Consider the following 266265-nt stretch of genomic DNA (forward strand, 5'->3'; position numbering starts at 1 on the left):
AATATGCTGTTGACTTATCAAATCATAAACTAAACTATGGACTGGAATGAAATAACATGGGAAACGTGAATAAGTAATAGAAAGAGCACTGAAACACGAGGCTATCTGATTTGTACGAGGGGGCATAGCCTCGAGTATAAATCAGATTGCCGAGTGTTTTGGTGTTCTTTCTCTTTTGTATCATAGTGAAACATGGCAGCACGTTCCCCGTTGTCTTAATATGAAACCCCAGAAAAAATTAACCAATGAACGAGCATTTGAATATGATATTTCTTCCCCTTTCCCTTTCTCTCCCGTCACCCCAGCAAAAATGAACCAATCAACGGGCATTATCTGGAGTGCGGGTAACTGATACCTGCACTCCAGTTACCGCACTGTGCATGTAAATGTATACGATTTAACTCTGACACTTTTTCAACAGAAAGGTCCCCAAACTATGATACAATTTTATATATCTTCCGTTTATGTCAAACCCCTCGCGGGGACGTACATGTATACATGTCCGCGCGTCAAAAATCGCAAGAAAGTTTAAAAAAAAGAGTTGTTTGAAAGAGGATAAAAGCATATTTAAAAATGTTAAAAACAGGGGCTTGAAAAGTAGGGTGAGACATGTTCGATGCAAGCTATGGCTGTACTGAACTGCTCTGGGATAGGGAGTAGGGCAACTGCGGGGGATAGGTGGTTCCAGTGGTATACCGTCCTAGGAAAGAATGAGAATTTAAATAATAGTCTGAAGATGCTGTGAATAACCTATAACATATGGGATGGCTATGGCGTGATATTCGGGACAGCGGTGTCAAACATTCTTCTATTGGGTGAGCAACCAGACCATCCATGGTGAATCTAATAGAGAAGGGATAACTTACGTCTGAGTTCCAGTTTTCGAATGTTAAGGGAGTGAAGCATGTCCGTGACGCTAGAGGTCTGATCATAATCTAGCTTTATTCATCGGGCTACTCTTCTTTGGACATTTTCGATTTGATCTATTTAAGTTTTGGTGTAGGGAACTTTTGCAACTCTTTTGTATGTACACTTCATTATGTTTGTAAAATTGTGAATTATCGTCGTCAGTTATTTTCCTACTTTCTTCAATTTCTTGTATATCTTACGATTTGTTTCTTTAGAATCCAAGAATACCTTGAATTAATCGATATAATTGATTTGTAATTATAACTCAAGATCATAAGTTAGGTGTATAATCTAGCAGAAATACAGCAATAAGAATTTGCTTACAGAAAGGTACAGTGTACATATGTATATACATAACGTGGAAGGTGTGATCGCATAGCGCACGTGACAATTGAGAATCTCATATACGATGTGTTTCATCAAGGGGTGAAGATTGGATTTAAGACAAGCTGACAAATTGCAATTTTATTTCTGTAATAGACACAGGCAAATGTTTTTGGAATAACTTCTATACGTGGTTCTTGCGCATTTTAACTTTTGATTAACATTTATATAGACAGGGACATGCCACATATAATTCTACATGACCCTGAAAAATATTATAAAGTGTGTATTTTTGCAGTCATTTAGACAGTCTAAATGGCTGGATTTTCCCGCATTTTCTGACTTGTGTAAAATTTTACAATAAACATAACATGTTTTAATACAAACATAATCTTGAAATTCTGACAATTTAAGCAGAGATGCATATAAAACAGTAATTAATGTCCGATTAAAAAAATCTCATCCCTATATAAAGGTATGGATGTTTTTAATCGGATGATTTTACTGCCAATATTACATTCCCACAACAATATTTTTTTAAGGTACCGAATTACACTTTACCCAATATGTCTGCGCCCATGATGAAGTTTTGCATTTTTCTAAGAAACTGCCGATTTCGCTCATAATTACTATGCCATGAACTATTTTAATGATACATTAATCCAGGATGAGGTTTATAACTATTTTGCAAGGAATACCCCCGAGAATATCATTGTCGCAGCGACGGTATATCTTCAATGGAAAGAAGTCGGGGTCAAACTCGAAGAAAAGCAAAAAATATAGTAGCACATTAAACTTGCCGCAGACAAGCTTTGCTATTTCGATGAGAGAGTCTTCGATTCGAGAGAAAGATATTCAAAAAGTAGGCATCTGTAAGGAGAGCTTCATGTTGAAAGATTTTTTAAAAATACTTGATGCCGATAGATCGCTACTGGTTAAGTCACTGACATTCAACAAATTTTTTAATTGTTTTTTATTTCATTTTCTTTTAAATATACACATGTAGTCTATAGCCGGGCAAGTCATAGCCTGTGCTCGCTTCGCAGGCCCGCTCTGCTTATATTCGCTTCTAAACAAGTGTCTGTGACATTCAACTTATTAGAAGATAAATTTGTCTTGCCAATAATGGACTGATTATCATAAAACAGTGTAAAATAATCTTCTGTTTAACATAGTAAACAAAAAATTACTTTCCTTCACAAGTTGACTATATATCATCACCCAAGTGCAGTAACGGGCTAACTCCTTATAAAATTTAATTATAGGAGTTAACCTGCTAGTGCACTAAGGTGGTAATATAATAAGGAGTTAATCCGTTGCTATACTAAGGTGACGGTATAATACAAACATTTTTTTTTTCTTTTTCTTTTTAATTTAGTTTTTTTTATTGATTGCTATTTCTGTTTAGTATCCACATAATACATGACAAAGCTACATTTAGAATATTAAAACGTATGTTTAATGAACACTGTCAGTGGATGTGTGAATGTCATCCTGAGATCAATATTTTAAGCTTGAAAATTCCTGTGTGTAGCATGGCACTCTGTATTGTCAACATACTTAACATTCCCATATGTCTGCTTTGAATTTCATTTATGAATTTAATAATTAATATTTTGGGTACAGCAGAACAATCTCAACTAAGCATTTCATTTTTTATTGAATGAGATCAAAGATTTTTTAATTTCAACGTATGCATGACCTCACATGACAAAATAATGAGAGTATGTCTGTAATAGAGTTGCATCAATAATACAGAGTTTGAGTACACATGAAATGTTATCTTGATATATGTAATAATGATACATGTATTAAAATATTAATTGCAGATATGTGGGTTTAAGGACCTGTATCATTGGCAAAGGGAGAATAATACAGGAAAAGAATTCATACTACATGATGGTCCTCCTTATGCAAATGGCAAGACACATGTTGGCCATGCTATTAATAAGGTAAAGATCCTGGAAAATGTTGAGTACTGTGATTCTGTGAAATCATTTAATTGTGTTGGGATGAAATTACAAGTAAACATACATGTAACTGTTTAAACAAATGTTCATTCTTAAATTAATGTATATCCTGTTTAAATTTATTTTTAGATTTTGAAATATATGCATCAGCCAGATGGACGTAGATGATAATGAGTTATTAGAAAAATAAGAATAAGAAAAAAAGTATTGTACAAAAATAAATTTTGTTGAATGCTTATTTGACACTATACTTCTGAAAATATAATCTTTGAAGTTTACCAAAATGAACCCTGCATCAGTTACATGTTAAGTATTTCATTTTTATGAAGCTTTATTAAAAAGAAATAATTAAAATTTAATGAAATACAAATACATACTGATATTTACCCCCCCAATGTTCAACACATGTTTATTTTATTAGCTCACCTGTCACAAAGTGACATGGTGAGCTTTTGTGATCACTTTTTGTCTGGCTTCCGGCCTTAAACTTTTCTTTAAACAACATCTCCTCATAAACCACTTAGCCAATTTCATCTAAACTTCACAGGAATGTTCCTTTGGTGGTCACCTTTAAAAAAATTTCAAAGAATTTAATCCCATGCAGAACTCTGGTTGCCATTGCAACAAAAGAAAAAACTTAAAATATCTTCTTTTAAAAATCCCAAAGAGGTAGAGCTTAGATATTTGGCATGAAACATCTTCTAGTGAGTGTCTATCAAGTTTGTTCAAATAAAAGCTCTGGGGTCAAAATTGGCCCAGCCCCAGGGGGTCATTGCTTTTCCTTATATGTATAGAGTAAAAACTTTAAAAAAAATCTTCTTGTAAAAAAACCAAAGAGCTAGAGCTTAAATATTTGGCATAAAACATCTTCTAGTGAGTGTCTATCAAGGTTGTTCAAATAAAATCTCTGGGGTCAAAATTGACCTGGGGGGATGTCATTGATTTTACTTTTATGTTATAGTAAAAACTTTAAAAAATCTTCTTTTAAAAAACCCAATGAGCTAGAGCTTAAATATTAAGCATGAAACATCTTCTGGTTGGATCAAATAAAAGCCCTGGGATCAAAATTGGCCCTCACGGCCGCGGGGGTTTTGTTTGTTTGGGTTTTACGTCACATCAACACAGTATAGGTCATATCGCGACGTTCCAGCTTTACTGGTGGAGGAAGACCTCAGGTGCCCTTCCGTGCATTATTTCAGGCACGAACGGGCACCTGAGTAGAACCACCGACGGGGCACTGATTTTCCTTATATGTCTATAGTAAAAACTTAAATAACCCATAGAGCTAGAGCTTAGATATTAAGCATGAAACATCTTCTAGGAGTGTCTACCAAATTTGTTCATATAAAAGCCCCAGGGTTAAATTTGCTCCTCCCCGTGGGTCTGATTTTCCTTACATGTCAATAATAATAAAAACTAAAAAAAAACTTCTTTAAAAAAAACCAAAGAGCAAGGGCTTAGATTTTAAGCATGAAACATCTTCAAATGGGTGTCTACAAAGTTTGTTCAAATAAAAGCCCTAGGGTCAAAATTAGCCCAGCCCCAGGGGGTCATTGATTTTCCTTATATATACATGTATATAGTTAAAACTTAAAAAAATCTACTTGTGAAAATCCAAAATAGTTAGAGCTTAGATATTTTGCGTAAAACATCGTCTAGTGAATGTCTACCAATTTTGTTCAAATGAAAACCCTAGGGTAAAAATTGGCCCGGCCCCAGGGGTCATTGATTTTGATATGTACTGTTACAGTGCAAATCCTGTATTTTTCATGATGTTTTAATTTTGCTATTTCTTCTGGGGTGAAAGAGGCTCCACCTAAACCTTTTGACCTCTTTCTCTGGTGACCCTTTGGGCCCCTCTTGTTATCAAATTTATAGATTTTGATTCCCTAATCTGATCAGGGCTTTTTATTATTATTTATTCATTACTGTATATCAATAGAAAACAGTCTTTTGATTTCAGATTTTGAAAGATATTGTATGCCGTTACCATATGTTGAGAGGGAGCTGTGTACACTATGTACCAGGCTGGGATTGTCATGGACTTCCTATAGAATTGAAAGCATTAAAGAATAAAAGCCAACAGAATCTGTCACCTCTTCAGATAAGAGACATTGGTACTTGTATAATAATTTTAAATCTTTAAATTATTCCAGGATATTACCATTATACATTGTATATCTATTAAATGACTTGAAAGTATTTGTGATGCATCTGTTTTGATTGTGCAGTATCAAAACCTAATAAGTGAAAAATGTATATGACTTTTTGATGAATTGTTTATCAACAATAGCAGAGCACATAAAGTTAATGTTTCAAAATTCATGTCATGGCTTTTAAATGTGTGAATTTAACAATTCATATCATTATGTTTGACGTTGTATGGAACTGCATTCTTTTAATAAACATTTATCCATTAGTAATGGGGAAAAAGGAATTTCTTTATTCATGTTTTGGTATTTTCTGAAGAATAAGTAATAAGGTTTTTTTTTGTACCAGCTATTAAGTACCAATTAAACAAATTACATAACAAATCATTGACAATATGTTGATAACTTGGTAAACTTAGCTAAAAATGAGCTTGGAAGGTCTTTACATTTGTACTTTCATATTTATTCAGATGTATTACTTTTTTAGCAAAGCAGTTTGCCGATGGGGCTGTTCAGACACAGATGTATAGTTTTAAACAATGGGGTGTGATAGGGGACTGGGATAATCCTTATTTTACATATAATCCTCAATATGAGGTGGAACAGTTAGAAGTATTTCTTCAGATGTATGAAAAGGTAATATTAATTGCAAAATTTTATTTTTGTGTCAATTTGTACAACAAGGTTTTTGAGGCATTTATTGTTTAGGTTTATTTGTATCATTATAAACTATTACTTCTCCATTCCATAAACTAGCGCCTTTCTAGTTGGATATAACATGCATGACTTTAGTGCCAAACAATTGCGAAAATTGTATTTCTACAACTAAATAGATAAATGAATTATTATGTATTTCTTTTGTTTGCATTTAAAAGAAAGCAAAATTAGATGTACACTAGTACAGCTGCATAATTTATTTTGAAAAAAAAATAAAATTATTTGTTATTTTATTCCAATACTGATGTGATTTTTTAACAAGTGTTGTCTCATAGCCATCATTAGTCATGAAGAAAACTACTCTTCTCTTCCAGGGTTATATCTACCAAGATCTGATGCCAGTGTTTTGGTCTCCTTCATCAAGGTAAAGCAATATTTATTTCCTTTCTAATTTTACTAAAGTTTTAAGGGTGACACTTTAAGATCATATGATGACTTTTTCCTTGTGGAGGATGAACTGTGGTGCCCTTCTATGCATTATTTCTGACATTAAAATAGTCTCCACCCTGTTACATCTGTAGCTTACTGTATATCTTAATCTTTTCATATGAGGAAATTTTCCAGCTAGCTTACAGGAGGTTCTATTCATTAAAATATTTTTATATATCTTGTCCAGTCAAGTTTTAAGTTTTGTTTATATGTAAAAAGTTAAACTGTGTCATAAGATAAAGATATCATAAAACTTCATTTTGTATATTGATTTATGTTTATCAACAAATGAGTATTAAAAAAAACTGTAATAGTGCTATACATGTACATGTAATTGTATGATTTCATCTATGAGGTACATTTTGATACTAAGCAGTACATTGCATAACAGTTAATTGAAAAAATATTGTTAAGGAAAAAAACATATGTGACATGAATATTTTACATTGGTTGTACAAGGTAAAACTGTCTTTGAGTCATATTTGTAGTGAAAATATAAATAATTTTATATAGCAAAAAGTCTTATTCTTCTATTCTTCTTGAATGTAAGAGCTACAAATGTACATGTTTTTTTTACATTTATTGTACCGGTAGTTTTGGGTGAAGTACAAGGTAGTGAATGTTAGTGTGTTTTACAATTCAAGCATCAGAACATAATACTTTTCTGACATACTGACCCTTATTATTTCAGGACAGCTTTAGCGGAGTCAGAATTAGAGTACAAGGCTGACCATGTTAGCACATCTATATATGTAAAATTCCCCATTACAGATACATCTAGTCAAATAAAGAATTTAATAGGTAATTTCAACATGATCTTTGTATTATATTGACATATTTTGAGACCTGGGCATATTGTATCTTTATTGTCATGTAATTCTTGATGATAAGTATTGCATTATATTTATTATTTTGTTGAGCATTCAAAAATATATTTGTCATTTAAACATAAGTTATATTAATCTGTAAAATAATAGTATGATTTACTTACAAGTATATTAACTTACATTTACTTTTTCATGAATGGCTTAATTTAACATGTTACTGTTAACAGGAAGGGACTTTAGATTTGCCACCTGTCTGTCCCTCCGTCAGTTTGATGATGAAATACTTTAATGCTATAAGTCACAAGTGAGAAATTTTGGACATAAACCTGCTATATTTCAGAAAATTCTCACCAATTTCATGCTGTAATATGGACAACAACTCCATGGACAATTCCTGCAAATCAAGCAGTTTGTTATGGTGAAGATATCAGGTAAATCTATTGTCTAGGATGATATATTAACCAAATAATTTTTCTTTGGTTTTTGTTTTGTATCAGGATATATAATTGAAATCATTTAAAAGGAATTGTAAAGAAAGTAGTCTCAACAGTTATATATCCAAAGTTAAAGAAAGCTATAAATGATATCCCGAAACAACCAATTTTCAATCACAACCTAAATTCAAACACATTCTTAATTCTGTGGCACGGATGTCATGCCTGACTAAATTGCATAAAGTCACATGTTGTATTAACTTCAAAACTTGCAGAAATGCCACACTTGATTAATTGTCAGATGTTTTCAGAAAAACAATAAGAAACTGTTTGTTTTAAGTGACACAATATAAATTGTCAAACTTTCACTATATCAATATAGTCTCTTGTTTAAAATAGTGGTAAAATTTTTTCTAAGCAATTTAATTTTTTTATAAAGTATTGGCAAAAGAGTTTTACCATTTACCATTTACCTCAGTCCAAGGTGTATTTAAAACATTTATTTATATGATATACCACTAAATATTCATCAGACTTACACAGGGGTCCTTATTAATAAAATCTTATATTGTTATCAATTTTTTTCATGTGATGATTGTAGAATAATTGTTTTGTAAGCGATACCAGCTGGCAGATCTAGACAAGTTTCCATATTTGCTAATATTTTAAAGTGGGGAAGGTAAAATGGCTGTAAAGATTGGATGCATTTAGCACCCCAAATAGCGTACTAAGAAGTGACACCTTTAACTGCCTTTTTAAACACATTAACAGTAGTCATACCAATGCATTGTGCTGTGCACATGTTATAACATTTAGTGTAAGTTTTTTAAAATCTTGAAAAAAATGTTGAAAATTGTTGAATACAGTAGACTATTGTGAAGTTTTCTACAATTTTTAGTAGCCCTGATTTATCTTTAACAAATTTTCCATGGTGATTACCCTGCTGTTTGAATTTAGGTTAAAATATTCCTGGGAGTAACCAGAGTGGGTCATATTGTTTTTATTGAATTTCTAAGAAAGATCAAGACTTGTTGAAAATGTACCAACCTGAAAATGAATAAGTGTTAATAGATGCATTAATAGCTAAAATAAATTTAAAGTATAATTTCCCCTTCCATTTATTATTGGCTAAAAACAGCTTAACTGATTGAATATTGGTTGTCCCGGGATATAAAAGTCATTAGAATTTACATATTGGACTAGTAAGGATTACTGGCTATGTAGGTTCAAACCCTGTCAGGGACAAGTCTTGAGCTAGAAACTTTTTACTCATTCCTTGCTACTGGTTGGTTCTAGGAATGGGATTGAATTTCTAGAGTATCCCTAAAAGCTATTAGCTTCCTACACAATCAGTTTAAAATGAATTCTTTATATTAGTGAAAATAAGGATTTGTGTATTTGATTTTCTACCATTCTCCTCATAGTTACTAGCATAGTTGATATATATTAATTGCTTGTCATTCAGCAGGGGTGCAATTAAGCAAGACCAATTGCTAAACTGATATCTTTTGTGCCTTTATTCCTTGTGAACCATTTTACTGAAAGATGCCCCTTGTGGCTGAGGTGTAGCTTTATGGGTTGAGGCATCAGAATTGCACCAATCATTACCCTGCTTGAATAAAAAGAGCGACTATATGAATTAAAATTATTGGGGTCTGTGCATCTCTCGGCTCCCAACAGGTGAGGTGGTTTTGACATTTGGTGTTGCTTAAAGTTTGGAACACCGGAGGTAGGCCAAAATCATCTTTCCTGTTTTGGCCCCATATGACCTAAACTGTGATGGTGCACCAGAAAAACCAAACAAGAAAATAGTAATAATAATAACTGAAGATAATGCCCTTTCTTTATTTAATATAGAAACAAGCAAAACATATTTGGATGATATCAAGCTGTTAAGTCAGTAATTACTTTTTTGCTAATTAGTGTATAGACAGTCATTATTGATGTTTAAGGGAACATCTCATCAAAGTTGTGTTATCTTATTCCTAAACAATATAATACATGTAGTTTTATATCTTAGTTCATTAGCTGCATTTTATAGTATTTCTGTTAGTTGAAGTATTGGATATTTGTTAAAATGAAAAAAACAAACAAACAAATAAAAACACCTTTTTTTTTACCCTGCTGTACTTTTGTAATAGACTTAGAATTTGGAATCTTGGAATGAAAGCTTTTAGTAAATATTTCAAATGATCAGCTACAAGTTAAATAACCGGCTCAATATTGATGTAATAGACATTTCTTTTCCTTATCACACATTTTTAGGGCAATAAAAACTCATTCAATATTTATTTATGATATTTTCCAGCTATGTATTGATGGAAGATGAATCCTCGAGAGATGTTTTTATATGTGAGGAGAGTTTTACTGAAAAACTGACAAACATTGTTGGAAAACCACTAATATGTATTGGCACCATTTCAGGTATTATTGTTAATATGATGTTATGTCAATTTTTGTAATAATGGCAACCATTTTAAATGTTAATAAAAAACTTCTCCTTTAAAGTTAGATTGAAATGCTTCATTATGTATTTACTAGCTTGATTTGCTATAGAGGATGTCCGATGCACTGAAACATAATCAATATAGTACAATTGTTAAACTAGTTAAAACTTTATTTATTCAATAAATTTACATATTCAACAGTTACATTTTCAATAAAAAATTTACTTGTGGGAAACAAAAAAAATAGTTTATATGCATTGTAATTGCCATATATTTTTGTTTAAACATAATACTTACTAAATATTAAAAAAAAAAAAAAGATCATAATGTTTGGTTATGTCTAGCAGCTTGGAGTGATAGCACAATATTTATTGCTTTCTCATCCTTCCTATTTTAAAATACTTGAAATTGCTATGAGACATAGTACAGTTCCACATCACTGACTTTTAAGTATTAATTTCATTTTCTGTTAATTTTGTTAAGGTGCAGCCCTTCAAGGTGTTATATACAGACATCCATTGACCAATGAAAGTCTCCCATTTCTTCCTGGCAGTCATGTGACTTCTAATAAAGGCACAGGATTGGTCCATACTGCCCCAGCACATGGTCATGATGATTTCCATCTTGCAAAAAGTCTTGGAATACAAATAGTTAGTACTTTGATGTGTAGAAAATATTAAGACTTTTGCTCATTTAACTTATGAAACCATATGAGTGCATGTTGTAATGTGAAAATATAACCATTTCTGTTAAAAGGGAATATTGGTTCTTGATGAAAGTGTATACCACTCAACTCAAAAGATGTTAAAGTTTTTGTCCTACAAGGGTCAAGAGACCACTCAACTCAAAAGATGTTAAAGTTTTTGTCCTATAAGGGTCAAGACTCAAAAGATTCCAGAATAAGTTATTCCAGGGAAAGGTTGAGCGTTAATCAAATATAATTACAACTTCCAGTTGTGTTAATATCAGATAGAATTATTTAGATAATTCTAATGAGAGACTGAATTGTTAGTAATTTTTTTAGATTATTCAAAACTCTTTAGGGATTTCACAAATCTTTAGTATGATAACATACAGATAAATGTGTACATTGATGAGACTAATGAACAAATAATAAACTACAAGAGTATTTAACCCTAAACCATAATTTCCTACATTTATCTGTCAAATACTGTATAGCAGAAGTAATTCTCTTAAAGATTATTTCCAGTAAGGATAGATAACTGTGATATTTCTCTTCTAGAAAAGTGCACTAGATGATAACTGTTGTTATACTGAGGAGGCTGGACCCCTGTTACAAGGGAAGACTGTTGGTAAAAATGCTGGAGAAGCAGGTAACTAGGTCTTTATATATTATACTGGTTGTTATGCAACTTTATTATTTTGATATAAGACAAAAATGGCTCCATTTAATGAAGTGTATTGAATTTTATTGTCTTATTTTATATTTTGACTTTTGAAGATAAACCTGATGCTCAAACATGTTAATTTTATTTTAGTTTCTTATGCATTGGTCCTACTTTTAGATGCTTTTATACCGGTATGTGTAAATTAGTTTTTCCTATCTTTATCATGAAGTGCAATGCATATCACTATGGGAGAACAATTTGACACAAACTATACTTTTGGTATGTATATTACATATTAAAATATTATAAGTATCAACTGTATTTCAGTGATAGATTTACTTGGTGCAAGTCTGATACATAAGGAAGATTTTGTCCATAGTTACCCATATGACTGGAGAACTAAAAAACCGGTGATCATACGTGCCAGTAGACAATGGTTTATAGACACGCAAGCTTTAAAACCAAGGGCCCTGGTATGTTTATACTTACACTAATAAATCATATGTGGGATATATTTTCTTTCAGTTCTTTGAGTTACTTTAAGGGCTTTCAAGTTCAAAATGCCATGAATGTGCCACATGAATAGAGCTGGGCCAGCCTGCATCTCTAACAGCCCAACCATAGTCTATTCTTTTGGCAATTTATTGCATTTTGATAATGAAGTTTCTTTAAAATAACAGTGGGCACAGCTTGATTCAAAGGAAGTTAATTTCATCTTATTCTAAGTGAATTGCAGATTCATATATCTTTATTTGTCAAATTATTTATAAATACAGTCCAACCCCGTTTATTCGAGGTGCCTAGGACTGAATATTTACTTCGAATAATCGAAATCGGAATATTGTGATAGACGAAAACTACTCCACTTTGACCAATCATCGCAAAACTACCGTTTTCAACACACTTGCTTCCTGTAATCAATTGAGAAAAATAAATATTAAAGAAAAAATGCGTAAAAATTATTGTATTGACATTGAATACATAAATACTAACATTTTATTCTACATTATGTATTGTTTTGTTTCGCGCAAAGCCTTGATAATGGCCGTGTCGTCACTTCGGTATTTACAGCTAAACTCTGGTATTTTTGATTAAGATAAATTAAGGCTCTCATGTAATGAAAAAAATGTTTTGGATGTTTTGACAAATTCACAGATACGGAATGTATAAAAATTATTGCTGTCATCTTCAACAAAATCGGACACGATGCATAGCTTTTCATTTTCGGTAATTAAAGTTCATTAAAGAACACACAAAGAGTTATTATCATGATTGTCTAATTACACCCATGACTGTGAATATTTTTCACAAGTCGACTGGTCAGCGAGTGGATCTGCGCCAATAAGTCTGGCTTTGAATAATAATTAGGCTATATTCGAATAATAGGTGTGAAATTCTTTCATAATTGTATAATCCGGACCGAAATTTTACTTCGAAAAATAGGAGGTATTCAGATAATGCATTTCGGATAATACGCTCGTATTTATATTGTTTTATATAGAGATAAAAACGGGACCGCCGATATACTTCGGATAATGCCGGGTATTCGAATAAAGGGTTGTCGGATAACCGGGGTCGGACTGTATGTATATTACAACAATGCCTTCTTTTGATGAAATTGCCAGAATGAATGTATGACAGTGTTACTATCAAGGCTTTAATTTATTTTTATTTTAATCCTCAAAGTGTATAAAGCTACATGTCATGAAATATTTTCTATGAATTTATAAACGGTAAAATTATTTTGTTTCCATAATCTTATGATAGGTTTTAAAAGACTTTTAAAATAGAATGTCTCAGTTATTTATTATACATAAATATTGTTTTTAACAGTATAAGATGTTTTGTGAAAAAAATTATAATATTAAGCTGATTTTTTAAGATGAGTTTTACTTTTTAGCAATGATTTATATGTGTTCCATTTGTTCTTAGGGAAAAATTCAAACAGATTTCTTTCATGAGGGTATTTTGGAATATTCTTTGTCAAAAATAAAACAAAAATTATGTAAACTATAGAAGCAGATATATAACTTTAGACACTTCAACCAGGGAAATTTGTGTAATGGATGTGCGTAGCTTTGAAATTGAAACAGTCTTTTCAATATTAAAGGGATTTCAATAATGAAAATAAAAAATCGAGCACCCAACAGTGGAGAGGCTGGTTAGACTGTATGGATGTGCAGGCTGACCTTGATCTATATTGGTGGCAAAGACTAATCACCTTTGGTACCTGAACCTCCAGGTTAAAGGTGAGAGACAAATGAATGTAACTATGTGTATTTGTTACACTTGTAGGAATGTTTGAATGATGTCACAGTGTATCCTAGCAACCTAAAACATCTCATGGAAAAGCAGTTAGACTCGAGAACATACTGGTGTATCTCTAGACAGAGGGTGTGGGGACTTCCTATACCTGTCTTCTACCATAAACATACACTCAAACCATTAATAAACAGGTATTTCTTTCCTATGAAATAGTGTACAAATATTTGTTTGTTATGAAATAAAGGTTTTGTCAAACATTTCATATATATACAATGACTTGATTGTATTCAGCAGTTTATATTATCTTATGTATCTGAGTGATAACATAACAAATAATTGCATACCAAAGTTGCTATGACCGACTGAACTTCCAAACATTTAGTACATGTACTAGTATTTGAATGTACACATAAATGGCTAACCAAATTTTCAAATATTCATTTTGATGTTCATTGGCATCCATAGTTTGTACATCATTACAAGCAGTTTTTGAAAAAGGGAATAATTTTCATTATATAAATGAAGAGTTTTGAGTGAAATTTGTAAAATTAACTTATTCTGTTTTTGTAATGCCCCCCAAAGTAGTTTTTGTAGCTTCCATCTGTCCATACATCCTTCCATCCAAAATTTGTCCATTTGTCTAGAGTTAGTTGTCGATGTGGATTGAATTAAAATCATCATGATACTGATATTTGTATATAACCATTTTACTTTCAGAGTTATAGTAGAGCATATAAAGGAGCTGGTAGGTAAACATGGGTCAGACTGCTGGTGGTCTATGTCAAACAAGGAACTTCTTCCTGATGAATTACTCAAACAGGTGAGTAGTAATACATTATATCAATATTTAGATTGCAGTTTGTTGTTTTTTTTTGGCAATTTTTTTTATGATTTTCTTTACTTGCTGAAATATTATTAAACTGTTGAATTAGAACCCATATTGTGTAAATTTCATCTAAATGGAAAATATGTTTCCTATTTTTCTTTAAACCTTCAGTATTTAAGAATTTTGCTAATATAAGCAAAAACTTATAGAGTTAGAGTTATTTTATATGTACATGTATCTGATGCAAAAGCTGAAAGTTGTTTGCAGTCAGAATAAGTTTTTACTTGATTAATATCACAGGTTTTTATCAGATAATTGACAACATGTAAATGGTTTTGTATTTAGAATGGACTGGGTGCAAGTGATGACTATACAAAAGGAGAAGATATATTAGATATCTGGTTTGATAGTGGGGCATCCTGGGCAGCAGTGCTAGGTAATTTCTTACTTCAAGAGCAATTTGTTTGTTTGTATTCTACAGTACTTAAAGTTTTAAAGATTTTCTTGTCCATATACATCAATGATTAAACATTTTCTAGCATAGAAAATGCTTGATAATGTTAGCTTAATAAATGTACATGTTTATAAAAGTGAATTGATTAAAGTTTTACATCTGCTATTTTGTGTTATATACCTTGTATTATGGTTGGAACTTTTATATTAGTCCAATATATCAGACTTTACAGGCTTGATATAGTTTATGTTGGTCAAACCCAACTGCATTGCCCAGAAGCAAAAATATCTCAAAGCAACATCATATTTATAGGACAACTTTTATATGAATTCAAGATATTGCTGTTGATTTGAATTCTAATTAAACACATCTACATGGATTTATAATATCTTGGTATACTTCAAAAACAGCAAGTGATAAGCATACATATATTGATATGAATATGATACATATTCCTGTTTTGCCATGATAGATAACATACATCAGTGTGATAAAGAATGGCAAGTTTGTAACTATGAGAATTATATGATCTATTCACACTTGAAGTATAACATACATATATTGTTAATATTATCAGGTGACAAACAAGCAGACGTGTATATGGAAGGAACCGATCAGTTCCGGGGCTGGTTTCAGTCATCTCTTCTTACATCAGTGGCAGTAAAAGACAGAGCGCCTTACAAGTGAGTTAACTCCCTTTTAATTTGAGGTGTTACCTTCCTTGATATGCACATGACTTTGTACATTCTAGCTTTACGTATTTAGAAAGTAAAAAGTAGGTTATATAAATATAGATGAAATGAATAACTTAATATAAAAACAAAGGTATTTTTATTGTCAATGTAAAATATTGATCAGAGTTTGATTGTATTGAAAAATTATTGTGATTATTTTAATAACAAACAGCATGATAAGCCAAAAACAAACACTAATAAATCATGTTATTTTATATCATATTATGTCATATTTTTTCTGCATCTTAAAAAGGTCAATGTTATAGAAGGTTGTAATGTAGTGCTAGTAATTGATCACTATTACAGAAGTTTAGTTGTACATGGGTTTACAATGGATGAAGATGGAAAAAAGATGTCCAAGTCAATAGGTAATGTGGTAGATCCAGATGTAGTCATTAATGGTGGAAAGGTATGTTAGGACCCTTGATTAAGGACTTTTGACATTTGATAAGGAAAGAAATCAACTAAAAAAGTTAAATAGTCAATGATAATTGCAGGCCTCGACACTAACTTTTTTAGCAGGTGGTTAGCCGGACCATTAGATTTGAAATTAAGGCGGTCCTTCCAGGAGTCAGGTGGTCAATTATTATTATGTCATTTTACTGCAAAATTAGAAAAAATATGTTTAAAATTGATGACAAAGATGTATCATTAACCTTAAGAAAACAGATATTTTAGATATATATTTTTATGTAATCAGAAATACTAGTAAAGGAGAGCAAGTTAGTAGTTATTTTATCATAAAGTTATTTGGTTTTTTATATGTCATTCAAAATACACAACAGGGCTCTTATTATGCCCCCATTTCGAAGAAAAGGGGGTATATTGCTTTGCACTTGTCGGTCCGTCGGTCCGTCGGTCCGTCGGTCCGTAGACCAAATGGTTTCCGAGTGATAACTAAAGAACCCTTAGGCCTAGAACTTCAAACTTGGTATGGTGATTGGTCATGACCATAGATCGACCCTATTGATTTTGGGGTCAAGGGGTCAAAGGTCAAGGTCACATTGACCTTGTAAGCAAAACAGTTTCCGATCAATACTAAAGAACTTTAAGGCCTAGAACTTCAAACTTGGTTATGGTGATTGGTCATGATCAGTAGATGACCCTATTGATTTTTGGGGTCAAGGGTCAAAGGTCAAGGTCACATTGACCTTGTAAGCCAAAAACGGTTTCCGATCAATAGCTAAAGAACTTTAAGGCCTAGGAACTTCAAACTTGGTATGGTGATTGGTCATGATCAGTAGATACCCCCCTATTGATTTTTGGGGGTCAAGGGGTCAAAGGTCAAGGTCACATTGACCTTCATTGGGTAAAAACAGTTTCCGATCAATAACGAAAGAACCCTTAGGCCTAGGACTTCAAACTTGATATGGTGATTGGTCATGATCTGTAGATGGACCCCTATTGTCTTTTTTGGGTCAAGGGGCAAAGGTCAAGGTCACATTGACCTCTTAGGTAAAAACGGTTTCGGATCAAAACAAAAGAATCCCTTAGACTAGGAAACTTCAAACTGGTATGGTGATTTGGTCCTGATTGGTCATGACCAGCAGATGACCCCTATTGATATTGGGGTTAGGGGTCAAAGGGCAAGGTCACGTTGACCTTGTAGGTAAAAATGCTTTCCAATCAATAACTTAAGAACCCTTAGGCCTAGGAACTTCAAACTTGGTATGGTGATTGGTCATGACCAGCAGATGACCTATTGATTTTGGGGTCAAGGGGTCAAAAGGTCAAAGGTCACATTGACCTTTGTAGGTAAAACGGTTTCCCATCAATTAACTAAAAAAAGCTTAGGCCTAGGAACTTCAAACTTTTGTATGACTGATTTGGTCGTGACCAGCAGATGACCCCCTATTTGAGTTTTTTGGTCGAAAGGGGTCAAATTTTTGTCAAGGTCACATTGACCTTGCTAAAGTAAAAACGCGTTTTCTGCATCAAATAACTTTAAGAACGCTTAGGCCTTAGGAACTTCAAACTTGGTATGGTGATTTGTCATGCCAGCAGATTACCCCTATGACATTTTGGGATCAAGGGGTCAAAGGTCAAGGTCACATTGACATTGTAAGTCAAAAACGGTTTCTGCTTCAATAACTAAAAGTGAACGCTTCGGCCTAGGTACTCAAACCATGGTGAGGTTCGATGGCAGCGCAGATGACCCCTATTGATTTTGTGGTCAAAGTCAAGGTCATCATTTGACCTATGTATGTTAAAACGAGCTTTTTAATCAATAACTAAAGAACCCTTAGGCCTAAAGTAACTTCAAAACTTGGTATGGTGATTGGTCATGACTAGCAGAAGGACCTATTGATTTTGGGTGCAAGGGGCAAAAGGTTAAGGGTCACATTGATCTTGTAGGTTAAAACGGTTTCTGGATTCAATTAAACTAAAAACCCTTTAGGCCTAGGAACTTCAACTTGTGTATGATATGGTCGGGTGAGCCAACAGATGACCCCTATTGAGTTTTGGCGTCAAGGGGTCAGAAGGTTAAGGCTCAATGACCACGTAGATACTTGATAACCCTTATTTAATTGTTTTGATCACTGGTTCAGAAGTTCACTTGCATAATAACCTTATCACATGACTAATTGGCTGCTGATAGGGGGCATACATGTTTTACAAACATATCTTGTTTATGTTAACTTTTATATTGAAGTGATTTCTCTCTCAACTCAAGTTAGGGAATAGTGAAACAATTTGTGTCTGTAATGACATGTATCTTTTATAGATTAACATTTTTTAATAAAACTAATAAATTATCTTAAAACAAGGAAATAGCTAGAGGATAAAAAAAAAATAACTAATGTTTTATATAACTATATAGTTTAGGCTTATTTTTCTCACAGATGAGATATAATACCCGAATTTTTACCTCCCTGTTGCTTGTTGTTTATTATTTATTTTTAACATGAGTATGTGTTAACCTTTTAAAGTAATTTTAACTCTGGAGAAGGAATGGATTCTCTATCGTTAAAACAAGTTAAAATAAAAGAATAAAGTAGCAAAGAATTACTTAGATGCATATATTCCAGTTCCTTTTGTTTGCTGCCATTATTAAGTATATGAAAAATTTTGAGTTTATCTTATATCCCATACAATATGATAATTACCATCGTCGGATGCACCACGGTTAATTAACATGAAATTATAACATAAATGTTACTGGTTTCCACCGTAGTATCTGACGATGCATAATTATTAGCATCATTTGAATGCATTTTGTACTTAATTTGATATCAACAAAAGTCTAAACTCTTTTTAACTTGCATAAACCAAATTTAGCGACTTAAAATGAAATTATAGATGACTCAAGAACTTTTTTTAACTAATCAGATAATTAATGAACCATATACATGTACATCGGACAAATGATTTTAAAGAAAATGTTTATAACATGTTTTTGACCAAATCACCATTCTCCCAAATGAGTCTGCACCAACCAGAAAATTCAAGTGGTCCGACGGACCAGCGGCTTTTAAAATTAGGTGGTCCTTGCCAATATCAGGTGGTCTGGGACCAACGGACCACCGCTAATGTCGAGGCCTGTAATTGGTATGTACGGTGCAGTGACTTAACAAATTTTAAGGATAAGGCTGAGCGTTGCTTTCTAACAATAATTTCTTCATACACTGGCTTTCTTAAATTTTTCATACATTTACTTGTTGCCTTCAAGTAACTTACATTAGTCACATAAAAGAAAAATGTCGATTTTTAACCAATTACTTCAATTAGTTTTCTGAACTAAAAAAAAAGATTGGACATCTGCTTTCTTTTTAATTTATATTGTTGGTTGATGTCAATAAAATATAGCTCACTTAACAGTTTATCTCGTATAAAGGGATATATATGTATATCACATATAATCTTGAACTATTTACAATAAATCATATTCTAGAATAAAGAGAAGGAGCCAGCCTATGGTGCTGATGTTTTAAGGTGGTGGGCTGCTGTTGCCAATTTACAAACACATTCTACCATAGGAAAATCAAAGCTGGATCAGATGTTAGGAGAAATATATGAGGTAAAAATGTGATCAACTATTCTAATGTTATCATGTACATGTATATTGCTCTTGAGAATTTATTCAGAAGTTTTCAGACCATGGACCTCTTGGATCGCAAATTAGATGGTCTCCTTATTGAGCTAAGTGGATGTTGATGTAGGACATCAAGTGTAATGGTCTATGTCTAGCTTTTGTGACCATTTGGGGCATAAGTAACATATTTGATATTATTTTAACATGAATTATGGCCTACTATCTGCCTTTCAATGTGCGGATCATGGGTTTGAACCTGACTTAGGTCACAGTTATGTTTCCTCATATGACACTCTGTACTGGTTTGTTCCAGGAACCAGATTTGAGAGTACTTCATCAAAGTCAACTTAAAAAAATAATTTTAGGCAGAAAATTTGAAATTCATATGCAGATAGTTGAGGAAAGAATTGAATTCTTCTTTAGAAAGAAACATAAATTTTATATCTTTTATACAGTTGAGAAAGTCATTAAGATTTCTGTTGGGTAACATTAGTACTGGGAGTTCACCAGAACCTGTTGACTATAACTTACTGTGGCCTCAAGATAAATATATGCTCTACCAACTCTATAAACTAGGAACTCAGGTATGAACATTGGTTTTTTTACATTCTAGAAATTTAAAAAAAAAAAGTTGAGTGACCATCTTGTTTTGCCGTCAATTTTATATATCCGCAGGCTTATAGTTTTTTCCAAGCCTTTGCTTTTTATAATGTATACACAGTACACTTGAATAGTTATTAAAATTTAAATCAACGCAGGTCAAGAAGTTAGAATTATTTGATAGAAATTAAAAATGTCACAAGAAATTTGATTTCATTACTTTCATGAAGATATTTGATGCAGTTTATATAGATTTGAAATGAATATATTTCTACATGTATCTGCAAATGATTGATTAAGTGATAATGTTGACAGAAGTCAAGTTAATTATATATTTTTGATCATATGTAGGTTGTGAAATTTTATGAAAATTACGAGTATGTAAAGCTGCTACATGCTGTGGATATATTCTGTAAAGAGGAAGTGTCCAAATTCTATTCTGTGATTGTCAAAGACAGGTAAGATTTCTAGTTTGTACTGTTAGTATTATGTAAGTGTGGTAGTATAGAATAGCCACAATGTGATATTTAAAACCAGTGCTCGCCCATATGGTTCAGTCAGGTGGTGAGCCATATATACTGTACATATATAATACCCAACTTTATCATGTACACACATGTAGTATTATGAAATATAATGGTGAATTTATGTTTCTGTTTTTACAGAATCATAGAATTTGATTTTGAAGAGATTTGTCTTTTCAGCAAAGGCCTTGGTTTAAAAAGTCTAGAGTGCAATTCACAAGTAGGGCTAAAGTATTTAAGACTATTTTTTAATTAAATATAAGATCAGAGTGTTCATTATTTATTGGATTATTGAAAGAAATATTTTGCTTAATCATTCACCTACTATTGCTATGTTTTCTAGGTGTTATTGTGGAGAGAAGGAAAGTTTACCTCGTCAAGCTAGTTTGACCACTCAGTACTATATATTAGATGTTCTGACAAGGTCACTGGCACCAATCTTACCACATATAACTGAAGATCTCTATTACCATTACCCACCTAGTAGGCGGAAAAAAGGTATGATATCATAATTCATTCTATGGATGTTTTTTTTAAGCCTCATTTTCATAAGGGGAGCAGTGGTCTTATCGTTAAGGTGTCTACCTCTAAACCCAGGCTTGGATAGAACCTGACTGGGATCCTGAAAATGTTATCTAACACAAGTACTGGTTATAGTCCAGGAAGAAGACACAAGCCAAAATTTTATTCATAGTAACAACATTTTGCTTTTTACAAAATCTGATAAAACTTGTTGATAGAATGATGGTAACAAAGCCAGGTTAATGACAATGTGTTTGTAAGAATAATGGCTATTGCATTTAAATACTGGCTTTTATTTTGAGTCAGTAAAGTCATGTTCTTATTTTCATTATTTCTCTTACCAGTTATTCAACAAGTCAAGTGTGGTAAGACAGCTATCAATCTAAATTCTTATAGATGTGTTCAACTCAATTGCTTGTCTCTGTTCAGTCAGTTTCATATCATTCATTTTATATTTATTCTGAAAAGTGATGTCACACAGAAGCTAATTTGATCTTTATATGACTTATAAAACTGATGAAGAATGTCAGAGTTTCACAAGCATATAGGGAATATATGACCCAGATCAGCTATTTTTCTATCGTCATTACAGATGTGGATAGTTTATTCAAAACTGGTTGGTATAGTCTTCCTGAAGAGTGGAATAACTTAGATATTGTACATACGTTTGAGCCAGTAATGGATATCAGAGATCATCTACAAGATGTCATCCAATCAGAGCCTTCCATTGAATTTGATGTCCTCATTTATACAAGTAGCTTACTATATAACAAATTAAAATGATTGAAAACTTTTCATTTGAAATGAAAAGTGATAAATTTTAAAGTTGGATTTTTTAGATTTATGATAAAAACTTGAGAACCCTTTTTTCTCAACTACCTTTGCAGGTAATGCTTCCTAACTAACCTTTTACTTATGTCATATTTGAACATGGTAATCACCATATATGAGACATTTATCACCCAAAAGTAACTAAATACGGCACCCAAATTTTCCCTCTCCCAATTAAAAAATTTGACTCGCGAACACTAAATTTTATGTTTTCAAACTCTTTTTGAAAATTTTATGCCCCCCGTCTGCCTTTTAATTTATGCTCCACTAATAAGAAGTTTGATCGTGCTGTGATGGAATTGGTTCATGCATGAATCCATCATCTATACATATATAACATCTTCCTTGTCCAATCAATAAGTTAAGGATTAAGCCATGGTTTATGTTACTTGATTAAAACATTGCCAATGACCAGTAGGTGACCGTTACTGATTTTGAAGTATTTAGTTCAAAGGTTAAGGACATAATGATACCTTGTGTTGTATTGTTGTCCAATCAATAATTTGAGAAAAAGAGCCTCGGTAGAGATGTTGCCCGTTGAACCTTTTGTATTATTGTCAAGCATTAAGAATAATCGAGCACAATGTTCTGCTGGCAGAATTTTCATGTTATCTTTGGTTGTCTGTGATCATTTAATCAATACAAGTGAAGCTTTGAATCCGTTGGTGGGTAGGGAATATAGTTTTGCTTTTGTCCGTCCTTAGACTAATGAGGGGCATCTATCTCATATAGAAACATTTCTAGTATTTATAAAAATATCTGGCAAAAGTGATCCCTCAGAAGCATTAAAAACAGCAAAATTAAATGAAAATTGCAAACTTGGTTTAAATGAGTCTGTCCATGAGGGATAATGAAAAAAGTGCAACAACCCTCATGCCTCCTAGCACTGGCTTGAGCAGTACTTAATTCTCAACACTTAAAAGTGCTGGACTCAGTGATCCGAAGGACCAGAAAAAATATAACAACCAGTCATATGTCTAGTATTTATTTAATGTCAAACCATTGTGTTTTCAAAGTGTTACATTTTTCATGTAGGAGTTACAGAAGGATCATACATCCAGTGAGTCAGCTCTGTGTGAGATATTTCAAACAGCTAGTACAACATTGACCGACGAGGCCCTTACTGTCATACCTGATGATGTGCAGGCAGTTAATGGCATTTGTAACGTTCATATGAAAGGTATAAATATTCCTGATTATACCATTATGCTCAGAAAAATTTTGTTTTTAATTCATTAGAAATATCAAAATATGGGTTTAATAAATGTTTTAACAATGATTAAAGCATGTAAGATGTTTTAAACAAACTTGAGAAAATTTAGCGCTAAATGTGCAGTTAATGTATCGAAAAAGTAGCAAAAAATGTAAACAAAAATACTATTTCACTATAATTATCCAAATGTCGAATAGAGTAAAAAGTAAAAGGAGAAGTTCTAACAATAGCTAATAAGTTAACATTTTGGAAACTGTTACAAGATACAAAAAATAAAAATATGTGAGAAATAAAATTAATAAAAAGAATAAGGAAAGTGAAACACACGAAACAGAGTGGGTCAGGTTTCTATAATTTTATTAAAGACCTATGAGAAATAAAATTGTTAGAATTTCTGAGGCATAATGGGCCTTTAACTGTATCGATAATTTTTTTTATATTTAATCTATCTTCTTATAAATTTTATATGCTGGCCTATTCAATAATTTATTCTAGACTGATTGAACGGAATAATAGAACTAAGTTGACAATATCAGACTCTTAAATTGGCATGAAATAAAATTGCCCCTGTCTTACTACCAAGTATATTTGAAAGTAAGACTGTTAAATTTTATCAAGCCTAGAGGCTTCAATTTGAAGGTACTTTCTGTACTATAATATTACACATTTGTTTATCGTCATTGGACAAAAGTGGCATTTATATTGTTTTGTTGCAAGTTTATGATTTAAATGGCACTGTAATTATGCAGTTTCATGATTTTTATTGAAGACTTTAGAATTCTAAAGTTATAGGACTGTATATAAAAATTGTTATATAACACAATATATAACCTCAAAAAACTTACTGCTAATACTGTTGTTGTTTTGATTCATTTTGTTTTTCCCAGCACCAAATGGTGTAACTTATTAAATATTTATTTTCAGATGGATTCAAACATCCAGAGAAATATGTGATTATTTTAAAAGATACAGATTGTTTCCTCTGTGAACGTTGTAGAAGATTTACTGCCGAGTCAGCAGATTCACCATGTCATCGATGTATGGATGTTCTAGCTACAGGATGGGAAAACTAAAACATTTTAAAATAAAACCCTTAGATTTTATCTTTTAACAAACTTTACAGCCATGATACTGGTGGCTTTTATTCAATTTAGAGTAATATGAATATAGCTAGAACTAAAAACAAGTGGTAGATTTTTCTAATTTGCAAAAGACACAAAAAACAAGTTTCATGTAAAGTTCATCTTTTTAAAAATGATAATGGTTATGGGAAAAGAAAGCAGCCTGATCACTGCCTTTTTGACAATTAGAACTATAATTTAATGTACATGTTGTATGAATGGTGCTTGTGGTGTTAATTAACATGTGTTGTTTTAATTCATTGTTTGCAAAAGTTAATGAACGGTATCTAGGGCTCTGTAAATTTAATTTTTCAATTGTTACTGATGATCTGTTAAGATGTTTATGATAATCGTAAAGTAGTAATACTTTATTAAATGTATATTAATCTTAGCCTGGGTATTTTCACCTAAGCTTTAGTCATTTGGGGATGTTACAAGTACTGAATTTTCAGTACAAGGTAACAAACAAGTTCTTGGAAAAGTGCCAAGTTAGTACTGTAATTCATCCTGGCACTTCACATTATTTCTAAGGACTTTATATTGGTACTCAAGAGTACTTCAATAACTTAAATAAAGAAAAATATATTTTACAGGATTTATCAGACATGTCTTATGTTATAACAAAAACAAGAAAGAAATATATTTAATTTTTAAACCTTGATTGTCATTTAGTGTGTATTACACAATTTTAAAGCAGTTAAAGTTGAAAAAAAAATCTTTTACTGAATGTTAGGAAAATAGAGATACAAAAATGATTAAGATGGCAGACTAGATTTTACTTAACGCATTTTAAACTTTTACCTCACATAATCTTATAGTAAATTTAACCAACAGTATGAAGCCTGGTCAGACTGTAACAATGTAGAGAGGCTGACCTGGCTCTATACTGCTGGCATATATCCAGCATTATTGCTTCTAAAGTCTGGTGTGTTAAAAAAAACAAAATGGCTGCCATTAGGAAATATAATTTTAGACAGGATATTTTGTATAAATATATGGCAGTGTTTATCATGTAAGATGATTGAATATACTGTTATACTTCATGGTCAGTGAAGATCAAGTTAAGTGCTTGCTGTTTTTGTATTTGTTCTATATAAGTTCTAAGTTGGTATTTATTAAAAAATCTTTTTATTTATGAAAAATAAAAGTGTAAACAAAGAATTTGTTCATTTGTCCATTTTTAGTGGTCCATGAAAATGGTACATGTATTATGTTTAGCTGAATATTTACATGATTGCATTGTCCTACACTCATACCCCATTTTTAACAATGACATCAGCAATAATGTTTGAGCAGACAAGATTGTATCATAATCAACATTTGCACTGCCACTCTTTTGGAAGAACCATTTCAAGTGTATTAATGTCGCAACCTGTGGTCCAGAACGCACGGAATTCAGGATCAAATCAAACATAGAGGGAAACTAATAACTGCTTTTGTTTTGATATTTAAAGTCATTTGTGCCACAGAAAATTATAACTGATTAATTATATCATGTATTTGGTGATCAATTTGTCGATTGAAACTTTAGCTTGAAATATGATAGGGGCCTACTCTGAATGACAAAAATCGATATACGGCACAAGGGCATACCAGATACCGGAACTTTTCCGGACCACTGTTGTGACATGTGACCATGTTAACTGAACTATCTTCTCCTATTTATATTGGTTTCTGCATTAGTAACATTGCAGATCATGCAAAGGAAAAGGTTTTTAAACACGCTATATTGACACTTGTCAACATTCTTTTTGAAATTTACACATTAAACCTAACTAGATCAGCATTTACTGTTTACTCAACATGCAGGGTATGATATCATTCATTTCATCCTTTATAATAAGCATGGGCACCAAGTTTACAAGATCAGTTAGTATTCTGTGTGCAGAACCTTTACTGATACCTCATCTGTCTGTTACATACTTTTGCCTGTCTGATACTTTCTCCTGGTTGAATGTGATTCAGTAGAAGCTATCCATTTAATTAAAAGGTCTGTGGTTTTACTTTGTTGCTTTTTGTGCCTTATATAATAGATGGGCAACTGTGGTTATTCTGCAAGGATGTGTCAAGTTGCTCATTTCTGTCAGCTTCTCTCAAAACACTAAATCATAAATGGTTTTGATAAGGATTTAAGGCAAACAGAAAAGGCATTAAAACTAGTTAATTTTATTATTGTAAAGAATAAACAAGCGTTGATTTTTAATGCTATCTAAACCCTTTCATTCCTTCATGATCTATAATATAAGGTACAGTCATTGACGGTAGATTAGGTGCAAACACTATCTCCATCTCCCTAACAACAGTTTCTAGGCGACCCCTCGCACTGTCTTGCTGAATCACTACGGTACGCTGGGTACGAGCTAGCATGATTCGCGTCGTCACATGATTCGACCAGGTCAATCCTAAAGATGGTATGAGTTGTCTCCCTTCTGGATTCATTGAACTGGTCACCTAAGAAAAAAAAAATTACTGAAATGTATTTGCAATTTAACAATACAGGTAATTTCACTATAATAATTGAAAAGTAAAATTTAATCTGAACCGTTCTATTCACATGTATTAATTATTTCTTTCTAAACTATAAATTAACTAATTTAACTATTTATTTATTACATATGAAATGTTTTCTTAATTTATAAAGTAACACTTGAGTACTATAAACATTAAACCTACATGTAATTTCAGCTAAACAGGCTCAATATTTTATACTTATTCGTATGAAAATTGTAGAACATTGTAAAGATCACTGACAAAATGACCTTAATGTCACAAATTTTAGTACAATTAAATGATGCATTTAAAAAACATTAAAAAAAAAAGAATCCAACATAATAATCCAGATAAACTAATTATGTGCTTGACTGTGTTTTGGCAGAGATTTTTATTAGCAATCGGCACAACTTAAGAGAACATTATGATAACATAATGAGAATTTCTTCAAGTTTCGATATAATCTAGATCGTGAAGACACAGTCTAAAAATAGTGTGCACAGGCTCATGGTGCCAAATCATTATTGGCCTATTCTGGAAATTTAAAAAAAAAGAATGTAACCATTTATATACAAATACAATAACTAGTTAATTTTTGTTTACCATACCTGATTAATACAGACAACAGGTATATGATACAGGTGAGTATACTTGTAGAGAAGAGAGCCAACAGAACTGATATGCTGAGCTCTCTTGTACATCTCGTGACCTTCATAATCACTTCTGAAATGTGCTGCCACTGAATCTAGTACTATAAGCTTGACTGAGGCAGATTTCAGCAACAAGTCCGCCTTTTTCTCCAAACACTCCATTAAACCTTCCTATAGCAGTCAATTAATAATACATGTATTTATTCGCTTTTAAAAAAAAATAAGTAATTAAATCATAATGAAATGTGAAATCCTCATTCTTAAAAAGAATAAATAATTTGTTTTGTTATGGGCAACATTTTGTTGCTGTTTTTACTATCACAAATCATCTAATGATGATGATGGTAATAAATTGATAAGAAAAATAGATCAGGAACCCAGTTGCTCAAAGCTCTGTTAACAGAGTGTTAGTAGATTTTATGGACGGTTAAATTTAACAGAGCTTTGAGAAACTGGCCCCAGGCAAATAAAATGTTAAGGAAATGTGTAAGCTGAAGGGTAACTAAGTTGGTAGAGCAAAGGAATAGAATTTTGTGGGTCCTAGGTTCAGTTCTTGGTCAGGCTATACTCTGTGACGTTTTTAATTTTTCATTTTAAACTAGTTTAAAAAGAACCCACTTTACCCCGGGATTTTTTTTTACTTCTTTCCCTCTTTTAATTTTAAATTCAGGTTTTAAATTTCAATAAAAAGGGAAAATTTTTTATTATAAATAAAAGTAATTTTTAACACGGGCTGCACATCTAAATCTGGAAATAAAAACAAAAAACGAAAACAGAGCCCCAAATACAAAAAATTGGCCCATTTAAAAGGAAAAAAAAAATATTTAAAATATTAAAGTCAAAAAAAATATTTTTCAAAAAATTATAAACAAAAAATATTACTAAATTTAAAAAACTTCAAAACCCCCTTTTTAGTTAAAAGAAACTAATTACAAATTACAGGGGGTTTTAACTTAAAAAATCTAAAACGTGTTCAAAAAAAATTTCTATCCCCAAGGGTTTTTCCCAAAGGGTTTAAAGATCTTTTTTTCCAAATGACGACTGGTGAAGTTCTCAATCATCTGATACAACCGTTTACTTGGAAAAGCATCTTCAGTGCAGATATACAGAGTTCCTTTATTAGAAATAAAGAAAGAAATAAAACTGACTTGTTTTAGACCTTTGTTACTTTATGTAGTTTAAAGGCTTGCTGCACAGTTTAAATGGTATTATGTACATTAGTGTCTGTTATCTAGCACCAGTGCTTTTCCTAAAATTTTATCTTTTTTCATTCCTTTAGTGATGGTGGTAGTTTACCCTCTGTATAATGGCACATTTAATTTACCAAAGTGTTTTCAGTCACCGCAACATCCATGGGCAGTCTGTTATGCAGTTTACCAGTACAAGTTGCCTTTACTTTCTCAAAGGAAATTGTAACTTCTGTACATGCTAGAAATGTGGTACAGTGCAAATGACCATAATCCATCACAAAAAAATGACTTGTTACCCCTGTACTGTCCGAGAATCAAACCCAAGTCGCCCAATTCACAGTCCTCCTATTGAACTTACCTGACAGATCACGTTTTTCCCCCTTTTTCTTTTTTGGGTGGCTTTAATGTCACAAGAACACTAACAAGGTCATATTGTGACTTCCCATTTTTACTGGTGAATGAAGACCTTCGTTCCCCTCTCATGCATTATTTCAGGCACAAGTCGGCATTTGATTAGACACCTTATCTTCTGTATGTCAGCTAGAAAGCTTCATATAAAAGAATTTATTTTGCCTGGTTGGATTTAAAGTTACAGTGTAGATCTAGTTAGTAACCTAAACCTTGTGCCCACTCATATTTATTATCACTGCTTACCATTATCAAGTCCACCATATTCTTTAGGTAGTTGAGCTGTTAGGCTAAGTTGAAGAGCAAACTGTGTTTTTCCACTAGCACTCTCCCCAGATATCTCTGTAATTCCCTCAGGTAAGATACCACCTGAAATAAAGTCATCATAAATTTAAACACAATGTTCTAGTATGTAAAACAGTTGAAATTTACCTAATTGTTTAGCAGTAGTCGTAATTTAGTAACAATTATACGAAATAATTGTGAAAATTAAAGACCCATTAAGTCCCAATTTCTCAAAGACTTTAGAGGTTCCAAAATGGTAGGGCACTATATGGCTGATCCATATTTTGCTTTTTGGCTATTAGTTAAGTTATAGTGATATATTATTTTGATTGAAAGACAAAAAACTCTTGTTTACATTTCTTTTTAACACTACTTTCTTCATATTTAGCATCTAACATGCCCTAAATCCAGTAAACAAGAGCCGGTTGAACCGGGTGATGCTCCCCGAATAGGTTTTGGACACAGGAAGGTAACTATACCTCTTGTAGTGTCAGAGTTATGTCACAGACTAAGTTCAAAGTGTAAAAATAACCCAAATGTTGTGCACGACACATTGTCTCAATATGGTGATCATTTTTGTGAAATAGTTGTAAAATCCAACTTCAAATAACAAAGTTATGGGCTCGACATGATTTTGCTGCAAGGTCATGCTGTGACCTTGACCTTCAAGGTAGCAACCCAAATGTTGCATGCCACACGTGGATTCAATATGGTGATCATCTCTGTGAAATATTTTTAAAATCCGACTTCAAATAATGAAGTTATGGACCGGACACGATTTTGCTGCAAGGTCATGCTGTGACCTTGACCTTCAAGGTAGCAACCCAAATGTTGCGCACGACACGTCATCTCAATATGGTGATCATTTCTGTGAAATAGTTTTAAAATCTGACTTCAAATAACAAAGTTATGGGCCGGACACTAATTTGCTGCAAGGTCATGCTGTGACCTTGACCTTCAAGGTAGCGACCCAAATGTTGCGCATGTCACGTCGTCTTCATATGGTGATCATTTCTGTGAAATATTTTTAAAATCCGACTTCAAATAATGAAGTTATGGACCGGACACGATTTTGCTGCAAGGTCATGCTGTGACCTTGACCTTCAAGGTAGCGAGCCAAATGTTGCGCGCGACACGTCGTCTCAATATGGTGATCATTTCTGTGAAATAGTTTTAAAATCCGACTTCAAATAACAAAGTTGTGGACCGGACACGAATTCTGGACATACGTACGTATGGACGGACGGACGGACAATCCGACGACTATATGCTCCCCCGAAATTTTTCGGGGAGCATAAAAATGACATAAAACATAGGTTTGCTTTTTTGAAGAGGACAAATCTTTTTTATTTTTAAAGTTTAATGTGCCATTAATCTTTTCTCTGTATATCAATCTCTTAATTTTGTGCAAGAGACATTTTTTATCCTTTAATTTTAAAACATTCCATTATCACTACTTTTATGTATGGAATTTCAATTTAAAAATATGGACTTTATGCACCTTACATAATAGCTTGTCAACGTTACACAGACATGTAGACATGTATATCAGACTCCATACTGATAGCACTACAATGTATAAACATGTCATTGCTATAGCAACTGATGGCTCAATGTTTTAAACTTTTCCTTACAAAAAATGAACATAAAACTGAGATAAACTAAACTATCAACAAACCCCTAAGGGCTTGATCCAGCACCACACAGCCAGTTGTTAGCCGACATTTTCCTGCAGCTTTCAGGTCCTCAGTTAACTGTAACGCTGTTAAAATATAGAACAGAATCACATTGAAGAAGAATACAGTCACATCACAAGGTATGATTACATAGAATTAAACTGGACATTTGTTCAAGGTTACATCACATATATTTAAAGAGAACAAGATGAAACATCACATACATGTATAATTAAAGGTAAGAAATGGAAGCAATTTTGCTTTGATATCAAATAGTTATAAAGTGTAAAAAGGTAAAGAAATGTTGCTTTGTCATTATATAGGCTACAGCAGTAAAAGAATAAATGGAAGCATAGTACAGAGTCCAATTCATTTTTAATGTTCTTTGAAATTGAGTATTAATAAACACAATTTACATACAGTATTACTAATAATCAATTTTGTTTTTAATGCAGGAATTCTATCTGATCAAGGGCCAAGATAAACAGAGAAGTATTCATTTACCAGTTTTGTGTGGTTTATTCAGTATATGTTTAGAAACTGCTATCTTAAGTGCTGAGACATCTTGCATTGACAGTGCACCCACAGGACTGGTCAGATAAAGAACAGATTCACAGGAATTCAATTTCACTGAAAAAAAAGCATGGATTCCATATCAAAAGAATAACAAAGTAGTGAAATACTAGATATAAAAACTTTAATTTCCTTTATTATTTAAATTTGTTTATACATGTACATGTATTATAATCATTTCATTGTTAAAAGTTTTCATAAATAATGTGAAGTTAAATTACTAGTATACAAGTATTTACGAATATTTAACAATAAATAGTTAGACATACATTTCAGCCAACCCAATATTATTATAAAACATTTAAGTACATGTAAAAATACGTCCTATATCAAAAAATTTGAGTGTAATATTAATATATTGACCATGTTGGGAAATAGGTTATGTTGTGATAATTTTGGCATGTAGTTACAAAGTAAAACATAGGTTGTATTTTTAATCAATATGTATATATAACATCATGTCAATTAAGTATACAGTGCATGAATGCTTCAGAATACACTCAACAGACATCACTTTGCCAACTGTCATAAGGTTGTGTATTTTCTCATACAAGAAAGGAAATGTAAATCAGCAAAAGTGTGTAACAACATTTCTTTGCAGCCGCTTTTATCCTGTCATCTACGTCAAGGGACTCAAAAAACGACATTTATCTTTCGTGACGTTCTTTTACTTTTTCTTTAAAATTTCCCGCCATCTGTCAAACTAATACGGTATCGTAAAATCAGCACATTTGAACGATTATTGAAAACTTTAGGCTAAAGAACACTATATTTTTGAAAACGTTATACTTGTGAGAGTTGATTAGAGATAACATCAGATATTAAATCATTTATTTTTTGCAATAACCATTTTACCTTTGTGTAAATTTAAAATTTTGGCCCACCTAAACAAGATAATTCTATCAAATATTATTGTAGTTTAGTATAAAGTTTTGTAAACAAAATGTAATTATAACCAACGTAAGTCTTTGGAACTTCTCGTCATACATACATAATATGATAATGTCATCATAATCTTTTTATTTTAATGATGCTGTAAATAATGTTCATTAACTAAATGTGCTGCACAATATGTCAGGTTTATTTTAATCATTTGTCCCCGATCCCACAGTTATATAATCAGCATTTGGTGGTTAGTGGATAATGTGCATAATAAGAGAAATTATATAATGTTTTGAAACAGTGTAATCAAGTTTACATGACAATCGAGTATATAATGCATTCAAACATCAACTCTCTAAACTCTTAACAAACAAATCTCGGCCAGAAGACCCATTAATGTCCGATTACTGCGTTATAGTTAACTTGTCAAATTATATGCTCAATAAATAGAGGATATTGAATGAGTGTAAGTTTAATACTGAATTTATTGCACGAGTTGAATAAAATTATATCATGCGAGCCTCTGGCGAGCATAATATTATTTTATCCAACGAGTGCAATAAATTCAGTAATGAACTTACACGAATTTAATATTCTATTTATCACATATCCAAAATAAAGATCGACCGTTTAAAGTGAAATAAGAGTCATTTTTCATTGACGCGCCTACTGTATAGTATAACGCTAACATTTAGCCCGTCTTTACACTATGTTTGTATAACGCTAATGACGTCACGTCAAAATATATGCACGACCGTGCAATACCATATTTACGGAGTCGCAAAATCGGCACGGGTGTGTGATAAATATATTTTTTGAGATCTCTGAAAATGGTCTACTGTGTGAAATTTATGTGTATTTTTAACTTATAACAAATATAACTAGAAGTGCCGGTGGACACAAGCGTTACTTTCAGGAACCGTACATTTATTCCTCGGTGTTAAATGTTGAAGCTTTAAAATGTTACTGCCTACAATTTCAAATATTATAATGCTAACGAACTTTGGGAAATCAGTATAACGTCCCCTTTGTTCAATAACAGATTAACTCCTATTAGATTTGTAAGGACTTAAACATTTTACTGCACTAAGGTGGCGATATATTCGTATAGTTGTACACAGTAGTTTTAAAATCGTGAATTTTTCATGAATACAAATAGCAGAGGTGCATGTATAAAGATTACATATATTTTAAAAGCTTAAATTTGTAACAATATAACGTATATAGGTTTCTTGTGTTTGTAAGTCATATATACACATATAAGAGTACACATTGTTATAGTAAAAACAGCTTAACAATTTAACGTGAAAATCAATTATACTTTAAAGACAGTTGAAGCTTACGACGATAACTGGCTTTCCCAATACTCGGTTTTACAAAGAGACAGGTATGCATTTCCATTTTTCAGGTACATGTATCCACAAGCAAGTATTAAATAACATTTTGCAATTTTTTAAGGTAGTTCTTTTGGTGGTATTACTACATACATGTAGTTAATATACACACCACATGAGTTTCTTGATTAATTCCAAACATCGAAGTACATATATCATCAACAACCTAATTTGAATAAACACATTGATGAAACTTGTATCAAAACATACAGAACTTAAGGACTATAAAGAAGAAAACTACACCCTAGTTCATAAGTTATCAAGTTACCAGCTTATAGAAAAGACTAGCTAGTAATACCTATTCTAGTATGTTAGATTTATCACATCAAATATTATGACATTCTGAATCTCGAACCCATGAAAAAATAGAAGTTATTAAGGACAATATTTTTCTGCAAATAATCAATAGGACCTCAAATCCTATTAAATAACTTTTAATTAGAAAACCATGGGTGAAAATATAAAAAAAAATCACCGTGAAAAACATCATATACTAATTTAAGCAAGAACTGAACTACTTAAGCCAGCCCGCATAGCTCAATCGGTTAGAGCGCGAGACTTGTAATCTCGACGTTGTGGGTTCGATTCCCGGGCTGGCCAACTAAAATTACTAATCAGTCTTTCGGATGAGACTTTAAATCGAGGTCCCGTGTATGGGTGCTTAAACACTTGGCACGCTAAAGAACCAGGAGAAGCTTCTGGAATTGGGGCATCTTTCTGTATCTGTAATTGCACTATCCTCCAAAAATCTAAAATGACTAATACTCTTCTGGAGGACTCGCCCATATGGGCAACCGGTGGCGAGTATAAATAAACGCAAATACACACACAAATGAACTACTTAAAACAGTTTTCTGCCCAGAATTACACGCAACTGAAACATACTCCCTGTTAAGGCCCCCACGATTACACGTTTAAACGGATTCGTTTCGATTTTCATTCATAAACGTTTACGATATTGTTTACCGTTTAATCGAAATGACCATATTGTCTTACAAAATTTCTTAATCATTGCCTGTAATCATAGATTTTATCAATTCTAGTTGTTTATTTAAAAGTAAACAAACGGAAAATAGATCCACACAGCATTACGGTGCAAAATTGTTCGTGGCATAATACATTTTTAGTAGAAAATGGGGTTACAATGCAACAAATGTGTGCTGACTCAATCGTGATGAGCCCTGCGCTATCTTTATCTGTACATGTGTAAAAAATAGAAAGATTGACATCATTTGGCTACTCAAATACATGGTGTGTATAGTACATAGAGGTACCACCATTTAAACGGTATCGTTTCGGTTATTAGCAATCGTGTAAACGTTTACAAAAATTGTAAACGTGGGAGCCTTACTCCCTGTGGAGTAAATCCAAACTCTACAACACAGCGTATGGGAGAAACAACCTTTAGAAATCTCATCAAATTAAAAGACCATTACTTTCGAGAACACTTGACGAATGTTAAAAGAAGTGTCATCAAACAAGATCAAGATTCACAGTTACTGCACCAATCAGTGCAAATCATATTGAACGAGGCGAAAGATAATCTTCGACATCTGAAATATTTTCCGGTAATGACACGGCGTGAACGGAACATATTGAATATCGTAGAACGGCATATCTGGAAAATAGTCTCATCCACTCAATATTTCCGGTTCCGGTGAAATTGAAAGTTGGCAAATTAACCATTTCATGAATATTTTGTAGTAATTCAGCTTTATAACACATGTATATTGCTCATTTGTAGAATTTAAACAAAAAGCTCATTTATTCCATTTCTTCTAATGACCGAAACGTTTCATTTCATTCAGGAGCAATGAGCTGACACCATTGTTTGGAAACCAAACATGTTTGACATTTCTAAACTTAATTGTTATTTATAATTATTGCTATGTCTTGTCATTTGTTGCCATTTATACGTCTGAATGACGTGGTCGGTATTCGTGACTATTTGTTCCCAGAATTGAAGGATTCTTTTGACAGTAGAGATGGGAATAAAGCTGGCAAAGGTGGGTTGTTTATTTGACAGCAGCTGGGATACTATCATCATTTTGTGTTGAATAGAAATTTAATTGGGCTGCCACATTATTTACTATTTATATACATAAAATATATATATAATATAAGTAGGCAAAGCTCGAAGAGCAGCTGAGCTTTTTACAGTAACGCGATACCGCTAATGATGGTTCTTGAACTTCGTCGTGAAGTACTGAAATGACACACCCCAACTTTTTGAATTTAAAAATAACACTAAAAACTGAGGAATTCTGACTAAGAAAGGGATGTGTAGAGTAGACTGGTCACCCCTGCACTTCTATTGGAACCATAATTGGACAGGGAACCAGAATAAACTGAAACAGTGTATAAAATACCTAATGACAATTTTAAAACGGAAAATGTAAAATAAAAATGAACGATTATTTTATACTATTTCATGGTAAAAGTAAACCAAGCTCGCTTTGAGGCTTTTCCTTTTTCATATTTATAATGTCAAAATGGCTTTTGAATTTTAAAAACTTGCAATATTGGAGGTACAAATATTTTGTGCATCATAATGTCATAAAAAAATGGCAGTGGCTAGCCGTATGGGCCCGTACGGCTAGCCAAATGTTCTAACCTATGTGAATCATGTATGGCTAGCCAGGACACACTGTATTTTCAAGCCGTACAGCACTTTACAAAATTATACGAAAGTTGAAAATGCATAAAATTATGTTATTTTGAATATTTAATCGAGGATTTAACCAAGAACCCGCATTTGCCCTCATATGTTTACTGTAATAAAGATGCTCCGCCATTTTGTAAAAAAAAATAATACGAAGGAAATGCAAGTGTTGTCATCTTGATGAAATATGTTTATGCAGGGTCTTTCAAATTGAATGACCCTGGTTATGCAAAGTTATATTTTATGATAAAATATTAAATAGTTTATTTTTTTTTTAAATTATAAAGTCGTTTTCCTAACATGTGTTTAACCATATTATTTATGCAATAAAATATCCATATAGTTCTATTAAAAAAAAGAAAAAAGAAAACAATTTTTTGTGTCGCCTCTACGGAGTAGTGGCGACATATAGGGATCACTTCTCCGTCGTCTGTCCGTCCGTCCGTCACAAAAATTGTCCGGACTACTCCTCATAAACTACTGGTGCAATTTCATCCAAACTTTACAGGAATGATCAGTACCAAGTGTAGTTGTGCATATTGTCAGGAAATTCCGGTTCAATGATTTTTGTCAGAGTTATGGCCCTTTAATAATTTTTAATTTTAAAGTTTGTCCGGACTACTTCTCTTATACCACTAATGCAATTTCAATGAAACTTTACAGGATTGATCTGTAGCTCAAGTCCTTGCGCATATTGCACGGGTTTTCCGGTTGAATGATTTTTGGCCGAGTTATGGCCCTTTGATAAAAAGGTTTCTTTTTCTGTGTGTTGCCAGATACACAAAAGCTTGTCCAGACTACTCCTCATAAACTACTGGTGCAATTTCATCCAAACTTTACAAGAATGATCAGTACCAAGTCTAGTTGTGCATATTGTCAGCATTTTCCGGTTCAATGATTTTTGTTTGAGTTATGGCCCTTTAAAAATTTTTATTTTTAAAGTTTGTCCAGACTACTTCTCTTATACCACTTATGCAATTTCAATGAAACTTTACAGGATTGATCTGTAGCTCAAGTCCTTGCGCATATTGCACGGGTTTTCCAGGTTGAATGATTTTTGGCCGAGTTATGGCCCTTTGATAAAAAGGTGTTTTTTTCTGTGTGTGTTGCCAGATACGCAAAAGCTTGTCCGGACTACTCCTCATAAACTACTGGTGCAATTTTATCCAACTTTACAGGAATGATCAGTACAAAGTGGTTAGTCTAGTTGTGCACTGTCCGTCTGTCTGTCCGTCTGTCACAAAATTTGTCCCAACATGAAATTGGCCATCATGAGGCGACACATGTGATTACTGATCGCTCTTGTTTACTGTCTATAACAATATAACAGTAACAATTTTTTTTATGTTTTTTTTTTTTTTTTAATATATGGATATTTTATTGCATGAATAACAAGGTTAAACACATTTTAGGTCAAATTAATGCCACTAGCACCTTTGTTTCACGGAACAGGCAAACTTTCCTTAATGATGGGCAAATTTCTACTGTCAGCATCAGAGCCCAACACCAATTATTTTCGGTGTTTTTTTTTCATTTTTCTTTCATTTTTTTTGTTTTGTTTTAAAGGTGAAACAAGAAAAGATTATTATAATAATTATGTTAGCTATTTCAATTGATGTTCTTTAACTGCATCTAAACAATCTTTTTTTCTCATAATAAGACAATTGCTGTTTCTTGGTTAAAATCCTCTTTTATAGACATAAAATAACATAATATGCATTTTCGACTTTCATAGAATTTTGAAAAGTGCCATACGGCTAGACAATACAGTATGACCTAGCTAGCCGTATGTGACTCACGTACAACGAGAACTTTTGACTAGTCATACAGGCCCATACGGCAAGCCACTTCCAAAAAAAAATATGTGAGTTACAATGAAAGAAGTGGAGAAACTTTGTCAAAAGAAGAGGGGCTTAAAAAGCTTGGCTATTTCCAGAATTATGTCCCCCTTGAACTTCGATTTCTCTTCTACAATTTATTCTTTTTACTCAATTTTTTTTCATTTCTTAAAGGTTTACTTCGAATTCCCACATCATAATAATATATGACAAGATTTATAAAACTAGTGTCCATATTTTCAGCATTATTTGACCCTACTTCAAAATTTTATGAAAATAATATTCATATTCGGTATTCTCTTGATATTCACAAATATGAATTCATATTTGGTATTTAGTCAAACCCTATTTTAATAACTAAAACATGTGAGAGATTTAATCCAAGATATTTGACTTGCAATTAGATAAAAAAGATAATGTGAAATAAAACCAAATTACCATATGTAACAAAAATGAAAAATTTAGCCAAGATATGGAGCAATATTAATGAAATCATGTCCAACTCTTATAATTTTCCACAAAGATCAATAATTCATTTATATTTTGAGCAATTATTGTAAAACATTGACCCCAACATCACCTGTCAGGAAAGATCATTTTCCCCATTTCTCAAAACTTGTCTTAATAATCATTTTATAACTCTATTTATTCCTTTGCATACAGATGTGACTCCAACATCAGATGGTTGGGATGAGGATTGGGGGGAAGATTGGAATGATGATCAGGAGGCAGAATCAAGGGAGACTACTCCAGAAGAAGGGTCAGAAGGGGAGACAAACAATGGATGGAAGAAATGGATGCAAGATTGTATAATTTCAGTATCCCCTGCTGCTGATTTAATTGCCCTTGCAAATCAAGACAGACTTGCTTTAATGTCTCGTAAGTCAGTTTATAATTCTGTACTTTACATACAGTATTCCCATTTCAAAGGTGAATGGGTGTTTTTGTTTGCTCACATTTTGGCAAATGTACCAGTTTGTTGTCTGTTAGTCAAGCTAATATTATGTGCAATGCCTATATGAACCTTGATGTAATGTTTTCCATTGCTCTTACTGTCTTATTCTGTCTTTTCTACAGAGCTTATTCAACAAGTTATAAGAAACCAACAGTTAACTTTACCTGCCAAAGCTTAGTAAATAATATTTTTCAATTTTGTTTTGTCCAAATGGTACACAATATAATACAATACGAATGCTCATGATAATATAAGTTATTACAGAGTATTTTAAATTTCAATTTTAGCTAAGTTTGATGGTGATAGTGGAAATGATGATGAAACAACTGGTTATAGTCCTGTATGGTCTGGTTCTGTTGCTCAGGAGACAGGGTTTGTAACATTTCTTACAAAATCTTTACTGTATTTAAATAAGAATTCAACACATGAAAAAAAATTTCAAGTGAAAACTTGTTTGTTTGTTTGATTGGGTTTTACTCCACACCAACACAGTATAGGTCATTTGGCGACGTTCCATCTTTACTGGTGGAGGAAGACCTCGGGGCCCTTTCTTGCATTATTTCAGGCATGAATGGGCACCTGATTAGAACCACCAACGTTCCGTAAGCTAGCTGAATAGCTTCCTCAGATGAAAGAATCCAAAGTCCCTGTCGGGATTCGAACCCAAAGCGGTGAGGTGTTAGTGGTTTGAAGTCAACGACCTTAACCATACGGCCACGGTCGCCCCAAGTGAAAACTTGTAGGCTGCTTTTAGTTTTTCTCCCCACCCCCTCTCCCCACACACATTCACCCAAAAATTGAGCTTCATTTTGTATTATTGAAGTATGACCATGACCAGTGTATGACTGTATGGCTGTCAAGGTCAACTTTTAAACAATGAGACCAGATTTTGGAACAGTCCAGTTAGAGTTATAGGGATTTATCTATCCATCTATCTCTGGATACTGCCAACCCCTCTTATGAGTGTTATAGGCAGGAATTAAGTGCACGTCAGATTGTTAGTAAAAGGTGAAAAGAAAAGCTAAGAAAGAAAAGTCCAAGCATTAACATTAACAAAGGTGAGACTGAGAATGTATTCTAGTCATGGTTAAAATGTTAATAGTGAAACAAGATGATAAGAGATAAAATAGTTTAAAAACAGTGGGAGTAAGACTAGTACTTTCAATATCAAAATATGAAGTTCAAGCTTCCAATGGTATAGAGACTGGTCAGACTACACTGATGTATTTTGATGTATTTATACTGGTGGCAAAACCTTATCACTTCAGTTTCCAGCAGGTTAATTAAAACAACTAGCCTTTTTTTCCAGGGAATATATAACAGCTTTGTTGTGTTTACCACTAGCATCTCAGAAAAGAAGTACCCAGGGTGCACCAGACTGGACATGTGTTATTGTTGGCTTTAAGTCGGGATATGTACGCATGTACACAGAGGTAATTATTGCCTGAAATCCCAGTGTTAAATATTGCCTAAAAGAAAGAAGATAAACATTGCCTGAAATTTAAGATTACATATTTCCTGAAATCACCAAATTAATAATTAGCTAAAATCAAAAAGTTAAGAATTGGTTAAAATCACCAAGTGGGTTTGGCAGAAGTTTAATTGTGATTGCAATATACATATGAAAATAATGATAATTTATACTAAGTAGTAATAATGTAGATAATGTTGGACGTTATGGAACACATGATTAGTAAGATTTATTTATTGTATTACAGACTGGAACACTGTTACTGTCACAGAAGTTACATACAGGAAGTGTACTTAAGTTGAAATGTAACACTTATGCTCCTCGTAGATATCTTGGCATAGCTGAACAGGTTTGAATCATTTGTCCTCTTGATTAATCACTGGAAAAGTGCTTAACTATCACGTATAAACTTAAAGTACACTGATATACTTAAGGTATGACCATCCTAATGCATTACCTCTGTGTTGAAGAGTATTCAAACAGGCTAGTTCTACTGTTAAATACATCGAAACTTAGGGCTGTGGGTTCAAACCCCAGAAAGTCCAACTTTTTTTTCCTTTTTTTTTTCTTTTTATACATGTATTATTTATGTATCTCTCATATCCCTTTTGGGTAGAAAAAAGTGTTTAACTTTTATTTTTTAATCAATATAGGTATTTTTTGGCTAAATAATGCTAAATTTTACAACAAATATGATACCTGATATTTTCAAAGTGCAATAAAATCAAAACTAGACAGTAAAAGTATTTAACATTATACAAAATTAACTAATATACATTTGAGAAAATTTAGGGAAACTGAAAACAGGCACTCATTTTAGTAAATTTTAGGGATTATTTTAATTAGGCTTTCAAAGTAGGAAATTGGTCAAAAACATGTTAAAATGGGTGGGGTAGGGTAACATTTTTATACATATTTCATAAATTATGAGTAGAAACAATCATTTTGCTTATGTAGATTGTTAGCTGAATGTTACATTTTGATTCTCACCAAACGTTAATGGAAAAAACTTTTTTATAAAGATGATATTGTAGATTTCTGTACGTTAAAGTTTGTTTAAATTTTGCAAGTGTCCTCCAAGGTATACATCTGACCTATGGTGTCAATTTTTCAGTTGCTTATTGTGCCCGTTAGGATGATCATACCTTAAAGTATTCTTTTCTTACATTTTAATATGATTTTATGACACATCTAATGCACACCTTTTAATTAGCACTACAATGAAATGATCTAGGTAACAGTTTGGGTATTTTTTCAGCATGAAGAGCTTCTGATATTATATACAAGAGCCCTGGTTACCATTGATGGTTTCAGTCTTTATCAAGCACTAAAGGCATGCAGGAACCAGGTGGCTAGAGGTATGTAGCTGTATATAGTTCATAACAATGCAGGACATCTGTGGCAGTCATCAGTGTTGTTGACTTGAAACAACTTGACCCTCACCACTGCAAGTTAGAATCTGTTCAGGAACTTTAGATTCTGTCATTAAAAGAGGCTTTCCAGCCAGCTTAGGCAGTTTTACTCAGGTGCAAGCTTATACCTGAAATGATGCATGGAGGGGCACCTGAAGTCTTCCTCCACCAGTAATGCTGGAAAGTAGCCATATGACCTTTAAAGTGTTGGTGTGACTTAAAACCTGATACAACAAACAAACATAAAAATGTCTTATTTATGATAAGTTATCAGCCAGCTAGAGCTGGGAAAAAGTTTAATACTCATATTTACAGTTTTGTCTTATATATAATCTTAATAGGTAGAAGCAATGAAACAGAAACATTTATATTTTGAATTTAATTCTATGACAAAGACTTATTTCATAAATTATTGTATGAATTTTTCAATATTTTAAATAGTTTCAGTTAATTTAGCAATGTACCATGTACATGTCTTTTACTAGTATTTACTATAGATTTAGATAGGGGAGGTTATTTGATGTTTATTTTAGAAAAAAGTCCTAGATAAATTTAGTCTTGTCTCTCTTATCATCTTGCCCAACCCTTTTATCATACTCTGTAATTTTGTTAATGATATTAATTTGTGTAAATATCTCTATATATTTACAATAAGACATTAATAAACTAAATCCTTATTGTTTAGCAACAGCAAGTGGTGAAGCTAGTTTACAGCCCCCTCCACTAGCTTACAAGAAGTGGGCACCACAGGATATGGACAGTATTGTTGATGTTCACACAACAGGTGATTCAAAAGATCTGAGCATCGTCATGACAAAACCAACATAGTGTGTTTGCGACCAGCATGGATCCAGACCAGCCAGTGCATCTGTGCCATCTGATCAGGATCCATGCTGTTCGCGCGGATGCGCAGGCTGGTCTGGATCCATGCTGGTCGCAAACGCACTATGTTGGTTTTGTCATGACGCAGCTCATCTCATTCTTGTTTATTTAGAAAGTTAATCAATAGAAATAAACTTCTTTTTAAACGCTTTTACTGGAAGCTCCTGATTGAGAAATAATTTCTCATAAAAAATATGTAATTTTGCTGGATTTTCTAATATTCTAAGTGTCAATGTAACAAGATTATATAAAGAAGACAGTTTTACTTGGGATATCTGAATATATGTTTTGTAATTTTCCATTATTAAAATTTAGTTTTGATTATCTGAAGTGTTCATGCCAAGCCAAATGAAAAAATATTGTTCTGTTTAATTAATACATGTATATAACTTTAAGAAACTGTTCAAGCACAATATTTTTATGTAAATTTTATTGAATTTCCTATTCTGTACTTCACAGGTGTTCATACCCCAAACCCCTTTGATCAGATGGTACTTGCATCTGTAACATCGCACACCAGCACAATACGCCCGGCACCGCCTGCAGCATCAGTGTACCTCATGTCCGGTACAGGACCATATCTGGGATTCTTTTTTGCCATAGAGGTAATAACACACATATATAGGAATGATTATTGATGAACATATGTTTTATTTTTGTTTAGATAATAACTTCATTAGGGAACTATTTATATCAGAGTCTGTGTGTTTGTGTTAGTTTAAATGTGTCAGTAAAACTTTCAAGTAGTATTTAAATACCGTAAGCAACATTATTGTGTAATAACAAATTATAGCTGAATTTTAGAAGAATTACATGTGAAATTTTGTACATGTGTATTTACATGTAAATCTTTGCTAGTAACAAACATGGTAATAGTTAACATTAAATTTTGGTTAAACAATTAAATGATGTGTCATATGGTTCAATGTTAATGTTCAATTTTGATTTATATTATTTACTGATTCCCTGTTAAATTATTGAAATGAACTTTTCCTGTTATGTAATGTCATTAAAAAAAATGTCACAAATATTAAGTTCACTAAACTTAAATTGACGATCATTGGCATACAAAGCTCATCAAAAGTATATAAAAGTGCATTGTAATCTTGCTAACATGAAGATATTACTTTTATTGTTAAATATTTTTGTATCATTAATTGTAGGGCAGTACCCAGCCAATATTGTCAGAAGTAGCATTCGCTGTTGCCAGTAAATTAAAGTCTGCCATTATTTCAGCAGCCAGGTAAGTTTATTCTGTAATATTGATTTGTATATCCTGCTGGTAAAAAAAAATAAGTAAATTTATTTTATTTTTTGTTTTTATTCAAAGTTCTTAAGTTACAATTGATGGTACATGACATACTTTAAAGTGAATTGTTCTGTAATACAATAAATAATGATGGTATTTAGTATCCAGCATAACAACAAACCACAAAATAATTATATTTGAATATTGTTAGCAAGTGATACATGGTGCAATATTACACATATTTATATAGCAGATAGTAAAATGTTCTAGAACAAAATATTATTTTTCATCATATTATTGTTCATAATGAAATATTTTATAAGAATATCCAAAGTATACATTTCTACTGTTTTTAATAATATTTAAAATACTTTCATAGAAAATGTGCCCATTATAGACTGTTCCACTTTAAATGCATATAGAAAGATTGAAACAATTCTTTTAAAGAAAAAAAAATGTTTTGTTGTTAAGATTATCAATAAATATTTGTAGTTTATAAAATTATTTGACTTATAGAAAGGTTTGAATATGAATAAAGGAAAACACAGAAAATAACCGTAGAAAGAAGAATAAAAACTGTTAACGTTTAACACATATTTCAGTGGTTGGTTAAGCTTTGGTTCTAAAAGTAAACCGGAGGTGAATGCTGAGAAACCTGTAAAGATAGAGCCAGCCACTCCATTAACACTAAGGTAAAATAATTACTTACTATCAGGTAATATAACCTTTAACATTGGGTGATATGATTTATAAAACTTTGGTAATATAACATCTATCACTCTGGTAATATAAACCTCTGACACTGGTAATATAACATCTAATACTCTGGTAATATAATCTCCAATACTCTGGTAATATAATCTCTAACACTCGGGTAATATGACCTCTAGCACTTGGGTATTATTCATACATGTACAGTATTTTCTATTCAAATTAAAATATTGTTAACAGGATTTTTTCCATAGATGTCAAATAAGAGCACCTGCTAATTTTTGGTATATTTACTTATCTTTCTGTGGAGATGTTTTAAGTTTTATAATTATTGTAAAAAAAACTATCGACTTGACATCAGTATGTTGGAAACCTTTTTTTTATTTGTGATAAAATAGGTGTTCAATTAATGAGTTACTGTTATTGTATTGTAAGATATCCCTTTGAGTTCATTTTTAAATTCAACTCTTTTTTAATTGTAAATTAAAAATCATCTTTTTATACCAACTTTTAGTATTGTTGTAAACAAATTTAATGTCAATTTTATGACATATATCATTGGGACCTTTGCAGCAAGTCAGTAAAGAGTTCATGTAAATTTTCTTGATCATGGGTTTTGTAGATTTGGACTGCCAGATTTAAGACGTGAGGGTTTATCAGTATGTTTATCACCTAACAACACATATGCTGCTACTACTGATACCTTCGGTAGAGTAATGCTGATTGATACTGATAGAGGAATAGCTCTCAGAATGTGGAAAGGTAAATGATATTTCATTATCTTTCTTCCTCACATGTAGGAATTTATTTCCCAGAATCAGTTATATGATTTAAGATGAATGTCTTTTTGATTCATTAACTTGTCATTTGAAATAAATTTGTTCTTAAATACTTTTATATTTTTGATGATTTTTTTTAATGATGATGTATATTCATTTGTACCGCCTCTGTGGTCGAGGGGTTAGAGTGGATGACTTCTAATCCAGTTACCTCTCTGGCGTGGATTTGATCCCCGGAGATGCTTTGGTAGTTTAGCGCAGAGGAAGGTAGTCTAGTACTGGTGTAACTCTCAAGGAACTATGGTTAGGAAACTACCTGCCTATATGGATGAAATACTGTTGGGAAAAGGGATAAAATGAAACAAACAAACAAACAAACAAAATATTCATTTGTATGTACAGTAAAATTCATATTGTTTGATTCTTTTAGAACTGGTAGCAATAAATATAAGCACAGACTAGATTAGAACCCGGTCAGACAGCACAGAAGTGCAGTATGTTTGTTGCTCAGAAATAGTGTATTTAGGGATCAAAAGTCCATAATAGATGAATGAAATGTTTCAAATTCTAAACACGTATTTTAACAATGGACAATTGTCAATTTGTTTATGTATATTCAATTAAGTGCAAGTCAATTTTATAGCAGTGCTTAAGTCAAATGTTGATGATATTTATTGCAAATGCAGGTTAAAAACTATTTAGGTGGAGGTTAGAGATAAGTTATATAGATTTGATATTACTGTAGGTTATAGAGATGCCCAGGTTGGTTAGGTGGAGGTTTGAGATAAGTTATATAGAATTGATATTACTGTAGGTTATAGAGATGCCCAGGTTGGTTAGGTGGAGGTTTGAGATAAGTTATATAGAATTGATATTACTGTAGGTTATAGAGATGCCCAGGTTGGTTAGGTGGAGGTTTGAGATAAGTTATATAGAATTGATATTACTGTAGGTTATAGAGATGCCCAGGTTGGTTAGGTGGAGGTTTGAGATAAGTTATATAGATTTGATATTACTGTAGGTTATAGAGATGCCCAGGTTGGTTGGTTGGAGGTGAGAGATAAGTTAGATAGATTTGATATTACTGTAGGTTATAGAGATGCCCAGGTTGGTTGGGTGGAGGTTAGAGATAAGTTATATAGATTTGATATACTGTAGGTTATAGAGATGCCCAGGTTGGTTGGGTGGAGGTGAGAGATAAGTTATATAGATTTGATATACTGTAGGTTATAGAGATGCCCAGGTTGGTTGGGTGGAGGTGAGAGATAAGTTATATAGATTTGATATTACTGTAGGTTATAGAGATGCCCAGGTTGGTTGGGTGGAGGTGAGAGATAAGTTATATAGATTTGATATACTGTAGGTTATAGAGATGCCCAGGTTGGTTGGGTGGAGGTTAGAGATAAGTTATATAGATTTGATATACTGTAGGTTATAGAGATGCCTAGGCTGGTTGGGTGGAGGTGAGAGATAAGTTATATAGATTTGAATTTACTGTAGGTTATAGAGATGCCCAGGTTGGTTGGGTGGAGGTGAGAGATAAGTTATATAGATTTGATATTACTGTAGGTTATAGAGATGCCCAGGTTGGTTGGGTGGAGGTGAGAGATAAGTTATATAGATTTGATATACTGTAGGTTATAGAGATGCCCAGGTTGGTTGGGTGGAGGTGAGAGAAGATGAAGGTACTAGTCATAAGAAACAGAGTAGGTCAGCGCAGTTCCTTGTCATATATGCAGCAAGGCGAGGCATTCTTGAGGTACTTTATTTCATTATTGTCTTCATTAATCTTATTTACATTTTCTATTTTAAGCTTTATTTTGTTAGTATAGCTTTTTACCTAGTCACACATTTATTTGTTTAGTGATTGAATTTTATATTTAATGTGTGTTGTTACATCATTTGGTAAATGATTGTAAAAGTATGACTTAAAAACCTGCATTAAAAAGATAGCAAAAATGACTTCCTATGATAATAGCCCATCATTGTATACCTTACTATATACATTGTCATTTGAATATACTCTGGGAAAACAATTTTTTTATCCTCTATAAATGTATACTTACAGATTTGGGTAGCAGGAAATGGTCCTAGGATAGCAGCATTCAATGTGAGCAGACATTGCAAGTTAATATGTGTGACACATGGTATACTAGGACTGAACAACGTCACTTGTCGAGGTGTCAGAATTAAAGCTTTCCAGGTCGGTCTCATTGATGCCGATGGTATGATGAAAACTGTACAAGTACCATTCCATCTGGCTCTCAGGTATTTACATCTTGTATCAGTTTTGTACATGTATACATTTAGTATGCCTAATCTTTAAATACTGAAATTTTAAATTTTGATGTGTTTTATACCTTTCATGAATTTGTTTTTATATTGTACATTTTGTAAATTGCATTTACGTTAATTAGTTTAACCAAAACTCTATATTTCAAAAACTGCATCAAAAGATACAGTAAATAAGGTGGTTGTTTTTTATGCCAATTTTTGAAGAAATAATCAAAAGCTTAATTTGTTTGATTGATTGATTTAGAAAATAACAAAGCTTCATATCTGAAAGTGAAAGGATTAAATTATGGTTACACTGGTTTTGCTTAATGTTTACAGTACAGTAAATTTGTTATCACAAAGTCACCTGTGTTAGTAATAGGTATATATTAATATTTTCGATTTCATTAAACATTGACATATAAAGTTGTTACATAATCTGAAAGCTGTTTTACCATAACTAGTCCCTAAAATCTTAATTTAACTTGAATTGAGTAGATTAATATTATTCAAATAAATTTCAAGAAATTTGTCAAAAAAAAAATTTTTGTGGAATTAATTTATTTGGAAAGGAAAAAACCTAACTCAACTCTGAAAGAAAATTTATGGGACTTGAATTTGGGATTAGCCATATGTAATGTGAGAGATTTTATTCTTGAATATAATTGGTTAAACCCAACAGTATGGAGACTGGACCTACATCACAGTCGGTCAGAATGACCTAGCATTATACTCATCACAAAGGATGTCCTTATAGCTGATATCATTCAGAGAGTTTTAGCTGACTTTTTGTAGACTAATGCTCAATAGTTAATATAAACATTTCAGTGATATTTGTGTAGACTGATACTTATTATATAATATAAATATTTCAGTGATAAAAATAATAAGAGAGTAAGGGACATGCACCTACTGAAGAAATTGAAACAAGTGCTTAAGGAAAACCATGAGGAGTCAGGTAATTTTTTTAATGTTTTAAAATAACTTTCTCTCATTTCTAACAAAAGTTCATACTAATTTATTTTATCTTAATTGTGTTGGAAGCTATAATCTTATTGAAACACTCTCAATCAACCAGTACTAAGCAGTGAGTGTAAAGTTTCTTGCTTACAGAAACAACGGCTTGCTTCTAACCGGGTTTGAACCCGTGCAGTCAGCAATCCTTAGATTACTAGTTCAACATGTTAACACTTAGCCATGCTGCCACACAACAATTTATTTAATATTTATACTCTCATAAATGTAATTGTTTTGAAGTATTTTTAAAAGAAAACTATGCTGCTTATTTAAGGTATAAAGCTGTTTATGAAAATATTATTCTGCTGCTATAAGTAGGATTTTATCAATTTAGCAATGATTTCTTGCATGCCCCATTCACTTTTAAATCAATTTTCACAATATTTATTATCAAAAAAGCATTTTATCTTAAGTACAATTTATATTCATCTCCTCAAAATTCTGTAAAATGCTTTATTCATTAATGAAGAAAAATGTTGTTTTTTTAGATGCATTTGACACTCAAGTGAGAGATTTGCTCCTGAATATCAAGATTTCCAGCATAGCTCAGCAGGTATGTACCATGTATTTGTTTACAGTTTGATTATACATTATTCATTAGAATAAAGAAATAACTGCAATGAAACGTTATGTCATTTCTCCTGCAGTGTTATCAGTGTATTTAGATGATCATTAAGAAAGTTGTTGAATAAAATTTGCTCGTCCATCTTTAGATTGTTCAAATAAACTGTCTTGGCCCTCAGTCAGTAATGACTGTGTTGGACATTTAATTTACATGTACATCAGTAGTATTTCCAGTCATGGCTAGCATGATCTGTAGCACACATTTAATGTTATAGTAATCATGACATAAAAGGCTTATTTCAAGAACAATTTCTGTTGTTTATCATACAAATGTTTAGAATATGTAAATATTATCTAATTTACATATTACTGTATGTGTATTTAAATTCGCGGAAGCAAATTTTCGCGGAAAGGTGCACTTTGGGGGTCTATACAAATATTCGCGCTATTTTGAATTCGCGGAGGTGACTGCCGAAAATCATAAATTCAGGTTAAAAAGGAAAATTACTGTAATCATCGTGGGAGTTCACAGTTATTTTCAATACCAAATGTCAAACAATACTCTATTGTACAGAAAAAGAACATTGTCTAGCGGACACATTATAGCAAACAAATGAATGCCCGTTAGCTTGAATAATTGTTCACAGTTTGCGTCATAAACGTCTTGACATCTGATCAGATCATGTTTTGTTTTTTCTGAACAAACAATTAAAAAAAACATAAACGATTTTAAATGATGAATAACTTGGAAAACAAAACACAATTACTCAGTAAAGATTTAAATAAAAATTGTGAAAGCATATCACACGCTGATATACATTGTTCTATAAGAGCGCGAAAATATGACTATTAAGAAATTATTGGTGTAGAAATATTCGCGTTAAACATGAATTCGCGGATCGAATGTCACCGCGAAGATCGCGAAAATTTGAAGCCCGCGAATATTTCTACACATACAGTATATGCTTCCCTATGATTAAGTACTAGATCTTCCACATTATCTATTACTCTTAAAGTTTGCATTTTTATATTAATGAGGAAATTATTCAAGGAGAGTGGAATCAAAACAAATATGATGATTAATTATTGTTTAAATAAATAAGTATTTTAATTTTTTCAGGGTGTGGACAAAATATTATCAACAAGATATCTGAGTCCAAAATTTATGAAAGGAATACTGAAGGCGTGTGTGCAAAGACTACAGGTCATTGGTAAAGACAACTTTTATCCTTTATCTCAGTATTTAACATTCCATTTATTTATTGTTGTAAGATGTTACAAAGTATTCAAACATTGAATAAGTATTGTTGAGCATGTTCATTATTTCATTACTGTTTACTATTATTCTATGGCAGGCATGACTTATATTTGGAACAGATCTGTTACACTCTGCTGTTAAAGTTTGATTCATTTTTCAATGGAGACATTTAAGAATTTCAATTAAACTTGATAGAAAATGATTCAAACATACAAACATTTGTTTATGAAATATTTGAAATGAATAGGATAAACATTATATATTACTGACAACACATGTTAATTTATCTTTTTGTGAGAGGCTTAAAGTATAAAGGAAATACATTACAGGTGAGGAACACCTAGATATTGAGAGACGTTTATTTATGCAGTACTGTCATCTACAGGATCATTTGATAGACATATACGTAGATATTGAACAATTACAATGCAATACCCCTCCAATACAGCCTGATTCACAGGTAAACACTTTAAACTGTCCCATTACAGCCTGATTTACAGGTAAACACTTTATATTGTCTCAATACAGCCTGATTTACAGGTAAACACTTTATATTGTCTCAATACAGCCTGATTCACAGGTAAACAGTTAGATTTACCCTTGTCTGTCGGTCCATCTGTTCTCTTTTGTGTCGCACATAACTTAAAGAGTATTTGACCTAGAGTCATGAAACTTAATAGGAATGTTGATCAGCATGTGCAGTTGTGCACCTGGGTATTTTTGTGTGGATTTATTCAGTATTTTTAGAGTAATTGCCCTTGACTTAGTAAAAATTTGCAATTATCAACTTGTGTGGCATGCAACACAAAAAGAATTTGACCTAGAGTTATGATACTTTACAGAATTGTTGATCAGCATGTGTAGTTGTGCATATGGGTATTTTTGTCAGGATTTATTTAGTATTTCTAGAGTTATTGCCCTTGACTTTGTAAAAATTTGCAATTTTCAACTTGTGTCGCACATTACTCAAACAATATTTGACCTAGAGTCATGAAACTTTACAGGAATGTTGATCAGCATGTGTAGTTGTGCAGCTGGGTATTTTCGTCAGGTTTTATTTCTATTTTTAGAGTTATTGCCCTTGACTTAGTAAAAATTTGCAATTTTCAACTTGTGTCGCATGTAACTCAAAAAACCTAGAGCCATAATACTTTACAGGAATGTTGATCAGCATGTGTAGGTGTGCATCTGGGTAATTTTGGTGGATTTATTCAGTATTTTTAGAATTATTGCCCTTAAGTTAGTAAAAATTTGCAATTTTCAACTTGTGTCGCATGTAGCTCAAAAAGGATTTGACATAGAGTCATGAAATTTTACAGGAATGTTGATCAGCATGTGTAGTTGTGCACCTGGGTATTTTCTTGTGGATTTATGTAGTATTTTTAGAGTTATTGCCCTTGACTTAAATTTTTTTTTTAATTTTCAACTTGTGTTGCATGTAACTCAAAAAGGATTTGACATATAGAGTCATGAAACCTTACGGGAATGTTGGTCAGCATATGTAGTTGTGCACCTTGGGTTTTGCTTGTAGATTCATCCAGTATTTGTAGAGTTATTGCACTTGACTTAGTAAAATCGGTTTCATTATGTTGTGTTATTTGTTCCTTGAGTGCTTAAGTTAGAATCAACCAACTTTACAGGAATAATGATCAACATCACTAAATTATAGGAATAATGATCAACATCACTGTGGGACTTAGTTTTCAACTTTTGGCGCATGTAGTCCAAAAAATATTTGACCTAGAGTCATAAGATTGACAGAACAGTGGCGTGTGGGGGCACCCGTGTCCTATGGACACATTTCTAGTTTCCCTCTCTATTAGCTAGTAGCTTAATGGTTTAATATTTATATTTTTACAGTCTTTATCAATGTTACTTGGATTAAGTGAAAGTGAGGTAGAACATATCATCAGCCAGGTGGAACATAGTCAAAGAATCGGGCACACAGACCAGCCAACAGGGAGGGTGAGGTTTGAGCCAGACACAGTGTCACATGTGTCATCATTCCTAGCCTGTTTCACGTGTTCACCACATGTAGTAGAGAGTGATGGCTCACAACAAGGAACCAGTGCTATAACTATAGTCAAAGACTTGCCTGATGACAAGAAACTTCATTTAGGTACACATTTGTTAACATTTGTTTATGCCTTTGTCTTTTATTTACTATTTTTACACAAATAACAGCCAATTTATTTATTTAAAAATGTAGAAGGAGGACAGAAATAAAGCTTTTCAATTATAATATTTCTTAATTGTATTTTTTTATCTTCCTGTTTTAAGTGCCTCAGCTTATCTATGTATAGAGTTTAAATTGGATGTTTCTATGAGTCATTTCCTTTAACATATTACAGGTAGCTTTTTATATGAGTGTTGTTTCAAGTACCAGGGCTCTCCAGGAGATCTTGGTGCTGTATTGAGAAAAAGCAACATTCCAATGGAACAATTAACTGTAAGTTATCTACTTATATAGAAATAATCCTAAAGGAAAATAAATTATTATATATCTTTTAATATTACTGGTACATGTATCTATGTTTTGCGTTTTGTCTTTGACCTGCCATTCCGGCTGTTGGTTTGATTCCCGTCATGGCCTTTGGATTCTGGCCTGTGAGGAAGCTATCCAACTAGCTCATGAAATGTCATACGTTCTACTCAGATGCCTGCTGGAGCCTGATATAATGCAGGGAGGGGCACCTGAATTCTTCCTCCAATAGTAAAGCTTTACCTTTTCTGTGTTTTTGGCAACTTAAAACCCACCTACAAAAATGAAAAAGAGGGATAGAAGCTCTTTTTATATCACAACCATGTTTTCTTTTAAGACACTACTACTGGTTTATTCCAGACAAAAAAACTTGTGTATAATTAATATTAATGACTTTGAGCAGACATTGTTGAATAATCAAAATAAATATGTTGAAATAAAATAAAGGAAAACTAATGCTTGCATTGTGCAGATTTTATTTAATTCTACCATCACAGTTTTGAAATTTGGGTATAAACAATTCCGTCAAAAAATGATTTAGAAAAACAAATCATAAAAATACAGTAAGATACATCTTAAACAGTGGAAAATAAATATATTTGCATTCAAATAAATGTAAAAATATCTAAAAAATGTTAACAATTTTATTTTGCTATGTGCTATCTTTCCAGCATCTTTTGGTATGGACATGGTTGAGTGAATCAAATAGGTCAATAGATGGTATTCCTGGATTGTTCAACTTGCTGAAAATCTTTACAGCTAGTATAGGTGAGACATTTCTGAGCATCATATTTGATTATTCATGTAGGTTGATAGCTTAGTCGTACAGAATGAGTTCTAGAATGGATGTACAAACATTATCCCATGTTGTTTTGAGCCTATATTCATCACCATCATGTTGTTCCCACAGTATTCTTGTTCTTGTATGAAAGATTTCTCGCAAGCTAGGAACCATGTCATTTGGATCAACATCGTCTTTCACTATCAAAATGATTGGTTTATTTAACTGCAATGCAAGATCGAATTCCATGCGGCAGTAATCACTGGAACAAAAGTTGTGGGATAGTAAGATAAGAATGACCGCTGACTTAGTGAGACTGACAACCATTTCATCATTGATTGGTCTACCAAGTTGGAAATGTTTATCACCTAAACATATTAAATCTCTCTCGCATTTTGTTCTGTCCTGCAAATGCATCAGAAGAGGTCTGTAGACATTCTCCGTCAGAAAGTCATGGTCGTAACTACTGAAAGATAGAAACACAACATATTCTGTGTCCAACTTGTTTTCTTGAATGAGATGTAATTTCTCTTCCATTCTTTGCTTGTATTGACGTTTATTTCTGCATCTTCTGACGGAGCAGAAAAGTATTACTAACATTATCACTACTGATACTGGTGTCAGGACAGAAATCACAATTTTATTCCTCAGGTTAGATGCCTGATTACATAATGATATCACTGATGTAACTGTATCCTGATCTATTTGAACATGTCTGCCATTTTCATTTGTACATACTAAATTATTTCTGTTAATCATTTTTGATCTTGCAATCCAAGTTACTGAGTCCAAGGATGTGCATGTTGAACATGATAATGGATTGAAATCCAGATTGATAATATTTGTGTTATTTCTGGCATATTGTCTCTTCTCCTGAAATGCATTTAGATGCTTTAAAGATGTTTCATCCAGAACTGAGATTTGATTTTTTCTTAAATCAAGATCCATCAACTCATTCAAATGATCAACTTTAAATGTAATTTGCTTCAGAAAATTTTCAGACAAATTTATAATTTTAAGCTTCCTGTTAGCTTGGAACATTCCACTTGGAATTCTTGTAAGCTTATTTTTGGCTAGATTTATATTTTCCAGATTTGTATAAAACATTGTCAGGTTTTCAAAGACAGAAAAATTGTGCCTAGCCATTTTGAAAAGCAGGTTATTTTCAAGATTTAGCTGTTTCAGATTGAAACAACATTTGCATAAGTTAGGTTGGAGAAAGTCTATCCTGTTGAATGAAAGATCTAAAACTTTGAAAGGTGATATGTCACAAGGAACCATTACATCTAGGTGTCCAAGTTGGTTATGTCTCAGTATAATATGTTCTGTGGTCCATGTTTCATTGATGGACAAAAATATTGTTAGATTGTCAAGATTAACAGGAATCTGTTGATTTGTTCCTGTTAGATCTATTGTCTCTATATGGGACAGTATTGTTTCTTGTTCAAAATTCAGTATGTAGAAATGACCAATTATTTTTGGAAGATATTTTAAAAATCCAAGCATGTACTTTGGAAGCACAGCATAACTTGCATCTAACAGTTTTAAATTTTTGAAGGTCTTGGTTTCTGTTCCTGTGGTATTTGCATCAATGATTGTAGAGCCAGATACGTTCAAGATTTCCAATGTATCAAGTAGCCCATTTATACATCCCAGGTTCACATGATCTATAGCTAAATGATGTAAATTTACTTGTTTTATTGGCTTTACAGACAGCATGTTGCAAAAATCTTTACCCATGTTGAAACCATCAATATCTATGTATGTCATAGTTAATATTTCAAGGTTTGGTAGTTGTCCATCTAATGCTTTTGTTATTGTGTCCACATGAAGATCTATACAGCCTGTAAAAGACAATGTTTTAAGATTTGTAAGTCCAGCAAAGGAGTTGTTTTCCAACCCAATGAAAACCCTTGATAGAATTTTGAATTCCTCTAGACCAATCAAATTGTCCAAAGCATAGTGTCCAATTGCTTGTGGACAAGTTTCACTACCTGGTGTCACAGAAATATGCAAAGATTTAATGTGATTCCAGTTATTCCCATGAAAATCTCCTTTAACAATGTTACACAAGTTTCTGACGTCTTGTAAATGTACATTGGTAATGTTGTATGGTATGTCCTTAGGTAAAATGTTACACGATAGAGTATTTCCATTTTGTCTGCATCCAGGTTGTGTCATGACCTTCACAGTATATGCACAACATTGCAACAACATATGTAATAGAAAGAAATAAAATATTGTTGAAAATCTGTTTATTAGCATCTTATTCCCAAAGTAAATTATCTCTTCGATTAAATGTTTACTTTGCTCAGTAATGTCAGTCTTCTGAATGAGTTTGCATTGCAGTCACGTCTTTTCTTGATAAATTTAGGGTTTTTTATGACAGTTTCGCCCTCACGCCGATGAGTAACAAGAAATATTTTGCAATTAGCGAAAAGGAAGTTGAAAGATCATGTGGTTTATTTTCATATTCATGTTACTTCCTGTGTTCCAGCTCACTGAACAAAAAATCTTCCAGGTTCACAAACACTGAATTTATTTATTGACTATGCTTGGTTGAACATTCTTGATTCATCACTTTACATTTTAAATTGAATGTTTATCTTACATTGAGAAATATTTAAATTTGGTTTTTCCCTTCATAAATACATGCACTTTAAAAAAATTTACTCTTGACTGGTTTGAAACTTACATGATTTAAAAAGGTGAATGTATGACAGTATTGTTATGCACAGCAAGTGTTTAAATTATACCCATTTTATATTCAAGGTTTCATTTTGAGTTTAGATATTGATCTTTTTGCTAATAAAAAAAATGCTGGATTTTGATATACAATGTACATGTATGTCACTCAGTATATTTTACTCATTTTGAAAACTAAGTTTGTTCTTTTGAGAGGGGGGAGGGGTGTTTTTTTCGTATACATGTATATGTAAATTATTCAAAATTATCCATCTTTATGCCGTTATAGTGATAAACTGGTGAGTATGTAACTTTTGAAATATCTGTTTGTCTGCCTGTCTGTAGACCATTTCATTATTTACCAATAAGATACATGTATATATTCTAATAAGCTATTCATTCAACATGCCTTGTATGAGAGGTTCATTTTGATTCAATGACAAACAATTTTCACCCCTAAATGACCTTGATCCTCAATCCCTTTACCACATGGATACATGTTTTAACGCATGTTTGACCAGTGCTGATTCAGATCAGCCTATACCTCAATGCAGTCTCATCAGGATCTCCACTGTTCAATTTTCAGTCAGAAATTCTTTTATGAATTTAGAAAGCAAACAGTGGAGATCCTGATCAGACTGCATGGATGTACAGGCTGATCTGGATCTGCACTGGTCCCATATACATTTAAACATGTGTCCATGTGGGAAAGGGTTGAAATTCAGGTAATTTTAACTTAGATATACATGAAGAGAAATGTGATGAGGGTATTTTTCCTCATGAACACATCTTGCTTTGTTTCTATATGGTGCTATATATATTGTTCTAGGGATTAAATTTCTGCATTGTCATTGAGGTATGGTCCATATCAAATCAAAAGTAAGAAATAACTGACTTTTTATGAGCTTGTTTGAAAGAAAGGTCAGAGGAGAATAAAACTTCTACATTCATTCAGGGACTTTAATATAGTTCACAAATTTAACAAATTGTTCACCATTGTAAGGCAAAATGTGTATGATCGGCATAATCTATCTATAAATATGAAAAGTCAAGTTCACCAGATATGTCCAGACTTTGTCCAGAGCATATCTTCTACATGTATGGCTAGATTTTAGTATTACTTAATAGAAAAGTTCAGCATTGTGAGATGTATTATTGCACACATGAACCAAGGGCTAAAGTTACAGGTAAAGATCAAAGAAAAATGCTTGTCAGGTGCAAAACTTTTACATGCATTGAAGAATTTTAATATAACTTGACACAGATGTGAAATGTGAGGCAGAATGTTCTGTGCAAAAATGCAGGTCCAAGTGACCAAGGTCAAGGTCACATGCAAAGGTCACAGATACGATATAAAGAAAATGAAAATGTGTGTTTTGACTATTAAGTCATCATGAATGGAGGGATTTTAATGTAAATGTTCACTATTATAAGATTTAGTATTAATGATTGGCCTATTTCATGATAATGACAGTCTTCTTTTGTTTCTTTTTAGATCAGTGTAAGGTAGTTGTAGAAAAGACGTTGGAATCCCCCTGGTGGCAAAGCATACGAGACCTGTGTATACATGCATCACATTGCCAGTCAGCTTTCCTTGCTGCTATTGTCTCTCGATCTGTTGCCATGGAGATATCTGGCACAATGCCAAAAAGAAGAGGCACACTAGATGGCGCAGCAAAAGACCCAGATGCAGACACAATAAGTATAACTTCAGAGACATTGTCCCCGATAGTGGACACTGAGCCTGTTCCATTGGATATAGAACTTTGGAGTATGTTAGCTAGGCAATTAGAGGATTTAATATGTGTAGATTCTTTACTTAAGCTAAAACCTTCCAAAATTAGAAGAGTTCCAAGCTCCGATGAATTGACGGTCAGCATATCAACATTGCTAGAAGGGGGAAAAGGTAAATGTTTATACTTTTTGAATTATTTTCTTTTTTTTATCCATATCTTGAAAATAGTTTTTTACATAGTTACTAAATTTAATTTCATTTAAAGATGTTTGTCTGGATTATTTTTCCAGTTTTAACAAATAAATTGTAGTCTAAGAGAATATCTTAACTTGATCATGTTTATCAACAGTGGCATATCTTTTTTTCATGACAAAATGATAATGATAATGTTCTTACTTTTAATGCATTTAAATCTAATGGCTATTGTGTTGAATTAGTAATTTGTTTTCCCGAAAAATTCAATAAGGCTGTAAAGGCATTAGGCCTGTTGATGCCAAGTCGAGAAATTTAGTCATCGGCACAAAAAACCAAGCCATGCTGCCTCAACTCCACTTTTGATCCAATTGATAAACTTTAAGAATTTTGAAGTGCTTTACATCAATCAAGCACAAGTTAAGTGAATTATTTAAATATTGTATCAAATGGGTACTCATTAAAAAAGATCAAGCACATGTATTTTACTGTAGGATGTATAACTGAAGTCATTGCCCGCCATGTGTCGAGAGTCGGATTTCAGCCTGAAGATTTATACCGTCCTCTTCAGGACGAGAGTTCTATGTCTGAGGAAACACTGCCATCATCATCATCATCATCATCTACTAGTCAAGATAATGTCTGGGGTAAATATCATTGAAACATATTTGAATACAGATATTTAAATTAAGTACATGAGTTAAAAAAGGCAGTTTGCTTTGTGATAGGTAATTCCAATCTATGTAAGATATTTATAGAATTTATCCAAAGTTTTGGCAATGAAACAAATGTTTGCCATTTAAGTTTTATACATTTTTATCTAAAAGTATGTGGCAAAGTACCTATGTACATGTATGTCTTGATTTTTCATCATCAACTGTATAAAAGATACTGTATTTGTTTTTAGTAGATATAGAATATTTTCAATAAGGAGCAGAAAATTTTCAAATATTTTCAAGGGTGCAAAGCTCAGTGACAATATAAAATTTTTCTATTTATATCAGATCCTATAAAATATAACCAATGTCCTTTCAGCATTTGTACCATTTGATGTTCCACTAGAAATCAATATTGGATCCAATCTAGTCAATTTAGCCTTGTTTTTATTTCGAAAAACCAAAACATGTCTATTAAAATCCATATTACATCCCTTATTGCCTTGTTTTCATTTCGTTTATATCAAACTTATAACTTACCCCATATAGCCTGGTTTTCATTATTTTAACAGTCCAAAATCCATATCAAATCCTTATTGTAATTATGTAACAAAGTTCACTTAAAATGTAAAAAAAATGGTTGTGTGAAATAAACATGCCATAAAACATGGTTGAGAACAATACTGATTTTATTGGACTAGTACACAGCTGTAAAACCTATATCAGACTCAGCTAGTACCTCATCCAATATAGTTTGGGCAGCTGTGTATTCAGTATTGAACTCAACAATGCAAAATAACCTCATAATATCATAAACTGAGCATAATATTAGGAGTGAATTACATTGTGCTGTATCCATAGGTCAGTATTGGCAATGTTGGAATGAAGTTATCTATTATTTCTTTTTATACACAATCCACAGCCTTTCCTGACCCCTAACAGAGTCCCACAAATTTATTTTTTCATGACTTTTATGTTCATATGAATGATTTCAAACAAATCTTAGAATTCCTTGTTTTTAAGTTAATGTTTCAATAAGTTTTGTTTAATATTAAAATATCATATACATATATTATTTGTATTTGTTACATTGATGAAAAGTTGAAAATATACAAGTTTTTTTAATGTAACAATAATCCTGTATATTTTTATATTATGTTAGACCAGATGGCAATGTTACGGAAAAGATTTCCACACAGTTTAGAGAATGATGTTTTATTTAGCAATTGTTGTTGGGAGTATACAGTTATATGGAATAAACAACCAGAGGTATAGAACATATACATTATTAATGTTATTTATTTAAATTATCATAAGAAACAAATTTGAATTCTTTAATAGTCATACCGGTATTCTGTAATTGAAAGCTGAAATAAATCCAGCAATTTCTATGTTGTCCTTTTACTTGATCTATTGTACTTGTCGGATACAATAAACTGCATGAATGATTTACGTACACTAAGCAATAATAAACAATTTTATTTATTTTTTGAGGTGGTGGGGGATATGAGTGGGAGGGTCAACATAACCCTTGAGCATGATAAAAAAGCTAGAGTATAATAGTATAACAGGGTGGCAATTATGAATTTTTTATGATTTAATTTTAGGAGGTAGATAATCTGAAGTCAGCTCTAGATTTTCTGAGATTGGTACAGAATGCAATGTTGAGACAAGGTAAAATATTCAAGTTTTCTATGATTATAAATACGAAACAATGTTTGAAAGAGATTTTAGAAATAATATATATACCCAACAGTTGTTTTACAGCTAAATAAAGTAACTGTTTGTAGTTCTGATGCAAGAAATTATATCACGAGGGCATAGCAGCGACTGTGATTTTATCAAACGCTAAGTTCACTGCGTAGGATATATTATTTCCATTCTAACACAACATCAAAAGTTAATGCTGCCATACCTGATATAAAGCTAAATTGTGCCTATTTTGTTTCCATACTAACCTTAAGTGCATCACTTTTTTAATGGTTACGTCACAAGTCTAAAAATAGATAGTCAACAGTGATTTTTTCGCATATTTACGCACACTTTCAGTCCTTCTATGTTCAGTAGGGAAAAAAATTGTATTGTTTTGAACAAATTTACTATATTCATTTGCATGTTTTTCAGTTCTCATTTCAGTGAAAACTATAAATTAATGTATGTCATATTTTAGGTGTCTGCAGTATGATGTGGCATATGTTTCTATCTAAAAAATTTCATGCTGCTGCCCATCTAATGGAAAAGGTAAGCTACAGATAGTTGAAAGATTCTAGGCTTTTTATACACTCATCAATGAAGTGGTGTAACTTTGTCCTTTTGTCAGTTGTTCTGTTTTCATGGTACTCTGAAATAAGCCGATTGAGTTTACAAATATTGGTACACAGGTGTAACATCATGAAAAACAGGTTGTGTTAATTTGAGCAAAAAAAATCTTTTTAATAATATCTTGCAATTTAGCATAATGAAATATGTGTGTTATTTGACTTTGGCTTCAAATCAGAAATTCTTATGGTTATACAAGGTACAAGATATATTATCTTTTTAAATAAAAAAGTCACATCATGAAATATAGTTTAGCCTATAATATTTTCATTATTGCAATACATGTATTTGACATTGTTTAGGCTTCCCATTTCACTATTTTGTTTTACTATTTTAACGTTTTTGTTCTACTCTATACAGTTGTGTATTTATTTCATAATCTATGGTTATTTTTATTGGCTCCATCGGTATATAAACAGTTTTACATAATTTGAATCAAGAAATTTTAGAGACTGAATGGCAGGTTTTATGATGCCAGTAGCTATATTTGTATGTTTTTAAGTCAACAACTTGAAAATATAAGTTGTCTCATGCAAGTTTTGATGACAATTAAAAAGAAAATTTTATTTTGATAATACTTAAACTCTTGTAAATAATCATAAGTGTTTAGTTTTAAGATATCTATATTTGTCTGATGACACATATTTTGTCTGCTGTAGTTTACAACCAAACGAGGGCTGTTAAAAAAGGATCCGGAGAGTTTTCATATTTTTTTCATTTGTTACTAATCGTGATGAAATTTTCAACACTGATACTTTTGGGAATTATTCTTATGGTCCTGCAGAAAAAATTATGATATTTATACTTACTAGTGTTACCTACAGTCATTATGGCAACGACAAGTGACGTTGAGCAGGACAACTTTGTAAGATTGGGTAAAAGATCACATATTAACCTGTTTATAAAGAGATCAAAAATTGTATTTCCGATGTCAAAAGTTGAACAAATTGCATGTGATGTTTTTTGCACACTTTTATCTTGACAAACGTAACGTCATTGGCTGTAATATGACATCATTTCCGTAAACAACAGAAGTTGAACTCATCGCTCTTCTGATATTGCAATTTTGGCGCTAGAGCAGCCATATTCAATAAAGTTTTGCATGCTAACAGGGAAAACAAAATCAGAGACGATTTGTATGATAATGAATACCTGCAGCAAAATTTCTATAAAGAAATCAAGCATTTATTAGTGGCACAACATATTTAAAAACGATTCTTTGCGTGATGTTGCTAACCGTCAAAGATCAGGATGCCCCTACACGACATTTGTGAAACAGAAGAGATTAGAGAACTGTTGCAGAGTGATAGAAGGCTAACAGTGTGAGACATTGCTGCAAAGGTCAGGCTTAACATATTTTCAGTTCATTCAATTGTTACCAAGGAACTCGGCATGTCGAAGGTATGCGCTTGCTGGATCCCTCATATATTGACACTGGAACAGAAACTGCAAAAAGTAGTAGATGCCAAGTCATTTCTCAGACAGTATCATATCCATGGCAAATGTTTCATGAACTCCATTATCACAGCAGATGAAACATGGATTAATGTTGAATTGACACCATGAAACATCCTGCATATTCCCCAGATCTAGCACTGTGTGATTTTTGGCTATTTAGGACGTTAAATTCAGAGCTGTGTGGCAAGAGGTTTGATGACGTCCATGATTTGCCAATTGTTGTTCGAGAAACGATTGGTAAAATTCCACAAGGTCAGTTCAAGTCCTGCTTTGACAAGTGGATTTATACATGGGAGAAGTGTGTATTGTGAAGTCGTGAATATTTGTAATTTTTAGATGCATTGGACAGATTTTCCTGACACTGTATCCCACTCAACATAACCCTACATTAATGCAAAATGGTGATTTTTTTTTTCAACTGGATCATAAGCATAATTCTCCAAAGTAACAGTGTTGAATATTTTATCTAGATATGTCTGTAAATAAAAAAGTTATGAAAACTTTCCGGATACTTTTCTAACAGCCCTCATAATTTATCCATCTTGAGCATTCAAAAAGAAAATACGAACAGCTTACACTTGTAGTTGTAAATTTAACTTACATCATTTCATATCTAGTTTTATTGGTACTTTCAGGTGGGAAAGTTTCCAAAAGACAGGTTATGTAGAAAGGTAAGTGGAAATATCATGATATACACTCGTGTTAAACATGCAGGTCACTAATGAAGAACAGCTAGAACTTTGTATATGTGTGTTATGTTTGTGTACATGTGTACACCTGACAGATTTTCTTTCCAAGATAAAAGCTTGGTCCAAACATTTAATTAGATGAGAATTAGGAACCCTAATGTATCAGTTAATTAGGGCGTCCGTGACCAAGTAGTTGCCCCTCACCACTGTGGGTTTGAATCTTACTAGGCAATTGAATTCTTTCATGACAGGAAGCTATTTAGCTTGCTTACAAAATATCATTGGGTCTACTCGGGTGCCTGTTCATGCCTGAAATAATGCACAGAAGTCTTCCTCCACCACTGAAAGTCGCCATGTGACCTTTACTGTGTTGGTATGACGTTATACCAAACAAAACAAAATATCAGTAAATATTGACCAGTGTCATGTATTATCATGATAAAAATGAGCTGTTGTTCTTGCCTTATAGGACAGCTTTCATTAAATTTCAGTTCATTTTAATCACATGACATAAATTTTACACTGTGATCATTATTTGAAATAATTGCAATATGGTAGCTTGAAAACATGTTCATTAAGTGTGCCATCCTTAATCAGGTTTTTACATGACTTTCAAGTAAGATAGGAAAACTTCTTACCATAATTACATCATATGTCACATTCAAAACATTGACCTTTACTCAAAGGTCAAAGTAACTAAGAACTCTAAGAGGTTAAACAAAACTTCCTACCATAATAACAGCACATGTTACATACAAAACAATGACCTTTACTCAAAGGTCAAGGTAACACAGTAAGAGGTCAAACAAAACTTATTAACCATAATAACAGCACATATTACATACAAAACAATGACCTTTACTCAAAGGTCAAGGTAACACAGTAAGAGGTCAAACAGTATGAGCATGTGTATAAATACTACCTGTCTGTTACAAATAGGATTTTCCGCTGATAGCTTTAGAAAGTCATGATGCATTCTTTTGTAAAGCCAAACATTGGCTTACTTTCAAAGGTCAAGGTCTATAGGTACATGGCTGTTCTTCACTTGTTTAAGACTAGGCACTTGTAACCAACTAACAAACATATCATAAATAAACTTAACAACATCTTCACACTTTGTTTTCTGATTTATTGACAGATTATATATACACAATCACAATAACATACATTTATAAATAGATAGAAAAAAGATAACAACATGATAAATATATTACTTGTGTCACATCATCAATTGTTGAAGAACAGATTTATGTTTTTGGGGGGGTAATATATTTTTTATGCTCCCCGAAAAATTTCGGGGGAGCATATAGTCGGCGCCTTGTCCGTCTGTCCGTCTGTCCGTCCGTCCGTCTGTCTGTCCGTCCGTCCGTCTGTCCGTCTGTCCGTCCGTTGTCTTGTCCGGAGCATAACTTGAAAACCCTTGGAGATAATTTGTTGAAACTTCATACAGTGGTAGAGGGCATCGAGGGGGAGTGCAGTGTCAAAGAACCATAACTCTATTTTGCCCGGTTTTTGAATTATCTCCCCTTATAGAAAAATCTTGTCCGGGGCATAACTCTAAAACTATAAGAGATATCAACATGAAACTTTGTAGGTGAATAGATCTCAATGGGTAGATGTGCAGTGCATAAGAACAATAACTCTTTTCATCCTAATTTTGGAGTTATTGCCCTTTGTTAATTTTAATACTTTGAACTTTGTCCGGAACATAACTTGAAAACCCTTGGAGATAATTTGTTGAAACTTCATACAGTGGTAGAGGGCATTGAGGGGGGGTGCAGTGTCAAAGAACCATAACTCTATTTTGCCTGGTTTTTGAATTATCTCCCCTTATAGAAAAATCTTGTCCGGGGCATAACTCTAAAACTATAAGAGATATCAACATGAAACTTTGTAGGTGAATAGATCTCAATGCGTAGATGTGCAGTGCATAAGAACAATAACTCTTTTTGTCCTAATTTTGGAGTTATTGCCCTTTGTTTATTTTAATACTTTGAACTTGAACTTTGTCCGGAACATAACTTGAAAACCCTTGGAGATAATTTGTTGAAACTTCATACAGTGGTAGAGGGCATCAAGGGGGAGTGCAGTGTCAAAGAACCATAACTCTATTTTGCCTGGTTTTTGAATTATCTCCCCTTATAGAAAAATCTTGTCCGGGGCATAACTCTAAAACTATAAGAGATATCAACATGAAACATTGTAGGTAGATAGATCTCATTGAGTAGAGGTGCAGTGCAAAAGAACTGTAACTCTGCGTTGCCTAATTTTAGAATTATTGCACTTTGAACTTTTTCCACGGACATAACTCTGAAACTACAAGAGGTGTACTTTCCTGTGTCCAAAACCTATTCGGGGAGCATCACCCGGCTCAAACCGGGCTCTTGTTTATTTTATTATGCAATCTGAAACATATTTATTTATTTTTAATGCTATGTTGAAATTTCACAAGGAGCATTCAGTGTGGTTACTTTGATTATTATTGTTGTTCTTGTTAAGCAATAAAACATATGAGCCGCGTCAAGACAAAACCAACATAATGGGTTTGCGACCAGCATGGATCCAGACCAGCCTGCGCAGTCTGATCAGGATCCATGCTGTTCGCTTACCAGTAGAGAAACTAATAGCGAACAGCATGGATCCTGATCAGACTACGCGGATGGGCAGGCTTGTCTGGATCCATGCTGGTCGCAAACGCACTATGTTGGTTTTGTCGTGACGTGGCTCATATTTGTTGTTATGATGTATCAAAGCAACTTACTCATAGTTTCATAATAGTATATTTAGTTGTGTAACAATGTGTACCAATATATATAGTCACATGACTCAGAAAAACAATAGAGACAGTGACTTGTTTGATACTGAACAAGTCATACAGGAAATTTGAAACTTTTTCATACAAACGTTTTGCAGATTTCCTGGAAGTTGTCTAACACGTCAAACTAATTTTGTGCAAGTCCTATGACTTATTTCTTGCAACTGATTGATAAAAATGTTGAAAAAAAAAATGTATAAACATCATGTTCCGTGTAGCATATAGTTAAATGGTCGTTGCGTCATTTGTTATAGACGTCAATTTTTTCTGAAGAAGACAAACTTCTAAAGTTAAAGAAAAGTGTTTGTTTTTATTGAACAGTTTATATATAAGATAAAAATGTTGAAAATCAATTATAAAAAAAATTGAATAAATAGATACAGTAAATAAGGATTTTTATATATAAGGCATTGCTCCAGGGTCAGACAAAGATTTCATGTTTCTGGAGCATATACAACCTGACATGAACAAAAATCTGTGTGTCACACAAATGTGATTTAAAGTCAATAAGATGTAAACTGATGAAAATATATAGTTCAGATCAGAGAGGATTATATAATAAATAAAGTCATTTTATAAGAATATTAATCTAGGACATGTATTAACCACTTGTTTTTTTACTGGGCATTCCCATGCCTACTTATACAATCCCTGCCAACCTAATCAAGCAGAAATGAACTTCCAGGTCAACATACTTTTATAATAAGCCTATTATATATTATTAAGATGAAACTCTATCACAGTTTAGAAAACATAATAAAATCTGGATTATGGCAAAGTATTTCTGCTCTTGGGCTGCATCAAAATTGTGTTAATTGGTCCCAATTAAGCTTTTTGATACAAACAAGAAAGACAAAAGGAATGTAATCATATAACAGTTGAAAGTGACACAGTGAGAGGAGGAACTTAGGTTCAAGTTTAAAGTTATGTCTTTCCTTGTCACTGCATCCTGGACTACTGTGAATGTCTCAGATGTTGTTGCATTATTATATGTCACCTGTAAATAAAAGGAACATTTTTAGGGGAAAAAATATTGAAGGCTAAGTTAAATTTATAGAATAAACTATGTGATGTATTTTTTGTTGTAACTTTTTTTGGGAATGTTAGACTAATCTTTACATGAAAATTGAACATTTATTTCATAAAAGCAGCGTGCTCTTATTCTTATATAAATACAGTAACAGTTGAAATGAGAGGAGTTTTACAGACATAGGACAAGTAATTAACCCTTAACCTGCTGGAACCGAAAAATGATCAGCATTTAACACCAGTATAGAGTAAGGCCAGCCTGAAAATCCATGCAGTTTAACCAGGCTCTATACTTTTGGCTGACAAACTTTAAGATTTCATCTTGATATCCCAAAAATTTATAATGGATAGGTCCAAAAATAGAAGTAGGGCAACTCCATTTAAGAATTCTTTATTCAGTAGATAAAGGGTTTAGTGCTTAGAATTTTTCTTTTGACATATTGCAGTAAATCGTGGCAGACAGGTTTCTCATGTGAAAAAACATCCTGCTGATAGTTTGTGTTGATTTGTTTGTAATTTGATATCATAGCTAAATTGATTAAATATATAACTTAAAAAATGATGAGACAAAAATGACAGAAATATTATGGTTGGGGAGAAGTTTAAGACTTCTATCTGATGAGAGCTATCTTGGGAGATGATCAGTTTACTCAGGTGCTTGTTTGTGGTGAGGGTCAACTGAGGTCTTCCACCTTCAAAAATTAAAAATAAGGGTAAAAATAGTGTTTATGCATAAACAACATCATTATTTAAATTAAGTTCGAATGGCTCATAAGGTTTTTGTAATGTGATACAGTCGTAAAAAAAAAATATTAATAAAAATATTTACATCAATTGTGTAACTTCCTGGCATCAGTAGTCTGAAGTACTCTCCATTAGCTTTGGTATGAAATGGGACAGATTCTCTCCCTTGAATTGTCAATTTTGCACCCACAATAGCATTGTTGTTCTCGTCAACTAACACACCTTTAACTCCTGAAATTGTCATATTTCAGTCCTGTTGCTTCAATTTAATGTAATATTTCAGTCCTGTTGCTTCAATTTAATGGAGAGTTTTTTCAAGTACTTTTCCAGAGTTTTAACCATTAGTCTGTTTGCGTCAAATATTTCTACCCATGTGACCAGTGCAGACCAAAATCAAACAGCACATTTGTTCTGTGTGATCATAGCCTGCACTAGTTACTATAATACACTCAGTGCATATTTTGAAATATTCCCTAAAATATGATGAATGGTTAACCAGATTGATAAATAAGGTTAGGATATTTATCCTATTGAAGGTGTTAAACCTAAAGATTAAATGAACAAATTAAGTAAGTACGTAATGACTTTATTAAAAGAGGCTAACACATTTGGTTTTTGATCTTCCATGTGGGCCTCAGAAAATGCTAAAATGTTGATTTCATTATTCTTTTTCATAAAATGTAATATTGAACATTAAATAGAATATGGAACATTATTAGTATATTTTTAAAACCTTCTTTATTACAATTTTAATAGATTTGGAAAAAAATATGCTTGATAATGAATAGCATGTTTGATAAAGTCTGTGCTGGCTACATTAAAGTACTAAATATATTCAAATACCTTTGTTGACTTCCATGAGGTAGTTGACCAGGGCATCTTTATTTTGTGTCCAGAATTGTGCAAGGTCAGAACCATTTGGGAACTTACAGCATGAAACTTCTAGTGTTATTTCAAATATTCCTTCCATAAGATAATTATAGTCCTGCATTCCTCCTGAAATGTGAAACAATATTGTTCATATCTAACATGGCCATGTTGTCTTTATTATTATACTTTTATAACAAAATGTATGTAGTACTTCTTATCTGTACCCTATCTCACTGTTTTAGGTGTTAATAATTCTCAAACAAACCCACAGCATGACTCATGTTTAACCCTTGACCTGCTGAATTTCTTAAAAAGAACTTTTTCAAGTTCCATTTTGAAACCGTTCATTATCAATTTTAGGTATATCAAAGTGAGAATTTAAAGTTGGCCAGCCAACAGTATTGAGCCTGGTAAGACTGCATGGATGTGTGGCTGGCCTGGCCCTATACTGGTGGTAAAGACTAAACACTTTTGCCTTCAGCAGGGTAAAGGTTAAATGACTTTTCAACTTGTTTTGTATAGGTTACCTATCAGTCTATGAGTTTTATGACCAATTATTTGCATGTAGGACAAACCAATGACTTACCTGCAACAGGGTACCAGTCTGCCCCATTTGTAATTCCGTCTGCAAAGTTGTCACCGGGACATTCTGCACCATTTGTAGCAGCCATTGTATGATGGGATCTTGAATATACGAGACTGATATGTTTAAATGTGTCCTCGTCTGGGCATGGTGACTCCCCAGATCCGTAAACCCAGCTACCTAGTGGATGACACAAGAAATTGTCTTATAAAAAGTATGTTATCTGATATTCTAACAAAATCAGCAGCATTACTCTAAAGTACATAGATAAAACAAATCTATGCATTTTAATCTATCATACATGTATAGTAAATGAACCTTGGCATTTAACAATTATATAATAAACAAACCTACTCTGTGGCTACACATTAATCTAGAATATAGGAAACAAACCTATATGGTAGTTACTAATATAATAAACAAACCAACACATTATTAATGGTACTAGTAATATAAACTAATTCAAAATTTAATTATTTAAAGGAAAACTTCATATAAAGATTTAATGTTATTGTAAAGAGAGAAAAAAGACAAGTTCATAACAGAAATTCAAAGCAAAGCAAAGGTGTTATGTATTATATATTGATGTTGTACTTACTGTTAAGGTACTGATCATAGGGATAGTTGGCTACTAATGCTCCACCATGAAGGTTAGCTGAAAGCACAAAGTTATATTTTGGCAACCAGTCCATGATAGCTTGGGTTTCAGGTTGAATATCACCTTGACTTCTGTCATGCCAACTGTCCGGGAAATTTCGATTAAGGTCAACATTGTTTGCATTTTGTCTGAAAAGATAAAGAAATATTAATCTTTTATGTTTTTTTTTTTCAAAACATGCATGTATATCAAAATGTTTATTAAGTTACATGTACTTGACTTGTGTAAGTTCTAGGCTGTTGAATGTTACTTTCAAGCATACATGTATTATATTGTATATTTAGAAATTCATTTTTGTCGCAAGATATGAATTTTGCCCATTGAAATAATTTATACAAGAAATTACTCATTCATTTATTTCATATAAGAAAATTGAATGACGATCATTTATTTTTGTTTTTCTTTTTAAGTTAAAAAAACAACATGATTTTGCTTGTCATTGTTATTAAGAAAATTATAATCTATAAACAATAGAGTTAATATGTTAATGAGTTAAACTTCAGAAAAACATTAGTTTGTTGTGGTTTTTGTCTCAAACTTATAACAAAAGGTAGATTGTTGTTTATTTATGTTTTTCTTTACATTAGCATAATCATTTTAATAAAAATATTCAGGAAGATTTTTTGCAAATAAATAACAGGTTGCATAGAAATTTTGTTTTTGGAGTTTTTTGATAAGCTGGATACAGACAATGCAAACTAATATTTTTTCTGATTTATAGCCGTATATCACTGACAGTGACTGTCCACAAACATAAAAAAAATGGATTTGTCCACTCTTGAATTTGGAACAGTTCATTTAAAGTAAAAGGGATTCAAAATAAAAGAATGCAGAAATTCAACTAGCAGTTCAGATTCTAGTCAGACTGTATAGATGTGCAGGCTGGCCTAGATTTTTTACAGGTTGCAAAGGCCATATAATCACTACTGGTTCCAGCTGGTTATGGGCCAAATATTTGTTAAGTTTTTATTTTATTGTACCTGCCAACGGCCCCTGTACACTGACCCTCCACAGACTCTCCATATCCATCAGGGTTCATTGAGGGCATTATATGAACCACTGTTGTATCCAGGAATGAGGTCAAGGTTGAATTACTTCCGTAAGAGGTCACATAAAGGTCAATAAGATGTAAAAGAAGCTCCCTACTTACAACCTGTAGAAAAATATATATTCTGAAGTAGATCAAAAACTGATAACTATATAAGAAATATAAAACTATGTATGAGTTACAGAATCATAATCAAGAATAACATGTATTGAAAATATATTGATATGATGCTATTTGATGCTATTAAACATATATTTATCTTTTTATAGCCTAATTTCATTGAACTGTCAATTATAAATACATTATTGCACTCATTTATTCTATCCCATCTCAGTTTTGTCTGTGAAATTTACAAAAATAAATATGGAATATATAACTAATGTTTTGAAAAGTGACAATTGCTTAATGTATAGGTTATCATCACATCCGCAGTAGCACAGCTGGTGATGTGATTGTCTAATATAAGAGAGGTCTGTGGTTCAAGCCTAATATAAGGGCCTCCGTGGCAAAGTGGTTAAGGTCGCTGACTTGAAATCACAGGTCCCTCACCGCTGTAGGTTCAATCCTCACTCAGGTCGAAATCTTTCATGTGAGGAAGCCATCCAGCTGGCTTACGGATGGTCGGTGGTAAAATTGGTAAAAAAGATATCGGCGGGACTCTCTAGGATGGCCCGACTTGATTGTGTGGTCGCCCATATGGGCTTTCCGGCGGTGAGCTTAAATAAATGCATTAAAAAAAAGCAAAAAAAGCCTGTCATAGTTGAGGTATGTGGTTTGACTTTGGCAATGCTCTGACAATGATGGTTTATTTATCGTTAGAATATTTAACATACCTCATTTCCATGCATGTTACCAACATATTTAACATGGGGTTGGAGCTGTACATTGTTGCTTAGATTCTTTCCAATTGCCAAAACCCACAAGTCCGCTCCTGCAAGGAATATTAGTTGTGTATTACATTTCTGTAGTCAATATCGGCAGTAGTGACTTCCTTATATGCCAGCAGACTTCGGTTAATTTGTATATTTTTATAATCTGACTGGGGTGTACGCCGAGTGCAGATCTTTGGCCAAAGGGAGTCAAGAGACTTATATATCAAATATAGCTCTGTGCTATAACTAGGGATTTAGGGGATATCTTAGCTTATTGTACTACTATTGTCTTTATCTATAGTTATGAAAATAACATCAAGTACATGTATTGAATGTAAGAGAAATTGCACAAAGTCTAACATGTACAATGTTTTAATTAAAGTTATTTACTATTAGAAAGACAAAACATAGCCAGGTGTCTCTATTGTTATAAAGATGGGTTTTATTTACTTGTTTAACAAGTAACATGTATATTCTTTGTTATTTTTCTTGTTTTATCATAACTTAACATGAGATATAATCAAGGAAAATATGCTTTAAAATGATCTGTATGACTTTAATACAAGTAGAATATTGTTATGATGATTTTAATGTAACTGTTGTTAGAACAGACCATTAACAGTCTTGCCAATACTGTAGAGGTTGGTAATGTCTGGATATGTTGTATTAATGTGCACGAGATAATCAACCATCATGCTGTTATTATGATGTTCGTGCTCGAGACTGTAAACCATGCCCAGGATACACACTATCAGAAACAGACTGGTTCTCATTTTGTTAGTTGTGACGCTTAACTGAAATATAAGACATTAAACATATAATAGATAAATATGTTTACAAATAATCTGCAAACTCATTATTTTCATGCAATTAAATATACTTTATATATAAAACAAAAATTTACCTGTAATACAAATGTTTGAATTAATTTAGCATTTTTTCTAAAAAGAACACACTCTTTTATATTTAATCCACACTATGCCTCAGGGTTGTCTTCCATAGAATGTCGTTAGTTGAAAAAAGTCTTAAATACCAAATCTGAGACAATTTTGCATTTCAAAGAAAATGACCTAACCTATGACTCCTATCTTATGCTGAATAGCAATGCTGATGAACATCATAAAACATATAGCAGGTTGAATTTAAGCATGTGCTATTGCATTTATTAACTTTTCTTAAGGAGAACCAATTTAATTTAAGTTTAGTGTCTTTAACTTAAGACAATAATGCTTATTGAAATGGTCCTAAGATAGTCCTAAAATCAGTCTTATGTCCTACCACTTATGATACACTTAGGACTTTCTATGGAACACAATACAGAAATTAGTACATGTAAAATGTATTTTTCAATTCTTAATAATGTTTAAATTAATGTATTTAGGGCATGCTAGATGTTTTAACAACTGAAGAAGTAGCACTGAATGTGAAGTAATGTGTCGTAAAGGTATCAAAATGTAAACAAAGTAGTAATTTTGACCTCCAAACAAATTACTAATACCCTATAATTATATCTATTATCAACAGAGCAAAGGAAGCAAGATGTAATTTCGATCTATTTGATAAATGAGATTTTTTGGGGAAATGATAACTAAATATAAAAAAAATAAAAAAAGTTTTTGAGAAATAAAAATTACAGCATTTCTGAGGCATATTATGGGCCTTTAACCTGCAGAATTTATGTAATGGACTTCTCAGCTTCCATTTTTGGAACTTTGTTTTATATCAAAATGAAAATGCAAAGTTAGTCTGCCAACAGCATAGAGAGCATGATGGAACTTCATGCTAGTCTGACTCAATACCTGAGACAAAGTAAAATATTTGGATGTAAAGGTTTTTTTTTATCAGTGGTTTCTTCACAAAGGTTGAACCTCGTTATACCAATTTTAACAAAATATCATATACCAGTAGGTATTCTTTGCTTAAATGATAAGCTAGATTTAACAAAATATTACCAAAATATTACATGGTAAAGATGTTTTAAAACTAAATAAATGCTTTATGCATGGTTAACAATATAGCTTATGATTGACAAACCAATTCTTTATATTAGGAGTGTTAATATGTCATCTCTCTGCAAAATGATCACCAATGAAAAATACCCTTTAATACAGAAATTAAATGTAGAATTATATCATATTGGTCTGACTTAGTCATACCACAACAGAACAAGTTACCGTGTTTGATATATCGTATTTTGTTAAATAATTTCAATAGCTCCCAGACTGTATCTAGATTAAGATTTCAGTGGATAAAATCTGTTCAGAATATTTTGTATGAATGTGGTCTGTATAACATTTGGCATAACCATGAATTTCATAACCATAAATGGTTAACGATGTCAGTCAAACAAAAATTATCAGATTTATTTTTAAATGAGTGGTATTCTGATATTGAGAATTCTAGTAAATGCATAAATTATAGATTATTCAAACATAATTTTTGTTTTGAAACATATCTTGTAAAAACTCCATCAAAAAATTTTTACAATACATGATAAAATTTAGAACAAGAAATAACAAATTGCCAGTAGAAACCGGAAGTTGGAACAATATCGAACTTAACAGGCGTGTCTGTACACTGTGTGATAGATCAATTGGTGAGAATTTCATTATATTTTTGGAACTTTGTTTTGATATTAAAATGAACATGTAAAGTTAGTCTGCCAACAGTATAGAGAGCATGGTCGAACTTCATGCTAGCCTGACTCAATACCTGAGACAAAGTAAAATATTTGGATGTAAGGGTTTTTTTTTATTAGTGGTTTCTTCACAAAGGTTGAACCTCATTATACCAATTTTAACAAAATGTGATATACCAGTAGGTATTTTTTGCTTAAATGATAAGCTAGATTTAACAAAATATTACATGGTAAAGATGTTTTCAAACTAAATCAATGCTTTATGCATGGTTAACAATATAGCTTATGATTGACAAACCAATTCTAATTAGGAGTGTTAATATGTTATCTCTCTGCAAAATGATCACCAATGAAAAATACCCTTTAATACAGTCCCTTAATTGTATTAATAATGCACAGGTTCGTATGAATATTCTGAACAAAGATCAAACAAGGTGATAATTTGGCATCATGTGAAACCTATAATTTTTATAATGTTGTTTAGCATGACTGAGTTTTTATTGACCAGTCACAATATTTTTCTCTGATTGTTATTGTCATCTAAGAAACAAATCTAACAGATGGACCACTTCAGAAATCTGTTGAAAGAACATGATAAAATCTATTTCACTGGTGTATGCAAATTGCTTTTAAAATAACGGGAAGAAACTGCCAGCTACCAAAACAGTAAGGGTTATTTCAAACCATGTTTTACAACCTTTAATAAGGTGTGTTCTTGATACAAAGATGAAATGGTCATGTTTAGTTATAAAGAAAATCAAGGATGCAACTTAATTATTTTGAGACTTCTTTTTAAAGTTATCAACTTTTATATATGTCATTAATTTTCAATGTATTTTAAGCGAGATATTGTCACACAATGGTCTATTGTTGTATTTTTTTCTCTTTTTATTATTTTTAGATGGGAGCAGATGTTCTTTACCTTGTAAATAAGCTATTAACATTTAATTAAATTAAGTGTAAAATTAATAAAGCTTAAACAAATGCTTTATGAAATGATGACATCACAAAACTTTTGTTTTCAAAATACTCTTTTAAATGTTTATCGAAACAGTATCTGTTGTACCAATAGTTAGGTTAATTTGTGTCAATTGAGTTCATTTATGATCATTAATTATGTTAATAAAATGGTTTGAGTTGTGCAGTCAGATTGCTCAGGGCAGATTGTAGGTTCTTTTCCATGTCATTGAAACTGATTTGTTGACCCTGAGGTGTTCAAACACATTTCCTTCTTTTGATCTAATGTCACATATTACTTAATATCTCTTATAACTAATAGATATTTATTCATCTCATGACAAGAAATATGGAAAAAATAATTCATGAAATACATGATTTGATGATATATTAACATGCACTTTAACGGGTTAAGGGGTAAGCCGAGGTAATATTTTGCCTGCCATAGGTAACAACTTGCCAATGCCATCAGCATGGATCCATGCCAGTGTTTGTACAGTCTTACCAGCTGTATCATGTTTGATGATATGATTTAATTTTAACATTTTAGAATAAATATCCATTTTATCAAAATATAAATAATTTTCAAATTCCAATCAACATTTTTAAGATATATACACTAATGTTAAATTGGCCAACAGGCATTTTATTATAATGATAAACTATTTAATGGCAAAATAAAACACAGAAATTAAATAATTTAAAAATTTTCTGTCTGTCTGTCTGTCTTTAATAGTATTATGATAAAAAATACACAAAGGTAAGAATTCATGTGTTAAATTTATTAATTATTGAAAAACAAAAAAAATGTTAAATGAAGTTTGTTCCTTATTATAACCATAGATGTTGTTTTTGCCAGGCAATGCCTTTCCTTAATAATTATGTCAAATCTTATAAAGCATCAAATAAATGCTGTTGACAATTATTATGAAATATTCTTAAAACACTTTTGATTGTTTATATTATGAATGCAATAAACTTAAAAAATTACCCTTTAATAAGAAAATCCCTGGTCACTATATCCAATACACTTTGTGATTTAAATATTAATTAAGTTTACCAGAGATGTCATTGCTCTCTTCAGTGTATTACTTGTAAATGACAGGAGCAGTTGATGGGCAGCCTGTAAAATAGAAGGGTAATTTGATAGTTTGATAACAGATTGAAGAGCAGGTTATAATATCTTATCAAGGGCTTAACAACAAGACTATGGCTGTGATAAAATTATATAAACCCTGATCTCACCCATAATGTGCAATTCCTTGACCAAGCTTTTAATCATGAAAACTTGACCTGGTGAAGAAAAAAATTGGAAATTTTAATTTCTTTGCTGATTTCACTGGCTCTGACCTGTTACCATTTTCTGTCCAAGCAGGTGAACATCCTTTGTAATTATTAAATACTTACTACTTTGATTAAAGGAAACTTATTGTGCATTTTAAATGTTACAATGTATATCAATAATAAATGTTTTTTTTATTTAATAAATAAAATAAGTTAAATTACAAATAAAATGATATTATGCCATATAAAAACTTCGACATTTTTCTTACTTTTTCCTAGTTTTCCATAGATATTTTTCCTATGTTTCTACTATATATAATGCTGCCTGAGATCCTGGAACTTATATACCGATATTTAAGTCAATAATTCTCACATATCCAATAACATGACAATCCTACAGGTAGCATCATTATATGATCTTTGTCATTGAAACACCAAGTATTAACAATATTAAGTGAAAACAGAGATTTTGTAAATCTTGTAACATGAACCTATGTAGGATGAATATCATATAGAATCTCTGTATGCCCTTCTGAGAGTAATATAAAGTCGTTGTATTTAACATTTATTGTTATATTAATATTTGTAATCCTTATGAATCTTACTTTGCCCTGTTTTAAATCAGGTTCTGTCCATAAGTAGCATATTGTTCTTCAAATTAAGATAGTAGCAGTTATAAGAATTATCAGATGGCCTGGCTCTTATAGATACATTGTACTTTGGCATGCTGGTTTGCTAATCTTATGAAGAAAAAGAATTAGAATACATTTCTTGGATGTTTTAAATCTTAACTGCTTTTGACACATTATATGTTACATGTTCTTTGTTAAAGTCACTTTACATAGGAAAGTCTTGAAGAATTTATATATGTGGCAGCAAGGATGCATGGTTAATGTATCAGACTAGTATTCTGAAGATCGCTTTCCACATTGGTTCAAACCCTATATCAGGGTCAATATGTTGTTTTCTTTAGCAAGAAGCTATGCACTCATTGCTGCACTGTATGGTTTCAGGAATGGATTTGAGAGTGTGATTATAAGCTATTAACTTCCTACACAATCAAACTAAAACAAATATTGTTTAAACTAAGAATCTATACCTAAGAATCTATAATCTATTTAAGTCATATTTATCTTTTTGTTTATCTTTGTATTACAGTGTTAATAGGCATTAAGATAAAAGAAACTTTGACAGGTGTCCAATCAGTATATGCTTTGATAATTGACTAATCACTAAATGATAATAAAAGAATATTTCCTTGGTCCATCCAAAAACTTTGATAGGTTTTGTTTTAAAGTTTGATTTTAAGAAGTAATTTGAAAAGTTCTTCCAGGCAATAAGGATATCCTTTTGGAAACAATTACATATTGTATTTAAATTTGAAAATTTACTGTGATTTATGGTGTAAACAAAGTTTTTTATAAACCAGAAGATATCTTTTATTTTCTTCAATCCACACATATGACAAATTAGATGATTAATCCATAAAAGGATTTCCTTAACTAACCACCTTAAAACAAATTAGCCGCGCCACGACAAAACCAACGTAATGGCTTTGCGACCAGCATGGATCAAGACCAGCCTGCGCATCCGCACAGTCTGATCAGGATCCATGCTGTTCGCTATCAGTTTCTCTACTTGTAATAGGGTTTGTAAGCAAACATTATGGATCCTGATCAAACTGCGTGGATGCGCAGGCTGGTCTTGATCCATGCTGGTTGCAAACCCATTATGTTGGTTTTGTCATGATGCGGCTCATTAATATCATATTTAAAGCTGCATGCCTCCAGATGAGCCAAAGTATTTCAAGAAAATCAAACTTGAGAAAAAAATTATATTGCATATTTCAAATTTAATTTGTGAAGTCTAATTAGGTAAGTAAATAGATTGTTATATAATGACCTTAGATTAAATTGTTCCTGTCCTGTGCCAACATGAATGTGTGATAATTTTCATGAGTCATGTCTGATTCAATTGTTTGATGTGGTGAAGTTGGCAGTTACTTGTGGAAAAATTTAAAAAAGGTTAAAAGATTCAAGACTTGTGTAATAATTTACATGTTACATGCGATTAAAGACTGATTTTGCAATTTAATCACCATACTTCTACTAGTTGACTAGTGCAATAAGTACTTTTTATGTATATTTTTTTATGTATATTTTTCCCTCTTTTTTTTTAATTTGCATTGATTGTAAGTGCCAATTGCAATGTGTAAATTACATTCTTTGATTACCTCTAAATAATAATTTAATTTTAATACATTTTCAAAATGTTCATGAAAATTAGCATGAATCTGGAGTTGTGCTGCTTTAATCAATTCACTGCCACCCTAAACACAAATATGTGTATATCTACTGAACTTTTGAAAAATCAAGGCATTTTTATGATCATTGTAATTCATTATTATTAATTGCTGGGTAACACAGCATGGACCATGATTCTGATATATCAAGTATTTAATTGTGCATTGTTTATGCCTTCATCAAACTACTTCAAGAAAACTTAGGAAGATTTATTGGTGTCAAAATTAGACTGATTTGTTTGCTGTGAATAAGACACCTGACATTTGCAATAGTTTCTAAACTTATTCTTGTAGGTATTGACCATACTGATAGATGTCAACATTTTTTCCATATAGTAACTTTGTACGAATACGAATTTTATTCAGCATAAAACAAAATACATGGCTTTTAGCCAATTAACAATGATTCACATGTACAGTGAGTAAAATAGCAGTTAACAATACAAAGTTTTCTGAAGAATACAAGTTAATATAGGAACAAATAAGACTTGTTCTTATCAACAATATAGTTTTGACAGAAAAATACCAGATTAAGAGATGCGTTTATGATTTGCCTAATACAAAAATTTAACTAAGGCACATATAGTTTTCTTTGAGTCTGATGACAAAAGACTATCTAATTTATTCATAGTTGGCCAATGGCAGTATTATGGTTTAAAATATTTTATAATAGATTATGAATCAATTCTTCAGAAAGATAAGCTTTACTGGTACATATATTTAGAAAATTAGAAAGAAGATAGTTTATTTATAATGTAGAAAAAATAGAGAAGGTAAACTTACAAACAATTGGTCCTCATGACTGTCCTTATGGGAAAATATCCAAGTAAATTAAAATGATTTTCCTGTTTTATAAATTTGAATCTCGACGACCATGTTTACATTGACAGTTTGACAACTTACATCACTTGAGGTGATGTGTTCAATCTATCACTCTGTACTGAAGTAGTGAATTAAAAACTATGATATCAAAAGATGTGTACGGTTTGTCATTGAAAAAACTGTGATATTTGTGATATTCACATGTGATGTGTCCAATGTATTACTGTATAATTAATTAAAAGCTGTGGTATATATTTAACACAGTATCAACCAATGGTGTTACTGTTAGACCAACTAATTGAGGATGTAGCTAATTACCTATCTTATGTGTGAATGATAAATGAATGTTAATACATAGTTGTTGTTAACATTTTTGGGAGACCACTGTCAGATTATCTGTTTCTGTAGTAATGATTTCTTATTCAATATCAGCAGATTGAAAAAAAAGAGAAGAAGTACCAACAAAAGTCCACTTGGAGGATAATAATTAAGCTCACTGAAAAATAAATCACTGTCAAATTATGACTGGAAGCCCAATGCTTATCACTCAATATTTTTATCATAACATTTATTAAAAAAAATTTTGGGCAAATTTAATATTTTTAATATGTTACTCCTTAAACTATGAATTTCACAGTAAATTTATCATCAGTCACTTAATCTTTTGTATTTACTTAAAGGATTCATTCTAAAAACCTTTAATGATTTATCTTTATCAATATTCATACCATAAATAATGAAGATCACAGCTGAAAATATTCAAGAATCATGAGACTTTGAATTCAAATGTTAAGGTATGTTTATTCTATTGTTTTTATTTAGGTGTATAAGTTCAATCTTGAAAAAGGCAGCATTCTAATATAGTTGCTAACTGGTGTGTTTAATGTGATATTTGAAATTGATAGAAGAATAAGGTTGGTGATTTTATCCTCTACTAATATCATGTTGTTTTCAATAGTATAATATTCTTTTCATCATAAATATATACCCCAGAACACTATACACAAAGTAAATATTTAATTACAAATACAAAAAGGATCAAGTATACAGGTGAAACTTTTTTTAGCAAACGCAATCCTAAAATATCATAGTGCTGTCATTGTAATCTTGGTACTAAGTAAATAAGTAATAAACACGGTCATTTTTACAGCTCTTTATTTGGGCATGGTCAAAATAATTAACTTGATAAAGGTATGGTCAAATGATAATATACTGCCCTCTAGGTAGAAATATAAATCTATAAAATGTATTAATATCTGTAAGAATAAATCAACTGTCTCAAATACACATGTGAAAATTTAGACATGCCCAATTTAATAAAAAAATTTTTTATAGAAAACTGCATGTACAGTGATAGACAAAGACAAAAACTGGTACATTGTATATTAGTAATTCGATAGATTTAAGGAATATAAGAAGTTGTCATCTTAGTGCAGTAAGGGGTTAACTTCTTACTGGTATATAATTTGATAGGTGCGCTAAAGTGATAATATGTTTACTCTCACTTCATAGTTTTCCAAGTCCAGGTTTCCAATTAACCCTGAAATGACTATCAAGCTATAAAACCAACATATAAGCATATTTCTTTTGACCTTAAATTCTCTGAAAAAAAGTCATTCAGTTTGAACAGCCCATTTCCATGTACCCTTAATGCCATTGCTCTCCTTGATATTTTGTTTCTAGACTAAGTCCAAATTTGTTTTTAGTCCATATATTTTCAATTTACACATTGTCAAAAATAGATTTAGAAACTAGAAAATGCATGAGTTAATTCTCTATTGAATTTCAGACAAAATTGTGAAAAACAGTGTCGGGTTAGTGGATAATAATGCTATAATATATAATTGTATTTGGGGAAAACTTAAATTTTTATATTCCTATATTTAACAGGATATTGGTATAGGAGAAACAAGACTTCCTCTGTTTGTAAGCTGTATCTGTGATTTTTTCAACATAATCATGGAAGCTAACTGTGAAACTAATGAAGTACCAGTCTTTAATATTGAACCACTTTGGAATACAGTCAAAGGTAAGTCAGTAAACCAGTCAATACTATATCAAGCTATTTTTAACTTTGATAAAAAGTAGTAGTGAGGATGGGGTATGTCACTTTTTAAAACTTCTATCAGTATTGAACTATTTTGGAACAATATCAAAGTACTGCAAATTCACTTATATTTGTGGGCATGAAATTTCGTGGTTTTATCAAAATGGGCATTTTCGTGGGTTCTTAAATTTTTCAATTTCTTGCAAAAAAGTAATTTAAATAACGTAATGCTAAGTAATCTTACACTTAATCGCCGCGCATTTTACTTACGCATGTACATATCTTTACGTATCATAAATTTAATTCTTGCCTCTGGGTATTTATTACACAAAAATCGGCGGAAAAGAGGCGATGCATGTTTGTAATATATAGAATAGAGACATGGCAAGAACTATTTTTTGGGATAAAATTTCGTCAGATCTTAAATTCGTGGATTGACCTACCTACGAAAACCACCAAATTAATGATTGTACAGTAGTCTACAGTAAAAAGCAGTCGCTTAGATGACAGTTAAAAGTTAGTTAGTAAATTTGTCTTCAGTATTTTACTGCTTTCAAAGATTCTAAGATTACCATGTTTCTGTAAGTAAATTTATTGACTGTGTTTTGAGATACTTATATCAGTTTTCATTCTTACTTCTTCCGGCAGTAGTGTTTGACATATGGTTCATAACATTTATAAAGCTCAATAAAAGCTTACATATAGTTGTGTCATTAGTTTAAATGCAACAAAATTCTATGTACATGTTACAGTTGACAATTTATTATTAACGATTTGAACGATTTTCATAAGATCATGTAAATGTAGCATGTAGTATAAAACAAATTTTAATAACTCACCATTTTGCTGAATGAATTTTCAATACAGAATCTGACAAAGTTGACTGAGTCTGTGTGAATGACTGTATGAATTAATGAATAGAATACCTTCTTTACACTTATGAGATTTATAATTTTGACATAATTATCATATGATTATTTATATCAGGTACAGTGTCGCTGGTGGAGTTGGCGATAGATCAGAAGTCAACAAACTACGGATTACTGAAACTACATCATCAGCTGGCCGTCGTGATACATGCTGTGATAACATTTAATATAAAATCTATTAAAGTTCTCTCCCTTTTTGATTCAAAGGTAAATTACCTAAAATACTATATTGTAGAAAAACTTAACAATAACATAAATATTTCCTTTAAGATGTTCAAAATACTCGGGTATATAGGAGTCAGCTTGTCGGTCGGTCCACATCATAGTTTCCGGACGATAACTAGAGTTTGGAATGAGGTATTGTAATCAAACTTGGTATATAGCAACCTTATGTGGAAACTCCGGTTGGTATTGCATTTGGACCCCCTGGGGTCAAGGTCAAGGTCACCGTTACTAAAAATAGAAAAATGGTTTCCAGACAATAACTAGAGTTAGGAATGAGATATTGTTATCAAACTTGGTGTATAGCAAGCTTATATGAAGACCTGGGTTGGTATTGCATTTGGGCCCCCTGGGGTCAAGGTCACCATTACTAAAAATAGAAAAATGGTTTTCGGACAATAACTTAAATTAGGAATGAGATACTGTAATCAAACTTGGTGTATAGCAAGCTTATTTGAAGACCTGAGTTGGTATGGCATTTGGACCCCCTGGGGTCAAGGTCAAGGTAACCGTAATTAAAAGTAGAAAAATGGTTTCCGGACAATAACTAGAGTTAGGAATGAGATATTGTTATCAAACTTGGCGTATAGCAAGCTTATATGAAGACCTGGGTTGGTATTGCATTTGGGGCCCCTGGGGTCAAGGTCACTGTTACTAAAAATAGAAAAATGGTTTCCGGACAATAACTTGACTTAGGAATGAGATACTGTAATCAAACTTGGTGTATAGCAAGCTTATATGAAGACCTGGGTTAGTATTGCATTTGGACCCCCTGGGGTTAAGGTCAAGGTCACCGTTACTAAAAAGTAGAAAAATGGTTTTCGGACAATAACTAGAGTTAGGAATGAGATATTGTTATCAAACTTGGCGTATAGCAAGCTTATATGAAGACCTGGGTTGGTATTGCATTTGGGCCCCCTGGGGTCAAGGTCACTGTTACTAAAAATAGAAAAATGGTTTCTGGACAATAACTAGAGTTAGGAATGAGATACTGTAATCAAACTTGGTGTATAGCAAGCTAATATGAAGACCTTGGTTGGTATTGCATTTGGACCCCCTAGGGTCAAGGTCACCGTTACAGTTTTATTAAAAATAGAAAAATGGTTTCCGGACAATAACTAAGAGTTAGGAATGAGATATTGTAATCAAACTTGGTGTATAGCAAGCTTATTTCGAGACCCCATTTGCGATTACAATTAATTGAAATATTTCTTTGTTGATAGTTTGTGCTCAAATTTTTCTTCAGACTACTTTTTTTTCCAAAAGTCAAAGTTGCTGGTTGGGGTATTAATCACCTTCAGTGATAGGTCTATTTTGTTTTTTTGTGCAATAAGAAATTTATTTTTTTTCTTAGGGGAAACATGCACTATTTCAAGACCTGCATGCACATCCCTTGCTACCTACACAGAATGTTGATTCTGCAATAGGCTCTCAGAGAAAACAGGTATGTATTGTCATAATTCATATCATATGTTGACTTAGCATTACTTGATTATACTTTTTATGCCCCCACAATGTGGGAGCATATTTGCACTTGTCCGTCCGTCCGTCTGTCCGTCAGTCCGTCCCGAAATCTTGTGAACGCAACTCCTCTTAAACCGGATGGCAGATTTTGCTTAAAATTACAGGGATGAACAACCTTAATGTGTAGATGGTAGTAAAGGAAGGAATTTTTGCTGCGACCCAAATTTAACAGAATTATGGCCCTTTGTTGATTTTTTCACTAGATACTATATAGAAATTTGTCAACGCAACTCCCTTTAAACCGGATGGCAGATTTTTTGCTTAAACTTACAGGGATGAACAACCTTAATGTGTAGATGGTAGTAAAGGAAAGAATTTCGCTGTGACTAAATTTTTACAGAATATGGCCCTTTGTTGATTTTTTTTACTATATTCTATGTAGAAAATTTTGTGAATGCAACTCCTCTTAAACCGGATGGCAGATTTTGCTTTAACTTCCAGGATGAACAACCTTAATGTGTAGATGGCAGTAAAGGAAGGAATTTTTGCTGTGACCAAATTTAACAGAATTATGGCCCTTTGTTGATTTTTCACTCTATACTATGTAGAAATTTTGTGAACGCAACTTTCCTCTTAAACCGATTGGCAGATTTGCTTTAAACTTACAGGGATGAACAACCTTCATGTGTAGATGGTAGTAAAGGAAGGAATTTTTGCTGTGACCAAATTTTAATAGAATTATGGCCCCTTTGTTGATTTTTTCACTCTATACTATGTAGAAATTTTGTGAACGCAACTCCTCTTAAAACCGGATGGCAAGATTTTGCTTAAACTTACAGGATGAAAACCTTAAAGGTGTTGATGGTAGTAAAGGGAGGAATTTTTGCTGCGACCAAATTTAACAGAATTATGGCCCTTTGTTGATTTTTTCACTTTATAACAATGTAGAAATTTTGTGAACGCAACTCCTCTTAAACCGGATGTAGATTTGCTTAAACTTCCAGGGATTAACAACCTTAATGTGTAGATGGTAGTAAAGGAAGGATTCTTTTGCTGCGACCAAATTAACAGAATTATGGCCCTTTGTTGATTTTTAGTTTTCAACTTGTGGCACATGTAGTCCAAAAAATATTTGACCTAGAGTCATAAGATTGACAGAACAGTGGCGTGTGGGGGCATCAGTGTCCTATGGACACATTTCTAGTTAAATCACTATTAAATTACTTTTTTATAATCAGGAAAAAATAAGGAAATACTATTTTTATCAGTAAAGAATATCTGAGCCGTGTCACGTCAAAACCAACATAGTGCATTTGCGACCAGCATGGATCCAGACCAGCCTGCGCATCCGCGCAGTCTGATCAGGATCCATGCTGTTCGCTATCAATTTCTCTACTTGTGATAGGGTTGGTAAGCGAAATGCATGGATCCTGATCAAACTGCGCGGATGCGCAGGCTGGTCTGGATCCATGCTGGTCGCAAACGCACTATGTTGGTTTTATCGTGATGCGGCTCATCTGTTTTCTGTATAGAAAGTTTTTTGTAGCCAGTGGCATCATGCTGAAAAGAACATACTACTTATTCCATATCTTCTGTTTATATTAAAAGCAACAATTTCATCTGCAGGAGTGGATAAAATAAAGTTTGGTTGTACAAATACAATTTATCAAACAATATTATGATTTCTACTAACCTTCAAACAATATTTTATCTCCTATTCAAGTTTCTGACAAGAATTATAAGTCTATCAGTGATCAAGATGAGAGAGTTAATACCTGTGTCGCCAATGCGATCATTATTTGGCCCTAAAAAGCCGATTTCGTGGAAAAATGGCCGGATATTGTTCTACAATTAGCTGAGGAGTTTGGCACTGACCTTGACTTTGTCAAGAGACATCATGTGTGTACACTGTATTCAGCTGGCTTTGATAAACTTGCTGAAGAGGTATGTTCATATTCTTTTCATTGCTAAAAGTAGTCTTGATGTTATTTCTGTTACAAATTGTGAATGGTTTGAAATCTCTATTCAAATTTAGATCTGTGAATAGCTAATCTATGTAACAATTGACAAAGTATTATATGTTAGTATCACCAGAATGTTTTACAAAAGAAATAGGGGCGTCCGTGGCCGAGTGGTTAAGGTCGTTGACTTCAAATCACTTGCCCCTCACCGCTGTGGGTTGGAATCCCGACCGGGACTTTGGATTCTTTCATGTGAGGAAGCTATCCAACTAGCTTACGGAACGTCGGTGGTTCTACTCAGGTGCCTGTTCGTGCCTGAAATATGCACAGAAGGGCACCTGAGGTCTTCTTCCATCAGTAAAGCTGGAACGTAGCGATATGACCTATACTGTGTCGATGTGACGTTAAACCCAAAAACAAACAAACAAAACAAAAGAAATAATTTTATGGTATATAATTTGTAAAATAACTGTTGGCTTGCAATGAATAGGGAGAAAAGTGCTGGTTGGTTACTTAGTGATGGAAACAGTTTTTTGGCATGTAACTTCTATACTACGAAATTGAAATGTTTTTAAAAACCATATGCTTTGTTTTATAGTTACATATAGTTAATATGTAGATTATAAGGACTTGATATGGGTTTATTGTCTGTATATTACAGGTGTTAGTGACAGTAAATGACAGGGACACATTAGGACAAGATCTCCTGTCTATAGTAGGACAGCGTGTTGCTCATAAACTTAGTAAACTAGATGCTCAAATGGTTGTAGAACTTATGTCCAATGTAAACCCTGCCCTCTCTACATGGCTTAAATCTATGGTAAGTTTTCTGTTGGATGATTTATATAATAAATAATCTATCTACCAAATGTAACTGCTTAGGAAAATATATGTTTAAGGAATGAAATAACAAAGACACTTTAAAAAAGTACCGAATAGTTTCATAGTTACATGTATTCTTTAAATTTTGATGAAAAATTTGTATGTTTTCTAGTAACATTGGCTTATACCCTTTTTTCCAAATGTGATATTTTGTACATTGTAAATATATTTAATGATGGACAATAGTACTTACTGTTTGAGTGCAGATTTTGATGGTAACATGCTTATGCCACCAGTATAATTCCAGGCTAGCCTATGAGTTTCTTATTTTGGAAAAATACATTGTTATAATATCATTGTTCATATGTAACAGAAATCAATTAAAACTATTGTATACATATATATGTCAGTCTTTACAGACAGTAAACATGGAAAATGTTAAGACACGATAATACATTTATGGTGGAAATGCCTTTGAATTTATGGTATATATTATTGTCTTAACACATTTATTGTCAGTTAAAAACTAGTTTTTAAGTATTTTATCATAGATGTACATCACTTCTGATTTGTTTTCTTTTATTTCAGAATTCAGAGTTATTGGTATTTCCTGATGTAGCCTGTAGTGATATACAAGCCCTGGTTACACAGACATTAAATCAACTATCAGAAAACCATCCACAACATGAACTTGCTGCATCTATGGTTGAACTTGTTCAAGTTCTAGGTTGAAAAATAATTGATTTATAAAGTAATCATCAGCATGTTAAACTTGTAAAATCTGTTCTATAAAAATGTATAGGTCAAAGGTCAAGTTCAGTGTTACATTTAAACTAAAGAAAGATTCGAAGAATAATACAGATAAAATGCAATTATGCAAATTAAAGAACCTTGTTATTATACATTTGATAATAACATGTTGTGAATTTTAATAAAAAAAAGTTTATAAAGGGGTCAGCCCTTTTAAATTTATAGAAAAACCTGGGTTTTAATTAAAAAACCTTTTAACGATGTTAGATAAATATCAGGTTCCCCTTTGGGAAAAAAATGGTAAATTTTTTGTTTTAAATTTTTTTATTAAATTGGCCAAAAAAAGGTTGAAAGTTTTTTAAAATTGTCATCAAAAAATTTTTTTAGCAAAAAAGGGCCCAATTTGGAGTCTAGGCTGAAAAAGGGGAAAGGGGAAATTAAAAAAAATTTTTAAATCCCCATCAATAGTATAAATTAGATTATCTCCCTTACAATTTATTTTATTTGGATTTTGGTCTGACAGAACTTTTGTGATTATAGAAAAACAAATCAGTTGCTATTCTATGTAGTTCATAGTACATGTATACTGTAAATTCATTGTGAATGAATGTTCTTTCAAACTTATATTTTAAAGACCTTGGGACATCGAAAGAGTGGTCATTCATTATCAGAACCATTTATTATACATGTACTAAGTATATAATTTTTAACTATTGATCTTGTTAGATTTTTAGGTAAATTGGATATGGTGCTTAGCTTTCGCTATATGTTTTCAGTTATTATGAAAAGATGTAATTGAATGCGAAAAAAAAAATGATAATTCATATGTATTTTTGTTGAAACCATTTTTGGATGTTTTAATAATTTTACTTTTCCTGTACATATAAAATCAGGTTGTCCATGAAATATCAAATACATGAACAGTGCATTGTGCATTATGAATTTTCTTGTAATTACATGTAACAATAAGGAAATGTGAAACAGTTTTTATAGAAAGGCAAACTCTTCAGGACAGTGGCATTTTGCTTTTTGTGCCCAAACCAGAAAATATTATTGCATTGTAGAAAATAATCAATAAAAAAACACACTGTGCTCTTATTAACTTAAACAAATACACAGAGCAGATTATAAAACCATGACCTATGACATTTTCTAGTTGATATGATATTGTACATGTACTTTCCTTCCAATGAATTAACTTGAAAAATATTTTTCTTTGCATAAAGGTTTAGGTTGACAAATTATTCTTTTTACTTATGTTATATATGTTTTATGCAGACACGACTGCTTTGTTGATTGCTTTATATATTATGATATTTATTTCCTTACATGTTACAAAAGAAATATGCATTTATTTAGATGTTGTGAGTTAGTGAGGTAAGTTATGTTTTACACTTTATCTAGGATGGTCTATTTTGTTTTACACTGGACAAGGAGATTAGAAGACGTTTTATGTATTCTTGTGCAATAAGTTAACTACATTGCTTTACTTGTCCGAACTACTTTATATGTTAAACTTGTTTGTGTGTTTTTCTTTCATTGCCATGTATGTAATTATTATTTCAAATGAGAAAATAAAGAAACTTTGCCACTGAATTATCTTGTTGTTACATTTTCATTTAACTATTAAAAAACTTTTAAATTGAAGCAGCTACATTAAAGACAATATGCTATCAGTATCCTCCAGTCTCTCTCTACAGAACATAGTCTGCAGGAAGCTATATTGAGTGCAGTTGGCCAAGTTTCCAACTCTTAAATAGCATTTTGACATAGTTATATCCCTATTTAGTTACCTGTCACAGAGTGACAAGGTTAGCTTTTGTGATCACAATTCTTCTGGTGTCAGTCCGTCCGTAAACTTTTTACTTTCATTAAACAACATCTCCTAAAAAACTGCAAAGCCAATTTCATCCAAACTTCACTGGAATATCTTGGGTGGATACCTTTGAAAATTGTTCTCTGCTTGCCATGGAAACTGAAAGAAAAGAAACTTAAAAAATCTTCTTTTAAAAAACCCAAATAGCTAAAGTTTAGATAATTTGCATGAAACATCTACTAGTGGGAGTCTACCAAGTTTGTTCAATTAAATCCCTGGGGTCAAAATTGGCTAGCCCCAGGGGATTACTGATTTTCATTATATGTATATAGTAAAAAGTTAAAAAATCTTCTTGTGGAAACCCAAAAAGCTAAGCATGAAACATCTAATGGGTGTCTACCAAGTTTGTTCAAAAAAAAGTCCTAGGGTCAAAATTGGCCCCAAGGGGTCATTGATTTTTCTTATATGTGTAAAGTAAATTAAAAAAAATCTTTTTCTATTATAATATATAGGCTTTAGCTTAGATATTTGATATGAAACATTGTTCGGTGGACCTCTACAACATATTTCAAATTACAGCTCTTTGGTCAAAATTGTCCCGCCCCGGGGAACATAGATTTCCCTTATATGTATATAGTTAAAATTCTTCACTAAGTTTACAAGAGCTAAAGCTTAGTTTCCATAGCAACTAGTGACTTCATAGCAGCCATTGACTTTTTATAGCAAACTGTTTATTTTTATAGCAGCCAATGACTTCCATAGCAAACATTAACTTTCCATAGCAACAAATGAATCTACCATTGAATTTCATGGCAGACACCGACTTCCAAGGAATCCATTTATTTTGTATGGCAACCAGTGACATCTTATGTAACTGTTTTTTTCCCTTAGCAATAGCAACCAGTAAAGTTTTTACACATGCACCATTTCAGATACAAATTTGAACTTTGTGATATCAATTTAAGATCTGTGTTTGTTTATAGTTTACAATACTTGTATTTTCTTACCATGTCCGATACTTCTGTCAGCCTTCACAACACTAACATGTTCAATTTTAAAGAAATCTTATGTTATAAATGTTAGTATGATTATATTTTTTTTAAAAAATGTTGTTAAATATACCCTATCCGAAAACTCATTCCTCTATCTTATTTTTTTTCTAAATAGATACGGTTAGAGTGTTTTGCTATGTGCATAAATAAGAATCTTATTTGTAAAGTGCATGTACATGTATATATAATCAGGAAGCTAAAAGTAGGTAATGGTTCAGGTAACGTTCGAAAGACAGGGGGTCTTCCCAGTAGAAGTTGGTTGCAGAGGTTTCCATCACAGTCAGTTTGGAAAATGCTAGGAGCATTGGGCATTAAAGGAGGAGCCCGGGAAACGGCAGCACATGCTCTTGGCAAGGCTGCAGAGAGAGCGTCCAGTTGGCTCTGGCTAAGACGCAATGAACCAACCTGTCAGCCATCGTAGACGAGGTAGTACCTGATCAACACTACCTGCTCAACCATGTAGAGGAGGTGTTCCGAGATAAGGGGCGAAACATCCAGTGACAGATGGGTAATCGGCTGATGACGTCTACGTTCAGCAGTTTATTTCTATAAAATATTTTCACATCGAAACTTACGTTTTTTTCCGTTTAAATCTTAGAAAAATTTAGGCACATTTTGGAACGCTGTTATTCACATTCGACTGACATAAACCTTGGATGACTATTAATATGTCATTTTATAGCGCGTGACAATGCATACTGATCGTGCAGAAATCATAGAGGGGTTAAAAGTATTAACAGTGAAATTCTTATTTATTAGATTCCAAATATCCCGCAGAGAAATAACAATACGATTATTATCGTTCGAATTTGACGATATTTATAGCAACACTTCAAATGATTTAATTTCTTTATATAAATGTCCAAACTACGTCAGATATTATACCAGCAATCATCTTCCAGGTCAAGTTATCGTTCCAGATAGAGAAGCGTGATTCGGACCAATTTGGAGTGTAGATATAACGTCATTTCGTTTTCTAAACACACTTTAACATCCGTAACAAACCACAGGCGTGACCCACATGATTCATCACACTTAGAGCGCGTGTAACGTAATATATTCAGATGTTTCAAAACAGTTTATCGTACATGTATTTATTTATAAATTAATGAACTAATTTCGATAGACTATAACTGTGGTCATTTTTATCATCAACATTTTTTTTTCTTCTCGATAAGTTCGTATCAAATGCATTCTGAAATAATTTGCAATCGTAGATAAAGACCTCGGTGTATAATTTACGGAAATTACACCACTTAAGTCCTCATAGGCAAATGTCACCGCTTTTATATAGAGACAAAATCCGGTTATAAGTTATTAAGGAAGTCACTCTGAAACAAGGCGCAATATTCAGCTTTCAATAATAGTCATCGATTATTATTATATGAAGCTTTAAAGAGGCAGTGTTGAAAACTTTGTGGATACACTTTAACTGAGTCTCGAAGTCTTGGTAAAAGGACACACTATGAAAATTAATAGGATTAAAAATGGTTTAAAGTGATGAAGTTGGACTGTTGGCGTGGATGAAGGATATTCTTTCTAATCAATTCCGCCTGGATTTACTTCTATATTTTATTTTTCTTTACTTGTTTATTAAACATTAAGAGATATGATGGAAGAAACTGATACCAGCCGTATTTCAGATGGCAATGAACGAAAGGTGAAAGTCTCGGTGGTCGGTGATAGTGGCGTCGGCAAGACTTGTTTGCTGATGGCATTTGCTAATAATAAATTTCCCGACGAAGATATATGCTGTCAAAGTTTGTTTGAAAATTCAAAAGGAACAGTAAGGGGTAAGTCTATAAATGAATGTCATGCTCAATTCTTTCATATTCATTTAGTGAATGTTAAAATATATTAGTGTTTTTTGTATTTGTTTTTTTTATGGTTTGTTTTTGTTGGTTTTTGTACCACAGTGACAGATTTGAGATTTTCTTCTTTAGTCGTAATATTTTCATTTAAACCACAACACGATAGAGTATAAAAAGGCAACTTTTCACCTACATGACACCTAACTGAAATGTATAAACTGTATATGCATGATCATGATACAAGATTTAAATTATGCAAATTTTCCTGGAGGCATGCACTAAGTATTTCGATTAAGCTAAATATCTATCTATCAATCGTCAATAATATATATGTATATGTTTTAACTAACGACTAATGCGTTACACTTATCAACGGGACTTTACCCTATTTCTGCTATAACCAAACGTGATCAGCCTCTTCCATCAGTATAGAGCCAGGCCAGCCAGCACATCCGTGAAGCCTGACCAGGCGTTATATTAGTGGTAGCTTAATTTTTATTTTGATGTTGAAATCCCCGAAACAATGATTGGATTGTTCCAAATTCAAAGGAAGGCAAATCCATTGCACTTTGATTGTAAATATGCTAAATACTTGTGAATGTGGTTTGTTGTACAGTTAGTTGTTTTATAAAGAGGGCACACAGCAATGGGAAAATGTTCAATATTCTTCTTAATTGATTCTGTTCCAAACAACAATAAAAACGCTGAAGCATTATACATGTATATATAGTGTATTAAGTTTTTTTTCATATTACAAATTAATATTGACAGTTTTAAATGTCATTATATAGTTCTATATCATGTATGAAGAAATCATTTTCAAGCGCTATGTTGGCTGAACAGTACTGAAAGGAAATTGCCATAAGAATGAAGAGTTCTAAGTCACTCCGACACTGTTAAAGTAATAAGGTGACTTCCGGCTTGTCTGAGAGAAGAACTCGCAAAAGAGCCCATCTATATGTTATTGAAGACGTTTAAGTGAAATTTGGTAAGACTTCAGACGCTTTGTGCATATACTATCTATATATGTTTTCTATTTTAAAAGGCATTGTCACTAGAGGGATTTGAACCCACATCGACGAAATGTAAGTGATTCGAGATTTGTCAGTGGTATACGTTCCAAACTGCTTTTCACCAAATATTCTTTATTTTCCATTTCAGTTGGTAGCGAAGGATCGTTTGAAGTACCGGTTACTTTGGAAACAGAAGATGGTACAATCGAACTTGGACTAACCGACACAATTGGCACTGTATGTTTTAGCATAATTATTCACCATAATTGTTCAAATTTTCAATAATTAGACGTGTATAGTCACCAAAATCAAGTAATTAGTCATATCTCTATCATTTGTATTATTATTATTATACTCTCATATGTAGGTTAGTTAAATATTTTTAAGATTGAAATATTATGCCGTGTACACCACAATTTAAGGACTTGCACTCGACTACGTGCACTTTAACAATTTTAATTGATAAAAAACATCAAGGCACACTTATCCCAACAATTGTCAGCGCACAACAAACCAACAATATTTACCAATCTTAATTGATTGACTATCCCCTTTTAAGAGGTCCTAATTTGTTGACAATCCCGACCACGTGTGTTAAACCTGGCTAGTAAAATATTGTGATGGATCAAAGGATATTTATGACCAATAAAGAAATATCATCTCTTGTGTTTTACCCCCAGCCGAAACATAAGTGCACTCTTTCAGTGCATTATTCTATCAGATTAGGGTATAAATCTACATCTTATGAAATAGTTTCATAACATTTAATAATAGTAAAATTATATTATTTCCATAATTTTATGATCGATTCTTGAATCATTAAACATCTCTGTTATTTGACACAAATATTGTGTACAATATTGTTCGTAAACAGAATAAAATGTTCCGGAACAAAAAAATATGCTGCTATTTTAAGTAGGGGGTTTAACCATTTAGCAATGGTTTATAACATGCACCAATTCTTTTTAAGCAATATAATACAATATCTTATTCATACAAGCATTTTGAAAGCATTATTTTTCAAAACCAGAATAATATATTTTTGCAGCAGATATAGAGCTTTATACACTGTAACTGCATGGGTGAGATTTATCATCAATGAAACAGAAAAAGTCTTGCATACACTTATTTATACATCTTTTTATTTTCAAATCAAGACCCTTTAAACTAAATCCTTTTTTTTATTTAAATTTGAAGCCTACAAACAAATGTATTTTGAAGTTTTAACCATAATTTTAATGTTATTCTCTAAAATTAAAGGCCCGTCATGCCTCAGAAACGAAAACATATTTCGTTTTTAGACAGGGCAAACATGAAACTTGTAACGATAGATATGCATATATCTAGTCACTTTTATGTTTCATGTGTACACTTTTGTTTTTACAAGATTTGGCAATCATGTATTTTTATTATCGTACCAAGACACATCCTACTATCTTGATCTATATCTATTTCGGAGTTTCTTTGAAGTAAACCAAAATCAAAGTACATACCGGAAAACTATAAACTACTCATGTTATTTCCTGATTGTTATCTTATTTGTTCTTTTTGAACTTATGATATATTTTTGTATAAATTTAAAATATCATCCCGTAATTTCAGGAAAATTACCGTTCATTACGGGAAGTGTTTGCGGCAAATTCGGATATATTTCTCGTCTGCTTCAGTGTAACAGATCCTCAGACGCTTGCAAATGTCAAAGATAATTGGTTGAATGAAATAAGTGAATTAACCCCTGGTGCACCTTTTATTCTTGTGGGAACAAAAACAGATCTTCGAGAAAATGAAGAAATTATGGGCGCTCTTAAACAACAAGGAATAGAGCCTACATCATTGCTACAAGGAATAAAACTAGCCAAGCGTCTTGGTGCCAAGGAGTATGTGGAATGCTCCGCACTTAATATGATTGGAATAAAAGGTGTGTTCCAAAGTGTCGTCGTGACAACAGACCCTGATCAGAGTAAACAGAAGGCGCATGCCAAACGAAAAAGTGGAAATTATAGTTGTGTAGTGTCCTGATGCGTTTATTTGTTCTAGCATGATGTGGTTTTACAACGTTTTGACTGATAATGTGAGATTCTGCCGGATACTTTATATTGCTTATTTATTGTCAATGTTGTCATATAATTTTGATGACATTATTTATTGTAGGGTTGAAAAGCATTTTCAGTCACAAGGCAAAAAGGCGTGTGATTTATCACATTCAGTAGATCTAAGCCTCTTTTTTCATACAAAGATATAAGTATGTTTCATGTAAACAGGTTTGTGTTGCAATAAGGAACTTGTTCGCTCAGTTATTTTCCAATGCGATGTAGGAAGTGTTATGTATAATGAGTCTTGATATTGACATTTTTAAAAGATCATCTGGCCTTTTGGAAATGTTGTTCTCAGACTTTCTTTGTGTCTAGCAAACACTTATTTACGATTATCTTGAAGAGTTCAAGTGCTCTGCGAAAATTATAAAAACTTGTAACAAAAATAATCTTCCTCTTCTTGTTCGCGAAAGAAAACATATGGTTTGATGTTCAAGAAATGATTCTGAATGTAAAGTTAATGAGTGATTTAATGTTGATCCGGCACGAAGATAAAACCTTATAACAATGTACAAGGATGAAGACAAACACTTGACATAACGTTTTCACTTCTTGAACCGATACATAAATATTATGATGAAATTATTAAAATGTGCATAAGGGTTAATATTATTGCAGAATAAATGTGTGATTTTGATTAAATGAGCAGTTTTATTATTTATCGTGACCTGTTTGGCGTTAATTGTTTTCAAATATGCTCAGCAAAAACATAATAAGCTGTAATATTACGAAGTGATATCACACGCAAACACGGGAATTCCCGATGTAATGAAATATTTAGATGCTGAATAGTCAAACGGTGCAGAATGTTGTTCTTTAATTGTCGAAATGTTCACAAATTGATACAGGAGTTTACTAAGTATATCAGGAACAGCTGATAATTCTACCAGTTAACATATAAATTGTCTGAATGAAGGGTGAAATCATGGGTCATATGACGAGTTGACCCAACTCTGAACATCAGGAAAATCTATTTGACATTCATTTCATTTACAAATCGACTTGGCACAGTATTTAACTTTCCATTTGGAAGATAAAATCTGCGCATTCATTTGCGTAACGGGTATGAAAAAACTTTTTCAAACTGATAATAAGCACCGTGTCTTTCTGTTTTAACTGCCCCATTACGAGCGTATTTGTAATTTATGAGTTAGTTTCTTATTCACTGCTCATCAACATTGAGGGGATGGTGCTCATCCTTTTCTTTTATACAGGTAATGTTTACTATTTTAATAAAGAATTCGTATCGAAATAGGGTTTACTGAAGAATAAAAGAAGAGTAGGATATAACAATCGTATACAAACATTTTACATTTTAATTAACATACTTATAGAACTTGTGCAAGCAAAATAACATATATTCGCAATTTAAAGCTACTACATAAATTGATATACATGTATAATAATCTGATTATGAGTCTTGTAAAATATGCGTAAAAATGTGTGTAAAAATATATAGGAACATAGATATATAACAGCATAATTATGCTTTGTCACCGATTTCCCTCTGAGTTTAGCGTCATTTGAAACAAAGTTTAGAACTTTGGTAGATTTCATAGCATCAACTGTTTCATAATATGATTCAACATGTATTATCAATGCCTTTTCAATTTGCCTGCTGAAGCAATTCGTCGTGCATTTACTTTCCGAGCATCATATAATGTCTTAAAGGTATTTTTTTACTTTCTAAAATATGTCGGTACCGGCCATAAACTACTTTTTTTTGAAATTATAATTCTGTACGCCGTTAGTATCCTAGTCCCTTCAGCCATGATTCTACAAGGTCGACATTTTTCATCCATTTAATGTTGTTTTTTACAAGTTCTACTGCAATATCATGTTCGGCATTCTTCTCATCACCTTTACTTTCACCAAGTCGAACCAACTGTAACATAATTGTTACATTTAGAGAACATCTTTACTATGGTTATAATATAACACCGTTCTAAATCATTCACTACTTCATATAACAACGAGTGTTTTCATTAACTTATATTCACTTTTTCAGTGAACATACAAAAAAAAATTTGTAAATAATGATCTCATTGCCATGTTAACACCAGAATCAAGAACCGGAATGTACTGTTTGACTGGCAATGGCTTCTGTTTGCAACTTTTATTTGCTTTTCCTAAACATTCTTTTTCGTTTTGCAGAAAATTATACAACTTAAAGTGACATCCAAGTGTAAATGTTGAGTGATAAAAATGAAAAGTAACTTGACTTATTGCCATAATTGTCTTCAATTTTATATTTTGCTATGAAAAAAATCAACAATTCAAGTAAAGTGATCAATGGAATTTTCTATAAATATTTTTCAGAATGTGCCGATAACGTTGAACTCATAAAAAAGTGGGGAATTTTTTTTTTATAATTTAGATAGTTGATATATTGTATTATAATCATTTTCATAGACAATTATTGGTCAATCTTTTGAAATTTAGTGGTACTCTTAATTAAACATAACGTTGACAACGAAAAAAATGAGCATAATGTCACTTTAAGAATACATGTACTAGTATATTAAAACGTTTGAACATTTTACCAATGTTGTAAAGCAATTTACCGGAAATAAAAATAGGTAAACATGTGGATTTTAGTATATTTACCTCATCGTGCCTCAGTTGTGTGTTAAAGGCACCAACAACTTGCTTAAGCAATCTTCCAAACCACGTTATTCCAACTCTAAAATAAGATTGTATTCATTGATCTTTAAAGTTTATTGGAATTAGATTTCTCTCTCGCCCATACTTTTAAAGGAGTAGTCTTTAAAGATGTTTGTAGTTTGTATAAATGCTCGTCAGTTTTGCGTACTTTATTGGAATGGTGTACAAACATTTTTAAGGTAATACTTTCAACACATGTATGGATACAAAGATATTCAAAATTAGTGCTCGCCAATTTTTTTAAGCCAATCACCGACGAGGATTTTTCAAATTTTCAGGTTTCAAATCTTAATAGAACAGATTTTATATAAACTGGACGTTTTATATTATAAAACGCAAGTGGATGGAGCACTAAGCCGGTTAGAGTGCATATTGGATGTTCTTTGTAAATAAGAAAGCTACAGTCGCTTCGCAAGCTCCGCTCCTTTTTAGCTTTCTTATTTACGAAGAACACCCAATATGCACTCTAACCTATACGTACATTTTTAAAATTTTTCATCTAATGGAGAATGGAACCTTCATTTTAACTTGGGTTCTTAGCTGTTCTCCCCTAATGGGTCAGATATGATAGTTTAGTTCTTTTAGACCACGGTGAGTTAAACAATCAGAACTTAAATTGGAATCTCTTAGTTCTGGTAGAAGTTTAAATTATTTTGTATACAAAACACTCCCAATAGAAATGACCTTAGATCTACAGATACCAGACAAACTGCCATATTTTACATTATAATTGTTATAATTATAGATATCCTTCAAATTGATTATGACCTGAAAAATACATATTTCTGCTATTCTTACACAATGCATTGCAAGCAAGGGCGGGCCATGAACGTGATAAAAATAATAGGTAAACAATTTGCTTACATAATTATATAACAAAATGTAACAAAAAGGAAGAAAACCCTCACCCTGGTGTAAAATTATGACATAATTATTTCTATGTTACCTCTCTAATAGGTGGTTATAGTGATTTCTGAAGAAACCCCACGTTTGTTCTGGGAAAGCATGACCTGCATACATTGTTGCCCGATATACTAGTGGATGTGGGATAATGTCAGCATTTAAAATAGAATTCAACATCCTACAAAATATCATATGATAACTCACGTATAAACAGGATAATGGAGGGTATTTTATTAAATTATTTTAAAGTGAAATGAAAATAGATCGGCATCTGATTGAAATATTAATAATGGATACTAGATCTACATATTTATGTTGTTTATGAATATAAATGTGCAGAGTATAATTATATAAAAAAGTAGAAACACAATATAAAACCGAGATTCTCCTAAAAACTTCTCTAACACAAACAAAAACTATGCATGTAGTAAACATCTTTTCTATATCTCAACATATGTATCTTCAACCAGTTTGTATAAAAAACCAGTTTGTATAAAAGTTCGTCCGCCTTCGGATCGGGAGGTCGAAGGTTCGAGCCCCAAGGGGAGCGTTAATTGAAGGATGAATGTTTCTCTTGGGACTCGTTCCGAAATCACCGCTTCGTGAGTCCCGCGAGGTAGTTAAAATGAATGGCTACCGATTTCTATCCGCCTGGCTAAGAGGTAAATCCGTAACGTACCGGCAAACGGTATTTAGCCAGGTTTTCGAAAAGGTCAATTAACCAATCATGTACGGTTTACAGATCACATGCTCCTCCATGTACCGAAAACAGGTCACGTGCTCCTCCATGCCTCAAAAGTTAAACGCGTACCAATACCCTGCGGTCTCCAGACCGCAGGGAATAAGTTAAACAATTTGCTTACATAATTATATAACAAAATATAACAAAAAGAAAGAAAACCTTCACCCTGGTGTAAAATTATGACATAATTATTTCTATGTTACCTCTCTAATAGGTCGTTATAGTGATTTCTGAAGAAATCCCACGTTTGTTCTGGGAAAGCATGACCTGCATACATTGTTGCCCGATATACTAGTGGATGTGGGATAATGTCAGCATTTAAAATAGACTTCAACATCCTACAATATATCATATGATAACTCATGTAATAACAGGATAATGGAGGGTATTTTATTAAATTATTTTAAAGTGAAATGAAAATAGATCGGCATCTGATTGAAATATTAATAATGGATACTAGATCTACATATTTATGTTGTTTATGAATATAAATGTGCAGAGTATAATTATATAAAAAAGTAGAAACACAATATAAAACCGAGATTCTCCTAAAAACTTCTCTAACACAAACAAAAACTATGCATGTAGTAAACATCTTTTCTATATCTCAACATATGTATCTTCAACCAGTTTGTATAAAAAACCAGTTTGTATAAAAGTTCGTCCGCCTTCGGATCGGGAGGTCGAAGGTTCGAGCCCCAAGGGGAGCGTTAATTGAAGGATGAATGTTTCTCTTGGGACTCGTTCCGAAATCACCGCTTCGTGAGCCGCGAGGTAGTTAAAATGAATGGCTACCGATTTCTATCCGCCTGGCACCTGGCATATTGGTAGGAGTTGGGAGGTACATGGTATGCAAGCAAAATGTGTCTCATAAGTCAGAAATGGCTGGCCCTTGTAGCACTGAGCCCAAGATTTTCATCTGATGAGAAGAACACACTAGTGCTTACTTTGCCTTTAACCATTTGTGAGATGTACACGTGAGAGCTTTAAGTAACTTATGTGACTCAGTTTCCACATTTTCCACCATTAACTTTTCCATGACAAAATTCCAGTCTGTTTCTCCCCCATACCTCACAGCCGTACAATAAACTGTTTCTGATACTTCCGGGTTGATTCCTTGTCTAAACATATTGATACATGTATATAAGTTTTTGTTTAAAAATACATTAATAAATTGTAGTGTTGGAAATGACAGGCTTTATACAGATTTACTCTATTTTATATTATATGGAGCAAATTTTGGGTATTTACTTATCCTTTGAAATGAGAAATTCTTGCTATATAATTATATTTACTGTCAACTTGTCCATCTTGCTTACATGAAAATAGATATGCAAAGATCCAACAACTGTGCTTTTTATCATTGTTATCGTTAGATTTAAAATTCAGGAAGGTATAATTGATTTACAAAACTAAAATTTTCATCATGAGACTAGATCATGTAATATATGTTACGGTTTTACTGATGGGTTTGCCATCCAGTCTGACATCAGTTGCTGTGCCTGTGTTGTACACGCCTCAACCCCGTAATAACACGCCCACTTTAACGCAATTCCTCGCATATGACTTGAAAAATAAAATAAACAGACATGTATATGACTTTTTTTTCTGATAACACGAGTAGGCAATTTTATATTATTCCCCTCGTGAAAGCTCTTTATCATTATTTACTTCGTGGTAATTGTATGGCAATTAGCTAATTTATGTAAATATTTATTTAGATTACTTCCCCATGAAAACTTCCTTGTTCTTGTAGACTTCCTTTTTCTTAAGTCTCCATACGGAAATGTATTTTAACACAATGAAAACAATTGACCTTTCCGCAATATTAATTGAATCAATGGTAAAAGGCTGTGTTTTGATTATCTGGGTTTTTTAAGGTTTTTTCCCCAGCAAGTCTGCTAAGTAAATTAAATGGTGCACTACCTCTAATGAATGGAGATGAATTTGAAATTCTGTAATTCACAATCATTACTGGCTCAACATCTCTATCAGAGAAAGAGGAACTTTTTAAGGAAACTTATCAGTAAAATAAAGTCTGCAAATAATAGAGTCACATACGATGCGATATAGTTCGTCCCGTCGTCATTAAAACCATACTCAGTAACCAACTGTTTCAACGAGTCTTTCATGAATTTCTGAAATAAACAATTGCCTAAACATTTTTATTGGGCAAAGATCTAAAATAACTATATACGACTAACAGTCATTATCTACGTAGGTTACACGAGAAATATCATTAAGGTATGAGCCCCTTAATGGTAAACATCATTAAAAAGACATAATTTTATACATGTTGTTGAAACATTTACTACCCAATATGTTCATGGTCGGCAATTAAATTTTCTTCAATACTTGACATAAATTAATTTTAGCAGACTAATAAAACCTTTTATCTTGACTTGACAAAATTGGTACTTGAAGTTTTGTGGGTTTCTTTCTTTCTTTCTTTTTTTCTTTCTTTCTTTAATCAATGAAATTGTATGTACTAAAATGGACAGTGGAATACTCTCACGTGACTTACTTGGAACTTCCCATAAACTGGTTGATTTTTCAGCAGCTTGTCCATGAACTGAACTTCTTTCATAAGTTTACTAAATGGAACATAGCTTCTTTCTTTCTTTATATACTGTAGAATCTTCAACGCTGTGTTTAAATTCAGTTCTCCTGATCTGAAAAGAAAAAGCAAAGCAATAAAACTTAAATACAACGTCTACATTAAGTTTATCAATGGAAATTAATTTCAGACAACCTACTTACCTAACAAAGCTGAAGGCATCATTTATAATCTGTACTCTGTTTAATGGATTAATCATCTGAAATTTAGGGAAAAAACTCAAGGTATTTCGTTAACCTGAAGTTTAATCTCAAGGTATAAACATTATTAATCTCAATTAATAAACTTCACTGATAATCACTGATAATCTCAAGGTATATACATCGCTGATAATCTCAAGGTATATACATTACTATAATCTCAATCAATAAACTTCACTGATAATCTCAAGCATATACAATAATGATAATCTCAAGGTATATACATCACTGATAATCTCAAGATATATACATTACTAATCTTAATGAATAAACTTCACTGATAATCTCAAGTATATACATCGCTGATAATCTCAAGGAATATACATTACTAATCTCAATCAATAAACTTCACCGATAATCTCAAGCAAATACAATAATGATAATCTCAAGAAATATACATCACTGATAATCTCAAGGTATAAACATTACTAATCTCAATCAATAAACTTCACTGATAATCTAAAGCATATACAATAATGATAATCTCAAGGTATATACATCGCTGATAATCGCAAAATATTACTAATCTATATGAATAAATTTCACTGATAATCTCAAGTATATACATCGCTGATAATCTCAAGGTTAGGAAAGCACTTTCAAAGACAAATACTTAAGGGTTAAGCGAGCGAACAATTGTAAAGGCAGCTCAAGAAAGACATGCTGCTGCTTATTTATCTTTTAAAACGATAAATATGTTGCATTAGTGTTCTATCTTTAAAAACTGAATACTTTTTCTTACCGTAGGATCTCTGATAAGTTGGTTTATAAGTGAATTCCAGTTCCTTTCGTCGTAGTTCACTCGGTAATATCCGTGGAACTCCGTGTTACCAATAACCCAGTTATCACTCTCCGGGGCGGGAATAATATCACTGTGTACGGACGCTAAAGAAATATTTCAAATAACTTTACAGTTATCAAGTGTACATGTTACTGCTTTATTTTCTGATGTATTATATTTCTACAACATGCATCTATAACCATTGTCTGTCTGAAACTGTAAAAAACTGACACTCTTTTCCAACTAGCATATTTTATTACTTTCATACATCTTGGATACAGACTAATCGCCTATGATTTATCATTTACAGTGTTGTCATTTCCAACTTCCGTGTCAAATGAATTTACAGTTTACCCTTTTCTCCCTCTTCCAGAAAATGCATTAAAAAATTGAGAAGAAAATTAATCAACCATTCAAAACTGCTTCATTAGAGATTTATAGCGTTTCGGATACAATATTTGAATATTGCGGAGTGTTATCACTCTGATAATATATTAAACTTTAACCTGCAGAATTTGTTTATTTCAAATAGAAATACAAAATAACAGTGAGCTACCAACAGTAAAAAGATTGGACAGACTGCGTGGATATGAAAGCTGCCCTGGCTCAATACTCGTGGCAAAGGCTGATCGCTTTTGGTTCCAAAAGGTCAATGATTCAATATACAATACATTTTTCTATGTGAAGTGCAATATAAAGGTTTGGACAGTTTCATCGGGAAAAAACACAACAACACATCTTTGTATTATGTTCGAATAGCGATAATAAAAACCATTTTTCTCGAAAGGGATTTTTGACCAATTTTATACCCAAATCCTTGAAATATAAATTTAAAGGTATAATAAATTGTAAGACTCAATACCTGATCCCTGGGGTTCGTCTTCGTCTGTAAAAGAACAATGTCCTACGTCCGTCTTTAGCAAAAATTCTTCTCCGACTTGTCGTATACGGTAAACGGGGAATATTCCCATTTGTATCTAGTTAAATAAAATAGTGATGTAGAAATGAAAAATTTTTTGAAAAAACAAAACAAACAAACAAAAACATTTCAGCTTAAAAATATTTGAAGATTTATGTCAGCAGTTCCAATGAAAACAACTTCATTGTCTTCTGGAGCATTCAAAACGAGTGATAAAAAGCTTCACGCTTTTCGTCATAAGACCATAATGTAAAACATATTTCTGTAAGTTAACTAACCCATATTCAGTTTGGGAATTTTCCCCTTTGTCCGAGCCGGGGGGATCTTCTAAATTCTAGACTGGGGTCAACTTTTTTCTTTGCCTTCCTCTTTTAATATTTTTACATAAAACGGGTTGGGTAACCCATCTGGAAAAACCCAATTTTCCCTAAACCCCCAACAATGTCGTCTCCCCAGTTTTTTGTTTTTTCTTAATTTGACCCTTGCGGGCATTTTTTTTTAAACAATAAAAATTCAAAAAACCCAAAGGGAAAAAGGACCATGGGCAAACAAAAAAGTTAATAAAGAAATTTATTTGTTAAATAAGCGGTTTGGAATGCGTTTAATTCTACATTCATAACAATATAAGGGTATTAAAATTTGGGTTGCGAAAAAAAAAAAATTTTAAATTTTTAATACAAAAATTTTTTTATAAATTTTTTGATTGTGTTGGAAGCTGTAAGCTTATTAAAAAACACTTTTAAATTCCTTCCCTGGAATCAACCTTTACAAGCAATAAATGAAAAGGGTTTTTTTGCTAAAGGAAACAACGCCCTTCCCCCCTGACGGGGCCCGGGTTTTTAAACCCATGCGGTCGGCAAACCCCTTAGTTTAAACTAATCGCCCGCGAAAGGGCCCATTTCGGTCACGCCCCCCATTAAAAAAAAAACCTTTCGTTTTAGAAAAAAAATTTTTTTCCCAACCAAATTTGGAAAACATTTTAAAATAAAAAAAATTTTGTATAAAAAAGGGGGAAAAAAAAAAATTTAAATAAAAATGTGCACATTTTAGAAAAAAACTTCCATTTAAAGTCAAAATAAGTAAAAATAAAATTTTCATTTTTAAATAGAAATAAAGGGATTCCCCGTTTGCATCGGGGCCAAGAAAAAGTCTGTGTGCCCAGAAATTGCCAAAAAAAAAATTTTCTAAAGATAACTCAAAAAATCGAAAGGGAAAAACCAATTAAGAAAAAAATTAAAATATTCAATCTTGTAAATAAAAAAAAATTTTTAATAAATAAACCAAAAATTTAAATTTTTCTTCAAAAATTGATAAAAAAAGGGGACGGGGAGTTACATTGTTTTGGGGCAGTCACAGGGGAAAATTTTTTGACATTTAAAAACACTTCTTTTTAGAAGAAATAAAATAAAAAGTTTTTAATTTGCATTTTTTTTGTGCGGGAAAAAATGACTGTTCCCTTTATTATTTTTTGGGAATTCAGAAAAAACCCAATTTATTTTTTTAAGGATGAAATAAAATTTTTTACAAAAATCGGGGCAAAAAAAGGGTTTATTTACATCATATGAAAAATTTTAAAATCCACTTTTTAAAAAAAAATCTTTTTTAATTTTTTTAAAAAAAGGACAAAAGTCCATGCTTTGTTATTACCGTAAACCCTTCTAAAAGGGGTCCCTTTTTCCCCTACCTTTAAACTCTAGCAAAAAATGTCACTGGGGGGCACCCTGTTATAAGAAGGGAAAAATTTATAATTAAAAACTCTTTTTTCCCAAGGCTTTAACAATAAAGAATTGAAATAAATTTAATTTTTTTAAAAATTTAAATTTGTTAAATTGGAAAAACCAATTTAACAATAAGGCATAAATCCAAAAGGGCCATTGGGGCTCATTTGTCTTTTTAAAAAAGGGTTTAAGTTTATCAAAAATTTAAAATCCCCCGGTTGTTCTTTAAAAAACCAAAATTATTTTTCCAGTCCCCATTAACTATATAGCATCTATGTGGGAAAACAAAAACAAAAAAAACAAGCAAAAAAACCAAAAACCATCAATATAAAAAAGAAATAACCCGATTATAGTCTTTTAAACCTTTTTTTATATGAACAAAATTTCAAAATTTTAACGTTTTAAGGGGTCAATTGGACCCAAATTTCCCTTTCAGAAACAGAGATGAGACGCTTGAAAGCCATCAAAAAGAAAAACCCTTTTCCTGGGGTCAAATCATCCGGGCGAAAAATTCGTTCTATAAAAAAACAACAACCCCTTTTTCTTACTTTTTTAAAAGTAAAAAAAAGATTTAAATTTGGGTTTTGCCCAAAACAAACCGGTATTTCGTTGCATTTTTTTGACTTTTTTTAATGACAAAAAATTTCCCTAAAAGGGGTTTAATTTAAAATCTGCATTTTCTGTTTCTTTTTAAAATTATGACAACAAAATGATGGTGAAAAGATAACCGGGATGTATTTTTGTTTACAAATTTTCTAAAGTATTATCTCAAAAAAAAATGCAAAACAATTTTTTTTTATAAATGAAACTTTTTCGTATTGAGTACTAAAAAAATGCTTTGGGAAAATTTAACCACCCCTCCAATCCGGATGAACGACGTCCATGACACGATACTCGAAGAAGGTTGCCAACCCCCCTCTTGATCCAAAAATCTTTCCCCACCATTTTGGAAAAACAAAAGGTTCCCCAAAACCACTGAAAAATGAAGGGGTTTTTTAAAATGTTTTTAAACATAAAAAATATCCCTTCCAAAAATAAAATACCCCTTTTTTTCAGATCGGGGGTAATCTGAAAAATATAAACTTTATTCAAATGATAATTTTGAAAAAGGGTTATGATAAAAATAACTAGTCAAAAATTGTACATCATTAAATAATGTTTACATCTTTAAACCCACTTCTATTTTTGGGAACCCATAAAAAGTGGGGTTTTTACTGGGGGAAACTTTGGTTTTTCCCAACCCCAATGTTTTTATTGTTTTCGTGGCCTTCCCCCCGGGTTTAATACCGTGCTAATAAATGTGCTTTTAATGGAAAAGATAAATATTTTTTTTTTTACTTTTAAAATATTAAAAAAAAATTTTTAATTTGGCTTTGGGTTCATACTTACATTATGTAAAGTTCTTTGAGCAAAATATTTTTTATGGGATTTTTATATTTTTTGTTTCAGATGAAAACCCAGGCTCAAACAACAGAAAAACCCTCACGGAACCCCGATAGAAACCCCAAGTTCCCCATTGCCGGCCAAAACAAAAGCCCTTTTTTTTTGGAAATCATTTTCTGTAAAATTATAAAAAAGGGTTTTCGTTTACTAAAATGGTCAAAAAGATAAAGGGGTTAAACAAAATTTTGATACCCAGGGGGGGGAGATTTAAAAAAATTTGAAAGCTTACAGTAATTTTTTAATATTCTTTAAAACCTGGCAATAAGACATGAGGTGGAATTATTTTTGAAAAAGACAAAGGGGAGGGAATCTGAAATTTTTAAATTTAAAAAATTTGGGTTTGACACAATGACTAATAAAAAAGGGCGGGAAATTTAAATTTCCCCAAAACAATTTTTTGAAGTCAAATTTCTTTTTGGCATTTTTCTTGGTCGATTTAAAATAAAACCTTGGGACTTTTGGGAATGTCCGGTAATAGTTTGGAAATAAAGTTACCTTTTTTTGGGGGTTAAAGTTGTATGGAATGTCTAGAAAAATTTTTTCCGGGTTTTTTTCTTGCACCCCAAAGCGAGTCCACCCCCAAAAAACCCCTGTCGGGGTTTCCTCCGCTTTTTTCCCTTTAGCCCAAAACCCCGCATCTAAAATTTTCAAAAAATGAAATCAAAAAAAGTTCGGCAATCCCATGTATATATTTTGTTGTTAAACCCCCATGAAAAAGGGAAATTGTTTTCGGGATATCTAGCTTGAAACGGGGGTTCCTTATCTGCCATTTAGAATGTCGCCCGTCGCGCCCAAAGGGGTAGACCACGAAAAATTGCAAAAGTGAAAATTCGCGACAAGGGCGAAGCAAACGTTTCGACAACGCAAAAGGCGAAAAGGGCGAAAAAGCGAAGCGACCCCTCAAACATTTGGTAAAAACGATATGTCGCACTGTCGCTAAAAAAATTTTTCCGGGGAAAAAAAAGGGGGGGCAATTTAAGAAATGTCGTTTTCGGGGTTGTCGAGGGGTCGCTTCGCATTGTCGGGGCGTCGCTTCGCTTTTGGTTCGCGAGTCATTTTCGCTTTTGCCCGCGATGCATTTTCGCGTTGTCGCATTGTCATTTTCGCATTGCCCGATGTCGAGGTTGGTAGAAGTGCAAAACCCGACACACTCGACAAGGGCGAAAAAAAAACGCGAAAAATTTGCGATACGACGCTCGACAATGCGAAGTGACACCCCGACATCCCCGGAACCCAAACTTTTTTAAAAAATTGTCAAAGAAAAAATGTCGGGGTTTAATTTTTATGTTTTTTTACCCCGGGCAAACGTTTCAACTTTGGCGAAAGCGACACCCCGAAAATTTGCGAAGGGGACACTGACAACGCAAAAAGCAAAATACTCGAAAAAACCCGCAAAAGGCACACTCGAAAATTTGCGAAGCGCCCTTTTTGGAATAATACCGTATGGGGCATTGTCTGCGTCAAACCCGGTTTGTTTTGGTCAAAATTTACTAACCCCACGACAAACGGGGGCGATCAGGGAAAAGGGGTGGGCACTAAAAATGCTGACGAATTAGGGTGGGCGATATAGATATATAGGAAAAAGCTGACCCCGTTAAATAAAGAAGGATTATCGGAAAAATTTCTGACCAAATTTTCCCCAAAAAGGGAAAAAATTGGGGGGTGGGGAAGTTTTTTATAAAACACGCCGGGAAAGGGGGGAATAAAAAGACGGGAAAATTTCTTTTAATTTTTTTTAATTAATTTTTTTAATTTTTGCAAATTTTTAGGGGCTAGTTTAAAAATAAATTAATATAATTTCAAATTTTAAAGGGACCATAAAAAATTTATACATTTTTAAAAACGGGTTTTTCATTACTTTCATGTAATATAAATCCGTTTATTTTAAAAAAGGGTATATTTAAACAGCTTTTTTTACCCCTTTAAAAAATATGCAAAAAATTTGGGAAAAAAATGTTTTTTTAAAGAATTTGATGTTATGGGGTTTTTATTTAAAAATCCCCTTGTTAGTGAATTTCAATTTGAAAAAAACCCTTTTAACCCGGAAAAAAAATTTTATTTTCAAAAAAACAATAATTGCAATTTTGGGAAAAATTTAAAATTTAAAAAATTTAAACCCGTGTTTTTAAAAAAATTAAATGTGCGCAAAAAATTTTTTTACAATATATTTTAATTTTGTTTTCATTATTTTAAAAAGAATTAAAATTTTTTACGGGCAAAATATATTTTTTTTTCTATATTTTTTAAAATGGTCAGCAGTTTCCCTATATAATCTAAAATGGGGCAAACAGATTTTTACTACATGTATAATTTTTTAAATGGTCAGGCCCTTTTCTCGCCTGAAAAGTAAAAAGCGTTTAAAAAAAGCTAAACCAAATTTGAATAAGAAGAAATTTTTTCGGCTTTTAAAAACAATTTGAAATAACTTAAAAATTGGGGCAGCAGTGTTTTTTTCTTTTAATTTAAAAAGTCGACAAAAAATTTTTTTTTAAAATAAATTTATTTGGGAATTTCTAAAAAAAATGAATTACAATTTTCCCCGGCAAAAAAATATTTTTCTCTTATATATCTAACTGGTCAGCAGTTTTTCCCCAAAATTCTAACTGGTTTAGCAATTCTACCCATAAAGTTTTAAAATGGTCAGGCATTTTTTCGCCCTTTAATGTAAAAAAGCGTTAAAATTTTTCTGACCAAAATAGGGAAAAAGAAGGCTTTTTTCGGCTTAAAATTAAACTTGAAATTTTTAAAAATTAAATTGGTCAGCAGTGTTTTTAAAATTTTAAATTTAAAAGTTTGAAAATAATTTTTTTAAAATATATTGAATTTTTCAATTAAAATTTTAAAATGAATTACAATTTCACGGCCAAAAAATATATTTTTTCTCTATATATCTAACTGGTCAAACAGTTTCCCAAAAATATCTAAAACCCGGGCAGCAGATTCTAAATAAAAAAATGTTTAACTTTGGGTCAGCCCTTTTTTTTCGCCTGAATGTAAAAAGCGTTAAAATTTGGGTGACCTAAAAGAATAAAAGAGTTTTTAACCCCGGGTTAAAAACAATTTTGAATTAACATTAAAAATTTGGTTTAGGGAGTGTTTTTTTCTTTTAAATTAAAAATTTACAATTTTTTAAAATATTTTTAAATTTGCTAATGATAACAATTTCGTTAAACATTTTTAAAAATATTTTTTCCCCTATATATCCCAACTTTTTAGCAGAAATTTTTTACAATTTGGTCAGCATTTTAATAACATATTTTTGAAATGTTTTTTTGATTTTTTTCCCTAGAAAAAAACAAGAATGACACGTCGCCGGGGTGAAAATTTGATTTTAAAAATGTTTCCCCTTGGGGGATATCGAAACCGATAAATTACCCGTTTTAAAGGATAAAACTGTGGAAACATTTTTGTTTTTTAAAGTAATAAAAAACCCTTTTTTAACTATAACAATTAGCACATTATTAATTTTTTTTCAATATTTTAAAATTATACAATTATACGAACAACAAATAAGGAAAAAAAATCACTTTTTTTTCCCTATTTTCACTAAATACGAAAATAATAATTATATTTTTTTTAAAAAAATAAAATTACGTATATGTACATTTTTAAATAATTTTTTTTAACCCATGATGCCCTGTTTATAACATACTTTTAAAAAAAATTATTTTATTTTTTGTAAAATCATAATTTTTACTCATTTTTTTAAAATTTTTTAACAATATAAAACACATAAAAAGAAAATTAAATTTAAAGGTATTAAAAAAAATTTTTATATCAAAAAAAAATTGGGGAAATTTTTTACGTTTTTATTAAATTTAATTTTTTTATAAATTAAAAAAAATTTCTTTGAAATTTATTGCCCATCTTAAAAACATTTTATAAAAGTTTTTTTCTGGGCCCCTTCGCCTGAAAATATCACCAGGGGAAAATTTGACACCTTCATTGTTTTCCCTTTTTTTATCAAAATGGTCACCCAGTTTTCGAAAATCCTTTTTTTTTTTTAACTGGCCCACCCAGTTTCCTATTTTATTCTTATCGTAAAGTTTAAATTTCTCACCCAGTTTAGTGGGGGCCCCCTTTCCCTTTGTTTCGAAACCGTTTGTGGGTTTTGATTTTATTTAAATTCAAAAAAAGGGCACCGGTGGGACCCCCGCCCCAATGCATACGATATTTTTCCCCAAATGTCGCTTCGCTTTTGCCCGATTTCCCTTTGGGCTTTGTCGATATCCTTCGCTTAATTTTAATTTTTATTCAACTCGTGCAAAAAATTTCAGTTTTTGAATTTACACTCTTTTCCAATATCCTCTATTTTCGTTTCCTTTTTTTTGTTGTTCGTAAAAATTTGTAAAAAGAAATTTTTTTGAAAAAAAATTTAAATTTAATTTTGGTGCAAATTTGTTATAGTAAAAAAGCTTTTTTACTTTTATAAAACAAAAAATGTTTCCCCCAGATATCCTTTAAAAAAAAAACTGATAATTTTTTTCGAGATCGATTTTCCCCCAAGGTCATATTAAAATCGATTTCACCACGCAACTTTGGGTCTTTTCTTGATTTTTTCTTTTGAAAAAATTACAATAAACATTTAAAAATTTTTAAAATTAAAAATGCCCCCCATTTTGGAATCTGCTAAAAAAAGTTAGATATTAAAAACAAATTATAAACCCAAGGACAGTAAAAGGGGGTTTATTTGATGACGAAAAAACAATCAAAAAAAAAAAGGGAAAAAGAAAACAACGTACTGCCCAAAGGATGTTTAATTTTGGTCTTAACGGTACAGGGGAAAGGGCCCAAAAAAAACGGGGTTATCTGGATTATTTTTCCAAATTATCGAAAAAAGAAAAACATTTAACAAATACTTTTAATGGCATTTTTTTTTACAGTATCGTTTGCGTATTACCGTTATGGTTCTGTCGGTAGATCGAAATTATTTGTAATTTTTTAGATTTTGTTTTTCATGGGTTCCCAAAAACCCCAAAAAGAAATTTGCCTTTTTAATAACCACAGGTTTTTTTTCCCTTTGCCTGTTTTTTTTTTCATTAAAATTAAATTTTTTTATTTTCGTTTTTTTTTTGTTTTTTTTTATGATATATATTTTAGTTTTATATTTTTTTTCTTTTTTCTATTCTTTTTTTTTTTTGTATTTTATCCCCGTGAAAAAAAATTATTCGATCCTTTAATTCATGTTTTGCAAAAACCCGGTCAAAAAATTTGGGATTTTTTCTGAGGAAAAAAAAAATTTGTACCAGTAGTCAAAAACTTCGGGTCTGTAGGAAAAACCCATTACTGACAGGGGTTGCCCCTTCCCTTTGCTCGCTAACAAGCATTTTTGAAAAACATTTTATTTTATTTTCTTTTTTATAGATTTTTGGCTTTTGATTCCCCAAAACCTTTTTTTCCCCAATTGGGTTATTGGTTTTTTGTTATTTTAAACAAAGGCTCAAGTTTTTTTCACCCTTTAGGACAGTAGTGGACCCAAAAAAAATTTGAAAATAGGAAAAACCAACAAAAAGGTTAAGGGGCCTTAAATAAAAATATTTTTTGGAAAAATGAGAAAAACCCCCTAAGGGGAACTTTTCAAACCCAAATCAATTTAAAAACTTGGAAAAAAAAACCCAAATTTTAAATTGCATTTTTCACCTCCGGTTAAAAAAAAGAAATTAATTTCAAAAAAAAAATTAACCCCCTTGTTCCCAAAAAACTTACCGCCAAAAAAAAGGAAAAACCCAACCAAAATTTAAAAAATTTAAAAAATTTAAAAAAAAAGGTTCCCAACCAAACCCCCCAACCTTTCCATGTTTAAACAAAATTTTTTTCCCCCCACGAAAAAACCTTTTGAAAAATTATTTAATGTTTTGAAACTAATGTTTAAACAAGGAAAAAAGGGGGGGGGGGGGGGCAGGGGGGGGGGGGGAAAAACCCGGGGGGGGGGGGGGGGGGGGGGGGGGGGGGGGGGGGGGGGGGGGGGGGGGGGGTAAATGGGGGGGGGGGGGGGGGGGGGGGGGGGGAAAAGTTGTTAAGAAACAAAGACTTTAGGGGGCCGGGGGGGAAAAGGGACCATTGGGGCCAAACAGGGGTGGGGGGGGTTAAATTTTTCTCCGGGGGGGGGGGGTTGGGGAAAGGCTTTGGGGGGAAAGGGGGGCCTGGGGGTTTGGGGGTAGGGGGGCAATTTTTTTTAGGGGGTTGGGGAAGGGGTACTCCCAAACCCAAAGGGAAGGGGGGGATTAACCAATTTTCCCTAAAGGTAAAAACGGGGGGGGGGGGGGGGGGGGGGGGGGGGGGGGGGGGCCAAAAATTAAGGGGGGGCACAAAAGGAGGGGGGGGGGGGGGGGGGGGGGGGGGGGGGGGGGGGCAAAAGGGGGGGGGGGGGGGGGGACCCTAATTCATGTGCCTCCTTTTGTAAAAGAATTTTTTTTAAAAAATACTTTTTAAAAATCGGTACTGAGATGGGAGTTTAAATAGACCCCATCGCCTTGGAAACACAAAACCAAAACCCGGAAAAAAAAAAAAGACCGTTTGTTGTAAAAATTTCACAATTTATAGTCACAGAAAAAATATTTAAGGGAATACGCTTTCATAGGGAAGGTTTTGTCCTTTAAGAAAACTTTAGATAGGTTTTGGAGTAAAAATACCCAAAGAGTGGCGAGTTTTGCCTGAATGCTATGGGGCCCGGGGAAAAAGCATTAAATAGGGGCAAAAATTTTTAATTTTTGAAAAAAATGGGAACCCGAACGAGAAAAAAGGGGGCTTTTTCCCAATAAAAAAAAAAAAAAGGTTTATAAAAAGAATTTTTAAAAAACTTAAAGTTTGAAAAACGTTTTTTCCCCAAAAAGACAGGGGGGGGAAAAACGAGGGGTTCAAAATTAGAAAAATTTGAACCCCAAAAGGGTCTTTTTGGAAAATGTGAGAACCCCCCAATAAAGGCAACCTACTATAGAAAATGGGAAAACTTTTAAAGTATTGATGATATGTATTTTACTTTTTAATAGTTTTTTACGGTTTCTAAAAACCTGATGTTTCTTTGAAAAAAAATGTTTTGTACATAATGATTACATATTATGATAATGATTTAGATGTTAAAATTTACACCCGTGGAGTTTAAAAAAGGGCAATATTTTCGCAAAACAATTCCAAAAGGGCCCAAAGGTTACTGCCAAAATTCTGTTTGGCGGGGAAAGTATTTAAAAAAATTAAATTTGATATAAATTTGCCCCATTTCTCAAAACGTTTTAATAAAATTTTTTTTAATGATGGCGAAATTTCCCTAAATTTGCTGGGGAGAAGGTATTATAGTCCCCAATTTTTTAAAAGGGTGGAGTTTCCAATTGAAGCAAAAAACTTTCGGGGAAATTTCCCTTTTAAAATTAATTTTTTGTCCAAAATATATTTAAAAAATTTTTTTTAATTTTATCCATGAAATATGGGGGCTATATCAGTCAAATTATTTCAAAATTTCAAAAAAATAAATATAAAATTTAAAAAATTAGAAATTTTGGGGGGAAAATTTTTAAAACTCATATTTTTTTAAAAAGGGGACTTTTTTTCGCCATTTTGTTTGAAAAAATTGTTTAAATAAAAAAAACCAACTTTTTTTTTTGAATTTTGCTTTAAAAAACAAACTAGAATGATGGGAAAAGGGGGTCAACTTTAAAAATTTTAAACCGAACACCAATATCTTAAATTCAGTTATTAAACGCTATACAGAGTTTAAAAAGTTGTTTTTCGTGAGTCACCCCAATTTTAGCGCCCAAAAAATATCGCGTGCAAAAAAGACGCCCAAAAAATATTATGCGCCCCTGTACCCAATTTTTCAGTTGCCCTTTGAAGCAATAGGGGTTTTTAACCCCTTTTTCTTTGTAATTTAAAATTTAAAAAAAAAGGTTTTTTTTTTTTCCGGTTTTTTTGTGAAAAATTTTGGGATTAATTTTTTTCACTCAAAAATGGGTAAAAAAATTGGCCCCCAATTTTTCACTCGCCCTCCCGGCTGGGGGAAAATATGTGGCATTTTTTTCATGTTTTCAATATTTCCTTTTTTATTATTATTTAAAAACTTATTTTAAAAGGGTTTAAAACATTTTAAAAAATTTTTTTGATAATCAATTGGTTTTTCCCAAAGGGGAAAAAGTCAAAATATTTTACTTTTATTTTTTTTTACAAAGTATAATTTAAAAAAGCTTTTTTGGGTTAAAAAAAAAGAAGAAATCTATGTAGCATTTTTAGATTGGGAGGAAAATGGGTTTTACCGTATTGATAGGGTTTTTTTTATTTGGGGGAAAATTACTGAATGAAAATATAAAATAAAAATTTAAATGCCCTCAAATTTAATCAAGTCAATGTTTTGGGATTGGGTTAAAACTTTTGGTTTTAAAAATAAAAAAATGCATTTTTGATCTAAATTTAATTTTTAAGATTGGGGGGTTAAAAACAAGGGGATCCCGCCCAAATTTGCATTTTTTTGTTTTTTTTCTCAATGAATTTTTATTTAAAAAATATTTAAAAAGGAACCCTTCCTGGTTTTGTTAAAAATTTTATGAATTACAGGTATTTTTTTTGTTATTTTTCAGCGACGCTGGTTTGTTTTTCCCCACATTGATCAAAAATTTATTACAATTTATCTTTAATTTATATTTGAAAAATTTTTTGCAATATGTGGAATTTTTGAAATTAAATGTATCTTTAAAAAAAAAGTTTTTTGATTTTGAAAAGGTTTTGGGGCGTTTCATTCTTATTTATTTTTTTTTTTGTATAATACTAGGGAAATTGGGAAATTTTTAGAATTTTTTTAAAAAATTTAAGGTGTGTATCTTTTTTTAAAAAAAGGGAACTGGAACAGAAATCAAAAATTTATTTCGAACAAAGCTCCTATTTTACTTTCCCCCAAACTATTTTTGTTTTGTAAACCCGTTTGGGGAATTTTCCGGGTTTCCCAAAAAGATAATTTTTTTTGGGTAGTTTTTTGTTTTTTCCAAAAAATTTTAAAATTTTGCTGCAGAAGTGTGGGGGGCATCATGGGTGGGGCCCAAAAGAAAAATTTTTTACATTTCAAAATTTTGTAGAAGATTGTTTTTGTGTGAAAAAAATCAACCCCAAAGGGAGATGTGTTATTTTGGTGAACTTTGGTCGTTACACCAAAAGTCCCTTTCATTTGAAAATTAATTTTTTGATCAAATACTGGGTTTAAAAAATTTCTTTAAAATTTTAAAGAAAAAAACTATTTTGTTTTAAAAATTTTTTTTATTTTTAAAAAACAGATGCCCACAATTTGGGGTAACTTATTTGTGGTAAAAAATGGGGGATTTTACTGTTTGGGCTATTTTAAAAGCAAGGGCTGGGTTTTTTTATATGTTTGGGGGGAAACAGTTTACTATTTCATATAGGGAATTTTTGTATTATTAAACAACGAATTTTTTTGACAAAATTTTTATTTAAAGTTTGGTTTTTCCTCAAATTAATAACTCGTTTTAAAATTTGATACATTTGTTTTTAATTTTTAAAATTTTATTCAATTTTAAAATTGGGAAATTTTATCTTTGAAACCCAAATTTAGGGTTGTTTATCCAAAATTTTTTTTCATCCCTTTTTCATAGTTTTTGGGTATTGAAAGGGAGGAAAAGAAATATACCAAAAAATGAAAGGGTTTTTTGTAAATAAAATTTTAAATGCCGGGCTTATAGGAAAAAGGGGGTATTTATTTTTGGGATTAATATGTTCTTTAAATTTCCCGGGGGCCTTTTTATCAAAATTTTTAAAGAGATATTTTTTATTTAAAGTGGGGGCCCACTAAACAGAAAATTTTTGTTAATTTTTCATATGTGCAAAAAACAAAAAGCAAATTTTTAAATTTAAAAAATTTTGCAAAAATTATATTACTATTTCAAACTGCGAAATAAATAGTCATCTTTATGCAGGGTACATTTATATATTATATTATTTGCTCTTCTGTTAAACCATGTCTTTTTTATAAAAAAAATTTTAATTTCTTTTGGAACCCTGTTGTTTTTTAAAGCAATTTAAAATTTTTTGTAGTTGTATTTTTGTTAGGGTTATATGGGGAAAAAATGCTGACCCGTTAGATTATAGAAAAAAAATATTTTTTGCCGGGAAATTTTTTACTCTTTTATAATGTATTTAAATTTTTTTTTTTATATAAAATTTTGGGCCCGGGCAATTTTTTAAGTAAAAAAAACTGTTTAAACCAAAAATTTACGTTTAAATTTTAAATTTTATTTAAAACCCTTTAAAACTTTTTTTATTTTTATTTTTGGTTTTTTTTTTTAAAAACAAAAATTTTAAAAGCTCTTTAAAATTCAGGCGAGAAAATGCTGACCCGTTAAAAAATTTTCGTTTGGGGTCTGCTGAAACCCGTTAGATATTAAAAGGGAAAAAAACTTGGGCCAGTTAAAATATATTTTGAGAAAAATTAAAATTTTGTCGTTGAAAATTTTAATTTTTTTTATAAGTAGAAAAATTTAATATATTGTTTTTTAAAATTTTGTCGACATTTTTAAATTAAAATAAAAAAAACTGGGTGAAACCCAATTTTTAAAGTTAATTCAAATTTTTTATTTTAAACCGTAAAAAATCTTTTTAAATTTTATTGGGCAGCAAAATTTAAGCTTTTTTTACATTTGGGGGAGGGAAAAAACTGACCCGTTAAAAATTAAAATAGTTTGAATTTTTTGCTGACCAGTAAGGGTACGAGGGGTGTTTTCCCGGAAAAAATTTTTTAAAAAATTTTCAAACTTTTTTATTTTTTTTTTTTAAAAAAAATACATACGCTGTACAAAAATTTTTTTTCAGGCCCTTAAAATTAAAATATCTAAACGAACACCCTTTTCAAAAATTACCCGAACTGTGACTAACCCTTTGTATTTTTTTAAATATTTACTTTACATTAATTTATGGAGGGACTTTTACAACGTTCAACGGCCCTCCCAAATTTAAATTTTATTTTTTTACCAACTATTTTAATTTTTTCCGAAATTTTAAAAACCATTCCCTGGTACCTGTCGACGTTTTTACCCTTTAAAAATTTTTTTTGCTTCATTTCATTTATATTTAAAATTATTTTTTTTAAAAAAAAAGTTTCATGGTTCCCATACCCGTGTGTTTAAAATGTTTTGCCTTTTTTAAAAAAAAGGGTTTTAACCAATTACGAAAAATTTCAGCCCCTGTAAATTTTTTGGGCACTTCTGGGGCGTTTCTTATACAATATCCCGTCATCACCGCTTTTTATCCCTTTTTTGAAAATTTATTTTATTTAAACACCCAAATTTTTCCCTTTTAAAATTTCATGGTTTTAAATTTTTTTTTTAAGGTAAAGATTTTAATCTCGTTTTGGGGCCATTATTTTTGCGTTGCTATTTAAATTAAATATCATTTTCGTTTGCTCCCCTCCCTTAAATTTTTTCCCTCATTTTTTTCAAAAACAAAATGTACGCACCTTCATTGCCTATAATCTACGGGGAAAGCCCCTTGGGCCATTGCCCCTTTAATTGTTTTATCTGAAACCGGGGATAGTCATAGTACATGGGGTTTAAAACGGGGGGAAATCACGAAACTACGGGTGGTGAAAACGCGAAAGTACGAAAGATGGAAAAAAAGGAAAGTACGTGATTTTAAAAAAGCGACAGACGATACTACGTATGAAAACGCGATTAAAAAATCGTGTTTTCACCCTTTGTATTTTTCCCCGGGTTTTTTCCCTCGTTTGTTTCGTTTTATTTCGCGTTTTATTTTATCGTTTCTGTCGTTTTTTTCATCATCCCTTTCTATCGCGTTTTCCCCCATTTGTACTATCGCTTTTTTATATTCCTTCTTGGGCGTGGTTTTTTATCATCCCTACTTTCCGCGTTTTTTTAACATTTGTACCCCCTCGTGTTTTCATCTTCGTCTATTTGGGATTTTCATTTATTTGTCTATCGCGTTTTTCATTTTTTATTTTCTATTCGTGTTTTCACCCTGTAAGGTTTTTCGTGATTTTTGTGTTTTTACCATCGTACTATGGGGCTTTTCGGGGTTTTAGATTTTAAAACATTCATAGGCGATGGCCCCTAAAGGCTTTTTCCGGGGGAAAGCCGTTAGGGCCCTTTGCTTTTGAATTTTGGGTTTGATCTTTAAAACCCATACTCGACAGTACGATTTATGAAAACGCCCAAATCACGAAAAAATTTCGATTTGGGGAAAAAACGCGACCCGTACGATGGTTTAAAACACGGTAGTTTTGTCGCCCTTTTTATCATCGTAGTATTTGTACTGTCGCGTTTTTTTTAATTTGTTACCCATTTGCGTTTTCATATCCTTAAATTTCGCGTTTTTCCCCCATCGTTTTGTTTTTTGTTTATTTTGCGTTTTTACCATGTTACTATCGGGCTTTTTCGCGTTTCAGATCAACCAATTTCATAGGCGATGGCCCTAAAGGCATTCCGTAAAAAATCGCCCCCTTTAAACCAAAACTGTTTTTTTTACGTTTTGAAACATAATTTACAAATGAAATTTCATGGGTTTTACTATCCTATGATGTTTTACAAAATTTAAAACGAAGGTTGCCCTTTTTAAAATTTCATCTTTTTAGGAACCTTTTTTTTTCGAGTAGCTATCATTTATTGGGAAACAAAGTGCTCCGTGGTTTTGTTTGATCATGTTGCCCTGGTGATTCGGCGCTTTTTCGAATATTTTTCTTTTTTCATGTTTTTTTTTTTTAGAAAAATTGTAGCAGATAAATAAATTAAGTTTAAAATATTAAATTCAAAATTTTGATATGTTCTGCTTAAAATAATTGTATAGCCTTGGGCTTTCGAACTTTCCGGACAGCCCTCCCTATATAGGGGGGAAAATGCTGACCAGGGTTTGAAAATATAGAGAAAAAAATATTTTTGGGCCGGGGGAAAATTTTAATTCATTTTTATTATTTTGGCAAATTTTTAATTTTTTTAATTTAAAAATTTTGGTTTGAAAATTTTTAATTTTAAATTAAAAACACGGGTGACCAATTTAATGTTATTTCAAAATTTATTTTAAAACCGTTTTTTAAAAAATTTTTCTTTTCTATTTTGGGGTTTGCAAATTTAACGGGTTTTTTACATTCAGGGGGAAAATTTCTGACCAGTTTTAAAAATAAAACCCCAATTTTAGTTTGAAAACTGGGTGACCAAATTAAAATATATTTGGGGGAAAATGCTGACCAGTTTTGAAAAATAGAAAAAAAAATATTTTTTTTTCTGGAAATTTTTTTAATTTTTTATAATTTTAACCCAAATTCAATATATTGTATTAAAATTTTTGCCCAATTTAAATTTAAATTTAAAACACCCGGGTGGGCCTTTTTTTTAATATTAATTCAAAATTTCAATTATTGCTTTTTAAAATACATTTTTTTTCCCCTTACAAGATTTTTTATTTTAAATTTCATTTAAAAAAAGATTTTTATAAAAATCATAACATTTTAATTCTTTTTTAAAACCCTTAATTCAAATTTTTCATATTTTTTAGAGGGGATAAAAAAACCCGTTTTAAAATATCCTTTTAAAATTTACCCGGGTTTTTTATTTTCATGGGAGTAATGTAAAAAACCCTGTTTTAAAAATTTTTATATTATGGTACTTTAAATGTATTTTTTAATTTAGTTTTTTAAAAATATTCATATTTAAAGCAAAAAAATTAAAAAAAATAATTTAAAAAAAATAAAAATAATTTCCATCTTTTATTTTCCCCCCCACGGCGTTTTTAATTAAAATTCCCCCTTCAATGGTTTCCCTTTTTGGGGAATGGTCAGCATTTTCCGTTTTTTCCTTCTTTATTTTAAATGGTTTAGCAGTTTCCTAAATTACTATTAAACGGGTTTAAACTTTAAAAAGTCAAAAACCCCTTTTTGGCGGGCCCCCTTTTTTAAACGCACCGTTTGCGGTGAAGTTTGTAAAAAAAATTTTTGACCAAAACAAAAAACCGGTTTAAAAAACGCAAAAAGGGCAATTTCGATACGATTTATTCCAATTTTCCCCTTCCGCAAAAATTCGAAAAAAAATGTTTTGCTTCGCCGTTTTTTCCCAAAATATCGCTTCGCGTTGTCGAGTTTTTGGGTTCGGGAAAAAGTGAAATGTCCCCTTTCGGGAATGTTTTAGCGGGGCGCGGTTTTTTTTAAAAAAAACATAAAAATTTAAAGCGACATTTTTCTCGACATTTTAAAAAAAAGTTCCCCTTTTTGCCGGGTTTGTCGAGGTCACTTCGCATTGTCGAGCGGTTTGTTTTGCATTGTCGCGTTGTTTGTTATCCCCCATTGTCGAGTTGTCTTTGGGAAAGCCCCTTCTACCCAAACCCCGACACTCGACAATTTCGGAAAATGACAATCCCACAAAGCGGGGTTGGAAAATTTGCGACAACCGGAAGTGGGCATCCCCGACAACGCAAGCGACGCCTTTTGGGCAATGCGAAGGGGACACTCGAAAAAACCCCGAAGCAAAATTTCTTAAATGTCGCCCTTTTTTCCCCACATTTCTAAAGGGGGACAGTTTCCGGGCAAATTTTGTTTTTAAAACTTTTCGAGCGTTTGCTTTTGCATTTGTCCATATTTGCTTTTTGGGGTTTTTCGAGCGTCGGCCCTTTGCATTGTTCGCGATGTTTACTTCGCATTTCGTTTTGTTACCCTTGACGCGACGGACGGGCATTCTTTAAAAGGGGACGATAAGGACACCGTAGGTTCCCTTTATTGATTCCAACTGTATTGGGGAAAAATTTTTTTAAATTTTTTTTTGAAAATTTTCTTGTACATAAAAAAAGCTGTACAAATTTTCGAGGCCCTTTGTTCGCATTTTCGGGATATTCCCCTTCGCGTTGGTTCCCAGGGGTCGCTTCGCCCTTGTCCGAAAAGTCACTTTGGACATAAATTTTTGTGTTCTAAAAATTAAAAACGCAATCTTTTGCATGAAAAAGGCCAATGCCGGGCAAAAAAACAATTTCGTTTGCAATTAAAATTTTTTTTGGAAAGAACCATTATTGCAAGTGCCCTGATTGAATCTAAAACTTGTTTATGATGATGGGACATCGGGTAAGTATAATAGCCAATAAAGGTGAGCCCTCGGCGATATCCTGTCACCAATAATGTGGTTTTAGAAGTAATAGATAGCACTTTGATGGTATTAAAATTTAAATTACAAAATTACTATAGTCACTATTTTGTACAGATATATACATGTATATACAACATACGGGTACTCCTTTTGCAGTGCTACTCTCGCGGAAATGTAAAGTCCGAGACGATAAAAAGGGCAAATAAATTTTGTTGGCCCTGATTTGGGGTCCTTTTCAAAAAATTTGTGCTTTCCCCAACCCTTCGGAACTATTTTTCAAAAGAGAAAAAGGGTATTGGCCCTGTTTACGGGCAAAAAACCCAAAATAGGCGTTTTCGAAACCCCCATGGAAACCAGGGGCCAAACCTGGGATTCCCCGCAGGGCTGTCCCCTGCTTTTTTTCGTTACAAAAACCCCATTACAAGGGAGAAGGAAAAATTTTGGGGGAACAGCATGGGTCCTGAAACAGGGGCTGCGCGGATGCGCCCGGTGGTTTTTGGATCCCTGCTGGTCCCCAAAAACCCTTATGTTTTTTTTGTTTATGACGCGCTCATATGGTAAAATAAAATTTTCCCAAAAAAATATAAAATTTTAATTTTTTCGGGCAAAACAGGATCAGTCAATTCGAAAAGTATAAGTACATCTACAGTTTAAAAGAAATTTAACATACGTTTAAAGTTGGTTGCTATTTTCAAATTTAGTTGATATTTTTAATTTGGGATGGGATCTTCCCTTTTTTTTATAAAAAAATTTTTAGGTATTTTTTGTAAACGTTTTTATCGAAAATAAATAATCATACGGTCAATTTTGTTTAATACTAACTCTGTGTCCGTTTTTATTTGTTTGGGTCGTCAGACCAAACAAATAATGGTAGCGAAATTTCAGAGTCTAATGTTGTTAATTGCAAATGCCGAAAGTAGTCCACTTTTTTGAAGCGGTTACTTCCCTTTTGTATGTACACTAAAGCCGAAAAATCCAGGGGAGATCACTGCGTAAAGATGGTCAAAGACAGGCGCATCAATTTTCAAGCAAAGTAATTCCCGAATGGTCGAAGATTTCTAATATTGTTTTATTGTATTTTCTGATCGAAAAATAACTAAATACAAAGCGGACATTCAATCTCTGACACAGAAGTTTACGACAAACCTAACAACAAGTAGTTCTCAAAACAGCTTTAAAACTAGCGATTTAAAAGAAAGAAATATTTTATTTTGTTACAAGTATCCAACAAATTACAAACGCATTTAAAGTTAAACAATAGCGTTGGCTTATAGAATTGTCAATAAATGCACAATCACAAATTACGCGGATGAATATGATTTTATCAATGAAAATACTATTTATTAACCGGAATACTACACAAACCGAGTAGTGGAATATATAGATTCTACATGTCGGACTGTTTGGGCGAGAGGATTTTCGCTAAAATATTTACTTCAATTTTAAACAACAGGTTTACTCTGAACAAAATACCTCGAAATTAATAAGGATTACACAAACCCGAAATGCAATGGAAGTTCTAAATTTAGAATGACTTGATATTATTCAGATTTTCTGTGTATAACTTTCTCCGTGTACTGTGGGTAACCGCGCTCGCTTAGTGAGTGAGAGGTCTCCAGTTCGAATCCCAGTCGAGGAAACTTTTTTTTTTTTTTTTTGTTAAATTCTTTTTTAAGTGTTTTTGTTAAGGAAATAGCCATGATATGCAAGGATAAAGTGTGGCTGTGTCGTAAAAATGAACATAAATGATTTTTTTGATGCAACTCTAGTAATGCAGAATTCCGTATGTATCAAACTCTGGTGCCTTGCAAAATGAATTATAATACATAAAAATAAACCTATACAGGAAAATGCATAAAGATATACAAGTACGATTTAGATTGCAAAGATCAGAAAATTACCACAGAACTTGCAGCCCTTTGATTCTTTATAATATACATGCTTATAGTAAGCTCCAGGATTATTTACATCTGTGTTAAACAACAGTTAAAGTCGTTACAAGCCTTAATTTAGAATAATATGGTTTTTTCTTCAGCCCGTTCACATATAAATTCACCGTGGCTGAAGGGTTTTCGGGCTCGCTTAGGAAAGCGAGAGGTCTGGAGTTCAAATCCCAGTAAAGGTAACTCATTTTTTTTCAAAATTGTTAAAGTCAAATAAACATTGGATTGAATATCAGTGTTGCAATTAGTCTTATAGCCAATTTACTACAATTAAAACGCTGGAAAGAATTGGTGGCACTATACATATAATCTCACAACCTGCACCTTTCTTACATTCTGAGACCCAAACAAATTCAGCGCCTTCTGTGCTTTGATTATTTTCGGCATGGTTGTTATTGCTCCCAAATTCGGCTTTCTAACGATCGTAATATCAAACATGGCTTTGAGATTTGGCTCATCAAAACATGGGAACGCTTTCCGTGCGTCGCTCACTTCCATTTGAGATGTCACATAATACCTTTACAAAAGAAAATCTTAATTAGGAAGGAAGTCATTCTTAAAGCTGTTAGGATCATCCCATATTATGTATATCACAAGTTCAATGGCAGTGAACGCAAAAGAAATGGACCATTAATCTGAATATAGGCATACAATGATTAAGGATAGCAATCTCAGTCTTTAACGTGTATTTTGATATATATGTCATTGTAAATTATTTATTAGTATGTGTATTTTACATTTAGATATTAAGACAGTTTAAACTTATCAGAAAGAACATTCCCACATACACTGTTTGCCCGTTCCTAAGATAAGAGCCCTTGTAAATTCCGGCAAATTCGGCTCTTATTGGACCGCTGAAGTCTGGAAATGTGATCGTATAGTTGTTTCCAGCCATCATTGTTGAAGATAATGATATTTTTATCAACTGCTGGGATTGCACGTGTTCTAGAGACTTGAACATATTACTCGAACCGCCTTCTTCTGTTACAGTTACCGAGTCTTCTGTAAAATTAATTTATAGTACGATGTATATGAACATAATACTTTATTCCAGACTAGATAACAGTATTGTTCCCGACAACATTATTAAATGCATTTTTAATATAAAAGTCATAACTTGTACTTTATTCATTACTTGTGTAAAATTAATGTACAAACAACAAATTTATATCCATTTGCCATATATGACAAATCACTTACATTTTGACATTACCTTCATGTATACCACGGAGATTCATCTATATACATGTGTACATACCTGGTATCTGGAGATCTACAGCGTGCATAAAAATGTCGTCTGTATTTTGTTTACAGTAAACAAGCACAGACTCATGACCATAAAACATAAAGCCAGACGCATTTCCAGAGTAGAAGTCCGGTTTGATTGAAACTGTGTACAAAATCGGGGATAAAGTCTCGGGCAGACGTAAAGGATATTTCTTGGGCGGCGTCATGGTGGTTAGAGGCGGCCTAGTTGTACCCTGTGATGTTCGGGATGTTGTCGTCACTCGTGCACCCGGACAAGCCCCGCCTGGAATAATTTATTCAAATCATGATTGAAATCTTATTTTCCGTAAATGTATAGAATAGACGTATTACAAAATTTCCAGTTCATTTATCTATCTAAATAATGACGTTCATAAAGTCGCGGTATACTTTTTAGATGTGGTTAAATATATCTGACTACCTGTATAACGTAAATATCAATTGTAAAAGTATAATAATAACATTTGTGTTACATTAACTACATGTAACATATAATGTATTCAGAATCAGGTAACTGAATAAATTAGTTTATGAACATTTTAACAAAATACTGTAAAACATTTAAATCTGAACTTACATATTTCTGCATTATTATCCTTTGCTAAAGCAACACAATCAGACGTTTCAGACGGTGGCGTTAAACCAGATATATCACACTTGCAGACGGCGTCACTGTTGTTACCGGCAAAATGCACAATAAGACCCACACCGACAGCTACAAGAATTGCAAACAATAACAACAAAAATCCCGTAGCAATAGAACAATGGCATTTAGAATCCGACTCCGACGACGGGGTACCGTCGGCATCATACTTCCTCATATTAACCGAGTATTCCCCGGGCATTGCTTTAGTTTATTTGTTGATTTGAAAAATTAATTTATATAAAGAGAACGCGACATATTAACCTCATCTTTAACCAACCAGAAACATTTAAATTCACTATGTTTAACAGACTGTGTCCGAATGTGATGGAGGTATTTGATTATTTACAAAAAGATCTTATTTGACGGGTCTAACATTTATGGATAAAGTTATAAAACCTCTATATTAGCCTACCTTTTGGAAAGTTTATTCAAGCGCCCCCCCCCCCCTCAGCCGAAAACTTTTGTCAAATTTTAAGTTATGTGTCAGATCTAGAGATGATGGTAACTACCATTTCAAAAATTCAAAGCAATTTCACTAGATTATAGGTACAAAAGTTAAAGTTCTAAGTCGGAAAATCGGCAAAATTAAGTCATTCTTGACAGAGTTATATCTTCTTGACAAGTATTCAAATCAATACCTTAAAGGGTCTAGGGAAAAAATGGGCTATACAAAAAGTTAACCGAAATTTTAAGATGAAAAAGGGACATTATCTTGTCAAAATTCTGCAAAGAATTATGTCCTGTCTGGAAGTGGGGATAATACTCAGTAACAAATAGTCATCTAGCTGATATTATTTATATCTGTGAAATAATATTAAGATCAAATAAGCATATTTAGACAATAAGTTATAGTCTTTTCATTTTGGTTGTTTTTGCAATGAATATAATATTTTGAACAACTGAAAGTCACCTATGGAACATTCCCATGAAGTTTTGATGATATCAACGAAGGGGTTTAGGATGAAATGTTGCTTGAAGTATTAACAAAAGATTGGGGGACAGCAAGTGATCACAACAGCTCACTTTGAGCAGGCTTTTTTCTGGTGAGCTAAAACTACACAAAGAGCTAAGCATATTATTTAATTGTGGACATAATTACTTTTGCAAAACTGCATTAATAGACGAGGTTTATTGCTATTTTAGTATGTATTTTCTTTACTTTCAATTTAATATAAAAGTAGGTGTCGTTAAGATTTGATTTTGATAAGACCAGTTAGTTACTGTTTAAGAATTTAAGTATAAGGGCATTTATTTTTCTGTTAAAACATTAACTAAGACTATATTGAAGAACAAAACTTTGAACGATTAATTTTATTCTTAGTTCTGAACAAAATGATAAGTAATTAGATCATCATATTATATCTATGTAGGATATTTTATATAAGAATAAAAACACACATAATCATAGCTTTAACTTTTAATAACAATTTAATAATCACACAATCATATTCAGTATTACATGACCATATACAAAACAGTATAAAAAATAAAGGTATCATAAGAACTTAAACATAAATCAGAAACAAATAATAAACAAAATTACAGTGTAAAATATAAAGACAAAACATATTGTTCACCAAGCTAACAATTCCTTGTACTGAAAAAAGCAAATCCAATCAAAGAAAACCAAATTTACAGGTTTTGACCATATACAATGTATGTGTTTACTTTACATTATGAGAGAAAATAAATCTCAAATCCTATAGTTTCAAAACAAATCAAGTTTAACATCACCTTGTGATCAACTAAGGAACCTCATTTAATTTCTCAAAAAGCAAAATGTTTTACAGATTGTAGTCTCATCATATTTGCTTCTTTTATTTAAATAACTCTTGGTCAATTAGAACTCAAACATCCAGTTTAGGTATAAACATTTATATCAAAACATTTTCATTTGAACTAAGAATTAACCTCATTAATTAGAGAAACCCCGTGATATACATGTAAAATTCATATAATAGACATATATTGTGTTGGTGGGACGTAAACCCCCCCCCCCCCCCCCCCCCCCCCCCCCCCCCCCCCCAAAAAAAAAAAAAAAAAAAAAATAACCATGGCAATTAAAAAGACACTTTATGGTCTATATAAATATTTGTAGTAAATCCCAACCAAAAAATCAATTAACAGTGGCAATTAAAAGACAGTTTTTGGTATATATAATATATGTACATGCAAACACAAACTTTCTTTAAAAGCATACAATAATTGCATTTTAATATTGAAATCCCTTCTACTTTGAACTGACTATTCAAAAGTGAAAGCAGGTCACATCCATTACACAACACAAGCTTAACTAGTGGTTTTAAGAGAGAACATCAATATTTTCAGACTGCCCTAGAGTAGGAAATTCTTCCTGACTGGTCCTGAGGGCATTTTTCATTGCCTGTAGAACAGTGATGGCTGCAAGAAGTCCCATGGCTGTCTCATTATAACCTTGATCTTGTAATATATGAACGAGTTCATTCCATTCATGTAATGATGTCCCGTGATCATCTAGGACAGCTGCATGGAAGGCGGATGTGTGCGGGTCATCTGAAATTAACATCAAATTATACATTTTATACATGTAGTGTAACAGTATCAAGTGATTTATGTTTGTACAATTACATCTTATCAAAATCTTAGTAAAAAAGTTTGACACACTAAAGCCATTTCTGGAGTTTCAACACTTTTTGGTAAAATTTCATCTTTCGGATCATAGAAATTATTCCATAAGTTCAAGCTAATAGAGTAATACTAGTCAACACCAGGACTGGTTTACAATATTTTATTTATGTCTACTAGTTTCGGTCAATACTTGACCTTCATCAGGACCAATCAATATATTGATATTGGTATAAAACTAAGATAAAAATCTCATCAATTCATTCCCAAACATTGTAGAAGTTTTAGTTGATAAATAAATGTACCTACCAATATTATAATAAACAAATTTTTCAAGACATAGCGCTATACAAGTAAAAGAAAAGATATGAAATTTGAAATAATTGCTTTTCATAAATAAATTAGGAATTGTGAAAGTTTTACCTTTAGAGGGTTTATTTTGCATCTCCTGGATAAAGGGTAGAGCTAAATCAAACTTGTTTTGTTCCATCAGATTCATAATAGCACAACCAATAGGTAGATGGCGCTCCCCTTTGTTGTCAACTTCGACAAGAGTGTGTAATAATTGTATGGAAGGACTCATGCGTAATAATTCCTCATAATCTTCTCTTGAGAAGTTACATCTTTGTCGAACTACGTCTAGACCAGCTTTTACTCTCCCTTGTTTTAATAAGCAGACAATAGCTTCCTTGTATATCTTAAGTTTGATGAAAACATTTTGTGCTAGAGCCTGACACGAACATCGACATGGTATCTTACATTTACAATGATCCTTTATTAAATGTCCAATCTCTTCAGAAAATGTCAACCTTGTAAAGAGAAAAAATAAAACACAATTAGTAACTATTTGTCTGTTGGTATGAACTGAAAACAATTATCTTAAATAGTATACTAAGATTTCGTAATGAATAGTGTGGTTGTAAAACACAATTTCTCCTAACAAGAAACTCAAATTATTTATTATGACTAGCAAAAAATTCGAAATATTGTCTTGAATTTGAAAATTTAACCTTTAAGGTGAAGGTCAATAGGGAATCGATGTGATATATCAAGATTATCATGTAAAGATACACTTTGTCAATAATAATTGTCCATTATTGCAGTTTCATTTATTCTAAAGTTACAGTATTACAGATGTAGGTACCTTTTCTGGGCTACCCAATGTGATAGAAGATCTAATCTATTTTCATACAGAGCACATTCGACACATTCAAGAGACAGACGGGCATCTGGGCGAGCGTTCTCCGATCCTGCTGACGGCATCAGGGCATCACAAAACATCAACAATGGTGTACGACCATTGATTCTTAACTGTACATCTGAAAAAAATTAAAACACTTCCAATTATATCTTCATGTAAAAAATATCTTATAACTTACATGCTGAACAAGTAATAACAATAAATACAGAACTTTGTAGTAAATATAATTTGTACTAATCAAATCAAACAAATATTTCCTTTCGCTTAGAGATATCTCCATAACGTCAGTTACATAAGCAAGTAAAAAGCAGAAATTTATAAAAGGCCATTTATAAGACATAAAAATCGATTATATTCATTCCTTGAAATCTGTTAGAGATTAAGAAATGGTATGCACCCATTGGCCATACATATAGCCGGACCATCTCTTTTTAAAAAAAATTTTAACCATCAGTAAAATACATTGTTAGAGTCATAAAGTAATTTCTAAGGAAGACAAAATACAAATCATGTTTTGATCTGATATGACAATATTTTACCATCTTTATGCAAAAGCATTCAGCCTGATAATTCTATTATCAAACAAGAGCTGTCGGTAGGACAGCAACGCTCGACTATTCTTAGTGCTTGATAGTAAAAAAAAAATGCTTGATACAGTTACCTCCTCCTGTTTACAGGTTGGGGTCATGATGGTGAACAAGTGTGCAAAGTTTCAAAGCCATATGTCAATGGACTTTGAAAATATTTGAATTATTACAAAAACTTTAACGTAAATTCTAAGTCGAAAAAGGGGCATAATTCTGTCAAAATGCTTGATAGAGTTACCTCCTCCTGTCTACAGGTTAGGGTCATGATAGTGAACAACTGTGCAAAGTTTCAAAGCCATATGTCAATGGACTTTGAAAATATTTGAACTATTACAAAAACTTTAAAGTAAATTCTAAGTCGAAAAAGGGGCATAATTCTGTCAAAATGCTTGATACAGTTACCTCCTCCTGTCTACAGGTTGGGGTCATGATGGTGAACAAGTGTGCAAAGTTTCAAAGCCATATGTCAATGGACTTTGAAAATATTTGAGGTATTACAAAAACTTTAACATAAATTCTAAGTTGAAAAAGGGGCATAATTCTGTCAAAATGCTTGATAGAGTTACCTCCTCCTATCTACAGGTTGGGGTCATGATGGTGAACAAGTGTGCAAAGTTTCAAAGCCATATGTCAATGGACTTTGAAAATATTTGAACTATTACAAAAACTTTAACATAAGTGGTTACGCCGACGCCGACGCTAGGGTGACTACAATAGCTCTACTTATTCTTATCGAATAGTCGAGCTAAAAATTAAAACCACAGGTTTGTCCTTCCTCTTTAGAGGAAAAATTATATTTGATTCTTTAGCTTGATGTTCCTTTAACATAAATATCTTAATCTTTAACAACAGCATGCATAAAATTATTACAACACATTTTTTCCTATCAAAGTATTACTACATGTATATAATGTATAATGACATAACAGGTTAAAGCATAATAAATGAATGTTTAAGAATGTAATGTAAATGTTAAAAAGTATTTCTTTTTTAGATATTTATAGGATAACAAAATCTCTTATGATATTCATTTGTATTCAATAATTGTTGTTTTTTTGTTTGTTTATTTCTTTTTGGTAGAATAATAGGGTGATATGAATGTCCACCAGCAAAATTAATGCTATAAACAGTATTACTGCAACATACAGTACCATATACCTGGAAACAAAATTCACCTGCCAAACAAAAGGCAATGATACATAACCACAAAAAAATGTATACACCTTTATACCAAGTAAACGTTGGCATTTTCTTAAATCAAAGACCTTAATTCAAGTTTCAAATATGTATGTACATGTATAAGGATAAAACTTAAATACATCAACTCTATGCAATGGCTAATTGCCACAGTGGTCTTACAACATTTTATAAACCAGCTGATATTATACGTTGACAGTCTATACCAATATTGTAACTGACCATCAACATTGTGTGTTTTTAAACTAGTCTTTTTGGGTATAGACATGTTGTGTCAAGACCTGCATAGATATTTATATATTTTTACACAAAAAAAATCCCCTAAAATGCATATGTGCCACCAAAATATGTCATGAATCAAAATAATTATATCAAAATATATAAGAAACATATGTGTTGTTTGGATTTAGTCAATAACACTTAATTTATGTTGTCACTAAAACTTAAAGGTCAGTAGCAATAATATACATTATAATTTTATTAAAGAGGAAAGTGAACAAAACAGGCATGCAGAACTTGTGATATAAACATGTTAATACGGGGAACGTTATATTATTACATGTGAAACAGCATCTAGCAATAAAACTTTTAAGTGCAGAAAGGTGAAGTAATTTTTTTCTTATTCAACCATATCATAGTGACTTCATATTACCTGAAAAAACTGATAGCTCTTAACATTGGAAAATCTAAAATAAAATTTAAAAAAAAAACAACAACATTAAGTGTTTTCATTTAGAAGGTGGTGAAATTAAAATACTTGCACCATAATAAAAATTAGAAAACATATTTCATCACTTTACCTTCGGTTTACAATTTTAACATATTTTTTATAATTTATCTTTAAGGAGTATCCAGGCTCATCCTTAAAAATCAGAAAACATTTGGGGTTCTACTACAAAGTTTTACTACAGTCTATGAGAATAAATATTGCAATATGAAGCCACTAATTGGTTTGCAAGAAACAAATACATGTGCTCTACTATACCGTCATCTTCCACATGTGTCACTAATAGTTCATGTATATAAAGATATTACACAGATATAAAATACAATAAATGTCATCAAAATACTTAATACTGCTGGTAAAGAAGGGATCTTTATAAAGAAACAAACAGATCTCTTTCCAGAACAGTTTTTTGTTGTTTTTGTTTTTTGTGTTTTTTTTTTCACGATGAAAATAAAGATAGATTAGTGTAAGTCTATGTATATTATATAGTCTTCTGCCACTGCAAACCTTTGATTAAATGTTTCATTCAAGCATTCTCCAAATATTTATCAAAATTTTCAAATACAAAAGTGTTAGAAAAGAATGCATAGTCTTTAAATTTTTAACCCCTTTTTCATTTTTTAAAAATTTTGGATAAAGGGCCTTGGTGCCCTAGTTCACTTTTTACATTAAAAAATTTCAATTTCAATTTAAAACAAAATAGAAGTAAGGGGGTTAGGGAAATTTCCAAAACCAAAAATTTTTTAAGGGTCTAAACTTTTAGCCCCTTTTAAAAAAAAAAAGAATTTTTTAAACTTTTTTTGTTTAAAATTATAGCTCTGTAGTCAAGGAAAAAACAAGTTTTTTAAAGGGTTTTTTTTTGTATGATCTATATTAAAATCCAAAGGGCCCAGTGCCAAAACAAATCTGAACCCCTTTTTAATCATTTATTATAAAGGATTTCATAGGGCAATGCTTCTCACCTAAAAAACAAAACTCTAAGCATTTTTAAAATTTTGGGGGGAAAAAAATTTTAAAGACTTTTTCCCTATGAAACTATGTAAAAAACCCCCCAAGGGTTTCGCCCCCCAAAAAAAAAGGGGCCCCAAATTTTTACCTCAGAGTTTTTTTAAATTTAAGTTTCATTAAAAAATGAAAATGCCAAAATATTTTTGCCCCCAAATGCCCAAAACTTTTTTGGGGAAGAATTTTTTTAGCACTTTTTAAAATTTTTATTTTGGAACTTTTGTCACCCAGATATTTCAATGGAAAGTAACCCATTTTAAAACAACCCTTTTTTCAGAGCTTTGGGGGAAATTTAAAGGGAGTTTTATAAAATTTTTTCCAAGTGTTTGACAGAAAAGAAACATTTTTAAAAAATAATGATGGACCCCATGGGCAAACAGCTAGAAATCCCCAAAAAATTTTACCATTTTTGGGACCCCTGTCTGAGGTAGCTTAAAAAATTTTTAAAAATTTTAAAGGGTTAAATTTAAAAAAAATCAAAAGAGAGAACAAAAAAACCCCCCGCAAAGAAAAAATTTTAGAGAATTGGTCTACTAATTTTCCCCTGAAAATTTGCCAGTGTTGGCAGGGTGTTCTGGAAAATTCCCCCTTTGGGGGTATTGGCGCATGTTGGCAGCATTTCCCCCATATTTCCCATCCCCTTTTAAACAGCCATTAAAATTCTCAAGTACTCCCAGCACATCTCTGCCCTCTTTTTCTTTTTTTGGGTCCCTCAACTTAAAAAAAATTTTATGTTTGAAAGGCCCTTTTACCCAAAAACCCCAACCCCTTCCCCGCTTTTTCACCCCCATTTCCCTCTGACTGAATTTTGGCTTTCAGCTTTCCGAGCTTTTTATAAAACCAAAAAATTTTAAATAAAATTTCAATTCCTTAGTACAAATAAGCAATTTAAACCCTCTGTTTTACCAGTAAATTTTTTGTATACAATTTTATTTGTCTCTATGTAAAATTTACCTGCCCATACATCATATTCTTAACCAAATATTCCTCATAAGCTTGTGACAAAAAGAGCAAAACGATTGTCATACTATTTTTGACATACAAAAAGTCTGACCAGACAATCTACTGTTGACTGCTGAATTTTAGTGCTTGGACACTGTAATCCCTCACAATTAAGAGTCCAAAGCAAGAGTTGATTACATAAATTCAATAGAGTAAGGATTAGTTGAATAATTGTTGCCGACATTCATCTAATAAATAAGTAAGACAGGGATGTAAGAATAATAGGAAAACACAAATGTACATACCAGCTTCCCTTTGTTTTTTGGCCTGCATGGCAGCATATTGTAAGGACATCATAACAGTGTCTCCGACGGTCTGATGCGGAGGTTTCTCCCTATTATATGCCTGTGCTGCCTCCGAGGCTACCTGTTATAATGTAACATACACTACTGTTATTACCAATTATAAAAAAAAAACATACATTATCTGAAAGATAGTTACCTAAATCTACTGGATAGTTACAATTTTTAGTACATAATATAAAAAAAAGAGGTTTTTTTCAAATCTGAATAATTTGAATAATTAACTTACTTAATCTTTTTTACTCAATTGTATTCGGCAGTGCTAAGACAGAAACTGAGACATTGTAATTTGCCAAGAAATCTAGCATTTCTCACACTGTTCTGAAAGAGAAATCGTCTTAGTATATAAGAATAGTTGTTGTAAAAGGTTTTTTAACACCCTTAAATCACATATAGGATTAAGATTTCTGATATACCTTCAGTCTCTGTCTTTTGGCCTTATAGAACTGTCCCTGTCTAAGGAGCATGTCTCTGTGGGCCACCTTATTGTCTAGGTTGTCCTTCAACTCTGTTTTTCGTGTTTTAGGTACATAGCGGGTCTTAAAACTTATAGTCAATTCTTTTAATTGTCTATCCAGCTCCTCTAGTTTGGTGTGTAGTAACTCCTTGTCTGTAAATCTCCTCCGGGTTTTAAACCTTTTAAAAAAAATACCCCCTTCTGGGGGTGCTCAAAGATCAAATTTTCAGAATATCCCAATAAAACATAGTTACCCCAAACAATTTTGAAAGTTTTGTTTGTTTAGGTTTCCAATTTCCAGGTTTTAAAATTGCATTTTGTGCTCAGTAATTTTGTCTATTTTTTTTTATTTTTAAATTTTTTAATCCCCTTTTATATTAGACTTTTCCCAAATTTCCCGCACAGAAAGGGTTTTAAAACCCTCATTTTCCCCTTTGGAAAAAAGGTTAAACCAATAAAAAATTTTTAAAAAGAAATTTTAAATCCCCCATTTGAAAAAAGAAAAGAAACTCTTTTAAAAAATTTTAAATTATTTCTATTTTTTGGTTTAAATAGTCTTCATTTATCGTAATTTAAAATAAAATACTGTGTATCCTTCAATAAAACATTTGAATTCTATACATTCACAAGGGTTTTAACACAAATGCAAAATAGTGCAAAATGCAAAATAATCTATTAGTACACATGTACTCACCAGGTATTAGTCTGTGATCTTTTTTCAATTCTCGCTTCGGAGGTTCTGTGATTTCTTTTTCCTGTTTTTCTCTTTCCATTCTTTTTACTTTAAGTTCAATGAGCTGATTGTGTAATCTTTCATTGTCCTTCTTTACTATATTTACTCTGAATAAGAAAAAATAAACACAATTTAATTGCTATTACTAACATTTTGTGTAACAAATCATTTCAGTAATCTAAATTGATGCAGTTGCAAAACATATTTGGTAAATCAATGGTAAATTTTTCATCAAATGAAAATTCTGCATACCTGGACTTTTTAGGAACAAAAATAAAAAATTCCATTAAAAGCAAATTAAAATGTCATATAAAAAAACAGTATGGTGACAAAATGAAATAAGTAACTTTTGGTTTAATAGTTGTTATCCGGAACTTGGCAAATGTGCATTTTTTTAAGTAAATCCCCGGTACAAACAAACTTTAACTGTTATAGCTTTACGGTGCACTACTGTTCTCAATAGATTAGTCAACCTGTTGTGCTTGTTTTCGAAGCTGTAACTGTAAAAGTTTGTTTGTACCTGGATTAGCTGGGGAAACCCAAAATATTCTTGATTCCAGAATAAGTCTATTGACATAAATCCTTTAGATTTATAAATAATAAGCCTAAATTAGAGAATAGTTATCTTACCTTTCTTCAAGTTCATCTCCTCTTTTTCTATAGTTTCTAATAGTTGAAGGCTCGGATGCCATTGCTTTCAGTTTACCATGTAGAAATGTAGCCTCCCTCTGGGCTTTCTTTATTGCCTCAATTGTATCTTCATATTCTTTCTTAATAGTTGTAAGCAGTGGCTGGTAGGCTGTCACATGTTCTATGATCTGTTTTATCATGTATATAACTTTTAAATTATATGTATAATAATCATACATGCCATTACGTCCGGGAAAGTCCCGGAAATAAGGTGTCTATCCCGGAGGTGTCCCAGAGATGATTTATGTTCCGGTAAAAAAAATCTAAAATAATCTACTTTGTAGCCAGAAATTTTACATTTTTATATGATTTTATTGTCAAGTTTTTTATTTAATAACTATTCTAAGCTAATAACGAATGATTATCCCCATACAGCATTGCTATATACAGTAAATGGTGACACTGATCCTTTGATTGGTAAATCTATGTGCCCATTCCAACAAACAATTATCGGCAATAATTTTGATCAATTAAAAGATTGTGTACCCCCTGTGGCTTCCTGAGCGAAGGTGTCATACACTGTAATTAACAACTGGCAAGCATAAATTTAATCTGCCTGCAGGCAGTTATTAGTGGTCAAGCACCTTGAAAATTACCGCTAAATAGGAGGTGATGAAATTTACAGGATTCGGCGAATGTTTCAGGTAAACAACATGGCTAGTTGTCCGTGCTAAGCATAGCTTTATTTTCTTCTGTGACTGATTGAATTTACGATGCCTTAAAACTTTGAAAAAAGATAGAAAACTGTAAATAACTATTGACATTTTGTATTGTTTATGTTGCCATTAAATAATTTGCAAGTTGTAAATACCGTTAATATAGGTTGTATGCCACTGTGTTAATTTTAGAAACAATACTGTTGCTGATCAATGCCCAACCTCAAATGAAAAGTGTCCCGGAAATGAGCCTAAAAATTATGGCATGTATGATAATAATATTGTTTCAAAATAATAATATTGATGGTGGTTAGCCTTTGTATGTATAAAAAGAGTGTATTAACCCTTTCGCTGCCAGAGGGTTATTTATTTATTGATCACCTATTTGCCAGAAGGTTTTCTAAGAAATTACTGTATTATTAATTAATATCATTATTATTATTTGTTATTAGTATTATAATACTTATATATGTTTTCCAAATCTGCTAGTATAATAATAATTATTGTGGATGGTATCATTATCTATATCTTTTTTATTATTATTATAATTATTATTATTATAATTATTATAATTATTATTATTATATAATTATTATTATTATAGAAATGGCAAAAGCCGTCCATATGGCAAATACGCCGAAAATAATAGGGACGGTATATGCCGTCCCTATGGCAGTGAAAGGGTTAAAGGTGAAGTAAATTAAGTCAACAACAGACCTTTTACAGCTGCTGTGAATTATGTTACAAATACAAATAAAAATAGCATACTACAAGAACAGTAAATTATGCTATAATTCTTTATAGAAATATATGAATACACATGAAAGTCTTTCCATAAAAGTGTTCATACACTGCAATTGTTTAATTACAAATAGTGCTTTTGAGAGGAGGTGATTTCTGTGGGAATATTCAAAATACCTTATACATATTTGTTATTCTTGGAATAATATTAGTTTGATCCCTCTTTTAAGTCTGTAAAAATGAACATTTTGAAATGTAATTTACCTTGTTGAATGCTGTTTTATACACAATGTACCGCTGCTCATCATCTTCTGGATTGACTTTCCGGAGTTCAACTTCTATGTAATCATTCAAAACACGTAGGAATTGTCTGTCTGATTCACTTGTTACAATAGGAGGGAGCCTCATGAACCCTGATGTTGGTGTTGAATACCCAGAACCCGTATCAGACATGATTGTTCAATCTTCTGTACTTATAGTTGGCTGTTCAGGTTAGCTACAAAAATAAATTATTAAAAATGTTTATTGCATTTTATTAAGTTAATGTCGCAGGAGTAAATAAAGGTCTGCCAGAAAAATCAGAACCGAATTCGAGTGGATTGGAACATTGTTCAGGACAATTTTTTTCTGTGCTCACCATAGACAAAGAAGAAGGTGTAGCGGGAACAGTGACAAAAGGTCTGCATGAATTATAGTCCAGAACAGTCAGAACCGAATTCGAGTGGACTAGCTGGAACATTGTTCTGGCCCTTTTTTCTGTCCTGATAAAGGAGGTCACTGGTGATGTAGTGAAAACAATGACTTAACCAGTCCTGAATCACTCGGATGCTAGTTCTGGACAACAATTAACTCTTCCTGTCCAGAACCAGTCCAGAACTACTGAGATTATATCCTCGAGTGACAAGTTTCGACGCATTTAATGATTGTTTTGGATGCGTCTATAAAAACTATGTGATTGTATTGTATAAAATGTTATAACTTTTTAAAAAATCTCTGACCTTTATGAAATGGGTAAATCTAAGCTGTTTTTCCAGCTATTCCTTTTCATGAACGATATTTTAAAACAAAAGAAAACTCAGAACCACAGGGGATTCTGACAGATTTCCCTGTGCCCAGAACAAGACTTGAACACATGATTGTCAGGGCCAAAAAACCCTTCTTTGTAGAGGCCGAATATAGGCTACTTCCCCAACCAAACTAGCCTCTTTTTTCCCCAGTTTGGTCCTCAAAATTCCCCAGTCTTTTGAAATTTCAAATAGAATTTAGAACAAAATTAAATGATGGTGTTAAACTAAGGTCTTTTATTGCCTAATTAGTACTTTCTAGTACTTTTTGCTTTTCTATTTTGAAGAACTAGTTAAAAGTTTGTGTTAAATTTGAGACCCCTTTCCCCAAAGTATGCCAAAATAACGCATATTTTCCCCAATATGTCAAGACAGAAGAAAATTGTCTGGAACAATGTTGCAGTTCATCTGGACTACAATTCGTCCTGACCCCAATTTGGCCAAAGCCTATTTCATTGTCTTTTTGGCTTGCAGCCATGGCTGCAAGCCATTTGTTTTGAATAACTTGTTCCGGTAAGGTGGTTTCCTGTTTCCAATTGTTAGTGCATGATTGAACGGGAAACCAGCTGCAATCGCAACTTTTCGGCCTTTTCTGTCACTCTTCGGATTAATGATAATAGCCGATGTAGTTCCGATTGCAATCGTGACAATTCGGGCGATTCCGTCATACTGCGGAATCAGACGAAGTAACATTTATACGGAAATCTACTTCGGTAATCCCAGTTTTTTGATATAAATAGGATTTCTATTTTTACTTGATTTATCGGTTTAAACCGTAATAAATCATAAAAGGAAATTGTTCCGTTTCAATTGTTTTTCAAGACGCAAAAGTTAGTTTCTTTTATAATTGTTTTTGTCTGTATTAGTTTTATACAATAGAGAATGGTGACTGTAGTAGTATTCCGTCTTCAAAGGGTGGTCCTGCTTATCAAATCACGCATGATCGAGTTATATTTAGATCTACTGAATGCAATTCAATGGTGAGGTAATCTAAAAATAGCCCATGCATATCATTAACTTTGCCACTAGCTGATCTACAGATAGCGCATCGTATTTGTGATCGTGTAACATAGTTGATACATGTTTATTAATTGGTACCACGTAACGAAGTATTTTAGTGCATTTACTTGTCTATAAAGCAAACGAATGATTTCTCTGCGAAAAAGGGGAAATGAAATGTGCACACTTGTTTCCCTTCAGTATGAGTTAGTATTTTTACGATTGATCATTTTCTTTATTAGTTTTATACAATAGAGAATAGATTTCAAATCGTTTTGACAAAAAATATTCGTTTTTCCAAAAAAAAAAAAAAACAACTAAATAAACCCTTTATGATATACAAATACCGTAATTCAAAAAAATTGTGATAATAAATTGAAACCAAAAAAAAAAAACAACAATTTTAAAGGGTTGGGATGAAGGCACAACTGTGCAAGCCTTTCCTTTTAAAAGGAAACTTTATTTAGACTTTTAGTTTGAACTACACTGACAAAATAACAAGAAATCTGAAAATAACAAAATTATCAGCAAATCGAGCATGTCACAATCACTTTCCAATTAACGACTAAATGAAAGATAGGTGTTGACACTGCTTAGATATAATCTGCTAATTCGCATCAAATATTGCACACCGAAGAACAATCACCTGCCATTTTCGGCCATTTTCAAACAAATTTGTTGTGAAGGTCTAATTTCCGATTCCGGCAGAAACGTTAAATTCCGTTACCCGTTTTATAATGTTGTGAAAGAGTTACTACTAAGATATGCAATGGAGATATTATTTTAGAAAAAAAAAAACAACAACAAAAAAAACAACGCCACAGCACCTTAATTTAAGTCAATAGTTTACATTCGAGCATCTAAAATGATTGTTTAGCACTAGTGAGTAAGTTAGTTTTAAAATGTTTCATAAATTGTATACTGTATGTTATATTGTTATATGCCTGGCGAAAATGGGCATTTCATGGCGCAATGGAGTAATTTTAGCAAAATGGGCACAACATATACGTACAAATAAAAGATATTGAATAAAATTAAGGTAATTAAGATTATTTGAATAAATAAATAAATAAATAAATAAATAAATAAATAAATAAATAAATAAATAAAACAGTATTAAAACCTTAATCGTATATCAAATTTGCAATTTTGATGATGTAAACGATTGTGTGTGCCAACAAAATGGACTCTAAAGTCTGCGCAATGGAGATTTTAAATATACACCTTGTACGTTTATAAATCACAATAAGTAACCTATAGTTAATGTAATTATGGACTTATCCTCAGTGCAGATTTTCTTTTGCGTAACAGAATTTAAAAAAAGAAAAACAATGTTTGTCCTTAATAGTAATTTGAAGAATTCAATCATTAAAAATATTTACTGACGTGGTTTAATGAAAGTCTGTTTTTATTATTTAAAAAATGTGGAATTAAATATTGTTTTGAAAATTTTATGAAAATGGATTTATCCATGGCGCAACGGAGATACATGTATATTTTAGCGCAATGGAGATTTTTTATAAAGGACACGTCCTTAATTAAAACGTTGAAAAAAGAATTGAATGAATGTTGAATTAAGCATCATATTGAAAGTGTTCTTAAATTTAATAAGATAATTGTGAACGAATTGTAAGGAGAATTACAACCTTAAGCTTGTGAAAATGGACTTATTATCGACACAAAGGAGACTACATGTATATCGTTCTGCACAACAGAGTTTTTTTCCATATAAATAACACAGTGTGCTTTATAGAGTCCAGTTATAGAAAGAAAAAAGAAAAAGAACAACTTTTATTAATACTTTATTCAGCACATGCTGATGCAAATTCAAAAAATGCATTGCTAATCGTATTTCATTGTCTTATTTTAAATTTTGCACTTCGTTGCGCCCGTTTCGTCCGTTGCGCCAAAAAATCTCCATTGCTTATTTTAGTGGCACCGTTGTGAAAGTAGTGTATTAAGGGTAGCAGACTGTTTCTCCACTTATGCACAAAGTTTAACCTGTTATAACAGTTTCTGTCTTACGACATTTCCTCATAGACTGTCCTCTCCCTATTTATATATAATTAGATTCAATTTAAGAATACAACCTGTTTTTTTCCACATCCATAATACACTTAATAAATACAATGTAAGAGTGTAGAAAAAGGGAAGCGCTCTTAAATTGAATCTATTTAAGGTATTTTTGAATGTGGAAAAACAGGTTTAACTCTTTATATTTATATATTTAGGGTATATAGGAGTGTATGAAACCGGCTTGCACTCATAAATTGAATCTATTTAGGGTATTTGTGTATTTGCAGGTTAAACTCTTAATTTTAATCTATTTAAGGTATATATGTGTGCACGAAAAATGGTTGTACACATAAATTGAATATATTTAAGGTATTTATGTACGTGCAAAAACGGGTTGCACTCTTAAACTGAATCTATTTAGGGTATATAGGTATGTACAAAAACGTGCTGCAGTCTTAAAAATTGAATCTATTTAAATTAGGGTATAAAGGAGTTTTACAAAAATAGGCTGCACTCCTTAATGAAATCTGTTTAAGGTATATTTGCACTGCGCTGTTATGAGCATAAACGGGTTGCATTTAAGCCAATCCGGAATTTTACTTGACTTGACGTTGTGTGTTGTCACGGGTCAAATAGAAAGACCCCCTACGAAGCATGTAACTTTTAATCAGAAAAGTTTTAGGAAAAACACTTATCTTAATACATGTAACAAATAGGGCACCGATTTAACACACTATCTAAGCAATGATATAACTCAATCTGACTAAACTTGTATCTGGAAAAAGCAGTTCAATAGAGCGCAAACTTATTTGCTATTGAAGGACTCGGCCCGGTGAATTTTCGTACTATTAGTTCTATAGTAAATCAGTCAAATTTGAGGTTTAATTCTGGATTCCAATGTTCTTGATGAATTATATACTGTCTTCAACTTTAAACATTAACACTATCTAAGTCAAATGATGCCCAAAATATAATAGGTTAGCCATCTACTTTTTTCAGAAATCTTCATTCTGTTGTAACACTGTTTAAATTCACCACTTTAAAAACTCCTGCCAGCTGGTGGGTAGTACATCTTTAATCCTTCCACCAACAAATGAGTTCCTGGAGAATACACAAAAAACAACTTTTAAAGTCATCATATAACACACAAAAACTACACACTTGCAATAAATACACTTTAATTATGAACAATCTAACTAGAGATGACTTAAATTGGGCCATTTCATAATTTTAAAGAACTACTTTCTAGACTACAATGGGCTGGGTCTAATTCCGTACCGGGTTGAGACCTAAATGAATCCAAAATTTTAAGTTAAAGCCAAAACTTTATACTCATTTCCTAGTAAATTTAGTGTTATACAAATACAGTCATATAGGTTTGACATGTCTCTAACAAATTACATTAATGCGGTACAATTTCTTAAATATGAACCTTCATGCGAAAAGTCAGGCTCGGCCAATAGAATTTTTCGCAAAAATTTATATTACAAATTCTGTCATATCTTTTGATTCTGTGAATGGATTTTCTTTGAATAAAGTTTAATGTTACCGGCTAATGTCATACAGTTACTTCTATGAAAGAATAAGACCTTATTGCTTAAAAATTGTAATAGAAACTCAATTTCTTTAAATGAGAGCATGAAATTTTGGGTTAAAATACAAGTAATCACAATTAAATGTGTTTTTTTCAAATTTTTTTCCTTCAATATTGTAATAAAACTTACTGATTATGATTTTTACCTATATACCATGGTAAATAAAGTTAACAACCAACATACAAACCCTACATTGTTTGCTTAAGATATCAATAAAGACAAACAGAGGTAATCTTAAGGTTAGCAAAGAGGTTACCATATCACCATGGGCTATGTCTTCTGACAAAGTAAGATTAGCCAACTCTCACACAAATAAGGCTTTAAAAAGATGACACATTACTGTCCCCCACTTTAAAATCATTGAGAAGTCTTAATATAGTCAGAATTAGAGAAATTTTCTCCTGAAATACATCAAAATAACTACCAAATATTACCCGAGCATTGGGAGGCGCTACCGCCAATAGCTGAAGTTTCAAACTAGACATAAGTTATTACCTTCTCAATGTGTCCTGACAAAGCTGCTGCCAAACAGAGGTGAAGGAGTCCTTCTATAGATCTTTACCAGGATAAGGTAATGTCATATACTCAAACCCAGGCTTTGGTAACTGCATGGTCTGAAAACATATGCAACACTAGTACATGCTTAAGAAAATTATAAGGGGCATTTATGCTGTAATTCTAATATCTGAAAAAGAAAGAAAATAATGTCTTAATTAATTCATGGCTAGATTTGTTAATTCACACAGGAGAGCTTATATAAATATTGTGTTCTGAAAAATGCATGCCTGCATGAAAATAGCAGTTAAGACATTATAAACCTAACCTAATTTAACTGCTATAGCAGCTACAACAACAACAACAACAACAATTATATCAACTGTGTTATTCTAAATGAGCCAATTATCCATAAAAATAAAATACACTGTTTAATGACTAGAAAATCTTTTATGTGTATATATTACTAGCAAATACATTCTGCAACACAGCAAAACATCAAGTTTCACTACACTGAAAATGCCTATATTTCCAAAATATAAATCACATTTGTCCTGTTCAATTGTTAGTTCTTCTTCATTTAAATACAGGACAATAGTGAATATTTACATACTGATTACTACAGCATCAATCCTTTGCTGAAACATCAAAACATATAATGTGTGGTCCATATGAGCAATAGGCTACTATGGTGCTTGTTCGAATCCCATGGCCGGTGAATCTTGGGCCCCTTAGAGAGCTCTGGAATGAGCTTGCCAATCACTTTTTTTAACCAATGTAACCAATCTGAAACCACACACTCCCCAATTCCTTCAATGCATAATTTATCCATAATTTAAGATGCATTTCTCTAAAAATTATCATTTTCTATATAAATCTTATAAAAATAAGCTAGATTTATAGCATATTGCTTAACACAGGGTGCAAAAATAAAATTTATCAATTTATAAACTGCTTTTTACAAAATTTAAATTTCATTTTTTTAATTCTAAATTTATTTTTACAGTTTTAATTCAATTAAATGTGGTTAATCTTTCATGCAAAAGCTCTGTACCTTTCTCCCTGCTTACTGACACAGTAGCAGACATCTACATTTGAAGGGGAGATAACAACAACAACATATGTCCCAATTCAAAATGTCAAATTTTAAAATTTGAAATAAAATTTAAAATTTTCAAACCTGTCAGTAATCCTTTATTTTCCTGACTTCTATTCATAAACACAACACTGATGCAAAGTTTCATCCATATCCATCAACCAGTTCCCATTTTTGACATTTCTTATCTTGGACTCGGCCCGGTGAATTTTCGTACTATTAGTTCTATAGTAAATCAGTCAAATTTGAGGTTTAATTCTGGATTCCAATGTTCTTGATGAATTATATACTGTCTTCAACTTTAAACATTAACACTATCTAAGTCAAATGATGCCCAAAATATAATAGGTTAGCCATCTACTTTTTTCAGAAATCTTCATTCTGTTGTAACACTGTTTAAATTCACCACTTTAAAAACTCCTGCCAGCTGGTGGGTAGTACATCTTTAATCCTTCCACCAACAAATGAGTTCCTGGAGAATACACAAAAAACAACTTTTAAAGTCATCATATAACACACAAAAACTACACACTTGCAATAAATACACTTTAATTATGAACAATCTAACTAGAGATGACTTAAATTGGGCCATTTCATAATTTTAAAGAACTACTTTCTAGACTACAATGGGCTGGGTCTAATTCCGTACCGGGTTGAGACCTGAAGCGGTGACTTACTCTAAGTTGTATCCGGAATTAGTACGGTTATAAATGGACTTACTTACATCCCAAACTTAACACGCATGCGTAGAAAAACCCGGAAGTTTACTAACTCGCGGGCTTTGTTTACAAATTTTAGACTGAGAAAGGACAATTTTCCTTTGTTATTCAGTTGCTCGACATGCCGAAAAGAAGAAATCCTTTCGGAGAATGTTCCCCTCTGCAGCTTAAGCAACATGTGGGTGTCAAAGAGATAGATTGCGGGATTGCACAACAGCATAACATGAAAAGTGTTTATGGTAAGCTTTTGCTATGATATTTTTAGTTTTACGGCGGGTGAATGTTCGAATTCGTACTAGGATAGTCAAAAAATTTAATTGCAAAACGTTCAGAAATTATGCACCATCGTTAATATAAAATAAGGCAAAGCCTATGAATGAGGAAGTCGTTAAAAATCCTTTCATTCTTTCCGTTTTAAAGGTGTCATTCTGTATTACATACACCGCTTCCGTTTTCACTCGGAACACTCGACGATTATTACTAATCCGAAAAGTTGAGATTTGTTCTGTTATCGGAATACCCCGCCTATTATCATTGACATACATTGTAAATGGCGGCGCCCGACTAGAACTGACACTGAAAATTTTATTGATAGGTATAGAATTCTATATATTTTTTAAATGTTTTTTATTTGATTTTCTTTTAAATATTCACATGTAGTCTATAGCCGGGCAAGACTTCCCCGTATTATCTGTCTTAACAGTTGTAGTTTGTTTCATGTGATTCCGAAATTCGCTGTCTTAGAAGCCAGAGTTTTCTTAAACATTAATGGGCCTTGGCAGTGTAGTCCTAACATCATGGAGCTAAATATAGATGGAAAGAAACTGTGGCGTCACACAGTTAAATTCAGATTCTGCGAGATTGTGTTTACGTAAGTTATCACATGTCACAAGTTATATATGTCACAGGATTTTCCGAGATTTCATGCATCCTGGTTAAAAGTATTTTCGGAGCTTCCTATCCATTGTATATATATCTGTGCGAATATGAAATCAGGCAAAACCATTGAACGGGGAAGTCCTTCATTTTCGACATTACTTTTTCCGTTTAATAGATGGCATTCTGTATAGCCATGCAAAAAAGCCTGGCCCTGACTTTGAATTTCCTTTAAGGCTTTATAAAATTGCTAGCCAACAGTTCTAGTTGTCATGTACTACTAGCCTATATGCATGGTTGAAGCTCAGGAGCTAGCTGTATGGTGTTTTTAAACTCTACTTAAATTGTTCAAATTATAGCCAGGGAGGCATTAATTTTCCATGTATGTATATAATATAGTATAAATGCTTTCTTTTATGAATTTTACAGATAGGACCAGAGAATTATTGTTCAGTGGATCAAAGCGTAGTTTTGATATCCCAAGAGATGCCAATGGAAATGAGATTTTCCCAACAGTTATTGCCCCTGTTGAGGATATTAATATGGAAGATGAAGTCTCACATGATAAACAAATGCTGATCTCTAATACAGGACAACTTACAGCTCCAGAACAAGACACAAAACCTACTAATGCTTTTCAAGCTTTAATGATGGCAAGGAAAGGTATGAAAATACCATTTCAAACAATGCTGATTATAAAAATAAGTGACTTACAGATAAGATTTTCAATTTAAATAGGTATTTCTATCGCAATTTTTTATGGGTAGAATTTAGAGCCAAATTTCTGCAAGGCTAAGTCTCATTTGTGAATTCCAGGATTGATAACAATGTTAAAAATCAGAGAACAATATTTTAGATCTGGTTGTGAGTTTAGATCAGTTTAATAATGTCATGGCATGTTTGTAATACTTGCTTTTTTTCTATAAATAAAGTTAAGTTGAATCTAAAGTAAGTTTTATTTATTTCATGCTTTCCAGTGTTTTATTGCAATATATCAGATGATTATATTCTGATAAACCACTAGTGAAATTTATTAAATATAATTTGCACTGTAGCCGGACTATATCTGAATGCGGATGAAAAGAAAATCATAACTAAATAGAATAGCAGGCAAACATAAATGCTGTCATACATAAATTTGGCTTCTTAAGAAAAAGCAAGTCGATGTCAGCATACATCATGTCAAAAAATGTAAAAAATTAGAGAAATTTAACAGAACTATTTTTCAAAATTGATGATGTGACGTCATGATGTGATGACGTCACAAAGGAGAATGCGCGACATTACGCGGCAAAATCAGTAAAAAAATACTTAAAATCACTCAAAAAGCATGAAATAAAAAGAAAATTTATTTGTTTTACATATAAGATTGAAATATATTTCATTCGTGAACACCAGCTATTCTATTTTCACTCGTGGCTATGCCACTCGTGAAAATATTACATCTGGTGTTCACTCTGAAATTATATTTCAATCTTACATGCAAAACAAACAAATATCCTCTATATACATGTATTGTTGGTAATATTTCAGCAAGCATTGTAAGTGGTTGTCAGTGTTGTAAAGGGCAAGCAGCCTCTCAGGACAGATGTGGATTCTGTGAGAAATCAATATGCAATGACTGTGTGAGGTCATGTACTGCCTGTGATGGGCACTTCTGTCAACTTTGTTCTGTTATGAGGTATGTATAAGCAGGTGTCTGTATGTACTTTTTAACACATATTGAACATGTAGAATATGAAAATACAATCTACTCTTAGTTAGTGTTCAAGTAGATACAGGGTTGTTTTATTTTTGTAGATTGACAAATGAATGGACTGGTCATTTACTGGTTCCTTATGATCATGTGTCTTTGCTTTTAAGCTTACAGTTTCAGTTTACTAACTGCATGAATATCCTTTTGTTTTCACCCTTATTTTGCTTTAGCTTATGATTTTTTCACATTTAGATATTTTCATTTTCATAGCAATTAATATCATCAAGTTATTGTCACCAACAAATTGTGTTACGTCTGAGGATTTCAGATAGTTTAGAGAAGGTTGTTGGTTCTAACTATATGCAAAGAGTTTCATTGTATAATACATGATGGGGCACCTTATATTAGTATTTTGCTGGTTAAACTAAATATAAGTCACCATATAATGATACAAAACTAGTTAAATCTCTATAACTCTTTAAATCCTTACATAAGGAAAATCATCTCTGTGATACTATAAACCGTATGTCTTAAATTGTTCGGTTCATTTGCAATATGCAAAGAATATGAGTAACATTAAAGTTGGGTTGTTGTTTTTGCATACATTGTATTATAATTACATTAATTATTGATAGCAATTGAACTTCAGAAAGATGTGTAGCTTCCAAGTCTTAAGCATTTAAAAAAGTTTACCTTTTATATCATGTCATTGTTATAATATATACATAATGTATGCATACCATTCATATGTTATTACATTTACCATTGTTTTGTTAACCATTCACATAATGTCATTGTTTTGTTCAACATTCATATCATGTCATTGTTTTGTTAACATTCACATCATGTCATTGTTTTGTTAAACATTCATATGTCATTTTTTTGTTAATCATTCACATCATGTCGTTGTTTTGTTAACATTCACATCATGGCATTGTTTTGTTAATCATTCACATCATGTCATTGTTTTGTTAACCATTCACATCATGTCATTGTTTTGTTCAACATTCATATCATGTCGTTGTTTTGTTAAACAATCACATCATGTCATTGTTTTGTTAAACATTCACATCATGTCGTTGTTTTGTTAATCATTCACATCATGTTATGTTAACCTGTTGTACTTGGTTTGTTTTACAGTCCCGATGATCCCTTGCACCAGTGGTTTTGCCAGAAGTGTTCCTATCGATTAAATCCCTATATCTACTGGGCCGCAGCATTCTGATATATTCCACTCAATTAATAAGACTTAAATTAATGAATTAGTCACTCTGTGTTTTTGAATTGATTGGACATTAATTTGTTAGTTGAAATATTTTTATCATAGCTATATCTTGTCTTTTAACTTACAATACCATTAGTGTGTGCAATACAAAAAAAATGGTCTTATTTTACATTTTTTCTTGACAATAAAATGCAGATTTTTAATTTTTGATGTTTGAATGTGTGTTTCATTTTAAATTGAGTGCATTATATCTTATCCTGTATCATATTTCATTTGTACATAACATCAAAATACGAGTTGTGATATTTTGTTTGGTTTTTATAAAATCATGGATATATTATATTGCTGGTTTGTGCATGCATTTGGTATTTTCGTACACACAAGTTTGTTGAACTGACCAGTTTTGTTCCTAATCTTTCATTCACTTTTGAAACATAACTGTTTTTTCTATAATTTTTGTTTAGACATAATTATGTTTTGACACATAAGAGTACATGAAAATTTAAGCATATGAGATTTTACATATTATTTTTCCTAGGTTATAATGTTCTTAGTAACATTAAAATAAATAAGCTTGAAAGTTTTACAACATGTTACACATTGTTAGATTTCTTTACTTACATCTGATCAATAATACAAAATATTTTGATGACATGTTTCCCATGTGTAGTCAAGTTATGGTTGAAAAATTCTTTTAGAGTTTTCTTGTCAAAGGAACTTAAAGTATATACAATTTTTACTTAACCTGGGACTCTGATATCTGAAAATTTGGAATTTGGTGTAGACAGCAAGCAGTATAGTTTTAATGTAACCCTTTATTCAGTGTTGTCCTTCAGTTTATGCATATCATATAGTTGCCATTATTAGATATGTATATTAAACCTGTAACCTGCTGGAATTGAAAGTGATTGGCCTCAGCCAATAGTATAGAGTCAGGTCAGAGTGATACAAGTACAGTGTGATCAGGTCAGAGTGATACAAGTACAGTCTGATCAGGTCAGAGTGATACAAGTACAGTGTGATCAGGTCAGAGTGACACAAGTACAGTCTGATCAGGTCAGAGTGACACAAGTACAGTCTGATCAGGTCAGAGTGACACAAGTACAGTCTGACCAGGTCAGAGTGACACAAGTACAGTGTGACCAGGCCAGAGTGACACAAGTACAGTCTGATCAGGTCAGAGTGACACAAGTACAGTCTGACCAGGTCAGAGTGACACAAGTACAGTCTGATCAGGTCAGAGTGACACAAGTACAGTCTGACCCGGCCAGAGTGATACAAGTTGAGTCTGACCAGGCCAGAGTGATACAAGTACAGTCTGATCAGACAAAAATGTGATACAAGTGAACACAGAACAGAACAGATCTCTTTATTTCTTTCCCAGGGTACATGGCAATACAACATGGGGATATACTATAAACAGATACAATATGATAAACAAACTTCCGATAGTACTTTATCAGCTGATGAATAGTGTTTTGATTCAAAATAGATTGAAAATTCAGTAACATTTAAAGATAAAGATGTTAATTTTGGGGGAATCCTTCAACTAAGATTTAATATGCACATTATTCATCTGATGATATAGTTCTAATCTATATAATTATTAAGAAAATGTTAATGTGTTCAAATCATTACTATGTTATAAAAATAAAAAATAAATGACCAATATGCTAGTTATCCTATGAAAAAAATAAACATCAAAAAAAGCATTTCAATGTACAGTAATACCTAAACACATATTAAATAATAATACATAAGACAATTGAGTCTGACCAGGCCAGAGTGACACAAGTACAGTCTTACCAGGCCAGAGTGACATAAGATACAAGTACAGTCTGACAAGGCCAGAGTGACACAAGTACAGTCTGACCAGGGCAGAGTGACACAAGTACAGTCTGACCAGGGCAGAGTGACACAAGTAGAGTCTGACCAGGTCAAGAGTGATACAAGTACAGTCTGACCAGGGCAGAGTGACACAAGTACAGTCTGACCAGGGGCATAGTAACACAAGTACAGTCTGACCAGGCCAGATTGACACAAAGTACAGTCTGACCAGGTCAGAGTGACACAAGTACAGTCTGACCAGGGCAGAGTGACACAAGTACAGTCTGACTAGGCTCTATACTGTTGGAAGCTTAATATTTTGTTATTGAAATGCCTTTTAATGTGAGACTGTATCAAATTCAATGCTGGCCATATCTTTATCATAAATTCAGCAAGTTAAGGGGTTAATAGATATATCAGAATATGTTTAGATATGTGAAAAGATTGCACTTGTCTATATTTGGTTATGTTGCTCTGATATTATGACTTGTTTTCAGTTATGATGATGTAGTGGAGCGCTCGTATTGTCTCCAGTGTGCCTCCTGACTATATGTGAATGGAAATATCAGTTTCAGGGAGTGTAGATTCACTCAACATTACCATTGACTACTGTTTGTACATTGTATCCACTGGTTGTCATCGGCAACGCAAATTTCAAGCCAAGCTATAGCTGTTTAGTCTATGTAAATTTGAATGATCTTAGATTTCAATTAAAAACTGAAATGTACATTTATACAAAAATGAAGTTACAGATTGTAAATTGGTTATGTACTTAAATTTATTATGATTTATAATATATATTGTTACAGTATTTCATATCTTATATTTCATTTACAGTATTTTTGTCTATACAGATAAATTTAGAAAAATAATAACAGACTTTAATTAAGTAAAATAATTTAGAATTTCTATATATAAAAAAGGAATGATTGTGATTATTTTCATTTTGTCTTTTTATCAGGCATACTGAATTACATTATTAGAAAATGGCAGCTTTCTTTCTTATATCGATGATCAGGGTTTATACATTCTTTATTATTGATTAACTTTCATATTTTCTCATTATCTATGTGAACCAATTGTTTTCATACATTTAAAATAAAGTAAATTGAACATTTAATGAAAATTCTACATCAATGTTTTGTAAAGTATAAAGCATCTGGTATGTTAATATGTGATTTGATGAAAGTGAATATTGTAAAAGATATTTTTAATGTAAAAAAGAAGACAAATTTTATGAAATTTTTCTTGATCACATGCACACTATAAAACATATTAAATGTATTTAACTTGTCTGTATCAATCATATTTCTGTGTACAATTATAGGGGTCTGATATTTAATTTCCTATTACTTTAATGAAATTTTTACTTGCCAGTATTTTTAACAAGACTTGAAACGAAAGTTCTCTACATTGTTGCTTGTACAGTAAAGAAACAGTTGTTATTTGTAGAATGGAAAATCGCTGTATCTTTCTTTATTAAAATATTCATCTTAGGGAAACATTATACTGTTTGTGAATTCAGCAGTAGCCTGTTAGTTAATGGCTAGTCAAATTTAGGTCAATTAGCAATCAATCATCTTAATCAGGTATTTAATATTATATACTGTAAAATTCTTATTAAACGCTCCCGGGGGCTAAACATTTTCCAAAAGGGGGGCTTTTATTACAACACAGTTTTTCCTAAATCCGAAAATCACTGTATATACATTTAGTGTTAGCAAGTGTTGGTAATAACATTAAAAAGTGCTATGGTTTTAAAGTTCATATTATACATATTTGTGTTTACTATGAAATAAAATGGATTCTGAATGATTTGAATAAAATAATGGCTTTAATTATGAGTTCAGCACTGATGAGTACATTGTTTTCCTTATCAAAAGGCCTGGGGGGCCTTTATTAGGGGAGGGGCATTTATTAGGAATTTTACGGTACCTTGTATGGACATTGACCAATGAATGTGGTTAGCCACAGAGTCTTGAAATAAATTTTTCTACTTTTTCCTAAAATAGCCTTCTTTAGAATATAAGAACATTAGTATGTTTATGCATAGACCTCTAGCATTAGCTATTGGGGTCAAGGGCACTAAGACTTGTAAAATGCTTTTTGACAAATTATTAAGCTAAGTTGCCAACTCAGTATCAGGGAGTATCCAGCCAGTATTCGCTAAACTTCATTCTTAAAATCAACAATAATAACAACTACTGCCTCAATCTATTCTAAGTCTTATAGCTTTATTCATGAGAGTTACAGGCATATGCCACCAGTATTCAGCTAGGTCTGTCTGTACAACAGATTATGATGTGGTGGGCTACCGGGTGTTGGCATAGTTCAATATATAAATATATAATATGGGATGGGTCCATTTTAAATTTTCGAGATATGAACAGGTTTCATTTGTGGTCAGTATATGGCACAGCATTCTTTGTCTTATTCTGGTTGTATATTTGTAAATAATGAAGATAGTACTGTTTTTTGTAAATTTTCATAACACATATTTTGATATACATTTTCTATTACATGTACCAATTATGTTGATTTGATTGTTGTACCATATTATGTTTAGAAAATTGAATAAAATAAATTTCTAATGAAATTTGTGTTAGTTTATGTTATATCAAAATTAAGAAGTTAAGCAATGGGTAATACCTGTAAGCTTACATAGATTGGTCATTTAACCAGAATCAGTGCAGGTTCGACTATGGCATGTGATTTTGTTACTAATCACAAAGAAAAAATAAGCGTTCATCTGCCAATGAATACCACTACAATACTACATGTACAGAGGACTTAAATAGGTGAAGCTGTATTTTTCATACCCCATTCAATAATGGATGAACAGACTGAGAGGCAACTGTAAGGATCTGACATTCTAGCATTATTCTGAAATGTACTTACAACAGAACTTATAATGAAATCCAAGTGACATTGTGAAATCCTATAGCTCCATAATTTGTTGACTTCTACAATAACAAGATTCACTTACCTGATTGATCTGAAGGAACACTGTATTAACACTTATTGACTTTGCAATTTAAGCTGATAGAAATGTTAAACTTACCTTATTGTATAGCAGAAAACTGATTTTCTCTTTACATTTTCTGTGTAGCAGACGTCCAATGCCAGACATCTTTGAAATCTGTCACTTCATATTTTATATTGAAGATTTCTTATTAGTCCCCTACCGGTTTACCGGAGGGGACTTTAGGTTTACCCTCCGTCCGTCCGTCCGTCCGTCAGTCCGTCCGTCCACAAAACTGGATCCCGCGATAACGCAAAAAGTACTGAAAATATTTTAATGAAACTTGATATATGGATAGCTGGCAGTATGGAGATTATGCACGTCTTTTTCTTTTCTTCCTATGTTGAAAATTCTGGTTGCTATGGCAACAAATAGACTGAAAATATGGCAAATTTTACACATAATCTGGATCCCGCGATAACGCAAAAAGTACTGAAAATATTTTTATGAAACTTGATATATGGATAGATGGCAGTATGGAGATAATGCACGTCTTTTTCTTTTCTTCCTATGTTGAAAATTCTGGTTGCTATGGCAACAAATAGACTGAAAATATGGCAAATTTTACACATAACCTGGATCCAGTGATAACACAAAAAGTACTGAAAATATGTTTATGAAACTTGACATATGGGTAGATGGCAGTATGGAAATTATGCACATCCTTTCCTTATCTTCCTATGTTGAAAATTCTGGTTGCTATGGCAACAAATAGACTGAATTTCAAGATTTCTGATTCTAGTTTTTAAGTTTTTTCACTATAAGTTCTTTATTTCTTAAGGTATTTTCTTCAAACTTTAAATATAAGTTGCTTGTCATCAACCACATCATATGTGACAAGGTTTACAACTCTAGCACAAAATTTATCAGAATTACCTCCCTTGAACTTAAAATTTTCATGAAAAAAAACATTTTTTTTAATAACTTCTTTTTCTGAATGTATCTACTTCAAACTTCATATAAATGTTTCTTATTGTCACTCAACATTTGTGAGTGTTTAATACTCTAGCAAGACTATTTCCAGAATTATGCCACTTTTGAACTTAGACTTTTTTTTGAGAAATTGGTAATTTTTACTCCAACTTCTTCAATCATGATAGGATTTTAAAAATGTTATATTTTGATAACAGGGATGTTTAAAAAATAACTTTAGAGTGTCCTTCAGTCTGTCTGTCTGTACATAAAAACTGTTTCCTGTGATCACTTTTAAAGAACTTTTTCAACAAATTTACTTAAAATAGGAACCTTAGTGAATGGCCCTTCAGAATGTTGCTTGGGCTCTTACCGGTAGGGGACTTATGTATTGCTTGCAACACTATGATAATTGCTTGTTGTTAATATCATTTTCAGTCAAATTCAATTCAAGAACGTAATTTATGTAAAGTTTATGATTGATTAAGGTCAGAAATCCTTAAGTATTCACTACATGTTTTTGTATATTAATGATTTTCGTATGTAGATTTTATATGAGATTTCAATATGGCCGCCATTGAAATCCAAGATTTCAGATTCAGAAATCCGGCAGTCTGTCCATTGGAGGATTTCAGGATTTCTGTTGTTTCAGTGGTGGATTTCAAACATCGAACCTTATAAGTCGGAATCCAACCAATGTTGTCACTTCGGTCTTGACCTCCAAGTAATGTAAATAAAGTTTTAAAACCACCAAAGTTCAAATACAGTAAACATTCTTACAAACGACATTGTTATCCAAACTTGTAAGTTGGTATGTATTTATATCCAGTATTATTAACTCACTAGACACTGTTGTTGCCAAAATACTTGTTATAAACTTAGAAAACTATATAAGAATTGTATTTATTTTCCCCATCCTGACATACGTTTACACAACATTAATAAAGGCTTTTTAGCTAGACTATTCAAGGAATAGTGGTGTAATCCTACTCGCTCACATCGCTGGTTAAGTTTTAACCGCAACTACTTTTACAAGATGATTTTGCTTGTAGATTCATACACTTATTTGTACTTATGGTGTAAGGAGATCGATATCCAAGGCCCATAACTAGCATGGATTTTGACAGAATTATGGCCATTTGTGAACTTAAAAAATTCTTTGTTGAAGTTTTGCATGCAACAGCAATCTTTAAAAACTACTGAAGTTGTTCACTTGAATCTTCAAACATGTCTTTGTGATGATAACTGAAGGTCACTGTCAAAGGCCCTTGTCATAAATTTTAAAGTAGATAATTCTAGGGTCATGGTCATTACATTGTCAAGTAATTTTATGCCCCCTAAATAAAATGGCCGGGACATGTAGTGTTACCCTGTTCTGTCGTTCTGTCATCATCAGTTTCTGTTTACTATCTTGGCAACAGACGCACACATCCAACTCAAATTTGACATATGGTTACATCATAGGAATATGCAGGTCAAGTTTGAATTTGGTCATGGTTCTATGACTAGACTTTCATCCCTTGAAGAAATTTTCAGTTTCCGTTCATTATCTTGCCAACCGTTGTAAACATTCAACTCGCCATATTGATATGTTAAAGGAATGCTGCAATCAAATACTTGGTCATAGTATGATGAATTTTGGCAGAGTTATGCCCCTTTAACTTTGAAAAAAATAAGAAATTTTCAGTTTCCATTCATTGTGCATATATATCCAACCCAAAATAATATACATGTATGAATATGTCATAGGAATATGCAGGTCAAGTTCGAATTAGGTCATGGTTCGATGATTTTTGACACTAAAGTTATCCCTCTTGAACTTTGAAAATAAAAAGAAATTTTAGATTTCCGTAGTACACATTCAACTCAAATTTGACATATAGATACATCATAGGAATACTAGTAAGTAGGCCAAGCATAAATTTGGTCATGGTTTTATAATTTTGGACAAAGTTTTCCCTGTTGAATATAAGAAAAAATTTGAAATTTTCAGTTTCCGCATCCTTGTAGAAATGCATCTATAAGGTTGAAATCACATGTGCAGGTATTTAACCAGAAAATACAAGTCCAGTTTGAATATGGTTCCTACTGTCCTGTTAGCTCAATAGGTAACAAATTCGTTGTTGGATGACCCGGATTTGTTTCCCAGACGATGTAGGTCGCTTTCATTGCGATTGATCACCAGATCTTTTCTACAGTCATATGCTGCACTGTACATCTGCTCTGGCATGTACAGAAGTCATCATTTACTTGCAAAAGTCGAGGAAGCTAATATTGGTAAACGGCTTGACAACCTGCCCAGTAAAAATGTGGGTGGTTAAACTGATCTGGTAAAATCAATGTGGCATTCTGCTGTTATCCTGAGGGGTAAACTACCAACACCACCACCACATCATTTCTATTCCTGATTTTGAATAATCCCCCTTATTTAATTTCCAAATATTTTATGTCCAAAGCATAACTCCTAAATGATTCAAGAGATAGATTTGAAAATTAAACATAATTACATTGTACATGTAGATGACAAGAGGAAAAGTGCAGACACCAAGAGTCATAACAGTTTACAGTAGAGCCATTTTTAAGCCATCTATAATTACTTCAACCAGCAGTCTCAATAGGAAAATGCTCCCTCACATATACCTTTTCCTTATACAAACAAGCACATGTGTAGAATATGACCATGACAATATAGCTCTTGTTATTGGTTGTTTTATTTTTCAACACTAAACTTTATAAGAATGATCTAGGAGGAAAAAAGGAAACAGACATTAAAATAGAATTTGTAACATTTTATTTTGCCACATATAAGCACAAGGATAATATAATCATCTTTGCACATGTACAAAAAAAAACAAAGCAACAATTTCTTGGCAAAAATTAGAAAATACATGAACATACGAAAGCAAAAAAATCAATATCACAGGTTATAAACTAGTTTAAAGGTCGAAAACTAGTTCAAAATGAAATATCAATCTGTTTTATAACAAACAAAAGACTTAAACACTACAAGATTCTAACTCTTCCATAATATGATAAAGTTAATGTATTTAACTACACAAAACAGGATATGCTTACGAGGAATTCGGATATAAATAAAAACGTTAACAAATATTGTTTTAAACAAAATGCTTCAAATTGGTCGAATCATTTGGTAACAAAAGATTTTTTTCTTTGAACAATAAGAACGCACTGATAAATTATAGACATGTATCATCGGCAAATGATCAATATAGTTAATAAATCTCTTTTTGTTTTAACAAAATGCCCAAATCATTTAAAAACAAAATTACACAAACACAAAAAATTTTAAGGTACTTTTCTTTATCTTAAAAAGTAGCACATGTTTTTTTACGTAAAATAAATCTGCAAATTCCTCAATAATAATATTTAAAAAGTTTAAAAAAAAAAGAGAGACTGACAAAAAAAATCATTCTTGGATAATAAATAGAATATCAAGCCTAATTATCAACGTTTCTCTAAAATATCTATAGAATAATAATAAACCAGCACTACTTTAGAAATAATGTATAGAAATAAAATCGTGTAAGAGAAGAAATTCATAACAATGTTATATATATATCACAGAAATGAGAGTGCAACAAGGTCGTGTTGACATACAATATCTTTTTCCAAATGTATCTAGCACATAACATTAGTGTTCAGTTACATTACATGTATATACCTTATACACAAACTAAAATGTGCTCTTTTTCTTTTTTAAATGAATAATGCCTCCATATCCCTTCATATACATATACATGTATAATGAGATTGATTTGTGTAACTAGAAAATTAAACAGTAATCGAACTAGAAAATCAAACAATCAATAAAAAGACTATTACTTTATGACTGCAAAAAAAAATTACTCTTAAATTATAAATATGTGGAGAGAAAATATTTGAAGCGGAAAATGGACAAACTGGAAATAAAACAGAATGAACTCCCTAGTCTAAACACATATAATGGAATGTAATATCCTGTAATACACATTTATTCACTATAATGAACATGTGGGGGAAAAAAAGGTGTTTTAAGTAAGCAAAATTTTATTTCATGATAAAACAACATGACCCTGTTTTAAGACGTACTAACATTGATGAACAAACTTTCAATTTACATACACATCTAAATATTGAAATTGAATTAAAATGTGTTCTCCTTATTAAGCATTGTCTGATTCTAGGACAAAAAAATCCATATTGTTCACGATGCCATAACAAATGAAATACTATAGTCTAATACACTGAAGAAAATTGGTGCTTGTTTCCAAAGTACATAGAAAAATTTCAATGATTTTGTGACTTTTGCACAAAAATCATGGTTGATAATGAAAATACACTACAATGTTACTTTGTGAAATGAATGACTGAATGTAAATAAATAATACATTTTCCATTTATTCTTCAGACAAATCATTTACTTCCATTGCAGTAGTTGGTCTTTAAAGGTTTCAAATTGACCTTTTTATTCCCCTATAACTGAACTAGTTCATGATTTCACAACAAATTGTTCATTTTTAATGTTCTTCTATAAAAAGAATAGTATCACCAACTTGTTCTTTTTTACTTATGTCAAAAAAAATGCCACTTATATACTTATTACTTGAATACTTATTGTAAACTTATCCAATTACTCATCTTTTGAAAAGTATTAAGACAGCCAGTGGCTTATATTAATTAAGAGTGGAAAATTATAAAACTAATAAGGTATAAACAACAAAAGGTTCAGGCACAGTCATCACTATAATTATATATGATTGCATTGATTTTACTTCTTGTAAAAGTAGCTAAAGATAAATAAATCACATTTGGTATTATATTCCATACAAGAAAATACTCTAAACTCTTTCTTGCTCAAAAGAGAAATAGGTTATTCTTAAGGATCTTGTAATTACTGCTTTTTCCGCTAAAATAACAAAGACTTAACATGGTTACCATTTAGTAACAAGAATCAAATTGGCATATACAACAATTATTTTCTGTACCCATTTAAGAAAAAAATACAAACTGGCAAGTAAATATGGGCAATGAAGGTTCATTAAAATAATAATATTTAAATTTATGCCCTATGTATTTTGACATATTTGTTCCATTAAGAAAAGTAATTTTCAGTATATCAAGTAAAACAGTTATCACAATGTAAGGGCAGTTTGTTTGGTTATACACAACAATGTTATAACCTTACCCAACTTGCCACTTGTCCTGCCTTGACTAAAGAATTGCCCATTGTTAAGTGTGAGGAATTATTATAATAAAATTTAAAATATTAGGCAGTTAAGTCTGGCATAGGCAAGTCACTACGGCTGCAAGCAGCCAAAGGGCTTATAGAGCTTGTTGTAACAGTTGAACCATAACAAACCCGTCAGTATGTCCATTATACTTGATATCAATTATATTTCATTTTACATCATTTCGTCATTTATTTAGTCATTAATAATACTCTGAGTGACTAAGCTCTTCACAATCTGATTCTACTGAGGCTGTTTCTGACTGTTTCCACACATCATCACGCGGTGTTTCTATTGGCTGAAATCCTGCAAGCTCGTTCTTGATTCGCTCAATTTCTTGCATGTACTCGTGTTTCTCTCGGCTGGTATCGGGACTGCCATCATCATCAGGGAATAGAACTTTGTTCATTACTGAAAATAGGATAATTCCATCATCATCATTATCCTCATTGTCAAAAAAAATAATCAAGTAAAGATACCTATATCACTACTGTAAAATTGTTCTATCATTATCAAGTTAATAATCCAATCATCATCAGGGAATGATATTTTATTCATCAATATAAAACCATCAAAACTCGAGTCATCTCCATCTTTTTTACATAATTATTACTAAAGAAACACAATATTTCCAAAAGTCATTACAACAAAACAATACTGTAGACATTACTTCAACAACCATCATTTTTATTTTGATATTTTAAGACTGATAAAAGAAGGACTTGGAACAAATTTATTGTTCTTCAAGTTTTTGCTAAAACGCCTTACAATAAAGTTTATTTCATCATTCCTTACTTCTACTTTTTTATGTCTATCTTATTCAATAACCTTTTCAGCTTTGAGATTAATAATATTCAATTAACACCTTGGAAGCACAGGTTTGAATAATTACAATGTTGACTTACTTTTAAGATGTTGTTCTAGTTTACGTAGATTTTTGAGAACACCGGCAAGTTCCTGATTGGCTGACTTGTAAGCAGGAATCTCGCTAACAGCAGACTGGTTCTCCAACTCGTCTAGTGGAGAATCTAAACCATTCTCTATTACGTCTGAATCCCTGTAAATATAATTAACATATATTACAAATATATCAATCAAGTATACAGGCATATTTAAATAAGCAATGTATATGATATTGTAAACGAGTAACTATAATTGTATAATTAAAATTGTGTGTAACTTGCACTATTTAGCATAGTCACACTGAAGATAATGACTTTCAAGATTTACTTGTGCACGGAGGTGTGACACCAGGAGACATATCAATTAAATCAACTACTAATTGGACATACATGTTTCATTAAAACAGTGAATATTCCCATCAATCATATTAACTCATCATATTTAAAAAAAAAATCTTTCTATTGTTATATCTGAGGTAAAAAGTATTCATAAAATATTTTGTTGACAAGTTTAATCAGTAGTTAAACTACCTGTATGTATATGAAACTATTCATTTGAGATGAATAACAACTGTCAAATACAATGACACAATTTTGGGTGAAAGACTTCTATGGAATGTTTTTTTTTTTCCTTTTCCTTCTCACACAGTATAATTTTTTATAATGAATGGTAATTAACTTGGTGACTGTGACTCGGTAGTTTAAACTAGGGGTATAAATATTTCTTACTTTAAACTACGGGAATAAATCTATCTGTATTTTGGTAGGGTTATTATAATTATCCTATTACAGGAAAGAATGTGAAAGATTTTTCAGAGTACAATAAGAAGAGGGATTTATCACATATATCCCTCTATGTGATAGATCTCAATTGACATTAGTTTGAAGAATGTCAGGATTGTCTATAGAAACAGATACTTTTATATTTATAAAAGGATTTTTTTTACAATCTTTCTTTTATGTGGGATTGAATTAGGTTTAGTTACATAAAGTAATAGAAATGATAATACATAAGAGTTGAAAATACAAATGTACATAATACTATTTTGACGGGTTTAGCTCCTTATATCTACATGTTTATACCCCCAATAAAATGCTTTTAGCACAATTTTTAAGGGTGTTTTCAATGAAAAGAAAATGATAAAATTTGGAATCTTCTGTCTGTTCTCATAACAGTAAATGTATAAACTGTCCTTTCTTTTTCATTTTTCTTTGTATTATCAACTTATAACAAATATCACTTATAAATGTATTTTGTGAACACATTGAACAGTGGCCTCTTTAGATCTGCAACTTTGTGACTTCCATGTGGAGAAGTTGGCATTAACTTGCAGAATGCAGAAATTTTCTTTATATAACTAATAACGAGGGTAACAAAACAACAAATTAAACTCTGATACAAATGGCTATTTAAATATGAACAGAACTGATGGCCTATTTTTTTAGTTGAGCTGTACATTTAGTATATTAAGAGGTGACAAAGTCTAAATTCCTGTAAAAGCCACATTAAAAGGTTGACCTCAATATATCCTATTCAGATGATAGAGTAGTTAAGATCTGTAAGCCTATTTTATTTCAGATACATGATACCCTACATTGTGATTACATCAGGACATATCATAATCAATCTTCAAATGTTGGCACACATTCTGTTACATTATATCAGTAAACAACTGTTATAAAGATAAAAGCACTATAGTCTAAGGTCTATATTACATTGTTTGCCTGTTTGTTTTTCTGTTGTTGTTTTTTTAATGCTGATTTTAATACCTTTTTGGTCACATCTCGGTAGTCAATGCACCTATATATATAACCAGCTTTCCTGGATAACTAACCAGTAATTACAAATTTTCTCCGCAAGTGACTGAGTACTAATCCCACATGATTTCTGATTCAGCAAAGGGAGACAAATGACCATTAGACTCAATGTCCGAGACCAATTTTCATGGAGTAATTTCACTTTGCCAGAGGATTGAACCATCAACCCCTGGATTACTTTAATCTGATGCTCTCTCTGCTGAGCTAAGCAGGTGAACTTCTACCTTACACAAAGCCAAGAAAACTTTTATCTTACTAATTTTATATCATGGAACAGAAAATTTCTGCATTCTGCAAGTTAATGCCAACTTTTCCACATGGAATCCACAAAGTTGCAGATCTAGAGTAGAGAGGCCACTGTTTAATGTGTTCACAGAAGACTTTGAATTCAGAACTACCCTGGTAAGGAAGTTCAATATGAAAATGTTAAATGTCAGCAGCCTACCTTTCAGGGAGCTCAGAAAAATAAAAGAGTATAGATACCTGAGTTTGTCCATGGTTTTATCAGTCTGTGATTTCAGTTTCTGTGACAGCTGGTAGATGGAGGACACAATAAGGGTATCATACGACTGGAAAATACAACAACAACAACAATGTTTAAATTCTTACAAAAACACTATCAAATTACTAGAATATAATATAACCACATAATATACATGCTATTTTGGAGTAAACATTACAGTTCATAAATGACAAACATTATGGAACATTAAGTGAGCACTTGTGGTAACCTATGGTGAGCAACAATAGGACATAGAATAAGCTCCACTGGATGCTTGGTGTGTACGAAGATACCAATGGATACCTTGAATTAATACCACTAACTGCAGTGAGCATATATTGATATCAAGAGTGCAAACCACTAGTTAAATGGAAAACATATCCTTGATGACAAACCACACAATTTAGTCTGGTTAACTAAAATGCATATCCACAGTGAACACCACTGGTTAACCAAGATAATACTGGATACCTGCAGAACACAGCTGTGAATATCACTTTTTAACAAGAACTATTGCCACTTCATATCTGACAGGATGCCACTGGTTAACTTAAGTGAATAACTAAAGTAAAACACCTCTTGATATCTATAGAACACAAATACATGTTTAGAGAAAATACCAATGCCTTTGAAAACTACTTAATTAAAACACTGTTACTATGAACAATCATAATGTTACTCACAACTCATTACAGCAATATTCTTTACTAATAAAGTAATTCACTTTATGGTTTTAGTACAGTTTGGAAAGAAAAGATTTATACATTCTGTTTAATAAATACAAAAACACTGTTCTTAGCTTTTGACATTAAGTCTTCATGAAATGACGAAAATAAAAGAGGAACAATTTTTCAAATATTATGCTAACTACATGTATATACATCGTACAATGAGTTCTTCTTGCTTTTTATAACAGAAACTGAGTCATTACATATTCTAATATATTTAAACTAATATTTTACAATATATACTGATCTAGCTAACATAATATGCTACTGAAACTAAAGACAATCATTATTTATTATCTTGAAAAGTTGCAGATGAAGGTAAGATCAGTCTATTTCATGCCAACTATAAAATACTCTTCTCTCATTGGATGTTTTTGAGGTCACATGATGACATAATATAACATTCAGCAAGGAATAATTTCAAAATTAGTACCAGAATGTTGATTCAACAGTGAATACATAGTTTGTCCTTGCTAAATAAAGATGAGGAATGTAGTCAGCATGACATTTGACAGATCTACTCTGACCTTTGATTTAAATAACAATAGATTTAACCACAAACAATGACGTGCTCTTTTGTTAAAAATATGCTGTGGTGAACCAGTATTCTGATAATTTGAATGGATTTGTGCAATTTCTTACTGACCTGCAAAACGATTATTCTGTTCTGTGGAAAACCATATTGAGAAGTCCCGATATGGTTTTTTAGTAACTCATTCTATAACAATTAATTTTGTGATAAAATATGTAGAATCTCTAGCTAATATTTGAAAGTATGAAGTACATGTACAAAATGTATATTTATACAGGTTTCTACAAAATGAGCTACAAATAGACATTAAAATTTTTAAAAAATTGTTTAGATTTAGTTGGTTTATTTAGTTTTATTTCATTCTGAGTACAATGCACAACATAAAGGAAAGCATAACAATTTTAGTAAATAGATGTGAGTGAAGACAATATAAACTGTACAATTAATCTCTGAATATATATAAAAAGAAATCCCAAAGTCAGACATTTACATGTATATGTATACATGTTCATAATTATTTATTTTTATTCAATCATACAGTTATGTGCCAAATATGAACTCCAACAATAATTTTTTATACAAACTTTAATCAAAAGCATGCAATTCAAGTTTCACCTCATATGTAGGACTTGGGTAAAGTTAATATTAAAAATTTTATGCTTATTTTATAAAAGAAAAAAATAGGACTTGGGTAGAGTTGATAATTAAAAATTTTATGTTTATTTTATAAAAGAAAAAAAATCTAAAAAAAAGTATATCTTTTACATGTATATATCATTCATGTTGAAATTTTCTGGAAGTGCAATAAGTAAACATAAGATTGGCACATGACTTAATACTGAAACAGATAAATAACATGTGTACATTATTAATTTCTTATCTGATTATGCTAACATGAAATAAAGTCCATGTTGAGATTACAAGATTGCAAAGAGCTATGTTTTTGCCATGAATTTGACTTCATCAGTCAAAATTACATAAGCCATTCATCAAAAGCAATACATTACAATTATGATGTATATTCTGTAATTAGAGGCTTTATAAAGAGTGACAGAAACAAAGATAGACAAGAAGCAGAAATCTAACAAGGTTAATGAAGCTATATGATACATCATGCAGTCTTCAAGCAAATCCTACAAAAGTTTTCTTGTGATCTAAAAGTTTTTATTTTTCTGGTTTAATAATATCACGTGCACACATATATATGTACAGTTCTATATGTGAACAAACCTCTGGAATTCTAGGAGTTGTTTCTACTTTAGCAGTGTTTTTATGTCCGAGCGCGTTCTCATGAAGCTTCAGACTGTCTACGGACCTTCGTTCAGTTGCCATGGTTACACTGGTAGGTGGGGTGGGGGAGGGAGTTTTGAGTGCAATTTTAGCTCTACTACTCCTGGTTGAGCTACGTGATCTGGGGGCAGGTTTATATACAGACAGAGGAAGAGGATTCCTTGGGGGCGGGGTGAAAGCAGAATAATTGGAGGGATGTGTTGTGGACCGGTTGTGTCGAGATTTCGAAATTGCCTAAAAATAACAGTATGCATTTGAGAACCTGATTGCACTAATAACTTATGCCAAGGCACTTTGACTTTAAACAGATCCAATAATCACATAATTGCTTATTCATAAAATGAAAATTATAACTTTTTCTGCATAATTAAATGATATAATATTGCACAAAAGCCTTTAGAATTTATTTATTTATCAGATTCAATATATAAGAATCATTGGATCAGTTTTCAGCAAAGTCACATGATAACTTTGTGCAAAACCTTTCATGCATTGAAAAAAACATTTGTAATATAAATAACTGGTTTTCTAAAGCCATGCAATAGAAAACTATATAGAGACTTGAGTCAGTCTGATACAAGAATGTCTAATGTTTTTTACCATAAAATACCTCTAACAGACAACTCAGTCTCTTGAACTACATGTATATTCAGAATTGAAATATTGAAAAGTAAATACCATAAAAGCCATGCAATATCTAGTTACAACCTGTACAGTATATAACTGTAAAATGAATCAGAAAAATAAACTTAATCTAAAAGAACTATTGATAACAATGTTAACTTCTCATGCACAACATAATTATATGTAGAGTTTATACTTTTACAAAGTGTAACCATGCAAAAAAGGGGATAAAATGGTTTCGAGAATATTTTCATATAAAGGTCTGGAATATAGAAGAATGTATGAAGATTAGACTGTACCTGAGTTGACTGTGTTGATGATGATCTCACTGACCTATCAAAGTCATCATCATCTGCACTACTATTGCTGACCTTGCTGGACAATAAAGATCTCGCACTGTATGGCACAAATCCCCGTCGAGGTCCGTCATCAAACACGTCACTAGTCGCACTACTCCGTCTACTGTAATCATCCGTACTAGAAGTCGAATCACACTGGTATGAACTTAATTTCAAATCCTTGGAATTAGTAAAAGATGCAGATCTTGTCACTCCACGTGCTTTGTTATATATTTCAGAGCCATCAGATTTACGTTTTGTGTCTTTATGTTTAGTTTTAGCATCAGCAACAGCCTTACGCGGATCATATTCCTTCCTTCTTTTCCAGGCATTTCTTTCTGCGGATTTTGGTGAGTTATTTCTATGGCCTGGCCTTGTTACAGAGCCGGACCTTTCTTTTGCACTAACACCTGTTACACGTAAACTTTTAGAATGGTGTAGGGCAGAGGAGCCTTCACTTTTCCTAGACTTCCCTGGAGTGGTTTGTTGAACTGGAATGGACATAGACCGAGCAACACGTAAACTGTGTCTTCCTCCATCTTCCCGAGCGAAACTGTTATTCAAGTTTTCACGACTTTTCTGAACAATTTTAGTCCCTAGACTAGCATGGCTCCTTGAAGAATCAGGAGGAGCTTGTCTATCAGATAAAACACCAGACATTGGGCGTCTGGGTTTCTGTGGAGTACTTGATTTAGTTAAGTTTGTCATACTTCCACCACCGCGCGGAGTTCTGAACCCAGACGAGGCAATTGAAACTGTTGAAGCTGTAGACCTTGAAGAGTCTTGTGATTCATCACCATCTGCCCTTGCTCTACGTAGAGCAAAAGCTCGATTTGGTCTTGTCATTGACATTGTACCCTTACCCTTTGACCCTTGTCTATTAAACTGACCAGCTTCAGATTCTAGGTCCTCAGTCCTTATTGTTAAATCACCATTTACATCACTGAAAGTATCTGACACAACAGTTTTTTCTTCAACTGAATGTTTTCTTTCCTTTTCATGCCCAACAGTTCTTGATTTAGCACCACTCATTTTAACAGAAGGTTTAGATGGCAATGACTCTGATAATTTTAGTTTAGACTTATTCCCTAACACTTCTCTCGGGCTTTTATATAAAGATGGCTTCACAAAATCTTCATCTCCATTCACTAAAGCTACAACACTAGAAGTATCTGATTCAAAATCCACACTGTCATCAATAATTAAACTTTCATTTCTATCAACACTATATCTTACAGTCGATTGAGTGTATGAATTTTCATCACTTAATCCATTTTCCGTTTCTTGAAAAAAGTTTTTTGTTTCAAATTCATTTAAATCTGACAATTGACTGGTTTGAGGTTTTGAGCCCATTCTTTCTTCCATGGCAGTCATGACTGTTTGTGTGTCTCTAAGCAACACTTCAGTGTCAAGACTAGCCACGCTACCATTTCTGCTATAGTTACTACGACTACTCATGTCTGCTGTATTTTCAACCTCACTACCGTATTTAGTCAATGAAATAGATTCAGAGTCTGTGTCCTCATACCTTGCAGATACACGACTAGATATTTTCACAGCACGTTGTGGTGGAGACTGCAAGACTGACGCAGTGCCATTTATTGTGAGATCAGACTTTGAAGACATGGGGCTCTCCTTTGTTATACTTCTATCACTTGGTGTTGGACTAGAAGCTTCAGGTGGAATGGTGGGAAGTTTACGTCCGGTGCCAGGACGTTTACGACTTATTCCATTGTGTGCCCGTCCTGATGATTTGCTATCTGTATAAGAAAAAGTATAATTTCTTTATTACATATCTAAATCACTGCCCCTCACTGTCTATAAATCAAAACTGTTTGTTAAAATAATTACCATTTATTTTAGTACTTTAATAATTTAATAAATGTAGATGTATGTAACTGAATTATGACTCTTTATTCACCATCTCTATAAATTTCATTTTTTAATGATTCTATAACCTATCTTCGTAAATTCCATTCTACATACAAAAATAAAATAACAATCTTTTCTATCAAATCTCCTATTAATTCTGTTTAAAATACCTCTTCACATTTCATAAACTTAAGTTTTTCAAATTTTTAAGAAGAAACATAAATATTCCAACCAGATTATACCGGTAGATTCACATATTCACTACACAGTAAAACAACCTAATTCAGTTCACAAGCCTAGTAAACTCCTCTGATAAAAACCGGTGTAGTCTTTTATTATCAGAAGTCGACATAAAAACCTTTAGCATAAACATTTAACTACACAATCTAAAAATTTTAACATAAATCAGTTTGCTTTACTGCTGCCAAGATTCAATGATATATGAATAATATACAATTGGCAGGCGTGCGTCCATTTATATATTGTTTATATTCACATTTCCTTTGTTTTTATTTTGGTAATCTCCAACCTAAGTATTGTTGTCCATGTTCTCCTATTACAGACTGTTAACGAGGTGCTTTCGTTCAATTTTAATAATAACAAATCACTAGCGCTCAATTTCATAAGTAACACTGCACAAAGAAATCAACTGAAATTCCTTATAAACTGACATGCATTTAAATGACATATCCCCATTGTTTTACATGTGAAATGAAGTGATTACAGTTTTATGACTGTTTAAAAGGCAATTATACATATTTTGATCAATCAAAATCATTAATTAGAAGGAGATGGTGTTATGTATATAATTTTACCACATGATGTCACATATTTTCAATGTAATGCATTCATTATGTATTTCCTTATTTAACACATGTAAAATAATTTTAAGTTCACAAGATCTCATTTGGCATCCTAAAATAGAACATCACAAATTGTTTTTGGTATTTTTCTACTTTTTAATTCATTAATATATTGTTTTCTTGAGTTACTTTTTACACTATCCCAACACTGTGTCAACTCCCTGTGCATTTTTTAGCATAAGATATAATAAACTGAAAAGAATCTTTCATATGTTATTTTTATTTCATATAGCCATTATCAAATTTGTCCCAGATAAGTGAGAAAAAATGTCACCTGCTCACTTTATAATGCTTTCCCTGGTTCTTTCAATAAAAGTCAAATTGTAATGACTACTCATGTACAATCATATGAATAATTTTCATAATTTTTCATTTATTTCAAGGTATTGTTTTGTACCATAATAAGTCAAATTCTGGTCCTGATCTGCCCATAATTATATGTGTCCTAATCTTCCTATTTAATGCCCTCATCTGCCTAACTTGGGTCCTTCCTAACTTGGATTTTATTCAGCCTCATCTGTTTTTGGATTCCTATCAACCTAATTTGGGTCCTCATCTATCTGATTTATATCCTGAACTGCCTACTAAGCTTCCTAATATCCCTAGTTTATTTTCCTTAGTCCTAATGTGGGTCCTAATCTATCTGATTTACTAGTATATCCTGAACTGCCTACTTAGCTTCCTAATATCCCTAGTTTATTTTCCTTAGTCCTAATGTGTCTTGTTTCCTTTTTTTTTAATAAATAGAGGATATTCAAGTTTTTTCTATAAATACATGATTTATTCTCATCGAGTGGTATGAAAATAAATATTCATGAGTGGCGGTAGCCACGAGTGAAATATGATAATTTTCATGCCACAAGATAAAAATAAATCATGTATTTATAGAAAAAACTTGAATTTTCTGTTTATTATATACATATTTCTCTTTTTTTGCGATAATTTTGAAAGACTTTCCCTTTAATTTTGTGTACTGGCAGAATTTAAAAGAAAGTAGTCCCGCAAGACACCAGTGAAAATACGGAAAATATGTTTCACTGCAGTGAAAAATAAATTTTTACAGTGAAAATACGGAAAATAAAAATACACATTTTATTTCATCAATATTTCTCAATATTTCATTTATAAGTATATAATAAAACCATATACCATAATTCAGGTGACCTGGTTCCACAATGTACACAATTGAATAAAACAATACACTTTTAAATTTAAACTGGAGTTGACTTACAAATACAAATATTAAAATTTAGAATAGCCTGTGACTGAATATTGTCAATACACCTTGGCATATGAGCAGTGCAGACCAAGATCAGCAATCAACTCCACTCCACCTGATCATGGTCGGCACTTGGCTATTTTATGTTTAAATTTTCCCTAAAAATGATAAATGGTTTTGTCCAGATTGAAAGATGGACAAGTCCATTTAAGATATTAAGTATAGCAAGAGAATAATTAATGCAAAGTAAAGAACATACCTGAATAACATGTACATACAATTATAACTAAACAAGCCTATATTTTTCTTGAAACTGAAAAATTATTAATGTTAACAGTTTTCTGTTGTCATGGTGTCACAATATAAGTAGATGGTAAATGTCAACACATAAATTAACACATGTTTTTCTTCTTGTTTTTAATATTGTATCTTTATCAACTAAAATAAACTGTGAATAAATGAAGAAACCTGACACTGGTCACAGTTTTTGTTAATGTCACTCTATCACTGTACCTATTTAATGTTTAAATGTCATGATAAGATGATATAAAAGTATCATTTTGCAATAATAAAATATAAAAAAACAATCCTGTACCAAACAGGAGCCAATGAATAAAAGGTCAGGTCATACTAGTGATTCAATATTTTAAAGTTTGTGTCGCATAACATGCAGAATTCACAAATTTTTTTTCTACTAAATTGTTTTTTTCAAATGCAAGCTTTATTTGTGAATGGACCAGAATAAAATTAACTTAATTTATTTAAAGCCAGAAAATCACATGAAGTTGTCATGAGGTAAAACTGATTATTTGGCTAAATATTGTGAACTGATTTTAAAGCTTAGGATTGTAAACTGAATTTAAAGGTTTAGATTGTAAACTGACTTTAAAGGTTAGATTTGTAAACTGATTTTAAAGTTTTGGATTGTAAACTGATTCTAAAGCTTTGGAGTGTAAACTGATTAAAAGCTTTGGATTGTAAACTGACTTTAAAGCTTTGGATTTGTAAACTGATTTTAAAGCTTTACATTGTAAACTGACTTTAAAGCTTAGATTTGTAAACTGATTTTAAAGCTTTGGATTGTAAACTGATTTTAAAGTTTTGGATTGTAAACTGATTTTAAAGCTTTGGATTGTAAACTGATTTTAAAGCTTTGGATTGTTAACTGACTTTAAAGCTTAGATTTGTAAACTGATTTTGATGCTTAAAATTATAAGTGATTTTAAAACTTAAGATTGTAAACTGATTTTCAAGGGTTGTTAACATAATTTAAAGCTATGGATTACAAAATCATTTTTAAGCTTAGGATACATAATTTTTTTTTTCATCATTATTTCTATCAGACATACGATGAAATTGAATTAGTGTCCCGGTTTCATATTACAAATATTTTCTAATTTGTTATTCATAATTTATCAAAGTCTTACCATCTGATATAGAAGAGCCTGGACTTGACAGGTCCATGTCTGATTTATTTTGGGATTTCTGATTAGTCAATGCTGCCCACTGACTCACCCACTTTGGTGCATCACCTGGCACTGTTGGATTCTCCTGAAAATATAAATATATACATACATTTACTTTTATATCATAGAAATAAATCTTGAAGCCAAACATGAAGTAAGAAATATAACATGAATTCAACACCTGCAACTGTAGAGTTCAAACTATAAGTCTTCTTATTTTCCTATAGAAGACTTATGGCCCCTATGATATCTGTAAGAAAACAGATTATCAATAATTGTTAAGTTTGTTGTTTAATAATTATGACATCTCTTATTGCAACTTTTCTCTCATGTTCAATGTAATCGAAAATCAGTTAAACATTCTCTTTGCAAGTAAAAGAACTGAAAACCTTTTACCTTTAAATGACACAAAATTAAAACACTGTCATTTTATCATACTTCTTAAAAGGCATTATTATGTAACTAGTCCAATATCAAAAAGCACTCTTTATAATAATCATTTAATACTGAAAAAATCATTTCACCTCTTTCATTGCTTAAATAATCTCCAATGCATAATTACACATTTTTTACAAAAAATTCTTAATTGCACTATAACTTCATCTACAAAATGTTTCCAACTGATACAAATAACATGAAGCTTGTGTATAACATATTTCCATATTTTAATCAATTTAGTAATTTCAACCATTTTTATAAACAAGTATCTTAATTTAATATTTACCAATTCAATGATTTTATGTATCAGGTGGCACTAGTATTGTCTACAATCAACAATGTATGACAGACAATTTACAATAATAATATTTAATTTACCAGATCCTACACGCTTTGACTATACGGACTGATAATAATAACTCTAGGAAAAGCATGGATCGTTAACGGATATCTGAATCCTATAATGTTAGAATATATACCTTTTGAATAATCACCAGAATGCTTGAATGATACTGTATAATATAGTATCATGATATGTTTAATCTCCATGAGATCAAATCTCTAATCTCCAGATCCCAGATTAACTTCCCCCCACTTCGGATAGACAAATATTAAATAAGATAGAGATTATTTCTTCCATGTCACTGCCTTATTTATATACATGTACTAATCCTTTAACCAGCTTATATATGAACCACAAAAGGAACTTAGAATAATAATGTTCAAGGACTTAATTAGAAGTTCCTGCAATGGAATGTAATTAATTTACAAGGCAGGAAAAACTTGTTAAAAATTTCCTATATTAAAATACTGCATGACCATTTCTTTTGTCAAGTTTCTTTAAATATAACATCAATTTTGTAATAAGAAATTCAAATATCAACAGTCTACATTCTTAACTACATGATAAACAGTGGCTTTATTTTCATTGTGATATAAAAATAGTCCAAAATAATTGTTATAATTAACATTGCTGCTCAAGAAAATAAATGTTATCTTAATTTTGTTCTTTACTTGACCTTTCCTTGTTAACCCATTACTTCATGAGCATTTTGTGAAAAATGGCTGTTTTCATTGAAAAGTCTCCCGTTACAAGTTCAAATTGCTATAATACTATAAAAACTGCTTCAACACTAATCAAACTTGGCACAAATGTTGACTGGACCATTGCCCTTGCAACAACATACTCAGGCTTAAATTTTCTGTTACCATGGCAACGAGGGGACATCTCAAAATTGCCAAAAATCACTATTTTGCGTTGATTTTTTCAATCAAAATTGATTTCAAATTGCTGCAACTTCTCAATGGATTGAGATAGAGTCAAATGCTTTTCAGCGTTGGTTACACGTTACCTTATGATCAATCTGGGGTCATTTACAGCCTCTCACAAGTCCAAAATTTTCTTGGCGATGAGGGGGACTCCGCCCCCTTCAAACCCCCCAAACAGAAGGGGGCACATCCCCCTTCTGGCAACCCCCTGATGTATCTTTTGGTTGGGGGGCCGCGCCGAAAAAGAGGTCACTTTTTTTAACAACATTTCTCAAACAAAAACAAGTGTTTGGGGCCTAAATAAGGCATTTTTTTCATCATTTGAGACAACAAAAAGGGGAGGGGTGAAAAAGGCGTTAAAAGGCGTGTATATGAAGTAATGGGTTAAGAAACACAAAGTTTTATGCAATTTTCAAATTGCATTTTCTTATCTAACTTTCAATAAATTATTCTTCCCAAACAAGATAGCAATTTAATACAAAGGACGAGACATTTAATGAAAATAGATTTTCCTCAAATATTTGCCATCTTTGTGATAAAATATGGAAAAAAAACATGTATGCTGTTATCTTATTACAGTATCTTATAAGTAAATTTAACACTTACACGATGATTATGATAATTCCATGCAACTCTGACATCCATTCTTATTGAACCTTTTCAAATATATTCCAATTATTTATATCTTCTTGTCATTTTTTTTATATCCAAATAAAGATAGACCCTGTATTTTTCACCCTGCTTTATGCTAAGTATTCGCTCCTATGGAAAAATATTTCGTAGTGACTGTCTCTGTTATTAAAAATATTTTTCTTCAAAATTTTCATAAGCAATTACACTTTGTATAAATAGTTTCGCTAACGTTCAGTAAATAGGCACTTCAACCAATACCATGTAGTACTTCGGGCCTAAAGAACTTAAAATTCTAATCCAGTATATATTATATAGGTTGAATGTGCATTTATAATTTGAAAATGGATTGAAGTATTTTACTGTATAGGGTATAAATTGTAAAGGGAACAAGAACATGTTTGCTCGCGCCAAACGAGACTGAAATAACCACTAACAAAAGCTCTTTACAAATCATGTGTATTTTCTCATGTACTTTAAGGCAGTTTTCTTCACACAGGTGTGAAATACACATTTTGTAAAAATTAATTTTCTTTATTACATCTACATATTCTTTTAAATGCATTCAAGCAATTCTTATTGCATTTGAAAATATTAAAACAAAATTGTTAACAAACAAATTGAAATTGTCATACAAAGTGAATGAAAGAGAAAACAATTTATATTTCAACTTTAACGGACTAGAATTTTATTCATTATACATCACATTGCCTTTGGCATACAATATGACAAAATTTGCACACATTACATCTTAAATAACTTGTTTTACATAAGACATAGGTGTTAACTTAATTTGACAGTCTTTAAAGTCTGTAGTAATTTACTAATGTATGAATAAATAACAAATTTATGTTCTTATTCTGTAAATTAATGTAACACATGATTATATTACTGGTATCATTTCTAATACAAATTATATGCATGTGACACAATAAAGTAATTGTAATAATTACATGTATAACTGTTGGTGATGACTTCTATTTGTCTTATTACAATAATTCAAAATGAAAATCTAAAATGAAATGATCAGGTATTTTTATCATTTCAATAACCATACAATCTAACTATAATTTAAGTCCCTCATAATGATTCATCCCCATTTTTTTATTTCCAGAGATATTTGAATATTAATTGGCAATTTAAGGTCAGGAGAAATTTAAACAGTGGTATTTAAACAGCATGAGAAGCACCAAATATTTATACATATATTAAATAGAAAAAAAACTGCAAGAATCTGAATTCTGAGAATATTATACCAGTATTTATTCAATATATATTCCCCAACTTTTCCCAACCCAAATCTCGGCCATGTTTTCAGTGTAATCAATAACCTGATATTATGGACTTTACCCTCAAAGCTCATAACATTCTTTTAAAACTGATAACATTTTGATATGCTAAAAACCAATTCGTACATTATGACACATCTGTAAAATACGATTTTTCTTATTAAAACATTAATTTAATAGTATGAACTATGAAAAAGATAGTTGTTTACAATTATTTGTGAAAAAGTGACTACAATATATGGTTAGTTAATAAAAATCAATATTTTGAAATATGATGTATCCACTAATAAAATACATAATTATATTGTTTGGCAATATGGACCAGAGACTGATTATCTGTGTGTTGCTTAAATTTTAAGTTATACATAACCCATGTATACCATTATGCCATACTTAAAAATCCATAAGATTCACTTCGGGGAATCCAATCATAAATTACCGGTACTGACATAAAAGGTCATTCAAATGTCTCAGGTCAAATCCCAACACCTGTAAAAATCTGGAAAAGGGGTGAACCCTCCAGAGCAATGAAAACAACAAAATTATATTAAATTGCAGACTCAGTTTGATTGAAGATAATGTAAAAGTGCAACATCTGTCATGTGACGCACCAAAGCACGGGCTTATGTAAAGCAGTATTCCATCTTTAACACTGACATGCTGGTAACTATGATTCTAAAGGACAAGAAAAACAAAAAGACAAATCCTTACAAAAATATACAGTAAAAGAGAACAAGAAAAAAGAAAGATTAGTAGCAACGGCAATGATAGGCTTCTGTCTAAAAAGAACTATTAAAAGTATTATGAACTCTTAAACATTTTGTGTTTTTCGTGGTAAAAGAAAGTTTATACATTAATTATACAAACCTTGAGAAAAATATTGCTGGTATTTCCTTTCACAAAATTGTTATTCTCTTGAAGACACTCCATTATTTTCACCATATTTGACAATACAACATCCACTTAACAATGTCAACTCTGACACAATTCCATGTCTACATTCTCTCCTTGTATTTGCACTAATTAAGTTTTAAAGTGTAAACCTCTTAACAGTTTCTGTTTTGCCACTTTTGTTCAACACTTCAAAAAAACAAAACATGTTCCTACAGAAACACATAAAAAAAACTTGACTGACATTACATTATGTAGTGTAAACGGTTTAGTTTATCAGCCAAGCGTATTAAAACCGTTGTGTATCACATCTTTTGAAGGTTGTTTAAGAATTTTATACATTCTAACCTATCTCAAATGTAAACAGTGTTTTGATCCTGTTTAAACAATCACATTGTTTAAATACAATGACATGTTTCCCCCTTATTTAAAACATATTGATAATTGTTTACCTTTCACAAACTTTGTGAAATTTACAAATCATTACAAAATATATTGGTACAACATTCTATTAACTCCCCATTTCACAAACTGGAACTTTTATTTCACTTGAAGAAAAACATGATGATGTGGAAAATTTGCCTCCCCACCCATACATTATAACCGTTATGGTTCATTAAGTTTTTACACATAAAATAACAAAATTGATACACCCATAAACTAATAACCAACTTTCCAATGACTTGACATCGTTAGCAATGATTAATATCAGTTTTGCATGAATTTATGAGAAATTAGTGTAAAAATAGTAACAAAAATTTACCTTGTTTTAGGGAGTGTGATCAATTAAAGGTAAAGATCCATAAAACATATCATCAAATAAGTAGATAACATTGATGATAGTCTGATTTCCTGTTTGAAAGTTAACTTCTGACCGTCGTGAATATTAATAGAAATACATTTCCTTAACTGCGAAAATATTCAAACCTATGCATGTTTTATTACTACGTGAAAATGACATAAATTTTGCAAAGTCACGTGTGATGTGTATAAAATCATTCATGTAATAAATCAAGACTATTTATCTACGTTATGTTCTCTTTTATGTTGTGCAAATAACTTTGAACTGCCTTTATTTTCTATAATACAGACTGCAATGAATCATTTAAGTCATGAAAATACTTACTCTAAAATATTTGTCCTTAAATGCATATCAAAGTATTGCAATATAAACTACACATAATTATGATACTTGATAAAAAAAAAATTTTTTATAAATGAATAAAATTGACAAATGATTCACTTTTCAATACCCTAATTTTGCCTGATATGGAAAATGTCCACAGTATTTCTTTTCATGTCACAAACAGATTCAAGCAATTAATCCCTACCAACATAATTTACACATTTTAAATATAAGCTGTTTCTATGCACTTTACAGTAGAAACAAAATTAATATTGAAATATCACACAAGGTGAAACCTTTTAATTTTCCAAATATTTACATTGGCCTCTGTATTGTAAGACTTAAAGATTTATCAACCTTGTGAATAGATCAATGTAATAATAAAATTTCAATTTTGATTATCTATCTGACATTATGGTCAAATTTAATGGCTCTTTTTTTATATAGTATAAGTCACTTTTATGCGATAAAAATCTTGCACAAGGTAAAGCTAAAAAAAATTGTTAAGCTATCATTCAAACAAGTTAATTTGCTTCAAAGTTATAATAAAAATACCTGTCAGAATTATCCTCTCAAAAGTAGACAATCAAACCACACTTAAATATGCCTTAGATCAATAACAAATTCATATATTCTTTATGGTCCATGAATAAAAGCAATACCATGAAACTATTCTCTAAAATATTTCATTTTCATCAATCATTAACATTTATTACTCTATTTACATCCCTCTTTTGTGTATGAATAGATTCTATAATTCATATATAGCACATTCCCTATATTCATATATAATATTTACACCTGGCTTAGTAAGTGAGCCGGATAGCTAGTGTTAAAACATGCGGAAAAACAGCCCCTGGGAGGATGGTGAAATATAGCCAACATTAACACTTGACTTATGATGGATGTCTTATAATGATAAACCTGTGTATTCAATTTACCCTTCATATGCTGAATACGTAAAATGGACCTGTCCATTTTTCAATCTGGACAAAATCATTTATCATATTTAGGGAAATATTGACTAAATAGCAAACAGTGCAGACCATGACCAGATGGCATAGATGTACAATTGTGATCTTGGTCTGCACTGTTCCATACAAAGAATAAGTTGCCACTAACAAGTGCTAACTCGTGTCTTATTCTCTAAGATTTATATTTCAGGTAGCAATTATTTACATATTAAAAGGTCATTGCTGCTTAAATTATATTCACTTAATGTTTAATTAACAAATTCAAATCTGAAATATCTATCCTTACTCATTAAGAAAATTTTAAAAATAATACATAAAAAAGACCATATCTGTACCATCACATAGAATTAATAATAAATAAATATACTTGTAATAGTATCATATAATTAAAATAAATTTAACTTTTAAATTTTCCATTTCCTAGATTACCAATATCCTGTTAAAGTCCTTAAACCACCACAATTCATTTATTAATTCATTAAAAACACTACCTCGCTACGAAATAAAATTTATATATCGTGATATCAACTGAATTCTTTATGTCCTTGAACAGAGAAATTACATTTATACAAACTACCAGAAGTTTAATTACTTTCTATGGTACTTTAATCCCAAATTAATATCCTTCCATTAAAATCCAGCCATAGCTACTTAGTAATGAAAACACTATGATCCATCTAAATCACTTGCACATGTGACCCTTGCTTTGAATATGACTTGTAAGATATATTAGTGTAGATACATATATACATGTAAGTATGATTATAATAATCATTATATGCTGTTGGTCAGCTATAACTGTCATTATATCCTGACATCTGACCCTGACTTATCATACTACAACATTGCAGCAGTTGAAGACAAGCCACAACTGCAGCAGTATAAACAACATGAGTGAGCAATATATCCCTGTCACAACAACAATCATATCCTCTCATGTCAATATTCACATCCCTCTCATGTCAATATTCACATCCCTCTCATGACAATGTTCACATTCCTCTCATGACAATATTCACCATGACAATGTTCACATTCCTCTCATGACAATATTCATATTTCTCTCATGACAATATTCATATTCCTCTCATGACAATATTCATATCCCTTTCATGACAATATTCACTATGACAATATTCACATTCCTCTCATGACAATATTCATATCCCTCTCATGATAATATACACCATGACAATGTTAACATTCCTCTCATGACAATATTCATATCCCTCTCATGATAATATTCACCATGACAATGTTTACATTCCTCTCATGACAATATTCATATCCCTCTCATGACAATGTTCACCATGACAATGTTCAATTTCCTCTCATGACAATATTCATATTTCTCTCATGATAATATTCATATTCTTCTCATGACAATATTCACATCTCCTAATGGCAATATTCATATTCCTCTCATGACAATTTTCATATTCCTCTCATGACAATATTTATATCCCTTTCATGACAATATTCACATTCCTCTCATGACAATATTCATATTCCTCTCATGACAATATTCATATCCCTCTCATGGCAATATTCATATCCCTTTCATGACAATATTCAACAATATTTAACAAATCCTGAACAATTTAAGAAGCTGATTTATTTTCAGCAGGCTCACAACTCTTTCAATAAGTCAAGTTAATAAATTCATTCCATTGAGAACATGTTTACTGTACAATAGATAATAAGGTCCATATTTATCAATTTCTATAACCATTGTACTGTCACAACACAGAGGCAAGTATAGAAAATCATAATGACATTGTCAACTCTTCAAAATTCTATCATTTTTCAAACTGAAAGCAACTTTTCTTTAAATGTATTGAAAATTATCAATGTGAAACATTTAATAAAATTTTCACAGTAAGTTATTGACCTTTACATTCTTCATCAATCCTGCTATCAGTGATGTCTACAGATTTTATTCTATTATTATAACATCTCACCTGAAATATGTAAGCCAAATGCTTTTAGCTTGTACCCAAATATGTCACAAGATACATAAATTACAAAATGTAATCCCCAGAATGAAAATGTTCATCCGCTGGCAAAGAATTCATCTCAACACAAATGAAGCTAAATGAAAATTTAATGCAAGGAAGAATGATGATATAAATCCTATATAAAGCACATTGAAATGTACATAATTTTATATAACACCAGTCAAAGTCCACAAAAAAATGCAGTTAAAAAAAACCTTTTTTTTTTTTGCTTTTTTTAAAGGAGAAATCAAATATCCATGCAGTGTAATATATATATCTGTAGAGGTTGCTACATCAAAGTACTGTACCATAAATTACCCTGGTATTACAGGAACAGTTTAATGAGATGTAAATTGAACAATGTGACAATTGTATTTATTCAAGGTAACTGGTGTGATACCTGAGAGCATGTAATGTAAGAGGTAGATATATTAATGATGCATCAGATAAAAGAACCTCCCAGTATTATCAAGATTTTTCTTTACCTCAATCATTTACCTTTTGTATGCAAGTATGTTAAGTTTAATGAGGGTGTATTTACCTTTTCAGGTGGGGGGGGGGGTATTGGACCCCAAATGTATAATCATTCATGCCCTTTCAACTTTTATTTATTCTATTTTTTCTTATCTCTGTGGCCAAAATGTCAAACCAAATCTTTTTATATAGAGCCAGGCAAGCATGATCTCCCATACTGTATGTCACCACCATACTCTATACTGCTAGGCTACAGAAATTGAGTATTTTTATATATTGAAATCACTAAAAATGATGATGAAAATTCCAAATTCATGATATATCAAGTCCTTTATATTAATTAAGAGTAAAGTAGATTTCCGATCATGTTAACATTGTCAGGGTTATACCATGATTTTAGACTTTCAGCAGTGCATGACTCTCAATGCAACATTTCAGGCACTTGTTAAAGCACATAATAAGAATCATTGACTTGCAGAAGTCAAATGGAATAAAGACTTGTTCATTTCATAGGAAACCATATGTATAAGTAAGGATAATAAACAAGCCTTAAAAAATTCTAGGTTAAAGACTTTTTTTACAGGAATTGATATATAATATAATAATCAAATTTCTGTAAAAACAGTGTTTTTTACTTGTAAATTTTCTCTGAATTATGCAGTAAACTAGCAAATGTAATGTTAGCATTGAGTGCTCTTCATAAGCCTCAGCAGCTGGCAAAATAACTGTCTTCTACTGAATGTACAAGTGGCTACTTATGCAAAACTTTAATAAAAAAAATATGCTTTAAAATCACTCAGGTGATTAACCACTTACTGCTTTCACATTTTCACCGTCTACATTACGGACAACATAAAACATTTCTGATAATTGTATCATTTTCAGATTTTTTTACATCATATCACCATATAAATCCACTCATCTGATTTCACATTTATTAAGAACCCATTATATATAGATCTGAAGTTCTGCTCCTACTGAATAATTCCACTGTTTATTCTCTATAACAATAAATAATGCAAGCAAAGAACCCTATCTAGCTGTTTGAAGAATAGATAATGACCTCAGCAGTCTAATTAATATCCATAAATCACCCTACAACTTCACTTGTTTTCCATTGATTAAATTCTTGTGGTTTTTTATTGGCATGATCAATATAAAAGTATAGACCAGTAGTAAAACAAAAAACAAACACTCAAATTTATTTCACTACAAAAGTTGCTCATAATATTTTAAAAGATCTGTGTTTTATTGAATTTAGTACAGATTAGATTGCCCAATATATTTTGAAAGATCTGTTTTTAATGAATTAAGTAAAGATTAATTAAACAAACGTCAAAACAAAATATTGAAATACTATCAAGTCATCAAAAAAAAGTGTGATCAAGTCACCAAAAATCTAAAAAAAAACCTTTGATTTTCACAACAAGAAACAACTTCAAATGATAGCTTACTATACAGTAAGTGATGTACATTGTATTTCACTGATAAAAACCTAGCACTTTACTAATTATCACAATATAAATACAAGGTACAGTCACTTTCCCTTAAACCAACCATTATCATCATTATCTTCCCCTTTCATCATGACATCCGGGGAAATAACCATTATACCTATTCTTGTATGTATACAAGACAATACCACACGCAATACAGAAAAATAAAAACAATATCCTAATGTTTATAGGTATCCAATATAAACAAAATCACACAAACGCAAAGAAAAACAACAGCAAATTACATGTACCGTGCAATTATCATTAAGTACTAATACATTACCTAAAATTACTTAAACTGACAGTATTACCGTTAGTAAGTATATACCTTGTTAATGAAGTCATTAAGTGCTAATGAGCCTCGGGACACAAGTGTGTAGCTAGCAAGGTGAGCTGATTATTTCAGATAAAATATTTATTGACACAACCCCTTAAGATAACATGAATTTGGATTTTCAACAGTCTTTGATTAGCCCTGGTGTTATACATATTTTATTTGCATGTCCTTGAAAACATTTCAACACTGTCAACATTGGGAAAGAAAATGTACAGAAGAAAGTTATGATCACAGTTAAATGAACAGGTTAACAGGTGATCAGGGAACATTTGTCATCTTATAGGGAAGAAAATTTCTCTATCTAAAATATCTATCTTATCACCAAGGATCTGATCAATTATTCATTTCCTTGAAGACTACATTAAAAACCTGCCAAGTTTTGAAATTTGAACAGTTATTATAGGTTAAAGCTAATTTTCATAAAAATTAGAAAATGTATTTAAAAGTGAAAATTTATGAAGTGAACAAAGAAAATAATTTATACATTGCAAGTAGCACTTGAAACCCATGTAACTTACAAAAGAGAGGTAAGAATAAGCAAAAATAGCCCTTACTGCAACATTTACGCAGTAGAAATATGGTGATAAATGCTACAAAATCAGTCCTTTATCCCACACATGTAAGTTATTACTGAATCTTAAATCTTTTTACTTTTCTTAAACTCTTAGAATATTTTTCTTTAATTTTCTTGAAATATCTTGGCTCATCTGGAGGCATGCAGATTTAAGTAATTTTTCCTTATCCATATACTGAAACTGAACCAAACATAAATGATGAGTAGGCTGGCATGAGTCTATACCTGTGAGAAGTTACGGGGAAACAATTGTCATTAAAACTAACTTTAAAGCAAAAGAATATAGAATCACTTAAAAAATGGAATAATGCTTTTTTTCTTTTACCTTTTTTTTTCCTTAACCTTATTCTTTTTTAAAAGTTAAACAAACTTTCACAAGTTTAACAGCACTATTACAACTATATGATGAGGCAAACATTATCTGATCATAAAGATGCAATAAGATGTGTATCTTATCAAGTATAGATCATATCTTGAGATGAAAATAAATTTTAGTGTTAAGATATTGAATCACATTAAAACTGGTTTAGCTTGTTTCTCAGATGTTTTGAGTCGATAACGTGGTGGTTCTGTAAACAATTGCTAAACAGCAGTACAACTTTTCTGGAAGTAAAAAAAAACCTGCCACATTTCCTCTCACAAACTTTTCGTTTTGTTCATATTTGTTTAAAATAAGACAACAATACAATCTTAATACTTACATCATTATATCCCCTTGATTCTGCACTACCCAATTCTGCCTCCATACTGTCGGCCATCTTGGGCTGAGCTTGCAGCTTCTCCAATTTTTCTATTTCTTCCAACTCTAGATTCAAATGCTGTAAGTTTAAAGTAAGGTCACCTTGTTTGTCCGATTTACCACATTTTTCACTGAGATCAAGATTTACACTTCCAGAACCATTCACTGATACATCGTCAAGTCCGAAAACTTTTTCAATATTTTTACGAGCTTCGTCTTCTTCTTTCCCATCCTGCTCCTCTTCAATTGTGTATGTACCAGCCTCACTAACTTTATCTTCCTCCTTTTTAGGAGTAACCTCCTCATTGGATTTCCTCAGAACAGAGACAGGCACTTCTTTCGATCGGATTTTTTCTACTTTTGCACTCTGAGTAAGATCTTGTGATTGAGTTTTTCTTGACCGATCAGTGTCATATTTAATAGCTTCGTGATACATTTCATATTCTGTACCGGAAGCTCCGCTGACTTTGGTTCTGAGACTATCCACACTTCCTGTTGAATTATTTTGGAACATTTTATCAATGAGATAAGAGGCTTTTTCATTGTTATATTGTGTTGAAGAGGCAAGAATCTCCTGGCTAACAGCTTTTCTTGCACGTATCACAGATTTTGGCTTTGACTGACTACTATTAGACGCAGGTACCCGCCTTTTTACAGCTGATGACTTTGTTCCTAAAATACAAAAGAAACCAAATGTAACGACAAGAGATTGAGCAAAATTCTCAAAATTAAAACAAAACTGAGCCTAATAACATTGAACATATCAATCATTTATAAGATTGCTTGTTTATGTCTGTCTCTGGAGGATGGTTTGCAGATATTCTGGTATATTATTACAGGCATTCTCTGTATATCTGTAAAGTTCAGTAGATCACAAAATAACTGCCAGCCAAAATAAACATTATCAATACTGCAACCTGCAGATATACCCATTTCAAATAAATACCATAAATTACAAAGGGGAGCTTACTCATTTTACCTTATGACAAAATAAATTAAGACTATTTCAGTGCTTTCCCTTTGGTATTAGATTCTTTAAGATGATGAATCATCAAAGTTTGAAGAAACCACATGTTATGATAAACATTAAGAAGCACAGTGTGTCAGTTTTAACTCCTATTCATAAATAAATGTGAATTCAATTTATATTGACACATATGCAATACAAGACATCTAGACTACTGAATCAAGTTTAGGATTTATAATCAATATTTGAAAAGGGTGCACATCTTTTTCATGATGATAAAACTTTCTTTTTATAATTAGATTCATATAAACATGTTTATGATCTTGCTTCAGTAAGCTAAACTGGAAAACATTGATGTGAATGAACTTTTAATGAAATGAAAAAAGCATTAAAACAACATAATACATCATAAATAAACATTTAGTAAGAAGTGACACTTCATGGTCCATTTCCATTTAGTATCAATTTGTATACATCAAATAAAGTTTTACAGCTTATAAAAGTATTCCCTCAATCACATTCATTTATAATGAGCAAATGTTTAATGCTTAGCCCACAACTTCTCCTACCCAAGCCACCAGTGCAGACCAAGATCAGCCAGCACATCAGTGTCATCTGATCATGGGCTGCACTGTTTGCTATTCAGTCAATAATTATTTTGAAACTTTCCCTAATAATGATAAATAATTGTGTACAGATATTTAATGTGGCAAGAGTTAAAGAAAAATAAGAAATTGAGTCAAATATCTATAGACTATCATGATAACTTTACCTTTTGAGAAAGAGCTTTCAGAATGATCATCATCCATGCTCCTAGATGACGATGATTTACTAAGCATTTTCAAGCGTTTATTTGAAGCTGATTCTGGTGTTGCAGAAGTGTTCCAAAGTTCATCAATCTTGTGTTGGTGGGTAGGTGAAATATCCCGTCCCTCGGACACAGCCCGACCTACAACTTTATTCGTGGACTGTAAATATAAAAGAATTATTATACTATAAAGTTTTCCTCAAAAATTGATATTATGATTTATTTTTTTTTAGGTCAATATACCATAATATATTGTATACTTTTTTTGTGGGGTGAAAAAAATCTTCAATTAATAAAATTCCAACCATTCCCCCAATCCAAATATCCAGCAATAAAAAAATGTTGGATAAGCTATGAAACAAACCTGGAATATACAGGAGCTAATAACTTAGCCACTGGCTCGATTATTGATGTTTTTCTTCATATAAATACATGTGAACAATCTCTTGCCTTTAAAACACTTTTTTTTAATTAACACAACATACAAGTGTTAAAATAGCAATATAATTAAAATTTTGCATTTTTAAAAATGCCATATTTAATAATTCTCTTAGCCTTGATTATTTTTATATTAATTTTTTTTTCAGTTCTGTATCATTCATGTTTGTAAACATTATAACTAACATAGGTTGATGAATATAGATAATAACCCTATCTTGTTACATCTTACCTCAACAACTATAATTTAACCATCGTAAAACATTTAAGTGTTGTTTTTAATTTACTACTTGATGGTATGTGTTAAATCTTTTGTGTTGTAAGTTTCTGAATGAATATTTTATGACTTTTAAAGTGTTCTTAAAAGTAACAAAAAGAATGTACACAGACAAAATTATGTTAAACTTTCTAAAATCAAGACTTGTCCAGGGTACGCCCCACTTTTCTCATTGCTGAATGGTTTAATTAAAGTAGCCGAAAAAGGGGGCATAACTTCTCAAATTTTTATTTTAAGACTATATGACCCTTTGAAATGGCATCACATTTTAAGACTGAATATTTTAACTTTAGGGAAAATGGACGTTAAAATTAACCAACACTAACAACAACATATAGGTCATGACTATAGCTCCAATGTCATAGAAGAAGACTAGTGGTACATTGTAGTTATAAGCAAATATTTGATAATGCTGCCAATACCTGTCAATAATTTGGGGACACAAAAAAATGAATATATATACTACAGACAATGCCTTGGCTATGCCAGCAGTTTGGACCATGGTCAGCCTGCATTTCTTATTTGTCCAACATCACCAAATGTATTTACTTAGATTGCAATGTGAATAACATTTTACAAACTCAATAAAGGACAAGTTCAGTATAAAAGCAGTATGGTAAGTATATGAATCATCAGTTGAACCCATCAAAGATGTTCAGTGTCTGACACTATATTTTACATCTCATGTCAACAGTTCAAGTCAATGCAAATTTCAATGTGACAATTTTGAGCTTATAAAACTGTTATTCTAATACAAGATGAAGAGGCAATTTGAGGTCATTAGTAGGCTACTGGCAGATTAAATGTCCAGAATAAACAGTCATTAGCAGAGTGTTAACAAAGGAGACTGTACTGTATCTAATACTACAAAAAACATCAAACAAAATATGAAGATTAAGACCATAAGTAACATATCCTTATTACATTCATTATAATCATAATCAGACATTCACTGTATAATGCTATGGGGATAATGCAGAAAATGTTTGTTCATTAACCTGATATAACACTGTACAAAAAAATCCTAACAAAACCATCATATTTTACAGCTTAACACATATTATCCTTCTGTCTCTTATTATAGAAAGATAGTTAAGGCAGTTCTAAGCTACCACGAGGTATGTTGCTTTTCTTTTTATAAACAGAAAGGAAATGAAATTTGAAATCATTTCATTAGGATATATAAAACAACACACACACACCCACCTCCTTCCCTGAAATGTCACACTCAGCAATAAGTCGCAATAGTTGAATTTTTGTCATGACATGTATATTAATTTGTGACAATGTAATTTTTCATTTTGCAAATTTTGAAAAACCAATGTATGTATACTTACATTAGTAGTGGATTTTTCTTGAGGAATTTTCTCCTTGCTACTTGACTTAGATGGTGTTGATAACTTTTCAGAAGTTTTCTCCTTTCTTTCTCTAAAACTTTTCCTCAACCTTGATGGCATAAAATCTCCTATACTCTTGCCCTCAAGTTGATGCTTAGACTCATCCCCAAAGTCCACTGTAAAAGCCATATTAGTAATACCCTCAGGTGTTTTAGGTTGAGTAATTGGCACTGTAGAATCTTCAGTTTTTGGCACATTGTTATTAGTGAGAGTAGCATCATGGTCTGAATGTTTATCCGCACTTGTTGAGACACTGGTCCGAGATTCCTCCGATGTCACCGAGGCTTTACTGGACTCTTGATCCATACTGCTACCATTGGATCTTAGTTTTTCTGAAATTAAATATGCCGTTATTATTTACTGTATTTTTATAAAATGATGCTCATGTTGTTAACTTGATGTAAACCTAAGATGGAAAATAAAAGTTTGAAATAAAAGATTACAAAACTTCACATTAGTGCAGTAACAAGTTAACTCCTTAAATGATTAAACAGAAGTTAACCTGTTATTGCACTAAGGTAACAAAATGTAAGGTATCCATAGTAATAAAATAAACAAGATACAAGCAACTGACACAATTTAAGTTTTCTGACCTTTGACCTTGTAAAAATGTGACCTTCACCCTTAAGCACACTCAGTGACATGCAGATGATAACTTTCTTATTAAATTTGCGTAAAGATTCAATAATATAAATCAACTAAACAAAAATTATATCAACTGACTTAATGAAATTAAAAGAATTAATGAAACAATACTTATCAAAGGAAATTAGATGAAAACCAGACAATAAAATTTGTTTCAAAATAGAACATTATTTTCGAGAAAATGAATAAACTCTTTCAAAATATGAAAATGAAAGACTTTTCTTTAATACTGTCTGGAATATTTCCTTAATCAAAAAGCGACTGTATCATCTAAACTAGCTAAGTTACGTGGCCTTGCTATGGTAAAATCACATAAAGTTTAGATCTAATTAGCGCTGTTGTTAAGAATATTTGCAGAAACAAAAGATATAAAAAGTAACTGTTTTCTCATTTTCTCATGAGATATTATTGTTTTAATAAGCAGCCACAAATTGTAGACTGTTTATTAAAGTTGCATGTTATCACTTTATTAAAAATAAAAGCTGTATACATTTACTTATAAATCATACCTGTCAGTGACATTTTTAATTGTTTGTTTTTTATGAAACCTCTCATTCTTTGACCTCAAAATACTTAAGATGACTAATCCAGGTCATATAATTTATATGACTATTATTCACAAACATGCTTATAGTAAAATTTTTCTTTTTTTCAAAACCATCCTTTAATTATACTTGTAAAAAATATTGAATTGTCTATTTATTACAGTAATGTATCAAGAAACCAAGGTATCGTGTACATTTTATTTGTTTTTATGAAAAAAATAAACATGCTGCCAGTCTCTCAAACCAAAAGCTTCAGTTTTTTAACCCTTAATTTGACACATTTAAGATACTTAATATAAAGCAAAGACACAGTGATAAACAGCAAAGAAAAAACCCCACAAGATTCATTACATAGACAGAATAATATTTAACACGAAAAATAACTGTCACTTTTTGTTATAAATCTTAATGAATTTTAATTTTATTTCATTTCAAAACAAAATGCAACATAGCTATTGTATGGAAAATATATTTGTTTATCCCCCTAATTTTCTAATTCCTACATACATTATTCCTATACCATACACATTATTAAAGTTAGTAACAAACTAGCCGAAATACAAAATATTTCTACAAAAAGAGAGAAAAACTTACTTCTAAACGCTGCCCTTACTTTCCCAATCATTTTATCTGAAGTATTTTCAACCGATTTATCAATGATCAAACATAAGTTTTCAACAATTTCTTTTGCCAACCAGAAATCATGCATACAAAATCCAATCTGAGTAATATATCTTATAAATCGACACAAGTATGAATGGTATATAAATTGAAGAAAGAGATAATGTGTATTAGTCCCTATCTAAGTAACTAGCGGTATGTATGTGCTGTGAATTAAATCAACGATTAATTTATGTCCGCTCTTTGTCCACAGCCTAACCACCTAGTGTCTCCTTAGGAATTTAGCAATGGCAAGCCATCAATTTCAAAGGTCACACATTTGTTAATCTCCTAAAATCCAGGGATGATGATAGGGGTTCAGACTGTTATTACTTCCACATCTTCACGTCCTGTCTAAACTGACCAGTAAATTGAAATGACAATAACACCAACCAGTCTATATAAGGAACAAAACCAGAGAATCAATGTAAAGACATGACTACCGTCTCCGGTTACTATAATATTCACTGAATCAGCAAAGACATCTTATACCGCAATCAATACGTTAGCTTATATTACAAGTATTAATTGTGTGACAGTATGCAGTATTATATCACACCCTACATCATATTACCGTTGTTGTTTTATAATTAATTAGTTTTGAACATTAAGATATTCGATACATTGATCATGACAATTACTAATTATAGTCAATATTTAATATTTTGGTTATGGAAATTTGGAATTTGCCATAGTAACTGTTAATTTCAGCCTTTAAGTCGAGTTAATAATTATAATGGTGTTTCCTCATTTAAAATTTTTGATTTTTATTAAAAAACATCAGTTCAAGTGAAAATGATTTTATAAGAAATGTCTATACCTAAACTGAATGTAGACTACAGTATTTTATCATAAAGTTTAAGACAATTACATAAGGGTGGAGGGAAAAGTATGAGTTCACATATGATCACTCCCATAAAACATGGCCTTGAAAAATATATTTACTCCATGAAGTTATACCAGAATATTTTGTTTTATAAGTTCGTAACTACCTTTATATAACCTAACGGTTGTTTAAATATACCTTCCTAAATTAATTCATTTGTTTGTGCTAGCAGGGTTTACCTAGGAATGCTATTTTCACAGTATATCAGTTATTTCAGGTATGTTGGATAACTTAATTGCTTATAAATTCATGACCAGTTTTAATTAAATATTTATTCTATATAATTACCTCTCCCCTTATGATTCAACCTGGTGAAGAACAAGGTATTATATCTTAGGGTTCACAGACCATTTCACAGAAAACAAACTATATGATAAGAAAGGGAGAGACTGGTACAGCAGTTAATACAAGATGTCTGCCTCTCATTATGCAGGGACCATAGATTCAAGTCTTACTTGGGACTCAAACATGTTTCATCATATAAAATCAGTACTGATAAGTCCAGGAATCTGACTTGAAAATGATATATATTATCATTATCAAGTTAACATCATATTAAATCAACCCTAAACCAACTTAAATTCTTGGACTTGACCAGCTCCTTTTTTTTAACCTATCCATTATCAAGATGGAAATTGAACAGTAAGAAGCCTGGTCTGGCTCTATAATGGTGACAAAGGCTAATCACTTTTAGTTCCAGCATGAATGATTTTAGACAGGCAGTTAGAATCTACATGTTGAGTGTTTAACAAGATTAAACACTCACTGTTACACTAAAGGACAAGTTGTAAAAGTGATTCTATGACCATGTGACCTGTAAGCACTGGAACAGCATGCCATGTGATGCTATGTCTATAATAATATGCCTCCCAGGTCATGACTGAAACATTATTGAAAATAGGTGATGGATCAAACACAAATTAAAGTATTTTTCATCAATAATATACAGGATAATTACCAATATTGAGATCAGATTCCTCTTCACCCCACCACTCTGGTTGACCATACAGTGGAGTCCCTTTCTTAACCGTTTCCAATTCTGAAAATATACAACACACCTTTGAATTGGTATTATAAACTTTTATAACCCCTGCAGTTAGACAACATGGTTAAAAAGCAAAAAAATAAAAAACACTGAAAAATGTTTTCAGCAATTTTTATAGCAAACTATAGCACACTTGCATTATTTGATTAAAATGAAAGTAATGTAGTCATTGTTTATGGATGATATACAAGTCACGATTGTCCAATAAAAATTGATGTTACAAACATGCAGCAGACATACAAGGTACTATGTACTTGTAATCTGATTTTACAACTACATTGTGCACAGTAAGCAAATTCCATAATATGCTAGACTATAAAGTATTTACTTCCTAAAGATTTTCATTCTTGATGCATATGTTATAATAGGAGGAGTCATTTTACAATATCTTCATGATTAAAAACAAGTAGAACCCTTAAAGGCCAATTTTCATTTTATACACACAAATACATAAACAAGTGAATAAATCTCAGAGGCATATTCCTAACAAATGTTTTTTTTAAATTTCTTCTTCCATTTTGCTTTCAATGTCACATCCAGGATTCCTCTGGTAAAGACAAAGAATGTTCTATATTTGCCTCATGAAGATTTGTTTATTGTTCAACACTTAGGCAATAAAGCCACTAGGCCTTCGCATGCCATTCAACCAGACTCTTTAATACTCCTAGAAGCATAATTTTTGTATTTTAATATTGAAATCCCTTAAACTTCAAATGGAATGTTCCAAATTCAAAGCAAGGCTAATCCATTCCACAAATTTGGCAGGGTTCCCTGGCTATCTGACAGACAATGCTACTATAAGAGTAACACATAAAAAAGACAATGCTACTGCAAGAGTAACACATAAAAAATGATTATCTCATAATGCACCTTGTGCTAGAGACAGTTCATCTGGGGATATAAACTTAGAGAATGAATCTTTAATTTCCTGTCAGGATAAATTAGACTTTAGAAGATTACACTGGGTAGTAAACATTATTAGTGTCTGCAGTTTTCTGAAACCAATGTCAATAACTATCACCTTGAGGTTATTACATGTGCAGATTGTGCAGAAAATAATTCCTAAAATAGAAATGAATGCAGCTGTTAATCCTAATACAAAACACATGATTTAAAGAAAATTGAAACTTGAAACCAGATAGAAATGCCAGTATCTGATTGGTTAAATGTTAACTAGCATTTCAAACTGACCAATAGGTAAACTCCATTTTCAGAGTAACATGTCTTAGATTATTCTATTAAAAGAAACACACTTGAAAACAAGTAAGAAAACAAAAACAAAATGAATTTATATTTAATTATATTTCAGGTTCAAAATGGCTAACAGCAAAGGTTTTATTTTTTCACCCCAGATAAATGATATTGTAAAACATCAATTAACTTGATATCACATAATAAAAGAACACAACCTAGTAAACAGACAAACATTATTTCTATACCTTATTTTTAAGGTAAATATATTTATACCTATGTGCACAAGTAAATACAAGTTTAGAACAGACATTACATTCACACATGGGCACACTTCATATAAAGCTAGAGATTGCAATCTTGACTGGTACACAGATCAATGTAATGTCACCCTTACAGCTATATACTTAACTTGGTAATAAAAATAAAACTTGTGAAACCGATTAACAGTTATCTGCATAAAATCATCTCCCCCTATAAGCAATATTTCAATTTAAAAATAGGGCAGACTAACAAACACAATGAATGTAGATCAAAGAAAGTGAAATGGACCACCTATTACAATGGAGTTAACAAAAGATATATCCAAACCAAATCAACACAATATCACAATAACTAAATAACCAGACTAGTTCATGTCATTTCATTTATTTGTTCACAATAAAAACTCTGTCTACAGACCATGATTCTTCATTAATCACCTAAGTAGACATGACCAAAAGCTTTTCTAAGGTACAAGTTTGTTACAAGTATGTAGGATGACCTTGGCTACTCTTTTCACATAATTCTTTTTATTCTAATTTGGTTGAATTTCAATACTTTCCTGTTATGCACCTTCTGTTATGCAGTTTCAATTCTCTTACCCAGTCAGGGTTGGTCTTTAAAGTCAGGCATTTATTTCTTCAGTAAATTTCTTTCTCTGATTTATCTCTATATAAAACATGTTATTAGAGATGCCATAATGACTGTCTTGCACAATATGGTATATAAGATGATACTGCTTAACAATTAAAATGCCTTATATTTCCACAGAAAAGCAGTAATTGTCAAAAAACCACACTTCCTTACTGCTGCTACCTGGTAATTCTATATTTATATGAACGCCTATCAAAGCCTTGCTTTTCTTCAATGATACTCATAAAGCCAGATAATTTGAAAATAAATTTGAGATAAATTGTCACATGGAGAAGTACAGTAAGTGAGAAATCGATCTGTCAGCACGTTCTGAAACTTCCAGAAAAACAAAGCACTCTACTTTAATGTGTCTCTACATAACAACAAGTATGACTCATACAAGGTCCTCAGACATGGAAATTATAGAAAATTATCCATCAAGTCACACAATATCACCACTGAGAATCTTCACCTAAAGACTTGCCTATGGGAGCTTAGAGGTCTCTGGTTCAATCCTTGAGCGAGGCAAAATTTCTCCATGATCATGTAACTGTTTTTAAAAATGTTTATTCTAAATCTAAGTATCTTTACATATAAACAGAGTGTGTATGGCCTCAAAGAATATAATATCAATTTAATAATATGATCTGTAAGTTTTAAAATTTACCAAATCTGACGGATGAGTTAATCCATATTTAACTTGTGCAGCAAATGAAATGTCGAGGTGGTTCTTTTTAATGGCCTGACAAATTTGAATATTTAAAAGATTTTAAATTGCACTGTAGTCTTGTAATGTAGTTATGTTCACTAATGACAATATATACATGTAAACTGTCATTTTTTTCACTTGTGTATGTATATATTAAAAAATCTGTTTTAACTCTGTAACCTTTATTCATGAGTAACTTCAATCATGTTAATCGAATTATGTCTGGTCTGAAATAATAACCTTTAGGGGTATTTACAAAAGCTACTGTTGAAAAGGTATAGTATTTAGTATATTTTCCCACTTACTCTACAAAACTTGAGACATAACATAAAAGGACATTAGTTCCAACTTCCATATTATGCATTCATCCAATCGGGTACAATTACCTTACCTGGCTGTTGTGAAGTTGTTATATTTTGTTGTGATAATTTTTGTCTGGCAAAAATATTTATTGTAAATCCTATTGGTTTAATATTCTAACAGTCCTTCCTGTAGCATAATGTTATGATCATTTTAATATCAATGTAATTTAACAACTTTAAACACTACATTTATCAGTTGATCAACTGTCAAGTGGTGACAAAGTATGCATATCTAGATGGTAGTTGCTTGTCCCCTTATATCATCACCCAAACAAAACAGTCAGAATCCAAATTTCTCAGAACATCTTACTGACTTCATTACTCTCAATGAATAATTTAAAACAATCACAAACTTATTCTCCTTTGTAGATCCATTTCACCATTCATATGAACAAATGAGAGGTTCAAATACACAAGTCCTAAATTATTTCCATTTTAGACTTGACATAAATCCTTCACTTGCTAGTATATTATGCAATACATAAGTGACAATTAACTTATTACACTCATACACATGTACAATCACACATTCCAACATAATCTATTACAGAACATGTTCCATTTATATAATCAAGTCATACCTTTTTTTACATCAACTGGTAAAAAAGTAATTTTTCTGCATATTCACATATCACAAAAGTTGCTCCAGGTCTAGCTCCCTAGAAAAATGTTACTCTGCAACAAATGCCACTAGAAATATCAGTAAAAGTTTCCCCCCTACATTTCTATGACAGGAAGTCCCATACTGAGCGTTATTCATTTTCTAAAATTCTGTCATGAGTCATAGAACAGTTTGGAAAAAAGGGTCGTTTTTTGCAAAAGATAAAATGACATCTTATTCATCAAGTGCTTAATGGATTAGAGCAGAAATGAAAACAATAAATCAACAAAATGCATTTCACATTAAGCACTGTCAAAATGTCGGTGTTCAAAAATTTCCCAAAATGATGACACAAACTTGTGCAGGTTATTGCAATACAGCATGATTTAAGTTGAAATTATTATTTCAAAACTTTTTATGGGGCATGTGAACTACATTTTTCTGCAAGAACATAGCATAACATTGTTAAGAAACTCTAGCTTTGTTTATGTTTCTAAGCAGTAAGTAGTAAGTTAAAAGATGTTTTGCACAAACAAAAAACATTAAAGTAATTATGGTGGTACAACTTCAAAGCAGCATTTTCTGCAATAATTCAAACCATACATGTACCAAATGACTGTTAGACAGTAATAAAATGCAATATATTACATATCTAAGCAAGATATCTGCCTGAATAGCCTCCCTTTGATTAAATCACTGATTTTAAGTAGTAAAACATCAAAGAAACTTCTTTTGGAATAATATGATTTAGTGCAGTCTAATTTTCTTTACAAGTTCCATCACAAATGTAAGGCCAGGCTTTAAGGCACCTTAACAGTTTTAAAAGAGTTACCCTTCTCCTTACAAACTTTTGCAAAAAAAAAAAATTAATAAAGTATATGAAAAAGAAATAATTTTTTTATTAAATTTTGTCCTTTATTGTCCAAAATGAGGTTTTAGAAATTATGGTGAAACCATTATTAAAAACAGAAATTACAAGTGAGAAACTGTGCCTTTTATTTGAAAGTAGACATGTTTAAATGCAGAAACTTGTTCCAAAGTGGTCTTTTATTTTAAACATAGTCTGAGCAATTATTTCCTTACATGTGTACATGTGTAGTTTCTCCTGTATTGTTGAATGATTTTGACCTAATACTTATTACTAATTACAGGAAATCTACACGACCTTATTACAATTGTTGGAAGTCATTATAACAATACATTTGACCTTGATAAAAACATTAACAATTAACAATGAATGGATTAGTTTATTACTGACAAGTTACAAACCAACACAAGGAACAGAAACATACAATATAACAATCAAGATACATAATTTATATAACATGTAGAACATAATACATGTTAATTATTATTGAACACCAGACTACGACTCTATAGTTATATATACATGTATATCATAAGCTTACCCCACCTTTGATGTCTAAATCCTTTGTAAATGTTCACCCAGATGCTGTAGAAAGCTTATGAAAATTAGCTAGCTTAAATCCATTACTTAGTAGTCCATTCTCAATGTCAAGTGCTATATTTTGTATATCTCCACTTTCCAATATTGTCACCAGTAGCATACAATGTGTCACAATAAGTTCCTACTTATGTCAATATACGCACGATGTCACGGCACAAGTATACTAGAGAGAGTTATTGTGCACATAGTCAATAAACCTCAGTGCCATATCAAGGCACCAGTCAGCTGTATCTTGTCAAAGGAAATTTTCTATTAATATTTAATTCCTGTTTTTCAAGAGAATTCCCGTTGGTGATCTTCAAATATGTGTAACACAGTCTGACAATTATCTCTTCTATTCATATCTATTCATACCTATGTATTGCACCCATAATTATATTGTTCTTACTACATGGAACTGCCTCCTGCTATTATATTTTCCTGATGTCTTTTCTGACATTCTATGACATATATCTACAGTTACAGCTGCCTAAAGTCAATCAAAAAGTGCTAGTCCTGATAGAGTTACCTCCCTTTACATGGACACAATGTAATCACATAAGTATAATGACTGTACTATGACCGAATTTTTATTAACTTAAAGAAGTGTATTCAATTGTTTCATTTCACATGACAATTATTTATACTATAAATAGCATCATTATCAATCTCCTTCTGTCAATATAACATGAACTATAACATGAACCTTGAGAAAAAAAAGTGAGTAGCCATTGCCAATGAAGGTTCAAACCCCATGGGCAATCTGTGCCTCCAAATAATCTGACAAGAGTTTTTACATCTGGGCTGCTTAATATCTGCAACTTAATGTTGAAATTTATCAATACCTCTAAACTCAAATCAGGGCAAGTTCAATACACAGTTGAAACTGGGTCACCCAGTTTTTATAAATTTACAACACTATCATTACTTGGCTTATAAGTGCCAGTGTTAGGCTGGATTAGCGATTTTTCTCCTCGTAATGACTCATATGAGCCGTGTCACGACAAAACCAACATAATGCGTTTGTGACCAGCATGGATCCAGACCAGCCTGCCTGATCAGGATCCATGCTGTTCGCTTACAGACCCTATAACAAGTTAAGAAACTGATAGCGAACAGCATGGATCCTGATCAGACTGCGCGGATGAGCAGCCTGGTCTGGATCCATGCTGGTCGCAAACGCACTATGTTGGTTTTGTCGTGACATGACTCAATTATGATAGTATCGCATTTAGTAGTGAACTTTATAAAAGCCTCTTTTATATATGTACATAACTTCCTGATATATCTTTAATATAATAGAATACTTAATCAACTTAAAATCAATCCTATCTAATGTACACTAGAACATTCTAAAAGGATCACATCACTACTATTTTGTTTAATTCAATCTAAAACTTCAGCTTTAACATTTATGTCATGATATGAAAAAATAGAGGGATTATGTTTTAAAGCAGAAATGATTACAATCAATGTACTTATTTGCCTCACAACAGTAATGTGCATGTATTTGGTAAAAATTACAAATAAAATATATAATTTAAGACAATTTGGAAAACAATGACTGTATACATTTTACTTACCCATAGATTTTTCTAAAATTAAGCAAGATATTGCTTTTTTGAAAAGAACTTACTTCATTTTTAGTAATAGAAAGAGCATCGAAACACAAGGCTATCTGATTTGTACGAGGGGGCATAGCCCGACCCCCCCACCCTAGTAAAAACACGTTCCCTGCTGTCACAATATGAAACCCCAGAAAAAAATAACCAATGAACATGCATGTGAATATGATATTTCTATTGCTTTCCCTTTCCCTGCCGTCACAATAAGTAAACCCCAGCAAAAATGAACCAATCAATGGGCATGCTCTAGAGTGCGGGTAACTAATACCTGCACTCCAGTTAACGCACTGTGCAATGTCACTCTGATATAGTTTCAATAGAAAGGTCTCCAAACTATGATACAATTATAATAAACAATCTGTCATGACAGCATTATCACAATGATTGCACTTACATCAGACTACACAGAAGAAATAAAACAAACAAGAAAAGCACTACCATAACCCATTAATTAAACTTCAAACATTATCAAAATCTGTTTTCTTAAAATTCCTTCCAAGATATCTTGATTCTATCCAAAACTACACTGATTAAAAGTTTGTTATTTGTTAGATATACTTGCATGCACATAGACACTTGTAGACTGAGATGGGATATACTTTGAAGGTAGATTTCTGGCAACAAATGGTTGCATCAGGTTAGCCAATTTCTGCTCTAATTATGGATATAAGCCAGATGTTCTCAATCTATGCAACATACTTTCTTACAGCATTGGAACCATTTTTACTATCTTTATTTGTTTTTAATTTAATGACTTTTCCCCACCCTGGCTCTATTTCAAGGATTAAGCAGGCTTCTCTTGTATCAATAAGAATTATAAACATTCATAGATTTAAAATCACTACAGGCTGAAATAATGAATGAAAATCTATTCTGGTTAATTAGTAGCCAATAAATAATGAACAGGTAACTCTCTTAACAACTTTTGACAAGAGCCATAACTCTACTCCACTGTTATTTTCATCTGGTAAGATTATGTACAAGCTGAATATTTGATAGATCATGGAGAGGGGGTGAGGGATACAATTATGGACAACGTCTAAGAACATCTAATCTGTTAACAGATTTGAAGAAGAAACATTTTAACAATTACCAAATGTTTTTCATAGCTGAGTTTTATTACATGCTTTTCGGTGGTTTATAGAAATATATCAGTGATATAAAATTGGTAATTTCACTGTTTTAAACAGTGAAATTACCACTTTGATAATTTCACTGTTTTGAATTTAAGCCCCTTACGTTATTTCAGTGAAATACCAGCGTGCACAGTACTGAGAACCGACTTAATGACGTGACGTCGTAAATGACGTCACGTTATATTATTATTTGGCGCGCTTTTCATTCAGTATTAGGTTAAATGTCTTTTAAAACGTTTCTTTGCATATAATAAAAAGAAAATTTGTTTAGTTTAATGTAAGATTGAAATATATTTCACCTTGTGAACACCAAAAGTTCATATTTCACTCGTGGCTGCGCCACTCGTGAAATATACCTTTTGGTGCTCACTCGGTGAAATATTAAGAGGATATTTTTTCGTTTGCGTGAAATATGGAATATATTTTCACGAAACATGATAAAATGCCACATATTTTCACGAGCCGGTATGGCGAGTGAAAATATGTGGCATTTTATCATGTTGAGTGAAAATATATACCATATTTCACGAAAAACGAAAAAATAACCTTTTTATTTAATTTCATTATCAAAGAAAATGGTAACGAATCCCCTTGCTTGCTACCAACTACAAATGTACAGCGTGCAGTAATTTATGCATAAGCACGCGCTGTTTGGCGCTACATTGTGACGTCATGTAAACAACTCTTTAAACGTCTGTACAGCGTTAATTACTGAATTAAAAATATTGGTGTTCGGATTAATTTTCTTAGTTAGACCATTTTCTATCATGCTAGATAGTTTTCAAAACAATATTCAAGAAAAAGTTGTTTTGTATTCATCAGATTTTTCAAACAAAACGGCGAAAGAAGTCCCTTAAAATAAATATGAGTTTTGACTCCGCCCACTTTCATATTTATATTTCATATTTATTTTTAAAAAATATGAAAGATATTTGACTGATATAGCACCATATCTCATGGATAAAATTAAATAAATTCCGATCTTACACTGAACTAAACAAATATCCTCTATATATTACCCTTGAAAAATAAAATATTCCTGTGCCATTAAATAATTTAGCATTAGTCTTGAGAAGTAAAAACACCCCAGACTTGATATTCTTTTCATTATTTTTAAGTGTCACGAGTTTTTATCTAAAAAGAGAAGATTTCACACTGAAAATCTGTTTTGTAAGGACTCCTAGTTGGCATCCACACAAATATGTTACTTCAAGTAAGAGAATTTATTTTCCACACATATATTGGGTAATATAACATACAAGAGTAACATATTGTATTCTATAATAAACAATCATAATAACTATACAATACTTTGCCAAAATATTGTTTACATCGTAACATCTACATCTTTTACTGATATAGACATTAGCTATGATCTTTACAGAATCAGTTCTTTCCCAACTGAATTTGTTGTAAGTCTTTAATACCAAATAGATTTGTCCATCTTTTAATCTGGATAAACCATTCCCATCTGGATAAATCTATTTATCAGTTTCAGGGAAAATAGTACAATATGAAAAAATAGTGAACAGTGCAGACCATTACCAGAGGGCACCGGACCCGTCCATTTTCAGTATGTTGGACAACAACAGAGTTTGACCAGACCACACTATCATGTATGCAGGCCTGGTTTTATAAAGTTGGCATAAATTCCGTCTCTTAAGTAGGTTATTTACATTATCACCAATAGATTACTGGAGAGAATTCTTCTACAGAACAGAACTCCATAATTTTCTACTTATTCCTGGAATTAATTTCACTTAAGAATCCTGGTGATGATTTTTTTGTTCCTTATACTTTGTAACTGGCCATAGAAAAATAATCCCAGATAAAATCACTCGGAACAAGAGAGCAAAAAGTAGAGAATTATACAAAATAACAGGAATAATAAACATCTGTAAACATAAGTACAAGTATTAGAGGTCAGTTAAAGATATCAGCAGTAATGGATTGCAAAACAAATAACATTTATGAGTTACTCAAAACAAATAAGCTACGCATATGAAGAATATAAAATGAAAGGTCAGACAGTGCAGAAAGATAAAAGTACTTCTTGTCTTTAAAGAAATGCTTGACTATAAAGAAATGTTTCAAGAATAGCATACACTTAGCATTATTAGGAATTTGCTCACATTGCAAAGTAAAGAAAGAACAATATCAGCATAACAACTTTTTCAATACATATTGAGTGAAAAACTGCTATGATACCAATCATTAAGGTACAAAGGGCAACTGAACTCTTTACAAGTAAAATTTCTCTGAATAAATGAGTTACTCACTGCCTATAACATTAATATATGTACTCTATGACTGATCCAAATACATGGCCACACAAGTTTATTATAAAAATTTAGCCTAGAAAATGGCTTATTTTAGACATTTTTAACTCCCATTTATTTACAATGGGCAGTTACAAACAAATTTACCATGTTACGAGGAGAATGAAACTTATTTTTGAGATTTTACATATCACAGGAACTTCAAACACAAATTTCCCACACATTTCAAAATATAAACTGAGAATAAAATACTTGTCAGTTACTAATCTATTGCTGTCTAAGATACATCAATCAAACACTTTAAGCTGTAAGCTGGTTAAGACTGTAGACAATCCTACCAAATGTTTCATACAGCACAATCTCAAATAAATATACCTAAATTATTCCAAATTATCTCGAGGAATTATCTTAAAGCATTATCTTGAATTCCCAGCAAACATAAATATTATTTCATGCAGCTAAACTGTCACAACACCTTCTTATAATACATACTTTATAATGCAATCATTTTGAGTAATGTGATTTTAAGAAAGTTAAACTTAACTTGAAGTGATTAGAGACACCTGTACATGTGTGTCTTGTAGAAGCATGCAAGATGTTTAAGAAAACTGGCAAAAGTGTTTCTTAACTTCTCTTAACTAGCAAAAGTTTTTGGAAATGAGCAAAAGGTTTTCAAAAACAGCAGGATGTTTTGGAAAACACCAAGTCATTTTTGGAACTGCATGCAGAATAAGAAACCAGCTAGATCTTGAAAACCAGCAAAACATGTTATCTTTTAAACAGACAAAAAATGTCAAATATTCTTTTCAAACCAAAAACTTATTACCAAGATGTCATTGAAACAAGCTTAAAGGTTTTGAAAACCAATAAATATTTTTGCAATATAACCATTTTGTATATAAGGCCATATAACCTGTCAAAAACGTTTATAACTAATAATATACATGCTTTTCTATGACCAGTCTTATAAAAATGCCACCAACATTTATCACCTGTCACTGACCAATTTTACAACAAAAGGTTAACATACTGACTTCAGATGCATAAACATTAGAATAAAAGAAGGCACTTTAATCTACATGGGATAAACCTAAATAAGATATAAAACTGAAATGTTTGCTAAATAAATCAATCGATCATGTAAAAAAGGTTGCTATATTTTTAGTTTATTTGAGTCTCATCCATTACAAAACAAGGACCAAACCTGACACAACTGTTATAAACACTGATGGACCATCATTGGAATTATATAAAAATATCTGTTATATCTGACATGCTGTCAACTGTACAAGATTTGTGAAATATTCAGAGAAAATAAACAAAGAGACAGTAAATTAACAAACCATCTGGTAATTTGTTCATAGGCGCCCCAGTGCCCCTCAATACCCTGCTAGGTGGTGTGTCAATGAGCCCTTCTATGTGTAGGGATCTCTCCTCGTCCATGGCAGCAAATATTTCTTTCACTGACTTCTTCGGTTTATATCGTTTCTTCGGCCATGTGTTACATCCTAACCTGTTTATAAAAGTAGATGTTTTAAATAGGAAGTTATAGAGGTTTTAAAAAGCAAGTTATAATATTTTAAGCATTTTACAGTTTGCTGTTACACTAAATAATGTTGGTATCTTAGTTTTTGGTTGGTCTGGTTTTTATTTCGCACCAACACAGTAAATGTCATATGGCCGCTTTACTGGTGAAGGAAGACGTCAGGTAACCTTCTGTACATTATTTCAGGCACAAACAGGTACTTGAATAGAACCACCGACAAACAGTAAGGTAGCTGGATAGCTGCCTCACATGAAAGATTCTAAAGCCCCTTGTGGGTTTCAAACCCACATTGTAAGGGGCAAGTGGTTTGAAATTCTTTTGAAATGACAATTCCAAAATTAAAACAGGGTAAATTAAGCCAGTTTATGGTGAAATTTACAATAGCCAACTTATGACAACTAAGACACTAAAGACACAATTTTGCATGTCCCATGATATTTGTTTCAAACATTCATGTGCTTGTAAATTTTAACAGCCTTTAAGTTTATCTGCACATGGAAAAGCAAAAACTATTCAAAACATCACACATTTATATGACGACATCACACTTTTATATTAAGATAAATGTGTTTAACATACAATTTATTTCAAATTGGGCTTTTCATCATTCTTTTTTACATAGAGATAAACGTTCTTGGTGTATTTTGGGATTACTGATGCATTAAATACATTATCATGACTTCTTTTCTTCACTAAGCTAGCAACATTTCATCATAAACACATTAATATTGCTGTTATTTAGTTCTAATGTTATTTACATTTGGCAAAGATATAAAATGCAAGCTTACGCTGCACATTGTATTAATCAATTGAATTTAATGACATTCCATGGTTTTATCCAATTCTTGCCTAGGGAACTAAATTAATTACTGAATGAGAAGCTGTTAATTAAGATATTTTGTATTTCCCTTAAACTATTTTTTGGGCTACTGAATTTGTGTAATGAACATTTCCTACTTGAATTTGGAACTGTCCTGGAATGTTGTTAGTTATTAATAATTAATAGCCAACAGTATTGAGTATGGTCTAATGAAATGCTAGTGGCATAGGCCAGCCATAACAAGCACTGATATTTACTTACCCGAACGAAGCTATACTGTCATGACTGTAACTTCTGTCGAGGTCTTTATGCGCCGAATCGGATTCCGGAATACTCTCACCACATGTGTGTTCTATACGCTGCTCAACAATACATCCCTGTAAATATATACAATCATATGAGCCACGTCATGACAAAACCAAAATAATGGTTTTGCGACCAACATGGATCCAGAAAAGCCTGCGCATCCGCGCAGTCTGATCAGGATCCATGCTGTTCGCTTACAAACCCCATTACAAGTAGAGAAACTGATAGCGAACAGCATGGATCCTGATCAGACTGCGCAGAGGCGCAGGCTGGTCTGGATCCATGCTGGTCGCAAACCCATTATGTTGGTTTAGTCATGACGCGGCTCATTTGTTATATTCCTTAAATTTATTGTTACCCTAAAACTGTTTCGGTCAAATCGAAACTTTCCTGCATTTTCTTCAATTTTTTTTACTGGTTAAGTATCATAAGGACTCTGCAAAACCAAAGTATGTAGCAATGTTATACTATTGCATTTTAAAGAAATCTCAGTAGAACTACCAACCTTCCAAGAGTTGGTTGTTTGCCATACATAGTCCTTAAAACAAAATCACTATATCACTTCAATGTTTAAGCTGCGTCAATAAAAACCCAGTTCCTCGAATAACTTTATGAAATATTTATGGTTCCCATTTACAGATTGCTATAAATATTTCTCAAAATAGACTTCACTGAATCTCAATTATTTCTTTATTACAGTTAATATACCACCAATATAATTTATCTTCCTAGCATTATATCCTGTCAGGAAAATTGCTAATATATGATCCGCTAATGTGCTAGAATTCTTCCCTGACATAAAGTTAACAATTTACCTTATTGTGTAGAAAACTGAACTTATTATCATAGTATCAGATTTATCCTGAGTTTCAGCCTCTTTAGTTTTTTCAACATAGAAATGAAATATGAAATAATCCAGAGTGATTTGTTTAAACATGAAATGATACAGTTGCAAACCACATTGCAGAAATTTTCAAACTGGAAATAAAACTAGCTTCCAGTGTGTTTTCTAGAATAAATCACATGATAAGATAACTTTCTCCCATGGAATTTTCTCCCCCAATTATTATCACCAACATTCCTTCAGATCTATTATTCACTATTTTAAGAGCATGTTTGAATGATTGCTGATTCCTGATTACAATTTCATACAACATTTGCATGCTTGCATTTTCCTGCAACATTCATACAACCTTACATCAGAGAGTAAGAGTCAATATACCTGTAGAAGCACACAACAACAAAAACTAAGCCTTCACTAAATATTGACTGCTAGAAATTAATAATGATTTTAAAACCATTAAAATTCTATGATATTGTTCATTTTTAAGTAGAATTTTGTCTATCTCAAAATGAGAATGAATAATCTTGTCTGGAATATTGACAGGTAGGCATATACTTTACATTTATACACTTTCTAAATTATGGCGAAAATGATTGATTTATTAAAAAATCAACTTGATCTATCTAAAGTTAATTCAAAATTGGTAATAATTTCTTAAATATATAAAATTTTACATTAAACATGAATGTTTTGAACAGCAATTTAAACATTTTGACAATTATTAAACAAGACATAAAAGATAATATTGACTGTCTGCCTCTAAATACACTAAGGGATAATGTAAATAATGTAAATATACCTGTCAAAAAGATAAAAATCCAAACTTGAGTTATTCATTTTATTCCATTATCATAATTTAGTTCTCATATAACATAGAAAATGTACCAAACAGAACAGCCTTATGTTTTCCTATGGGAAAGATCTGATAAAGAAAATGTTCTTACAGGAAAAAAACATGCTAGATTAACTAGGGAAAAAAGCTTTGTTATCAATGAGAACAATAAATCTATTACAAAAACACAATGAGTAATTAAACATTGGTGCAGACCTGGCTACTTTACCTGAATGTAACATATGTTGCTACATTGTAATTCCAGATGACCATACTTAACCATACTTAATATGATTTCTCCCATAAATAATGTTTTCTCCCCCATTAATGTTTTTTTTTCTTCAGTTAATGACCCCCCTCCCCCAAATATTCAAACACTTGTTAGAAAGGTAAAAAAGAAAAGATATAATTTTCTAAATTGAAGTCAAGTGTTTATAACTAGCAACATTTACCAGTTAACCTTTTAAGAAATTTTCCCTAAAAAAAAAGAAGAGAAATAATTTCAAATGAAAACAGCAAGTAGTCCAAAGTTGTCAAATTACAGACAAGTAAGTTAAAACCTAAATTACCTGTAATCAGCAATTTTTCTATCATCAGTACTTAGATTATCAGATTATTCCAGTATAAACTTATTCCAAAGTGGCTCAATCACTCACTTATCAGATCTTGTTTTTATCTATCAGAATAAATTCCCATGGAGATCAATTTACCTTTGCATCAAAGATACAACTTTTATTTACTTTCAGTACACACAAATATGAGCGCAGTTTATCATAATATTGTTCTTCTCCGGTTTTGTATTTTTGGCAGCAAATAAAAAAGCAGCAAAAGTTTTATTTTGGCTTTCAATTAACAAAGATAAGGTAAAATCAAGGTAACCTGACATTGAATCTTTAAAACGTACTTTGTGTGTGTTATTCCAGTGCTTTAAATTTCCTTCATAAAATATCCTTATATCTTTTATAACTCCTTCATATATCAAAATATCCTTTTACATAATAAAATATACAGTTACCAGAAGTTTAACATTTCAAAAACAAACAAAAAATAAGCACATTCTCCTTTCTAACAGAAAAGTTCATGTATTACTTATAAACCACCAAAATAAAGGGAAAATGAAACAAGTTAACACAGAATATAAGCATAAATGTTAAAACGCTCGCAAAAAAAGGAATAAAAATGTAGGTAACAACTTCCTACATACATATTTATAGCTTGTTTGACAATAACTGTATGTTCTGATGAGCAACTCCATATTATATTATCAAATCAGCTTTAAAATACCATACCATATCATAAAAAAACACCAAACTGCAACATAAAAATCTACACCATACCATGAGTATTGTCATCAACATCAAAATTTTCCCATTATTTGTATGCAATATAAATGAAAATTGCAATGGTCAGAAAATGTATAGCCTACATGTAAATAAAAATACTAAATAATGAGCAAAATAAAATAACAAAAAAATAAACAAAAAACAAAACAAAAATAGACCAAGTCAAACTATATTCCATATTTCCATTGCTTTTTAATTTCATATGACCCAAAACTATTGTAAGAATTCAATGATATATACAAAATGTTAAAGAAAAGTAAGTTTGTCCGAAGTTTTTGCTAATGGTAGACCCATCTTACGGTATTTCAAGTAAAACTATAAAAACAAAGTCCCCCTCCCCTTCCAATTCCACTTCCAAATTTTGTTTTCAATTTTTGGATGACTAAGACAGTAAATGAAAATTGTTTGGAAGGTTTTGAACACTATAACCACAACATCATGCTTTTCTTAAAGATCTCATGCTGAAACAGTAAATATTACATACCAAAACATTTGTGGGGAAACATGCGTAGAAATATCCAACAGGCTCTCGATGCTTGTAAAATGGTGAGAACAATATATTGAAAAATCATTACCACAATAACTATCTTATTTCAACATCTGATTTTGATAAAAAAACATTATGGAAGAAGAATCCTGCATGTTTAATTTTCTTTCAAAATTACACCAATCAAAAATATTGCTGTGTTTATAAAGGGGAATTTTTAAGCCATTTCGGATGCAAAAAAGTCAACAAAGTTTAAACAGGAAACATTCTGTCATGTAAATAAATACAATTGCTGACATAGGGGCATAAGAAAGTTCAGAATGTTTATTAATTCAACAGTTGCCTTTTAACATCAATGTCACTTACATCACCTGCACTATTTTCAACTTTAACAATAATTTCATCAGAATAGCAAGTTTCTGGAGTTTAATGCCCCTGTGATACATAGTACACCAGTAGGGAACCAATTAAATCAATGGTTAAATTATAACTTTTAGGTTCAACTGACTTGAGGAATAGATGAAGAAATTTGGAGCCCTTAATCATCCAATTCTATTTTAATTTTTTGAAATAAATACATATATCATGAACCCCAAATCATTGTTTTTTTTATTTCAAGAACTATTCTGCCTTTTAACAAGATCTTCTGCAAAAAACATTTAGACATTACCTGATAGGTTTTTGAGCAACAAGAATTTAACAAAGAGATAACATTAATTGTGGTACTAAAATAAGAAGAAAATACATAAAATGTTCTAATTTTGTGCCAAATAAACAGAATAAAATATCTGAGAAAATGTTACCTTGAAGTACTTGATTTTGAACTAAATCCAACAAATTTTAACGAAAGTGACAAACACATACAAACAATTAGAAATTAAAACATTTATGTACACAATAGTGATGTATATAGTATATAAACATTCATTATTATTCAATGTAGAACAATTACTAATGAATTTATTCAAGCATATTGTTGAATCATAGCCACTTTCAACAATGATTAAAAAGAACAATCAAACCAGAAATAATGTAATATTTTACATTGTGGTTTTCCTGTTATTGTATTAAGATTTGGATCAAAACTAGGGTCAAACTAAACCAAATCTTTTTAGAACACTTTCATGTGGTTTATATATATTAAAATATCATTTGTACTGGTCTACAGGTGGTAAAGATTTAAGAGTTAAAGCACTAATTATAATAAGTGCCCTTAAATTTAAACAATTCTTTGGGCTCATTTTAAAGTATTTTGAGCAAAATTAAAAATAAATAAATTGCAATGCTTGATTAGCTACTGTTTTTTTTTAACAAAAAAAAAACAAACAAACAACAATGCATGTTTCATAAATGAAGTATTGCTGACACATGAACAAAATCAAACTTTATGTATTAACCCCCTCAAAAACGTTCAGAGAGCCAGGCAAAGATGTATCTAAAACCACAACACCATAATCAAATAGAACATTTCCCCTGTGTGCACTTAATTTGTACTGAGAAAGATGTTAGTCTTAACATACACTATTAAAACATACATTTTGGTTCTGAAGACTTTTTACTAGCTGACCATCTATATATGTATTTAGCAAAGTAACTTTATTATTCATTTATTATTCACATACCAAATATTGAATTCTTTAGAGAAATTAACAAGAGAGTTTTTTGATAGAGATCATTAGGTCAGAATCAAATTTGTGACCTTCAGAATATAATGAAGGTTGTTTTTTTCTCTTTTTATTTGACCTAGTGGCCTAGTTTTTCGACCTATATTGCTCAATATCAAACACGTCCCCGAGATATTAATCTGACAAACATTTGGACCAACTATAGATTAATCAATCTAGTTTCACATTAAAGATGACCCAATATTAAATATATTTCAATTAAAGAGAACTAACATACTGACCTTATGAGTGTTAACAGACTAAATGTTAATGGCACATGACAAAGGTCAACATTAAGACAGACACAAGACACAGGGTGATCCTAACAGCTTAGCACACTGGTTAGATTGAGACATGTTGCCTTGGCAAAATGCTATATGAAGTACATTGTATAAGTAAATCAAGGCATTGAAAATTTAATTCAAATATCGCTTCCAAATTACCTGGCATTCTGCCATAGGGCTCTGTAGATCCTGGGAACCAGTGTCTCTATTTGCCCAGGGAGGTAACTCATCTTCAATCTGCTGATAGATTTCCTCCCCTTCCTGATCATTTCTTGGTATATCTTCAATTTTCTCCATTTGGAATGCTATACTATATGCAAAATGTCAAGGAAAAGAAAAAGTTTCATACATCGGTACTTATAATAAACATTTGGCAATTTGTGCTGGCAGGGAAAGGCCATTAAGTAACACTAAATCATGGAAAAAATAAATTTTGGCAAATTCTTCGTGTTGATGATTACTACTTAAATTTTTGTTTACAATAAAATTGATACTTTTTTTCGTTGAAATAAGCCTCTTTCATTTCATGACTGGCAATTCATCAATTCTGAGCATGATGAACAAGAATTGATATCTAAGTCTAAGCCATGCAACTGAGGCTAATGCATATGTTTTAAATTTTTAGTTACTTTAAAAAAAAGATTGGGGGCTCTAATTACTTGAAATTCTTATTGACCGATTAAATTTGCAGCCATATACAGGGTAGGACCTTTAATATCAACCTATTGTTGGGGAATATTTATTTTACTGTATTATGTAGTCTGGTAGTTAAACTGACCTTATAGAAATATTTAAATTCCTCAGGTTGTTTGTTATATAAGAAATCAATGAACAATCTACCTGCTTATCTCAAGTGTATTATCATAATCCTATTATAAACTGACCAGAAATAAATCTGAACAGTTTCTTAAACCAATCATTATTACTAAAGTTGACTTTCTATGCATCATTTCACCATTTAGTAATATTACCAAATACTGTATTATGACCATTCTGTAGTTATTCTTAGGTTTTATAAATGTTCTTAATGTAGCATGAATGTCAAGCTTAAACCTATAAAACCTAAAAGAGGAATTTGTTATGTTAGAAAAAAACAAAACAATCCCACTTGTACAGGTTTCAGTATAATTAGAAGAACATGACGACATACTAATCATTTTAACCTATGCAAGTTTCATTTCGAGACTTGGGAATATGAGACTGATTTACCAAATTTACTGGTTTACTGAGAGATATTTTAAGACTGCTTTACAAGTGGTTGACTAAGATTGCAGTTTTAGCTTACTTTAACTCTATTATAAAATCTTGAACCTATATATCTTCCTGTATTGAATATTCTAGACAAAAATTAAAACATTTTATCTATTATATGTACTAATTTGAAAAGGATATCATCCTGGCCAAGGTTCACAGTGTCTCGTTGTTCTAGAATCACATACTCCTGTTCTGGTATACGATTCTTATTCACAAATGTCTGAAAATAACAAGTAAAAACATTAATTAATGATTCCTGACTTAAAACTGCACGCCTCCAGATGAGCATAAATATTTCAAGAAAATAAAAATTGAGAAAACTGTACTAATATTTTAAGAAAGGTAAAAACATTCAAGATTCATGTTAAAGTTTCATGTTATTTCAATTTAAGACCAATTTTGCTGTATTTTATCACCATATTTCTACTGCGTTACTAACACAGTAACGGCTGTTTTTGCATATTTTGACCTCTTTTCGGTTATTTGCATAGATTGTAAGTGCCGAGTGAAATATGTAAAAAACTGTATATGTTCATCTGACAATATTTTACTTTCAAATAGATTTTCAAAATTTTCGTGAAAATTAACATGAATCTGGAGGCGTGCTGCTTTAACATATCCTTCAATTTACATATAGGCAATCATTCAAAATTCTCTGAAAAAAAAAAAATTGACATTTTTTTTTGCATGTCTGAAAATGTCTGTATAATATACTATCAAATAAAAGTCTGCATATGCACATCTTTTTTGTTCAACTATATCATCCTAAAAGGAATTTAAAAAAACCCAGCAAAATCTATCATGATGATGAGATTGCATGACAATGAGCATAGTGGGATATAAGGTATACTCATGTACAGTCAGAGTATTTTAACTTTGGTCCTAATTAGCTACGTCAATCAGCAGTCACAGACGAGCAAGCCTCACACAGTTCACAATCCAACGTTATCAAATATTCATTACTTTATGATTCCTATTATCACAATGGTACGCCAGAATTATAAGCCAAATATAGAATTGTGAAATATTTATTCATTTACAATTCATTTTTTCGACTGATGGTATAACAGTGCCATAAAAAGCCGAGAAAGGTGGGCTGACAATTAATGCCAACATCACTTCAGTGGCATCCCTTGGGCAATCAGGGTAGGATGGTGTTTGATATAATTATAATAAGTGATCTGTGATTTTGATAAAATTACATTTTTTTATGTAAACAATATGGCATTGAAACAAAATATCTCTGCACTTAAAATGCTTAAAAGTTCCTGAAGTTGCATGTTCTTGACCTTTAGTTAATATAGAATTTATTTTAGTCTGATTGTGTAGGAAGCCATAAGCTTATAGACACACTCTTGAATCTATTCCTGTACTGTGTGGTGTAATAAGTGTAAAATATATTGCTCAATGTATTGAAGGCTTGCCCCCTGATGGGCTTTGAACCCACACAGCCAGCAATCCTTAGATTATATAGTCTGAGATGTTACCCTCTTAGCCCCATTGCCACTTTATAACTTTGACTAAACATAATAAACAAATCACTAAAGCATAAATGAAAGAAATATACTTTGCCCCTCACATTGTACATTTGAAAAGACCCATACTAAATATTGGAGAGTCTGCAGAGATGTACAGACTGACCTTGTTCTAAAACAGTCATCACCATATCAGGCTCGTCATTGCTCAGTCAGTACTCCAAAGATGTTTTAAAAATACCCTTCATTTTTTTTTTTAATTTTACCTTTTCATAGTGATTTAAATTCAACACAGCATGCATGAAAAACTACACTATTTAAAATCACAAAATACTGAATGAAGGGCTTGCCTACATTAGGTACATGATTCATAAATTCATAAAATTTTACGGAGCAAACTTCAAAATATGATTTTTAAAAACCCTCTTAAATTCTTTACCTTTATCCCTAAAACATTCTAATTCCTTTTAAATCCTTTTTTGCAAATGGTAGATATTTACATAACTTTGAAACCATGAATTTGGTAAACTTTTAAATCCAGTCACCGTTACCTGCCACTTTCATTAAATATTTTAATTCACCTGATTTCAAGTTTACATATTCTGTATCGTGATTCGCAAACATCTATATATAACCTGAATGTTAACTTTTTGTCAACACCTTTAATGGTTATGGTAAAAACATTGTTGTTATCTAAAGGCGCATCCAAAATTATGATTAAAATATACTCATTTTAATTTATAAAAGCACAGGTATTTTTTTTAAAGAAAGTTTTAATGCATTCATTAATATATCAGCAAAATATGATTACATTTGTTTTTATCTTTTTAGGTTTAACAGTCCTTAAATACTAAAATGCCATGGCAATTGTATTAAAGACACAATTTAGAAAGTATTAAATTTTTTAAGAAAATGTCAAAAGAAACAGTTTTGGACAACAGACAGAAACAGAGACAAACAGGTGACCACAAAACAATGACAGGTGACCACAAAACAACAATAATTATAATATCTGAGCTCAGGTTAGCTTAGATACTCTTCAACTTATTCCGACAACATTTCATTGTAAATCTGGAAATATTTTGATTTCATTTTTTTCCCTTTATCTGTGAATAGGTTTCTTTAAAAGTATTGAAACTTTATAAGTCTTTTTGTATAACCTTAAAAGGCTTGTTTAGACATTAATTGATATTCTTTAACAAGATAAATTGTGAAAACAAGTGAACCAATTGAATTTATGACATAAATTTGTTCCAATGAAGATAACAAATTCATTTGATCTTTTTTTCTTGCTAAAAAGTTAATACTTACTTAAAGATATATCAGTAATTTAAGCTTGAAATTTGAGATGCTTGAATAAATGATATGCAATTTACACCACTTTGTAAAGTAATTCTGTAGTTTAAATGTACCCATTTTTAACAGGTACAATTACCTATTTTAACAATTTTAGATTTAATTCACAAAAATATAATGAAATAGGTCAAATGATTCAATTTATACTTTATAAGAAAAAAAACATGTAAATATATTTTGAGTTTTGAGCAGTCCTTGTAAACAAGAGCTGTAGGAGATGTTGAAGTATAAAATTAAAAATATGAAGATGAAAAACTTAAGATTTGGTATATTCTTTCTACAACATATAGGCAACAGAGTAATTCATATTAGTAAGTTTTAGTTAATCTTTTTAAACACAATTATGATATTTATTGATAATTGTTCAAAACTTTGTTTGTTTCTTTGTTTGTTTCATTTTACGCCTTTTCCCAACAGAATTTCAGTCATATAGGCGGGTAGTTTCCTAACCATCGTTCCTGGAGAGTTACACCAGTACTCTAAGACTACCTTCCTCCAAGCTAAACTACCAAAGCATCTCCCAGGGATCAAACCCACGCCAGAGAGGTAACTGGATTAGAAGTCATCGACTCTAACCCCTCGACCATGGAGGCGGTTTAATTGTTCAAAACATGCCATAAACTAAAACAAAATAAATTCTAAAATAATCACCATTACTCATTTACAATATACAACATCTATATCTAGGAAGGTATAAAATCTTCAAGTTTTCTTATTTGTACAGAAAACAACAGAATCTTACCCCATTAGCTGTGCTAAGGTCTTTGATTTTAAATCTTCTTAGATAGTGATCAAATGTTACAACAGCATGCCGCTTGTCAACTGTGCTACTCTGAAAATAAACAAATTACAATAACCATTATAAAAGACATCTTACTTATACCAATTGGTGGTTTAATTTTAATTTTATACAATTCATTTATCAATAAAATCCACTGCTCCTTATGTTCATAGTATGTCTGAATACAAAGAAAGGTTGATTGTATCATTTTGCCCAGCAAGTCTTGTTCTGAAATCCAAGAAATGACCATACTGGCAGAATACTTTAGATTCTAAAGGTATATAGTGGATGTCTTCAAAGCAAACAGGTCTAATACAAAACAGTCCTAAACACATGCCAGTCCTCAAAAAAAAAAACTCAACAGTCCTTAAACTGCACAATCCTCAAACTAAATAGTCCTCAAACTGAACTATCCTCAAACTGAACAGTCCTTAAACTAAACAGTCCTTACACTGAACAGTCCTCAAACTGAACAGTCCTTAAACAGATCAAATCCTCAAACTAAACATTCCTTACACTAAACAGTCCTTAAACTGAACAGTCCTCAAACTGAACAGACCTCAAAAGGAACAGTCCTCAAACTTAACACTACTCAAATTAAACAGACTGGACAGTCCTCAAAATAACAGTCATTAAACTGAACTTTCCTGAAACTGAACTGTCCTCAAACAGAACAGTCCTGAAACTGGACAGTCCTCAAACTAAACAGTCCTCAAATAGAACAGTCCTTAAACTGAACAGTCCTCAAACTGAACAGTCCTAAAACTAGTAGTCCTCAAACTAAACAGTCCTCAAACTGAACAGTCCTCAAACTAAACAGTCCTTAAACTGAATAGTCCTAAAACTAAACAGTCCTCAAACTGAACAGTCCTCAAACTGAACAGTCCTCAAATAGAACAGTCCTTAAACTGAACAATCCTAAAACTAGTAGTCCTCAAACTAAACAGTCCTCAAACTGAACAGTCCTTAAACTGAACAGTCCTCAAACTGAACAGTCCCTAAACTAAAACTAAACAGTCCTCAAACTAAACAGTCCTCAAACTGAACAGTCCCTAAACTAAAACAAAACAGTCCTCAAACTGAAATTCCTAAAACTAAAACTGAACAGTCTTCAAACTGTACAACACTCAAAATGGACAGTTTTTAAACTGAACTGTCCTCAAACTGAACAGCCCTCAAACTAAACAGTCCTAAAACTTAACAGTCCTCAAACTACATGTAACAGTCATAAAACTAAAACAGAACAGTCTTCTGATTAAACATTCCTAAAACTGAACAGTCCTGATACTAAAAAGTCCTATCATTGAACAGTCTTAGGTCTAAACAGACTTAAACAGTACTAAAACTGAACAGTCCTGAAACTTAACAGTCATCATAACTTGGGAAGTCTTGCAGCAGTACAAAAAACAACAACATAGAATAAACTGCATTCAAGCATATGAACAGTCTGAGTAAAGAGACACACACTTTTCAACAAACTATTTATCTACAATAATTTCACTCACATTGACTTTCTTTTAATAATCAATTATATGCAATATAAAAAAATCCAAACTAGCAGAAAATTTATAAACAATAATCAAATCCTTGGCTGAGTTTCTACAAAGCTATAAAAAATGTTGTAGATTTTGTATAACCATAAAAATCTAGTGTTATTGACATGACCTGTTTAAGTTCAAATTTCAAGATCTTTAGCATGTAGAAGTTATAGTAGATGATTTGATAGAGAATCGCACATTAAATGTAAATATAAAACACGTATTAGAGGTTAACGAAGCCTTTGGTTTAGATACTATAGATAATATTCATAGTATGTAAATATAATATCAGTTTAATTTTTTTTTTATATCAAACATCTTTTGTAGCTAAATATAGCAAAATTCATTTCTTTATTGAATTTTATCACTAAATATCAGTTTAATGGATGATCTTGGTATTATTTTTGTTTATTTCCCATTCACTCTTTGTAAATTTAAGGTCCATCTGTATGAACCTGCACCTATCCAAAAGTCAATATGTATATTCATAAAATGTCCTTAACAGGCTGAATTTCTTAAATGGGCTTGTCTATTATCCATTTTTTTGGAACTGTGCATTATTGACTCAGTGATGATATTAAATGCAAAATGCTTAACTTAGGTGCTTAAGTAGAACATGGTCTTACTGCAAGTCACCATGATTCAAATCCTAATAACGCCTCTACCTCTGAGACACCACAGATTGAGACAGCAAAACAATCTCACCAAATACATTTAAGTTCACTTTTAAATCAAATAATTAATATTGAATTATTAAAGAAATTAACTATTTAACTTACTTTAATACATACAGATTTTAATATATTTTATCCCTATTAGAATTTCTTTTACTCAGCAGAATTCCTTTTTCAGTTTGCAAACTGTGCGTGTATCCATTCTTTATAAACTTATAAACCATGTAATTTCGTATTTCCAATCTGTATAAATATTACAACAAAAGCTATATTCAAAGTCTTTGAGACTTGTGGACAATATTACCCATTTACCGTTTTTACAATAGTGTAATTTATACTATTGTAAGCTTGATATTTATATAAGTAAACAATACTGTTACACAACATATTTCATACAGACTTAATGCATGCAGTAATATGGATAGTACAGTGGCCAAATAAATTTGACATGTAAACAATATTGAAAATGTTCAAAACAACTGAAATCTGAACACTAATCTTTAAGTATCAAACACTCGTTTAGTGCTGATAGTCTGAAGTGTTCAAAATGAAACTTCAATTTACAGATATTGGATAGACATAAGATAGCATAAGATAAATATTTTGTCAGGTCTAAAGTTTCACAGACATGACTATGATAAATGTGCTGTTGTACAGGAAAATGACTCCATTTTACAATATCAGCCGGCACCTTGACCTACCCATGCAATCAGTGCAGACTAAAATCAGTGCTAATCCAAGATCAGTCGGTACTTTGGTGCCCTGTTCGCTTCTTTAGTTAGTAAATATTTTGAGATGTGCCCTAAAATTTATGGTTTTGTTTAGACAGAAAGATTCATCATAAACTTGTAAATGCATTATATTTAGCATGATAAGGGTAAGTGGCATCCCCTTACCACTGTGGGTTCCTTTTGGGTACTTTGCAAGTAGCTGCCCCTTACCACTGTGGGTTCTCTTTGGACACTTTGCAAATAACTGTCCCTTACCATTGTGGGTTCACTTTGGACACATTGCAAATAGCTGTCCCTTACAACTGTGGGTTCCTTAGGACACTTTGCAAATAGCAGTCCCATACCACTGTGGGTTTCCTTTGGACACTTTCAAAATAGCAGTCCCATACCACTGTGGGTTTCCTTTGGGCACTTTGCAAATAGCTGTCCTTACCAATGTGGGTTCCCTTTAGGCACTTTGCAATTAGCTGTCCCTTACCACTGTGGGTTTCCTTTAGGCACTTTGCAATTAGCTGTCCCTTACCACTGTGGGTTTCCTTTAGGCACTTTGCAAATAGCAGTCCCATACCACTGTGGGTTTCCTTTGGGCACTTTGCAAATAGCAGTCCCTTACCAATGTGGGTTCCCTTTAGGCACTTTGCAATTAGCTGTCCCTTACCACTGTGGGTTTCCTTTAGGCACTTTGCAATTAGCTGTTCCTTACCACTGTGGGTTCACTTTGGGCACTTTGCAAATAGCAGTCCCTTACCAATGTGGGTTTCCTTTGGGCACTTTGCAAATAGCTGTCCCTTACCACTGTGGGTTCTTTTTGGGCACTTTGCAAAAAGCTGTCCCTTACCACTGTGGGTTCTTTCCTTTGGGCACTTTGCAATTAGCTGTCCCTTACCAATGTGGGTTACTTTGGGCACTTTGCAATTAGCTGTCCCTTACTAATGTGGTTTTCCTTTGGGCACTTTGCAAATAGCTGTCCCTTACCACTGTGGGTTTCCTTTTGGGCACTTTGCAAATAGCTGTATCTTACCAATGTGGGTTTCCTTTTGGGCACTTTGCAAATAGCTGTCCCTTACCAATGTGGGTTTCCTTTTGGGCACTTTGCAAATAGCTGTCCCTTACCACTGTGGGTTTCCTTTTGGGCACTTTGCAAATAGCTGTCCCTTACCAATGTGGGTGCCCTCTAGGCACTTTGCAAAATAGTTATCATACGAATAGACATTGTTTTCTGCATCAAATAAGTTTCATATCTTCATTGAATGAATATATCTATATACATGCAGTGTTTATGGAAAATGGTTAAAACATATCCTTGTAAGGTACAGTAACACAGACCTACAAGGATACATTATCATAATTTACCACCCTTTATAACCATCACTCAACATGTACATGTATGACTAAATCAAGGTTAATGAATTACTAACTGTTAAAAGATGACAAAATTTATCAATTAGTATACTAGCTTTTCCAATCTGTCTGTGTGACTGATTTTGTACATAATACAACATAATTGCTAAATGTTAAAATCACCACTTTATCGATCAAAATACATTTTGATACATTGGATGTACATGTAAGTGTGAAATCATTCCAAGACTATAGGCTAGACCAGCTTGGCTTCGCATACAAATATACGGTGCAGTCTGACCAAACTCTATATATATACTGGTAGTCTGCTGCTCTATTCTGGTATCTAAGTATCTTTATTCAGAACCCCCCTTGACATCAACATTGACTTATTCAAAATTCAAACCAAGACAAGTCTACTTTATAAAAAAAATGTGAAGTGGGTTGACTGAATTCTGTTGATCGTGCACATTTCATTCATCTTAGTGTGAAATATAAATCAGAAGTGAAATAAGTGTGTCTGATAAAAATATTGGATATATTCTATCAGAGCAATCAGTAATGTCTCTATTGTGACCCTGTCATTGACAATCATTATCTTTTTCTCTCATCAGAATCATCTAAGATCAAACAGATCAATCCTTCTCTTCTAACTTGACCTTGAATGTACTTGAACTTTATGTGTCTATTTTTTGCTACACTTTCAACATGCTAGATGTTTTCTTCCTCTTCCTTTGATGATATCTGTATGTTTGACAAGATTTTATTACAGAAAAGAATTCATGAAAAATAGTAAAACCCATGAAATGACATCAGTTTGGTTGTTATTACAATAAAGAACATCATAATATGCTGAAATATTATATTAACAAAAAAGTATCACTTACTGGTACACGGATTTTGTTATAACTATGTTTTGAAATTGAAAAACAAAAATACATTGCTTACTATATATGATATGACTGACTTCACCTTAAAATTTCTTAAATGTAAGTCTTTTGATACATGTATATATTATATATGTGACAGAGACAGAAAAATCACATGTTTAATCTGCACCCAACAGCCGGGACTCAAATGTTGAAAGTTTAGAAATCAGAACAGTACTGTCCATAGCAGAACAGAATTTCCATAGTGATTAATAGCATAGTCTGGCTAGAGATTATAATTTTTAACTGGTAAAAAAAATGCTATAATAACACTGTATTGTTTGATCAATCTTATGACTCATAATATTACCAAGGTTATTGTCATTATTCTTTCCTTTTATCTGATATAAAGAATATTCAAAATTCAAATTGACTACAGTTATAGTTTTAACATTAAAGAAATTTCACCTGTAAATTATGTATCATTATGTAAATGATGTTAGAGGGCTGAAAATTTTAATAGACAGTGCAGTCCCCACCTTTTATCAATATTATGACAGCAAAGTCAAATAACAATTATGTAACTAATTACTCAAAAGTCACTAAAGTACATAGTACATGTCTGAAAGCTTTTACAAGTAGAGGGATTTCTTGTCCTGTTTTGTATTTGAAACAGATTCTGGTGAAACAGTCATTTTGTACATAAATAAATAAAAATAAGTGGAAAATGGAGAAGTACAACACATCAACACAATAAATTAAAGAGTCAACAAGATAGTGCCAGTTTCATAGCAAAACTTGCAGGTTGACTTAGTGTTATACTGATGACAAACCAGGCTATCTTTATTGCCTTGAATCTTTGTATGATGTTGGTGATTTTACATTTCATACATCAAGCATGTCTCCCTAAGGTATGATCATCCTAGGTCATGCTTACACCTTAATGATGACTTTTAACTAACTGTAACACCAACATTAAATTAATTATTACTTTTTTGTACTGCTTGGGGGAAAAAACTATTTCTATTTTCTGACCACTTCTGTCCTTGAAAAACAATAAAATTTTGTAGTATCTGACCAAGTTTGGTCAAACAAGCATCTTTTCATGAGGTGCCTTCTCAAAGACATACTCATGAAATACAATTATTAAAAGGAATGTTCTAAATATAAATTTACCAATATGACATGTTACTATGTTAATAAATCTGACTCTATATTTGGACAGGTGATTTTTTAAACAGGTGACTTTAGATTGATAGAATTCTAATTAAGAATTGATTTTAATCCTATATAAGTTATTAAGTATCAATAAGATCTAAAGGTTATCAGCTCATTAATCTGAAACTATACAAATCAATACAAGCTTTTTTTTTATAATATATTTAAGGCCAAATAGAATATAAGTAGTTTCTGTCAAGTTTCCTTTATAAAAATTATTTACAATTTGTGATTTTGCATTTCTTTTTTGCGTCCTTTTTTTATTTTAAACTAGATAGTTTACTAGTATGGATATTTATTTATTGCCTTTCATCAATGCTCTTATTGTGTGAATTAATAATGGTAGTGTCAGTCAAAGTCACAAAATTAAGGAGCAAGAAAAACACTATTTAAGGGTTGGTCAGAAAATAGGAGTAAAATAACTATTTTATGCCATGTTAAACAGCTATTTCAAGTTTCAAGCTGGCAGATCAATGGATCATTGGGAGATTTTAACCAATGATACCACTTTTTTTCTCAATAGTTACAAATCCCCAGCTCTGACATGTTTGAACTTAGTTACAAAAATGTTATCACCAAGTTTAAAGGTGTCATTTTACTGTTTACTTTCTTACTGCTTTCAGTGTGTATATTAAAGTTGAAAAATTATCGATTTTAAAAGTTTTCTCTATTTGATCAGTTGGTCAGGTATAGGTTACCTATGGTATTTTCATTGATAAAAACTTGCAGATAGACCAATAAGTATTCCAAATATTGAAAATATATTTCAATATTGAATGCTACAAGCGATTTAAGAAGTATTTACTTTTAAATGTGTATTTAACTTCAAACAGAATCATTCTGAAGTAGCCCCAGATATAATAGTTTAATATATAAATATTTTTTGATGTTTTGTTTAGTAAAGACATACTAGGTAACTGGTACTTATTGGTACTGACTTTTATATGTTTTATATAGCATAATATTAAAATGTATTTCAGATTTTTTGTAGGTTACTTAACAGGAAATGAAAGTATATATATAATAATTTGTAATAAATGGTTTTGTTTAGCTTCGACTTTGAAACTATCTGTTAGTAGTTTTGTAAGGATTTTAAAACATCAAAGCAGTTAAGAATCTGGCCAGTCTAGTCAGACTACATGATTGTGCAGAATGGCTCTCATATAGGCTAGTCATCATTGCCCTTAAAATTCAGTTGATAAATATCCTGATTTCCTTATTAATTATTTACCATTATATTGCCTAACTATCATCAAACTATTTATTTCATTAAATCTACAGTTACAGTCTTATAATAATTCATGTCTATATATACATGTTCTTTAACAAAAGATTAAAAAAACCTTTATTTCACTTAAATTTTATACATAGGCCTACATGTATCTAAGTGTCTCTATATCCAGGTTAAGCATTTACAAACAGTATATAAAAGTATATTCTTTTCAGGACATGATGTGCCAATAATGAAACAAAGTGATAAAGATGTACTATGGTCAACCTTTATAATCATATTTATTCCTTTAGGTACTAAAAAAGATGAGAACACAAAATCCAAATATTTTTATCTTTGGTTTAGTGAACAATTAAACCATACAATTCACAATTTGAATGATATCAACAAATAACTAGCCTATTTCTAAAAGACAATGTACAGACTGAAGTGATGCCAATATGTCATTTAAAAGACTTTTGAAAAAGGACTTGTATTGAGAACAAAACCAAATTAAATTATCGAAATGTCATCCTGGACCTTCTGCTATTACTGAACAGTAGTCTGAATTACTGTTGTTTTTATCATTATAATGATATACACTTAACATTGACTTTACATGCTGAATTTTTGTACTGGACTTAAGTTATCCAGCTTTGAATTTGGACTTGTCCATTATAATTTATGGAATTCAATATTATAATAAAATAAAATAGTGATAATATCACCACATAATACATGTAGTACTTAACAAGTCAGTACATTCTAGAAATTCATGCCTTCAAGCATTGTATTTCTTCTACTAATAGGCCCCCTAGACTACCATGAAAATGACAGCTGATTTACATAAATATCACATTCCTTCTTAAATACCTTAAACCATCCAATACACATGTAGATCTACTTATTCCAAGTTAGATAAAATACATAAACAAAACCCTAACTAATTACAAAATCAATACAGAACACATCTACTGTACAGTAATGTTCAAATATTGAAAAAGTGAAAAAGTCTCCAGACTGTACCTAGCAGTGACCGTCACAAAGTAAAGTGTCCACTTTAATAGCTTATCACACGGCGAATCTAATTTAATTTCCCGTAAATGAGGTAATTTGTAAATCCTTCAGATGTATAGTTACTATCATATCATTCACACTTCACTTCTAACTGGCGATTCATGTAGTTTTCAGGTCAATGAAGTCACATGACTAAACAATACAAGGGAGGGAACTTTGATAGAAAATAATAAATCACTATTTATAGAACGTAACCAATTTTATCATTATAAATCTTTGTAGACCTTTACAGAGAAATATCTTATTAGACATGTTTTCCCCATTGTAAATGTCTTATTATCATTTGAACATTACAATATATCACAATAAATCCTCATTGATTATTTAATATTTACATTATAAAGGGACATAACAACTGCAAACAAAACTTGAAGCCCTCAAATGATTACCTCTCTTTGATTGAACTGCTGTATAAATGCTTTGTAAATGTTTCAAACTGAGTTTACTTCACAAAGTTTCTATTATTATCAATAACCATTTAATTCAGAATAAGAAAACTAAATAATTTATCACAAAATTAAAAAAAATGCATATTCAGCATCTGTGATGCATGCATACTGATTCATGCGGAAAAGCTTTTTTTTAGTCAAGGCCCCTTGACCTAGACCTTTGACCCAGTGACCTTAAAATCAATAGGGGTCATCTACTCATCATGACTAATCTCCATGCCAAATATAAAGACTGTGGGTCAAAAGAATCTTAAGTTATTGGGCGGACAAGCTTTTATAATCAAGACCCCTGTGATCTTGACCTTTGACCCAGTGACCTCAAAATCAACAGGAGTAATCTACTCATTGTGACTAACCTCCATGCCAAATATGAAGACTTTGGGTCAAAGAAATCTTAAGTTATTGGGCGGACAAGCTTTTTGTAGTCAAGGCCCCTGTGACCTTGACCTTTGACCCAGTAACCTCAAAATCAATAGAGGTCATCTACTCATCATGACTAACCTCCACGCCTGTGGTTCAAAGGAATCTTAAGTTATTGGGCGGACAAGGAAAAACCGCCGGACGGCCAGTTGGCCGGACATACTTACATTAGTATTCTTGTTGGGTATTTTACTTTGTAAAAAAGTACCCAACAATACATCAAAATTCATTAAAAATACCCAACAATACATACAGAGTGAGTAGGATTGGTAGTTGTTGGGTATTTAGTACATACCCTCTCGTGCGCTCAGACGGACAAGCTGATTCCAGTATACCCCCCTAACAACTTCGTTGTGCGGGGGTATAAAAATATCCCTATCAGAGACAAACTCTGGTCTTTTTCACAATTTTTAGAAAATTATCAATTTCAAATGACCTTGACTTACCTGCACTTCAATATCACATTCTTCTCTCCCCAAGAAGATCATGGTTTTTGGCAGTTTATGTCTGTTACCATGGGAACTAACAAGACACCAGTCTCCTTCCTCTGTGTCTGGTGGTGGGTCCTGAAACAAACAAATTTACATTCAATTATTTGTCACTGTTTATGTCTGTAACTAATGAATTTGACAAAACATACTTTGTCTGTTCCTATGGAAACGAACAAGACACTAATCCCTTCCCTAGAATTACTTACTCATTACAACACAAATGACTTTTTGTGGTTGACAAATGAACTTCATCAAAGTTGTTCATCTCCTTTTATTGTAAGGTAGAAATCTTAATATATTAAAACAAATTCTTTCCTCATAATTATATGTCTATTCTTAAAACGTGTCTTAAATTTTGTGATCTGAAATCTCCATGTTACAACTAATATGTAATATTAATAACGCTTTTCCATAAAACTGAAATTTCCATTTAATGTACAAGTTTCCAATTTAAAAATAAAATATTTTTGTTACGTAATTTCATCATTTATATCATTAAAAAAGTTTTGTAATGTAATTTGTATTATTTAAATGTTTAAAATGTTAAAAAAAAGTTATAATAATACTCGTAAAAAAATAATACTCACGCAAAATACCAAGATTGTTTACAAAAAAACTTACTTTTTACTCCAAAATAATAGCATAAATTACAACTGATGCAGAAATGATAGTTCTGGTTTCACTGATGCAAGTACACAAGGTTAGGGAAGTGTACCTGGAACTTATCAGTTATTGCAAATTGATTGGTGATAAATTATTGATAGACATAGCTAGAAAGCAGAGAAACAGCTTCCACATCTAACTCTAACATTTTATTGATTACGAAAAAAAAACTGAAAATGTCACAGAAACATTCCAAGTGCAGTTAATTTGTTTATACAAAACCATATCCTATTGTTTTTTTACTACTAAAATAACATTAACATATATGCAACAAAAATTTTTAATTGATTTAATCAAATTAAATTTAGCTCCTTTAGCATAGTCTTTAGTTCTTGTTTTGCTACAACAAGAAAAAAGATTTGACTTTAGTGAGATTGTTATAGAATCAGAATCTGAAATATCTATTCTCAAAAGGAATGAATATAATTATATAATATGACACATTAGAATTATTAAACTCATCCCCTTTCATCATCCTGTCTTAGTACATGGCTTTAATATTCTTCAAACTCTTAAAGGCCCACAGAAATACTTTTATTTTTATTTCTCAAAATCTTTTTATTTTGGTGCCCAGTAGTTACTTATTGGCGATTTACCTGAACCATCTTTTACTTCTGCTGCTTTTAGGCAAGAAGTTCATTTTTATAGTGATTTAGTATTTTGCAAGGAAGTATAGATAATTCTTTAATGCTTTACATTTTGCTACCTTTATGCATGACAAATTATTTCACATTTAGCGCTACTTCCTTCATGTGATAAGTATTTAACATGCTCTAAAACCATTAATAAATATGTTAGGATGAAAATTTAATCATTTCAGAGCAACAAGTACCTGACTGAGTGACTTTTCCAAGTATACATTTGTAGCTGCTCTAGCCTGTACAAGATAATCAACACCAAACATTATAAAGTTCAAATTATTCCTGTCTCTCATAATTCATAGATTCCTGCCTTTAGCCTCCCAGAGACCTTTCCAGTCTATTTATAGTTTGTTAGCTTTAGATAGCTAAGAAATAACACCTGTTTCCACCTGAATTTAAATGCAGTTAAAGAAATCTGCTTAAATAAGCTTGCATAAAATGATACTTGATAACATTTATGTGATATAATCAAGGAAATGTAAAACAATCAATGTGTCAGACACAATGATTTATGAATCACGGTTAGTTATTTTCCGAAGATTCAAACTTTAATCCACATGCTTATCAAAATGAATTCACTACAAATAACAATGAAATTAGAGATAATTAAAGAATAAATAACAACAGATTTCTAAACTTGTCAAATCTAGAATGCAGCTGAAAATGTAAATATATATCAATATGTTGATGTGTCTGTAGGGGATTTTTGTCATTAGAGAACTGATTGTCCAGTCATAGCCGGCACAGCTGTTACAGGTGAAGGTCACCATTGATTGTACTTTCATTTTTATAGCATGCAGGTATAAAACTGTAATCATTATACAATGCCTGGAATGTATTGATTACCATGTAGGGAAACAACCTGTTTATATGATGCATGCCTTTTTATAGATTGTATATTCACAGATGCTGAGCAGGAATTTCAATTAAAACATTTCTTAGTTGATTTTTTTGTAATTGACAGGCTGTGCTTTGAATTTAAGGAAGGTCACTATTAAGTTAAAAGATTTCAAGAAACATATCTGGGAGTAAAATTTAGAAGCCAACTAAATAATACATGTACATGACGTACTATCGAGTCTGGCTAGGTTTTAGGAAAGTGCAGGCTACCTTGGCAAAAAAAAGTAAAAAAGTGTAGACATTATGCTCTCTTGAAAGCTTGATTGACATTAAGGCTCCCACGTTTACAATTTTGTGTAAACGTTTACAAGATTGCTAAGAACCGAAATGATACCGTTTAAACGGTGGTACCTCTATGTACTATATACACCATGTATTTGAGTCGCCAAATGATGACTTACTTTCTTTTTTTAATACATGTACAAATAAAGAATGTTCAGGGATCATCACGCTTAAGTCAGCACACATTTTCTGCATTGTATCCCCATTTTTTACCAAAAATGTATTATGTCACGAGCAATTTTTGCACACCCATTTTCCGTTTTTTACTTTGGAAGAAACAACTAGAATTGATAAAATCCATGAGTACAGACAATGATTAAGAAATTTTGTAAGACAATAATTATGGTCATTTCGATTAAACAGTAAAAAATATCGTAAATGTTTACGAATGAAAATCGAAACGAATCCATTTAAACGTGTAACCGTGGGGGCCTTAATTGACATGTTCCACTTTCCCCAGAAGAATAATATCTCAAAACATCATCATCTTCATGGGACTTAAACCTAGGCTCATCATTGATTCCAGCATATTAGTGTTTAAGATATGAGCTTGAGAGATGTTGTACTTTTACATTATCTCTCATAAAAAGACTTAATCAAAACAAGCCTGTAATTTTCTTATAATTTTGTTGTCTTCATTGCTCCCAAGGGATCACCCCTTTTCCAGATTTTTATATGTACTATTGCCATAGGCCTTTCATTATTTCTGCCAGTTACTCTAGAATTAAATCAAGGCTTTGAGAAATGCAAAAGGAAATTCCTTCCTTCCAGTGTTTTGTAAAACAAAACATTATAAAATAGAATTAAAAGCAATGTTATTTTCCTTTTTTAGAAACTCAGCAATTCTGAAATACATTTTTTTCTATGATTTTCAAGATTACTTAATTCAAAATAACATAAATGCAAGAAAGTACCTCAAATATTGATTGAACTGGGAAAGTTTAATTTCAATAACCTTAAATTCCTAAGAGAATTTTCAATTAATGAAAACACTAACATTTTTTGCTGAGTCTTCAAATCAAGCTATATAGTTGGAAATGTCATTATCTCAATAAATAGTTGCTAAAACAGGCACACAAATCTGATACAGTTTCTTTAATACTGCATACTGGTTATTATTTAATGAGCTGAAGGGTTATCCAGGAATCAGATCAGATCAGATCAGGATCCCACCAAGGATTTGTCTCCCTGCACCAGTTGAGTATAGTGACTACATGAACCTACAGAGCCAATGCCACTTAAAATGAATAAAAAAAAATACATAAGAATACTCATTCTTTTAAAATAATCCATACTAAAAGCACAGCAATGATATGTGTTTTAGCTGATTGTTTCATCTACTGCTAGAAGCATTACAGGAGCATTCCTCCTCACAATTATCATTATAATACTATAGATAGATTATGTATTAAGGGAGATAACTTGTACAATCTTGTACATTTAATAGCTGAACAGATGTCTTGGTGGTCAACCCATTAACTTATCAAACAGAATACTTGATATTAATCTAATTTATGTATTGAAAGGCTTTTCAGATCAATAAAATGTTCATCTTTAAATCAATTTTGAAGCTGACATAGAGTGTCATTACACAACTGTTACACTATATATAATTAAACTCAAAAACATTGGCAGTTATTCCATTTTGGTTGAAATCATATTATATAAATTACATGTTTAAAGTGTTTACATACAGCTATGATATCTGCTGCCTGTAGTTTAACTAATTATTGTTTGAATTTTGAAAACTAATTCCATAACACCTGTATGAATATCTTTTTAAAGAGGGGATTGCTAAAATAATTGCTATGGGTAAAATATATTGTATTCTGTTTACATATAACATTCAAGTGTGTTGAGTTGCAGAGATATTCTCAATCATGATACAGCTCTTTTTTAAGAAACAACCACAAGATTATGGTAACAACATAGTTTTACTGCTGATAAAACTTTTATAAAATTATTTCACCATACAAATGTATATAGCTTTATAACTTTTAAGTGTGAATTTCTATCATCATGGCCTTCTTTTGGTTTTAATGTTAATGTTTTAATTTTCAAATGTATTCAATGTGCACCAAAAATTTAGTTTTTCCTTCCTGTGACTGATAGTGAAACAAATTATCCCTTGTGAAAAGGGGAAAATCTGCATAATTTCTCCTATAATATAAAGCATTAAAGACATTCAAAACATTATGTAAATGTTTAAACATACTGACTGATCTTAACTTAACCTGGTAATATCAACCTTGATGATTGTTAGCAGTGATTCTGATATGACTCTTTGCCACCAATATAGCATCTGATAATCCTAGCGACCAATATAGTCTTAGGTCATTCTGGCAAATATAGTGTCAGGCCATTCTGGCCATCAATATAGTGTCAGGTCATTCTGGCAAATATAGTGTCAGGCCATTCTGGCCATCAATATAGTGTCAGGCCATTCTGGCCATCAATATAGTGTCAGGTCATTCTTGCAAATATAGTGTCAGGCCATTCTGGCCATCAATATAGTGTCAGGCCATTCTGGCCATCAATATAGTGTCAGGTCATTCTGGCAAATATAGTGTCAGGCCATTCTGGCCATCAATAAAGTGTCAGGCCATTCTGGCCATCAATATAGTGTCAGGCCATCCTGGCCACCAATATAGTGTCAGGTCTGTCTGGCCTCCAATTTAGTGTCAGGCCTGTCTGACCACCAATATAGTGTCATGCCATTCTGGCCATCAATATAGTGCCAGGCCATCCTGACCATCATTATAGTGTCAGGTCATTCTGGCCACCAATATAGTGTCAGGCCATCCATCCTGGCCATCAATATAGTGTCAGGGAATCCTGGCCATCAATATAGTGTCATGCCATTCTGGCCACCAATATAGTGTCAGGTCATTCTGGCCACCAATATAGTGTCAGGCCATCCTGGCCATCAATATAGTGTCAGGCCATCCTGACCATCAATATACATGTAGTGTCATGCCATTCTGGCCACCAATATAGTGTCAGATCATCCTAGCGATCAATATAGTGTCATGCCATCCTGTCCACCAATGTAGCATCAGGTAATTCTGGCAACCAATATAGTGTCAGGCAATTCTGGCCGCAAAAATAGGATCAGGCCATTATGGCTGTCAATATAATGTCAGGTCATCTTGGTCACCAATTTAGCATCAGGAAATCCTGACAACCAATATAGCATCAGGTCATTCTGGCCACCTATATAGAATCAGGAAATCCTGACAACCAATATAGCATAAGGTCATTCTGGCCACCTACATAGCATCAGGAAACCCTGACAACCAAAAATAGCGTCAGGTCATTTTGGCTGCCAATATATAGTGTCAGGTCAACTTTCAAATGGCCAACAATTTAGCATCAGGAATTCCTAACAACCAATATAGTTTCAGGCCATCTTGGCCACCAATTCAGCATCAGGGCATTATGGCTGCTAATATAGTGTCAGGTCATCCTGGCCACCAACATAGCATCAGGAAATCCTGACAACCAATGTAGTGTCAGGCAATCCTGGCAACCAATTTAGCATCAGGGCATTATGGCTGCCAATATAGTGTCAGGCTATTATAAATTGTACAAGAACTAGCAAATTATTTGTCCTTTAAGGAGCATGGGAAGAACAAAAGCACAATATAAATGCTGTCATGTCTCATGTCACGTCTCTGTTATTTTCAAATTAGCAATTTCATTAAAATACAGTAAAGAAGGTGCTTATATTCTCATAAAACTGTAAAATTTCCATGTAAATGATGTACACTGAATACTTGAATTTAATATGTTAGAATATGATAAATGAGAGATGTATGTATGCCACTATAATTTTTATTCTTTCATTCATAAAAATATCAAATTCCACATTTCATCTGCCATCATTTCTGAATATATAGTTTTTATAGCCATCACATATTTGTATGCAACATATCTTAAATTTCACAGTCTCATTTCCATGTAACATGATTACTGCTATTGAAGAAAATATTTTCATTTTTGATAAAATCTGATAAAATTTGAAAAGGTATGTTAGTAAAATGCTTTATAATTGTGACCGAAATAAATATACTGCCTTACTTTAGCCCTTACTTTTGCTGATTCTACCTACCCTGCTATGATTAATTTGAAACCCCCCCAATACTAAGTTTATGGGATTTTAATATCCAAATACAATAAAATGAATCAACAATAGAAGAGACATGAAAGAGTTAGTCAGACCATAAAATGTGCAGGCTGTCCTAGCCTTACACTAGAGGCAATAGGCTTGAAATTATTGATGCTGGCATTATAAACAGTTTAACCTTTACCCCGCTGAATTTATGTAATGGATTTGCCCTGCTTTAAATTTGGAACAGTCCATTTAAATTTTTAGGAATTTCAATTTAGAAATGCAAAAATTGAGATACCATCAGTATAGAGCCTGGTCAGACAGCACCAAAGTGATGACAAATGGTAATCATTTCTGGAGGGTTTCAATTGATGTATGATACAAGCATAGAATAGACCTCTAAGAATTATTCTGTCCTAAACGAGGCTTTTTTCTCCATCATGCAAGAGGTAATATTCTGAGACCAAAAAAACCCAGCTACTAATTGGAAACAAAAATAATTATGTTTCAAGACATTAAAACTCGTCTATTGATCTTTTCAGTGCTGAACACAAAATGAAGTTATAACTTATTGATTTTTAAATTCATACAAATCTGAAATATTGACTGTTTAGGGAATGCAGATAAAAACCCAGCCAAGAGCATCATTTGAAAATCAATTTCAGAGATATGGCAAAATGTTAGATAAGAAATACAAAACCATGAACATTTTTTGTCTGTTATTGTAATTACATGTACTTCACACTATCATAAATACATTGAAACTGTACATACCAACTGCATTTTGAGATATAAATCCACTATGCACTCACTATAATTTACTAATAATTATTCCAACATTTTACAATAATATTGAATTCATGATGACTTGGGGAATTTTGTTCACATAAACAATCAATGTATGCATGAGTCAGCAAGCAGCTCAATATCAATCAATGAACTATATTCCAGGACTATATTCCACATACAAACAACTTCAGCTTCTGTTATTGAGAAAAACTCCTCTCTAGAACTACCATAATTCTCTGTGAAAAATTGCATGAATTGAAAATAAGCCAAATTCCTTTCAGAATGTGTATCCTATAAGAAATTCAGTTGATTTATGAGAAAATGATTGGAAAGTAAAAGGTGAAAGGGTATAGGTTGTTTGCTGTTTTGCCAGGGATATATGGAAATCATATGTGTTTTGTATTATCATAGAAGCAATCAATTGGGGCAGTGTGACTCTTGAAGAGCAGTCGGCTAGTCAGGGGAGACAATTAGGACTGTTTTCTGCAACTATACGAACAGTGCTAATCTATCTTGTCTGTTTAACTGATTGTCTCAAAGTTGCTGAAGCATAGTTACATTGTATGCCACAAAAATCACCTTCTTGTTATACAGAATAATTTACTTGACAGCACTTTTCTTGTCATAAATATTCATCTTCTCAACAGTATCATCTTATTATGAAGAATAATCTACTCAACAGCACATAAAGAATCCCTTTATGAACATTTGTCATAAAGAATCATGGACCAACTTCACATTATTTTCTTGTAACAATGGATCACCCACTCAATACGATTTTCTAGTAATAAAGAATAATCTACTCAACAGTATTTTCTTCCAGTGAAAGAATTACCAACTTAGCAGCAGTCCCTTATCAAGTCTCAACAGATCTTGTCATAACAAAGACATAAGTGACAGCATTTTCTTGTCATAAAAGAATGACCTATTCAACAGCATTTTGTTGTCAGAAAGGATCGTCTACTTGACAAGTCTCTCTTGTTTAAAAGAATCACATTCTTAACAGCATTTTCTTTTTATAAATAGTGACATATTCAACACCATTCTGAAAATTTCTTATTATAAAAATCATCTCTTTGGTAGTACAAATGTATTTTCATGCAATAAATCATCATTAGCATTTTCTTGCAATAAATAATCATTTACTCGACAACATTTTCTTGTTTTCAGAATAAACATCTCAACAACATGTTTTTGTCATAAAAAGTTAACATTTAACATACATGTATTTTCTTTATCACATACCCGTGCAGCTTTTACGATTCCGTAAAATGGTATTGCACGGCCGTGCATATATTTTGACGAGACATCATTAGCGTTATATAAACATAGCGTTAAGACGAGTTAAATGTTAGCATTATACTATAGGCGCCTCAATGAAAAATAGTTCTTTTTCACTTCTAACGAACTTTAGTAAAAAGAATATTAAATTCGTGTAGCTGATTCCATATAACTTTTTAGTAAATGCTGTCAAGCTGATGATTCCATATAACATTAAGTTAGAAACTGCTGTCAAGTAGGGGATTCTATATGACATAGAGGATCTTAAATGAGTGTAAGTTTATTGAACTCGTTGAATAAAATATTACGCTAGCCAGAGGGTCATATAATAAAATTTTATTCAACTCGTTCATTAAATTCAGTATTAAACTTACACTCATTTAATATCCTCCATGTCATATAGAATCCCCTACTTGACAGCAGTTTCTAAAATGTTATATGGAATCACCTATTTGACAGCATTTTTTTTTTTTTAAATGTTATATGGAATCATCAGCTTGACAGCATTTTTTAAATGTTATATGGAAACACCTACTTGACAGCATTTTCTAAAATGTTATATGGAATTGCCTACTTGATGCATTATTTTTTTATCAAGAGTCATTTACTCAACAACTCAAGTTATTGTCAAAGAGATTTATCTAATATTAAACAGTAAAAAAAATCTAGCAATAAAGAATTATCTACTTGACAGAATTTTCATGTCTCATAAAAGATGAAGAGTTACAGCATTAACCAACAGCAAGTGTGTTACAAATAATTAAGATAATAAATGTAATACATAATTCGTTATTTTACAATAATCGTTGCAATAAATATACATAATTCAGATTTTCATACACAATCAGATTTAATCTTCTTTTTTATTACTTCAATGATTCAGAAAGACTATAAATATTTTCTATCTGCTATACCTTCATACAACATCAAAATGTATCAAATCAATTTGATAATTCAATGATTTTGTAAATGTACTCTTTCAAATTTGGGATTGTTCAATATTAGTTTTCATTGGGATTTTCAGTGTAAGAATACATAACTTAATTGAACAACCAATGTTGGCTTATTCCAATTGTATAGACCTGTCATATCACAGAAAATGTGGGATTATTCTGATGGTAAAGACCTGTCATATATCAGAAAGTGTGGGCTTACTCTGATGTATTAGGCCTGTCATATCAGAGAAAATGTGAACTTAATCTAATGGTATGGGCCTGTCATATTACAGACAATGTGGGCTTATTCTGATAGTATGGGTATGTCATACTACAGACAATGTGGGCTTATTCTGATAGTATGGGTATGTCATATTTACAGACAACGTGGGCTTATTCTGATAGTATGGGTATGTCATACTACAGACAATGTGGGCTTATTCTGATGGTATGGGTATGTCATACTACTGACAATGTGGGCTTATTCTGACAGTATGGGTATGTCATATTACAGACAACGTGGGCTTATTCTGATAGTATGGGTATGTCATACTACAGAACAATGTAGACTTATTCTGATAGTATGGGTATGTCATACTACAGACAATGTGGGCTTATTCTGATAGTATGGGTATGTCATATTACTTACAATGTGGGCTTATTCTGATGGTATGGGCCTGGCATAATACAGACAATGTGGGCTTATTCTGATAGTATGGGTATGTCATATTACAGACAACGTGGGCTTATTCTGATAGTATGGGTATGTCATACTACAGACAATGTAGACTTATTCTGATAGTATGGGTATGTCATACTACAGACAATGTGGGCTTATTCTGATAGTATGGTTATGTCATATTACTGACAATGTGGGCTTATTCTGATAGTATGGGTATGTCATATTACAGACAACGTGGGCTTATTCTGATAGTATGGGTATGTCATACTACAGACAATGTAGACTTATTCTGATAGTATGGGTATGTCATACTACAGACAATGTGGGCTTATTCTGATGGTATGGGTATGTCATATTACTGACAATGTGGGCTTATTCTGATGGTATGGGCCTGGCATATTACAGAAAATGTGGGCTTATTCTGATGGTATTGGCATGTCATATTACTGACATTGTGGCCTTATTCTAATGGTATGGGCCTGTCATATCAGAAAAAATGTGGGCTTATTCTGATAGTATGGGCCTGTCATATTACAGAAAATGCAGGCTTATTCTAATGGTATGGGCCTGTCATATTACTCACAATGTGGACTTATTCTGATGGTATAGGCCTGTCATATAACAGACAATGTGGGCTTATTCTGACAGTATAATGGGCCTGTCATATAGGCCTGTCATATTACAGAAAATGTGGGCTTACTGTCATGTCACAGAAAATGTGGGCTTATTCTGATGGTATAGGCCTGTCATGTCACAGAAAATGTGGGCTTATTCTGGTGGTATGGGCCTGTCATATCAGAGAAAATGTGGGCTTATTCTAATGGTATGGGCCTGTCATATCACAGAAAATGTGGGCTTATTCTGATGGTATGGGCCTGTCATATTACAGAAAATGTGGGCTTCTTCTAATGGTATGGGCCTGTCATATTACTGACAATGTGGGCTTATTCTGATGGTATGGGCCTGTCATATTACAGACAATGTGGGCTTATTCTGATGGTATGGGCCTGTCATATTAGAGAAAATGTGGGCTTATTCTATAATGGTATGGGCCTGTCATATCAGAGAAAATGTGGACTTTTTCTGATGGTATGGGCCTGTCATATTACTGACAATGTGGGCTTATTCTAATGGTATGGGCCTGTCATATCAGAGAAAATGTGGACTTTTTCTGATGGTATGGGCCTGTCATATTACTGACAATGTAGGCTTATTCTAACGGTATGGGCCTGTCATATCAGAGAAAATGTGGGCTTATTCTAATGGTATGGGCCTGTCATATCAGAGAAAATGTGGACTTTTTCTAATGGTATGGGCCTGTCATATTACTGACAATGTGGGCTTTTTCTGATGGTATGGGCCTGTCATGTCACAGAAACTGTGGGCTTATTCTAATGGTATAGGCCTGTAATATTACAGAAAACATGGGCCTACTGTCATGTCACAGAAAATGTGGGCTTATTCTGATGGTATGGGTCTGTCATATTACAGAAAACATGGGCTTACTGTCATGCCACAGACAATGTGGGCTTATTCTAATAGTGTAGACCTCTTATATTATAGAAAATGTGGGCTTATTCTATTGGTATACACTTGTCATATCACAGAAAATGTGGGCTTATTCTTAGAGTATAGACCTGTCATATAACAGAAGAGGTGAGCTTGTTCTATGTTACATTATCTCTGTTATAATGATAAAGACATTTACTACCTGGTAATGGTGAGAAGCAGCTGAACTAATTAACAGAAGACACCCTAACATACATGTGCAGGTAAAATATTCATGTATACATTGCAATTACTTGCAGATGTATAATGCTACACATTTCTATACACCAGTTACAAATATTTTATCTTAAAAAACAGATTTTCTGTATGGAACATTTACAAGAAAGCAGCATTGGTCCAAAATTGCTCACCTCTGATTCCATAAATACATATTTTATGATCATGTTATCCAGCAAAACATAAATGACATAACTGTCTCTGTAGATCAGTAACTACTATGACAATGAAATCCCATAGATATTTGATAATGAAAGAATAATTGTTACAGCTTGCAGTATGATACAACAGTTTACTGCATGCCTCCAGATGAGAAAATGATTGGAAAAAAAAGAAATTTAAGAGAAATACATCAACGCTTATCTTGCAAAATTTCATAAATGGACTTGTCCAGTTTCCATTTTGAAGCAATCGATTATCCTTCAATTTGGAGATATCGAGATGAAAATATAGTTAGTCAGACAACAGAATAGTACCTTTCAAACTGTATAGAGATACAGGATGGCCTCTATAGTATATAGCTAGTATATTGCTCTGTACTGGTGGAAAGGCTTACTCTATCAGTAAGTCTCAAAAATCAAAGTGACATTTTACTGGTAATTAAAATTATAAATCAAACTATTTTCTCACAAATTTTCTACCATGCATGATAACTGTTGTCCTCTCAGTACAACAATATTTTCATTTTATTTCACATTTTTCAGTCAAAATCATTTTTATGCCTTCTGGAGATAGCCAAATTCTAAGTTTACTTCAGTAAAACAATGTACAATTATATCAATAATTTCTAACCATTTTTCTGTAAAATACTGACCTCTTTTGCTGATTCTTCTTCAATAATTGTAGGAAGTTCTTCTGTTTCTGTTGTAAATTCCACAAAATTATAAAATTTAGGTTTAAATCCATACTTATGTTGTAATTTTCCAATTAATGTTAATGCCTTGGCGACCACATTCTCTTTTCCGGATAAACTCATTAGTTACAAATATACATGATCGGCACTAACGCTTTACAATCTGTCACTTTTTTCAACACATATGTATATTATTTATCTCAGATGTAAATTTTGAATCAAAATTTTTTTTATCATAAAAATGTTGTTAACACATCAGCATGTTCACTTCAGACTTCAACAGTTACTTATCACAAGTTTTTTTCTGAATACTAACATACTTATTTTGATAAAACTGGGTATGTTAAATTCTTGAGTTTATGTTAATCTTCTATCAGTACATCAATCACTTTATAAATCCACATCAATTTTATACCATTTCAAAATACTATGTAATTTCTACCTCCTACAATAAAACGCACATAACGAAATTAAAGTCACGAAAAGAAAAAAATATCTTCACTTAATTTAAAGAGTAAGAAAATTTTATCTTGAAATATATCGAAAGTTAATAACTCCTTAATCACGCCTTTTTCCGAAAGTTTCCCCAGCACAGCACTTCATATATTATATTTAAGGCAAGTGAATAATAGATTCACTATTAATACAACTTTTAAAGACACAATTATGTCTTGTGCTCTTAGCAGCACATAAAATGCATAAATTTATTCCCTATCTGACATAAAGGGCAATAAAATTTTACCAATTACAGGTAACATTTAATTATGCATTTAAGAAGAAACAAGGAAATGGGATATCCGTGGTCAATGTTATAATAACTTTTCATTGAATTTTAATGTTTTAAAACGGTCGGTCATAAAATTTATTAAAAAAAGAACATTGCACAGTCGTGTAAATGCACTTGAAATCCTAGATCTTTAGAAATTGATCTTTTTGTTTAAAATTATTCGGTTCATTGTTATTGCATTTACATAATAAGAACATAATTCAATATTAAATGATAGCTATTTACACCTTTATTTTACACCTTTATTATTCTATTATTGAAGTTTTCTATTCAACATTTTCAAATTTCAAAGCAGATAAACTATCTTTTTTTCATATTTGAAAAGTGATACCTTTGTAAACTTTTAGACAGGTGTTAACTTTTAATTGCTAAAATTTTTCCCTCAAAATTTGTGAGTGACATGTAATTGAAATGTTAAAAAAAAGTTTATTAATGTCATGTAAAAAAAAACCTGTGTTCTTTACATGGCTATGTTATAACAAGAAATCATATTAAACTGGGAATAATAAAAAATCCAAAAATGACCTTTTTTCATAAAAATTATGTCTTAATTAAAACTTTGAAAACAACTTAAAGCTGCATGCCTCCAGATGTCAGCTAAATTATTTCAAGAAAATGAACCTTTAAGAAAAATGTACTTAGATTTTAAGAAAAGAAAACATATTCACAATTTAGAAATAATTCACATGTTGTATGCAATTTAGTGACTGCTTTTGCAGTATTTATCACCATACATGTATTTGCGCTACTAATTCAGTAAAGGCGAATTTTGGCATATTCTAATCTATTTTTGGTAATTATAAATTTAAAAATTTCAACTGTTGTTTGCAATGTAAAAATTACTGTTTTTGTTCACTTGACAATATTTTCTTTTTAAAAATATTCAAGAACATCAGCATGAAGGCAGGCTGCTTTAAGCAATATTACTATTGTCTGCCTTTTATCCTTAATTATGTCAGGTTATTTCATTTTTATTTATAATTGTTCATGACAATGCCACACTACTTCTTTTTTGTCCTTTTAATAGATACAAAAATTGAGTTACCAACTGTATAGTGCCTGGTCAGCCTGGCTCTATATTGGTGGCAAAGGTTTATCAATTTCAATTCCTGCAGGTCAGAGATTCAAAACATTTGTGGTACTGTCATGCAACTTCTCATGTCCATTTCTAATAATGTATAAATTCCTATGGTATCACATGTCAAATGCTCTGTCTATAAAATGTTCTATGTAATGGAAAACAACTTCCAAGCAGTCAATAAATATCCTAGAATGTCTAACAAATACTTTTTTCCTATAAATATTTGACAGTATTGTCATGCTAATTCACTTTTATCCTGTGAATGTTCTCAGAACTCTCATGTGATTTTTTTTTCATATATTTCATATAATATCCATAGACCTACCATGTAATCAGTTTATACATTTATTAATATCCAAAGAAATCAGTTATAAATTTAATATGACGTTCAGAACTAAATTTTATCACTTTGAGGTTACAAGATAAAATGCCTAAAAATGATTTTGAGCAAATCCTTTGAATTCATACAAAATATTTATATTTTCTTTAATAAACAAGCAGCCTTGATTTTTTTATTGATATACAAAATACACAAATGGTTACTATTGTGACAGAAGGCAAAACATGGACAATTTACGTTTCCTTGCCCAGATGTTATAGATATATGTGTATATAGATATATCTATATGAATCACCGTGTAATGTAACACATTTTAAAAGCATTATTATGTATTTTATCTCTAATGTTACAAACACTTGTCCTCAATTAAATTGGTTAGTTTCTAATATAATTTCTACGCTATTATAACAATACAAAGCTTTTTATTCAGGTGAAGTGTTACTATGTAACAATAAAAAGCTCTTGTTTACATTAACAACAAGGTCTTGACCCAAATTTTATGTCCAAAACTGTCGTGGATGTTTAGATATAAATGAAGATATTTTGCTTGATAACAATCTTAATTTCTTATTTATAAAAAGGACTATCCTTTAATTGCTATTTCCTTTTTTGATTTTAACAACAAATTCTTATAAATATCACAAATATCTTCATCAAATTGTTATATGTGAATATTTTCACTAGCACAACTATTAAATGTATCCTGTAATTCCTTTAAGTGATTCTCCAATGAAAAGCAAAAAACTTTCCTCTTTATTTCCTATGCACACAAATTTTGCTCCATTTCTGTTCATAAGAGCAGAAAATGTTATTAATACACAAATGTTAATCAAGTTTACCAATAAAAACTCACTGACTCATTATTGACTCAAATACACGTCCAATACTGTTATATCTTTGAAACCCATTTCTAATCATAACCAAATGTTCCTAAGCAATAACAAAAAATAAACCCTGTGGCAATTTTTTTTTCAATCTAACAGTTTACATAATTATATTGGAAAAGCCTCGTTTAACACCGATTTCATTAATCCATCTAAAAGGTAGGAATTGTTTTCCAAAAAAATTTCTTTAATTTCACAAAAGATTTAATCAGTGCCCAAGGCACAATGAACATGAAACTTCATCTGTGTACTTTCAATAAAGATACTGCTTTTGCTTAATTTATAGCCTGTTTAAAGATCCGCGATAACATCTCACGTCCATTTGGGAATTTCTTACGAGGGTAGGTAAAATCCATATAATGACCATTTCACACTTGTTTTATAACAATTTACCAAATTTTATTTCAATATTGTTAAAATTGCTTTTAACGAAACCTGTCAAGGACTTGTATCCTACTTAAAGAAGCGAAACATAAAATAAAAAGTTTTAACTTTCGAACAACCTACAATAATATTTTTAATAGATACAAAGCAAAGATAACATTGTTAATCAAAACTGCTTCAGTATTCCCAGAAGAGAAATATTATTGTTTTAAGTTATTTATTGAAGTTTTAAATCTACACACAAGATCTTAGAAGCTGAATGTTTCACCACTTAGAGATTCCATACAGTGTTTATATATTCTTTAAGAAAACACTTTACGATGAGGTATTTACGTTAAAGCCAGTCTTTTGCGGCAATTTATTAAATCATCTGTAAGAAGTTAACAAAAGTTATCTCATTCCTATTCAGGCAAATCAATAAATTCAATAATCAAAAATTAATCCACTTATAATAAATTAACTATACGGTTATAACAGCTAGTCTCCTATGTTTTGTAAACATACCGCTTTTTTTATTGAAATAATATTTATACACGCAGTTCTCACCGATGCAGTCGCCACATTACGTCCTTGTACCATTTATGATGGAGATTGAGTGCATCAAGCCACCCGTAAATTACACAAACAAAAATTTAATACAAAAATATGATATTGCTGAGAAAGACACTGCAGTAATTTATTAATTGAAAAATAAATGTTTTTTTTTTGTTGTTTTTTGCATTAAGAGTAATCATTTTTCACAAATACATAAAATAAAATCCTAATATCTAAAACTATTAAATAACCCTTTTTTTTCACTTTATGATTCACTCTCTGAAAAAATCATTTTATAACATTAATATTGAATCAATTTCATTTTAAACACCATTACATTCCATTTCATATACATTATGTCATCATCTGACATGATTTTAATTATCTAGTTGTAATTCATCATAGCCTCTTCATTAATTCAAATTCAAAACCTTTCGATCCACGGAATTATAACTTTATAAGAGTTCGCTGAATATTTATTTTTCGTGTGATCCGTGCTGACTTTAGTGTATTACTTACTAATTAAGTCACCAGGTAAAGTTATATATTATCGTTAACATCTATTTATTCAAAGTCAATGAAAGTAACAATTATTCAAATGTAGGTATTTGTCGACACCCATAATATTTGTCCTGGTCAACCCGGAGTTCTTTACCAATTCATTGTTGTTTCTCACTCCCATTTTGTTCCCAAAATCTACATTTTCCAACAGTTCTTTCTACTATTTGCTTTACAGACCACTTTCACAAGAAATTTCATAATTCAATATTTAGTTTGCAAACCTTATGCACACTTTACCTAGATACCAAATACATTTATTGATTTAGTTAATTTTTTATATCTGTATTATGTATGTAACTGATAGGTGAAAGCTAAACTCTCCTTTAATGCACAGTCTGTATTCTGAAATTTTTTAGTTCTCTCAAATTTGTATTCCATTTTTGTTATAACAAAGCTCCAATTACATGCTATATTTAAAAGAAAATATTTTCATATATATATAAAAGTCACTAAACAAGCAATACTTATTTAAGACATGTACAACAATTAAGTCATAAAGTCCAATTCAATCAAAATATTTCCTAACACTAATCCTGCACTATCAGACATTTTGTCTCTTCAAACACACAACATAATGTTTTAGTACCATAGTTAGTCCCTTATCACTTCATCAGATTAATAAATATTTCACTTCTTTTCCTGTTGGACTATAATAATGCTTAAAATTCGGACACACAAAAAAAAAAAGAGACCGAAACTGTATGCTTGGTCAACTACCTATTTTTAGAAAACTGACAACACAATCTTCCGATGAATTTGTCAAATAATTTAAGTTGAATGTCAAAGTAATCATGTCATCAAAATCACACCGATGTCTCATTTATAACCCAGCAGAAAAGAATTACCAATTGTTTGACCCCTTAAAGACACAGTCAACATCAATGTGACGTGCAAAGTTACTCTACATTGCATTAGAAAATGGCTCAAAATTTAAAGAGAATTTAAACAACAATAGTTACGGACACACTGAGAGAAAACCACAAAGATTCCCAGTCTAATCATGTTGCATTATTTATAGGTTCATCACTATTTTAGTGACAGGGTACTCGGTCTCTAGGTGAAACTTGGGTGCGAAATGTAAATGGGCGATGTTCTCTATATTATCATCAAGTATTACATTGTCTCCAAATCTAAACAAGTGCGAAATTCATCCTGGGTTAAGAGCCAAATTCACATCTTCACAACCCCGCTAACCACAATCACACCTCGGCTCCTTTCATGACAAAAACACACAGAAAATACGCCTAATTACACACTTAAGATCGTGATTTTTTTCTTTCAACTGCTGGTCCCTTGAAGCAAAATAGATCCTATCAAGGAGACTGGTTAAAACAATTTCACCAAATAAGTTGAATTTTCAACCCTTCTAACCTCATAACCCACACTTATATAACAACTGAAAATCCAATTTCTTGATCAAAAAGCCAAGACGCTGCCAACTTTATTGCAGTTTCTGGAAAATATCGTAAGCGTGTGTATTAACTTATGTCCTATATTTGGTCATTATTGAGCTATTTTGGCAAGAAAAATAAGACAAAATACCTATAAATGAATAATTAGGCTAGCCCTGATACTAAAGGATATACAATTAACGTAAAAATGTTTCTATAAATTGCTCTCAATAACTAATTTTGTGTAATAATGTTATCTAAAGTTTACACTTATCAACTGGCAGTTTTTGAGCCTGATAAATAAATATCCTTTAAGATCCACAAAAGCATTTACATGTATTTCCTTACTCTTAAATTGACTATACTATTAATTTTATTTTTAGTTTTCGGTTGTCATCTCAACTCAGTTATGATTTAAAAAAAAAAAGAAAGACTGAGTGCAGTTCCTTTGGTTTTCCTTAACAAAAATATTGCTCTTCTGCTGGCAGCCTGGCAACATGCCCTCTGATCATGGCCTGAACTGTTTGCTATACAGTCATATTTTGAAATTTTCCCTTATAAATGATGAATGGCTCTGATGGAACTACTGTTTAAGATATTTAGTATACTTAGAGGGTTAAGAAACATCATTTATGTTGTTTTTGTTTGTTTCAGAAATAAATGTTGAGAAATTGGTATTCAACACCACAATGATAATAATAGCTATTTTAACAGCATCTGCCTGCAAAGACAGTGAAAATTAAAAGAAACAGTCAATAATACGAGATAACTTTCTTATAATATCTTGTGGTTATAATTTTCATCATTTCTAAACTGGGTGTAATTTTCTTCCCAAAGTACAGTCTAAATTGGTAGTGTGAAAAATGATAAATAATTCTAACTTTAAGAATAAGAAGACAATTATACAGGAATCATAAGCTGCAGTTATGAAATTTTCAGGTTAATTTATGACTGTCTGAAACAAAACATCAAAATTTATGATATGCTGAAATACTATATAGTATATAATTATCATAAAATGAAAGGTCCAGCTCCATTAAGTTCCAAAATATGGAAGTAATTATATTAACAAGCAACACTGTCGCATATACTGATATACTTAGCCATAAGACCAAGTGGGGCAAAGAAATAAAAGTGAAGGAGACAGGCACAGGGCAAGTAGGCGGGCATGCCAATAACAACTAATAAGAAAATTTCATAGGAAAGTAAATGAGAACAATAACAATGGTATTTGATTAATTATAAAATGCTTAATTGGAAATTACATAAGGGTTTAGGGTCAAATTAGGGGCACTGCTTTGCTTGTAGGGGCCAAGGTTATAGTCAACAAGTTCATTATCACGATGGCATTCAGTAAATGAAATTTCACCTTATAATAAGATAACACTTATTTCAGCTTTAACATTACCAGGTGATTACCTAATATCTACTATATGATAATATTAAAGCTTTGTACAGAGTATATATTTTAAGTAATTTAATTCCCACTTGACATGAAGCAAAAGAAAAGTCGCAGAAAACTTACAAACAGCTTAATATTTATAACCTAATGTATTTTACTACAAAGAAATGAAACGGAAATAAAATGTACAGTCATAGTGACTTTGTTTTTTTAGATAAAATCTATGCAAACATATTTTGCACCACAGATATACTTAACATACACCCCTGGTATCATGAAGTGTATACAAAATTTAATTAAGATCTACCCTACACTTAAAAATGATAGGAAATCTTTATATAACATTATATCATATTGTAACATATCACTCAAGTTATTTACACAACTCTACTCCTAAAGAAATTCCTTCTTTTTATCAACTTTAATTAGATACATTAAAACAGTAGGCCCACTTTTAATAAGCCTAAATCTTGTTAAATCTTGTGCTTCTGAATTTTCTACCGCCTAGTCAGATTATGGAATGTACAGGACTTTTTGTCTGTTACAAAAATGAGGATCTATTTAAGAACTGTTAATTTCTTTCAACTGTTCTGATTAAGTGAAATTTAAGATAAAAAATAAAAGTTTAAGATAAGATTAAAAGCTCATTAAATTAAACAGCAAAGGTGTACTCACAGGTGGGTAGCCTAGAATTAGTTTAGTTTATCAGATATACCCAGCTGGCTCTCTGATAATAAAAGAACTGTCTTGAGAATCAAAACTTTTCCTATACATCTTTATTTTTCAAGGGTAAAAAAAACATAAATTTTCATGAAGAAACAGTTTTTGTTTACACCAATGAAGTCATGCTGTGCAACCAAAGGAATTGTCTTTGATATTATAATTATGAAAATCCATCATCTTACAATGTCAGTCCTGTAATGCTTAAAATGAATGTGAACAATTACAACCTGTTATTAAATTTCATGTTTTAAATTGTCCTTATTTATTGTCAGTTAACAAAAAAAGATTATTTTTTCCTTAGAAATAAATCATTGACTATCAGTCTGAATCTTTTCTTCGGTGATAAGATTTTAGAGCATTGTGTCATCTGTCAAAGTCTTAAAGTAATGCTCAGTCAAATTCAGTTAGTAGAGATTTGAGAAAGTCCAGTCTAAAGCAAATTAAATCTAAAATTCAACATCAATTATAATTTAATAATATATCCATAAAAAATGCCTGTTACTAATAAATACAGGGTACAATCCTTAAATATCACCACTTTTAGATCAGAAAGAAACACTTATTCACATCCAGAAATTTGAAACAAACTTAAAGACACTTTTAAGCACATCTAAAAGTAACTGTACTAATAAAATCTTCCAGTGAAGAAACAGACTTGGGCTATTAAACTTTTAAATTAAATTATTTTATCAAGCTGCAGTATGTAGATAATAACCACAGATCTGTGATGCCCTGTTATAACCTGATATATTATCCAATAATGTCAATTACAGTATTAAAATTCCCAAGTTTCACTTCCATATCTGAGCACAGGGTAGAAATACTCTCACTTTAAGGGTGGAGAATGAAATTCATTCACTGATAAAAATTTGTTATATCTCATTTTCGTCCTGACATTATAAATAATTTCCAACAAGTTCAGAAATTCTGTGATAAAAAATGTTCTATCACAAGTCTTTCCTCAACAGCTTTAACGTAAGGTAAACAATTTCCAACCAGTATGAAAATCTTGTTGCACATAATATATATATTCAGTGAGAAAAAAAAACCCCATCAACATAATTAATTCCCCAAATCATATAATCAACTAACATAGGTATGTCAAGATTTATATCTGAATAAATTGTAACATTAAACCAACAAAAAACCAACTCATTAATAAATAAATACATTCTTTAACAAAATTTTTTAGGGTGTTCGGAAAATATGACGACACATGTAATGAAAATACGTGTTTACGATAATATTTTTTCTTACCCAATACAATTTCTGTCTTTTAACTATAATAAACTATTTATGCATTCATTTAAGAAAATAATGAAGGATATAATATATTCATAGCATGTCCCGGCTTTACATTCATAAACTTCGACCAAACAACTTTTTTTATTTATACAAATCGAGAAAAGTTACGCCTTTAAATGATATGATCATGTTACACAACTTGATTTTTTTTTCATGGATATCAGATCTCCAGTACAATCTTATTATATCAGCAGATATGATACCCCACTTTGATGATAAAAGACTCCTGATAAAGAGGATCATGTTCACATGCTTTTAATTAATTTGAAGTAATGATTTATCAAACTATTTTGTTAGTTGGTTAATTGATAAAGGGTTCCTTTTCTCTAACTGAAGAGTATATTGAATTCTTTTATATTCAAGCAAACTATACAGCTACCTTATAAAAGGTTGATGTAATAATTTGCTTTTTTGTGTGGCGGCATGGCTAATATATTGAATAAGAAATCTAAAGATTGCTGTCCTCATGGGTTCAATCCACTACAGGGGCATTAGGAGCATGAAACTTTACTACACTCATTGCTCAGTACTAATGTGTTCCAGGAACAGATTCCAAAGTGTGTCTATGAGCTATTAGCTTTTTTCACAAATTTTGTATAAATTAATGTGCTCTAGAAAGTAACCATGTGACAATGTATGTATGACTTTAACTCCAACCAAATTGTACACATCAAAGATACAGAGTCATAACTTAAACTGAGCGAAGTAATGAAGTAAGTCTTTATTTACAACATTGAGAGCATCAAATATGTGTGGCAAGTGGTGGTCAGGTTTGATCCTTGGGCAAGGTGAAATTTCCTTGAGACAATTCATTTTAGACATCAAGCCTAATAGTCATTTGTTAGAAATCATGTGGGATTAGAAGTTGGTCACTTGCTCTGAAATTAATAAAAAGTTATTACCAGTTACATTTAGCCAGTTAGGTTGACCAACCAAGAGAAATGACCAATAAAAGTGTTAAAATCCTAATAAACATCAAATAAACAAGCAAACACATTTTTGCAAAAATACACAATTTGACAATACACATACCTGGTAATCTAAACCATCAGCAGATAATAAGATAAGAATGAGCGACTTCATATTCTCAAAGTAAATTCTAAAATAAATGGGAAAATGTTAAGAAAGTTACATATGATAATAAATAAGTTATAGTATAATATATATTACTAGCTGTCACATACTTTGAATGTTGTATTACATATTGAAATACTCACATTGGGTAGCAAACAGTAGAGAGTATGGTCAGTTTGGATGAATTGGCAGGCTGGGCTGACACAAGCTTATGGAATATGTCTGTGCACAAATGATCAGGGGTTAATGTAAAACCAAACTTCTCTAATGTAATCAATGAGGTAAGTGTTTAAACTAAAGAAAACAACACTTAACTTGAACAATCGTTCTAATTAAAGAAATGACATTTAAGATTTATGATTGATAAGTAATTAGTGAAACTGATTTTAAATTTGTGTATGTTCATTTTGCAGCCTTTATATATCTAACACACAGATATCATAAATGTCATGATGTTCATACATTGATAGTGATATATGAATGCTCCAGGCTAAGGTCATATATTTCCTACATTCAATGAAATAAAACCATCATCTTAATGCAAATGCAGCATCTAAACCAGAAATTTAGTTACATCACCGCTATGTGAACACATCTGCAGATGTTTCTTAATTTAAAACAACACCATTTACATGTTTAAAATGTTGAATTCGCTCCAATAATTCTGCTCAAGCTGGCACAAGGAGCCAAAAGAACAGTAGCCTGCACAGTCAAATCAAGTCTTCAACATTTTCAGTTTTGCCATTTTGGCAAATGTTTGCATTTTTTCAAAATTACATATTTACTGTACAATGCACTATTCCTATACCTTTTTCGTACAGGTTCTACAGGTGTATCATTTAATAATTATACAATATACATAATCCAAGTGAAAGATAGATTTTTTTTATTTATGTATAAATATTAGTTGGCTATGATTATGTTAATAAAGTAAACAATATCTGCAGACATATACAAACTGTATGAAAATTAAAAAGCAGTGGGCCTTTATTCTGATTAGATTGTAAACTGTCAATTAAAAGTATTTATGGCCAAAATAATTTTGTTAAAAGAATATCTATCTATCTCCTGGTTATTAATATCTTCATTATGATTGAAATTTTAATAAGATATTGATCAGATAAAGATAATTATTTATTGTTACAACAGAACAGAACAGACAACAGATTCATTTTTTGATTTGTACATAGCACATCATATATATATTCTAAGCAACAAAATATAATGTCAGGGCGTTTAATCAATGTAATAATGAAATTTAAAAAAAAATTAGTTAACCGTTTGTAAAACACATTAAAAGATGAAATCACAATTTTAATTAAGTCATTCACTTGATGATCTCAACTCAATGGTATTTCACACTACCCAGGAGTGATGATGTAAAGTCTGTTTTTATTAATTCAAGACCAGTTCATCATAAAATTTTTGCATGTTTAAGGTGTATTTTAAGTTATACAGATTTTGGTGCAATAAAAATTGTACTTCAAATATACCTAAAGGGAGACAATTTTTGCTAGCATAAAATTCAACATGCTTGACATTCTTGACAGAGTTGTCTTTCCTGATATCAACCACTGGACAGGGTCAAAAACCTTTCAAAGGGAGATTTAATTTGATATTTATTTAGTCATGTAAATATTTGTTAACTGCTACAGTTGGTTATAGCTGGTTAGTCAAGTAACAGCTCAATTCTGGTGGTCAAACATTCAAATTGTAATGAGAAGACAAGGAACATCGCAATGCGATGCAACCAGGTTTTCAGCAAAATATTTCACAGAAGCTTTGTCATGAAGGGGCATTTGTTTTTAATTGAACTTTTAGGAGGAATTATGGCTTTTTTAGTATTCCTCAAACAAAAATGATTGAGAAATTTTATGTTGTCTATTCGCCTTTTTTTCCCAAATGTTTTAGAAAGGTAAACAGTACTTTATTTTTGCTTAATTTTTGCATTTTTGCGTCTCTTGTCATTTTCTTTTGTCAACAATATTGGCGTGTGGTGTTTTGTGCGATATCAAGAAAAGTATGTTCACAATTTAAAAAAAAAACTTGAATGATGTCTTGGAAGAAACATGGGAATTTAGTGAGCGCCAGGGCACTTGATGACAAAGCTTCTGTGAAAGTTTGGTCAAAATCCATTGAGAAATGTAGGAGAAGTTGCGCACTGTAGAAATTGTTCACTATAATATTCTTTATAAGGAAAAAATATACAAAGGGCCATAATTCGGTCAAATATTATCCAAACACAAAACCCCGACAATATGTGCCAGGCACTTGATAACAAAGCTTCTAAGAAAGTTTGGTCAAAATCCGTTGAGAAATGTAAGAGGAGTTGAGCACAGAAGAAATTGTTCTCTATATATTCTGTATAAGGAAAATATATACAAAGGGCCATAATTCGGTCAAATATTATCCAATCACAAAACCCGACAATATGTGCCAGGCACTTGATAACAAAGCTTCTAAGAAAGTTTGGTCAAAATCCGTTGAGAAATGTAGGAGGAGTTGCGCACAGAAGAAATTGTTCACTATATATTCTATATAAGGAAAAAAAACAAAGGGCCATAATTAGGTCAAATATATATACCAATTGCAAAACCCTGGCAATATGTGTCAGGGCACTTGATGACAAAGCTTCTGAGAAAGTTTGGTCAAAATCCGTTGTGAAATGTAGGAGGAGTTGCGCACAGAAGAAATTGTTCACTATATATTCTATATAAGGAAAAAAAACAAAGGGCCATAATTAGGTCAAATATATACCAATTGCAAAACCCTGGCAATATGTGTCATGGCACTTGATGACAAAGCTTCTGAGAAAGTTTGGTCAAAATCTGTTGAGAAATGTAGGAGGAGTTGCGCACAGAAGAAATTGTTCACTATATATTTTATATAAGGAAAAAAAACAAAGGGCCATAATTAGGTCAAATATTATCCAATCCCAAAACCCCGACAATATGCGCCAGGGCACTTGATGACAAAGCTTCTGTGAAAGTTTGGTCAAAATCTGTTGAGAAATGTAGGAGGAGTTGCGCACAGAAGAAATTGTTCACTATATATTTTATATAAGGAAAAAAAACAAAGGGCCATAATTAGGTCAAATATTATCCAATCACAAAACCCCAACAATATGTGCCAGGCACTTGAAAACAAAGCTTCTAAGAAAGTTTGGTCAAAATCCGTTGAGAAATGTAGGAGGAGTTGCGCACAGAAGAAATTGTTCTCTATATATTCTGTATAAGGAAAAAAACAAAGGGCCATAATTAGGTCAAATATTATACCAATTGCACAAAACCCTGGCAATATGTGTCAGGGCACTTGATGACAAAGCTTCTGAGAAAGTTTGGTCAAAATCTGTTGAGAAATGTAGGAGGAGTTGCGCACAGAAGAAATTGTTCACTATATATTCTATATAAGGAAAAAAAACAAAGGCCATAATTAGGTCAAATATATACCAATTGCAAAACCCTGGCAATATGTGTCAGGGCACTTGATGACAAAGCTTCTGAGAAAGTTTGGTCAAAATCGTTGAGAAATGTAGGAGGAGTTGCGCACAGAAGAAATTGTTCACTATATATTCTATATAAGGAAAAAAACAAAGGGCCATAATTAGGTCAAATATATACCAATTGCAAAACCCTGGCAATATGTGTCATGGCACTTGATGACAAAGCTTCTGAGAAAGTTTGGTCAAAATCCGATGAGAAATGTAGAAGGAGTTGCGCACAGAAGAAATTGTTCACTATATATTTTATATAAGGAAAAAAAACAAAGGGCCATAATTAGGTCAAATATTATCTAATCGTTAAACCCCGACAATATGCGCCAGGGCACTTGATGACAAAGCTTCTGTGAAAGTTTGGTCAAAATCCGTTGAGAAATGTAGGAGGAGTTGCGCACAGAAGAAATTGTTTAGCCGCCCGCCCGCCCGCCGCCCGTCCGCCCATCCGCCCGCCCGCCCGCCCGCCGACATACCTCAATCTAATAACCAGTTTTTTCCTTCGGAAAACCTGGTTAAAAATTGACTTTAAGCCCGGCAGCATGGGTAACCTCAATGTGACACTGTGTTATCTATATTAGCAATCTTCATGTAATTTAATATTAGAGAAATCACATTTGGAAAGGGATGGACTGATGAGTGGTTAAATGTAATGTTAAACTTGAAAACAAATATGAATTGAGATGTCACTGTATTGTATAGAAGTCTGGCCTGTTGTATCAAATATTGCTGTGATATATTGAATTACTAGATCTCACACTTAAAAATCTAAAACTATTTGTATCTTAATGAATCAGTCATAAATATGAATATACTTTGCAAAACTTTGACAAAAATTTCAGTTGCTTAATCATAAACATGCTAGACTGTCTTTCAAAAAACAGTTTTTTTACATGACAGGAAACATTAACAACGTGATGACCTTGGGAATATTAGACTGAAATATTTTCAAGGCCTTTTTGTCATGATGAATCAAAATCAAAATCTTAAATTACAATATTGTGCAGGAATTTTCAATCTAGTTTCTGTCATCTGTAACTATTTGTACCATTATTTATACAAATTCTGAGATAATTATACTTGTGCAGTTGACAATTTGACCCATCATTAGTTTTTGTTTATATCAGACATTTTAAAAGACATTGCCTGTTAGAAAAATTCCAGATATCCTTACAGCATGCCTTATATGAGCTGCGTCACGACAAAACCAACATAATGGGTTTGCGACCAGCATAGATCCAAACCAGCCTGCGCATCTGCGATCCATGCTGTTCGCTTATAAACCCATTATGTTGGTTTTGTCGTGACAAAGAGAAACTAATAGCGAGCAGCATGGATCCTGATCAGACTGTGCAGATGCGCAGGCTGGTCTGGATCCGTGCTGGTCGCAAACACATTATGTTAGTTTTGTCATGATGCGGCTCAAATGTTAGACTTACCAAGACATACCATTGCCTGATAAATAATCAATCATGCGAAAACATGAGCAGCATCCAAGACTCAAACTTTTAAGTCCAATTTTTATAGGCAATTATTAATGCATCCTACCCTAAACTTACCACAAAAAGTATCACAGTTTACAAAGATAACATTTCATACCAACCACAGTAAAGGTTACTTCATCAACTTCTACATTTCACTTTTTAGGACCTTATTTCATATTGAATAGCAAAATGTAGTGTGATCTCTTTTTTTGCATATTTTCAAAATGTTAACATATTTCATCCCACTCTATTTAACTTGAAAAAAGAAATGATACAAAACAATTTTAGATTTCACAAAAAGCTAACTGTGGAGAGATGGGGGATTATTATACCTGTCAAAATGGAATCAGATGTATTTAAAATTTAAATATTTAGCTTGAAGTTCATATTAAATAAACTGCAATATTATCATATAATATCTATTTATTCTTTCCACTTTGTTTATTTCCTTGTCAAACTAACAAAAGTGAAATGATATTGGAAGTTTTCATCTTAAATGATATAGAAGGAGTATCTCACCATTACTGAAAGACTTTTTGAGATAGCTAGTTCAGAACTGGTTTATTTTAACAGTATTTGTTAACAAAATTTCTTGAGGATGTATAGCATACAAAAACATGGAAACAGTGAGCATAATATGGTGTACTTAAAAATAACACAAAGAAATAAATTAGTCAGCACTGACTTAATGATTTATGGGTTCTTGTTACGATTTTAGGTCTTTTTCTTGTTATTGAAAACCATGTAAGCATATAATGCATGCATGAAACATAAAACTTCGAAGATATCATTATCAAGACGATCTGAACCATTAAATTATTAATCCATTTACTTATATTATACAATACAAGAATTGAAAGTAATTTTCACGGATATTGCCTTGCAAAATCTACTTCTTAAATTTTCTTTTTTGATAATGCCATAAATAAATTTCTGAGATGTTACTAGAATTAAATAAAAAAAAAAGTTTACCAGTATAGAAGTAATGACAAAGATATCAAAAATCATTGAATTTGTGTTGAAACATTTCTTCATTTTGTGAATTCTTGGAGTTACTTTAATTTATCTGTTATGCATTATAGATATGTATTTGAGTCATGTATACAATCCTTAATCCTCCACCCATCTCCACTTTGTTTACTTGATCTATTTTCAAAAATGAATTGTCCTTTAATTTTAGTTAGGTGAAAATTCAATATTAAAATACTGCAAAAATGTGTTTGATTTTTATGATGTCGTGTCCGGGGTGATAGTGAGTGGAGATTGGGGGCTTGGGATATGGGGAGGATATTTCAATCATAATTATGTCAGCTGCAGTTATCGCATGAATTTTCTTTAATTCTGTAATAAACTATTTTTCCACAAGACAGATTGCCAACTTCTCCACATAAAATTTTTGAAAAGGCAGTAACGGGAAAAAATTTCAACCCTACATAAAAATGCACCTAAAATATTTTTTGGCTTGTGACTTAAAACTGAGCATCAAACAGTAAAGCCTATATAGTCAGACTGCACAGATGACTGTATTAAAGCAATTCTCTGTCTACAAAAATAGGCCTTCTATTACTATAACTACAGGTTGTCACTTTTACAGCTGGAAAAATGTAAAAAGATCTGAAAACTTGACTTTTTCATGATCATATCTTGAAGTCAACTTTGTTTTTTTCTAATCTTTACCACAATAGTTTCCTTATAAATTACCCCTAAACTGTATCACACTTTATAAAAGAATCAGCTCGAAGGATTATAAACACATTCATTGACCTACAGGCCAATGTTGATGGGGTCACACTTTGTTATGGTGACTTCTAATACAGTTTTGATCTCCATAAATCCATTGAACCAAATGGTAAATGACAAAATGATTCAGACATTATGCCTTTTAATGGAAATCATGATAGCAAACATCCGACTTGTCCAGGATCTGAAGTTTTAAAGTTTAGGGATCTGTCTACAATATATCATAGATGATCACTGAAGAAAAAGCTTCTGAAACATTATGACAATGTTGTTGAAAACATCAGTTTAATGATCTTCTGGGCAAGAGAGTGAGTACTATGGCTGGGGGATAAGGTTTCTGACTTCAAATCATAGCAATTCAAACTGGTTTGTTAAAATCCTATGAAAGGCAATGAATTCTTTTATATGAGGAATCCAGTATCTATATAGCTAGCATACTGAAGGTTGGTGATTATGCTAGGGTGCCGACGTGTACCTGAAAGAACACACATCGAGCATGGAGGAACACATGAGGCCTTCCTCCGTCAGTAAAGCTAAATAGTTGCTATAATTATGTCCTTTAACAGTGTTTGGTGTGATTTTAAACTCAACTTATACTCAACTGCCAGACTTACAGACAATACAAACAATGCTCCTGCCATGCTTTGGGACAAAACAAACATATTTTCAAGACTATTAAAAGCAAATTTAAATGCAGTTACATTACGTGTAGACAATAAAAATTATTTCCTTACAAGGAAAATGTCTTACAGTTCACATTCCTAAAATGTTTAAGGTAAAGTAAAGGTAAACATTGATAACTTCCTAAAACATATTTGATGTACTTACACAATATCTGAGTAACTTTTATCTTTGCATCAAACACAGAGAAATGAAGGTAATTCTGATATAAGAAACCTGGGATTAAAATATAATCACACCCTGATTAAATTGATCAAAAAGATACAAATATGAAAAGTTTCTAAAACCCATTGAATGATAAGGTTGAAAAAGACTAATGTTTAGGGGTGCAACATTGCAAAAGACAAGTGCTTTTCACCATCAGTAGGCAGACCAGTTATAGATCTATACTTGAACTTTTCTCTGCATTCTCATTGCCAATAAAAGTTAACCCTATGTTAAATATAACAAGAGCTCTAGAGCTGTCCCTAAAACAGCACTCCACTATTTTCAGTGCTTCACAGTAAGAAAAGGGGCATAACTATGTTAAAAGGTAACTCAGAGTTATGGAACCTGTGTCCATTATGTTAGATAATCACAGAGAGTTTCACCCATTCCCTTTGGTAGTTTGGAGATATCAACTTACACACAAAAACTTAACCAAAGTTTGATGGTGATGCAGACGCTGGGGTGAGTACAATAACTCTCATCCATCATGGCAAAGATGCTTCAGTTGGTGGCTCAACACATGTGAAATAGGTAAATCATCAGCCCTACAAGTGTGCAGAGTCTGAGTGACCTTGACCTTAGTGTCACAAAATTAAATTTTGTCTCCCAGGACAGAAATTAAACATACAAAAAAGGGAAAATTACACACTAGTATAGTCAAAACAAACATCCCTGTTTATTCTCAGCAGGAGATGATTAAGCTGTAGTGTCAACTCTTTTTATCCCATAACATGTATGCAAATAAACAATTTTATTTCTTAGGTCCCACTTATCTGTCCCATAATTTACATATTTACATATTATGACATAAACTTCAAAAAAGAAGGAACATCTTAAGTATTTTAATAAACTTAAACCGAAATTTAATTAATTGCCTATTAATTAAACTTTTGTAATAAAATCAAGTTCAGTTGTAAAAGTTCAGGTAATTTGTCACTCGTACAAAACATCTCAAGCATTGAGAATAATGACTCATGAATAAGTTTTCTATGATTTATCGCCATTGTTCATTTAACTGCCCTATAATTGATATTCAATGTAGTTTGTTATGAGCCTTTAGGTTATTAATTTTGCAAGATTTATCATATTGTAAGGTGACAACTTGAAAAACAGATGTTTGTTTGTATAACATGATGACACCATCGAAGCTTCTTCAACTATGTTATATATGTAACACTTTTGTTGGGCACAGTGCATGTAGCAATATGAATCGGTATGTTTATTTCAAACTGAAAGGAATTTCTGAATTATTTCAGGTGAAAAGTCATCAAGCTAACATAAAGAAGATTCTCAGCTCTACCAAAGTATCGGACCCAGGATGAAGTTCTTGGACAAATTATACTGGGAGACACGTGAGGTCTCAATCCCAGCAAATGTGAAGTAATACACATCACCAAGAAAAGAAGCCCCATCATTTATGCCTACAAGGTCCACTAATCAATTCTTCAATCAGTCAAAAGTGGAAAGTACCTTGGTGTCAACATCACAAATAATCTCTCATGGAATATACACACAGAATCTATCATCAAGAAGGCCAACAACTCCCTATCATTGCTGAGAAGAAACATCACAAGCTGCCCACAAAAAAATCAAGGCCTAGTCCTACAAGACACTTGTCAGACCCATTCTGGAGTACGCAGGCACAGTCTGGGACCCACACACAGCCACCGACATCAACCAGCAAGAAGCTGTGCAAAGGCGAGCTGCCTGATTTGTGAAAAGCGACTACAAGACTACCAGCAGCACCACTGCAATGATGGCAGACCTAGGCTGGCCAACATTACAGCATCGCCGCTGCAATGCCAAGCTAGTGATGGTCTACAGGACCACGCACAACCTCATAGCCATCCCAGCTGCACAGTACTTCAACCCCCTGACACTTGGTGGCTATGGCTACAGACACAGATTCCATGCACATTCTACAGAACCGACACCATGAAGTCCTCCTTTGTACCCTCGACCATCTGCCTGTGGAACCAGCTTCCAGAGCACCTAGCCACAGCACTCAACACTCTCCAATAGTCACTAGACACTTTGACATATAACAGAATAAATGATAACTTTCTGGAGATTTGTAATGTATGTTTGAACAAAGAGAAATGACAAATTATAGGAAAAAATCTGCATTTAGTTCCGGTTTTTCTAAGCAAAGTTTTCTCACAAAGCTTGAATCTGCAATTAAATAAACTGCAAAAATCAGCTTTAATAGCAAAAAACAACCAAATGTGACATTTTATGAGGACATATAATGCAGTGTTGCACAACACTTGTGCACTTTAAATAACTCTTAGATGTAAACAGTGAACAACTGGGCAAATGTTTCAGGATCTGATAATTACAATCCATCAATGTCCCTAACATATGTTGAACTACACCTCACACTTCTTAACAATTCATTCTTTATTTGTTTTTGTGAAATTGTTAAAATGTTGTAATCTTTCAGTTTTTAGAAACAAAACTATCTACACTTGAGAATCAAATATATTATAACAGTTGTTTCAGTGGAAAATTTTAACAACCAAGTATTTGTATGGTTTTATAGTTGTCAAATTTATTATTTATCCATTTCCTCCTCTTGGAACTAAGTAAATAAAATTCAACTGTTGCCAAAATTATTCACCAAGAAACATTTTTTTGAGGTATGGGAATACACATAATGTTTATGTTATAAGACATCCTGTTCATCAATAAAATTTTAGATCATGTTTAAATATGGAATTTTTTTCCCCTCACACATATCCTGTTACAGTTGAGAAAGATTTTAACTTCTGCGTTTATAGTTATTATGACATGGTGAAATATGATAATAAACAGCAATTATCATGCTGCAGTGCATAATTTCCAGTTGTAATGTGCCTCCCATGCATATGCATGCACAAAAGTGGAAAAATTGACCTCATATACAATATATCTATGAGAATGTATTATTTCTGTTTATACATAATTAAATCCTTACATGGATCATAAAGCAGTCCTTTTTTACACCTGTCAAAATGCATTTACTACATTATACCGAGTACTCCAGTGGCATGGAAGCTTGGTTCAGTTTCAACTTTGTCAGAAATATAATATTAATAATTTTTATTTGACAGATCGGAGCAACAATATCCTAACTCAACAGACCTATAGAACAAGCTAGGACAGTGTTGTTTAAAGAACCATTGAACTATTAAATACTATCAAAAGCTTTGTAACAAACCACAATTTATTTGAGTTTCAAATATAAATAAGCTAAGTAATTGCTTACTTGGTACTTTTTAAAAGTACTTTAACATGCCAAAAGATTGTAAAAAGGATTTAAAACAAAGTACAAAATAATAACATTTAATAATGCAAAAAAATTTGCAAAAGAAAAGTAATTTAAGTAATTTATAATTTTTCCTTTGAAGAACTGCAATGTGCAGCTAAAGTGAATGCATACAATCAATTGTAAAGCTATGTTCATCAAAATTGGCTTTCTTTAAAAAAATACCTTTATTTAAAATTAGATATTGTATCTTGGATAAAGACTTGCCTGTAAGCTGTGAAGTATATATAATATTATTTATAGCAGTTAAATTATTGAAATGCCTTTATTTTATTACAGACTGGCCTTAATTTAAAAAAAAGCAAAAGTCCATAATACAAATGCAATCTTGTAAAAGTTAAATCTTAGCATCACAAAGGTTTAAAGCTGAATCAATATTTATTAGAATAAGTGAAATTAGATGTAACATGGCTGCATGGACACTATCACTGTGTCCCATCAATTGAAAATCTTTTAACTAGCTTAATGGGTTTTTAATGAAAGGTGAAAGAGAGGTCAAAGATTTTTTTATATATGTACATGTACTAATCAAATTATTATGACAATTTTATACCTGCTGGAATAGAAAATGATAAGCCTTTGTCACCATTATAGAGCCTAGCCAGCCTCTATATTGCCTGTTGCTTAATTGCTTGTTTTTTGTGTTTGTTTGTGTTTTTTTTTTTGTTTTTTTTTTTTTTTTTTTTTTTTTGGGGGGGGGGGGGGGGGGTCATGAGATCCCTTAAACTTTGAATGTAAAGCTGGGCAAAGTTATTACACAAATACAGAATCTCAACAGTTTAAATATTTCATGACTGTCAGCCCCATTACCACTTTCTGAACTTACCAGTTAATGGATTTAAATATGCTGTTAAATTATTGAAAATAGGGTGTCTGTATAAATCTTATTTTCCCTAAAAATGAAACTAACCTATATTTTACATCTAAAAAGTTAAAATATATGGTAAATTGAATAATATTATAAGTAATTGAAACCTATTATAAATGACACATGAAATTCATAGTGCTAAAGAAGACTATGGTTGCTATGAAGAGTCAATGGTTACTTAAACTGTGAGATAGTGGAGCATTCTCTATGATGACTTTGAGGAAGTGGAGCATTTTCTAAGTTGACTATGAGGTAGTGGAGAATTTTTAATAATGACTTAGAGAAAGTGGAGCATTTTCTATGTTGACTTTAGAAGGGAATATTTACTTAGAAAGGCATTTTCTAATTGACTTAAAATGGACATTTCCTTATTGAAGAAAAGTGAGCATTTTTATCTGAAAAGAAAGTGGATTGTTTTCTTTTTGACTTTAGAAGTGAGCATTTCATGATGACTATGAGAAGTTGAGTTTTCTATGATGACTAATGGGGTTTTCTATGATGACATGAGAAGTGGAGCTTTTCTATGATACTATGAGAATTGGAGTTTCTATGAGACTTTGAGAGAGTGCGGATTTTCTATGATGACTTGAGAAGTTGGATTTTCTATGATGACTTTGAGAAGTGGAGTTTTCTATGATGCCTATGAGAAGTGGGATTTTCTGATGATGACTATCAGGTAGATGAAATGCCAGTTTCTATGATGAACTTCAGAAGTGTGCAGTTTTCTATGATGACTATGAGAAAAGTGGAACATTTTCAATAAAAAGTCAGCATTGAAAGAAAATGCTCCACTATCTCATAGTTATCATAGAAAATGAGATAGTGGATCATTTTCTTTGCTGACTATGAGAAGTTACAGCATTTTCTATGATGACTATGAGAAGTTACAGCATTTTCTATGATGACTATGATTTCTATGATGACTATGAGAAGTTACAGCATTTTCTATGATAACTATGAGAAATTACAGCATTTTCTATGACGACTATGAGAAGTTACAGCATTTTCTATGATGACTTTGAGAAGTTACAGCATTTTCTATGATGACTATGAGATAGTGGAGCATTTTCTATGATGTCTATGAGATAGTGGAGCATTTTCTTTGCTGACTATGAGTAGGTGGAACATTTTCAATGTTGACTATAAGTAGTGGGAGTATTTTCTATGCTGATTATGAGTAGTGGGAGCATTTTCTTTGCTGACTATGAGTAGTGGGAGCATTTTCTTTGCTGACTAGGAGTAGGTGGAACATTTTCTTTGCTGACTATGAGTAGTGGGAGCATTTTCTTTGCTGACTATGAGTAGTGGGAGCATTTTCTTTGCTGACTATGAGTAGTGGGAGCATTTTCTTTGCTGACTAGGAGTAGGTGGAAATTTTTTTATGCTGACTATAAGTAGTGGGAGCATTTTCTATGCTGATTATGAGTAGTGGGAACATTTTCTATGCTGACTATGAGTAGTGGGAGCATTTTCTTTGCTGATTATTAGTAGTGGGAATATTTTCTATGCTGACTATAAGTAGTGGGAGCATTTTCTTTGCTGACTATAAGTAGTGGGAGCATTTTCTATGATGACTATGATTTCTATGATGACTATGAGAAGTTACAGCATTTTCTATGATAACTATGAGAAATTACAGCATTTTCTATGACGACTATGAGAAGTTACAGCATTTTCTATGATGACTATGAGAAGTTACAGCATTTTCTATGATGACTATGAGATAGTGGAGCATTTTCTATGATGTCTATGAGATAGTGGAGCATTTTCTTTGCTGACTATGAGTAGGTGGAACATTTTCAATGTTGACTATAAGTAGTGGGAGTATTTTCTATGCTGACTATGAGTAGTGGGAGCATTTTCTTTGCTGACTATGAGTAGTGGGAGCATTTTCTTTGCTGACTAGGAGTAGGTGGAACATTTTCTTTGCTGACTATGAGTAGTGGGAGCATTTTCTTTGCTGACTATGAGTAGTGGGAGCATTTTCTTTGCTGACTATGAGTAGTGGGAGCATTTTCTTTGCTGACTAGGAGTAGGTGGAAATTTTTTTATGCTGACTATAAGTAGTGGGAGCATTTTCTATGCTGATTATGAGTAGTGGGAACATTTTCTATGCTGACTATGAGTAGTGGGAGCATTTTCTTTGCTGATTATGAGTAGTGGGAATATTTTCTATGCTGACTATAAGTAGTGGGAGCATTTTCTTTGCTGACTATAAGTAGTGGGAGCATTTTCTTTGCTGACTATGAGTAGTGGGAGCATTTTCTTTGCTGACTATGAGTAGTGGGAGCATTTTCTTTGCTGACTATGAGTAGGTGAAACATTTTCTATGATGTCTATGAGATAGTGGAGCACTTACTATGATGTCTATGAGATAGTGGAGCATTTTTATGATGTCTATGAGATAGTGGAGCATTTTCTTTGCTGACTATGAGTAGGTGGAACATTTTCAATGTTGACTATAAGTAGTGGGAGTATTTTCTATGCTGACTATGAGTAGTGGGAGCATTTTCTATGCTGACTATGAGTAAGTGTTGACTATAAGAAGGTGGAGCATTTTCTATAATGATTTTGAGAGAGTGGAGCATTTTCTGGGTTAACTAAAAGTGGCACATATTTTTTCTGTGTTGGCCATATGAAATTTAACAATTACTTAGTTATAATGAAAACTTCATTATGGATCATAAGAAATAGTAATAAGAAATAGAATCATTTTATCTGCCAGCCCCTAAAATATAATACACATCATTTTGAACACAAGAACAAAATCATAAGTATGTGATGAAGATATAATAACGGAGGAACTGATATCTTCACTGATTACAGCAGATTTCACAATGTTTAAATTATCATCTTTCAGTTAACAATTTAAATGTTATCTCAACAATGCTAACATAGTGAATGTAGAATGTCATGTGACAATCCACTTCTTTGTTGACAAAATCACATCTTAAGGGGATTTCTGATAACAACAGTTTAAAATGATAAACTCCTTTCACCTTAATAGAGTCGGACCACACCACTTGGTGTTATTCAGATTTATAGATTTTTCATATTAGTGTAAGATTTATTTATTTCAATATTTGTCTCACCTTTAAACCTTGCATTTAAGATAAAAACTGCACCCTTGAATACGTAACCATGGTTGTGCAATCATATGACTTTATTGCGTCAAATTTATTACGAACCACCAGAAAAACTTTTGTGCTCGTTACTGTGCAACACTTCATATGCCCTCAAGAAATCTGTTAAATTTTGATTGATTATAAATCAATATGTATTTAGGTAAAACATTGGGAGAAAATAAAAA

General features: G+C 31.8%; 10 protein-coding genes, 1 long non-coding RNA gene, 1 other non-coding gene and 1 pseudogene across 26 annotated transcripts; 6 read left to right on the forward strand and 7 right to left on the reverse strand.

The window, feature by feature from the left end:
- Positions 1 to 1770: 1770 nt before the first annotated feature.
- LOC132719860 (isoleucine--tRNA ligase, mitochondrial-like) lies at positions 1771 to 25840 on the forward strand. Of its 2 annotated transcripts, none has more exons than XM_060703796.1 (23): positions 1771 to 2095; positions 3063 to 3185; positions 5167 to 5320; positions 5841 to 5989; positions 6385 to 6434; positions 7191 to 7300; positions 7667 to 7757; positions 10069 to 10184; positions 10691 to 10857; positions 11451 to 11541; positions 11884 to 12029; positions 13852 to 14012; positions 14539 to 14641; positions 14993 to 15083; positions 15679 to 15784; positions 16142 to 16244; positions 19728 to 19853; positions 20324 to 20452; positions 20820 to 20926; positions 21336 to 21490; positions 22107 to 22292; positions 23379 to 23525; positions 24483 to 25840. In XM_060703796.1, the coding sequence occupies exons 1-23, from the start codon at positions 1901 to 1903 to the stop codon at positions 24629 to 24631; spliced, it is 2955 nt and encodes a 984-aa protein (XP_060559779.1). In that variant the 5' UTR covers positions 1771 to 1900; the 3' UTR covers positions 24632 to 25840. The 2 variants fall into 2 exon arrangements, with proteins under 2 accessions (XP_060559779.1, XP_060559788.1); XM_060703805.1 differs by having other exon boundaries at positions 1964 to 2105.
- A 1006-nt stretch (positions 25841 to 26846) lies between these two features.
- Positions 26847 to 32682, reverse strand: LOC132719756 (DNA repair protein XRCC3-like). The gene is given in 7 exon segments (XM_060703609.1): positions 26847 to 27130; positions 27778 to 28019; positions 28859 to 28933; positions 29664 to 29786; positions 31381 to 31464; positions 31883 to 32008; positions 32541 to 32682. Coding segments are annotated over 7 exon segments (954 nt in total). The 5' UTR covers positions 32599 to 32682; the 3' UTR covers positions 26847 to 26884.
- A 2066-nt stretch (positions 32683 to 34748) lies between these two features.
- On the forward strand, positions 34749 to 34827 carry Trnat-ugu (transfer RNA threonine (anticodon UGU)). Its single transcript has one exon. It is a non-coding gene; the product is annotated as a tRNA-Thr (tRNA).
- Positions 34828 to 35874: 1047 nt separating this feature from the next.
- On the forward strand, positions 35875 to 89107 carry LOC132719765 (rab3 GTPase-activating protein non-catalytic subunit-like). Its single transcript, XM_060703620.1, has 33 exons — positions 35875 to 36233; positions 39391 to 39606; positions 39970 to 40054; positions 40992 to 41115; positions 41401 to 41502; positions 42412 to 42511; positions 43251 to 43349; positions 43907 to 44052; positions 44611 to 44690; positions 45299 to 45388; positions 46030 to 46169; positions 47824 to 47945; positions 48255 to 48454; positions 49336 to 49418; positions 49966 to 50030; positions 51162 to 51252; positions 51629 to 51759; positions 53160 to 53418; positions 53651 to 53748; positions 54453 to 54549; positions 58743 to 59153; positions 59669 to 59821; positions 60993 to 61099; positions 61438 to 61504; positions 62001 to 62071; positions 64243 to 64278; positions 82809 to 82947; positions 83953 to 84101; positions 85471 to 85560; positions 87304 to 87368; positions 87410 to 87524; positions 88203 to 88361; positions 88952 to 89107. The coding sequence occupies exons 1-33, from the start codon at positions 36116 to 36118 to the stop codon at positions 89093 to 89095; spliced, it is 4152 nt and encodes a 1383-aa protein (XP_060559603.1). The 5' UTR covers positions 35875 to 36115; the 3' UTR covers positions 89096 to 89107.
- Positions 54545 to 56956, reverse strand: LOC132719882 (toll-like receptor 2). Its single transcript, XM_060703839.1, has one exon. It carries the CDS (start codon positions 56825 to 56827, stop codon positions 54599 to 54601), a length of 2229 nt encoding a protein of 742 aa, XP_060559822.1. The 5' UTR covers positions 56828 to 56956; the 3' UTR covers positions 54545 to 54598.
- On the reverse strand, positions 67906 to 81192 carry LOC132719871 (carboxypeptidase M-like). 2 transcript variants are annotated; one of them, XM_060703820.1, is made up of 10 exons: positions 80880 to 81192; positions 77502 to 77633; positions 73529 to 73709; positions 72877 to 72974; positions 71976 to 72148; positions 70936 to 71123; positions 70341 to 70517; positions 69728 to 69880; positions 68970 to 69115; positions 67906 to 68108 (listed from the first exon to the last, which is right to left on the reverse strand). In XM_060703820.1, the coding sequence occupies exons 3-10, from the start codon at positions 73686 to 73688 to the stop codon at positions 67923 to 67925; spliced, it is 1281 nt and encodes a 426-aa protein (XP_060559803.1). In that variant the 5' UTR covers positions 73689 to 73709; positions 77502 to 77633; positions 80880 to 81192; the 3' UTR covers positions 67906 to 67922. The 2 variants fall into 2 exon arrangements, with proteins under 2 accessions (XP_060559803.1, XP_060559809.1); XM_060703826.1 differs by having other exon boundaries at positions 70341 to 70513; positions 70932 to 71123; positions 80880 to 81185.
- Positions 89108 to 93130: 4023 nt separating the features above from the next.
- On the forward strand, positions 93131 to 97540 carry LOC132719892 (uncharacterized). The gene is made up of 3 exons (XM_060703849.1): positions 93131 to 93774; positions 94954 to 95042; positions 96408 to 97540. Exons 1-3 carry the CDS (start codon positions 93591 to 93593, stop codon positions 96822 to 96824), a joined length of 690 nt encoding a protein of 229 aa, XP_060559832.1. The 5' UTR covers positions 93131 to 93590; the 3' UTR covers positions 96825 to 97540.
- A 1079-nt stretch (positions 97541 to 98619) lies between these two features.
- LOC132719775 (aminopeptidase N-like) lies at positions 98620 to 128131 on the reverse strand. The gene is made up of 14 exons (XM_060703631.1): positions 127737 to 128131; positions 127152 to 127424; positions 126682 to 126895; positions 126254 to 126410; positions 105668 to 105782; positions 104767 to 104909; positions 103968 to 104023; positions 103732 to 103879; positions 103269 to 103345; positions 102663 to 102773; positions 102155 to 102328; positions 101411 to 101545; positions 99506 to 99581; positions 98620 to 98783 (listed from the first exon to the last, which is right to left on the reverse strand). The coding sequence occupies exons 1-14, from the start codon at positions 128002 to 128004 to the stop codon at positions 98646 to 98648; spliced, it is 2085 nt and encodes a 694-aa protein (XP_060559614.1). The 5' UTR covers positions 128005 to 128131; the 3' UTR covers positions 98620 to 98645.
- Positions 128132 to 129845: 1714 nt separating this feature from the next.
- On the reverse strand, positions 129846 to 142504 carry LOC132719779 (clathrin heavy chain linker domain-containing protein 1-like). The gene is made up of 10 exons (XM_060703646.1): positions 142417 to 142504; positions 139972 to 140203; positions 138251 to 138438; positions 137578 to 137727; positions 136847 to 137051; positions 136374 to 136494; positions 134380 to 134400; positions 131554 to 131728; positions 130833 to 131218; positions 129846 to 130337 (listed from the first exon to the last, which is right to left on the reverse strand). Exons 2-10 carry the CDS (start codon positions 140158 to 140160, stop codon positions 130108 to 130110), a joined length of 1665 nt encoding a protein of 554 aa, XP_060559629.1. The 5' UTR covers positions 140161 to 140203; positions 142417 to 142504; the 3' UTR covers positions 129846 to 130107.
- A 2096-nt stretch (positions 142505 to 144600) lies between these two features.
- LOC132719714 (uncharacterized) lies at positions 144601 to 147439 on the reverse strand. The gene is made up of 3 exons (XR_009624268.1): positions 147057 to 147439; positions 145877 to 145995; positions 144601 to 144887 (listed from the first exon to the last, which is right to left on the reverse strand). It is a non-coding gene; the product is annotated as an uncharacterized LOC132719714 (long non-coding RNA).
- Positions 147440 to 147711: 272 nt separating this feature from the next.
- Positions 147712 to 155911, forward strand: LOC132719902 (apoptosis regulatory protein Siva-like). Of its 2 annotated transcripts, none has more exons than XM_060703859.1 (4): positions 147712 to 147930; positions 148997 to 149230; positions 150101 to 150248; positions 151404 to 151976. In XM_060703859.1, exons 1-4 carry the CDS (start codon positions 147813 to 147815, stop codon positions 151486 to 151488), a joined length of 585 nt encoding a protein of 194 aa, XP_060559842.1. In that variant the 5' UTR covers positions 147712 to 147812; the 3' UTR covers positions 151489 to 151976. The 2 variants fall into 2 exon arrangements, with proteins under 2 accessions (XP_060559842.1, XP_060559850.1); XM_060703867.1 differs by lacking the exon at positions 151404 to 151976 and adding an exon at positions 153813 to 155911 and having other exon boundaries at positions 147714 to 147930.
- A 4112-nt stretch (positions 155912 to 160023) lies between these two features.
- Positions 160024 to 240882, reverse strand: LOC132719918 (centrosomal protein of 170 kDa protein B-like). 12 transcript variants are annotated; one of them, XM_060703878.1, is made up of 20 exons: positions 240671 to 240882; positions 227743 to 227862; positions 217731 to 217820; positions 214293 to 214377; positions 213063 to 213214; positions 210953 to 211003; positions 207405 to 207520; positions 206121 to 206290; positions 194447 to 194527; positions 192537 to 192572; positions 190693 to 191084; positions 188605 to 188800; positions 186828 to 187537; positions 174593 to 174716; positions 169173 to 170971; positions 168190 to 168483; positions 167074 to 167145; positions 165681 to 165766; positions 163383 to 163534; positions 160024 to 162888 (listed from the first exon to the last, which is right to left on the reverse strand). In XM_060703878.1, exons 1-20 carry the CDS (start codon positions 240830 to 240832, stop codon positions 162680 to 162682), a joined length of 5097 nt encoding a protein of 1698 aa, XP_060559861.1. In that variant the 5' UTR covers positions 240833 to 240882; the 3' UTR covers positions 160024 to 162679. The 12 variants fall into 12 exon arrangements, with proteins under 12 accessions (XP_060559861.1, XP_060559893.1, XP_060559882.1 ...); XM_060703910.1 differs by lacking the exon at positions 240671 to 240882 and adding an exon at positions 235159 to 235324; XM_060703899.1 differs by lacking the exon at positions 240671 to 240882 and adding an exon at positions 229283 to 229669.
- LOC132719693 (uncharacterized) lies at positions 220610 to 222920 on the forward strand (annotated as a pseudogene).
- Positions 240883 to 266265: the final 25383 nt, after the last annotated feature.

This window comes from Ruditapes philippinarum, unplaced genomic scaffold (genome assembly GCF_026571515.1).
Source record: "Ruditapes philippinarum isolate M1 unplaced genomic scaffold, ASM2657151v2 ctg821_1_1_1_1, whole genome shotgun sequence".
NCBI classification, from domain to species: domain Eukaryota; kingdom Metazoa; phylum Mollusca; class Bivalvia; order Venerida; family Veneridae; genus Ruditapes; species Ruditapes philippinarum.

Excerpts from the sequence above, each read along its gene's own strand:
- LOC132719918 (XM_060703878.1), bottom strand. The coding sequence starts at position 240,832 with ATGAGTTTATCCGGAAAAGAGAATGTGGTCGCCAAGGCATTAACATTA. Across the intron at positions 174,717-186,827 it reads AATCAAGGGGATATAATGAT|GAGAATCCAACAGTGCCAGG; the intron begins GTAAGTATTAAG and ends TTATATTTTCAG. Across the intron at positions 163,535-165,680 it reads AAAACCATGGACAAACTCAG|GGATTCAGACGTAATAGAGA; the intron begins GTATCTATACTC and ends TTATATTTACAG.
- LOC132719892 (XM_060703849.1), top strand. The coding sequence starts at position 93,591 with ATGATGGAAGAAACTGATACCAGCCGTATTTCAGATGGCAATGAACGA. Across the intron at positions 93,775-94,953 it reads TTCAAAAGGAACAGTAAGGG|TTGGTAGCGAAGGATCGTTT; the intron begins GTAAGTCTATAA and ends TTTCCATTTCAG. Across the intron at positions 95,043-96,407 it reads TAACCGACACAATTGGCACT|GAAAATTACCGTTCATTACG; the intron begins GTATGTTTTAGC and ends CCGTAATTTCAG.
- LOC132719860 (XM_060703796.1), top strand. The coding sequence starts at position 1,901 with ATGAGGTTTATAACTATTTTGCAAGGAATACCCCCGAGAATATCATTG. Across the intron at positions 12,030-13,851 it reads CTTTAAAACCAAGGGCCCTG|GAATGTTTGAATGATGTCAC; the intron begins GTATGTTTATAC and ends TTACACTTGTAG. Across the intron at positions 23,526-24,482 it reads TTGTAACGTTCATATGAAAG|ATGGATTCAAACATCCAGAG; the intron begins GTATAAATATTC and ends ATTTATTTTCAG.
- LOC132719765 (XM_060703620.1), top strand. The coding sequence starts at position 36,116 with ATGTCTTGTCATTTGTTGCCATTTATACGTCTGAATGACGTGGTCGGT. Across the intron at positions 36,234-39,390 it reads TGGGAATAAAGCTGGCAAAG|ATGTGACTCCAACATCAGAT; the intron begins GTGGGTTGTTTA and ends CTTTGCATACAG. Across the intron at positions 61,100-61,437 it reads TATGGAATAAACAACCAGAG|GAGGTAGATAATCTGAAGTC; the intron begins GTATAGAACATA and ends ATTTAATTTTAG.
- LOC132719902 (XM_060703859.1), top strand. The coding sequence starts at position 147,813 with ATGCCGAAAAGAAGAAATCCTTTCGGAGAATGTTCCCCTCTGCAGCTT. Across the intron at positions 147,931-148,996 it reads TAACATGAAAAGTGTTTATG|ATAGGACCAGAGAATTATTG; the intron begins GTAAGCTTTTGC and ends TGAATTTTACAG. Across the intron at positions 149,231-150,100 it reads TTTAATGATGGCAAGGAAAG|CAAGCATTGTAAGTGGTTGT; the intron begins GTATGAAAATAC and ends GTAATATTTCAG.
- LOC132719775 (XM_060703631.1), bottom strand. The coding sequence starts at position 128,004 with ATGCCCGGGGAATACTCGGTTAATATGAGGAAGTATGATGCCGACGGT. Across the intron at positions 104,024-104,766 it reads AACTTATCAGAGATCCTACG|ATGATTAATCCATTAAACAG; the intron begins GTAAGAAAAAGT and ends CCTAAATTTCAG. Across the intron at positions 103,880-103,967 it reads GATGCCTTCAGCTTTGTTAG|ATCAGGAGAACTGAATTTAA; the intron begins GTAAGTAGGTTG and ends TTTTCTTTTCAG.
- LOC132719882 (XM_060703839.1), bottom strand. The coding sequence starts at position 56,827 with ATGCTAATAAACAGATTTTCAACAATATTTTATTTCTTTCTATTACAT.
- LOC132719779 (XM_060703646.1), bottom strand. The coding sequence starts at position 140,160 with ATGTCTGATACGGGTTCTGGGTATTCAACACCAACATCAGGGTTCATG. Across the intron at positions 134,401-136,373 it reads CAAAAAACAAAGGGAAGCTG|TGACACATGTGGAAGATGAC; the intron begins GTATGTACATTT and ends ATGAACTATTAG. Across the intron at positions 131,729-134,379 it reads GACACATGTGGAAGATGACG|ATGTACAGTTAAGAATCAAT; the intron begins GTATAGTAGAGC and ends AATTTTTTTCAG.
- LOC132719871 (XM_060703820.1), bottom strand. The coding sequence starts at position 73,688 with ATGAGAACCAGTCTGTTTCTGATAGTGTGTATCCTGGGCATGGTTTAC. Across the intron at positions 71,124-71,975 it reads TGTACAGGGGCCGTTGGCAG|ACAAAATGCAAACAATGTTG; the intron begins GTACAATAAAAT and ends TTATCTTTTCAG. Across the intron at positions 68,109-68,969 it reads CAGGAAGTTACACAATTGAT|GTGACATATAATAATGCAAC; the intron begins GTAAATATTTTT and ends TTTTATTTACAG.